Raw genomic sequence first — 251309 nt, 5'->3', positions numbered from 1 at the left:
AGCAAAAGGGCAGCCCGGGTGGCTCAGCGGTTTAGCACCGCATCTGGCCCAGGGCCTGATCCTGCAGACCCGGGATCGAGTACCATGTCAGGCTCCCTGCATGGGTCCTGCTTCTCCCTCTGCCTGTGTCTCTGCCTCTCTCTCGCTCTCATGAATAAATAAATAAAACATTAAAAAAAACAAAACAAAACAGCAAGGTAATGCAGCTTTCTGGGCTGCTGAGCTGAGTTCAACGGGAGAGCCCAGAGTGCGGTTTTCCAATGTCAGTGATTGGTCAGGGATGCCTTTGTTAAGAAGGTCCAGGAGGGGGTTGGGGATTCATGGTGGGACCAAGGTGGGGGGGTGTGGAGGGAGGCGGGGGCAGGAGGAGTCGGTAGTGGGCAGGCTAGAGCCTTTGTCCCTGTCCCCTGAGCCTAAGCCATACAACAGTGGCCTATAGATCCCCCACTGCCCTGTTCTTCCTCACACTGAGGGCTTGGGGCTCTGGGGAGAGTCTGGATGCCAGCACATCAGCCAAGAGGCCAGAGAACCCAGAACCCTTAGGCGATTCTCAGGCCCACCCTGGGGGCTCTTCGTGGCCTGGGCCCCGGCCAGGAGGCAGTTTGTTCCCCACAGATCCTGTTGGTAGCCACGGGCTTTGGCCCTGTAGGGTAAGCACCATATGGGGTCTGGAGCTCCCATTGTGAACGATTTGGGAGCGTCTCTGTGGCAGCGAGGTACTGGGACTAGGGCCCCCTCCCCTAGTCATGCCTTCTGTGGGGTCCTCAGACGGGGCCGCATGATGCCTCGATTGTGGGCCCTTCGTGACCCTCCACACCTTGACCTTTAAGATGGGAATGATAATAATACTCACCTCATAGGGTTGTTGGAGTGCTTTGGGGTCTGGTGGTGACGAGGCCCTTGGTGGCTCTTAACTATTTTCACCATCATCTAGAAGTCCTGTGTCTGGAAGCTGGCAGAGATGCCAGGATCCCCTGAGAGGCCGGGGCCTGCTGACTGCACACCGCCCCCCCCCACTCTGGTGGATTAAGGGAGTGCCTGGAGCCTGGCCCACCTGGAGCCCCTTCCTCTTACCCATGCTGCATCCACCCTCGCCACCTGTGACAGCCCTGAGAGGCAGGCACAACCTTAATGGCTGAAAACCACACACACTCATTATCTCACAGTTGTGTAGAAGCCTGAAACGAGTCTCACTCTACAAAGGTCAAGGTGTCGGCAGGGTCTCACTCCTTCTGGAGGCCCCAGGAGAGAGTCCCTTTCTTCTCCCTCTGCAGCTTCTAGAGGCCACCCGCATCCTCAGCAGGTGGCCCCTTCCTCCATCTTTGCCTCCAGCCAGTGAAGGCGAGTGAGGTCCTCACATCTCTCTCCTGCTCTGCCCTTCCAGGCTCGGGGTCCCTGTGATTACCTTGAGCCACTGTGGATAATTGGGGACCCTCTCCCTATGAAAGCTGGCTCACAAGCACCTTTAGTTCCTCTTTGCCACACAACCCAACAGCTGCAGGCTCCAGGGGTCAGGATGCAGACATGTTGGAGGGACCTTGTTCTGCCTGCCTCGCCACCCTCCCGCCACCACGGCTTTGCTCCACTTTGTGCCCTGTCGGCCACGCTGGCGTCCTCTGCCGTCTCTGACCCAGCCTCGTCCCACTGTCTGCCCTGGGAGCCGGGTGAGCAGGCGCGGCTGCCTGTCCTGTCTGTGGGCAGGCCCGAGCTCCCCGGGGGCCTCCCTCCAGGACCACCACCCAGTCCCCTCTGCTAGTTCTCCAGTTGACTCGTGGGCATAAGTTCAGAATGTGTCCCCCCAGCCACACACACACATACACACGACACACACCCCATTTCAGTCATCAATGGGCTGTCGCTCCCAGAAGGGATTTTGTGCTCTCTCTGGCCACCCAGCATGGCAGAGGGAGAGGACACTTGCCCACCCCTCACCGTGTGTCCTCCCCCACCCCCCCACACTAGCTGACTCGTACAAACCACCCCTTGTGATCTGTACAGACACCTGGCCGTGGTCAGGGAGAGGGTGGGTGCTGGGGGAGGCCTCTTAGTCGTCTGAGGGCTTGGAGCATGTGCTCCCAATCCCAGGCACTCTTGAGATGACCAAAGAGGGTTCAGGGGAGAGAACCCAACTAGAACCAAATCCCCTTGGGGAGAGCACCTCTACATGGCAAGGTGGCTGCTGAAGCTCCCTGGGAGTCAGCTTCCTGGTCTGTGAGGTGCTCTGCCCCCCTTTTCTGTGCAAGCCTGCTGCCCACACTGTGGGGGGGTGGTCCCACTGCCTCTCCCATGATCATCCTGGGGTCAGGTCCTGGGTTACACATGCCCCTGAGAGGCCATCAGCCCAAATCCCTGCTCTGAGTGGGTGGTCAGCAACATCTGACTGGATGGTGAGGGCAGTGATATACACTCCAGGCCCTCTGCCATGTCCACCCCCACCCCCCACCCCAACCTTCGATCAGCACACAGAAGGCAAGCATGCGGCCCGCCACAGCCTGGGCAGCCTGAATGAAGGTCAAGCTTCACAGCCCTCCCCTTTGCAAGAGCTCCCCACTTGCCTCCAAGGCTCTGCTAGCACCATGCTCAATGGTTTTGTGAAACAGGCAAAAGAAGGATTTAAAAGATTATTTTTTTGGAAAAAGAAACCCTAAAACTAAGCTTCAGTCCACACAAACCCTAGACATCCTTGTCTTCCAGAGGGATTAAATCTTTCTCCTCCAGGAGGCCAAGACCTATTCACTGTCTGACTCCTCCTCCCTGCTGTGCAGCCTTAGGCAAATGTTATCACCTCTCTGGGCCCTCCATTGGCTCATCTCTAAAATGGGACAGTAGCAACATCTACTCTTCCCGTGACTGGGGGAGATACGAGGCCTAATGATTTCTTCCCCACGCTCAAGGGCAGAGCACAGTGTTTTGCACACATTCACAACTGAGAGGCAGGCACCTGTTTGCAGAGGCAGGAGAGGTGGTCAGAAAGGTCGGGATCCCCCACCCTTGTGAGGTTAGACGTCACCTCTGCGGGGCCCCAGTCTCTTCACATGTGAAGTGGAGATAATCAGCCCTGCTTTATGAGGTTGTGGGTGATGCTGGGGAACGGATATGGAACCATCCGCAGCCTGTGTGACTGTATCTGTGATTTTGTCAGGCTCCCTCACTCACTCATCTTGGAAGAGCGTGTTCCGGAAGTCATTTTCACGCATCTCTGTTCGACCTTTATTAGGTTCCTGGAGCTGCTGTAACAAAGCGCCTTGGGCTGGGGGGCCTAAGGCAATGGAAATTTATCATCTCACAGTTCTGGAGGCCAGAAATCCCAAACCAAGGTGTCGGCAGAGCCACGTTCCCTCTGAAAGCTACAGAGGAACCCCTCCTCGCTCCTTCCTGGCTTCCGGTGTTTTTCTGCAATCGTTGGCATTCCTGGGCTCAAAGCTGCATAAATTCAGTCTGCCTTTGTCATCACATGGCTTCTCCCTGTGTGCATGTATCTTCATAGGGGTGTCTTCTTCAAAGGACACCAGTCACATTGGATTAGGGGCCCACCCACCCTAGGCTTCTTCATCATAACTAATTATATCTACAGCGACCCTATTTCCAACTAAGGTCACATGCTGAGGTCCCAAGGGTTGGCACTTGAGCATATCTTTTTGCAAGGGACACAATTCAACCCCTAATACCATCCTAACGGTTTACAGTCTCGGTCTTCGTTGGGGCTGTTTAGTGCATCAAAGGTGGTTATTTTAAGATACCAGCTGCCCTTGGGTTGCATAGTGACTTACCTCCCCCAGGCTGGCACACACAGACTGCCTCAGCCAGCACCTGCTCCAGAGGCCCTAGGCCAGAAGAGGTTCATGAGGGTCAGTGCAGCAATACAAGGGTCTTCTGAGTCCCTCAGGACCCCTAGCTCTTCCGAACTCCAACAGCAGAGATCACTGGAATAATCAGCACAAGCAATCCCTTCAGAGGTTAGGGCATTTCTGGGCCATTCTCTACCACTTAACAGCATCCGGGACCTTTCCACAAGCCTTCCCAATCCCAGCTTCTCAGTGAGTCAGGCATGGGTGGCTCCTGTCACAGCTGCAGCCAGCAGGCCTGCCTCAGATCCAGCCACAAGAGGAGGGCTTCGTGCTGCTAGTGGGACAAGATACCCACAGGAAGCCGGAAGCCCCACTGGACTCAGAATACAGCAGGGCAGCCGGGAAAGCTTCCATGCTCCGTGTAAGAAGCCAAAGGCTCGGGCAGCCCCAGTGGTGCAGCGGTTTAGCGCCGCCTGCAGCCCAGGGAGTGATCCTGGAGACCCTGGATCGAGTCCCACGTCAGGCTCTCTCTGTATGATGCCTGGTTCTCCCTCTGCCTGTGTCTCTGCCTCTCTCTCTCTGTCTCTATGAATAAATAAATAAAATCTTAAAAAAAAAAAAAAAAAAGAAGCCAAAGGCTCAAGGTACACAGATAAAGCTGGAAAAGAAAAGTCCAGAGTGACCATCCCAGGGTGGCCATGGGAACACACATGACCAGGAACACAAACCACTTTGTGGCTTCTTTTTTTATTTTATTTTATTCATAGAGAGAGAGGCAGAGAGAGAAGCAGGCTCCACGCAGGGAGCCCGACGTGGGACTCGATCCCGGGTCTCCAGGACCACACCCCAGGCTGCAGGCGGTGCTAAACCGCTGCGCCACTGGGGCTGCCCCACAAGCAACTTTGTATACATATGGTTGCCCAGGCAGAGGAGCTGGCCATACCCAAACTCAAGAAGACAAAGGAACAGGGATCCCTGGGTGGCACAGCGGTTTGGCGCCTGCCTTTGGCCCAGGGCCTGATCCTGGAGACCTGGGATCGAGTCCCACGTCAGGTTCCCGGTGCATGGAGCCTACTTCTCCCTCTGCCTGTGTCTCTGCCTCCCTCTGTGTGTGTGTGTGTGTGTGTGTGACTATCATAAATAAATAAAAATTTTAAAAAATATATTAAAAAAAAAGAAGACAAAGGAACAGACAACAGATGGGAAGGAGAGTCAGTGATCAAAGAAGGCTTCCTAGGGGAGAGATCCTGACAGGTTCTGTAATAATAGAGACAGTGAGAGGGTATGGGGGTGAGGGGCCACACAGGGGAGCCACGCCCAGCCTGGCTGTGACCTTGAGCCTGACAGCCCAGAGCCAAGGGAAGTGGGAGACTTCAGGGCAGATTCTCATGGCTCCTCCCTCTCCCAGGCAAGGAGGACATTTTACAGCCACCTGACACTCTCTCCCTGCCCAAATCAGAGAAGGCAGGCAACTTACCCCAGGGTCAGCCAGAACGGGGTGGTAGGGTTGGGCCTGGGTCAGGACTTGAGTTTTAAGCAGCAAAGTCAGGTGCTCCAGGGTTGGCCGCCTCTTTTGGCCTCCACCAGGCTGACAATTTGGCAGGGGCAGCGGTCTGTGAAACTGGGGGAGAGTGGACAAAGGTCACTGCCTGCAGGTCCAGCTATGGCCAGAAGGGGGCAGTTGAGCCCGCCCTTTCCTCCTGCAGCTGCACCGCAGAGGCGGTGTCCCGGCATTTACCGCCCAGATCCCTGTAATCTGGAACCTGAGGCAGAATCTGGGGGGCCTTTCACCTGGCGCTGCATACGTCCCTCGTCTCCAGGCAGGGGCTGTGCCTCCTGACTGCCACCACCTTCCTACAGTCCATGATAGGGGGTCCTGGACCTCCAAGGGCACTAATGGGTGAGGTGACCCACATTTTCCAAACACCAGGATCCATGTCCTGCAAAGAGATTCTGCTTTGGAATGTTTATGTTTTTCTGTGAAATGATAACCGCGTAGAAAGGAAAAGAAAAGAAAAGAAAAGAAAAGAAAAGAAAAGAAAAGAAAGAAAAGAAAAAGAAAAGAAAAGAAAAAAGAGAAAAAAGAGAAATGATCGCGTCAAAATATTTAAAACTAGGGCTTTTTTGGGAAATCCAAGAGGTGGGGTGGGCACACCCTGGGCTAGTCATCTCCCTCCTGCTCCACCCTGTGCTCACAGGAGCTGTCCCAGGTCCCAGCCCGGTGGGCCCCACCCCCATCCCAGCTGTCTCTCTGGCACCTGCCTCCCCGACCCACACTGAGCCCGCTGGTTATTTTAAAACTACTTGTCATAAATACAGTTTGCAAGAAGGAGAATAATAATAGTCCTGGCTCTTCCTCAGGACTACAGTGTCCCCTGCCTATTTGACCTTGGCATTTGGTGAAGAGGGTGGTGGTAACTGCTGATACTCTAGGCCAGTGAGAGCATAGGCCTCCCTCATAGTGTCAGGGTCAGCAGCCTCCAGGGCCAGTGGCACCACTCAGAGGGTTTCTACTGCACCTGCAGAAGCCCTGGTGCCACGCACGCCTTTTTTAAGATGCCACTGTGGGGGGAGCGGAGGCGGTGCACAGCAGAGGTTAGAGCAAAACATGCTCCTTCAGAGGTTCGAGGACAATTTAAATTACCAGTTCTGGGGATCCCTGGGTGGCTCAGCGGTTTCGCGCCTGCCTTTGGCCCGGGCGCGATCCTGGGTCCCAGGATCTAGTCCTGCGTCGGGCTCCCGGCATGGAGCCTGCTTCTCCCTCTCCCTGTGTCTCCGCCTCTCTCTCTCTATCATGAATAAATAAATCTTTAAAAAAATAAAGAAAAATAAGTTACCAGTGCTCTGGTGGAGTCACGGTAGGGACAAGACTCAGGCCTGAGGACAAGGACTCTAGCAGCAGGGACCCTAGTAGAAGTGGGAGCCTTGGCAGTAGGGGCTGCATGCAGCCCGGAGAAGGAAGAGGGTTTCTCGGGGGTTATGCAAACCTAGTAGGATGTCAGCGTCCTCCAGCTCCCTGCCCAGAGGAACTGTCACCAGACAGTTCCTGGTGGATTCCTGGTGGATGGGGACCAGGAACAGGCTGGCAAGGTGAGTACAAGCCAAAGAGTGGTGCCTAGGAAAGCGGGACCTGCTCAGCCAGCAATAGGGAGGTTGAGGAAGTTTGGGGGCTACTGGTAGGACACAGCTGGGGTCAAAAGAAACAAGGCTTATGGGATCAGGTCTCTAGATCCATAGGATTTCCCTCTGCTGGGGGCTGAGGAGTGATGACACAGGTGCTCAGATTTGGGGGGGGTAAGGGGGATGGGGAACCCTTGGGGGCAGTGGCTGCAGAACACAAGGAGGTGACAGTGAGCCAGAGAAAGAGTTGGCAGGAGAAGGGCAGGGCAAGTTCTAGGCAGCAAGTCAGCTTAGGCAAGACTCAGGGAAAGCTGGAAGTGGTCAGCAGGACTGGGCCACCAGGGCCCTGATGCCAGGAGTCTCGGGTGTATGTGGCGGCGTATCCAGGAGCTCCAGAGGCAGGAGACTAAGTCTCATCCTCCAAGTTGTTTCCCCAGAGGCACAGCCAAGGCATAAGTAAAGTCTGGCTCTAGCAGCAGGGAGGCCTCAGGAAAGAGCATCAGGGACTGAGAGCCCACAGGCCCCATGCCCCGACCAGACACAAGGGTCAAGTATGGGGATCCCTGGGTGGCGCAGCGGTTTGGCGCCTGCCTTTGGCCCAGGGCGCGATCCTGGAGACCCGGGATCGAATCCCACGTCGGGCTCCCGGTGCATGGAGCCTGCTTCTCCCTCTGCCTGTGTCTCTGCGCCTCTCTCTCTCTCTCTCTGTGACTATCATAAATAAATAAAAATTAAAAAAAAAAAATAAATAAAGCCGAAAAACCTCTTTAAAAAAAAAAAAAAAAGGGTCAAGTATGTAAGGACTTCTCCCCTAACCCCTCCCCTAACCTCCCTGCTCCCCCCACTGGCTGCCTGCCTTTTGGTCCATGTGGGCTTAGAAAGTTCAAGCATGGGGATGCCTGGGTGGCTCAGTGGTTGAGCATCCGTCTTTGGCTCAGGTCATGATCCTAGGGTCCAGGGCTCCCCAAAGGGAGCCTGCCTCTCCCTATGCTTATGTTTCTGCCTCTCTCTCATGAATAAATAAGTAAAATCTTAGAAAGAAAAACAAAAGAAAAAAAAGGAAAAAGGAAAGGAAAGGAAAGGAAAGGAAAGGAAAGGAAAGGAAAGGAAAGGAAAGGAAAGGAAAGAAAGGAAAGGAAAGGAAAGGAAAGGAAAGGAAAGGAAAGGAAAGGAAAGGAAAGGAAAGGAAAGGAAAGGAAAGGAAAGGAAAGGAAAGGAAGAAAAAGTTAGTTCGAGCATGAGATGTAGGTGGGTATGTCCAACTCCTCTCCCTCATGAGCCAGGGTCTGGGGAGTCCGAACCCTGACACTCTCTCCCTCAAATGCCTTCTGCCAGCACCAGCAGACAGGGACCCTCTCAGTTGGGCCCAGGCGTTCAGGGTGAGAAGCTGGGCCCCGCCCACAGGGAGCACCCCTGATGCTTTCTCCTCATCTCCTGACCTGGGCATCCAGGCTGGACAGGCCCCTAAATCTGGGTCTGTCATTGAGTTTGTGGGACTGCTGCTGACCTGGGCACTTGTTTCCTTCCTTCTATCCACCAATATCACAAATATTTGTTGAGAGCCTCACAGTGAACAGTGACCTTTATAAAAACATAGACTGCTTTCTTCAACACACTGAGGTCTGCTGTGTGCCAGGGACCAGGGAGCCAGCGGAGGGCAGAACAAACAGAAACCACCACCCCCTCAAGGAGCCGAAGCCCCAGTGCGGTCCACGACCCACTGCGGACGTGACCTCCAGGCAGAGGCCTGAGCCCCTGAGGGACGGCTGGCCCAGATGGGCACTGGGCGAAGAGCCTTCCAGGCAGAACCGTAATAGGTCAGAATTACCTAAGTGGAAATGAGAAAAGAATGTCTGGGAGGGGTTAAGAGCCGGCCAGGCCCACACTGTGAGATGGGGGCTGCCGTCCTGAGCCCGGGCTGCTGGGGGTGGGGGTGGGGTGTGTGGAGGTTGTTGATTCTGCTTGGGCTGCTGCGAGGCGGGGCCTGGCAGGGCAGTCAGGGCTCCCGGCCAGCACACGGTGACTGTGCAGCTTCCTCCTGGGCTGAGACAAGAGGCCTCATGGCTCAGAGGGTAAAGGGCCCAACTGATAGGTTCTTGTGAGCAGACGGCCAAGGTGACCCAGGAGGCCACAGCCCTGGAACTGGACCTGTGGGGAGTGGGAGCAGAGTCTGGCACATTCTCTGGTCGCCTGCCCGTGGCGTGAACCTGAAGTACAACCCCTTTTTCTCCCCTCTTCTGTTTTCCAGTGGCTCCTGCAGGAAATCTGGGTGCTTTCCTAGGCTGGTGTGTGTTTGGAAGCAGAGCTGAGCTGGCTTCAGAACAAGGTGGGGGGACAGCCATGGGTGTATGAAAGGACTTGGAACCGCGGCCCTGACCCTGAAAAACCCAGATGTTGCCCAATGGGTCCTTTCCTGTTCTCCTTTCCCCTCCAACCCTAAGCTCACAAGTGGGCTCCCGAGGGAGGAAAGAACTTCACTCCGGTTGGGTGGATCCCTCACCAGCCCCACTGAGTTCCTGTTTACGGCTGTTTCCTGGAACAGCTTGTTTTGATCCAAAGAAATCTGCTGACGCACTGCCTGCTCTCTTCCTCCCTCAGGGTGGAGGTATTTTTAGCCTTATTTACAGAAAAAGAGGCAGAACCCAAGCACCACATTTGTCCACCTCATCGTAAGACTATCTTGGCCTTCCCTAAGGCAGGACAGAGATGCCCCTTTGTGGTTTTCTACTGTTAAAAAAACACACACACACAAAATTCAACTGAGTAAATGTAAAGACCTAACTGGCTGTATTCAATGATTCATGAATTGGGTGTTCCATCCGATAAATGGAAAGGAGCTGCAGAAAATAGAAGGTATTTCTATTTGACAAGGAGGTATGACAAGGAGGATCTTAGCAAAAGAAAAATAGTTCTTTTTCAAGGTCACCTTACTTTAGGTGGAAGAGCAGGGGCCTTCTAATGCAGGCTGCCTCACTAGAGTGAATCAGGAAATTCCAGACTGATTGGTCTGACACTGCAATTAAGTTAGGCATTAAGTTTTGGTGGGGTTTAGCACACATGACTCAGTTTTAGATACGTCATTTCTTTTTAACACTATCCTCCACTCCTCTCAGTAAGTACATTCCTTTCCCAAAGAACACCAGCTGTATAGAACTGGAGGCCAGGAGAGCTTCTAAACAAGACCCCCTGAAACTGCCATTTTGTCCTTGCAAATGGAGTCAGTGGCCAGAGCAGCTCCAGACACCAGGGCACACAGGGCTTTAGGGCCTTTTGTGATGGAGAATCCTAAGCTTTGTAGAATCCTAATGTTTTATGTTGCTAATTCCACCTACTACTACTTTTTTGGGGAAAAAAAAATCTAAGGAAGTTTGTTTCTGGAACTTGGGAATGATAACGTTGAAGGACGATTTTTAAACTACAGGTAGAGAAAAGCAAGGTAAGACTTCAAGTGGGCCCAGGAAGCAGCCACAGAGCCATGGAGACTACCGCCTCTCTGGCGCCTTGTAGATAAATATAGGGCTGACTCCACAGCCTGGCACTGTGACGCAGCAGGAAAGGAACTTGCTGAGTATTATACACACCTCAGAGCTTCTAGAACATTCTGATGAATCCCTCTTCTCACATTGTTCTTCCACGCCAAGTCTCACCAACCGACCCCTGGAAACATTGTCAGAACAAGACTGAGGGAGCAGATCTAGATGAGGGTGTGCTGCAGGAATCTTTCTTGGCAGAAGAGCAGCTGCTAGAGGACAAGCCTGGACTTGCCACAAATTCTGTTTTCAGTGCTGAGGGTCACATGAGAGTCATCAGTTTTGTAAGAACCACAAGGAGGGGCCCAGCCCCACCTGCCCACGCCTTGTTGCAGAGGCTGGGGAATAGTTCTCTCCCAGTTTCCTCTCAGTTGCTAAGGGAACCTATTGTCAGGGAACGTTTTGTTTTGGGGCATGGGTGGTTACTTTTGGAGGAGACTTTCTGGCAGAGAGTTGGTCAAGTCCTCCTCATTTCTGGTTAATCTGACCACAGTCCCCCTCCGCCCTATACTTCAGGGGGCCAGGGCTGAATGGAGGCCACATGGTCTCAAGCTGTGGTTCTCCCCTCACCCTGACAAGGAGATGCTAACTGCCCTTTGCAAAAGCCTCACCAAGCACTCAGGCCTGGCCTTGGTGGAGGGGCTGAGAGTCTGAGGGTTTGCTTTTACCTCTGCTTTAGAAGATCCACACAGCGGGCACCTGGGTTGCTGAGTCGGTTAAGTCCCGCTCCTGGTTTCTGCTTAGGTGGTGCTCTCAGGGTCATGGGATGGAGACCCGAGTCAAGCTCCATGTTCAAGGAGGACCCAGCTTGAGATTCTCTCTCCCTCTCCCTTGATTTGTGCTCTTTCTCAAATAAAAAAAAATTTTGTTAAAAATAAGGATTTTATTTATTTATTCATAGAGACACAGAGTGAGAGGGGCAGAGGCACAGGCAGAGGGAGAAGCAGGCTCCATGCAGGGAGCCCAGCGTGGGACTCTATCCAGGGTCCTCAGGACCACACCCCAGGCTGCAGGCACCCACCAAGGGCCGCCCTCAAATAAAAATCTTAAAGAATAAAAGACCCAGTTTGGAGGCCTGCTGTACGTGAGCAGCCAGCAGGCAGTGCCCCCACGTCCTGTTTGATGACTCAGAGTCCTGAGGCCCAATCACAGGCTGTAAACTGCCCTGGACAAAATCAGTCGTTAATTTTTTGTCTCCCTTTTCCCCCACCTCCCAGTGCAAACGTAGAACGAGCTGGTTATCTACACCCTTTTGATCTTACAGCCATGCAGTTCTGCAGTTTTCCCCCATAAACAAGACTTTGATTTCATTATTTTGCCAACTACTTATTTCCACTTAATACATCACGAAAAGTCATTAAGTAGCCTATTCCAGGAGGGGGTTTTGCTATGAAAGACTTCAAACCTTCAGGCCCCCGGCCACGGAGCACAACAAAACCATAAACACATTCCCCAGGAGCCACCAGGCAGCAACGTCACGGGGCTCAACGTTCGGATCAACTTGCCCGCAGCCATTTCTAGCAGCACAAAATGACAGTTTCTGAAGCGGAGGCGCTTCACAGAGGACATCGTGCGGACAGTCCCCTCCTTCCGGGGGACGGTCGTGACTCCCGCCGCGCGGGCCCGCCCCGCCCCCCACGCGCGCCTGGGCGCTGACGTCACCGGCGCTCACGAGGCCGAGCCGCCGCCCGCGGAGTCACGCGGACGCGCCCCGCCCCCACCCGCCGCCGCGGGGAGTGATGCGCCCCCTGCAGAGATCCCTCCGCCGCCGCCTGGAATTTTCCAGACGCCGCGCCGGCCCTTCTTTCGGACTCGCGCGGGGCGGGGTGACCTGAGGCGACCCCGGCGTCTCCTCCGGGCCCCTCGAGAGGGCGAGCCCCAGCCGGCCTCCCCCACGCTGCCCCGCTCCGTCTCGGGGAGCGCTGCTTCCACCCCCTGCCCCTCCCCCGCCCGGAATGAAACCGGTTTCTCGCTCACGGAAATCGCATCCCAAATAGAACTTAGAAATATTTTCCCCGGGTCACGAAGCGCTGCTGAGGGGGAGGCGTGGGTAACCCGGGAATCCGCGGGACGGCCGCCCCGAGACCCGCCCGGGTCGCTCCTAGGAGGGCTGGGGGAGGGACTTTTTTCCCCGGCGGCGGTGGAGGAATCGTCCCGCTGAGCAGTGCCCCAGTGATGCGGCCGTCGGCTATAAAAGCAAAAGTTGTGGCCTGTCCGTCAGGAGTTAGCGACAAGGAGGGCCGCGGCCTTGGGTTCAGTGGCGGGGCGGAAGCGGCCAGTTCAGGGCCTCAGGGGACAGTGGGGGAAATGGCAGAGGAGACTCCAGGGGGTGGGGATGCCAATGCCAGGACGAGGAGGGTTAAAGAGGAGCCTAGGTCTGGGGGGAGCTGTGGTGGGGACAGTTGCCCTGAGGGTTCCCGCGGTGACCCCGGGGAGGACGGCCCTTCAGCCGCTGCCTTCTGGGGAAGGGGAACTTGACCTCTGGGAGGGCGCTGCTCTGCGTGGCCCCCGGGGCCCCAGCGCCTTGGTTTGTGTGGCAGGAGGAAGGCGGGTAGAAGCCAGGGGAGACGGGATCTCGCCGCTCTTCTGTGGAGGAAGCAGCATTGGGCAGTTGATGCCCCGGGAATGAGGAGGAGGAAGGAAGGCAGTGGGGTGCAGGGCTGCAGGTGGGCTGCTGGCATGGCAGACCTTGAACTTGCCAATGCCAGCAGCCACCCCCCCCCCCTTTTTTTTCAGAGGGTTGCGAACCCGCGAGGGGATGAGGCCTGGTCTTGTGGAAACTGAACTTAGCTTCGCGGGCCGACAGCTCTGGCCTAGGGTAGTGTGTAATGTTGGTTCGGCTTGGGACAGAGTCCAGGCCATGCCCAGCCTGGTGGAACCCAGGTCTGGGTGTGAGGCCAGACCCCTCATTGGAGGGGAGGGTGGTCTCAAGAGTGATTGAGGAGGTAAGGTGCCACCTAAGCGTTATTGATGTGGTGCCGCATGTGACAGGCTGGGGATTGCCGAGGCAGGATGTTGGTGTGTCTGTGGACAAAATTGACCCACGCTTTATTTTCCAGGTGCCAGTGTTCCCATTTGGACTTTTCTCTCTAGCTTCGGTGCTAACTTCTGTGAGCTCACTCTGCCCCTCCTCCTCCCTTTAGCTTTCTCAAGGTTATCCATTCACTTAAAGCATTGCTTCTGGTAACCTGGTAAGCCTGGGAACGTTGCAGAAGGCCCCGAACAACTTGGTTGGTAATCGTGAAGGAGGGAAGGCCCTCCTTGCTGAGACCCAGGGTGGGGTGGGGTGGTGTTGCTTGCCTGCGGAGAGGGTGGGGATCGAATGTATACCTTGGGCGGGCCTGCAGCAGTGGCCCCCGCTGACGGTTACCAAATGCCTCATGGACCATGGTTTGTTACTGTAGTGTTCATCGTGGTGATCAGATGGCACCAGGAGAATTGGAGCCCTTGGCCAGTGTGAGTCGTAGCAGTGCAGGAGGGGAGACCCTGAAGGAGAGATCCCGCCTAAGTGGATGTCTGCAGATTGAATTTCCAGAGTCTTAAGAGGTGGAAGTTCTCCTGTGTCCCGTTTCCAGGCCTTGCTCAGGAAGCCCTATATTCAGGAGGCCATTTAAGGTTTTCAGATGAGCTTATGAGGGGGCAGTCCTTCAAGGTCCAAAGCAGATGTGTCCGGCCACCCGCAGATGTGTTTGATTGATCCAGGAGCATCAACTTCCAGGCTCATGAATGCCAGCAGACACCCCTCCTTTTTTCTGAGGTGGAGGTTTTCAGATGCTGCATCTTCTAAATTGAGCCCCCAGTCATAACTAGTTCTGGGCTACGAAATTTGAGCTTCAAGAAGAATCTTAAAAGCTGTAGGACATTCTAACATGCCTCAACGCAGAGTGATGCCTTGTAGGTGAATCTTGCAGATGGAGCCCAGTGACCCTCTCACCTACCCTGCTTCTCGCCTGCCTACCTGCCCTGCCCGCCTGTGCATTGTTTGGAGGAATTAGTGTTCTAGTCTAACCTGTATTTTGGGAACGTGTTCACATTTGAAATGCTTTAGGCAATACTTATGCATACTGGCAAATTGGGGGAGGGGAATCGTGTTTTGCTGCTACAGTCTTGGGTATAAGTTGGTTGTGGCCAAATTGTTAGAAATGACAGGTCTATTTTGGGCATTCCAATTGCATTGCAGATAATAAGCAAAGGGAATGGTTGGGGTACTACCAGTGATCTTTAGTTCTATGTATTTTGTAATGTGAATTTAATTTCTAGGTAATCTTAATGGAGAACTCCGAGGTGAGGGTTGGGCTGCCATTGGTGCTGGGAGGGGTGGGGGTGAGGAAAGGGAGAGGGTTGGTTTGGTTAGCTGTGCTGCAGAGGGTGGGGGTGGTAGGACATGTGGATTGAAGGGAATTCTTGCGAAAAGGTCAAGTAGAGCTCTGGGCATTTGAATGTAATAGACAACTGGGCAAAGAAAAGTAGTTAATGCTAGTTGTCTCTTGGAAGCATAAAAATTGCTTAGAAACTTAAGTCCTTTGGAAATCTGCTAAATGCAGGTAAAGAAGCAAAGTTGTTTTGCTGTAAAGTAGGGAAGACTGAAAAAAATGTAACCGAACAGGAATGCCAGTCATTAAAGGCGGGGTGCAGAAATTCCCATCAGCTGAGTAATAGCCTTCACTGCTTCGTTAGGTTCTTCAGTGGTTTATGTGAAGGTGTGCAGTACTGGGGAGCAGCTAGAGGTCTTAGGGAAAGACTTCACAATTGGGTATTTAAAGTATTTAAAACAAAAAAATATTTAAAACAGTTCAAATTTTTGGTGTGCACTTGAGATTAGATGTACTTGTGGGTCTGTAACATTTCTATTTACTCAAGATTTTGTGATTGAAAATTCTGAACAACGTGAAAATGCAATGACTTTTAAAGGAATCTTACACATCTCATCTTTGGTCTGTATTGGCAGCAGTAAAAAAAAGTCTTGCTATTCTTGTAATGGTTTCTGTAAAATTACTGTAATATTTGGTAGCAAACCATGTGCCCTTGTGATGGTTGGAGTTAATTATATATTGTGCCTTTTAAATTGATTCAGTGTTTGAGGGGCAACTCAATTTGGGGAATTAGCAAAGTGGAGGGGGACCTGTACTCAGATGTGGTCTGTTAAAAATTCAGAGAAAAACCTGAAAACCATTTATGATGACTTTTATTTCCGAGATGCATCTATTGAATTGGTAAAGTAATACTGGTAACTTTTTTTTTTTTAATAATGTTTATCATTGCAGTGCTGCATTTTTTTTAAGTTTTTATTTATTCATGAGAGACAGAGAGAGGGGGGTGGGCAGAGGGAGAAGCAGGCTCCATGCAGGGAGCCCAACCTGGGACTCCGTCCAGGGTCCCTAGGATCAAACGCCGGGCTGCAGGCGGCGCCAAACCGCTGCGCCATTGGGGCTGCCCCAATACTGGTAGCTTTTAATTCTGTGCCTCTTCCCTTAAATTTAATTTTAAAATCCCCAATACTTGTTGCCTCTGGGATTTGTCTTCTGGGTTATTTTTAATGTTTAAAAACATGTTGGTATTGTCCAGTTTTTAATCAGTGACTTAGTATGATGTAATTGCTGTTACACGAATTTAAAGAGTAGGAGTCCTGCATGTATGGGGCAATGTGTTTGGGTGTGCTGTTGTGAAATTGAAGCTATGGTTAAAGTATTTGTGTTGCTCTGTGGTAAGAACTAGCCCTGTTGCATCATGTACATTACTAATCATTTTTCCTCCCTCTTTACAGCACAAATAAAGGCTTGAGTTCTAAACTCATAATTGTTGTATTGCTATGTTATGATTTCTGACTTTTATTTTTTGTGTAAATGAGGTGTTCTTGATAATGCAATTGGTTACATTACTGTAGATTTAGACTGAGATTTGCTCTTCAGTAGTTTTAAATGATTGAGGTCGTTTAATGGAGCTTGGTGATCTTAAATAGAACTGGTAGGGCCTGAATGGCCTGCAGCCTGGTGGATGGGAATGGGGGCTCTCCTCCCTGTAGTGTCTAATGGTTGTGCAAAATATGATACTGAAACCATCCAGCTGAGGAAGGTCAGTGTCAAGGTACTGGGGGAGTACTTTGTAATATCCTTGAACTTTAACTGGTTAGGTTTCCAAACCGTACTGTCGAAAAGGGGGCGTATCATTCTCTTTGCTTAGAGGAAACCGTCTAAAGCATACAGCACATGTAATCTGTTTTCCGTATTTGTGGTTTTGAGGAGGCTGGAGTGTATCTGGGATTTGGGTCTAACCACATAATTCTCTCCAGTACTAAAGAGTTTGGCTTTATTGGGTGACCAAGAGTTTGGGCTCAGGTGTCTCTGCCGCGAGAACCAGGTCAAGGTTATGCAGAGGGCATGAATCCCGTTTGCCTCATGGCTCTTAAGTTGATCATGTATCCTGGGTGGGGATGTGGCAGTGGCTTCATCCTGGGAGAGAAGCTCTGCTGCTGCTGCTCATAGGCGTTTACTCTTCAGCCCTACAGGAGACAAACTGGGCTCAGAAACTGCTGCCAGCCTCTTAAGGCTTTTGTTTTCAAGGGAGCTGAAAGGGAAGCTTGTCTCTGAAGGAAAGGTTAAGATGTGGAATGGGGATGGATGAGTGCCTTGACCTGAACAAGGGTGTGGGAGAGCCTGGCCTAAGGAATTCCTTCAAGAGCATAGCTGTGGGGCCTCAGGAGCCTTTAATATCTGCTACTGAAAAACTGGTGCCAGGCAGGAGGAGGTGGCCGGTTGGGGGGGGGGGAGGTCATGGATCTGCTGTGAGTGGGTGCCACTGCTTGCTCCCCCAGAACAATTCAGACTTTCCTACGTAGTCCTTCTCTACTTTTTTTACCCAAGCCTTCCATCCGCCCTGCCCTTTCCAAACTTATTTTTTATATGGTGATTATAAAACTTACTTCCAGTCTTAAGGGTAACTGCTATAAATGTCTCTCTGAATGTCACTGTTTCCTAACAACTATGTTGGGCTGATAAAGAATTTCCATGAGGGTGTAATGTTTGGTGTGGGCTGAGAGCAGGCAGCTGGGGCTGAGCCCATGCCTCCTAGCCTCCACCCAATCCAAGGGCTCCTGAGATGGTGAAAGAGATTCCTACCTGTTCTGCACCTGCGCCCAAGTGGGGTGGGTTGCAGGTGTTGATGGCAGTGTTGGTGATTTTTGCTAATCAGTTTGCAGTCACCCTTCTCTGAACTCCCACAGGTAGTGGATGATACAATGAAATCCATTAAGTAGAAAATGGTGATGTGCAAATTAAAGGATTGGGGCATAAGGACAGCAAAATGCGCATTTGGAAGTCCCATTCAAAAGGAAAAATAGGGCAGCCCAGGTGGCTCACCGGTTTAGTGCCACTTTTGGCCTGGGGCGTGATCCTGGAAACCTGGGATGAGGGTCCCACACCAGGCTCCCTACATGGAACCTGCTTCTGCCTCTGCCTCTGTCTCTGTGTCTCATGAATAAGTAAAATCTTAAAAAAAAAGAAAGAAAGAAAAAATAGCCTGAGAGTGAGTATGGGTGGAGGCTCCTCTAGGAGCCCAGGTTGGACCTAGAACTGCAGAAGTGGCTGGCCCTACAAAAGGCATCGGACAGTAACGCCCTCCTCCCCCACCATCAGCTGCCCTTGGTTTGTCTCATTGACCCTGAACAATCGCCTTTTATGCTGAACCCAGCATCTCTGTGGCTGTCCCTGGAAGAAATGTTAACTTCTGGTCTTGTACAATACTTTTATTGTGTGGTGCTGATATTAAATGAAATGCGAAACAGGCTTACAGATTCTTGTATGTATTAAGCATTCGTATGTAACAAAAATACGCTGATGCAGCCTGGAAGTGGCAAGAGGAAGGTAGCAAAACAATTAGAAATAAAGCCATGAAGGTGTATGTACCCAGGAGTATGGCCTTGACCTTGCTCTGGTGGGTGTCCCCTGTGGACCCCTCAGCTCTGTACCACCTTCCTTCTCTTTAATTCTTAACTGAGTTCTGCTGTATAAAGGTTTATTGTGGGGTTTACAAGTAAAATTGGGAAAAACCAAAATCCTCTGTTAATAATTGTTATTGACATTTGCGTCTAGAGTTTTTCTTCCTCCTATGCATTGAATATGCTTTTTTTTTTTTTTAAATACACTTAATGTATAATGAAACTCTTCCTGTTTGAAGAGCGTTTGGTGGTGACTGTAATCTATTGTATGGCTGTGTCGATTGAAACAATCTCATTTACATGGCATATTTTCCAGGGTTGTTTTTTTCTCTCTTGGGAAGTTGTGATGACCTGCCCCAAAGCGCACACTTTATCACATCTGATATGTTTTCTTTGGGATATATTAATATATGAAATGCCTATGTCAAACTTAAGACTTTAGGTTCATTAATGTGTTAAATAGCCCTCCCTGGGTGGTATTTTCTAAATTAGTTTTCTCACAATTGATGTAAACCTGGCTCTGTTTCCCTTCTCCACAGAACAATCTTGCCATGTTAAAAACCTTAGATCCTTGGGTGGATCCTTGCTGCTTTATTTACTAGGGCTATGAGCGTTGCTTTGCTGCTACTAAGACTAAACATCTGTGTGGATTGGTCATTTGTAGTGGTGTGTGTGCATGCGCGTGCGTGTGCACGCTTCAACTTCCTATTTTGTGAAAGCACATATGAAGGATATTAATAATCTGATGCAAAAAAAACTGATGCAAATATTTTTCCTGGTTTCTAGATTGCCTTTCATTTTGTTTATTGCTTTGGACATACAAAAGTGACATTGTTCTGAGGTCGTCACTCTTCAGTTTCTATACTTCGTTGTACTTAGATTTCTCCCATCTCAAAGGTATATAAATATTAATCTATATTATGACACTTATGGTTTGATTTTTTTTTTTTTTACACTTAAACATATACCACAGCTGGTGCTTATTGTGCCTCCTGTGGGCAGGGAGTGGGAGCTAATGCCCCCTCAGAGCCCCCAGAGCTTGCTCCCCTCCTGGTTCTGGCCCCCCTGGGGCTCCACAATGGAGTGACAGTCCTGTCAGCCATGAGGATTGTTGTCCCAATGGGACAGTTCACTAGAGAAGACCTTGGGGACAGGCAGGTATTGTCCCTACCAGAGTCCTGGTTGTCGCTCCTCCATGACTCCCCATTCCACCATCCTGTTTTGGACATAGCAACCCCCCCACGAGAGAGAGCATCAAAAGCAGGTACACAAAGATGGATCTGGGTTCTACCAGTGTGGTTCCTGGCAGCTTTATTTGAATTTGAATCAGAACTACCTAGCCCCACCCACCAGGCCTGCTTTCCCTCATCTGTGAGATGGCATAAAGGTATGTGTGTGTTGGGCACTAGCGTTTACAGTGCTACCTTCCTTTATTGCTGGGCCTCAGGTCCAACCCCTTGGTCCTGGTTCCCTCTCTTGCCCCTTAGGCACCTGCTTCCCTTGCTCTGAGCCTTTTATGTAATGACAATCAGTGTGTATATTCTGGTCTTGTTCTGGTTTTGCATTTAATTTTGTTTCCATCCACATCTCCCTGTATCAGCAGAGTCCACAAACACTTTGGAAATCAGTTTTTTTCGGGGTAGTTAATTCTACAGGAATGGCATGGATGGGCTTCTAGAAGTCTGAATGCTCAGAAACTGTATATTTTTCTGTGAAAAGCATAAACTTGCCAAAGAGCTCCAGGACCTCAAAAAAGATCAAACAACTGCATTATTTTATCCCAAAGTACTTATAGTATAAGATATTTAGTCAAGTCTCTTAAGTTGTAAGCAGTGTTTTGACTATTTTCGGTCACGCCTCTGTGAGCATCTCTTTGAATTTGGCGACTGCATTATATTCCCTGGAGGGGTGTTGCTTGGTCAGTGAGCATGCATGGTTTTACAACTTGTATCAGAGACTCAGATACTCTCTGGAAAGCTTACATTTCCTCTTGAGTCTATCCATTTCCCTACATAGTTGCTAATACCAGATTTTTTCAATTTTTATTGTAACTTTTTAAAAATGTAAAATACATGTAAAATGTATCTTCTTAATCATTTTTAGTGCACAGTTCAGTAGAGTTCAGTGTTGTGCAACCAAGCTCCAGAAGTTTTTCATCTTGCAAAACTGAAATTACATACCCAGAAAACTCCCCATTCCCTTATCCCTTTAGCCCATGGTAACCGTTATTGTATTTTTCTGTTTCTATGAGTTTGAGGTACCTCATGTTGAGTAGAATCCTAAAGCATTTGCCTTTTTGTGACTGGCTTATTTTCCTTGGCATTAGATCCTCTGGGTTTGTGTTACAGCATGTGTCAAAATTTTCATCCTCCTTAAAAGTTGAAACAAGTGCACCTGGCTGGCGCAGTCAGTACAACATGTAACTCTTGATTTCGGTGTCCTGAGTTTGAGCCCCATCTTGGGTGTAGAGATCAAGTAAGTGAGTGGAAACATTCCATGTTTGTATGTAACATTTTATTTATCATCTGTCTGTGATAAATGGATGGCTTCCACCTTTTGGTTATTATGAATAATGTTGCTATGAGAGGTGTACAAAAGCCTTTTGAAACCCTGTTTTCATTTCTTTTGGAGATACACCCAGAAGTGGGATTGCTGGATTATATGTATTTCTATTTTTAATTTTTTTGAGGAGCCTCACACTTTTCCAATAGCAGCTGTGCCACTCTAGAGCCTCAGCAGTTTGCAAGAATTCCAGTTTTTGAGGATGCCTGGGTGGCTCAGTGATTGAGTATCTGCCTTTGGCTCAAGGCATGATCCAGGTCTGGGGATTGAGTCCCACATCGGGCTCCTTGCGAGGAACATGCTTCTCCCTCTGTCTCTGCCTCTCTCTGTGTATCTCTCACGAATGAATATTAAATAAATCTCTTTCAAACATTTCAGTTTTCCATATGATCACCAACACTTGTTCTCTGTTGTTTGTTTGAAATAGCAGCCATCCAACTGGGTGTGAAGTGGCATCTCATTGTGGTTTTGATTTGCATTAACATAATAGTGATGTTAAGAAGCATCTTTCCCTAGAATTGCTGGCCATTTGTGTCTTGTTTGGAGAAATAGCTTTTCAAGTCCTTTATTCGTTTTTAAAACTGGGTTATTTTTTATTGCTATTTGTAGTTCTTCAAATATTTTAGATATTAACCATTTATCAGATCTGTGATTTACAAATATTTTCTCCCATTGTATAGGTTGCCTGTTCAGTCTGTTCATGGTGTCCTTTGATGCCCAGAAGTTTTTAATTCTTGTAGTCCAGGTCAGCTTTTTTTTTTTTTTTTTTAAACCTTTATTACTGTGCTTTTGGTGTCCTGTCCAAGAAATCCTTGCCAACTCCAATGTTCATGAAGTATTTGTTGCTACTTTTAAAAGTCCTTTGGTAATCTTAATCCGTGTTTTTGAATTTATTGGTTAGTCTTTTTTGCCACTTGATTTACCATCTGCCTCTTCCTCTGACCACTTACCATATGAAATTCCATATTGGTTTTCATAATGATCATATACTCTTCACTTTGGAAGATCAGCTTTTGCCAGTTATGATTGTCGAATTAACTGTTTTTTTTCCTTTTATTGTTGGTGCAAAAAGTATCTGTTACATGAGGACTTTTTAAAACATTTCGTCTACCAAGTCCAGCGGTAACTACTACTAAGTCTGTTAGGTTTGCTTCTGATTTACTTTTTCTTTGGTATCTAAACTCGTCACCATTTAAGGAGTTATGAATCCACCTTAGGAATGGGTTTAAATTATACTTACAACATTGAAATGTCAAACTTTTATTGAGGAACCCCTCTCTTTACTTTGCTCCAGGTCAGTGTTAGTGTCTGAGGATCATGTCCCTAAATCGCTAGAGTTTTTAGCCTCTAGTTTTTGTTGTTTCTAATCAAATACAGCAAATTTTAATGACTGTCACTGCTTATTATGTTTTAAAACCTAATAAGTGGAGGCTCTGCTACTTCTTAAAGTGCAAATATTCACTCCCTGTTGGAACTGAAGTACACAAAACTAGGTTAATCTTTGGTTGATGACATAACATGGCTCTCTTATTTGCTTCCTTGATGTTTTTAATAATGTGGTAAGCATTTCTGAATCTTCTGTATAGTATGAAAACTAGGGCTTTAGGCAGTAGCTTCCTCTACCCATGTGGTCGTCTTCCCTGCTCTCCCTCTGTTCCCACCACCACCACCCCCATCTCCCTGCCTCACTCTAGGCCAGCATATCTCATCCTGAATACAGGGTTTACCATTACTTGCTTTCTTTTCATAGAACTAAAAAAAAAAGAAAGAAAAATCTAAGTGTGTTTTTTAAGGAAGCTGCAGGCATTCACAGCCCCTCTGGGACAGTACAGCAGAGCAGCTCTACCTCTCTGTGCTATCTGGGTCTGGGACTCTCTGTTTAGCACAAAGCAAGAATGGCCTTAACAAGACTCAGTCTACTTCTGCTGTTCTTTCCCCTAAGCAGGTTGAAAAACAAACTATTCTAGGATAGCAGTTGTGACATTTGCAGAAAGCAGCATTTAATTATATTGTTTGTTTGTCTGGTCTGTTGAAATCTCATTGGGCTTCTGTCTATAGGCATTTCTAATCCTAAGTGGAAAAGGAGTGCGCTTCAGTGGCGCACAGTCCATTCCCTCTCCTGCTGTCCCGCTCAGCACCAGCTTGGCTGATTTAAGTACCTGCTGCCTCTCAGACTCCACCAAGTGCCAAGAGCACAGGTGTGAACCCGGCTCTGTCTCTTACTCACCTAATAGCGTCACAGAACGCTTAACATTGGGAACCCTGAGATTGGTTCTGACACCTCTGTTGATGTAATAGCTGTGTGACCAGCTGTCTGGGTGTCAGAGCAAGGCCCTGCCTCTGCCCTATGCTGACCTGACAGCAAGGCTCTGCTAGTTTTTTTCTAGTTCATTTAAAGGTGTAAAAATGTTCAAAGTGTAATAGCTGCAGATGTTAAAAATTGCCTCGGTTCCTATAGAGGCAACTATTGTGGCCAGTTGCTGGAGTTTTTCTGGAGAATCCTGTGTATATATTTCACTGTGGAGGTCCTGGTACACCACACACCCCGTCATGCACTTTGAATTGTTAAGTTAATGGTACATCAAGGTGCTCACTGCATCTTTTTTTTATGGTCTCCCTTGGGCTTTTCCACATCTGTGTCATAGTCCATGTTTGAATTACTCATTTCCCTTTTGGGGAACAATTTGTTTCTAGCAGCCTTTATTGTATAGGAGGCTATACTGAATATCCGCCTACATGGTTCTTTGTATGTGAGAAGTGACAATAGTATTTCACTGTAGTTTTGACTTCTTTTGGGCTGTGGGCTTATGGATTTTCAAAGAGCTCTTTATATACTGAAGAAATTAACCCTTTGTGATTTGTGCTACAAATACTTTCCTGTTATTGATCTTGATTGTACATTTCATGCTAAAATTTTGCTGGTCAGGATTTTAACCTTACTTATTTTTTATCACTGTTTTCTTTTATGGCTTCCGGGTTTTAAGACTCAAGTTGGAACGTACCCCCCTTAAAGATGGGCACACCTCAACCTTCCCCAACCCACCAGCAGCACAGGTTCCCCCAGCCCAGCCCTTGGCTGTTTTGGGTTTTATCTTTGCTAATAGGAAAATCCAGCTTCCCTGTGTTTCAGTTTGCAAACCTTTTGATCCTGTGAAGCTGAATGAACACTTTGTTGGCTGATGTGTGTGTTGCTTTGTGTTTCACTTACATTTTCACTTCCAGAGAATTCTTTACCCTTTGCCCTTGTATACTGCATTTACCCTTGTATATAACAAAACAGTTTTCAAGTTTATAGTTGCTTTTCTTTTTTCTTTGAGTATAGGGGACACACCACGTGGCACTGGTTTCAGATTGTAGTTTGCCTTTAAATTTACATGTCGGAGGGGTGCCTGGGTGGCTCAGCAGTTTGAGCATCTACCTTCAGCTCAAGGTGTATGTAATCTCATGGTCCCGGGATCGAGTCCCGCATTGGGCTCCCTGCATGGAGCTTGATTCGGTCTCTGTCTCTCATAAATGAATCTTTAAAAAAAATATTTTTAAAAATAAATTTACATGTTGGATCCTGCTGATGTAAGTTTTAAGTTTGGTCATCAAATCTCTTACTGTTATGGTTTCATACTTTGATATTATGCTATATTTTCCACTGGTTTCTTTGTGCTTTAGTTTTTTGACATTTGACATATTTATGGCTCTTTAACCTATCTAGAAGTTTTTTGGGTGTTTGTATAGTAGGAGGTAAGAATCTTAATTATTTCAAGATGGCTAGCTGATTTTCTAAGTACCACTTCCTGAATAATGCTTTCTCTGCTAATCTGAAATGGTGTGCACTTGTAAGTTATGGACTAAATACTTCAATATAATTGAGTCTATTTCTGAACTTTCTAGTCTTCCACCAATTTGTCTTTCCTCTGCTACCAGTGTTTCATTTTGTTAGCTTCATTGTATCTGATTATAATGTGTGTTAATACAAGCCTCTGGCATTCCTTTTTAAGGTATTCTGATTTTTACTGGAATTGCATTACATTTATCAATATATTATGATATTGAGACTTTGCATTTAGGAACTGGCCTCCCTGTTCAGGATAGGATGACTTTTATGTCCATCAGGAATTTCAGACTTCATGTGCAAGTTAGGTGCATTTATGAAGTTTGCTTCTAGAAATGTTATATTCAGTGTTGTGCTTAGAGCTATTTTTCCTATCAAAATTTCTGATGATGGTACCATGTGTTTAAGACTTTGTTTTGTTTATATACTTTCTTAAATTATTCATGAGAGGCACAGGCAGAGGGAAAAGCAGGCTCCTTGCAAGCAGCGTGATGCAGACCTTGATCCCAGATCCTGGGATCATGCTCTGAGCAGAAGGCAGACACTCAACCGCTGAGCCACCCAGACATCCCAGCAGATATTTAAATGTCAACATTTGCATATTTATTTTAACAGGTATTCAAAAATTGGTGATAATTACATATTTCCTCTTAAAAATATTTTTTTCTCTTAATTGAAATATCCCACACATACTATAAAATTCAGGCTTTTGAAGTATATAATTCAGTGGTTTTTAGTATATTTACTGTGTTTGCAACCATCACTACTATCCATTTCCAGAATTTTTCCATCTTCCCAAACAGATGTCTGGTACTTATCAAACAGTAACTTCCCATCCTGCCTTCCCGCTGGTCCCTGGTAACCTTTATTCTAGTCTCTATCTCTATAAATTTGCCTGTTCTTGGTCCCCATTCTAGGTACCTCATGTAAGTGAAATCCTAAGGTATTTGTCTCCATCTTTGTTCAGTTAGCATAATGTTTTCAAGGTTCATTCATGCCAGGGCGCATAACAGTTCCTTTGTGAGGCTGAATAATAGCTCATCGTGTGGCTAGACCACATTTTGTTTATCCAGTCAGCAGTTGGACATTTGGGTTATTTCCACATTTTGTGGGATTATGAATAATGCTGCTATGAACTTTTTATGTGAACATGTTTAAATTGTCTTCGGTATGTACCTAGGAGTGGGACTGCTTGCTGGGTCAAATGATAACTTTAACTTTTTGAGGAACTGCCAAACTGTTCTCCAGTGTAGCTGCACATTTTACATTCCTGCCAGTAACTTTTGAGAGTTCCAGTTTCTCCACATCTTCAACACTTGTTCTTATCTGTCTTTTTTTGTGGTTTTTATGTAAGCTCTAAGCCCATTGTGGGGCTTGACCTCATGACCCAGAGTCGCATACTCTTCCAACTGAGCCAGCGAGGCACCCCTCTGGCTTTTCAATTGTAACCATCCTAATTAGTGTGAAGGAGTATCTCATGTAATTTTGATTTGCTTTTTTCTGATGACTAATGACATGAAACACCTTTTCATGTGCTTGTTGACCCTGTGTAGATCTTTGGAGGAGTATCTACTGATCCATTTGTTCCCTTTTTATTGGGTGTTTATCTTATTGAATTGTAAAATTCTTTGCATATTTGGGATACTAGACCCCAATCAGATGATTTGCAAATAGGTTTTTCCCTTCTGGGGGTTATGTTTCTACTTTCTTGGTAGTGTTCTTTGACATAAATTTATTTTTTATTTTATTTATTTATTTATTTTATTTTATTTTAAAGTAACTTGATTAAGGGGAAAAAATAGGACTGGCCATATTCAGATGTGGCAAAAAATCTCCAGGTATTGTGTGAATGATTGATGTTTGGGAGCAGAGAATAGAGTGTGACCCAATCCTGTAGTGTGATGTGGGATTACTTACTCTGGTGTGACCTTTCACATACAGTGTCCCCAAATGTCGCCTGGTACTTGTGTTGGGATCATCTGTCAGTTTTGTTTTGTCTTTTAAGTCTGTAATAGATATGGAATTTATTCAACTGTCTTTCCTGCATCTTTTTAGATGAGCATCCAGTTTTTCTCTCACTTTCTCATGATTAATTGCATCATGGAATATTAAGCCTTCCTAGGATTTCTGAGACAAACCATTCCAGGCCTGGAACTTTATTCTGTCACCACAGAAATGAATCAGAAGGTCCACTGCAACTTAAGGGTGCTGTCAGGTAGGTGTTGGTATCAGGATGTTCAGAGAGGCATAGACACCATTAAGAGTGGTGGCTAAAAAAAAAAAATGAGTGGTGGCTAATGGGACGCCTGGGTGGCTCAGTGGTTGAGCATCTGCCTTCAGCCCAGGGCATGATCCTGGGGTCATGGGATCAAGTCCCACATCCGGGACTTGCATGGAGCCTGCTTCTCTCTCTGCCTGTGTCTCTGTGTCTCTCATGAATAAACAAATTAAATCTTTTAAAACAAAAAAGAACAGTAGCTAAGAGCAAGCTTTGAGCTGGACCACTGGGTTTCTGGTCCCTGCATTGCCACTTATTAGCACATGACTTTGGCAAATTTCTTAAATCCTTGAAGCCAGTTTCCTCAATAAGATGGGGACAAAAATAGAGCTAGAACATAAGTTGTGGTTTGTGTAAAGCTGGAATGAGGTTGTGTGGCCCAGGTGCTGGGAGTGAGGGGTGCTGCTGTCACTTGTCCTCTACAGGGCAGACTGAGCGAGTTCCCCCTTCACCCAGAACAGTGTTCTGTAACACCACCTGGGGCTATCCCTTCTCTTTGGAGATTCGGTGATCTCTAAAAACTTTCAGATTCTTCTGAGTTACATGCTAGTCCATATTTCATTATAAGTCAGTTTTTCAAAATTAAATTTTCTAAGAAAATTGCCATTCTCATAGGTATTAGTGGAGAGCATTTTTTAAAAAGATTTATTTATTCATTAGACACACAGAGCAAGGGGGGGCCGTGCAGAGACACAGGCAGAGGGAGAAGCAGGTTCCATGCAGGAAGCCCGATGTGGGTCTCAGATCCCAGGCCCCCAGGATCACACCCCGGGCTGAAGGTGGCACTAAACCACTGAGCCACCCGGATTGCCCCACATTTTTTTAATTATTTTTGGCATTTTAATATTTTTATCAAGAATTTCCACTTTTTATACCTGGATTTTATCTGAAACAGACTTTCAAGAAGCAGATTTAGATAGAATAAGCAGTTCTGCTCTCATGTTGTAATTTATCAGTTCTTCAGCTTTGCTTGGACATTGTTTTGTTACACTTTTTTTTTTTTTTTTTTTTGAGTCTTGCATTGCATGCCGAATTTCAGGCAACGTACAGTAATGGATGGAGGCTGTGGCAGGAAGCAGTCATTCCTGCTCCAGTCAGGCCACCACCCGCTGTGATTGTGGACAAGGGCCTCAGATACCAGGGTGTGGACTCTTTCTAAGGGAGACTACTGATACCACCTCAGAGGCTGTACAGGTGCCAGGTAGGAGCTGGAGCCTAGCAGGAGCACGGGAGGGAAGAGCTACCGGGAGTCTAACAGCTATTCCAACAACCTCCTCCATGTTGGCCAGATTCTGAGCTGGTCTCCACATGCACAGGGAAGTGAGATGAATGGCCTTGCCTTCCTCTGGCACCTCTGTTCCATGGAGGACAGGTCTCAGCTGGTGATTATACAGATCATGAGTGAACACAGTGCAGTAACAGCCACAGGGAGTACAGCCTGAGTGAAGAGAGAAAGCCCCAACCCAGGGAGGGGGCCTTTGAGCTCTCACTTGAAGGGTAGGTGAAGCTGTAAGGAAGAGCATTCCCAGCTGAGAGAAGGGCATGAGCAAAGCCTCTGAGCTGTGAAGGGAATTTGGCTCCCTTTCTTCATTGCTTAAGGTATGATTATTTTTATACATGTTCTGTGGCATTTGAGAAGGTATTCTTTGTCACGTTCTGTATTTTGGATCAGTCCCTCTAGATGGCTTTTGGTCCAATCCAAATCCCTACTATATATCCTTGTGTAATGAGAAGAAGGGTGATGACATTCCCCATGCACCCACCCAACTGCTTACCAATTTTGTTCTATGTGTTTTGCTGCAGTGTATTTGGTACTTGGAGATTCCAGGCGGCACAGGCCACCCCTGCTGTGGAGCACTTGATGTTGGCAGTGCCAATGGGAACCTACACCCTACCCTGTCCCCAACCTGTCTTCTCCTTTGCATTTGAATGAAGTGCCTGTGTGTTGGAATTTTCAGCTGGTGAATTTTGAAACTATTTTTACATCTCTTTTCTGTTTCCTGCTCATATACGTGTTTATCTCACAGTTGTGATTGGGAGTTATTTTGCTTCTTTCGCTTCAGCCTCTGTTACGGGCACAGTTCCCCATGCTGAAATAATCCACCTGTTCTAGTTGAGGCCTGCGGAGGGGGGCATTCCAGGTTGTGAGCCTGCCCCTGTCCACTTGTATTTTGTGGCTATAAATTACAGGGTCACAGACATCTTTGGGCAAATTCGACCTCAAGGCTGCTTTTTGTGTGTATTTCCCACCGGCCCAAGGGAAGGGGCAGGCAGTTGCCTGGTTCTCTGCTTACTGCTGTGTCCTCTAGGTGGTTCGAAAGGGCCAATTATGTGTTCTATTTACCCTGCCAACAGTTTTTGACTCTGAGTGTGTCATTTTAACATTTGCCAGCATCATGTTTCCCTGTGTAGACCACTCTGGGTTTTCAAGTACATATCTCGAGCGTTTTGTCACTAACATGTTGAATTCATTCTTTGCTCGTCTTACAGAATATGTTTTGACTACCACCCCTACCCCACCCCACCCCACCCCACCCCCATTTCTGAGGCCTTTTAAGGCCAGAGCCTTGTTGCTTCATCTCAGGTTGGGACTTAGATGGCTGTTTCCTCTCTCCTGCTGCAGTAAGTAAGTGCCTGTGCTCTGTGGTGTGTTTGGGGGCTGAAGCCTGAAGGGAGGCCACTGGGGAAGCTAGGAGGTGTCGGGGGGGGGGCACATAGGGAGATGGGGTGAGGGGGATAGAAGCCTGGCTCTGAGCCCACCCAGTGGCCCCCCAGACCTGGGGGTGTGAGAGAGAGAGAGAGTGTGTGTGTGTGTGTGTGTGTGTGTGTGTGTGTGTGTGAGAGAGAGAGAGAGAGAGAGAGAGAGAGAGAGAGAGAGAGAGAAAGGGGTGGTGGGACTGGCTCTGCTCTAGTTCCTTAGGACTGGTCCCAGAGGACCCTGTTCTCAGCCTGACCTGATGCACCTGTGTGACCCTGAGAACAGGTTGCAGGCCTCTCTGAGCCTCTCAGCTTCTCATCTGGACCCTGCTGTGGAGGGGCCACTGAACTCCTCAGGGTCAACAGGAGAGGTCCAGCCGCCTCCATCCCCTCCATGAGAGCCCAGGCCAGGACTCCTGGATGAGGACCGCAGAGCTTGTGAGGGTGCTTCCACTGGACCCGCTGTGGGCCTACTGGGGCAGAGCCTGGCCTGGGAGCGGCAGGTGCTGTGGGCAGCAGACTGGGAGGGTGGCCCGGGACGGGAAACTGACCAAGGGTCTAGGGTGGGCTTCCTGTTCCTCCTGTTCTTTTTTTTTTTTTTTTTTTTTTTCCTCCTGTCTCTTGGGGCCCAGGTGACTTGGACCCGTCCTCTCGGGAACTCGATGCCTCCTCCCCATGAGAGGCGGGTGGGGGTGCTGTGCTTCTAACTTCATTTTCAAGCAGTGGCAGTTCCCAGGAAGGACCCCACAGTGGGCAGTGGTGGAGAGATGGAGGATGGAAGGTGAGACAGGTGAGCTAGTCTGTGTGGCCCCACACAGTAGGGGCACAGCAGACTTGGAGGACCATTGGCATTTGAACTGGACCAGGGTACTTGAACTTTCCCCTAGTTCTTAGATTTCCTCTTCCAATGAAAAACTTGAGATTTTTGCCTTCAAATATAAAAGTGATCTGCATAGAGTTAAAAATTCAAGCCATGGAGAAGGTATAAAGTGGAACTTAAATCCCTCTCGCTTTATCCATCCCAGCACTACTACACAGAGGTGGCCTCTCGAGTTTCTTAGGATCTTTCTGGAAATTTCTATATACATACAAAGGCTTGCCACTGTCCTAGAGTAGGCAGGACCATAATTTGTGGTTCAGTTTTTCCTCTCACTTCCTGATCTGAAGCTGGGATATGCATCCAGCATAACAAGAAATCTGTAGCCATAAAGCCAGGGGATGCTCGTCCCCTTGGCTGCACCTTGAAAGGGCCCTCAGGGTAAGAAAGGCTGAGCCTGGGAGGGAAGGAGGGAGGTGTGGAGCCGCCGCAGGTGTTTCTTTTACTGGATGAGGCTCATGGCCACATTCAGGTTTTGCTTTTCACCTTTGAGTCTGTGCGAAAACAAGGAGGAAAAAGCAAAAGACGCTGGTGGTGGCACGCCCAGCACTGCTGGGCCAGGGTTCAAGTCCCTGTGGCGTCCCTGCTTCCTTCTTGCTCCCCGCTCTGTGGTCCTGAGGGAGGCATGAGGGCCAGGGCACCTGGGCCTCCCTCCACAGTCCCCTCGCTCACCCCTTTGGAGGGCTGGAGCCAACCTTCAGGGGGCTTCCGCTGCTCTCTCCCTGCCCTGAGCCACATGGAAAAGATGGATCAGTCCCTTTGAGAGGAAGTGAGCTTAGGGGCTCTGAACCACAAGGCTGAGGGGCCCACCTGGAGTGACCACATTCCTCAGGGTGTGCTCTCCACCTGGCCTCTTCCATCTGAGGCTCCCAGGACCAACTCACCACTGCCCTCCACCTCCAAGGACCAGGACAGCTCTTCTGGGAGGGCAGAGTGGATGAGGTCAGAGGCAGAGCTCTGGGCAGGCAGGTCAGGGTGTGGACTGGCCTTGGGGAAGCAGAAGGGAGGGGCCAACTACCTGACTCTGGTGCCAGGGTGGGCACTGAGGGGTATTAGACTGCACTCTCCAGGTGCCTGGGACCTGGAAGAGGGTCCCAGGAGACCCCCCCCCCCCCAGATCAGGACCCGGCAAGGGCAGTGTGCTATGATCCTAAGCAAGTTCCATGCAAGCTCACAGGAGCTGCCACCTCTCTGTCTCTGGGATTCCTTTTGCCTCTCTCCCAGCTTTGGCCAGCCTCCCCTATCTCTCCCCTACACCCCCAAAAAGGTCAGAAGATCACAACCCATTTCACTGGCCATGATGCTGATGCTGTCTGCACCATAGAACTGGGCTGCCTTGTCTCCAGCCTGAGCCCGTGTTTCCCGGGAACCCCTGCTGTCACTGAGATAATTTCTTCCTTCCACAGCCCATCTCATCAGGAACACTGGAAGCAGAAGGGGAGGTGAGCAAAGTTGACCTAGGAGGCAAGGCAGGCTGGGGGCTCCCCGACCTCTCAGAGCCGGTTTAGAGTACCACATCCTGGTCTCAGCCCAAACTCAGGTCACATGATAAGACAGGTCCTCTCCAGATATCTTGGATCCTATGAGCTGGAGGGGACACCAAACCTGGACAAGCCTGAGGGAAATACTGTGTGCACGGCAGAGGGAGGAGAATCGGGACCCACGGAAGGGCACGAAGCTGCTCAGCTTTGGTTAAGAGAACCTCTTAAGGGACCTTGCCAGGCACCGGGCTGGTTCAGTCGGTGGGACAGAGGACTCTTGATCTCAGAGTCGTGAGTTCGAGCTCCACACTGAGGGCAGAGTTTACTTTACTTAAAAATCTTAATTTTTTTTTTAATTATCTCTACACCCAGTATGAGGCTCAAACTCACAACCCTGAGATCAAGAGTTGTACCTTCCACCAACTGAGCCAGCTAGGCCCCTCCCAAAACATTTCTTAGAAAAAATAAGGGACCTTGACTTGGGCCCTTCCAAAGGAGAGTGATGGTGGGTTTGTCATCATCTGCAGTCCCGCGGCCCCGTGGCAGGTTTTGGTGGTGGAAAATTGTCCTCTGGATCTGCTGTTTCTGGCAGAGGTGGTGAGAGGAGGCAGCAAGAGGATGAAGTCTTTGTGGGTGGCCTGTTGTGTCCAGCTCAGCATAGCAGCCACGAATGTTTCCCAGGACCTGTGGGCTGGTGCCTGATACAGGGAAGATGAAGAGCAGTTCTGAGGGACCCAGTGCAAGCATGTTCCCCTTTCATAGCAGGAGCTCCACAAACTAGCACTCAGCCACAGACTCCAGCATGTTAGGGTAACTAGGCAGCCCTGGCTCTGTGTCTGAAGCAAAGAAACCACCATCTTCCTCGCAGCCACTGGATTCCAAGGTTGGGCAGAAACTCGACAAGTGAAAGAACATTCCAGGTAGGGAGCAAAGCAGAAGCAAAGACCAGGAGTCTAGACTACTGGGTTACAAGGCTGGAGGAGGGCTGGCTTCTGATGTGTCTGCTTCTATCTGTGAGGCTCAAGTGAGTTGTGTTTGAAGAGTTCATAGAGATTGTAAACCGTGGAGCTGGGCTGGTTCCAAAGTCTGAACCATTATACCAGGACAAGATCAAAAGTTTTCAATATTTAAAAAAGTCTACCTTTCTAATACAGGCTTTTCCTGGTTTTGGTTTTATGCAGACATACCCAACACCATGCTAAGTGAGAGTCCTACATAGTTCCTGCGATCCTGAAAGACAATATTACCAGTTTCACAGAAGAGTCAAGCCCCAAGGATAAATTCTCAGTTGGGATTCAGACAGGATTTTTTCCTACACTCTAGGATATAACTATTCTACCTTAAGGATCCTCTTGAGCCAGCGCCTGGCTGGCTTAGCTCAGCTTCTGCCTTTGGTTCAGAGTCCTGGGATGGAGTCCCATGTCCAGCTCTGCTTCTCCCTCTGCCCTTCCCCACGGTTTGTGTGCTCTCAAATAAATAAAATCTTAAAGAGGATTCTTTTTTTTTTTTTTTTTTTTTTTTTGAGTATTTCTTTCCAACACAACATCCTAGTGCTGGGATGAGGCCTGAGGGTTACAATGGAATAAAGGCTTGCGAACACAGGGTAGGATGGCAGTCCCATTCGGTCTGCACCCTGCCCCCAGTCTAAGAAAAGAGGGTGTCCAGCTGAACATGCAGTTCCTTATAGCTGAGGCCACTTGGGACCTCCCAGCCTCATCCTCTCTGAGTGGGACCTCTACATCCTGGCCACGCATGAAGCCCCAGAGTCGTGTGGTCCCTCTCTCCCATCTTTTTAAAAAGATTTTAAGTGATCTCTACACCCAACTTGGGGCTCAAACTCACACCCCAGAGATCAAGAGTCGCAGGCTCCTCTCACTGAAGCAGCCAGGCACCCCTGTCTTGCGCTCTTTACCACCTCCCCTCTTGTTCTGCACCCTAACACTGTGCTTAAACAGATGTCCACCTCTAATGAGAAAACGAAGTTCTGGCGGGGACGCCTAGCTCAGAGGTCGTCCCGACAAATAGCTGGACTTCTGAGTGTCAGGCTAAGGGGCTGCCATCATCTGCCCCGTCCCCCAGGGTGCAGAGAGCCCGCGTCTCAGCATCGCGAAAGGTGCCTTCAGCACTGGACACCGCTTTCTGGCCTGCAGCCTCCAGAGGAGGGGGAGAGGAGGCGGGGGGAGGAGGGGGAGAGGAGGCGGGGGAGGAGGGGGGAGGAGGCGAGGGGAGGAGGGGGGAGAAGGCTGGAGGAGGAGGGGGAGAGGAGGTGAGGGGAGGAGGGGGAGAGGAGGGGAGGGGAGGAGGGGGAGAGGAGGCGGGGGAGGAGGGGGGAGGAGGCGGGGTGGGGGGGAGAGGAGGCGGGGGGAGGAGGGGGGAGCAGGCGGGGGCGGGCAGTGGCGCCAGGCGCCCTGGGTAGCGGGGGAGGTAGTGCGTGGGTGCGTAGCCTCCGCTTCCGTTTCCACGGTCCGGCGGCGCGAGGCGGTGTCGCAGGTAGCACAGGTGGGGAGCGGCAGCTGATGCCTGAGGGGCGGGCGCAGCGCGGCTCAGGGGGCCTGGGAAGCAGGGCGTGGGCCGGGCACGTCCTCACGGTGGGCTCCGGCTAGCTCTGCCCGCACGCGTTCCCCTGGGATGCTGTCCCGGCACAAGTGCTCTTGGCGCCGCGAACTGCCCTGGACCGCACAGCCCTCCCCTGCGCCTCCCATCGGCTGACTTCGCTCTTCTCTGCCCGCGAGTCACTGACGTGCAGCTCCTCGTCCGCGCCTGGGAGCTGCACACTCTTGAAGTGACTGGTCTGGAGGCCTTTGCTCACATCAAGGCGAAGGCAATAGTGTATCCCTGAGCTTCCCTACCCCACGTGCCTTTGCCTGGCTTCCTGTGATTTCCTCAGACAACACTCTTGACTCTCCTTTTCTTCCCTAGACCCATGTAGCCTCCCTGGAGGGCCACACCACTGAGGATAAAGTCGTGCTTCTGGCAGGTTCTCCCCTGCCGGGTGAAGCCATCCTGGGTCAGTGTGGGGTAGAAGCTCTGGCCACCCTGGAGATGGTTGGCCGCATGCTAGGAGGTGACTGGGGCCACAGAGGCCAAACTGCTGCCACGGGGCTGTTTACGATCCTTAGACTTGTTTGCCTTTCACAATATCTAATATTTTTTGCTTTAATTTACAATATCTAAAAACAGGCTGATTTTGTATTTAAAGTACAGTATCTGCTTTTGCTTCAAAAATTGGGAAGATCTGGTGACAGTGGGCCTGCGTTCCCACATAGCAAGAGTCCACCCCAGCTGAGTAATGGCTGCTCCCTTTGGAAGGTTTTACAGTTTGCTGCAGTTTCCACTCCTCCCTCCTCCACTCCTCCAAACCAGTATCAGTTACCATTTATCATCAGCTTGAGCTGTTGTTTCTCTTATAGTAAAGAGACGTGAACTCTCTTTTTGTACCTATGTCTCTGTCAAAGTGGGAAAACGAAAAATGGATCAAGAGCGCTGCATGTTTCAAGAAAAGTGGGAACCAGCATATTTCTTTGTGGAAGTTAAGAATAGTCCTGTGTTTAGTATGTAACCAGACTTTGTATCAAAAGAAAACAACTTAAGACACCATTATGAAACAAGCCATAAAAAAAAAAAAAAAGAAACAAACCATAGTCAGAATCTTGATTGGTATATGGAAAAGATGCGTAATGAAAAACTAAAGGGACGCGTGGATGGCTGAGTGGTTGAGCATCTGCCTTCGGCTCAGGTCATGATCCCGGGGTCCTGGGATCGAGTCCCACATCGGGTTTTCTGCATGGAGCCTGCTTCTCCCTCTGCCTATGTCTCTGCCCCTCTCTCTCTTTCATGAATAAATAAATAAAATCTTTTTTAAAAAAACCTTAATGAACTAAAAAGAGGACTAAACTTTCTTCTGCATTTATCATTAAATACAAATAAGGTAAACGATGCTGCTGTGAAATGCAGTTATGTCATAAATGAAAAAATTGCCTGGGCATCAAAACCTTTTATAGATGATGAGTTTATCAAAGACTGTCTGTTGAGTGCAGCAGAAATCATGTGTCCAGAGCAGAAACAAGCATTTTCAGACATAAAAATCTAAGTGGAAACACTGTTGCTCATTGAGTAAAAGATATGGCTGAGAACCTACAGGATAAGTTGCAAGAAAAAGTGAAATCATTTGTGACATTTTCTATTGCAGTTGATGACAGCACATACATAAATAATACAAGCCAGTTAATTATATTTATCTGGGGTGTTGATGAGAATTTTGACATCACTGAAGAACTTTTGGACATGGTGCCCATGACAGACCCAACATCTGAAAATGACTTATTTTTATATATCGAGAAAAGTCTTGAAAAGTTTAATGTTGACTGGTCAAACTAGTAAGTGTAACCACAGATCCTACTCCCGCAGTGGTCTGTGATAACACTGGACGTGTTGCAAAACTTAAATCCAAGGTCAAAAAGTTTTTCAAAGATGCAGAACTTAAGTCTATTCACTGCATTACTCACCAAGAATTGTTTTGTACTAAAAAGTTAAAATTAGAACATGTCATGGATATGATTAACACAGTGAACTGGATACGCACTCGTGGCTCCAACCACAGGCAGTTCAGTGCTTCGCTTGAGGAACTGGATGCACGATCTGGTAATCTTTTATATAAAGGGTAAGGTGGCTTTCTCATGGCATGGTACTGAAGACATTTTTGGAATTAATAAAAGATATAAATTTATTCATGTCTTCCAAGGGAAAACCCCTTTCCCAGCTCACTAGCGAAGACTGGATCAGAGACCTGGCCTTTTTGGCTGACATTACAAACCACCTAGACACTTTAAATATTTCTCTGCAAAAAAAAAAACAAAAAAAAAAACAAAAAATAAAAATAAAAAAAAAATTAAAAAAAAAAAAATAAATATTTCTCTGCAAAGACGTTCACAAGTGCTGACACAAATGTTATGATTCAGTTTGCTCTTTCCCAGCAAAATTGAGTGTTTGGGAAACTCATTTGGCTGTAAATAATCTGGCTCACTTTCCTACACTGAAATCAATTTTAAGAAATGAGAGTGATGGCTTAATCTATGTCCCCAAAATTGTGGAGCCAAAAATTGAATTCCAAAAAAGGTTCTTTGACTTCAAACATTATGAAAATGAACTCATATCGTTTAGCTCACCTTTCTCAATTAACATTAACGGTGTTAATGAAGAATTACAAATGGAAGTTATTGAACTACAGTGTAATACCGTATTAAAAACTAAATATGGGGACACCTCAGTGGCTCAGCGGTTGAGCATCTGCCTTCGGCTCAGGGCGAGATCCTGGGGTCCGGGATTGAGTCCCGCATCAGGTTCCTTGTGGGGAGCCTGCTTCTCCCTCTGCCTGTATCTCTGCCTTTCTTTCTCTCTGTGTCTCTCATGAATAAATAAATAAAATCTTAAAAAAAAAAAACCTAAATATGATGACATTGGAATACCAGAATTCTACAAATACCTCAGCAAAAGTTACCCTAGATATAGAAACCATTGTGCAAAGATTCTGTCCATGCTTGGAAGCACCTATGTTTGTGAACAACTGTTTTCTGTTATGAAATTGAGTAAAACTAAATTTTGCTCCCACTTAAAGGATGCAAGATTACATTCAGTTCTACACATTGCAACTCGGAATATGAGACCAGACATTGACATCTTGGTACAGGTGTCAGGTTTCTGGTTCTAGGTCAAAGAAATAACAGATTATGAACAAAAATTTTAATAATTAAAGATTTCTATTTTTCAGTGTGTATTTTAAATTTTTTATCTTTGAAATATCCAACATCATAAAGTTTATATGTTACATGCCTGCACTGTGGTTCAATTAAAAAAAAAAAAAAAAGTTTAGGGACGCCTGGGTAGCTCAGTGGTTAAGTGTCTGCCTTCAGCTCAGGGTGTGATCCTGGGATCCGGGATTGAGTCCCCCATCAGGCTCCTTACAGGGAGCCTGCTTCTCCCTCTGCCTGTGTCTCTGCCTCTCTCTCTGTGTCTCTCATGAATAATTTTTTTTTTTTTAAGTTTAGATTTTTTTTTTTTTTTAAGTTTAGATGTTTTTTTCCCCCTCCTGGCATTTGACTTTTTATGTACCAAGCCTATTTTACTTGCTTTTGTATCTCCCTTGGCTACCCAACTTTAGTTTGAGACTTCTGCCTAATGGAGCTGGTTACCATAATTAGTTTTTGTTTTTCTGTTTTTCTCAAGCCATGGAAAAACTGTCATTTGCTGCCTTGAGCAAAATGTCTGAGCTGTAGAATTTCTGTGGATAATGTTTGAGCCAGGTTGTGCTAGTTATCAATTTCTTGCTTCTCAGCTCCAAATTCATTCTTCATTGTCTGCTCTTCAAAAATGGATCTGGGCCCTTTAAATATCTTTCCTTTGACAGCAGGCATGATGTGAAGCTTAGTCAGTGGAGGGCACTGGAGACACACTGCAAAAAGAAGGAGGTTTCCTTCCTGGTTTGCTCATTTGCCGACTCCTGCAGTGCAGATGGCTTCTCTAGCACCAATCCCCTGCAGTGCCCAGCAGTCAGCAGCACCCAGAGCCAGCAGCTTTCCCTGGCTTACTTCTATAGGCAGTTTTATAATGAAATCCTTCTGGTGAGACACTTTCCCATGAAGAGCTTTCCCCAGTATCCTAAAGGGGTGATTTCCAGCAAATTCTGCCATTCGGCAATAATTTCTCGATATTTATTCTGTATGTATTTCATAAATCTGAACCATGCTCTGAAATCCAAACCACGTTCTTTAAAAAAAATTTTTTTTATTCATTTATTCATGAGAGACAGAGAGAGAGAGCAGAGAAAGACAGGCAGAGGGAGAAGCAGGCTCTATGGAGGGAGCCTGATGTGGGACTTGATCCCAGGTCTCCAGGATCACACCCTGGGCTGAAGGCGGTGCTAAATCGCTGAGCCACCCGGGCTGCCCTCCCCCCACAAAAGAATTCTTACCAGACAGTTCATAATTTTTATATTAAATCACTGTTTAAATTCTTGTATGGTTTCTTCTGATTGGACCCTGACTGATACAGGTCCTATTTCTTATCTCTCTTGGGATTCCCCTCAAATAAGCATATTTGGATTCTGGGCTACAAAGAGAACAAATGTCCACATACACAGGCCTTTGCCTTTCCTTGGGTCAGCAAGTCACTTAATGGAAAGGAGAGGCCTCTGGGACCCACAGCATTTAATTAGTCATAAGATTGTCATTATGTGTATAATAATTGGTTATAACTCATCACTATTGTACTTCAACTATAACCTAACTTGACAACAGAAAAAAATAATTGGGCCCATTCAACAAATACTTGTCAACAACATGTCATGTGCAAGATCCTACTCTTGAGTGTAGGCTGGTTCTGTCATTTGTTCATTCCATGACCTTGAGCTGGTCATCTTGTCCCTCTGATCTTCACCTTCACCCATGAAATGAGGCTATTACCACATGTATTAGTTGTTACCACATTCAAGTCACCACAAAGTATAGTGGCTTAAAACAACAAATATTTATTATCTCACTGGTTTCTTAGGAATCTGGCAGTGGCTTAGCTGGGTGGTTTCAGCTCAATGTCTCTTAAGAGGTTGCAGTCAAATTATCAGGTATACCTGCAGTCATCTGAAGGCTTTAGTGGGGCTTTATCAGATCCCCATCTCTCACGACTTCTCTGAGAGAGTCAGCTACCGTGTTGTGAGAAGTCCTGTGGAGAGGCCCATGTGGTTGTAGTCAGATGTTTGCTGAGGCTGAAGTCAACCTGAAGGCTCAGCGAGGCTGCAAGTTCATGATGGCCCTTTCACAGGGCAGCCACTGGTCCTGGGTCCTGTTGAAGCCGGAGGCCCTGAGGCCGTCGATAACTTCTCCAGCACAGGAGTCTCAAGGTAGTTAAGAACAGAATCCAACACAGGCCATGTCTCCCTCCCCTGACATTTCCTTTGCTTTTGTCTCACCACACTGGCAACCCTCTTAGCCTTCTTTATGGTTCTGGTTCACCTTCCAAATTCTAAATGTTTAAGCTGCTCAGGGTTCTGCACTTTTCCATTTATATTTCTTCCATTGGTGCACATGCCCTGGTCTCCTGGCTTTAAATTAGTATTAATATGCTACTAATTCCCAAATTTTTATCTCCAGCTAGACCCCTCTTCCCTAACTCCAAAATGGAGCTGCTGGTCTTTACTCAAAATCTACTCCTACTGTAGTTGATGGCAATTCTCATTCTGCTGCTCAGGCTGGAAACTTTGGAGGTTTCCATAGCCTTTGAAAATTGCCCACTGGAATCCCTGGTGACACTGGGGAGAGCCCTTTGATGGCGTGACTGGGGGCATATCAAAACCACTTGGCCATTTATTTAGTAGGTACTGACTGTGACACAGCTGTTGGTGAGATTGCATTGCTGGGACTGGGCAAGTCGGCAGGGTACTACATAACCAGTAGCTAGCCTTCCACATCCCAGAAGGGAGCTCTGAAGGCCTCTGAGCAGTTAAAATCAGAAGCATGAGATGGAAGAACATAGCTCCTGGAATCTCCACCTCAGAGCTACTGATTGCTGTTTTATATACATTGGTATCAAGTGGAGTCTGATTTCTAGGATCAGAGCCACTAAAACAAGAAGTTACCATGCTGTAGCAGAACTGTTACAGGTGGGCAGTTCATTGCGATCCAAAACAGGAAAATTATTAAAAAAACAGAGTTCAAGGGGCACCTGAGTGGCTCAGTCGGTTAAGTGTCTGACTCTTGATTTCAGCTCAGGTCATGATCTCAGGGTTGTATGATCAAGCCCCAAGTCGGGCTCTGCACTGGGTGTGGAGCCTGCTTAAGACTCTCTTCCTCTCTCTCTCTCAAAACAAAACAACAAAAAACCTGCCCAGAGTTCAAAAGTCACAATTGCAGTGACTTTTGTCACTTTTAATGTAGGACAGGCAACCTGGTACATTTCACCAGTTGGTGATGAGGTCAAATGCAGAGAAGTCAGGCAGCCCAGGTGGCTCAGTGGTTTAGTGCCGCCTTCAGCCCAGGGCGTGATCCTGGAGTCCCGGGATGGAGTCCCACGTCGGGCTCCCTACATGGGGCCTGCTTCTCCCTCTGCCTGTGTCTCTCATGAATAAATAAAAATATTTTAAAAAATCAGTTTAAAAAAAATGCAGAGAAGTCACAAACACCCTAAGAAAGATCTGGCCTGCCTCCTACCTTTGTCCAGCCTCACTGTGTGGTCTTCAGCAACCACACAACTGGCCTTGTCCTCAGTTTTTCTTTCAGTTTGCAAATTGGAAATACTAACCTCTGCCATGCCTTTTAATTAGAAAAAAATATATGAAAAAAAGATTGTATAAATACAGTTAAAATGTGGCATAAATATAGAGGTTATTATAAGATACTGGACAAGATATAGTCTATGAGAAAACTGAAATAGCCTAATGTTTATTGATCACCTTTTATTAAAAAATCTGTTTGTTTATTTGAAAGAGAGAGAGTGTGCACACGTGCATGCATGCCAGCAGCAGAGAATGATGGAAGAGAGAGAGAGAATCTCAAGCACACTCCCTGCTGAGTGTGGAGCCAGACATGGGGCTTGATCCCAGGACCCTGAGATCATGACTATATTTATTATTATTATTATTATTATTTAGATTTTTATTTATTTATTCATGAGAGACACAGAGAGAGAGAGAGAGCGGGGCAGAGACAAAGGCAGAAGGAGAAGCAGGCTCCACGCAGGGAGCCCGACATGGGACTCAATCCCGGGTCTCCAGGATCACGCCCTGGGCCAAAGGCAGGTGCCAAACTGCTGAGCCACCCGGGCTGCCCTATTATTAAGTGCTGTTTTATGATGAAAAAACACAGAGTACAGAGAAATTAACTAGCTTTCCACCATTAGGATATGGCAACACTAGGTCTTCTCAAAAGACCTGAGGTAGTCTCCATCTTCAGGCCCAGCTGGATCCAGCAACAAATGATAAAACCAATGGAACTTTATATCCTTGTTTTGGTTTGCTAGGACTGCCATAAAAAAACATCACAGACTGAGTGGCTTAAACAACAAAAATTTATTTTCTCACAGTTCTAGAGAGTGGAAGTCCAAGATCACAGTATTGGCTGGTATATATTGGTATATATCTGAGGGCTCTCTTCTTATCTTGGTTGCCCTCTTGCTGCCTTTTTAAAAAAATTTTTTTTAATTTAATTTTATTTATTTCAGGGAGAAAGCAAGCACAAGTATGAGTGAGGAAAGGGGCAGAGGAAGAAACAGACTCCCTGCTGAGAGAAGCCTAACATGGGGCTTAATCCCAGGACACTGGGATCATGATCTGAACCAAAGGCAGATGCTTAACCAACTGAGCCACCCAGACACCCTGGTTGTTTTTTTGTTTTGTTTTGTTTTGTTTTGTTTTAAGATTTTATTTATTCAGTTGAGAGAAGAGAGAGAACATACAAGTGGGGGTGGGGGGGCAGAGAGAGAGGCAGAAGCAGACTGCCCACTGATCAGGGAGCCCAACCCAGAGCTTAATGCCAGGACCCCTGGGATGATGACCTGAGCTGAAGGCAGACATTAATGGACTGAGCTACCCAAGCACCCCTTGCTGCCCCTTTAATTGTGTTAAATTAGGGCCTCATCCTAATGGCTTCATGTTAATTTAATAACCCCTATCTCCAAATACAGGACATTCTTAGGTATGGAGGATTTAGACTTCAACCTATGAATGTGGGGTGGGGAGGCACAATTCAGCCTGTAAAAAGTACCCAACAGAAAGGATCTTAGATATTTTATTCCCTTAAACCGTGAATTCTTTACAGACTTATGTCATAGTTCTCCTTGTTCTTTTGAACAATATAGTAACTTCCTTTCCTCTCAAATGTAAATCTAATTCAGCGTTCACTTTCATTTTACCTTATGTATTCTGACTCTTCATTTTCAAAACATGCTTTTAAATTATCATTCTAAAAAAAAATAAAAAAAAAATTATCATTCTAGGGATCCCTGGGTGGCTCAGTGATTTAGTGCCTGCCTTCTGTCCCAGGGCGTGATCCTGGAGTCCCAGGATCAAGTCCCAGGATCAAGTCCCACATCGGGCTCCCTGCATGGAGCCTGCTTCTCCTTCTGCCTGTGTCTCTGCCTCTGTGTGTGTGTGTGTGTGTGTGTGTCTATTATGAATAAATAAATAAATAAATCTTAAAAAAAAAAAGATTAAAAAAGAGGGAAAGCCTAAAGTGAATGCCATCAGCTTCCACTTTAAGAAATGAGTTTAGGGGCACCTGAGTGACTCAGTTGGTTAAGTGTCCAACTCTTGATTTCGGCTCAGATCACGATCTCAGGGTCATAAGATTGAGCCCTGCGTCAGCTCCACACTGGGCATAGAGCCTGCTTTGGATTCTCTCTCTCTCCCTCTCCCTCTGCCCATTCCTATCATACCCCTACTATGGGTTCACACTCTCTCTCTCTCTCTCTCTCAAAAAATAATAATAATAATAATTTTAAAAAGAACTGAGTTAAAAAAAAAAAAAGAACTGAGTTAAAAGGCATCAATGAAACACCTACAAATAACATTACAATTAACCCTAAAAAAATGGGCAGCCCCAGTGGCCCAGCAGTTTAGTGCCGCCTTCAGTCCAGGGTGAGATCCTGGAGTCCCGGATGGAGTCCTGCGACGGGCTCCCTGCATGGAGCCTGCTTCCCCCTCTGCCTCTGTCTCTGCCTCTCTCTCTCTCTGTGTCTTTCATGAATAAATAAACAAAATCTTAAAAAAAAAATCCTAAAATATGGTTTCTCCCCAAGATAAGAAAATAAGCAATGATGTCCGCTCTTATCACTTCTAATCAATACTGTACTATTGTGATATTGTTCTACCTAGTGCAATAGGAAAAAAGAAAAAGAAGAAAAAGGCATCAAGATTGGAAAGGAGGAAGTAAAACTAGAATCTACAAAAAGACTTCTAGACCTAAGTCAGGGTTGTAGGATATAAAATCATTATACAAAATTCATATTATATATTAAAAAATCATATTATATCTATATACTGGCAATGAACTATTGGAAATTTTATTTTATTATTTTTTAAAGTTCATTTATTTAAGTAATCTCTACACCCAACTCAGGGCTCAAATTCACAATCCTGAGATCAAGAGTCGCATGCTCTTCTGACCAAACCAGCCAGGCACCCTGGAAACTGAAATTTAGGGGATCCCTGGGTGGTGCAGCGGTTTAGCGCCTGCCTTTGGCCCAGGGCGCGATCCTGGAGACCCGGGATCGAATCCCACGTCGGGCTCCTGGTACATGGAGCCTGCTTCTCCCTCTGCCTGTGTCTCTGCCTCTCTCTCTCACTGTGCCTATCATAAATAAATAAATAAAAAAGAAACTGAAATTTATATATTTGTATATTTATTTATTTAAGATTTTATTTATTTATTTATGAGAGACACAAAAAGAGAGGCAGAGACACAGGCAGAGGGAGAAGCAGGATCCATGCAGGGAACGCCACTCGGGACTCAATCCCAGGACTCCAGGATCATGCCCTGGGGCCAAAGGCAGGCACTAAACCACTGAGCCACCCAGGGATCCCATTATTTTATTTTTTTTAAGATTTTATTTATTTATTTATTTATTTATGAGAAACCCAGAGAGAAAGGCAGAGACACAGGCAGAGGGAGAAGCAGGCTCCAGGGAGCCTGATGTGGGACCTGATCCTGCGATTGCGGGATCATTCCCTGAGCCAAAGTCAGATGCTCAACCACTAAGCCACCCAGGCGTCCCATCATTTTAAAATGTTATTGCACATGCTATTGCATTTTTAAAATTTCAGTTTCCAGGGACACCTACGTGGCTCAGCGGTTGAGCATCTGCCTTTGGCTCAGGGCGTGATCCCGGGATCCCGGAATCGAGTTCCACATCCGGCTCCTTGCGTGGAAGCTGCTTCTCCTCCCTCTGCTTATGTCTCTGCCTCTCTCTGTGCTTCTCACAAATAAACAAATAAATAAATAATCTTTTTAAAAATTAAAACATATATATAAATGGGTGTAGAGTTTACTTAAAAATAAATAAACTTTAAAAACTAAAAAAAGAGGGACGCATGGGTGGCTCAGCAGCTGAGCGTCTGCCTTCAGCTCTGGGTGTGATCCTGGGCTCCAGGGATTAGGTCCAGCATCAGGCATCAGGTCCAGCATTGGGCTCCCTGTGGGGAGCCTGCTTCTCCCTCTGCCTATGTCACTGCCTCTCTCTCTGTGTTTCTCACGAATAAATAAATAAAATAAAATAATAAATAAAAATGAAATAGTTACTGATGAATTTGAAAAATGATTGGTAAGACCTTTCCTCTGGAAATAATAAAAAATTGAGAGAAATTAAGGAACTTAAATAATGGGGATATATCATCTCAATATTGAGACGAGAGGGATGCCTGGGTGGTGCAGCGGTTGAGCGTCTGCCTTTGGCTCAGGGCATGATCCCGGGGACTGGGATAGAGTCCTACATCAGGCTCCCTGCGGGTAGCCTGCTTCCCCCTCTGCCTATGTCTCTGCCTCTCTCTCTCTGTGTCTGTCGTGAATAAATAAATAAAATCTTAAAAAAAAAAAAAGGAAATGCAAAGGACCTAGAAATAGTCAAAAACAACTTTGTAAAATGATAATGCTGGAAGACTTGAACTACCTGACAAAACCAAGACTTAAAAGATTAGAGCAATCAAGACAGTGTGGTATCAGCATAAAGAGAGACAAATATATCAATGGAACAGAATAGGGAGTCTAGAAAATATACCGACACATACAGAGTTCATTGATATTTGACAAAAGTGCAAAGAAGCAGCAGTCTTTTTGTTTTGTTTTGTCTTGTTTAACTTTTAAAAAATGATTTTATTTATTTATTCATGAGAGACAGAGAGAGAGAGGCAGAGACAGAGGCAGAGGGAGAAGCAGGCTCCATGCAGGGAGCCCGACTTGGGACTAGATCCCAGGACTCCAGGATCACACCCTGGGCTGAAGGCAGCGCTAAACCACTGAGCCACCAGGGCTGCCTACAGCAGTCTTTTCAACAAATAGTTCTGGAACAATTAGACACCCAGATGCAAAAAATACATACTTCATTCCATATATCTGATCATATACCGCAGTAACTCAGAATGGATCATAGACTGAAGTATATAACTTAAAGCTATAAAACTCCTAGAAGAAAAGGCAGAGGGGCGCCTGGGTTGCTCAGTGGTTGAGCATCTGCCTTCGGCCCGGGGCCTGATCCTGGAGACCCGGGATCAAATCCCATGTCAGGCTCCCTGCATGGAGCCTGCTTCTCCCTCTGCCTGTGTCTGTGCCTCTCTCTCTCTCTGTCTCTCATGAATAAAAAAATCTTAAAAAAAATTTTTTTTTAATTTACTTGACAGGGAGAGCAAGCACAAGCAGAGGGAGGAGCAGAGGCAGAGGAAGAAGCTGACTCCCCACTGAGCAGGGAACCTGATGAGGGGTTCAATCCCAGGACCCTGGGATCAAGACCTGAGCTGAAGGCAGATGCTTAATCGACTGAGCCACCCAGGCGCCCCCCTCTATGCCTACATCTTACTTAAGAGTGTATCAGTTTAAGTGTTGCTGTAAGCTTCTGGTGGTAGACAGCAGAATTAGAGCCTGTGTGTTCCTAGTATCCAGAAGGGGCTCAGCAACCACTCCCTTCTTGGACTTATGGAATCACTGACCCTACAACCTTAAATAGAATTAATTTTGTCTTTCAGAATTATAGGTGGTCTCCTGTTCTGATCTCTATTATTAGAGGTGATAGGTGATGGTCTCAGCTCATATTCCTTCTAGCTATTCTTTCTTTCTTTTTTTTTTTTTTTTTTTAAAGATTTTATTTATTTATTCATGATAGTCACACAGAGAGAGACAGAGAGGCAGAGACACAGGCAGAGGGAGAAGCAGGCTCCATGCACCGGGAGCCCGATGTGGGATTCGATCCCGGGTCTCCAGGATCAGCCCCGGGCCAAAGGCAGGCGCCAAACCGCTGCGCCACCCAGGGATCCCTAGCTATTCTTTCAAGCCCTGGAGGATGTGTTGCTGGCCCCATCAAAGACTTCCTTCTCTTCCAAGTGGCTCTTCACTTATCCTGAGTTTGGGGCAGCCAGGTCAATAGTGGACTCTGTACCAATGCCTCACTCTAGCCAGACCCTGGGTCTAGGAAGGAAATCTAGAGAAAGACCTACTTCCCACCAAGGACTAGGTCCTGTGAAATATCCTTGACCATCTCTCATGGATACCTGCCCCTCATTTCAAGTCAATCTTGTACAACCTGCCAGATATCCATGGACAATACTCTATAGATCAATACAAGATGAGTCTAACCCTCTACAAACCACACATGCCTCTTGAAATTCTGAAAGCCAGAAGAGAACCCCTAAGTGTATACCACCGTGTGGTAACATTAGCTAGAAGGTAAAGAGCAAAGAACACAACAGACATTTCAGAGGAATTGCATGAAGACATGGGATGATGACCTCAGGAGGCTGGGGATAGGGATGGACTGAAAGGAAATTGCTGTTTTTCAGCCTGCTGAAAGGAAGGGCCTACTTGCATGCTTCTTTCTGTGTCCCATTAATATGAGTGTCTCATACAGGGATAGTGACCAGTTCTGACACTTGTCAGGCTCATTATGTCCTAATGAAGAGAGACAAATAGATGTATAATCTGTCTGTGGAGGAGTGTGTGATGAGAGAAACCAACACTAGTGCTTTGTTGGTGGAAATGTAAATGGTACAGCTGCTCTGGAAAACCATTTGGCAGTTTCTCTTAAAACTAAACATATACCTACCATACAACCCAGCAATCACACTCCTGGGCACACATTCCAGAGAAATGAAAACATATATCCACTCAATAATATGTGCATTGGGGATGCCTGGGTAGCTCAGTGGTTGAGCATCTGCCTTTGGCTCAGGGCATGATCCCAAGGTCCCTGGATTGAGTCCTGCATCGAGCTTCCTGCATGGAGCCTGCTTCTCCCTCTGCCTGTATCTCTGCCTCTCTCTGTGTCTCTCATGAATAAATAAATAAAATCTTAAAAAAATATATGTGCATGAGGGCCGCCCGGAGGCTCGGCGATTTGGTGCCACCTTCAGCCCAGGGCCCGATCCTGGAGACCTGGGATTGAGTCCCACATCAGGCTCCCTGCATGGAGCCTGCTTCTCCCTCTCCTGTGTCTCTGCCCCCCCCCCCTCTGTGTGCCTCTCACGAATAAATTAGTAAAATATTTAATATATATATATGCATGAATGTTCATAGCAGCTTATTTATAATAGCCAAGTGGAAACAATACAGATATCTTTCAGTGAGTGAATGGTAAGTATGTCCACACCATGGACAATTACTCGGCAATGAAAAGGAACAAAACATCCTTTTTTTTTTTTTTTTTTTAAGATTTTATTTATTTATCATGAGAGACACAGAGAGAGAAGAGAGGCAGAGACACCGGCAGAGGGAGAAGCAGGCTCCATGCAGGGATCCTGATGTGGGACTCGATCCTGGGTCTCCAGGACCACATCCTGGGCCAAAGGCAGGCGCTAAACCGCTGAGCCACCCAGGGATCCCAGGAACAAAATATCTTAAATGGATCTCAAGGCAGTTCTGCTTGGGCAGTTCTTCCCAGGTGGCTCAGCAGTTTGGCACTGCCTTCAGAGGCATTTTAAAAAATCTTCTTTAGGTCCAAGTCCCTGCTCCACTGTGTCAGGTATACTTGGACCCAAGCTCGAGCTTGTAAATAAACCCTTGTGTGTTTGCATCGGTGTCGGCTCCTTGGTGGTTTCTCGGATTCGCAGTCTTGGGCACAACATTTGGGGGCTCGTCCGGGATCCAAGAAACCTCCAGGACCCCATCCGGAGGGTTTCATGCATGGTGAGTGCACTCAACTTTTTCCACCTTTTGCGCGCATATTTCTGAGAGCTCTAACCTGAAGGAATTCCAATCTGTATTAGGTCGGCATTGGCTTAAGTGGATGCGCTGGTGGGCCGTCAACGGGGGGTCTTGAGGAGACGTCCCTTGCCGCCACCCCGGGAGGATGGGGTCCTCACCTGTAAGGAGGATGGGGGTCCTAATCTGTAAAAAAAAAAAAATCCTCTTTAAAAAAAGTTGCATACTTTATGATTCCATTTGTACATCATTCATGACAACAAAATTATAGAGCTGAAGAACAAATTTAGTTAAGTGCCAGGGGTTGAGGACAAGGGTGCATAAGATAGGATCTCTATAGTGATGGAATAATTCTGTATTTTCATTGGTGTAGTTGTTACACAAATCTACATATGACATGAATTACACAGTGTTCTACAACACACATAGATGAGTGTGTGTAAAACCATTAAAATCTGAATAAGTTCACTGAATTGTACTATGGCACATTTCTCAGTTTTCAAAATACACTTGTTATGGACTGAATTTTTGTTTCCTCTCAAATTTATATTTTGAGATCGTACTCCCCACCCCATGTGATGGTGCTAGGAAATGGAGTCTTTGGGAGATCATTACCTCAGAAGAGTGAAGCCCTCATGAATGGGATTAGTGCCCTTATAAAGAGATTGCAAAAAGCTCTCCTGCTCCCTTTCTGCCACATGAGGACACAGTGAAAAGCTGGCAGGCTGCAGCCCGGAAAAGGGTTCCCACCAGAATCCCACCGTACTGGCACCCAGATCTTGCTTGGGCTTCATCTCCAAAACTGTGGGGAATAAATTTTTGCTGTTTGAGCCATGCAGTCTATGAGATTCTATTGTAGCAGCCTGTGAAATGATAGAAAATATATATATTGGTCTCTGCCCCAGTTCCCCACACAGAGCTCCTAAAACCCTTGTAATTTCCCAAGTGATAAGAGCATCAGGAGCATCCTTTGTTCTTTCTTTCTTTTTTTTTTTTATTTTTTTTTTATTTATGATAGTCACAGAGAGAGAGAGAGAGAGAGAGGAGAGAGAGGCAGAGACACAGGCAGAGGGAGAAGCAGGCTCCATGCACCGGGAGCCTGACGTGGGATCCGATCCCGGGTCTCCAGGATCGCGCCCTGGGCCAAAGGCAGGCGCCAAACCGCTGCGCCACCCAGGGATCCCGCATCCTTTGTTCTAATGTTTAGTCTGGGACCTGTTTCTGACACAGAGCTCTGAAATTCCTTGGAACTCCCTGGGTGATAGGAGTGGCTTTTGTTCTATTAGAGTGACTCTTGATGGATATCTTCAGGTTGGGGGCTCTTCATTAAAAGCTTGAGGAATGGGCAGCCCCGGTGGCTCAGCGGTTTAGCCAGGGCCTGATCCTGGAGACCTGGGATCAAGTCCCACATGGGGCTCCCTGCATGGAGCCTGCTTCTCCCTCTGCCTGTGTCTCTGCCTCTCTCTCTCTGTGTATCTCTCATGAATAAATAAATAAATAAAATCTAAATAAATAGATAGATAGATAGATAGATAGATAGATAGATAGATAGAGGGGATCCCTGGGCGGCGCAGCGGTTTAGCGCCTGCCTTTGGCCCAGGGCACGATCCTGGAGACCCGGGATTGAATCCCACGTCAGGCTCTCGGTGCATGGAGCCTGCTTCTCCCTCTGCCTGTGTCTCTGCCTCTCTCTCTCACTGTGTGCCTATCATAAATAAATAAATAAAAATTTAAAAAAAAAAAAAGATAGATAGATAGATAGATAGATAAATAAAAGCTTGAGGAAGCCTGGCAATTCCACAGGCTCATCTTGCTGCCTTATTTCTTCCCACCTTTTTATAGAGTTCATGTTTTGCTTGACACCTCCTGAGACAGGGGTACAGGAATGGCCAGGAGAGAGACGTTCACAGGCTGCAGAGGTTCCTGTGATTAGGAAGCGGGCCTAGCAGAGAAATGGAGGCGTGCATGTTCCAAGATCTCACAGGAGGCCATGAAATACATAGAGAACCTCTGTTTGGAAATGCCCCAACTCCTGGCCTTTCCTGCCCACGGGTGATTCTCTCCCAACAACATGTACCAGAAGAATCTGAGATCACAGGAAGAACTCAGCAGGGCTCAGCAGGAAAATGGAAGAGTGTTAGACCTAGAGACACCATGCAAAAATGATGCACACAGAACAGAGCAAGCTGCAGAAAGGGCCCCTGTTAGCTACATACTGGGTCTGTGCACTGCAAGCCCTCCAGTTACAGAGCATGGGAAATGAATCTGTCACACTGTCCTCATCTTTGAGTTAGTGCTGAGCTGGGCGGAGAAACTGCTTGTCCTTCTTTTGCCCTTCAGCCTCTGCAGATCTCGTCTCCTGAACTCACACTGAACCTCAACACCCAGACTTCCTGGCATCTGTTTCTCTCCCTGTGTTGTGATCCCTTGACTGTCACATCCCCCTCTGAATTTCTTTTGGCCAGGTCTGACTGTTTTGCTTTGACCCTGACACTGCCATTACCCTTCTGGTTTCATGGTAGTCCGATGAATCTAGTATTTGGATAACTTGGAAATAGCTCCCTGGAACCTCTTCCAGCTCTGGAGTTCCACAGCATGAGTACACTCACAGTCAACTGTCAATTTTTTTTAAAAAAGATTTTATTGGGCAGCCCGGGTGGCTCAGCAGTTTAGCGCCACCTTCAGCCCAGGGCGTGATCCTGGAGACCCGGGATTAGATCCCACATCAGGCTTCCTGCATGGAGTCTGCTTCTCCCTCTGCCTGTTTCTCTACCTCTCTCTGTGTGTCTCTCATGAATAAACAAAATAAAATCTTTTTTAAAAAGATTTTATTTACTTAATTTATTTTTGAAATTTTGAGAGAGAGACACAGGTAGGAGGCAGGCAGAGGGAGAAGCAGGCTCCCTGTTTAGCAGGGAGCCTGATGGGATTCTGAACAGAAGGCAGAGGCTTAACCTATTAAGCCACCCAGGTGCCCCTGTACTGTCAATTTTTAAATACTTGTTAAAGTCAGTTTAACAAGTATTTCCTATTTATTACATACGATATAAACCACTTTGAGAAGGCCTGTCTGGGAAGGAAGGCATGTCAGAGTGTAGCAGAGCCTCAAGGTAGGAAGCCATGGAGAACACCTGGCCCAGCCATGCCAGAGAAGAGACCGCCTGAGTTTTTTAGTTACATGTTACAATGGATACCTATTTTTACTTAGGTTCTTTTGAGGTGGGGTAGGAGTTTCAGGTGAAACTGAAGATTTGCTAGACCTAGACATTGGCCTAGCACATGAATGCTGACATGCCTTAGCTGGGTGACTTTGGGCAAGTAATAAAGGGATCTGGGTGAGATTCTGGAGGGGGAATAAAAACCAGCTATAGACCTGACCTAACTCTGAGGGGTAGGAAATCTGAATTCTAGACCTGCTGCTTTTATTTCCTTTGAGGGGCTTGGGAGCCAGGCCCTGCTCTCTTGGTTTCCCCCGCCAAGCACTCTGCTGAGGGGATGAAGGTCCTGCCTCACACTGGGTAGCAGGTGTCACCCTCCCCACACTGTGTGCCTGCAGCAGAGGCACTGGATCCTTAGAGAGTGTGCGCTACTCAAAGGGATTCCCGGGGGTCCCAGAACTGGAACTCATGATGCTGGATGAACACATCCACTTGCCAACTGATGCGAAGAGAAATAGACCAAGGAGGCAAATCTACCTCCCCAGCTTCCACTGTGTTCTGGTGGCTGCCTGCAGGGTACCCTGGTGTGGTCAGGGTTTGTAGCATGAGTACTTCCCATTCCTGCACCAAGCATGTTCCCAGCTCCAGCATTCTGGAAAGACCCTTTCTGGGTACAGAACTCCTCTCTGCAGCAAAGAGATGCTCCTCCATGGCCCCGATTCTGTGGGGGCACAGGAAGTTCACCGCCTGTACCCTTCCGTTTGATGGAACTGGAACTTGAGCCACAGGTCTGGGTGTGTCCCCCGACCCCCTCACCTTGGCTCTCCACAAGGCTGGAGCCAAGACACCAGCCATGCCTGCCCTTGCCTGGCTCAACCACACATTCTTCTCCCTGGGCCTTCAGTCTCACCCTAGTCAGGGTTCTACATGCAGAAACATCATCCCACCTCCAGACTAAGTCTTCTGCCTGCAATGCCCTGTCCAATTTATCAGCCTCCTCATCCTTCCAGGCCTAATTAAAGCCCCACCCCTGTGCTCATGACTGTCTCCCTGACGCAAGTTTCCAGAGCACCGGCTGGCTCAGCTGTAGCACTTGGCGCAGCCCACGCTGCGTCAGGGATATTTATGGATGTGTTTGATTCTTCGGAAGGAGGCATCATAACTCAAGCCCCAAGCGCAAATTGCAGAAATATGTTTAGAAAGGTAGAGAAGAAAAAAAAAAAAAAAAAGAAAGGTAGAGAAGCCACCTGGAAAAACACAATGCTGCTGCCTTGGAAACATGCATGTGTATTTCTACTTTTTCCTTTATGCATTTCATTGCTTATAGAATGTATACATATTACAGGGCTGTAAATATTACCACCTTTTAATTTTTTATAACAAAATATTTTTGTAAATAGATTTTATTTATTTATTCATGAGAGACACACACACACACAGAGAGGCAGAGACATAGGCGGAGGGAGAAGCAGGCTCCATGCAGGGAGCCCAATGTGGGATTCGATCCCGGGTCTCCAGGATCACCCCCTGAGCTGAAGGCAGATGCTTAATTGCTGAGCCACCCAGGTGTCCCTATAACAAAATCTTTAATAACTTTCTGTGTAAAGTCTCACATATTTCTTAATTTTATTCCTAGGTATTTTATAGTTTGTGTTGTCATGTGAGCAATTAGAGTAAGGTAGGTCTCATGTACCAAAATAGATCTCCGGGATCCCTGGGTGGTTCAGTGCCTGTCTTTGGCCCAGGGCGTGATCCTGGAGTCCCGGGATCGAGTCCCACGTTGGGCTCCCAGCATGGAGCCTGCTTCTCCCTCTGCCTCTCCTCTCTCTCTATGTTTATCATGAATAAATAAATAAAATCTAAAACAAAAACAAAAAAAACCCACCAAAATAGATCTCCAATCCTATTTCTGAATGAGAAATAGCAAGCAAAACAATATATCTAGTATAATATGTTTTATGGAAAAAAAATCCCATAACTACTAAAATAATACATTTCGGGGCAGCCCCGGTGGCGCAGCGGTTTAGCGTTGCCTGCAGCCCAGGGCATGATCCTGGAGACCTGGGATCGAGTCCCGCATCGGGCTCTCTGTATGGAGCCTGCTTCTTCCTCTGCCTGTGTCTCTGCCTCTCTCTCGCGCTCTGTATCTCTCATGAGTAAATAAAATAAAATCTTAAAAAAAAAAATAATACATTTCTATATATGTATATACTATATATACACATATATTAAATAGAGTATGTATATAGAGACATATTAAGTCTATATGTGTGGTATGTATACATAAATGCGCATTAACATATCTATGTATCTATACAGACGTATAAACTAGAGTCTTTGTATTTTGCACATGGATATATATAAGACAGAAAACCAGTAGTCAGCTTGGGGGCAGACCTAGGATGGGAAGTGATGGTCCACAGGACTTTAACAGTACTGTTTAATTTTACAAGACAGTATCTGTGTACTTAATTTTTTAAAAAGATGTTATTTATTTATTCATGAGAGACATACAGAGAGAGAGAGGCAGAGACCTAGGCAGAAGGAGAAGCAGGCTCCATGCAAGGAGCCCAATGTGGGACTCAATCCCTGGAATCCGGGATCACACCCTGAGCCAAAGGCAGATACTCAACTGCTGAGCCACCTAGGTGTCCCTACTTAATATTTTTTTAAGATTATTTATTTGAGGGATCCCTGGGTGGCGCAGCGGTTTAGCGCCTGCCTTTGGCCCAGGGCGTGATCCTGGAGACCCGGGATCGAATCCCACATCGGGCTCCGGTGCAGGGAGCCTGCTTTTCCCTCTGCCTATGTCTCTGCCTCTCTCTCTCTCTCTCTGTGTGTGACTATCATAAATAAATAAAAATAAATTAAAAATCTTTAAAAAAAAAAAAGATTATTTATTTGAGAGAGATAGAGAGCAAGGGCATGAGCAGGGAGGAGGAGCAGAGGCAGAGGGAGCAGCAGACTCCCTGCTGAGCAGGGACCCCCCCACCCCCCCATGCGGAACTCCATCCCAGGACCCCAGAACCATGACCTGAGCCAAAGGCAGCCACTTAACCACTGAGCCACCCAAGCGCCCCTGTGTACTTAACATTTCTAAATAGATAAAACAATAATAAATCATAGATTGGAGCCAGGAAGCCTGAGGTAGGAAAGGCAGTTTTAGCTGAACCTATGAGACACATTTTTCCTGCAACAAAGCTTTTAATTGGCTCTGGCTGCTGAATCCAATTGGACATCTTGATAGAACAGTTTCCAAAAGTGTCACAGTGCACAATTTCCAAAGCTAAAACCATAACCCTGGGATCCCTGGGTGGCGCAGCGGTTTGGCGCCTGCCTTTGGCCCAGGGCGCGATCCTGGAGACCCAGGATCGAATCCCACGTCAGGCTCCCAGTGTATGGAGCCTGCTTCTCCCTCTGCCTGTGTCTCTGCCTCTCTCTCTCTCTCTGTGTGACTATCATAAATAAATAAAAATTAAAAAATAAAATAAAAATAAAAAATAAAACCATAACCCTTGTTAATATAGACTATGTGTGAGAGACTACTTAATGCCTTAAGGAGGGTAGCAGTAAGGTGGAAGTACAAGTTCAAAGAGAGCCAAAGGAAACAAAAAAAAAAAAAAAAAAAAGAGAGAGAGAGCCAGAGCGACAGAAGTATTTAGAGGCATTAAAAACGTGTTGCAGTGAGACTGCTGAGCTACATACTCAACTGGCTAATGCCTATAGGGAAATAAAACCACTATGTTCTGAGCCAGCTTTTCTACCTGATAGAAATTATTTACATCTTATCAATCTGCTTGTCATCAAATTGGGGCTGGCAGTCATCATTTTGCCTTATTTCCAAATTTTAAATAATTATTTCTTAATAGAGGAGCATGTTACTTAACCCCTTCTCTAGATTTTCTCCTTGATCCTGACCTTTCCCAAATTAGGAGTGTCAACTGATTGGAAAGTGGACTGACCATACTTAGTGGCAGCACTCTGAGCTCTGAGGACACAATCCTGGGGCCTGGTACCATCAGCGTCCTTGTCTTGAGTCCGGAGCTGGACTCCAGGAAGCAGGAATGAATCAGCCCTCTTCCTCAGGTCAGGGAGCCCTGGGGCAGGACCCTTACACCCCTGTCTTCCAGAAGACTGCAGGGCTGAGCTGAGATCTAAGGACAAAGGAAGGGCGGCCCCGGTGGCGCAGCGCAGCGGTTTAGCGCCGCCTGCCGCCTGGGCTGTGATCCTGGAGACCTGGGATGGAGTCCCACATCTGGCTCCCTGCATGGAGCCTGCTTCTCCCTCTGCCCCTCTCTCTCTCTCTCTCTCTCTGTCTCTCGGTCTCTCTCTCTCTCTGCCTCTGAATAAATTAAAAAAAAAATAAGGACAAAGTAATTCACCATGATAGGGGGAGGGGAGGACTGAAGTGAGCCAGGAGCAAAGGCTGAGGCCCACACAGACCCCAGATACCCTCCCGCAGGGTTCCTTGTCTCCCAGCCCTGCAGATGCCACCTGGGCCTGCAGGCCACCCATCCCAAGTATCACTCGTTGGGGAGGAGGAGGGAATCTCACTGAGGAGAGGCGGCCGCCAGCCTGCAGCCTGTTGGGGTGCGGGGATCAGTTCAGTGACTCTGAAAGCGTTTGTTTACTAGAACAGTCACATGAGGCGCCGCTGACTGAGTCAGGCCGGAAGAATTGGTGGGGCGCCCAGGTCGGAGCAGGGTTAACCCGCGGAAGGTCTCTCCCAGCTCAGGGTCCCGCGGGGGCGGAGGGATTAGGACTCCCGGGCCTTGCTTCTCCCTTTCCCAGGGTCTCTGCCCTGGCCTTACACACGGGGACATATGGGGAGTTCCAGGCGGGGGAGGGGAGTCCAGGGCTTTCTGCCCTGGAAGGAGCAACCTGGGGTCACGGCTGGGCTTCTGGACGGATGGGGGCTGGGTTGTCAGGAGTGACTGCGGGAGAAGAGTGTCCCAGGGTTTGGCCAGAGGATGGGGGCAGAGATGGGGGAAAGTGGGTCTTCGGAAACGTCTGTGCTTTGTCCTCCCAGCCCCTCCCAACAGCTTCCAAGCCCTGGCTCCCGGTGCCTCCCGCGTGCTCCCGCGGCCCTCTGCCCGGTTCTCACGCTCACACCGGGCCAGCGGCCTTCCCTGCGCCCAAGTCCACACCGCCTCGCCCCAGCCCTTCCTCTGGGCCCTCTCCTCGTTCCTGCTCCGCACACAGCCCCGCCGTCCGCCCCGCTTGCTCGCTCTGCTCCCTGCACCCGGACCCCGACTTCCCGAGCCCCCTACCCTGCCCCGGAGCAGCCCCTTTCGGGAAGCCTTCTCTGGGGCGTCTGCCAGCCACGCTCCCCAGACCCGGAACCAAGGCGTGTGCGAACGCCGCTGGCACAGGGCCTGGCCCGGGGCTGGGACCGCAAAGGGATGGGAGCTGAGGGGGGCGGGTCACTCGGCCACTGTGGGGCTCGGGCGGCCGGGGACGCTCGGAGGGCGTGTGCGGAGGGCGGGGCGGCGGGGTAGGGAACCGCTCGCAAGGAAGGAGGGGCGCGGTGCCTGCGGGCTCCGGCCCGCCCCGCGCTGGGGCTGGGGTGGGGTCCGCTCTCGGCCTCCCCCTCCGCCTCCCCCTCCAGTCGCGGGAGCGCGGCCGCGCGGGCTGAGCTCACCTGGCGGTGCGGCGCGGGCTCCAATTACGGCGGCGGCGCGTCGCTCCTGAGAGCGGAGCCTGCCCGGGACGCCGGCAGCCGCGTCAGCTCCCGCGAGCCTCCGGCTGCGCCCCCGGCCAGAGCGGCGCGACGGGGAGGCGCGGGCCCGGCCTTGCGGGTGCGGGGAGTGCGGCGGCGCGGGGGCGTGAACTAAGCCCGCGGCCTATCGCCCCCGCCCTCGGGGACCGTTCCGAGTTAGCCTCACACGCCCTGGCCCGGCCGCGCAAGGTTCTCCTAGGCCCCGGCACTCCCTGAGAGGAGACCCCACGCGAACGGCCGTCCAGCAGCTCCTTGGTTCCTCCCACTAATAGCAGCTCACTATCGCCGCTTTGAAAGTTCTTAATGCCCCCTTATTCATTCACTAAACAAATGTTCGTTTACCCAGCACCTACTCTATGGCAAAGACTGGGCACACCCTGGGCCGGAGAGGAAGCAGGGCCAACGCACTGGTTTAGCTAAAGACTGGTTTTGCCATGACGAAACCAAGCCCCAAGGCTTGATGTTCTAGGATTCTTTCTCTGGGAGCCTTCCTACCTCTGCCTGCTGAGGTAAGCCCAAAATCGGAGGGTGGAGCCTCTTCTGGTTTGAACTTGACCCAAGTATTTGTTGGTGGCTAATGCACCAACGCCTAGTGAAAGCTGACATCCGGGCTTTGAAAACCTCTCCAGCTACCAGCTCTGTTCCCTGGGGGCCAGGGGGGATGGCTCCCCTGGAGCTGGTCTGGTCCAGGGGAAATCTGGCTCCTGCCCCGCAGCACAGCCCCTAGAACAGACATCAAGGACAGAACACGTGTGGTATAAGAAGGCAGGGCTTCAGGAGCTGCCTGTTAAGGTTAAGTCCAAGGGTCAGAAGGCCTGGGGTCTTCACCCTCAGACTGCCGTGGGCATGGTTCAGCGCAGGTGGTGCCCACAATCTGTGGGGGAGGAACAGCTGCATAGTTCAGTCTCCAGCCAAGGGCAGATGGCCTGGTACTGGGAGACTTCCTGCAGGGCTTGGGGAGAGGAAACTCCCTCTTCTTGCCTAGGCGCAGCCCACCTCCAGAGGGAAGTATCTACAGCCCTGACCTCATCTGTCCACCTTTGTTCTTCCTTTTCTTCCTTCCGTCTAGAATTCCCCCTCTCTTCTCAGAGTTGGTTCTTTCTCATCCTCCAAACCTTTGTTCAAATGTCACCCTCCTTGTCGACCCTATCTAAAATGGGTTCCCTCCTCTGGTTCCCTGCATCCCGTGGCCATACTCGCTTCAGAACACTTAACACTCCCCAGCTAGAAGGAACATTAACTCCAGGAAAGCCTGGCCTTGCCTTTCTCTTGTCTTTTCACTAGCTGTGACTTGTGTGGAGGGCCTTTGCTGAATAATTAAGGTTCTCTCCCAAGATTAAAGAGTTGAAAGCTGGGATCCCTGGGTGGCTCAGTGGTTTAGCGCCTGCCTTTGGCCCAGGGTGTGATCCTGGAGTCCCGGAATTGGTCCTGCATCGGGCTCCTTGCATGGAGCCTGCTTCCCCCTCTGCCTGTGTCTTTGCCTCTCTCTCTCTCTCTGTGTCTCTCTCATGAATAAAGAAATAAAATCTTAAAAAAGAAAAAAGTAAGAAATAAAGAATTGAAAGCTAGAAGTCAATATAACTAGGTCCTGTTCTGCTACTAATTTTTTAAAAAATTTATCTTTTTATATCCTTTTACACAAAGGACTGCCATCAGCTTTTGGGGGGGGGGGGGTTGGAGTCAGCTTTTTAAACATACAGTAAGGGGCGCCTGAGAGTCTCAATGAGTTAAGCATCTGCCTGTGGCTAAGGTCATGATCCCAGGCTCCTGGGATTGAGCCACATTGGGCTCCTTGCTCAGCAGGGGGCCTGCCTCTCCCTCTGCCTGCAGCTCCCTGCTTGTGCTCTCCCCCTCTATGTCAAATAAATAGTCTTTAAAATAACATTTAAAAAAAATCTAAACATACAGTGAGAGTGAACTAGCTTGCTAGATATTTCAAAGCTCAAACAGGCTTATAAGCTTGGGGAAAAGGCATGGAGTTCTGGATCACCACCAAAGTTGTGCTTCAGTTGTGGCTTTGAGCTCCCGGGAGCCTTACAAAAACAGGAACAAAATCTGTTATATGATTTGTCATATCCATAAGGAAAAAGAAATTTTCCCAATTCCTCAGGGTAGGTCAATTTTTTGCTGGTACTTTAAACAGAAGAACTTTCTCACACAGGCCTTCCTATGGGGATGCGGTAGCTTTTTCAGCTGAGGTGTTGTTCCCAGAGCCTTGCAGCATCCATAGGGAGCAGGGCTCCGGGAGCTCAGCATGTGCTGCTCTGCAGGCCCAGGAAGGAGTTCAGGAGTTTGGGGCTCTGGCTAGACCCAGAGTGTGGCCTGAAAATAAAGATTTCTCTTCTGAGCAGCGTGGCTTCCAGCTTTTAGGTTTACATGACTAACAATTATATTTTATTATTTAAATTTATTTATTTTATTTTATTTTTTAAAATATTTTATTTATTTATTCATGAGAGACAGAGAGAGAGAGAGAGGCAGAGACACAGGCAGAGGAAGAAGCAGTCCCCATGCAGGGAGCCCAATGTGGGACTTGATCCCAGACTCCAGGATCATGCCCTGGGCCTAAGGCAGGTGCCAAACCACTGAGCCACCCAGGGATCCCCTTAAATTTATTTTAAATTGGGTATTTTCAATATCATCTGTAAAATGTCTTGAAAGAAAGAAAGAAAGAAAGAAAGAAAGAAAGAAAGAAAGAAAGAACCCAAATTGCATTCCAGCCTTTAGATCTAACCACCTGTTTACAAGAAATGCAGAGGGGATGGAAGAATATGTTATCAGAAATGGGCCCACAACTCTATGATCAACTAATATTCAACAAAGCAGGAAAGACTAATCACTGGAAAAAGGACAGTCTCTTCAATAAATGGTGCTGGGAAAATTGGACAGCCATGTGCAGAAGAATGAAACTAGACCATTCTCTTATAGCACACACAAAGATAAACTCAAAATGGATGAAAGATCTAAACGTGAGACAAGAATCCATCAAAATCCTAGAGGAGAACACACCCAACACCCTTTTTGAACTTGGCCACAGCAACTTCTTGCAAGATACCTCTATGAAGGCAAGGGAAACAAAAGCAAAAATGAACTATTGGGACTTCATCAAGATAAGAAGCTTCTGGGATCCCTGGGTGGCGCAGCGGTTTGGCGCCTGCCTTTGGCCCAGGGCGCGATCCTGGAGACCCGGGATCGAATCCCACATCGGGCTCCCGGTGCATGGAGCCTGCTTCTCCCTCTGCCTGTGTCTCTGCCTCTCTCTCTTTCTCTCTCTCTGTGTGACTATCATAAAAAAAAAAAAAAAAAGATAAGAAGCTTCTGCACAGCAAAAGAAACAGTCAACAAAACTAAAAGACAACCTACAGAATGGGAGAAGATATTTGCAAATAACATATCAGATAAAGTATCCAAGATCTATAAAGAACTTATTAAACTTAACAGCAAAGAAACAAACAATCCAATTATGAAATGGGCAAAAGACATGAACAGAAATTTCACCAAAGAAGACATAGATATGGCCAAGAAGCACATGAGAAAATGTTCCGCATCCCTTGCCATCAGGGAAATACAGATCAAAACCATAATGAGATACCACCTCACACCAGTGAGAATGGTGAAAATTAACAAGACAGGAAACAATAAATGTTGGAGAGGATATGGAGAAAGGGGAACCCTCTTGCACTGTTGGTGGGCATGTGAACTGGTACAGCCACTCTGGAAAATTGTGTGGAGGTTCCTCAAAGAGTTAAAAATAGACCTTCCCTACAACCCAGCAATTGCACTACTGGGTACTTACCCCAAAGATACAGATGCAGTGGAAGACCAAGACACCTGCACCCCAATATTTATAGCAGCAATGTCCACAATTGCCAAACTGTGGAAGGAGCCTCGGTGTCCATTGAAAGATGAATGGATAAAAATGTGGTCTATATATACAATGGAATATTAGCCATTAGAAACAACGAATACCCACCATTTGCTTCAACATGGATAGAACTGGAGGGTATTATGCCGAATGAAGTAAGTCAATGGGAGAAGGACAAACATTATATGGTTTCGGGAAATATAAAAAATATGAAAGGGATTATAGGGGAAAGGAGAGAAAATGAGTGGGAAATATCAGAGAGGGTGACATGAGAGACACCTAACTCTGGGAAACGGACAAGGGGTAGTGCAAGGGGAGGTGGGCAGGGGGATGGGGTGACTGGGTGATGGCTACTGAGGGGGGCACTTGACGGGATGAGCAGTGGGTGTTATATGTTGGCAAATCAAACTCCAATAAAAAAGATATACAGGGATCCCTGGGTGGTGCAGCGGTTTGGCACCTGCCTTTGGCCCAGGGCGCGATCCTGGAGACCCGAGATCGAATCCCACATCGGGCTCCCGGTGCATGGAGCCTGCTTCTCCCTCTGCCTGTGTCTCTGCCTCTCTCTCTCTCTGTGACTATCATAAATAAATAAAAATTAAAAAAAAAAAGATATACAAATATTGGGGATCCCTGGGTGGCTCAGCGGTTTGGCGCCTGCCTTTGGCCCAGGGCGCGATCCTGGAGTCCCGGGATGGAGTCCCGCATCGGACTCCCGGCGTGGAGCCTGCTTCTCCCTCTGCCTGTGTCTCTGCCTCTCTCTCTCTATCTGTGTCTATCATAAATAAATAAATCTTTAAAAAAAAAAGATATACGGGGCAGCCCCGGTGGCGCAGCGGTTTAGCACCGCAGTTTAGCGCCGCCTGCAGCCCAGGGCGTGATCCTGGAGACCCTGGATTGAGTCCCACGTCAGGCCCTTTGTATGATGCTTGCTTCTCCCTCTGCCTGTGTCTCTGCCTCTCTCTCTCTCTGTTTCTATCATGAATAAATAAATAAAAATAAAATAATATAGGGATCCCTGGGTGGCGCAGCGGTTTGGCGCCTGCCTTTGGCCCAGGGCGCGATCCTGGAGACCCGGGATCGAATCCCACGTCGGGCTCCCGGTGCATGGAGCCTGCTTCTCCCTCTGCCTGTGTCTCTGCCTCTCTCTCTCTCTCTCTCTCTCTCATGAATAAATAAATTAAAAAAAAAAAAATAAAATAAAATAAAATAATATAAAATAAAAATAAAAAAATATATACAAATATATATATATGAAGAAGAAAGGAGAAGGAGGGGGAGGGGAGGAGAGAAGGAGGAGAAGGAGAAAGAAGGAGAAAGAAGGAGGAGAAGGAAGGAGGAGAAGGAGAAGGAGAAGGAGAAAGAAGGAGAAGGAGAGCAGCCCCTGTGGCGTAGCAGTTTAGTGCCTCCTGCAGCCCAGGGCGTGATCCGGAAGACCAGGGATCGAGTCCTACGTCGGGTTCCCTGCATGGAGCCTGCTTCTCCATCTGCCTGTGTCTCTGCCACTCTCTGTGTGTCTCTATAAATAAATAAATAAATAAATAAATCAATAAATAAATCAATCTTTAAAAAAATCTCAGTTTATTAAAAGAAGAAGAAGAGGGCAGCCCCACCTTCGGCCAGGGCCTGATCCTGGAGACCGGGGATTGAGTCCCACGTCTGGCTTCCCTGCGTGGAGCCTGCTTCTCCCTCTGCCTGTGTCTCTTGCTTCTCTCTGTGTGTCTCTCCTGAATAAATAAACAAAATCTTTAAAAAAATAAAAATAAAAAAATAGAAGAAGAAGAAAGAAGAAGAAGAAGAAATTATACCACAGGGATGTGATCAGCAAAATCCACAGTGTGGAAAATTTTAAGGGCAAACCTAGATTCTTCAGCAAATAACTTACAGGGAAGAAATAGTGGGGAGCCAAAACTTCTGAGGTCAAGAGAGTTTTTTTTTTTTTTTTTTTTGAGGTCAAGAGAGTTTTAAGAGACATATAATCAAAGCAAATGTGTGGACTCTGTATACATCTTGACTAAGCAATCCAACTGCGAAAAACTGTATATTTGAGACAGTTTGAGACAAACTGTATATTTGAAGATTAGTCTGAAAGAAGTATTGTTAACTTTTTTAGTGTGAAAATGCTAATGTGGTTATGTTAAAAAAACTTTTTACAGATGGATTTATATGATGTCTGTGATTTACTTTTTTAAAAAGATTTTATTCATTTATTCATGAGAGACACACACAGAGAGAGACAGAGACACGGGCAGAGGAAGAAGCAGGTTCCACACAGGGAGCCCTATGGGGGACTCGATCCCAGGTCTCCAGGATCACGCCCTGAGCCAAAAGCGGCGCTAAACTGCTGAGCCACCCAGGCTGCCATATGATTTGCTTTAGAATAATTCAGGGGGGGACACCTGGGTGGCTCAGTGGTTGAGCGTCAGCCTTCAGCCCAGGGCATGATCCTGGAGTCCCAGGATCAAGTTCTACATTGGGCTCCCTGCATGGAGCCTTCTGTCCCTTTGCCTGTATCTCTGCCTCTGTCTCTCTCTCTCTCTCTGTGTCTCTCATGAATAAATAAATAAATAAAATCTTAAAAAAAAATAATTCAGGGCATGGAGATATTGGACCATTGGGAAAAAACAGTGGCCAGGATTAGTAATTGGTGAAGGGTAACAAGGGTAACATGGGGATTCATTAAACTATTCTCATTACTTTTTTATATGTTTGAAATTTTCCATAATTGGGCCACCTGGCTAGCTCAGTCAGTAGAACAGTGACTTAAACAATCTCGGGGTCATAAATTCAAGTCCCATGTTGGGCATAGAGTTTACTTAAAAATTAAAAAAATAAAATAAATCTTGAAATTTTCCATAATATATTGACATAAGGTTAGTCATCTTTCTCCAATTAGCCAACATTTCCCAGGTCAGAACATTGCAACAAAATAGCTACCAACCAGTATCACCATCATTTCACAAGAAAAAGGATTTTATAACATGAAAAATACAGGAAAGGGGCAGCCCAAGTGGCTCAGCGGTTTGGCGCTGCCTTAGGCCCAGGGCGTGATCCTGGAGACCGGGGATCGAGTCCCGCGTCGGGCTCCCTGCATGTGCCTCTGCCTCTCTCTCTCTCTCTCTCTGTCTCTCATGATTAAATAAGGGGAATCTTAAAAAAAAAAAAAAAAAAAAAAAAGATACAGGAAGGGCTTAATCTCTGAAAAAAAGGCCAGTCTTGTGACGCTTGGGTGGCTCAGTGGTTAAATGTCTGCCTTTGGCTCAGGGCATGATCCCAGAGTCCTGGAATTGAGTCCCACATCGGGCTCCTCGCAGGAAGCAGGAAGCCTGCTTCTCCCTCTGCTTGTGTCTCTGCCTCTCTCTCTCTCTCTCTCTCATGAATAAATAAAAATCTTTAAAAGAAAAATTAAGGGGATCCCTGGGTGGCGCAGCAGTTTGGCGCCTGCCTTTGGCCCAGGGCACGATCCTGGAGACCCGGGATCGAATCCCACATCAGGCTCCCCGTGCATGGAGCCTGCTTCTCCCTCTGCCTATGTCTCTGCCTCTCTCTCTCTCTCTCTCTCTGTGACTATCATAAATAAATAAACATTTAAAAAGAAAAGAAAAATTAAGATTTTGTTTATTTATTTGAGGGCAGGGGAGAGCACAGAGCAAGAGGGAGAGAGAAGCAGGCTCCCCAGTGAGCAGAGAGCCCATGTGGCGCTCCATCCTAGGCCCCTGAAATCATGATCTGAGCCAAAGGCAGATGTTTGACCAACTGAGCCACCCAGGCACTCCTAAACTCTTATTTTTATAGATGGGAAAACTAAGGCCAAGACAGGAAAAATGACTTTCTGGAAATAACATTGTGGTACTCAATGGCAGGACCTAGAGTAGAACCCAGGCTTGTTGGGGATCCCTGGGTGGTGCAGCGGTTTGGCGCCTGCCTTTGGCCCAGGGCGCGATCCTGGAGACACGGGATCGAATCCCACGTCGGGCTCCCTGCATGGAGCCTGCTTCTCCCTCTGCCTCTCTCTCTCTCTCTCTCTGTGTGACTATCATAAATAAATTTTAAAAATTAAAAAAAAAAAGAACCCAGGCTTGTAAATCCTAGTCCAGGGTTTGCTCCACCCAATGTTCTGTCTACTTTGAATTGGCCCATGTTGTTTTATCTTCATTTCAGTTGGTACCTGGAAAGAGAGCTTCCCGGACTTGCTGCCAGACACCAGACTTTAAATCCTGACCTCACCACTTGCTGGCTATCTGACCTTGGGCAAATTATTCGAATTTTTTGGGGCCTCATTTTCCTTATCTGTAAAATGAGTAGGTGCTATAATAATGATATTAATCTTATAAGGTTGTTGTGAAGATTGAGCTAATAATGCATGTGCAGCACCTACCACATAGAAAGTGCTCGGTGTGGGGCAGTTGCCTGTATTTTTGCCTCCTACAAGATGATGAGTTCCACAGCTTAGTTATGGAAAGCAGGCAGGCCTTTAACAGGATTGTGGAATGTCAGAGCTAGAAAGGACCTCTGGAGATCTTCTACAGAAGAATCCTTTTAGAGAAAGAGAAAATTAGTCCCTGGGGGACTAGGTGAACTGCTGATGGTTCCAGAAGGCAATCAGTGACAGAAGAAATAGAATCCTGAGGGGTCCCTGGGTCTCAGGACTCTAAGCTTTGCTAAACAAGTCTGTGGGGCTGCCAACCCTCATTGGGTCATTCCACACTAACCTGATGTCAATAACTGTCAATTACAGACACAAGGTGACTGTACTGAGGTTTACAGTTTATAATGAGCATTTGCAAACTTGGTCCAGTGGGAGCCTTACTCCAGGCCTGGAACTAGTGAGTCCTGGAATGAAATCCCATTTCATGAAGAGAAACAAAGGCCCCCAAGGGTGGATTGGTACCAAGGTCCTAAGTAGGGGTTCAGAAGTTCCTTGACTACTCTGGAAGATGAGGGAGTTCCTGTTCAAAATAAGATTAAGACAGTGTAAAATGGCTGCCTTTGGAAAAGTTCTTGAGCTGCAGACAAGTCAACTACTAACTCCAAGGAGGGCAGAAAGGAAACCGGTTGCTGTGGCAACATCTCTGCCGGCCTATTTTCTTCTCCCTCTAGTTCAAAATAACAGCTTCCAGCAGGTTCGGGGAACAGCGGAGAGGGAGGAATGTCTAACTCCAACCCAGCAACTGCACTTAGCCAATCTCCAGCCAGATTAAGTGGCAAGAGGAAGGTGTCAGCCAATGAAGAGGCTTGGAGCTTGTGTCATCCTCCCGGAACCAGGTTGGAATAACCAGAAGGTGGAGCACATGACTGTTTCCATGGTGACCTCCCTTAGCAACCTGACTGGTCCTATTTATGAGCACTGGAAAATTCCATTTGGCTAAGACCTGATTTTGTTACCTTCTCTGCCTCCTTCCTGTTCCAAAGCCCAATGAAGTCACTGCGGATATTTAACCCTTTCCCTAGATGTGCCTGGGTCCTGTCAGATCTGAGGGCCTGGCAGGTGGGCTGTGTGCCCTGCTCTGGGCTTAGTGCTGCAGGGGAGGGAAGGTGCTGTCTGGTAGTGACAGCCACCCTTTATAGGGCACGACGTTTGAGCCGGGCACTGTAGTAAGGTGCTGACAACCTCACAATCATGACAACGGGTACCATACAGATCATTCCCATTTCACTGAGGAAAAAACTTGATCCAGAGAGGTTAAGTAACTTCCCAATGTCACACAGAGTACAGACAGCAAGTGGAAGAACAAGGCTCGGACCAAGTGTGTGGGACTCTTGGGGCCACTCTCTTCGTGACTCCTCTGTGTAATGCTTTCAGTGTTGAAGGACCCGATGGGGTAGAGGATGGGAGGGAGACATCCATGGTCTTCAAGGGACTTCAGGGGAGCTTCAGCGAGGAGGGTGACATTTAGGCTGTGTGGAAGAACGGGGGGAAAAAAAAGCAGGTTCAGGACACTCCAGGTGCCAGGCTGGAGCTGAGGGTCGGTGAGTGAGACCAGACAGACCCCAGAGGGACGGCTTTGGCCAGGGCCCAAGACTCTCAGCCTCTAGAACTGGCTATGCCTGGCATTCTGGCTGGGAACAAGGAGGGAGTCGAGCCTATACACATTTCCTGCCCGAATTCTACTGGGGTCGTGCTGGCTTGGGCTGGGGGCAGATCTGGGGAACCAGCAGCTGGAAAGTAGAGGCCCCCCTATGCCAGCCCAAGCCAGAGGCCACACAGGATCAACTGCGTGGATGCTGCAGAACCCACATGTAGAGCTGCTCTCAGCTGGGGCAGGGCTACAGGAAGACTGGGACTCTGTTTTCAAGGATATAAAGTAAAAAGGATAAACAAATATGCCATAGTTTAAGATAACAACAGATGAGTCCCTGGGAAAAGGGTGTGGTCACAGGAGTGCTGCTGAGGTCACTGGACCATTATGTCTGCAGGACAGACTGACCATTCAGGTATGAAGGCCTCCTGTAGCAGGAAAAGGACCCCACCTGGGCTCTAAAGCGGGTGGGGTGGGGGGTTCTGACTGGCAGGGTGAATGGGGGGAGAGGTGGCAGATGTCCATGAACCAGGGAGCTGACAGTAAAAAGGGCTGGATGTGGGGACACAGAGGGGACACAACTGATTGAGCTCTATGACCCAGATTCAGGGTGGGGCAGTAGGTGATTAAGATCTGGGAGAATGAGGAAGGGTGACCCTTTGTAACCTTTCCACAGCCTCTGTCTACACCTTGGGCATCAGCTGGTCTTCGCCCAAGCAGAACAGTCATGGAAATTTCCACCTAGGTCATTTTCCCTAAGCTGTTCTCAGCCCCACCTTCTTCCCAGGCCTTTCTGTGTCCACAGTTCTTTTGCTTATGCAGGCTGTGGTGGAGGCCTGGGGCAGCCCTGGAGACTTGGTGACAGCCGAAGAAAACCTGTCTGGCCCAAAACTGTCAGAACTTCAGGCACCTGGCATGGTGCTGCTATGGAACATGGGAACACCAGGCTGTCCCTTCACTGCTAGTCTCAGAGGCCCCAGAGTTCCTGTTCCTGGGAAGGCATAGGGGAGGACTGGCAGCTTCTACCATCACTGCAGTATATTTTAGCCAAGTCAGCTCCACATGGGTGTCTCTTCACCAGAGTACAGGGTAGCAGGGCTGGAATAGGCCCCGGGGCACCTGAGTGTTCACGGTACACCATTTCTGCTCCCAAGAAGTTATGCAGGTGCTCTATTTTCTTGGAGGGGGTAGTATTTTGTACATTTATTTCTAGAAGTTCCTAAGTGGAAGAGTGACTTCTGTGGAGAGAGTGGGGCTGGGAAGACACTGAAGTCCTCTCTTCCCTCCCTCCTGCCCCCACTTTCTGCACAAGTGGCTCCCAGCTCCGCCCCAGCTTCAGTTAGGGGGTTGGGCTCTTCCCAAATAGCAACAGCTGGGAATGCAGAGGCCAGACAGAACGGAGCCGGGTGCTGGATCTGGGGTGTCTGCACCCTTTGCCCACACCTGGGGAGGGCCTCTCCATCAAAGAGGTTGAGACAGATGCATTTCTCCCATGTCTGTATGTGAGTGAGCCTGAGGCTCCTCTGGCCCCACTTTCAGGCTCCAGAAGGGGTACCTTATCCTCCCTGCCAACCTGCTGTAAACCCTGGAGTACCCCGACCTTCAGAGGAGCAAGGGTAACATGTCAACACCCATTGGTATCCAGGAAAATATAGGCTGTGCTGTGATAGAGACTAACTATGGGCTGGTGATATGAGACAATTTGGATATGCTGGTCAAAGAGGCCTTTCTCGGGGAGTGACCTCTAGACAGGGTAATGAGTGTCATGTGAAGAGGCGGGAAGGTACCTTCCAAACAGATGTGTCATGGAGAGTAAAGAACATGAATCGGAGGGATCCCTGGGTGGCTCAGCTGTTTAGCACCTGCCTTCGGCCCAGGGCATGATCCAGGAGTCCCAGGATCGAGTCCCACATCGGGCAACCTGGTGGGAGCCTGCTTCTCCCTCTGCCTGTGTCTCTGCCTCTCTCTCTGTCTCTCATGAATAAATAAAATCTTAAAAAAAAAAGAAAAAAAAGAAAAAAAAGAACATGAGTTGGGAAAGGGCCATGGGTACTGAAGACCCAGAGAGGAGGAAACCAGTGTGGGGAGCCCAGAGAGCCTCAGGTAGACTGCTCTTTCTTTCTTCTTTCTTTCTTTCTTTCTTTCTTTCTTTCTTTCTTTCTTTCTTTCTTTCTCTCTTTTCTTTCTTTCTTTCTTTTCTTTCTTTCTTTCTTTTTTTAAGATTTTATTTATTTATTCATAGACACACAGAGAGAGGCAGAGACATAGGCAGAGGGAGAAGCAGGCTCCATGCAGGGAGCCTGACGTGGGACTCGATCCGGGGTCTCCAGTATCACACCCCAGGCTGCAGGGGGTGCCAAACCGCTGCGCCACCAGGGCTGCCCTGTCTTCTTTCTTTTGTCCTGTGGCCACCACCCACCCCAGTCCAGGCCTCCATGACCTCTGACTTGGGCTGTGACAATGGACTCCAGTGTCTTCACATCTGCCATCTCTCCCAGCTCAGCTACCTTGTGAAGAGCAGCCACACAACACTTTTCAGTTCAGAGAGGCTCAGAGTCCAAACTTCTCCAGATAACCGAAGGCCTGCCAGCTCTGACCCCAGTCCTCCCTTCGTGCCTCCCCTCCTTTCTAGTGAGTTCCCATCATCTCAGGAGCTTTAAGGTCTATTCCACCACAATCACTGTATGGCTCTCCGTTTATTAGCTCTGGAGAAGGACCTGTAATGCCACGGGCTTCTGTTTATACCTGGCCTGTGTTGAAAAATATACCTTGGAAAAGTTCCTAGAACCAGATGACCTCTGCCCCCTTTTTCCACAAGACTTGTCTGTGTTAAAGGTGGGCCACAGCTCTGTGGAGGCTGAATGGGCACACCCAGTGCACGTGTGCATGAGCATGTGCAGAGGGCGTGATATGTTTAATAAGCATCATGCTGGGTATGTGGTGCTAACACAAACATCTGCCAGGGTCAGTGGGTGACCGAATAGATCAAGGATACAAGAATGTGGATAGACTCATCGTTCCTTCAGGCTGTTTCTGAAGGTCCACTGGACAGTCCCCAGATGCTAAGTAAGCAGAGGCCAGGCCCCAGCTCTGGTGAGGCTTGCCTTCAGCCTCCCGCAGTGGATCACACAGGGCAATGACTGCAAGGCCTGAGTCTTCAGCCCTCCCCTCCCTCTGGAGGCTGAGTGTTTAATGGGAGCTCCCTGGAGAGAGACCCAAGGTGGTCTTCGGGTTTCTTCCCCATGGATCAGTGTGTCCAGAACATGTCAGGAGAGGGAAGTGGTTCCCGGTCTGTCAGTCTGTCAGAGTACAGCTCCCTGCCATAGCTCTGCCCCCAGCTGGGCAGGCTCATCTCTGCCAAATCCAGGTGTGTCAGGTTGTGTCTAATCACTTCCTTCTTTCTAACACCCTTCAATACACAATTTTTTTTAAAGATTTTATTTATTCGTGAGAGATACAGAAAGAGAGAGAGAGAGAGAGAAGCATAGACACAGGCAGAGGGAGAAGCAGGCTCCAAGCAGGGAGCCCGATGTGGGACTCGATCCCGGGACATCACACCCTGGGCCGAAGGCAGGCGCTAAACCGCTGAGCCACTCAGGGATCCCCAGTACACAATATTAATACACAAGCAGCGAAGCAAACTACTGAAAACCTCCATGGTGACTGAGCTTATTTTCCCCAGGTGACTCTGGCTGGGACATTCCAGGTCAGGGACCCCTTTGTCCTTCATGGCCCCCGCCACGCTCTGCTAGCAGTTGATCTCCACTGCAGGCTGAGCATGAACCGCATATGCCCCTTCTCTATTCTGCTTGGGGTTTTGACTCCAAAAGAGATGCTTTTCCAACGTATTTATTTAGTCATTATTCAATAGACACATACGGAGCTTCTATTGTGTGCCAGGCACTAATGGTGCTGAGACCTCTTAGGCCTTAATTTGCTCATTAGTCTTGGGGACAGCAGCAGCATCATCTCCCTTATAAGGAACCAGGGAGAGAAGTGCCTGGAAGGTGTGCAGCTCAGAGCTCAATAGAAGTCACAGAAAATAGGGCAGGCTGGGTGGTTCAGCGGTTTAGCGCTACCTTCAGTCCAGGGAGTGATCCTGGGGTCCCTGCATGGAGCCTGCTTCTCCCTCTGCCTATGTCTCTGCCTCTCTCTCTCCTCTCTGTGTATTCCCATGAGTAAATAAATAAAATCTTAAAAAAAAAAAAAGTCACAGAAAATAGGGGCACTTGGGGGGCTAACTGGTTGAGCATTTGCCTTCGGCTCAGGTCGTGATCTTGGGGTCCTGGGATGGAGTTCCGCATCGGGGGCCCTGCAGGGAGCCTGCTTCTCCCTCTGCCTATGTCTCTACCTCTCTGTGTCTCTCATGACTAAATAAATAAAATCTTTAAAAAAGTCATAGAAAATAAAGCTGCATGCTGTATTTCCTGTCCTGCAGACACATCAGAGACCATGGAGGGGCCAAGGAAAGCACAGCAGACTGTTCTCAGCCTGGGAGAGGAGGTGCGTAGACAGTCTCCACTAAGGACTGGCTGTGGCCAGAGGGAAGAGGACAGCAGAGCAGGTGGAAAGGTCTAGAAAATGCTGGGGGGAAGCCTGTGAGAGGCCTCTTGCAAAGCTCTTTTTTTTAAATCTTTTTAACTTTTATTTATTTTTATTTATTTATGATAGTCACAGAGAGAGGGGCAGAGACACAGGCAGAGGGAGAAGCAGGCTCCACGCACCAGGAGCCCAACGTGGGATTCAATCCCGGGTCTCCAGGATCACACCCTGGACCAAAGGCAGGTGCCAAACCGCTGCGCCACCCAGGGATCCTCTTGCAGAGCTCTTAAATTGCAAAGATGAAGCTAAAACAGCTCCCCCCAAGGCATGTCCAGCCCTTTGTTGTCAGTCTGTCCTCTAACAGCCCGTGGCCCTCCAGAAAGATCCACAAACAGGCTGCAAGGCCTAGCACCAAGGACATTATGTGGTGAATAAACTAAAAAAGGAACTAGCAGCAGGGAGCTCATGGGCTGGGGGTGGGGGACTGTTCTAAGATGCCTTCTCCTTCATTCCCCCTTCAAACCGAATCCTCTGTGTTTCAGAGGAGGGTAGTGAGAAGATGGATGCTTCTCGCAGAAAGACACTTCAGTGGCATTTTCCTGCTGCCAGAGCTGGCTGCTGTGCAAAGACAGGGAGCCAAATGTTTGCACCATTTTTGTTCCGGAGATGAGTTCTGGGTAGGTGGGTAGCAGTAGGGGGCTGGGAACTGCAAATTCCTAGAGTCTTTAAAAAACAAAAAAGTTGATTTATCAGGGCTCTCCTTTTCTTTCTTTTCTTTTTTTTTTAATTTTTATTTATTTATGATAGTCACAGAGAGAGAGAGAGAGAGAGGCAGAGACACAGGCAGAGGGAGAAGCAGGCTCCACACAGGGAGCCCGACATGGGACTTGATCCCAGGTCTCCAGGATCGCGCCCTGGGCCAAAGGCAGGCGCTAAACCGCTGCGCCACCCAGGGATCCCCCTTTTCTTTTCTTTTAAGATTTTATTTATTCATGAGAGACAGAGAGAGAAAGAGGCAGAGGGAGAAGCAGGCTCCACACAAGGAGCCAGATGTGGACTTGATCTCAGGTCTCCAGGATCACGACCTGAGCCGAAGGCAGACGCCCAACCTCTGAGCCCACCCAGGTGTCCCTCCCCTTGCCTTTTCTTCTTGATCTGCATTTCCAGAACAATCTTTGGTAATAATGCTGTATTAGATAATAATCATAGGATTAGATAAACATCAAACAAAGTGTAGCTGGAGTCTTACCCAGATTGAACTCTGGACCCCAGACCCAGAAATGAAGGCCATCAATAGCTTCTTTCTTGAGGAAGCCTGACTGGCCTTGTTTAAAAGGGGAGGAGGTGGAGTGGATTCTGGCATTCTCTGGAGGTTTCTGCCCTGACGTAAGTCTGGAGTAATAGGTCGGGCCTTGCCGACAAAAGGCCTGGAGACCTGACCTTAAATTTTTGTTTCTTTAGTCCTTTCTTTGTCCCACTTCCTTGAAACCACAGCCAGGAGGCCTCAAATCTTTCATTCTCCTTTCCCATCTTTGTTTACTGCATTTTATGGAATTAGCATCATCACTCCTTTCATCTCATGTCCTCATTTTACACAGAAGGAAACATCCAGTGAGAAGTTTTTTGGGTTAGTGCCCAAGATCACATGGGTGTTTGTCAGTGAGTGACTGCCACAAACAGACCAAGGGCCACCTATATTTAGCCAAGGCTTTTTTGAAGGTTGGGGGGGGGGGGGGTTGAGGAAGGGCATAAAACCACTGGCTAAAATGGATTTGTCCTGTTTTACCGGAGTCATTAGGCCCAGATGAAAACTAGGTTTCAGACTGAAGTGATGCAGGATATGGAGGCAGCAGTGTAGGGAGCAACTGTCATCAGACATTCTGAAATTAAAGGGAACAGAGATATAGGCCAGAGAAGATGTGCCTTGAAAAAAGTTTTATGTAAAAGGGATCCTTCAAGGAGTTGAGGAGAGGGCACATAATCAAATGTATTATTAATGTGCCTTGAAAAAAGTTTTTTTTTTTTAAGACTTTATTTATTTATTTATTTATTTATTTATTTATTTGCCAATTTTACATTTTTTAATTTTTTTTTTTAATTTTTATTTATTTATGATAGTCACATAGAGAGAGAGAGAGGCAGAGACATATGCAGAGGGAGAAGCAGGCTCCATGCACCGGGAGCCCGACGTGGGATTCGATCCCGGGTCTCCAGGATCGCGCCCTGGGCCAAAGGCAGGCGCTAAACCGCTGCGCCACCCAGGGATCCCAAGACTTTATTTATTTATTCATGAGAGACACAGAGAGAGAGACAGAGACACAGGCAGAGGAAGAAGCAGCCTCCATGCAGGGAGCCTGATGTGGGACTTGATCCCAGGTCTCCAGGATCATGCCCTGGGCTGAAGGCGGTGCTAAACCACTGAGCCACCAGAGCTGCCCCCAAAAAAACAGTTTTTAAGGGATCATTCAAGGAGTTGAGGAAAGGGCACATAATCAAATGTATTATTAATATTCTCACCAAAGACCATGGTGATTTGGGGCCCACTTGTTTAAATAAACATTGAGAAAAGAAGGGACTTGGGACGCCTGTCTGGCTCAGTGGTTCAGCATCTGCCTTCGGCTCAGGTTGTGATCCTGGGGACCTGGGATGGAGTTCCACATTGGGCTCCCTGCAGGGAGCCTGCTTCACCTTCTGCCAGTGTCTCTGCCTCTCTCGGGTGTCTCTCATGAATAAATAAATAAAATCTTAAAAAAAAAAAAAAAAGAACAGGTTTACTATATAAAGAGAAGGAATGAGAATATTTTAGAGACAGCAAAGCTCTCTTTGTCAAACAAAACCTCGCAGAGATGAAATCATAAATGTTTGGGCCTACACAGTAATAAAAACAGGACTTAGCACCCATAATCTCCTTCAAAGTATCATTCACTTACTGTTAAAAAAATTACTCTCTGATCTTGGCAAGTCACCTTTCCGCACAACAGATTCCTGAGTGCTGACCTTCTTTCAATTCTTTCTTTCCCCAAACCCATAGAGAATTAATTAAACAATACACAGCCATTTTAACCCTATGGGGAAAATGCTATCTGTAAGAGAATGGAGATGACTAGCTTTACAACACTGACAGTTATTTAAAGCACTTTAAAGCTCTTCATGTCATGAGCTCCAGAGTGGGAGAGCATGGATGGCAGAGGAGGTCCCCCAGTCCTCCCTCAGCCCTGGAGAAAACTGTAGAAGAGATTGCCAGAGAGGGGGCCTGGGGGCGGGGAGGAGGAAGGGAGGGAGCTCCAGGTCAGTTTCTGGGATTCAAGAATTGGTTCTGAGAAAGAAAAAAAAAAACAACAAAAGAATAGCTTCTGGTACTAATTAGCTGTCAGATCACAAACTCCCCAGGTTCCCAGGTCCCTGTTTGAAAAATGAGGTGACCCGACTCATTTCTCCTCTTTCCAGCGCTAAAATCTCACTAAAAATTTTCCAACCCAGAGCAAAACATCAAGCCTGTGTCTGAAGGTTACCGTCTGCATCGCAGTAATATTCCACCCTTAAAGAGAAAGTGGGAAAGAACAATAAACTCCAACACCTTTGCCAGGGGTCACAGGGGTGGGCAAAGGTGGGAGGGTGTCAGTACCTTGGTCCCCCACGCCCCCTTCTGCTCCCCGACACCTTCATGATAACTACTGTCATTTACGGGAGCCAAAGCGGTTTCACAAACAGAAACTGTATCAAGTTCCTGCAATTCCCCGTCACTACTCAGATGCCACTCTACCCTACACCTTGTCCCCGAACTCCATCTTTCCCTCTCGGCATTCCCTGCCTAGAGACCCGCCATCCTGCAGGTTCCACAGTAAAGGCCCTGAGGTAAGAGGTCGGGTGTCAGCCCCTGTCCAGGGCTCCAGGCTTTAAACCCGAGTCCTGGAGTCCCGGGATTTAGTCCCACATCAGGCTCCCCGCATGGATGGAGCCTGCTTCTCCCTCTGCCCGTGTCTCTGCCTCTCTCTCCGTCTCTCATGAATCAAATCTTCAAAACAAAACAAAACAAAACCTGAGTCCCACAGCTCCCCTTTCTCTCTGCTTCAGTTTCTTTTCCTAAACACAAGGCAGCTGCCAAGTCAGCTTCTGAGACTCTTCCACCTCGGGCATTATGCACTAATAAGACCCGGTGACATGCAAACACCCAAAATGTGTTACAATAAACAGCGTTTGATAATTCCAAGGGGATCCTGTGCGAATTTTCAATTAACTGATGCCTTCGATACAACATGGAGGAATGACAAAGGGCAGGAAAAGGGAAGGAAGGGCAGACCCCGGTAGCAAACAGGAAGGAAGGAGGGAGGGAGGCACAACAGCTGCCCCAAGGGAGTAAGAGCGGCCTGAGGGTGGTGAAAGAGCGGAGGGGCGGCCGCAGAGCCCCCACCTCCCCAACCCTGCGCCCCTCCCCCGCCCCGCCAACCTCTGGCACAAACACAGGGTCTGGGGGCGGGGCGCGCATGCGCACTGGCGCCCTGCGACAACCGCCACCGCTCCCGGAGGCGGCCAGGACCGGCTGGAGCCGGTTAGAGCCGGCGGTGCCCGCCCGCGAGCCGGCGCCTCACGAGGGGAGGCGGCGGCTCACGGCTCGCGTATCCCTGCGCCGGGCGGGTGCGGGGTGCGCGCCGTGCCGTGCCCTTCCCCCCAGCCTTTGTCTCCAGCCTGCAGCTGCGGCGGCCCAGGTCTCCGGGCCAGTCCCTGCCCCCAGCCCTCCCCGCGGCCCCTGCAGCCCCCCGAGGGGTCTGGACGTGGGGCAGAGCTTGGCCGAGGGGAGCCGGAGAACACGCGCCCTCTCGCCCCCCACACGTCCCACCTCGCCGGGTTCTCCGCGCAGCCGCATGGCCCCGTGGAAACCTGTGTACGGGAAGCCCCTGGCGCCGTTGCTCCCAATTTGTCCGGCCTCGCTCGCGGTTCACAATCTTGCCGCCCCGGGAAACGAGATTTTTCTCAGAATCTTTGGCACGCGGTGCTTAGTCAGCTTCGCCTTTAGTTGGGAAATTCCAGGGGGTGCTTTGAAAGCAAAACTGCTCAAATTGTACAGAAAGGACGGGCTTTGGGTTTGGTGAAGAGCTTTTGTTTCCCTTTTAGCTCCCGTTGTAAAAACCTCGGAAGTGGAGCCAAGCCAGAGAGAATACGGATTCCAAAGCACAGACTTAGAAAAGCACACTCCTAAGCAGTTTCGCGAAAGTCTGAGAACGTTCCCGGACGGGCTGCCCGAGGTCGTTTCCTCAGAAAAGCCTTCTGGCGTTTGGGGATCAAAGAGGACGCTTAAAACCTGACTTTGACAGTTTTGGGTTTTGGTAACTTTGACGAGAAGCTTGGAAGCTCAGAAACGGTTCACATTTGGGCAGAACAAAAAGTGTGGGCGTGATATTAAAAAAGGCAGAGATGTGGGGGGGTCGAGCTAGCATTTAGGGACCCCAAAGCCGGGACCACTGAGCCCGTGAAGTAACACAAGTCCCCCCCCCCCACCCCCCCCCCCCCGGCCCCCTTCGTGTTGGTTCGGACGCAGGAGGCAGCCCTGCCCCGGAACTACTTGAGACATTTTCTAGAAGTGGATTTCCACGTTTAGTAGAATTCTTAAGCAGATAACCCGGACCGCCCGGGCTTCTCCAATAACAGGGTAATCAGAATGTCGGGGCTAACCTGAGAACCGACTGGCAGGCCCCGAGGCTATTTGGGGGACAAACGGACACTTTGCCGCAGCTAAGATGGCCGCCATCTCCTGACGAGGCTGAGGTTCGGTTACATAATGGAAATAAAAGGCCGTCAACAACTCCATTTCAACCGTCCTTCATAAAGCACTTCATAGTATCTACTGTACTGCCAAGAAAACATGAGGTATTTTTAAAGCTACTAAAAAAATTCCTAAGTAATGGATCTGAAGTTAGGGAAAGCTGTTTGATCTACTTAAATGTGATTTTTGTGCCTAAGTCTTCAGTTCAAATCTACTTGCTAGTAAGTTTTGACTATTCCTGGGTACACGGGGGGTAATCAAGTTGCCTGAACTGTCACGAAAGCTCCAGAAAGTCTTGTAAAGCTAGGTTCTATTTTTAACCCGGCCATGGAACTATTTTTGCTTCCCCTCACAAAGGCGGCGGAGGGTTATTGAAATCGCGGTGTGAGCTGTCTTCCGTCTATAAATATGCCTCTCCCGGGTTCTGCTGCAGGCTTTCAGGCAGCGAGCGCAGAGACGGCTGGTGAGGGAGGAGGGACTGCTTAAGGCGACAGCAGATAAGTTTTTCTTAAAAAAAAAAAAAAGCTAGGAATTAAAGCAATCTTTAGGAAACGTAAATAGGGATAATACTTCTTGAGATATTGCTTAGCATTAAATTCGTAGAGTAGTATTGTAATCTTAAAAAGAGCTTAAAAGGAAAGCAATGAAGATTTTAAAGAGTAGCTTGAGAAAGAAAATGCTCTTTGTAGAAAAAGACGGAGGTTAAGAGATGAAGCTTAATGGAGTGGAAAGAAATCTAATTTTAGAAGAATTGTTGAGAGGACTGCAAAGTCCGGGATTCAATAAATCCTTAAATCTGAGGGCAGCCTTTCAGGTTGTCGTTGAAATGTAAATGACCTAAGTAGAGCCTAAATGTTTTAGACCGGTTGTAGATGGTAAAGATTTAAAAAGTTTGTCTTTTAAAAAGCTTAACTTGAAGGTGTTTTAAGAGCCCTTCAAATTCATGGGTTAGTGATTGCGTCATTTGACACCTAGATCTTAAGCTAATCCTTGCTAAAACTTGCAAATATTAATTAGTGGTAGGATGAAAATTTGAAGAGATTAGAAAATTGAAGTGGAGAACTCGCAAGACCGAAGTACAGGAAGGTGAAGATTTAAAAGACCAGAAGTAAAGGTGAAGAAAAGACTTAGAGAAGATAGGAAAATTGGAAGAAAAATTACACGCCTTTTAGAAGACAAAAATAATTTAAACCTCGAAGGCAGGAAGCAGAAGAAAAAAATATTTAGAGAAGAACAAGGCAACAAGGTCTCAGATACAAATTGAGAAAGCCAGAAATTGGAAACGAGGTGGAAAATAAGGTCAGGGAAAGTACATCAGGTAGAAAATGAAAAGCTAGGACAACCGCTGAATATAGGCACATAAGATAGACGTCAAAAAGAAGATAGAGAAGTTTAAAGCCAAAAAATTGGAAAAAGTAAAAACAGGAAAACTAAGAATTTTTAAGTAGTTATGGAATCTTTCCAAAAGCCCATGAATTTAATTTCTGGTGCAGAAGCTAGATTTGAGGGTGATAAAATTACTGTAGACCGAGACCCAGCTTAGCCCAGGAGCTAGAAGGGAAAGATAAAAATCAGATTAACAGCGTTTGCTACCAAAAAGACTTAAGTTACTTAAGTAGAATATTTCTGGAGTTAAAAATGTGAGGGTCTTTAAATATGGTAGCTTTTAGTGTTCTTGGAGAATTTAAAGAACTTTGATAACTGAAGTAATGCAAGATCAAGAATAACTACCAACTTAACATTCTCCCATTGGACTTTGAGCTAAGATGGTTTTTTAAATCCTGAGGACTAGCGTTAATTGGCAGCAGACCCAGGTACTACGCAGAAGTGGATTCAGTGAATCTAGGAAGACAGGAGCGGCAGACAGGATTCCAGGAGCCAGTGTCGGTGAAGCTAGGACTGAGGAGCGAGCTGCAGTTCGTGGTGAAGATAGGAAGGAAGGCGAAGTCCGGGAGCCAGTGCTGTTTGGTGAAGGAAGGAAGCTAGGAAGAAAGAAGGAGCCCTAACGATTTGGAGGTGAAGCTAGGAGAGGATTCCAGAAAGGAGGAGCCAGTGCGATGTGGTGATGAAGCTAGCGAGCAGCTTGGCAGCTTGGCAGCTTGGCAGCTTGGCTTGGCGACCACGCGGAGGCGGCGAACAGGCGCTGTGGAGGATAGATAGAGGATCCTAGAGCAGCATCCCAGTGTGCGAGGCCCCAGGGAGGACGAGTGGTGTGGTAAAAATACCAGAGATGGGCTAACGTGGTTTTTGTAACTTCAGTATGGTAACGTTAATTTGCTTTTCTAATGGTAACGGGGGAATTGTGGTACTTAAGCGCTAAGGGATTTATGGGGGTGTAGGCCGATTTCCGGGTGTCGTAGGTTTCTCTTTTTCAGGCTTGTTTTCTCATCTTGTCTGAAGCTTTTGAGGGCAGACTTCCAAGGCCTGGAGGAATGGTAGATGGCAAGTTTTTTTGTTTTGTTTTTAACCAATTTGAGGGAAACCAAATGAATTTGGTAGATCAACCTTGAGACCAAATTCTGGCAAGTTTTGTAAGAAGTTTTTAGCTTGGGGTAATGAAGCCTTTCAGTTTTTTGAATAGATGACCTTATTCTTCCTTCACCCTGCATTCAAGTTTTCTAAATGTGGAGTTTGGCTGTGTATGGGGGGGAGAGTTTTTTGTGGGGATGGGGGCGCAAAAATATGTTTTGAGTTCTTTTCCCCTTAGGTCTGTCTAGAGTCCCAAAGGCAAATGACTCAAGGTAACAGGAAAAAAGAAAATCCAGTATCAGGATAATCAGAACACCACAGGTTTACAGTTCTAGAAACTAGAGCACGAGCAGCTCTCACTTTTGAGTTCTGTGGCGGAGCTGTCCATTGGAGAAATGGCTGGTAGTTCTTGTTTTTCCATTTATTCATCAGATATTTTAATACATAACCCTTTAAATTCGTTACATTTACTTAACTTTGGGGTGGTCTTAACAGGGAAGAGGGTTGGGGGAGAAATTTTTCTTTCTAAGATTTTCCACAGATGCTATAGTACTATTGACAAACTGGGTTAGAGAAGGATTGTACTGCTATGCTGTTGGCACGAACACCTTCAGGGATTGGAGCTGCTTTTTTCCTTGGAAGAGTATTCCCAGTTGAAGCTGAAATGGTACAGCACAGTGCAGCTTTGGTTCATACTCAGTCTTCTCAGGAGCACTTCAGAAGAGCTTGACTAGGCCAGATGTTGAAGTTAAGTTTTCAAGTAATGTGATCTTTAACTTTTATTAAAGGGGAGGGGCAAATTTTGGCAATTGATAGTTGGCAGTGGCCTGTTAATGGTTGGGATTGGGGAGGGTTGGGGGTTAGGTAATTGTTTAGTTTATGATTTCAGATAACTCATGCCCGAGAACTTAAATACTTAGGATGGAAAAACTAAAGAAATCTCAACTTCCAAGTTGGCAAGTAACTCCCAATCCTCTAGTTTTTGTTTTCCCCCAATTTTTGAATTGGGCAGCTGGGGAAGTTCATGAAGATCCACTGGATTCATAGTGTAAGGCCTGGGGAAGGAAAGTATAAGGACTGGGGGTTGGTCTAGCCCACTGGCTGACTTAGATATCATCTTGGGAATTTTTTTAAAAATGGCTAAAGTTGTTTGGATATGGTAGTGTGTGGTTCTCTTTTGGAATTTTTTTCAGGTGATTTAATATAACTTAATACTACTATAGGAGCTTCAGAGCAAAGGAAGTGGCTTAATGATCCTGAAGGGATTTCTTCCTGGTGGTAGCTTTTATATTATCAAGTAAGATTCTATTTTCAGTTGTGTATAAGCAAATTTCTTTTCTCTAGTGTAGGAAAAGTATTTTTCCATTAACTGCAAACAAGATGTTAAGGTATGCTTCAAAATTACTGTAAATTGTATATTTTAATCCTTTCTGATAAAAAAGGGGGTGGGGTGTTGTGGATGAGGGCGGGGAAACCTTTTTTTTTTCTGTAGACTTTTTTCAGATAACTTCTGAGTCATAACCAGCCTGGCAAATACGATGACCTAGATGGAGAGGGAACAGCATCTTGGTGAATGATGATAAGTAAAGGCAGAAAAGATTATGTTTCATACCTCCATTGGGGAAAAAAGCATAACCCTGAGATCCTTAACTACTGATGAACGCATTATCTGCATATGCAAAAAAAATTAAGCAAGTGAAACTACCAATTTAAAGTTAATGGAATCTACCATTTAAAAGTTATGGCCTATCAAGCTATACCCACACCCACAAAAAGAATTGATGAGCTGTAATATAATGAATTGATGAGAAATAACAACGAAGATCAAATAACCATCTCAAAATACTGCTTTTACAAAAGCAGAATAAAACAAAATGAAAAATGGTAAAATCAACATTAATCCTGGAATAAAAGAAGCTGAAATAATTCAGAGTGGGATCAAATGGATTGAGAGAAGGCTGTGCTGTTTGCCAATCTTTCGTTTGCCTCAGACAGGTTTCTCTTCATTATCAGAAGAGTTGCTTCATTTCATCTGGGAGCAGAAAACAGCAGGCAGCTGTTAACAGATAAGTTTAATTTGAATCTGCAGTATTGCATGTTAGGGATAAGTGCTTATTTTTAATAGAACTGTGGAGCTCTTAAGTATTGAACTTGGCTGTGTTTCCTGATCCCTTCCTTAGAGGATTTCAGGATTGTGGGGAATTTTCCCATCTAGCCTTTTAAAATTAGGACTTACCGTGGGCTTCCATGATGGGATAGCACACCTCGTTCGGAGGCAAGTAATTCCTTAAAGGCTTTGAAGAGTAGTAGTGCCTTAATCATAAGGCAATGTTGATAAAACTAAGAAAATTGAATCTCTTAAATTCTACAAAAGGCTAGCATATTGTGCTGTTAAGAATCCGATGTTGTTAATCTTGCTAAAGCTTAAGTTTTGTGTCGTGATGTACGTTGTATAGAAAACATTAAATACTTCAAAATAAAACATTTTAATCTAGAGAATGTATGCTTTTAGAAAGCTGTCTCCTCATTTAAATAAAGTATTGTTTGTTTGTAGTTAGTGTTGGGCAATCTTGGGGGGATTCTTCTCTAATCTTTCAGAAGCTTTGTCTGCGAGCACTCTTTAATGGACAAGATCAGGAATTGAGCGGAAGAACGAATTTAACTTTAAGGCAGGAAAAACATTTTATCCTTCGTAAAGTGATGAGCATTTAATAATTCCAGGCACATGGCAATAGAGGCCCTCTAAATAAGGAATAAATACCTCTTAGACAGGTGGGAGATTATGATCAGAATAACAGGTAACTACACCTACACTATTTCCAGAAAGTCAGGGGTCTCTAAATTTGACAGTGGTAGAGTAATAAAATACTGTCAACTTTTCCAGAGTTGCATGTGAACTTTAAATGCTTCTAATCATCTCATCTGATGTTAGCCAGTGTTGACACAACTGGCCTTTTCATATAGGTACTTGGGGGGGGGGCATGTGGGTTTTTAAAGAATTTTCTTTGCAGAGGCTTCATTTCATCCTTCATGAAGCTGTTCAGGATTTTGACTTGCATATAAGCGCTTGGCTCTTCCTTCTGTTCTAGTGAGTGTGAGACCTTGCAGTGTATCAGCATAATATTCAAGTAAACTTTCCCCTGATTTTGGAGGGGAGGAGGGGGAGGGGCTTACTTGTTTTAGCTTTTTTTTTACAGACCACACAGAATGCAGTTGTCTTGACCTCAGGTCTGTCTGTTCTGTTGGCAAGTAATGCAGTACTGTTCTGATCTGCTGCTATTAGAATGCATTGTGAAACGACTGGAGTATGATTAAAAGTTGTGTTCCCCCAATGCTTGGAGTAGTGATTGTTGAAGGAAATCCAGCTGAGTGATAAAGGCTGAGTGTTGAGGAAATTTCTGCAGCTTTTAAGCATTCGTGTTTGTGATTGAAGCCAAGTACCTTTTGCTGTGCTTCTTTAGGTAAAATGCTTTTTGTTCACTTCTGGTAGGGGGGTGGGGAGGGTACTGAAGCCTTTAGTCTTTTCCAGATGCACCTTAAAATCAGTGACAAGAAATAAATTCCAAACAAGCAACAGCCTTCGAGAAATTTAACTGGCAAGTGGAAACGTTTTATCAGTTCAGTGGTCTTAGTGCATTTTCTTTGTGTGGGTTTCTCTCTCCCCTCCCTTGGTCTTAATTCTTACACACAGGAACATTCAAAACAGCAGACGTATGCGAAGGGCCAGAGAAGCCAGACCAGTAAGGAAAAAAAATAGCTTATTTACTTTAAATAAACAGTCCATTTTAAATGTGGGGATTGGGAACCACTAGTTCTTTCAGATGGTATTCTTCAGACTATAGAAGGAGCTTCCAGTTGAATTCACCAGTGGACAAAATGAGGACAACAGGTGAACACGCTTTTTTCTATGTTTACATACCAAGTCAGATCCGTTATGAATAAGTAATTTAGTGTTAAATAGACTTCCAGCTTTATGCTGGAATAAATAGCATGTGAGCAGCTGTTTGTTGGCCTGGGGGTGGAGGGGTAAGGTGGGCGCTAAGCCTTTTTTTAAGATTTTTCAGGTACCCCTCTAAAGGCACCGAAGGCTTAAGTAGGACAACCATGGAGCCTTCCTGTGGCAAGAGAGACAACAAAGCGCTATTACACTAAGGTCAATAAAAATGGTGTCAGCCTCCTAACCCCAGCTTCTGTTAGAAATGAGGACTTGCCTCAACACTTGGCAGACATGCACTGAGGCTCTCTTCGGGGAACGGAGCATCTAAAGGAATGTTTTGAGTACCTTCTGTACCCCTGGGCTTGTCCTGTCCTGACAATTATGCTGCTTTTATAGCAGCTATTTATTTAAAAAGCCCATACCTCAAGTGATGGTTGAAGGGGAGGGAAATGGGGAAAGAGGGCAACCACTTTTCCCTAGCTTTTCCAGAAGCCTGTTAAAAAAGCAAGGCCTCCCCACAAGTGACTACTCTGCCACATCGCCACTCCCTGCCTTTGGCCTAGCGCAGACCCTTCACCCCTCACCTCGATGCTGCCAGTAGCTTGGATCCTTGAGGGCATGACCCCTAATCGGTTTCAAGGTAACAGTGGTGCTGAGGTCTTCTGGTGGGTTGCACTACTAGAAAAGGCCATTAATTTGCCTGCAAATGCTTAAATGTTATTAAAACCACGACTAAATATTATAACACTGTTATCTTGTGGTTAGAACACTTAAGCCAGTGAATGGAGGATAATGTTTGAGACTGTAATGTTGGGTGGGAACATAGACCTTACAAATCAGAGATAGGCATTTTAGTATTGAGGACTGTTGGGGTGGGATTGCAAAAATTCTCTGCTAAGACTTTTTCAGGTGAACATAAAAGAGACTTGGCTAAGCTAGCATCTTAGCTGAAGCAGATACTCCAGTGTTCTTCAGTAGGGTTGTAAAGGTTTTTCTTTTCCTGAGAAAACAAATTTTTGTTTTCTCAGGTTTTGCTTTTTAGCCTTTTCCTAGCTTAAAAAAAAAGCAAAAGATGCTGGTGGTTGGCACTCCTGGATTTCCAGGACAGGGTTCAAATCCTTGCAGTGTCTTTGCTTGAACTACGATCTCTTGTCTTCAGGCCTCCTTCCATTTCCTCTTTTTAGATGTTAGGCTTTGGGATTTGGGGGAGATGGAAAAACACTTCGTGGAATTCAGCCAGAAACCTAAATCTGTTTTTATTTATGTGGGAACCTAATGATAACTGCCTTGTCTCTTTAATTTTCAGGTGGTCCCCATGCATCTAGTGTTTGGAGAAGACTTGCTTTGGAAGTCTTTAAAAATGGAAAACTTTAAAAATTCATATTAATAAAAAAAATTAAAGCTTTTCATTGGTGTGATTCTTTTGTGTATAAACCAAACTCCTGGGGCAGCCCGGGTGGCTCAGTGGTTTGGTGCCGCCTTCGGCCCAGGGCATGATCCTGATAAGTCCCACGTCCCACTCCCTGCATGGAGCATGCTTCTCCCTCTGCCTGTGTCTCTGCCTCTCCTCTGTCTTTCATGAACAAATCTTAAAAAGATCCTGTCCATCATGGGTAGTTGAGGGAAGATGGGGTGTTTTGTGGGGAGGTTCTCCACCTTGTTTGTTGCTGGTTACCATGATATACAGCATGATCTTCAGGTAGGGAGAGGGACTTGGGGAAAGTGGCATAGGGTCAGCAACCTAAAGGATCCAGTAACTTTCCCCATAGGAAAGCTTGCATTGTACTGTCTAGCAGTTGGTGAGCTGGGCCCACAGCATGGAGAAACAGGTGGGGGGGCACACCGATTTCCATTGCTTCTGTGAAAACCCTTTGCAGGCCTAGGGGCACTGCCCCTAAGTGCTGATAAAAACCAGTGCTGTGGGGTCTCTGAAGTTTTGGGCTGATAACGTCCTTAATCCTTGTCAGTGCCTCAAACAAATTGGCCATTGGTTCCTGTTCTGTGGAATGGCCTGGATACCTCGTGATCTTGCCTTGGTTGCAACTAAAATGTTGAGATCGCACGTACACCTACTCTCTAAATGAAATACTTGTCTTACCTGGTGACTAAATCCCTGAGGTGTCCCTGCTTTCTACTCTCAAGTGACCCTATTGCCTGAAGGAGCCTTCCACCCAGCCAGGTTTAGAAGAGTGGGGAACCCAGGTCTAAAGAGTTCACACCCACCAGAGGCTTCCCATCGTGGGTCACTGTTGGCCACACTCAGCCCAGTGAAGGAGGCCTCAGGGAACAGAACTACATTACTGTACTCACAACTCAGGAAGGTGTTACAAGTGGAGAAGCAGGCTTTGGGTCCTTGTCATGGCTGCGGGGCTGGGATTTGATTCCTGGTCTGGCAACACTTAAACTCCTTTTTTCAGCTCATGAACATCTGACATGAAGCCACAGTCCAGATAGGTCAGCAGACCAGCCTCGAACCTACCCATCCTGTGCAGGCAGGGAGACTTTTTCCTTGAAGGGTTGCATCTGAAATAGAGGGAGAGGATAGAGGGAAGCTGAACCATGGTTCCCTGAGCTTGATTACGTGCCTGTTCTGAATTGCTGTCTTTTTTTTTTTTTAATTTTTATTTATTTATGATAGTCACAGAGAGAGAGAGGCACAGAGACACAGGCAGAGGGAGAAGCAGGCTCCATGCACCGGATGTGGGATTTGATCCCGGGTCTCCAGGATCGTGCCCTGGGCCAAAGGCAGGCGCCAAACCGCTGCGCCACCCAGGGATCCCAGAATTGCTGTCTTAATGTCTTTTGGAGAAAGGTCTTCGATGTTTTTCCAGAGTTGAAAGGCTCCCTAGAAGCACAAGACTTCATTGGAGAGCAAGGTAGTAAGAGAGGAAGGCGTTCTACTTGCTAGGGACTACATGGCTCCTGATGCTGAGCAGATTTTAAATTGTCCAGGATTGGAAATGTAAAGACCAGACACGGGGTTAGCTAACCGGAAGATAGAAAAAAGCAGGCCGGAAGCTACTTCTTACCCTTTGAGCACAAAAAGGGAACTCAGAAGAGGCCAACATAAAATTCTCCCAAAGATTATATGCAAGTTAAGGGGCTGGGTCATAATAACAGACAAACCATAGGTATTTATATAACCCTTCAAGCTGTACAAAGGGCTCATACCAGTTGTTTTGGATTTGCTAATCCTAGTAGTGGCTAAAACAAACCTGAATTCAAGTGGTAGCTCCACATTTCCCAGCCTCACAAGCTTCCCCTCAGGCCTCCCAGGCCTAGGACCCAAGCAGCGGATTTCTGACTTCAGTACAGGGGTGACAGCTAGGAGAATGAGAGCTTGGAGGGGTGGGGTTGGATGGGTGGGCTGGGTCGAGGGGGACAGGGTCTATGCTGACCAAGGTGTGGGAGTGTCTATCTGGGTTGTCGATTCAGAAGCCCAGAAAGTCCAGGAGATGTGGCTCTGGCAGGTTGGCAAACTTGGGATGTCACCTGCCCTCTCCAGGCCTTTGTTTTCCTACCAGTTAAATGGGGTCGATGCCATCTGCCTGCCGGCTGTGGTAAGGAAGACCCGACACAGTAATAGGACTGGAAACGAATGAGCTTTTCCTGCCATCTAGTGAATGAATGTAGCATTGCAGGCATTGTCCTTGGAATACTTCATAACACTTGAACGTTCAACAAACATTTTTATTGCTGAGTAGTATTGCATTGTATGGATATTTGAGTTATTACTAGTTTTTTGAAATTAGGAATAAAGCTACTATAAGCATTTGTGTACAAGTCTGTGTGGACATATGCTTTCTTTTTCTTGATATGTTTCATGATAGGTATATGAATTGTTTTGTTTTTACAGATTTTATTTATTTGGGGGGGTAGAGAGAGCAGGAGTAGAGGGGAGGGGCAGAAGGAGAGAGAGAAGCAGACTCTCTGCTGAGCAGTGAGCCAGATGTAAGGCTCGATCTCAGGACCCCAGGATCATGACCTGAGCTGAAGGCAGTTGCTTAACCAAATGAACCACCCAGGCGCCCGAATTGCATTTTTCTTTTCTTTTCTTAAAAGATTTTATTTGTTTATTCACAAGAGACAGAGAGAGAGAGGCAGAGACCCAGGCAGAGGGAGAAGCAGGCTCCATACAGGAAGCCCGATGTGGGACTCGATCCCGGGTCTCCAGGATCACACCCCAGGCTGCAGGCGGCGCCAAACCGCTGCGCCACTGGGGCTGCCCTGCATGTATGTTTTGAACATATTTCTTTGACTATGTGCTTTGCCTTTTCATTTTTTCTGTCTTAAAAAGGTAAAAGTCTTAAATCTTGCATGAACTATATACACAATAACATGAAGGAATTTCAAACTATGTTGAAAGAAAAAAGCTAGTTTTTAAAAAGTACATGCAGTTTGGGGGCGCCGGGGTGGCTCAGTCAGTTGAGTGTCCAACTCTTGATTTTGGCTCAGGTCTTTTTAAAAAATATTTTATTTATTTATTCATGAGAGATACAGAATGCACAGACACAGGCAGAGGCAGAAGCAGGCTCCATGCAGGGAGCCTGACATGGGACTCAATCCCGGGTCTCCAGGATCACGCCCTGGGCTGAAAGCAGTGCTAAACCACTGAGCCACCGGGGCTGCCTTTGACTCAGGTCTTGAGGTCGTGGGATTGAGTCCTGCATCAGGGTCTGCATGCTCAGGATGGGGCATACTTTGGATTCTCTCCCTCTCCCGCGGCTCTTCCCCCCATTTGTACTCTCTAAATAAATAAAATCTGGGGGAAAAAAGTACATATAACCTCAACTCTATGGTCAACTACTCTTCGACAAAGCAGGAAGGAATATCCAATGGAGGGGCACCTGGGAGGCTCAGCTGGTTAAGGGTCTGCCTTCAGCTCAGGTCATGATCCTGAGGTCCTGAGATCGAGTTCTGCATCGGGTTCCCTGGTGGGCGCCTGCTTCTCCCTCTGCCTGCGTCTTTGCCTCTCTCTCTGTGTCTCTCATGAATAAATTTAAAAAAATAAGTAAATAAAACAAGACGACATCAGAGAGGGAGACAAAACATGAGAAACTCTCAATTAGGGGCAACCCAGGTGGCTCAGCGGTTTAGTGCCGCCTTAGGCCCAGGGCCTGATCCTGGAGACCCGGATGGAGTCCCGCGTTGGGCTCCCTGCGTGGAGCCTGCTTCTCCCTTTGCCTGTGTCTTTGCTTCTTTCTCTCTCTGTGTGTCTCTCATGAATAAATAAATAAAATCTTAAAAAAAAAAAAAAAAACTCTCAATCATAGGAAACCAACTGAAGGTCACTGGAGGGGAGAAGGGTGAGGGGACAGGGTAACTGGGGGATGGGCATGAAGGAGGGCATGTGATCTGATGAGCACTGGGTGTTATATAAAACTGATGAGTAGGGATCCCTGGATGGCGCAGCGGTTTGGCGCCTGCCTTTGGCCCAGGGCGCGATCCTGGAGACCCGGGATCGAATCCCACGTCGGGCTCCCGGTGCATGGGGCCTGCTTCTCCCTCTGCCTGTGTCTCTGCCTCTCTCTCTCTCTCTGTGACTATCATAAATAAATAAATAAATAAATAAATAAATAAATAAATACCTTAAAAAAAATAAAAAAAATTAAAAACTGATGAGTGATGCAACTCTATGGTCAACTACTCTTCGACAAAGCAGGAAGGAATATCCAATGGAGGGGCACCTGGGAGGCTCAGCTGGTTAAGGGTCTGCCTTCAGCTCAGGTCATGATCCTGGGGTCCCTGGATCTAGTCCCACATCGGGCTCCCTGAGGTGAGCCTCCTTCTCCCTCTGCCTGGGTCTCTGCCTCTCTCTGTGTGTCTCTCATGAATAAATAAATAAAATCTTAAAAAAAATAGACTGATGAGTCACTGACCTCAACCTCTGAAACTAATGAAACATTATATGTTAACTAATTGAATTTAAATTAAAAATGTTAAAAAATACATGTAGTCTGGCTCCCTTTATGCAAAATTCTCAAAAAATGAGGACTAACCTGAAATAACAGTAGATTTGGAGTTACCAAGGGGCATAAAGAAAGCCTGAGGGTGATGAATGTATTCATTGCCTTGACTGTGGTGTTGGTTTTGTAGATGTGCACTGATGTCAAAGCTCATCAAATTATACACTTTGGATACTTTGTTTATTGTATACCAATAAACCTGCAGGAGAAAGGAAATGCACAAAGAAAAGCACCTTTGGAACACTTTACTGTGTGAAGACGCACAGGAAAATAATGGACTGTCTCTAGCAGCTCCAAGTCTTGAAGCAGAATGATTAAAAAAAACAATGATCATACACCTCCATACAGCAGTGTGAAACTCGGGCTCCGGTCCTGATTCCTGAACTCACTGGCTGTGTGCACTTGGGAAAGTTACTTACCTCTTTTAGGCCTTGTTTTAATTCTTCTGTCAAATGGCCAGAATAATATGTTACCCAGGATGCTGTCACAAAGAACAGGATATATATATTATGTATATATTTATCATATGTATATTTATTTTTACGTATTTATTATAGTTATATATATCATATGTTTATCATATATATTATATATATTTATTCTGAGTACCAGCTTAATCAAAGGGCCTAACAGTGTTTTTTGCGAAGCACACACAGGAGGAGCACGGAGGCAATGCTCTCATCCTGAAGGATTCAGGGAATGGCTTCAGAGAGGCAGAGGCATGTTGAGGGAGCGAGATACTTAGGCTGGGTCTCAGGAAGACTGGCTTTGAGGAAGGCCCCTGGTCTTTGGCTTCAGGGGTGGAGGGGATAGAGTGGGGCAGAGCGGGGCAGCAAGGAGTGTGGGGAGGTTCCGGGCAGGTGAAGACAGTGAGGTGAGTGTTGCTGGACTGTTGGTCTGAGGCCCATGGGATGTCCGAGTGGACGGGTCCGGGTGATCAGAATGGATGCGCCAGAGCCCAAACATGGGTCTTGGGGGGATCCACCAGCTCTCAGAGACCCTCCCCACCATGGTAATGTTACAGGGGCTGGACCCTTGAGGACCATGTGCAGTAGGGGCCTGCACAGACCCTTTTGGCTTCTCCATGCAATTCCGTCAGTTTTGGGCTCTATGTCCTCTTCCTCCTGCCTCTTGAATGTAATTTCATGCATTTATTTGCTTATTCACAAATACTGGCTGAGCACGAGCGAGGCACTATCCTAGGCTTGGAGATGCTGAGAGGAAGCAGCCGGAAAGCATCGCACCCCAGTGGAGCCGCCACCTTGAGGGATGACCCAATGACAGAGACTACTCCATGGTCACAGACGCCAGAAGGAAAGGAAGTGGGGCTTGGGATGGAGACTTGGGAGGTGAGCAGAGGCACAACCATTGGACCCCACCTTCTCTCCCTCTGCCGGCGGCTTTGACATGTACTGTACCCTGCGTGGAGCATCTCAAACCATTTCAGCTCCGGGCTGGATGCCTCCTCCACCTAGGAGCCCTCCACTCTGCACCAGGCGCTCCTTACCTGCTCTGTCTCTCCCCTCATCACAGATCCTGCAGCCCATCCTGCCTACTCCCTCTCACATGCCTCTCCTGTCGGTACCCTGCCCTGCTCACTGCGGTGCTAGCACCAGGCTGCCCTCAATGTGGTCTTCCTAGGCTAGTGCTGCCAGGGTGTCTTCCAGACCCACTGGACTTCCAGAGACCCTTGTCTGCTCCCCACTCATCCACTGTCACTGACCCTGGTAGGGTTCCCATCCAGATTCTGTCTACGCCCTCCTCACCTGCCTCCCCCTGACCTCTGACACCTACGTCCCTGCTTGACTGGCAATCCCTTCCTTGCCCCTAAAAGAACCACCCTCCCCACACACACAGCCCCTCACTGTCCCATCTCTGGCCTTCCCTCATGCCTTTACCCCCTTCTAGAATATTCTCTGCCCTGCTCATCTCCATGTGTAAATCCCACTCCTTCAAGGTCTAGCTCAGAGCTTCCCTAAGTGATGAAGCCTTCCCCAACTGCCCTCTGCCCTCGCTGAAGCTGTCCTGCTCTCCTCCATCCTGCATGTTCTCTGAGCCTCCTGGAAGCTGGCCTTCTGGTTTCCCATCCAAGCCCTGCCTTGGCCCTGGGTCACAACCTGCACTAGCCCGCTCCTTCACCCTTTCTTTTCTTTTTTTTTTCATTTATTTATGATAGTCACAGAGAGAGAGAGAGAGAGAGAGGCAGAGACATAGGCAGAGGGAGAAGCAGGCTCCATGCACCGGAAGCCCGACGCGGGATTCGATCCCGGATCTCCAGGATTGCACCCTGGGCCAAAGGCAGGCGCTAAACCGCTGCGCCACCCAGGGATCCCATACCCTTGACTGGAATACATGTACTACCACCAGGTAGTGGCTGAGATTTGAAGCCAGGCACCCTGCCACACACCCATACACACTCTCTGCGCACTTTCGCCAGCCAACTGTGGCCCAGGCTGGTGACAGAGCAGATGTGGGTCCCATGCCATCAGCCCTGACCTACACTTAAGAATGGTGGGTTCCAAAAAAAAAAAAGAATGATGGGTTCCTGGGAGTCAGGACAAGGGCCTGGTAGGCTGGAAGGAGGGTGGGCTTCCTGGAGGAGAAAGCATCTGAGTTAGGCCTTAGTGAAATGTTGGGGCTCACACCTGTGAGGACAGATCACCCCAAGGGAGGGGCACAGCATGAGCCAAGGCAGGAGGCCGGAAGGCTATCTATCTGTGGGTCACACCCTCAGCTCCAGATGCTCCTCTGTCCTGAGCTGCTCTACACTCCCCCTGAGCTGAGGATCCTTCCCACTGCCCACCCTGCTGCCTCTCCCCAGCCTCTCCTACCTTCATCTTCTCTTGATTCCTTTGTCTCTCTTTTCATTGCTATGAAATTTGTACTATTTATAATATTTTGGTGTCCCCTTGCATTTGGAAGCAGAGCACTTAAAACCACTGATACCTGAGGGCTCTGAACCCTCAGCCCCAGCACAAGCACTTCAGCACACCCCTGCCTACTACTGTCGAGGATCCAGCACCACCTTGTTTTTCCATGTCCCCAAGACAATGCTAATCATTGTCCTTTATGCCTGACCCACTCCTGTCCCTTTGTCTGCTTTCTTGAATCCTGTTCCCTCCTTCTGGGCTCAAGGCCCCCCTCCTCCTCCTCCTCCTCCTCCTCCTCTTCCTTCTTTTTCTTCTTCTTCTTTAATGATTATTTATTTATTCATGAGAGACACAGAGAGAGCGGCAGAGACATAGGCAGAGGGAGAAGCAGGCTCCCTGCGGAGGTAGCCTCATGTGGGACTCATCCCATGACTCCGGGATCACAACATGAGCCCAAGGCAGATGCTCAACCATCAAGCCACCCAGGTGCCTCAAGGTGCTTCTTTGTGAGGTTGAAAATTTTTTCAGCAAGAGTTTCTGAGGGATCAATACTCAGAGCCTATGTGAGAAACATCTATTTGGTTCTTTGTTTTCATTACTGACTTTCCACACCCTCCATAGTTTCTGCATTGCCCACTGCCTCCACCCAGGCCCAACCCCAGCTCCCCTCACTGGACATCCACAACCCATCCCAACTGCACTCTAGATGATTTTTTAAAAAGATTTATTTATTTATTTATTTATTTATTTATTTATTTATTTATTCATTTATTTATGATAGAGAGAGAGAGGCAGAGACAAGGAGGAGGGAGAAGCAGGCTCCATGCACTGGGAGCCCGACGTGGGACTCGATCCCGGGACTCCAGGATCGCGCCCTGGGCCAAAGGCAGGTGCTAAACCGTTGAACCACCCAGGGATCCCCAATTCTTTTTTTTTTTTTTTTTAAGATTTTATTTATTCATTTATTCATTCATTCATTCATTCATTCATTCATTCATTCATGAGAGATAGAGAGAGAGGCAGAGACACAGGCAGAGGGAGAAGCAGGCTCCATGCAGGGAGCCTGATGTGGGACTCCGTCCGGGTCTCCAGGATCAGGCCTGGACTGAAGGTGGCGCTAAACCGCTGAGCCACTGGGGCTGCCCTAGATGATTCTTTTACTCCTAGTCTCTTCTCAGGCTGTTGCTAGATAGATGTTTCTTTTGTTTTTGTTTTTGTTTTTGTTTTTTTAGATAGATGTTTCTAATGTGCAATCTGTGCCCCCCACCTCAATGGCCTTGGTCTTCCAGTTGTCAACTGTCATTATCTGACCAAGGGGCCTTTCATAATCTGCCCACCTCCTGGCTCCACCTTCCCCATCTCAAGCCAAGGGCGCCTTCCAAGTCTTCCACAGGACTCACTGGCTGGGAAAGATTGTTATCTACAAACAACTGTCATCAGATAAGCCAAAAGCAAAAGACGTGGAATGTTGTCATACACCAAGCTCCTGTGGGTAAATGTGCGGGTCCTCCGGACTGGATAAAACACCACACCATGTGTGTACTTTGTCATGATTCCATTTGTTTTGGCCTTACTGTTTGAGTCAGGAGGTATATGTTTTAAAAAAATCATCTCGGGCAGCCCAGGTGGCTCAGTGGTTTAATGCCGCCCCCAGCCCCCCGGATCGAGTCCCACGTCAGGCTCCCTGCATGGAGGCTGCTTCTCCCTGTGTCTCTGCCTCTCTCTCTCTTCTCTGTGTTTCTCATGAAGAAATAAATAAAATCTTAACAAAATAAAATAAAAAATCATCTCTATTGAGGTACAGTTTATATACAATAGAATTCATAACTTTTTAAGTGTACGGGTAGATGAGTTCTGACAAATATATATGCCCTCGTAACTATTACTACCATCAAGATATTTTATAACTCTTAATTCTATTCCATTTCTCTATACATTTATCCGTATGCCAATACCACACCATCTTGATTTTGAAATTTTGAAATCGGGAAGAATGAGTCCTTGAACTTTGTTCTTTTTTTTTTTTTTTTAGATTTTATTTATTTACTCATGAGACACACAGAGAGAGGCAGAGACATAGGCAGAGGGAGAAGCAGGCTTCCTGTGGGGAGCCCAATGTGGGACTCAATCCCAGGACCTGGAGATTATGAACTGACTCAAAGGCACTCAACCACTGAGCCACGCATGTGTTCTTCAAACTTTGTTCTTTTTCAAGATTGCTTTAGCAACTATGCATCCCTTGCAATTCCGTGTGAATTTAAAAACCAGCTTGTCAATTTCTACAAAGAAGCCAGCTGGGGAAGTCTGATAAGGATTGTGTTGATCTATAGATCCATTTGGGGAGTATTGCCATCTTAATAATATTAAGTTTTCGATGGGGACGCCTGGATGGCTCAGTGGTTAAGCTCTGCTTTCCACTCAGGGTATTATCCTGAAGTTTAGGAGTCGAGTTCCGCATTGGGCTCCCTGAGGGGAGCTTACTTTTCCTTCTGCCTATGTCTCTGCCTCTCTCTGTGTGTGTCTTTCATGAATAAATAAATAAAATCTTAAAAATGTATATATTAAGTTTTCGATCCGTCAGTGTGGGATGTTTTCCCATTGACTTATATAGTCTTCAATGTCACTCAACAATGTTTTTGTAGTTTTCAGAGTATTAGTTTTGTACTTCTTTTGTTAAATTTATTCCCAAATGTTTTATTCTTTTGATGCTATTGTAAATGGAACTGTTTCCTTATTTTCATTTTTATCTAATTTCATTAGAAGTTCATTGCTAGTTTATAGAAATGTGATTTTAAAAATATTTATCATGTATCCTGCAAACTTGCTGGATGGATACCTTTATTAATTCTAATAGCTTTTGTGTGAATTCTTTAAGTTTTCTTTTTTTTAAGATGTTATTTATTTATTTGAAAACGAGAGAGAACAAGAGAGCATGAATGGTGGGGAAGAGCATGAATGGTGGGCAAGGGCAGAGGGAGAGGGAGAAGCAGACTCCCCACTGAGTGGGGAGCATGACGCAGGGCTCGATCTCAGGACCCTGAGATCATCACCTGAGCCAAAGGCAAATGCTTAACCGACTGAGCCACGAGGCACCGCCTTAGGTTTTCTACATACAAGATCACATCTTCTCCCTTTCTAATATAGATTCTTTTTATTTCTTTTTGCTAATTTCCCTGCCCAGAACCTCCAGTACAACATTGAATGGAGGTGGTGAAGTGGACATCCGTGTCTTGTTCCTAATCTTACAAGGAAACTATTCAATCTTTTACCATTAAGTGTGATATTAGCTGTGGATTTTTCATAGATGCTTTCATCAGGGTAAGGAAGTTGTGTTCTATTCCTTGTGTATTTTTTAAAAGTTTTTTTTTTTTTTTTTTTTTTTTTTATTTATGATAGTCACAGAGAGAGAGAGAGGCAGAGACACAGGCAGAGGGAGAAGCAGGCTCCATGCACCGGGAACCCGATGTGGGATTCGATCCCGGGTCTCCGGGATCGCGCCCTGGGCCAAAGGCAGGCGCCAAACCGCTGCGCCACCCAGGGATCCCTTTAAAAGTTTTTTTTTAAAGATTTTATTTATTTATTCATGAGAGACACACACACAGAGAGAGAGAGAGAGGCAGAGACACAGGCAGAGGGAGAGGGAGAAGCAGGCTTTATGTAGGGAGCCCAATGGGGGACTTGATGCCAGGACTCCAGGATCACGCTCTGGGCCAAAGTTAGGCACTAAACCTCTGAGCCACCCAGGGATCCCCTATTCCTTGTGTATTGAAAGCTCTTATTATAAAATGTGTTGGACTTTGTCAAATGCTTTTTCTGCATTTGTTGAGATAATCACGTGTTTATTTTTTATTCTGTTGATATAATACGATGTATTCATATATATTACATCCATTATCAGATATTAAACCAATTATGCATTCTAAGGATAAATCCTACTTGGTTATGGTATATAATTCTTTTTACATGTTGCTAGATTTGGCTTATGGATTTGGGTTTTTTTAAAAAGATTATTTATTTATTTATTTGGGAGAGTGAGAAAGCAAACATGAGTGGGAAAGGGGCAGAGGGAAGGGAGAAGCAGACTGTGTGCTGAGCAGGGAGTACGACATGGGGCTCGATCCCAGGACCCTGAGATCATGACCAGAGCTGAAGTTAGACACGTAACCGACAAAGCCACCTAGGAGCCCTTGATTTGGGAATTTTTACATCCATATTCACAAGAGGTTTTAGTTTATAGCTTTCTTGGAGAGTTTATAGTTTTGTATGATTTTGGTATAGCACAATATTGGCCTGATACAATGGGTTGGGAAATGTTCCCTTCAATTTTTGGGAAGTTTTTGTGAAGAACTGGTATTAATTCTTCTTTAAATGATTGGTGGTAGTCACTATTGAAGTCATCTGGGCCTGGACTTTGTGTGCTGTTTTTTAAAACTTTTTTTTAAAAGATTTTATTTATTTATTCATGAGAAACACAGAGAGGGGCAGAGACACAGGCAGAGAGAGAGGGAGAAGCAGGCTCCATGCAGGAAGCCCGATGTGGGACTTGATCACGGGACTCCAGGATCATGCCCTGAGCCGAAAGCAGGCACTAAACCGCTGAGCCACCCAGGGATCGCCTAAAACTTTTTTTTAAGTTTGTTTATTTATTTATTTGAGAGAGAGCAAGCATGAGCAGGGTGAGGGGCAGAAGGAGATCAGGGAGCCAGACGCAGGGCTTTATTCCGGAACTCCAGGATCATGATCTCAGCCACAGGCAGACACTTAGCCGAATGAGCCTCCCAGGCACCCCCTGTGTGTAGTTTTTTTGATTACTAATTCTCAATCTCTTTATGTGTTAGAGATGTATCCAGATGGTTTATTTCTTCTTGAGTTGGTTTTAGTAGTTTGTGTCTTTCTAGGAATGTGTCCATTTTTTTCTAAGTTACCTAGTTTATTGGCATACAATTACTTATAATATTTCTTTTTTAAAAGATTTTATTTATTTAATCACAAGAGACACAGAGAGAGAGAGAGAGAGAGGCAGAGACATAGGCAGAGGGAGAAGCAGTTTCATGCAGGAAGCCCGATGTGGGATTTGATCCCAGGACTCCAGGATTACACCTTGAGCCAAAGGCAGATGCTCAACCGCTGAGCCACCTAGGCATCCCAATCCTCTTTATTTCTGTAAGGGCATTAATAATGTCCCCTCTTTGACTCCTGATCTTTATGTCTTCTTTCTCTTTCTCTCTTTTTTTCTTTTGAGAGAGAGTGTGAGCTTTTGGTTTCATTGATTTTTGTCTTTTATTTTCCTATTTTCTATTTCATTCATTTCTACTCTCATCTTCATTTCCTTCCTTCTACATGCTTCAGGTTTAGTTTTCTCTTCATTTTTTCCAGGTTTTAAGGTGAAAGTTTAGGTTATTGATTTGAGCTCTTTCTTCTTTTTAATACAAGCATTTACAGCTATATATTTCCCTCTAAGCATTGCTTTGGCTGCATCCCATAAACTTTGGTATGCTGTGCCTTCATTTTTACTCATCTCAAAATATTTTCTAATTTCCTTATTGATTTTTCCCTTGCCTTTGAAATATGGTTATTTAGGGGTGTTTGTTTTTAATTTCCACAAATTTGTTTCCCAAATTTATTGCTATAATTAATTTCTAATTTCATTCAACTGTATTCAGAGAAACTTTCAAATTTATTGAGGTTTTATTTTTTTGGCTTGGCATGTGGTTTATCCTGAACAGCATTCCATGTGTATTTTAGAAGAATGTATATTCTGCTGTTTTGGGTCTCTTTCACTTTCAAGGAATCTTATAATTACATTGGGCCCACTTGGATAATCTGGGATAATCTTTTTAAAAAGATTTTATTTATTTATTTATAGAGACACAGAGAAAGAGAGAGAGGGGGGCAGAGAGAGGAGCAGGCTCCATGCAGAGAGCCTGACGTGGGACTCGATCCAGGGTCTCCAGGATCACACCCTGGGCTGCAGGCAGTGCTAAACTGCTGCACCACCGGGGCTGCCCAAACTGGGATAATCTATTTTAAGCTTAGCTGATTAGTAAATTTTATTCCCTCTGCAACCTTAGTTCCCCCTTTTTCATGCAATGTTCACAGGTTTTGTCAACTAGGATATGGACATTTGAGGGTGGGGTGGGGTTATTATTCTGCTTACCAAAGTAGGCAGGAACCATATGAAGCTTCTTTTTGGGGTATCATGTTTGCCAAAAACAAAACAAAACAAATCTCCCCTCCCACATAGCCAGGGGAAGGCAATAGTGTGGAGGCAAAGTAACTTTTACTTTAAAATTATTCTCATGTTTTTGCAGACATTGAAGTATTTTCTTTAAATTCTCAATATTTAGACTTAGGACAAAATACAATTCAAATACTTTCTTTTTTTAAAAGATTTTATTTATTTATTCATGAAAGACACACACGCACACGCGCGCACACACACACAGAGGCAGAGACACAGGCAGAAGGAGAAGCAGGCTCCATGCAGGGAGCCTGACATGAGACTTGATCCAGGGCCTCCAGGATCAGGCCCTGGGCTGAAGGTGGCGCTAAACCGCTGAGCCACCCGGACTGCCCCAAATACTTTCTAAAATGAAGTTTTGCTAACTGTCACATAAGACCCACCATTGTTTAACAGCAGCTTTTCTGTTTCATGACTTAAATGTCATAAAATAAATAGAACACAAATGACAGGTTCTCCATATGGTAAGCTGTCAAGAAAAAGCGGGCGGGGTGGGGGGCACCTGAGTGGCTCAGTTGGTTGAGCTTCTCTGGCTCTTGGTCTCAGCTCAGGTCTTGATCTCAGGGTTGTGAGTTTGAACTCTCTGTTGGGCTCCATGCTGGGCATGGGACCTACTTAAAAAAAATAAAAGAAAGTATGAACCATTAGCAAGTAGCTCTTGAAATTTTTATTTTATTTTATTTTATTTTATTTTATTTATTCATGAGAGACAGACAGAGAGAGAGGCCGAGACACAGGCAGCGGAAGAAGCAGGTTCCATGCAGGGAGCCTGATGTGGGACTGGATCCCGGGTCTCCAGGATCACACCCTGGGCTGAAGGTGGCGCTAAACCGCTGAGCCACCCAGGGATCCCCAGCTCTTGAAATCTTATAGTGGGTTGAACAACAATTATTTTCTCCTAAAGTCTTTGTGGGTCCCTGTTAGCTAAGCTTAAAGTTGCTATTTTAAAAAAATATATTTTTATTTATTTATTCATGAGAGATACAGAAAGAGAGAGAGGCAAAGACACAGGCAGAGGGAGAAGCAGGCTCCCTGCAAGGAGCCTGATATGGGACTCCATCCTGGACCTCAGGATCACGCCCTGAGCCGAAGGTAGACGTCCAACCGTTGAGCCACTCAGGTCTCCCATAAAGTTTCTATTTTATGGGAATAGAAAGGAAAGGGAAAGATAACTTTGCATGCAAAAGACAGAGGAAGGGTTGCTTCCATATCTTGGCTATTATAAATAATACTGGAATAAACATAGGGGTGCATATTAAAAAAAAGACAGAGGAAGGACTTTCCAAAGCACACATACATAATACATATGTTTATAATGTATATATATGTGCATGTGTAATTATATGTTTCGTGTATATATATAATTTTCTGTTTATAAAAGTAAACACTCATAAAAACTTCAAATATCACATCACAGAAATACTGTATTGAGCTGTATGAAATTTCCAATATTTCAGGATGCCTGGGTGGCTCAGCGGTTGAACATTTGCCTTTGGCTCAGGGCGCATGATCCCGGAGTCCCAGGATTGAGTCCCACATTGTCCTCCGCGCATGGAGACTGCTTCTCTCTCTGCCTGTGTCTCTGCCTCTCTGTGTGTCTCTCATGAATAAATAAATAAAATCTGAAAAAAATTTCCAATATTTCACTATTTTTTGACCTACAAACACAGTGATTTTATACTGTTCAACCTAGTAATATAGCAAAAAGAATTCCCTGTAATCTCCATGCCCTGGAGAGAACCACTGGCATTTAGTATGTATTTCTCCAGGCTGGAGAGTATGTCTGTGCATGTTCATGGTTAGTGGAGTTATTACCACAAGGACATAGCATGGATGTTGCAACCCACTTTCTAAACACTTTGTAGAGTAAAGCAAATCCTAGGACTGGTTGTGCTGCTTCCCCTTTCTGGGGCTTCCATTCCTCATCTGTGGAAATGGAACGAAGGTTTCTGTGCCAGTTGTTTATTGCCTCTCAGCTCCAAATTCATTGTATCTGCCTGTGAAAAACGGATCTGGGCCCTTTAAACAGTTTTCTTTGCCCGGTGGAACAATGGTAAATTTTGCCAGCAGAGGGCGCTGACAGCCATTGCTTGAAGAAGAGGCTTTGCTTCCTAGCGATGAGGCTTCTCTCACCGGGCTTCTGCAGTAGGCTTAGCTTCTCCAGCTCAGCTCCGGCCCCCAGGGAACAGCTTTTCCAGCTCCAGGCTCCTCCAGCACAGGTAGCCAGCCGGACCCACCATCAGCTGCTTCCCCTTAGCACCCCACTCCCACCCTGGGAGTAGTGGAGGGCCTCTTCCCCAGCCTCCTTAAAGTATGTTACCAGCAAGTTCCATGGGGCCTGCGCAGTACTTCAGCAACTTCTCTACTATTCAGTGAGCTACAGATGTTCCCTCTCCAACCAGGTCTGTACCTCAGACTTGGGCCTGGATGTGGGCAGTTCTGGCTGGGGGAGGAAGTGCTCTATCTCTGCCCTGGGATGACCGTCTCTAGAGTATTTTTCCTTCTTACTAGCCAATCCCTGTTACTCCGATCCCGTTACAGTTAATAATTCTTTATGTTAGACTTTCCCCGTTCAAATTACTTTTTGACCCTATCTATTGTTATGAGGATCGCAAGGAGGGAGAGCACCCAGCTCAGTGCCTGACATGCAGGGAGGACTCAGAAAACAGCAGTGAGGGCAACCCCGGTGGCACAGCGGTTTAGCACCGCCTGCAGCCCGGGGGTGATCCTGGAGACCCTGGATCGAGTCCCATGTCAGGCTCTCTGCATGGAGCCTGCTTCTCCCTCTGCCTGTGTCTCTGCCTCTCTTTCTGTGTCTCTATGAATAAATAAAATCTTTTTTAAAAAAAGAAGAAAACAGCAGTGACATCATCATCATCATTGTCATCGTCACCATCATGTCTCCACACCAATACCTATAGAACAGCCTCTTTTGTATTAGCCATTGCTGTGGTTTCCTAGTATGGGTAGAGTTTTGAATCCCTCCACTCCTGCTGGACATGTAGATCACTCCACTTTTCCACTATTACAAGCAGCCCTCTGATCCACATCTACTGAGCACCAGCTACATGCTATGCACTGAAGCAATTACATACAGTAACTCACAAACCCTCCAATGTACCTGTTGTATTAGTTTCCACAAATTTAGCAGTTTAAATTTATTATCTTACAGTTCCGGATTCCAAAATCTAAAACGAAGGTGTTGTCAGGGCTGCATCCCTTCTGACGACTGCAAGGGAGAGTCTGTCTTTTCCAGCTTCTAGAAGGCTGCCTGCATTCCTTGGCTCATGACCCCTCCCTCACACCACTTCGCCCTCTTGCTCCCACTGGTACATCTGTCACTCAATGTGACCCTCCTGCCTCCCGCACAGAGGGAGCGTGATTGTATCAGGTCTACGTGGATCACCAGGAAACCTCCCCATCTCAAGACCCTTGACTTGATGACAACAGTGAAGTCCCCTTTTACCATGTAAGGTAACATTCACAGGGTCCAGGGATTAAGTGGTAGATGTACGTGAGCAGACTTTATTCTTCATTTGTAGCTGTGCTTTCTGGTGTGCCCTCCCTAGTCTGCTCTAGGCTCAGCCCCTACCTCCCTGCTGTCCTTCTGTGCACTGGGAACTCCCAGATTTCTCCCAACCACTGGCTTTCTCTTTCTGCACCCATTTCCTCTCTGGGTGTGGCCCCATGCACTGCACAGACAAATCATTTGGCAGGTGCTTAAGAGAACATGCCACTAACTAAATGCCACTACATGAACCCTATGTTCTTAAACTGTCCCCTTCAACCATGACTCCAAAATGTCATCTCCATCATGTCACACTCACAAACACACAGCTCAGGCTCTGGCTTACCTCTTCTGGCCTCTGTATTCTGGCATTCAAGACCTCAAATTGCCCCCATCCCCACCCCACAATATTGCAAATTCCATATTTACAAGACAGTCCTCACTGTCTTCCTATAGAAGCTGCACGGGAAAATCTCTAGTGGTTATTTCTATTCTGCTCTGAGCAGCCAGCACCCTGTCCAACCCTCCCTCTGTGTGACCATCCGTCACAGGGGCTTGGATAAGGAAAGGGAGACCAGGAGTCTGTGCCAAGTGGCTGTTCTGTCACGTGACTTGCAGGGACTGTTTATTCCAATTTATTAGACGAGGGAGCCAAGGCTTTCAGAGGATAAGGTGAGAGGAGCCAGTGAGCCAGTGAGAGGAGCTGAGCAGGAGTTTGTTTAAGATTTTACTTATTTATTTATTTGAGAGTGAGAGAGAAAGCACGAGTGGGGTGAGAAGCAGAGGGAGAAGCAGACTCCCTGCTGAGCAGGGATCCCAATGTGGCACTCAATCCCAGGACTCTGGGATCATGACCTGAGCCAGGGGCAGACGCTTAACCGACTGAGCCACTAGGCAAGGAATTTGAACCCATCTCTCCTGACTTTGACATCCTTGCTCTTGAATCTGTTCTGGAGGGCCTCCCAACTAACATTTCATAATCAGTTCTAGGATCTCACCCATGCCCTGTAGGGTGTGGCTGCAGGACCATCCCCAACCCTGGGTCCCCTGAGATCCCCCCCTGAAGGGGGGGGTCTTTGCCTGCCCAGTGTCCAGGCATTTGAGCTGCTAACACCATTTTGCCACAGGATATGCCTGCCTGCACAGGCAGTGTGGGGCCTGGAAAAGATGCTGGCCTTGTAAACCAGACAGCCAGGTCTGCTGCGCCCAGGAGAGCAGGGGCCCCTCCTGGCCCTCTGGCATCTTCTGGACTTTCTGGGCCGTTCCCCCTCCACTTTTCTCTTTTCCAGAGTTACTGCTTCTTCCCTCCCTGCCACAGGGTTTCTGGACCTCCCCTAGGCCTTTGCTTCACTCTGCCATCCCTTGGCCCTGCTTCTCAGGGCCTCTGTCTCTTTGGGCTTCTTCCCTGATCAGTCATTCCACCAATACCGATGCCTCACTGGATCCCGGAGCCGCCCACTGGCTGGTGGGAGAGAACATCTGGCTTGGGGACAGTCGTCCTCCCCAGTTCTCTGTCTACCCCACTTCTCACTTCACCCCTTCGCGTCCGCCTATGACTTCCTCTTCCATCTGTCTCTGTATCTCTGCTCCCTCCACGCCTCGGTTTCTCCATCCCCTGTCCCTTCTCGAGTTCTCATCCCCATGGTAGTGAGGGGAGGTGGACTCTACCACACCTATATTTTAGATACAAGGACATAGAGGCTCAGAGATTTGGGGTGGCCCGCTAGAGCTACGCACCTGGTAACCGGCGGCACCTGGCCGGCAAGGCCCCGCCGCGCCGCCTGCAGTTGGTCAACGCGCCGCCCGCTCCGCCCCCGCCCGGCCCCGCCCCCGGCCCGGCCCCGCCCCCGCCCCGCCCTCGCCCCGCCCCCGGCTCGGCGGCCTGAGGACCCGGAGCACAGGCGCCCCAGCCTGCGGCGGCGGCGGAGACAATGTGGTTCTTTGCCCGGGACCCGGTCCGGGACTTCCCGTTCGAGCTCAGCCCGGACCCCCCAGAGGGCGGCCCGCCGGGGCCCTGGGTCCTGCACCGCGGCCGCAAGAAGGTGAGCACCGCCCCGCTCTGCAGGCCGTGGCCGACCTCGGCCTCGCCTAGTCAGCGCCGCCGGCCCCGCCGCGTCGCGCCCCGCCTGACGTGGCTGCGGAGCCTCCGGGGCAACGGGCCGCGGGAGGCGGACGGTCAGTGACGACGTGGCGGGCGGAGGACCGAGGGACGGCAGGCGGACGGAACCGGGGTCACGTGGCGCGACTCAGGCCCCGAGGGCTGACCTGGGGAGAGACTGGCGGCGGCCCTTTCCCCCCGCGCTTGGCAGCTCTGGGGACCATCTCGGAGCTGGCGTGGTCGCCTGGGCCCGGCCCACATCCCTCAGGTTCCTCTGCCCTCCTCCCTCAGGCCACAGGCAGCCCGGTGTCCATCTTCGTGTATGACGTGAAGCCCGGGGCCGATGAGCAGACCCAGGTGGCCAAGGCTGCCTTCAAGCGCCTCAAAACTCTCCGGCACCCCAACATTCTGGCCTACATCGATGGGCTGGAGGTACCCGCCCAGGGCGCTGCCCCGTCTTTGCCCCCTCGCTTTCTTCCAGTCTCCCTGTCATGCCTTCCCGCTTCCACCCTCCTGCCTCAGCACCCGCAAATTTGATCCCCTTCTCCACCTGTCTCCCCATGCCCCTCATCTTCCCTTCCTCTTACACCATGTCTCCTTTTTCAGACGGACAAATGCCTCCATGTAGTGACAGAGGCAGTGACCCCACTGGGAATGTACCTCAAGGAGCGAGCGGAGGCTGGTGGCTTGAAGGAGCTGGAGCTCTCCTGGGGCCTACACCAGATTGTGGTGAGGTGGGGGGCAGTGGTGATGAGAGCAGGGTGGGGGACTTCAGTTGCTGGAGTGTGATGGCTCCTTCTGCCCCCAGAAAGCCCTCAGCTTCCTGGTAAATGACTGCAGCCTCATCCACAACAACATCTGCATGGCTGCCGTGTTCGTGGACCGTGCCGGCGAGTGGAAGCTGGGGGGTCTGGACTACATGTATTCGGCCCAGGGCAATGGTGGGGGACCCCCCCGGAAGGGGGTCCCCGAACTTGAGCAGTATGACCCCCCGGAGTTGGCTGATGGCAGTGGCAGAGCAGTTAGAGAGAAATGGTGGGTGACTGGGGGCAGCATGCCCCAGCCCACCCTATTCTGGAAGCTCCTGTAGTCTCAGGACCCCTCAACTAGTTGGCACTCCCCTGTCCCCTGCTGCCCAGCTGGGGAGGGAACCAGGGTCCTCCAAGAGGTAGGGCAGGATAAACACAGGCTTTGGGTGTGTTTTGGTGGTTCTGAGTTTGAAAGATGTGTGATGTGGGGTGGATGTCCTTCCTTCTCTGAGCTTCACTTTCTTTATCTGTCAAATGGGACTAATGAACCCTGCTTCTCAGGGCCGATGAGAGGATCAGCTGAGGGACGTAGTTCAGGGTTTGCCATATAGTTAGTGTCTGGTGCCTGAGGCAGGTTGGAGGCCTGTACTAGCAGGTGGCAGGGCCTGGAGCAGCTCTGATCCCTGCCTCAGGTCAGCTGACATGTGGCGCTTGGGCTGCCTCATCTGGGAAGTCTTCAATGGGCCCCTACCTCGGGCGGCTGCCCTGCGCAACCCTGGGAAGGTGAGTGTCTGACCCAACCCCAGCCCCTTTCTGCCAGCCAACCAGCCCTGCCCTGCCACTGACCCTTCTCCCACAGATCCCCAAATCGCTGGTGCCCCATTACTGTGAACTAGTTGGAGCCAACCCCAAGGTGCGTCCCAACCCAGCCCGCTTCCTGCAGAACTGCCGGGCACCCGGCGGCTTCATGAACAACCGCTTTGTGGAGACCAACCTCTTTTTGGAAGAGATTCAGGTGAGCCCTCCAGCCGATCCTGGGCTTTGGTCCTGGGTTCTTCACTCCATCCTCCCTACCCACTTTGTGGGCTCCCCCATGACTAGACCCTGGGAGGCAACCATGGATTATGGAGCCAGGCTTTCTGGGTCTAGACCCTGGTTCTGACTCTTACTGTGTGACTTGTCTGACACTTGTTACTAATAATCGTACCTACTACTTCAGAGGAGCTCGGTGAAGATTCAGTGAGTCTGAAGTGCACAGCATAGTGTTTGGCACATAGTAGGTACTTAGGGACTCCCCTGGCACTCCAGTAACCACTTGTGCATAGTGGCCCTGGCTCTGATATATGCTGTGCCCAGTGCTGCGATGTGCTGTGGCAGGGGGTGGTGGGGTGGGGATGGAGTCAGACCCAGATCCCTGCCCTCAAGGATCAAGCAGGGAGTAAATGGGCCAGGTACCCCCTCTCGGGGATTCTAGCTGGTGGAGAGGGACAGAAAATACATAAATAAGGGAATTTGAACTCCCCAGGACAGGGGTAAGTACCAGGAAGGAAAATAGTGGGTCAGGGCGCCCAGGGAAGGGCTCTCTCAGGGCTGACATTTGAGCTGAGACCTGAAGAGTGGGAAGGTGGGAGCCATGGGGATGATAACTGGGAATGAATATTCCAGGCAGGGGGAATAGCACATGGAAAGATGTGAGGAAGGAATCTTTGGCTTAATCTCCTTAGACTTCAGTTTCCCGGTCTGTATAATGGGGATAATAGTAGTCTCTGCTGGCCGGTAGGTGGTTGTAGGGAATGAAGGAGGAAGGCTCAGCCCCAGGTACCCGTTCTGACCTGGCCATGTGTGGGGCACACAGAAAGGTGACAGAGAGTCTGGAGCGGGAAAAGAGTGACAGCCCCCTGCACAGACCATGATGGAGCGGGGGGGAACCTGAGCTGCATCTTGGCTCAGAGGCACCAGAGACGCCGAGCCCCGTGCCTCCTGGGCAGTGTGGGGATGGCAGGATCTTTGTTACATGGAATGCTCACATGGCTGACTCTGCCAGGCTGCCCTTCTTAAAAAATGTGCTCCATAGGAAACGGGCTGTGTCTGCCAGTCCTGAGGAGAATGTGGGAGGGCAGTGCCAGGGGGCCCCTCTTCCTGTCACAGGGCAGACCAGGGGAGGGGTCTTAGCTAGGCAACCCTGAGTGTGGTTGGGTCTTCCTCTGGGCTTTGGCGCCCCACGAGCCCTGCTGTCAGAGCACGAAGCCTCCCTCCCACCCTCGACTGGGCTGCTCAGGTGCCAACCAGGTCCTCTTCCTCCCCAGCCAGAGGTCAGCTCTTCTGCACCAGGCGGTGGCTTGGGGGAATGAAGGTATGATTGTGAGTTCAGGAACTTTGGAAGCATGCAGAACTAGGTTATAATCCCTGCTCTGTCACTCTTGGCTAGTGACATTGAGACTCAGCCTCCTTGCCTGTACATGAGGGGATGAGTGTTTCTTCACAAGGTGCAGCACAGTGGAGGCACCAGACCACCAAGTCACACTCTTCCCTGACTGTTTCCTAGCTATGTGACTTTGGACAGATTCCTTGTCCTCTCTGTGCCTCAGCTTTCTTGGTGGATTAAACGTGGACTATGTTGGCACCTAGATCAAGTTGTGACGAGATTATTTAACCTGCGTAAAAGTTTTAGTATATCACTCTGACTGGCCTGTAGTCTATCCTCAGGAAATGTGAGTTGTGGGGATCACGGCCTCAGAAGGAGGTTGGGGGATCATTGAGGTGACAGCCTGGCCTGTTTGGGTTCAGTGGGAAGACCAGGTTTGGAGGTCAACTGCACCTAATCCCTGCTTTCCCCTCAGTTTGCCACAAACACCAACCCAGCTGGAGCCATGGGGATGGGGGGACTAAGCCCTCTCCCCTCTGAGCCTTAGTTTCCTCATCCTTGTGCTGGGGTTCATGGTACCCACACCTTGGGTTATTGGGAGGAGAAGAGGCCATGTTGACAAAGGGCCTATGCCCCAGGCGGCTGGCTTCCCAGCAACAGGTCACGCGCAGTGATGGGAGTGACGATCACTGACCAGGCACCCATGCTGTGTCAGGCACTGTGCTGGCAGCTTTCCTGTGCACAACAGTTCTGTGAGGTTGTATTGTTATTAACCCATTTCACAGATGGAGGAACTTGCCCAAGGATTTGAGCCCGGACCAGTTCAGCTCATAAGCTTAAGTTCTTTTTCGGAGTGGGGGCTGGTGACCCTCTGTCCTTGCCCATAGCTGAGGAATGGCCTGATGACGCTGAACTCCTACCTGTGTTCTGTCCTTGTTCCCCCAGATCAAAGAGCCGGCTGAGAAGCAAAAGTTCTTCCAAGAGCTGAGCAAGAGCCTAGACTCTTTCCCTGAGGATTTCTGCCGGCACAGGGTACTGCCCCAGCTGCTGACCGCCTTCGAGTTTGGCAATGCGGGAGCCGTGGTCCTCACACCGCTCTTCAAGGTGGGCGGGGGCTGGGTGGGTGTCCATTGCAAAAGAGAAGGCTCTGGGGAGGGACAGCCTGGTTACACACTGCAGGTGTACACACACACACACGGCAGACCCATACTCACACACACATGCACGACAGATACACATATACACAGGGGGCAGACCACGCTCACACACACAGAGACACACGCATGCACTTGAGGAGCTACTGCTGATATCTCATTGGTTCAGCTACCCAGGGCCACTTGATCTCAGGGAGGCTGTGGGGACTTCTTGTCCTTGAGGAGGTGAAACCTTATGCCTCTAAAATTCTTTTTTCGAAAACCCCTTACTTCAGAGCCTCTAGACCTTCCTCCATTTCCCCAAGACAACGCCCTTGTTCTGACTTGTGCACTCTAGTTTCCAACCCCACTTTCCGTCCTCTCTCCTGACCACTTGGCCCTCTGTTCATTTGACTTCTAGGGGTTTGATCCTCCCCACCTTCTTCAGACCCCAGCCCACTCTTACTTGGACACCTGCCATTCCCTACTCTATCTAGCCTGGGAGAACCCTTTCCCCTGAGGGGGGAAAGACAGCAAGCAAATCCTGTATGGCTGGGAATCTCCAGAAATTACAGAATTAGAGTTAGAGGGACATCCAGCTTGCCAGCGGGCACCTTCATTTCCCGGGGGACAAAAGAACAATTTAAAAAAGGGTGATGGGGACAGCCCGGTGGCGCAGCGGTTTAGCACCGCCTTCAGCTCAGGGTGTGATCCTGGAGACCTGGGATCGAGTCCCACATCGGGGTCCCTGCATGGAGCCTGCTTCTCCCTCTGCATATGTCTCTGCCTCTTTCTCTCTGTGTCTCTCATGAATAAATAAATAAAATCTTAAAAAAAAATGGGTGATGGTGAGAAGGGCAAGAAGATTTTGGTTCAGAGGTGTGCCCAGTGCCATACCATAGGAAAGGGAGGCAAGCGCAGGACTGGGCCAGATCTCTGTGGTTTATCTGGGTGAAAGACAGGTCAAGCCCCTGGATTTTCTTACAAGGATGCCCACCAGAATGAAGGTACCACCTGGGGAGAGGAGACACTGATGGAGTGTTTGCAGAATCCCAAGAAGCACATTCCTGGAATAAAAATGATCTTTGCTGACATTAAGAAGACGGAGGAAAGACTGAACTTGATATTTAAGTGTACCATATTCAAATGGGTCTCAAAGACCAGAATTCAGATCATGAATGGCTGATAGAATATTTCTTTTGGACAGACCTGGTTTAAATAAGGCTGGCTTGTGGTTAAATGAATATAATCAGCTTTTTGAACTTGATAGTAATTATGGTTCAGCAAGTGCTGTCACTGTTTCCCCCTTCTAAAAGTATGATTGGAATTGATTATTGATGTTCAGCTTTTCACAGTGATGGTAAATGCCATCTCTAAACTTATAGGAGAGTGGTTTTATATTTAAACTTATATAACTGGTTATATTAATGTATTTAAATGCTGAGGAAATCCCTTCACTGTCTCAGAACAGCAAGACTCGGCTGTGTTTCAAGTTGTTTTGCTTTGCCTGTTAGAGGCAAGGACTGAAGATAAGCTGGCAGTGTCCACTTTATCTTTTTGGTCTTAACCATGCCAATTTAATTAAAATTCTCTACATCTAAATGTTGCCTTTTGCTTAATGAAAGGCATGTTAGTGTGGTTTATGTGGTAATATTAAATGAAGAATATTTAACACGTCTCACATTTTACAGATGATCTGTACGGTCAGTTGCTTTTAAAATTCGGTGTGACAAGATAAAGCAGCAGACTTGGCTTGTGAATTCTTTACTAAATCAAGACTAAGTTATTTTTTATTTATTTATTTATGATAGTCACAGAGAGAGAGAGAAAGAGGGAGAGAGAGAGAGAGAGAGGCAGAGACACAGGCAGAGGGAGAAGCAGGCTCCATGCACTGGGAGCCCGACGTGGGATTCGATCCTGGGCCTCCAGGATCGCGCCCTGGGCCAAAGGCAGGCGCTAAACTGCTGCGCCACCCAGGGATCCCCAAGACTAAGTTATAATTCAGGATTATTTTTTAAACAGCCATTCAAAGACACTACTGTAGAATTACCATATATGTATGATTGGTAATGGTGCTTTTGCCAAGTCATTAGAAGGGTTAAAATAGAGGTGATATATCATCAGCACAAATTTATAAATTATGTGATAAGGCTTAGGATAATTAAAAACAAAATAACAGATTTTTAAAAAAAGGAATTATTTTTAGAATTCTGTGTGCATGTGGTATATTGGTGCCTGATTATAGGGAGGAGCACAGAGCTTTCATCAACCTCTTGGGAGGCTGCCTTGACCCAGAAAGGTTAAGGGCAGGGCTGCCTGAGATGGAGTATGGGCAGAGGAGCTGCTGGAAAGTGCCTGACTCCTTCTACCATCACCCCATTCCCACCCTGGGAAATCAGCAGGGAGTTCCAGGAAAGTAAGTGAGCCTAGTAAAGTCATCCCACTTCTATGGAAGTAGCTGAGCTCCCTCTTCCTGCTCTTTCCTGAAGGTGGGCAAGTTTCTCAACGCTGAGGAGTATCAGCAGAAGATCATCCCTGTTGTGGTCAAGATGTTCTCATCCACTGACCGGGCCATGCGCATCCGCCTCCTACAGCAGGTAGGGACTATAGTTAGACCCTGTCCCCTTCTACCCAACCCAGACCCCACCTTGGCTGCTGGGGAGACCCCTGCCTCACCTCCAGCACCCATCAGGTAGCCAAAGCCCCCACCCTAGCACCCCAGAAACCTTTCCCTAAGTACACACAGGTGAGATACTGGTAAGGCTAGGCTCTTAGGAAATGGAGACAATCACAGGGCTCATTGGCAGCTTTGGGAAGGCACAGCCTGCCCAAACTGCAGGCCCTACCCCTGCCATCCAATCTCTTGGCTTGGTCACTTTAGCCATTTAGAGTAGGGATAGTATAGTGTCTCTCCTGCCAACTCTAGGTCAGTTGGAAGTATCAGACAAATCTATGGGATCGGGGGTGGAGGCATCTGATAAGCCAGGAAGTCCTAGAGGTTCCCAGGTATCATTCTCTGTCTAACTGCCAAACATGCTAGCTCTCCCCTTGCCACTTTCTGGGTCGGGGTTATAACCCCTTTTATAGAAAATACAGTGGAGGCTCTAAGAAGGGGTGTGGTGCAGGCCCAGAGGCCAGACCTTCCAGCTCCTAGTCCTTGGTTCTTCCCAGTACCCTCCTGGGCTCTCCTCATCACTCCACGAGGTCCAAGGCCAGAGAAGGGCCAGATGCCAGTTGGAGGGTTTAGGAGACTCACTTGTTTAGCCACTGGCTGCGTAGAGGGAATAACTGAGCCATGAAACGGGCCGGTGGCCATGGTCAGGTAGGAAGGGCTGACTGTGTTCTCACTCCTACTGGACCACAGATGGAACAGTTTATCCAGTACCTTGATGAGCCAACAGTCAACACACAGATCTTCCCCCACGTTGTACATGGCTTCCTGGACACCAACCCTGCCATCCGAGAGCAGACAGTCAAGGTAGCTAAGCCCTGGTTTTCCAGGTCTTGAATGGGGCTCACATGAGGACACAGAGGCCTTGGTTTTCGCCTGGGCATCTGAGCAGGTTGGGAGGGGCAGGTACCATCCTGCATGTTGGTCCAGGTTTTGGGCTTAGCTCAGCAGCTGGTGGGGGTTGCAGGGTGGGCATGGCCTGTAGTCCTCTGTACAGCAGACCCTGGCTGAGCATCTCACTATGCCCAGCCCTGTGCCCCATGCTGGGATGCAGTGTGTCTTGGGAAGCTGCTTTTTGAGGTCACAGGGAATGGGCTTGCCAGACAGTAAACTGGATTAGAAAAGGTATGTTAGGGGGCTCCTGGTGGCTCAGTAGGTTGAGCCTGACTCTTGATTTTGGTTCTGGTCATGATCTCAGAGTCCTGAGATCAAGCCCCACATCAGGCTCTGCACTCAGCCTGGAGTCTGCTTCTCTCTCTCTCCCTCTGCTGCTCCCCCTGCTTACCCAAGCCTGCATTCTCAAAGAAATAAATAAAATATTAAAAAAAAAATAAGGAAAAGAAAGGATATGTCAGAAAGTCACAGAGTATAAAGAGAAGGGTTTGCAGTTTTAAAAACAGCGATCAGGGAAGACTTTGCTAAGGAGGTATTATTTAAGGAAAAGAGGCAAGGGATCAGGCTCCAGGGTGCTTGGGAGGAAATGTGCTCCCTGTAGAAGGAACATGTGCAGAGGTCTTGAGGCCAGCCTGTGCCTGGAGTGAAGTAGCAGTAGGAAGTTTAGCATAGCTGAAGGGGAATGGGGAGAGAGGCAGAGTCAGAGGTAACAGTGGCTCCCATCTGAACGGTAGTAGCAGGTGGAAGGGACCACATCCCAAAGGTGGGGCAGACAGTATATGCTGATGGGTGGCAGTAGAGCCAAGTGTGGCTCTGAGGTTTCTGGCCTTGGCAGCTGCAAGGTTACATTGCCATTTATCAAGAAGTTTGGGAGCAGCAGTTTCACAGGAAGCGGTTGGTCTGGTCTTGGCCACGTAAGTTGGGCAGGTGCAGGTGTCTGTTCAGCCGCTGGTTATACATGTATGAAGTTTAAGGAAGAAGCCTAGGCCGGAGGTGCTCACCTAGGTATTGTCCGCTAATAAGGCATTTAAAGCCACAAAGGAGGTAAGATCACGTAGCGTGAGGGGTAGAAGAGAAGAGGCCTGGGGAACAGATCTGGGGGTCTGAACAGTCTCATCCACAGGAGATTGAGAAGGAGCAGCCATTGGGGTCAGAGGAGAACCAGGAGTGGGGGGTGGGGTCCTGGAGGGCCAGAAGATGGAAGTCTCAAGGAGGAAGGAGATCTTGGGGGTGTCAAAGCTGCTGAGGGATCAGATATGGTTTTGGTTTGGATGGAGAACTGGTCATTGGATTTAGCAACATGGAGGTTCCTGGTGACCTCTACTCGAGCCACTTGGTAGAGTGTGGTACAGGGGTGTTTCTGTGGAAGTCTGAATCGAGTGCGTCCAAGAGAGAGCAGAAGGAGAGTGATGGGAGGTGAGAATGTGAACAAACTTTGGAGATTTTGCTGTAAAGGGGACAGAGAAGTGTCCCCTTCCTTGACACTCTGGGTAGGGGCCAGGACCAGGAGGGAGGTAGGTTTGGGAGGGCTTTGGCAGGTCCTGCCAGAGCCCAGTGTCCCAACTGGCCTCCGCACCCTCCCAGGAGGCCACTCCTACATGTGACCCTTGCTGGCTGTGGCCCACAGTTTCCACATTCCCCCACCCTGCAGTCCATGCTGCTTCTGGCCCCAAAGCTGAACGAGGCCAACCTCAATGTGGAGCTGATGAAGCATTTCGCGCGGCTGCAGGCCAAGGATGAACAGGGCCCCATTCGCTGCAACACTACCGTCTGCCTGGGCAAAATCGGCTCCTACCTCAATGCCAGTGTGAGTGCCCTGGGACCTCTGTCCCTGTCTCAGGACCCAGCATCCTCTAGGGCTAGGCCTCCTTGTGCAGGGGCTGACATCCTCCCAGCCCCAGTGTCTGAGGGGTAGATGGTGGTGAATCTGGGAACTGAACCTGGGCTTGCCTGGCCCCATGACCCATGTGCATTCCCTCAGCCGGGGTTTGTAAATGGAGACGACTGCAATGCACAGACAGCAGGAATGAATGAATGAATGAATGATGTCAATGGTATAGGTGGGGAGAGAGGCACAGGCTCCAGGGAAGCCGCTGCTCTGGCCCCTATGGTCCTGAGGCATCATGAACCCACTGAACTGGGAGAAGCCAAGCTGGAGTTTTAAGTAAAAATTCTCCTCCTTTGTTAGTGATTTGCTCATCTTTTTCAGACTTGGGGTCAGGGGGCCTGTGGATGGCCTCTGCTCTGCAGCAGGTCTGGCAGTTCTGGGTCCCAGGACTGACCCCACACTCAGGAGCCCTCTCCCCTGCCCCTCCCAGACTAGGCACAGGGTCCTCACCTCCGCCTTCAGCCGTGCCACTAAGGACCCCTTTGCACCTTCCCGGGTGGCGGGGGTCCTGGGTTTTGCTGCCACCCACAACCTCTACTCGATGAACGACTGTGCCCACAAGATCCTGCCTGTGCTCTGTGGCCTCACCGTGGATCCCGAGAAATCCGTGCGAGACCAGGTGAGGCACAGCTGGGCCCGGGCTCTGGAGCTGAGGCTCGGGGGATATCTGGGCTCTAGCTGGCCTGGTGGGCTCACGGGAACCCTGGAGGCCCCAGCTCTGCCCCTTACTACCCCACAGGCCTTCAAGGCCATTCGAAGCTTCCTGTCCAAACTGGAGTCTGTGTCAGAGGACCCCACCCAGCTGGCTGAAGTGGGTGAGTGGCCCACACTCATGTTCCCTCTTTCTCCCACATCTTCGACTATCACCTGACATGGCCCCCTTCCACCTCCCTGGAGTATCTAAAAGCTGGAAGAACCCCAGAGAGCAGACCTGACACCATTGCTCCTCACCCACCCCACTCCCATCTCACAGATGGGGTGCGGGTGCACAGGTCTGGAGAAGAGAGGGCCACTACAAGTTGCTCCGTGTCAGTTATTGCCTTCCTGTCATCTTCCCCATGAGGCCCTGGGGTGACTATACCTGTTTCTCTCTCTCGTCATTGTCTAGAAAAGGATGTCCATGCGGCCTCCAGCCCAGGAATGGGAGGAGCTGCAGCCAGCTGGGCAGGCTGGGCTGTGACAGGAGTCTCCTCGCTCACCTCCAAGCTGATCCGTGCGCACCCAACAGCTGCCCCGGCTGAGCCCAACATCCCCCAGAGACCCACACCTGAGGGTGAGTGCCCCAGGGCTGCATCAGTGACTGAGAGGGCTCAGAGGAGTTGTTACTGTCTGGCTTCCCCGGGGGTGGTGGTGGGGACGTGGGAGACAGGGCAGGGTCTTCTCCTCCCTACCTTCCCCCCTACCCCAGCAATCTCTCCCTGTTTTGAGACCTTTCTGGGCTCCAGTGTATGGGAGCTCAGTGATCCTCTGCTCCTCAGGACTTCCTGCCCTGGCCCCCACCCTTGTCCCTGCCACGTCCACAACCTCAGGCCACTGGGAGACACAAGAGGAGAGCACAGACACAGCGGAGGACAGCAGTGCTGCCGACAGATGGGATGATGAAGATTGGGGCAGCCTGGAGGTGAGTGAGGCTGAAAGGGTCTCCTCAGGCCACTCTAGCTCAGAGGTTATAGGCTGCCTTCAAAGAGCTCAGGTGAGCTTGGCTGGAGTCATGCCTGGCCTCCTCTGCACAGCATCCCTGGTAAGTAGATGTCATGGAGTGGCCCTGGTGTATAAGAGCTGGCAGCTGACACTCACTAAACCCAAGGGCCTCTGGGAGCAGGGCTGGAAATGAAAGTCCAGGTGGGTGGTTTTGGGGGCAGCCCATTGGTCTTCTCACCCTCTTCTGCTCCCCATCCTTCCCCCAGTAGCTCCAATGGTTAGTAAGGAGAGGCCATTCCCAGGCCTATGGAGTAGAGCTACCCTGAAGGGAATGGGGGCAGATCTCTCCACTGCTGACAGCAGTCTCTGGCCCAGGGCTGTGGAGAGGGGTGTGGAACTGCTAGATCTCATTCCCCAGCCTCGGAGGAATGATGGCACATCCACTCTGTAGATGGGAAACAAGGCTTGAGGAGCAAATGAGATGGAATGCAAAAGAAGAAAGGGTAGAGCCCATGGCTGAGAAGAGGCTGGCAGGCTCCTTGCCCTTTGGGTGGGGGCTGGAGTGTCTATAGTCATGCTCTCCTTCCCACACTGCAGCAGGAGGCCGAATCTGTGTTGGCCCAGCAGGAAGACTGGAGTACTGGGGGCCAGGCTAGCCGTGGTGGGCAGGTAAGTGGGGTGGGGCAGGGGAGTTCCTGTGGGGGGGGGGTCAGCTCCCCCCCCCATCCCATCAGGCACTACCTCTCCACCTGCAGACCAGCAATGTGGACCCCAAATCCCCTGAGTCAGACTGGAGCAGCTGGGAAGCCGAGGGCTCATGGGAGCAGGGCTGGCAGGAGCCAAGTCCCCCAGAACCGCCCCCTGAGGGCACAAGGCTGGCCAGCGAGTATAACTGGGGTGGCTCGGAGCCCAGTGACAAAGGTGATCCCTTTGCTGCCATGTCTGCACGACGGGAGGCTGGCACCCAGGTACTTGGCACCCATCCACTTGAGGGTACAGACTGGGGTATACCTCAGCTGGGAGTCCACCTCCACTCCAGCCACACTTCCCTTTCAGCTGAGACCTGATTCTTGGGGCGATGACAACTGGGAGGGTCTGGAGACAGAGAGCCGTAAGTGCTTCCCCTGGGAAGTGCTTCCCCTGGCAGGGGTGGCAGTGGCGGCGGCGGCGGTGGGGGGGGGGGGGGGACCAGGGCCCTGGGCAGGTGCACGCTGGGAAGCCGAGACCCCTGTGGTCCTGAAGCCCTCAGCCCACCTCTTCCTCCTGCTCCCAGGGCAAGGGAAGGCTGAGCTGGCCCGGAAAAAGCGCGAGGAGCGGCGGCGAGAGATGGAGGCCAAACGCGCAGAGAAGAAGGCAGCCAAGGGTCCCATGAAGCTGGGGACCCGCAAGCTGGATTGAACTGTCGGTGTGGGCGCTTGCAGCTGTGGAGAGCAGGCCCACAGATGTATTTATTGTACAAACCATGCCAGCCTGGCCCCCTGGCCAGACACATCTCACGTGTACATAATCAGAGCCACAATAAATTCTATTTCACACCCCGGTGCTGGGCTCAGTGTAGCCCCTCCTAGGAGGCTTGGGTCTGGTGCTGCCCTGTGGAGTCCATGCCCATCGCAGATGTGAACATCGATTTGTTCAAAAGCCAAGAGTAAAGAGGCACAATCTGATTTATCAGTTTCCAGGAAATGCCCTCTGGGAGGAAGCCGCCAGTGCCCCAGACCCAATCTCCGCCTGTGACCTGGGTGGCATCCCGCTACAGATGCCCTTGGAACTCCAGGCACAGGAAGGGGTCTGCGGGCCCTGGAGAGCTCTGGGTCCAAGCCCCGAGTTGCGGCAGATGATAGAGGCAGAGCTCGCCCAGAGGGTCAGGTGGAAGCCCCTCGCTGATGGCCAAGATGTGGCTCTCCGTTAGCGGCGACGCTGGGGCACGCAGGCCCCATGCGGGCGGCTGCGCGCGAAGCCAGCTTTGCAGACGCAGCGGAAGGAGCCACTCGTGTTCACGCAGCGCTCGCTCTTGCACAGCAACCCGCGCTGGTTCAGCTCTCGGCACTCATCGATGTCTGGAAGTGAGGGCGACAGGTGCGGGCTTCACCAAGGGCGCCAGAGCACGCAACCCCGTTAGTGTGCCCCTCCACGCCCCTGCAGCTGGCCTGGGTGTTGGCCCCACCCCCCACAGCCCCTGCCCTGCCCCCTTCGCCCCGCTCGCTCGCTTACCCACGCAGCGCGCACGAGAGGCATCCAGCTGGAAGCCACCGGGACACTCGCACACCGCACCGCCGGGCCGGGGCACGCAGCGGCCACTCACGCAGCGGCACTCATCTGAATCCTCTTCAGAGCTGTCCTCTTCTGCGCCGGGCGGGGAGAATGCGGACATCAACCTCCACCTCCACCAAGCTAAGCTGATGGTTGATGACCCTCGTCGCCTCTGTCCCTTCCCCGTTGTTACACTCACCTCGAGGGGGCTTCCCCAGCAGCAAGGGGCTGGCATCCCAGAAGGAGTTGCTCTCACTCTGCGACGTCGGGCACTGGGGCCCTGGGAGGGACAGGGGCGGTCAGTGACTGGGATGCACCCTGGCTCCCGCCCCAATACTCCTGCCAACTGCTCCCAGGCGGTGCCCACCAGCGCCGCGAGGTGGGCAGGGGCGGCACTGGGCCCCCCAACCGCGGCCCTGGCGACAGCAGCAGTCGTCGAAGGTGAGGGCTGGCCCGGTCAGGGGCCCGGCGCACATGCCATCTTCTCCACGCTGGGCCCAGCACACGTCCCTTCGCTCCGGGGCACGCTCTGTGGAGGAACACCAGGCATCAGCTAGGGGGGACAGTCAGCTCCCGGTTCCAACCTACCCTTGCGGGGCTGCGACCCCTGGACACCACACAGTGGAGGTCCGGGCCCTGGAGTCGGCCCAGGACAACTCGCCCTCACCGGCTGGGCTCTCTGGGAGCTGGCAATCTCGGCCGGCGGGCCCGGGCACCCAGGGCGGGCGGCACTCGCAGCGGTAGGAGCCCGGCAGGTTGACGCAGCGACCAGGGCGGCAGGCTGCCGGGTCCTGGCACTCGTCTATGTCTACGGGTAGCGAGGGCATGGGAGGGGGGTGGCGGTCACAGCTCGGCCCGTCCCCGCTCCCCTCCTGGTTCCCCAGCCAGCAGCCCTGGGCCTCACCCATCTCCTCGGGGCTTAGGCACTGGCGCTGCGCCGGGCTGTACTCGGCAGGTGGTGTGCAGGCACAGCGGTAGCCGCCGCGCGTGTTCTCACACACTCCGTTCCGGCAGTTGGACTCGTCCAGGCACTCGTCCACGTCTGCGGGAAGAGCGCGAGTGGAGGGTACTGGCCCGAAGTCGGATGGTTGTGCGCGTCTCCCGGCCACTGTCCAATGGCCCCTTACCCACGCACTCCAGTAGGTTCCCGTCGTAGTAGAAGCCTTGCTTGCAATAGCACTCGTAGCCCGGCTGCGTATTCACGCACTTGCCCTCCTTGCAGATCTCCGCCCCAAACAATATGCACTCGTCGATGTCTGCGGAGTGACAAGCCGCGGTGCCTGTGGCCTCCACCTGCCCGGCGGCTCGGCGCGCGGTCAGGGGGGTGTGGGCGGGGCTTGCGGTGGGAGCGGAGCAAACTCAGCGCGAGCTTTTCCCGACGCTGACGTGAGCGGGGATAGGGGCGGGGCAGGCGCTGAGGGCGCGGGCGGGGCTTACCCGGCGCTCGCTACGGAACTAGAGAGCACGGGCGGGATCGGGGCGGTCCACACCTCGGCGGGCGGAGCCGCGCTGGGGCTTACCGCGGTGGGCTGGGATGCCGTAGTTGACGATGTTGTTGTCTTGGGTGTAGCCCTTCCCGTCTGGGCAGAGACTGTGGAACTCGGCTGTGGTGAGAGCGGCCGTGGGAAGGAAAGGAGGCAGGATTGAGCGCGTGCGCACTAGGCGTCGGGCGCAGGTCGGAAGTCTCCGCCCCAGGTCCCACCGACCCAGGGAGGGCCGTTCCCCTACTCTGTTTCCAAAATGAAGAAATGGAGACTCCTGACCTGAGCTGTAGACTGGGCAGGGGTAGATCTCGCAGTGGTCTCCCCAGCCAGCCCCCAGTGAGCAGCAGCACTCCTGCTGGGTGACATTGGTGGCCAGTACGCTGTCGCAGAACACCGTGTCATCGAAGTTAAGGTAGCACTCCTTCTTGTGGTGGGGCTGCTCCACCTCTGAGGGGAGCGGAGGGCAGCTCAGGGCCCTGCAGTCTCGCCAACCCACCTCCCCACCAACCTCATTCCTCTGCTCCTTCACATTCCCTGGCTCCCCTCAGCTGCCCTGTCCAGAGTCAAGCTCCATCCTCAATGTGGCATTCAGGGCTCCCCTGTAAGGCACTTCTCCCCATTCCCCAGATTCCAGAGGGTGGGACCAGAGTCCATCTCTGCACCAAAGCTGCAGCTCAGGGAAGTGGTGCAGCCTGAGGAGGAGCCTGGAGGGCACTCACCCTCACAGCCGTGCTGGTCCTGGGTGGGCGTGAAGCCCTCATCACAGATGCAAGCGTAGGAGCCCTGCAGATTCTCACAGGCCCCGTGGGGAAGGCACAGGCCCGGGTCCTGGCTGCACTCATCTATGTCTGTGGCGAGGGAGGGAAGCAGAAATAGTTGCTCCAAGGGAACCAGCCCCTCCTCTCTAAGGATGTGCCTCCAGGGACTCACACAAGCTCCCAACTCAAACTTCCACTTTGATCTCAAAGTACACACAATAGGAAGTCTGCTCGTGTCTGTGCCTGTGGGTAGGGGTGTGCACATTCACTGTCTTCTTCCTGAAACCTACGATGGCTGTCACTGACAACAAATGGAGTCCTCCACTGGGCATTTGAGGACCTGCAGTTTGGCCTCCTGATATCTTTCAGTTTTATCCTTTAAACACCAGCACCCCCCAACTCTATGTTAGGAGCATTCTCCTCACAAAACACAACTAGCTCCTTCCAGATCTCTGTGCTTTGAACACACTGTTCTTTGGGCCTGGAATACCATCCGTGCTTCTCTCTGCATGGGGACTTATTTATGTGTTAGGGGACCATCTTTATGCTCCAAGTTCCAATTCAACTGTCACCTTTCTGTTGCCAGTTAATCATTTGTCCAGACCTCTTTTGGCATCCTGAATGGTAGGAATCAGTTTATATGTCAGCCTCCCCTAGTGGGAACCCTGGGTGGTTGCTCCACACCTGTACATAGGATAGAAGGTGGCAAATAGTAGGTTCTCAGTAAACTCCTGCTGGCTACTGCACCTAAGGGTGAGCTGGCACAGAGTAAGTGCCACATAATTACTTTCATTATTACTGTTGCTATTCTAGGTGAAGGAGTTGAAGGCTGCGTGAATGTGTGGACAGACGGATGGATGGAAAGACAGATCAAGACAGATCAACAGTGTGTCTAGGAGATGACTGCCATTCCCAGCCATCCCTCCTCAGGAACTCTCAGCCAATCCCCCCATACCTTGGCACTTCCTGCCGCCTACCAGCCGATGCCCCTGGGGACAGAGACATCGGTAGGAACCATTGGTGTTGATGCAGTCACCCCCAATGCAGGCTGCGGGGAAGTCACACTCATCAATGTCTGTAGAGGATCAAAGGTAGGGGATCTCAGGGACTGACTCCACTCAGACAGCAGAAGGCTGCCAAGGCTACCCCCAGACCCCTGGGTCGGGCCCACACCTCACGCCCCATCTCTGATCCGGATTGGGGCTGGACAGGAAAGGGCCTGGCTTGTTTACAGGGAGCCCCTGGGCTTGGAGCCTGCGCAGTGGAAGTCCTGAGGTAGGGAGGAACAGGTTAACTCCCAACTCTTGGCACTGCTCACCCTCACATCGGCTCCGGTCTCTTGACAGATGATAGCCAGAGAGGCATTGACACTGGAAAGAGCCTGGCGTGTTGGTGCAGATGCCATTGTCACACACAGTCCCGGCCTCACACTCATCCTCATCTGTAGGACATGGGGGAGGGGAGGTGAGGGCCAGCATGGGATGGTCTCAGACCTCTGATCCCCTTTCCCCACCCATGCCTGTGGCATGGAGCACCGGAGCTGAGGCCAGGGGTGCTCAAGGGAAGTACAGGCCCCTAACACCCCTCTGTGTGGCACACAGTGCCCTGGTGACCAGGCCAGGTGCTACCAGGGACCCTGGGCTGTGTCTGGTTCCAAAGAGCTCAAGCTTCCCCAGCTTTCGTCCATCCTCATCAGACAAGGGCACCTTCCCCATCTCCTCTTCCCATGCTGCCCTGGTCTTCCTTGCCCCAGCTGCTCTCACCCTTTCATCTGCCATGGCTCCCTTTCTTCCCACGTAAACAAGCCCCTCTCTTTGTCCTTCTCACGGAATAAAGTCTTCCGCTTGTGCAGTAAAGGAACTTGGCCTTCCCCTGAAAGCATGCTTCTCTGCAGTCCCTTGTGGCAGAAGCTGGTTCTTGGCCACACCTCAGACCCCTTCCAAACGTGCTCTGCCTCCGAGGTGCACTTGGCCCCCATGCCAGCCTTCACCTTCTCTTTGCTGTCAGCACCCACCTTCCTAGTCTCCCTTTCTCAGTCTTGCTCCCCACTCGAGTACTTTTCAGCATCCATAGGGTCAGCCAGGCCTAGCCTTGACCTTACTTACACCATCAGTTTCTGTGACCTTCACTTCAGTGGCAGTTGCTTCCCCCACCCCACCCCCGCTCCCCGGCCTCTGCTGTTATCAAGTCCCCTATCCCACCTTCTCCCTCAGAGGCCTGCAACACCTCTCCTCCCTCAGCACTGCTCTGCCAGGCCATGCTTCCCTCTGGGCCTCCAGATCCAGGATGTTGAGTAGGGTGCAGGCAACGGCCAGGCTGAGCACCCTGGGCCATGGCCACTCCCTCTGGCCTTAGGCCCTGCCTGATACTCAGCGTGGCTAGCACCACCCTGCCCCTCCTTCCAAGTCTGGACTTCTGGAAAGTCCCTAGGCAGCTCCCATGCCCTTGGGCAGTCCCAAACCTCTACTGGTCATTGCAAGTCCCCTGCTGGACTCAGGCCCTCCTCCAATGTTCATTGAGAAAACTAAGGGTAATCTCCTTTAACCTCCTGAAAATTATTACATCTGCTAGAGCAAGAGATGTCCCTTCTCCTGCCCATGGCTCCTCCCCCAGCTGCGATTATCATCCCCTGGCCCACTTTCCTGGTATCTCCTTAGCCTACAACCCTAAACCCCATTCTGGTAGCCCCATGTCCCACTCTTCCTCACTTGCTGCCTGCATCTCTTGGCCCCCTCATGCCACAGAAGCCACCCAACCAAGGTTACCAGGGACTTTCTCATCTCACTACTCACTTTTTACTTTACAAGAATGTTTCTTGTGCATTTGGTTCATCTTCCTCTGCCCTGGAAGCCTCTCCCCAGTTTCTCAGCTCATACTCGCTGAGCCTTCTTCCATCCGCCCCCACTTCCCACTCCTATCCCCCTACCTTCTGTTGATGTGGCCTTGCCCACAAGGCTTTGCTGAGGCTCCACTCACTGGACCCACCCTCTTTGGCTGAGCAAGCGCACCCCAAGGCTCCACAGTCCCCAGAAGTCCACAATTCCAGGGGACTGTGTCTGGCCAAGGCTTCCAATCTGTACCGCCCACCCTCTGCTGGCATCTCCAGCTCAGAGGCCCACAGGGACCACCTACTCAATTTGTCCAGCATGAAATGTAGTGTCTTCCTTCTCAAATCTGCACCACCCCTGGAGGCCCTATCCCAACAAACAGCACCACCCACAGAGTCACCCAAACCAGAAACCTGGAGGTCCCTCTCTCCCCGCCTCTCTCACCTTGACATCCAGTTAACAAGCCCAGGTAATCTGCTTTAATATTTCTCTTATATCACATCACCCCATGACCATCTCGAGGCCACTACCCTCATCATGTCCACCACCATCTGTGTCCTGAGTCTCCAGCAAACCGTCAGCTACTCTGCACACTCAGCAGCAGGAAACTTTCTAAAGCCAATGGTGAATCTCATCAGCCTTCCCCTTAAAATGCTTCAGGTGCCTCATAACACCCTCAGGATGAAGCTCAGCCTCCTGGGCAGGGCTCAGGGGGCCTCCTAGAGGGTGGGGCCCTGCCCCTCACCAGCCAGAACTCAGCCCCCCACCCTCTGCTTACACCTCAGTTTTCTGTGCATCCCGCACTGATTTTCACCTCTGAGTCCCCTGGTGTTGGCTTTCTTTGCTTGGTTAAATTCCTACTGTTCTTTCAGGGCAGTTCTGGCCTCCCCTCCTCCCAGCCCCCGAACCCACATTACAGCCAGGCCCACAGCCTTGCATTCTCCAGTCTGTGCCTAATGTTCCTCAGTTTCTCTGAATCCCAGCCCCAGCCCACCTCTTGGTGCCTAAGAAACAGTGCAGCAGAACTACTAACGCCCCTCCTTGTCCTTTAATATCTTTTTTCCCCTTTAAATGTAAGAAATGTGCTTTGCAAAAGCAGCTTCAAGCCTCGCCTCCCTAAGACCCTTCTTCTGTAGAAATTCTGGTGGCCCTTTCATCAGCCAGGTCCAGTGAGCTGGAGGGTGAATTAGCTATCTCCTGCCCAACATGGGACAGACAGGCTTACTCGGTCCCCAGCTTCCACGCGTGAGTGGGTGCGGGAGCATCGGGGAAGGGGCTGGGGCTCACCCTGGCAACTGCGGCCGTCGGGCGCCGGCGCGTAGCCCTGGGCGCACGTGCAGCGGAAAGAGCCTGGGAGGTTCTCGCACCAGCCGGGCGAGCAGGGGCTGCCCTCGGCACACTCGTTCACGTCTGCAGCGGCGAAGACGCGCCTCGGTCGCCGCCCCCTTGGACCCCGCGTGGTGCCGGGGCGGGGGTCTCCTCTGCCTGGGATGGGGGAGGCCCCCACTGCCAGGCGCCTCTCACCGCCATCGGCCCCGCCCCTGTCCTAACAGGACCCGGAAACTGCTGGGTCCCGGAGACAACTTCCGCACGGGCCCCGCCCATCAGCCTTCGAATCCCCGCCCCGTCTGGCTCCACGCCCCGCCCCTCACCGCGGCAGGCCCCGCCCCCTTGGCTGCGGTAGCCGGGCTGACAGGGAATGCACTTGAAGCTCCCGGGTTTGTTCTCGCATTTGCCGTCCGGGCAGGAGCTGGGATCTCGGCACTCGTCGATGTCTGTGCGGGGCGGGGGAGGAGGGAGACCCATCTGGGGACAATGTGGCGGGCCAGGCGCTCAGTGTCCTGGGTGGGGCCTCCCTCCGTTACAGACCACCAAGGCCAACCCGGTCCTCTGGGCTCCCGCAGCCCAACCTCAGAGGCCCAGAGCTGGAGTCCAGGCCTCCTGCCCCCAGCCCGGGTCGAGGGACAGCAGAGGACCCCCTGTCGGTCTGGAGGGGGTCTCCCCCACCTTCGCACACGGGTGGTCGTGAGGCTTTGAGCCGGTAGCCGGGGTAGCAGTTGCACTTGTAGTGGCCGGGGAAGTTGAGGCAGAAGCCGCCATCGCCACACAGGTGAGGCTTGGCGCACTCGTTCAGGTCTGAGTAGGAGGAAGAGGGCGTGAGGGGGTTGCCAGGGGCGGTGGAGGCGGTTGCACGGCAATCCAGAGGAGAGGCCCCCGTCCGCCCTGCCCCACCCCTACCCCGCGCTAGCCCCCACCGTGCTCACCCACGCACGAGCGCCCCCCGGCGCCGACGTGCAGGCGGTAGCCCCGGTTGCAGTGGCAGTTGTACGAGCCGCCCGTGTTCATGCAGACGCCCCTCCCGGCGCCGCAGGGCTCCGCCTCGCACTCATTCACGTCTGAGAAGGACCCGGGCGGGGACAAGTCTCAGGGCGTTGGGATCCTAGGCCGCCCCGGGGCCCCCCACTCCCCCGCGCTCACCCACGCAGTAGCGGTGCTGCGGGTGCGATCGGTAGCCGGGATTGCAGTGACAGGAGTAGTCCGAGGGGCCCGGGACGCACTCTCCGTGGCCACAGATGTTCTGGTTCAGACGGCACTCGTCTGTCTCTGGGAGGCGGGAGGGGGGAGGCGGTTGAGCAGGGGGCCGAGCAGGGAGCGCTCACTTTCTGCCACGGTTCCGGTTCCCGGGCAGACCTCGATGCCCTATTCCTATGACCCAGATACCCGAGCCTGATCACACCATGACCTCGGGTCCTTGCAGCTCATACTCCAATCCTAGGATTTCCTGCACCTCCATCCCAGATAACCCCAACATCACGACCCCAGAGGGCAACCCCAGGTTCCATTCCTAACCTCAACTCTAGCATCCCTGATATTTCTATCCCTACTGCCTTCCATCTCCAGCACCCCAAACGCCATCACCTCCCCTCAGGGCCATTCAGTCATCCCAATACCCCTACCCAACAGGCTCTGAGACCCTCCCCCTCCACTCACAATATTTAAAACCCTGTAGCCTTAGACACTCCCCTATACTCTAGCCCAGTGACCCCAACACCTTTGCCTCAGGGACCTGGGTCCCCTATTCCAGAATGGTTGCTTTCCTCCCCCTCCCAAGGCAGGCAAGGAGCTCATTTCCTGGGAATCTGCATGCCCCCTCGTTGTGCAGAAGTGGTCAGATCCAGAAACCCCCTTTGCACTCTTTGTCACCAGTCCTGAACTCCCTGCCTCCTATGTTCCTCCTCCTCCTCCCTCAATTCCCTCCTCCTTGAAACCCTGGACTGGATCCTGAGCTCTGCCCCACCCCCAAACACACCCAGCAGGCTGCTCTTTTCACCTAGACTATCTGGCTCCCCAGCCTCCTGAACACCCCCTCCCCTGAGAAGCCTCCCCAGGTGCCTCTTCCCCCACATTCCCACAGCCCTGAGGGAGCTGTCACTGCGCTGTCCTAGCCCATACAGGCCTCCAGGACTGCCACCCTGGGCCCTCACCCCAGAGCCTCCTAGGTTCCAATCAGCTGGTAGCTCCTTCCAATCAGCTCTGGAGCCCACCCAGACAGACTAGAATCTGGCTCCTGACTGCGGCGGAGGAACAAGCTATTGAATCTGAGCCCCTGTATTCTCATCTGGATGATGAAGCTAACCATACCCACATTCACAGTAGGAGAAGGTTAAATGATATTTAGTATGTAAAACCCTTCAGTCAGTGCCTGGCACAAGGCAGTTGCTCAGCCATAGCTAGCAATTATCATGATGCCCCAAACCCTCCGGACTCTTCCCACAGCCTTTGGGATCAAACCCAGGCCTCTTAACAAGGCTCTGTGAGTTGGCCCTCCCTTGGTTCAAAAACACTGGGCTGTGTGTGGTTTTCCATCCACCAATGTTTCATGTACCCTTTGCCTGATCTTCCCTTGGAATGTCAGTTTTCCCAACCTGCACACCCATTCCTTCCCCACTTCTTATTCATTTCTAACACTCTTTCAAGGCCCTGCCCAGAAAACCTTTTCTCCTTGCCACCCTCCATATTATCACAACTCCCAAACTTCTTTCCTTCTTGGATTTATTTTTCCACGGCATTTATGAGACATACTAGATTTTTACCACTGATCTGTCTGGTGTCTGTTTGCCCTGCAAGAACAGAGAATTTCTGGCTTTGGTTTACTACTGTATCCCCAGCACCTAAACAGTGCCTGGCACGTAGTAGGTGCTCAATAAATATTTGTTGGATGAGTGGATTATTACCCTCGGACTGAGCTGAGCACCAAAATACTGGCGTTATTCAAGGGCAGAATGGGGTCTCTGCTGCACACAATGGCTTCCCCAGAGGCCAGTGCGGTACACAGCCTGGCACAGAGTAACCCCAGGATAAATGTTAGTGCTCAGGAATGATTGGGGAGGTGGTGAGGGAGGAGTAAAATTAAGCCAGGGAGGGGTCTTCTCTGGGACGTGGCCTAGGTGGACAGGTCTTACCTGTGACCTGAGTAGGAGCGATCTCCACTGCACTGCGGGATGGCGGGAGGTCTGGCAGGAACCAGCGCACAGTGGGAGGCGAGGGCCGAGAGATCAACTCTGTAGGCAGAAGTGTAGATCCATCAGGGGTTGTGAACAATGGGAAAGCCACCCCTCTCTAGGCAAGCCATTGGCTAGGATTTCACATCCAGCTCCACTATCCTTTTGTGGCTCCTCTGTCAACCACCCCCATGAGGACTGGTTCCTGCAGTGCCCAGCTCACCTGGGTATGGCCTGGCAGGAGACATGGTGGCAGTCGGGTGACTCTGCTGTGCTGACTCCTCCTCTATCACTGGCTGTGAGGACAGTAGTCTCCTTAGCTTCCCATTGTCTCCTTAGCTTCCCTGCTCCTCCCGCCCAGGCTCTCATACTCACTGAGTCCGTGCTCACCCCTAAAAGGGAAGATGATGGGGCAATTAGTGCAGGGCTGGGAGGAGGGAGTTAAGACTAGGATCGGCAGTTATTTGTGGTTAGGGTCTCTAAGAGTTCAACAATCATGTCTCTGGGTCAAGTGTCAAGAGTTAGATCCTAGGGTCAGGGAAACAGTTATAGGGAGCAATGGCTGGTCAAGGTCCTTGGGTTATAGAATAAGGCTTAGGAGGTGATCTCTAGAGTCAAAGTCCTTGGGTCAAGAGTCAGAAGGTCATATCTAGGTACAACATTTGAGCTGGATCAATGCCCTGGTGGAAATCAAAGGGGTTCCATACTCAGAGGAATAAATCTGGAGGAAAATGGATGGTCAGATCCTGCTGATCAGGGGATAAATCCTAGGGTTGCAACCTTGCTTAGGGACAAGAGGGTTAGCTCTGGGAGCCAGTGGTTAGGTCAAGGATTAGGAGTTAGGGGTTAGACTCTGAGGTCATATCTGCAGGTCAGGAGTCCAGGGGTCAGGTTCTAGGTGTTTGGCATCTGTCAGGGAATGGAAAGGGTCAGGCCAGACCTCGCTCTTCCTCTGTGTCCTCAGGTGGTGGTGCCCGGCTAGGGCTCTCGGGGAGCTGTTGGGGCTTGGGTGGCCCGTCGGGGTGCAGGAAAAGGGAAAAATCACTTTCTCCCTGAATGGTGAGTGTCTGGTGGGAAGTGAGGATGTGGTACCCCTTCCCAGCTGGACAGATCTCCTTGAAGGCAGCTGCCAGAGCAAGGGGCAGAGAAATGAGTGTTTCCTGGATAGGCACACAGACGGCCCCTCAGCCCCACATGCCTCAGGCTCACCGGTGCCATCAGTGGGGCAGCGCTGGCACCTCGCACCCCAGGCCTTGCCCACACTGCAGCAGCAGAGCTGGCGGGTAAGGCGCGTGGTCAGTGGGTGCTGGCACTGGTGCTCCGGGCTCACCAGGCGGAAACACAGGCTCTTCTCCTCTGGCTTGTCTGCTGCAGGGGCCAGGGGCAGGCATGGGCATCCTGCCTTGAACACTGCCCATGTCCCTCTTACCAACTGCTCCAGACCTTGCCTCTCTGGCTCAGACAACCCTTGATCCTCATGTGGCCTCTGACCTCACATGACCCTGAATTCATGTGATCCCTGAACCTGTGTTTCTCTGGCCGCATGTGACCCCTGAAATCTCTGTGATCAACTGGCCCCACTGGCCCTTGATTCTAGTTGCTCTAGACTCTATCCCTCCTACCCAACCAGCCCATGATCTTATATGACCCTCGCTCTGTATAGCCCCTGACCCCATGTGACCTCTAACCAGATCTCACGTGACTCCTGAGCCCACTGATCCCTGATCCTATCGGCTCTGGGCCTTATTCCTCCTCCAATCAACCCTGACCCCACTCTGACCTTTGTGACCTCTGATCCTTGCTGCTTGGAGCCTTACCTCTCCTGTCCATGCCTTGTGACCTCCCCAGGACCTGAGCCCCCCATTCTCACCAATGCACTGTGTTCGGGAGGGACCCAAGCTATGGCCAGGTGGGCAGACGCAGCGATAGGAGCCAGGGTTGTTGAGGCAGTCACCATGGCGACACATGCCCGGCATCGCGCACTCGTTGATGTCTGTGGTAAGTGGGAATGTGATCTCTCTAGTGTGGGGCCACAGGGTGACAGCAAGCTGCTCCAAGAACCTCAAGGTCCTGCTCCAGCCCCACCTCCTCTGTCACCCACCATGGGACCTCCCACAGTGACAACTGGCTTGTCCCTCCAGTCCACAGAATCTCCTGGCTGGCCCATACCCTGGCAGTGGGTGCTGTTGAGTCTCTTGTAGCCCTGGGGGCAGTCGGTGCCCACCTCCCCACGTACAGGTCCTGGTTTCTGCACCCCTGTGTCTGCAGAGAGAGGACAGCATGGCAGGGGAGGATACTGGGGGTCCTGCGGGGAGGGAAAGGAGGGTGCTGGGGAGGAGCAGAGTGGGATGCTGGGAGAGGGGTAATTTGGTGGGCAGTGAGAGGCTCAAGCTGCATAAGCTAGGTCCTCCCCCTGTAGGGGAGAAGGAGGTATGCATGGGTTCCCCCCTGCAGCAGCGGGTATCCCTGAGCCCAGGCACTCACACTGCAGCTGAGGGCATTTATGGCACTTGCTCTGGCCCCATGCGGTGCCGATGCTCCCACAGCAGTCCTCCTGCTTGGTGAGGCCCGGGAGGGGATTGCTGCCACACTAGGGGAAGTTGGAACAGGGGTCACAGGGGGCCCAGCCCCACCCGGCCTCCCTCCTCAGGGGACCCCTGTTTTGCGCAATCCGCATTGAGCTGGGACAGGATAACCCTGAGACCCAAGGGCTGGTCCAGCTGGACTGTGGATTCACTCACGGGCTGCTTGGGTAGTGTGTCCTGGAAGCAGCGGCCCAGGGGCTTCTGGGTGGGTGGCCGGGGGTGCTGGGGCTTGGGGTGCGGCAGCAGGTGCTGCGAAGGGGCGGGGCCCTCGGCATTCGACCCCTCGATGCGGTGCACTTGGACCGAGGCCTCGGGTGGGTGGTGGACGCGCACGTTCACCACGGGGGGCGGGGCCTGCACTGAGGGGCGGTGCACGGTGGCTTCAGTGCTGCCCCACACTACTACAGGTTGTGGAGCCAGGGGGCGAGCCAGGGGGCGGGGGCTCCTGGAGGTCCCACCACCAGTGTGTCCGCCCCCTTCGGCCTCCCCGGGTCTGCCCCGTGTGGTCCGGTACCTTCTGCTGAGATCTGTCCTGGCCCAAGGGGCACCAGGAAGGCTGCATGCTGCGCAGGGGGTCCCTCCCCAGGCCCCGGCGGATCAGCGATCACCTGGACCGCGTAGACGGCGTGCTTGCTGGCCACAGACTCGCTCTCTGGAGCCAGGGGCGGCAGCGCACCTGTGGACAGGGCCCCGGCCCGGCCCAGCCCAGGGCCCGAGCCGCCGGTGCTCCCGCCAGCTCCTCCGGCAGGCACCTGGCAGAAGCGACCCGTGAAGTCCGGGGGACACAGGCACTGGTTTCGGGAGGAGCACTGGCCACCGTTCATGCAGGGAAGAGGGCACACCACTGAGGAGGGGAGGTAGATCAGGGTCCAGGCACATCGGCACCCCCAGCCCCCAGTCCCCAGCTCCCAGTCCCCAGCCGGCACCCCCAGCCCCCAGTCCCCAGCTCCCAGTCCCCAGCCGGGTCCCTCCTCATCCACTCCCTCTCTTTCCCCTCCTCCCCACTTCCTTGCCACCCACTGGTTCTGTCCTCCTTGAGAAGCTGGTTTTGGAACCCGTAGAAACTGCTCTCTCGGTCTTCCCAACATCCTTCTACCCAATGTAGCTTCTGGAGTCTTAAATCCTGGATTTAAATCCTAGCAAGGAGGCCATGTGCCAGCTGTGTGGCCCTGAGCATCTTGCTCCTCCTCCCTGTGCCTCAGCGATCTCATCTGTAGGGATGTTTGTTGTGTCTACTCAAGGAGGTAATCCCTGTACAAATACTCAGCACAGTGCCTGGCACATGGAGGGTATTTAAAAAGTACTAGCAAATGATGGTGCTGGTGGTGATGGAACAGCTGCTTTCTCCTCTGGCTTTCCCCTCCAGACTTTCCTGGGAATGTGACCTCTATCTGGCACTTCCTCCTCTTCTAAATTCTCCTTCATTCAGACCTCAGCCCTCTCTGAGCCCTCCCTCCTTTCCTCCTTCTGCCTTGCCATCCCAGGGCCTATACCTCACCACTATCAGCGATGCCCACATCTCTAGCTACTACCTCTCTGGGACCTCTCTTGGCCACCTCCATCCAGGGAACGCTGTCAAAAATCCACATCCTCTTCCCCCTCTTCCCCTCCCACCTTGGACTACTGCCCCTAGAGAAACCCCTCTCAGGCAAAGCCCTGATATCACACCCCTGCCCACTGCTTGCTTCATCATCCAAACATTTAAGGCTCTCCATGGCCCAGAATGAATCTGTTATAAGCTGATCCCCCTCTGCTCTTTCCACATGCACCCCATGCCTTAGCACTCTTCTCCCTCCTCCTAAAAACATATCACATCTCCTGCCACTATGGCTTTTTTTTATTCATGCCACTCCCTCCCCTTGGGGCCCTGTCCCTCCACCTCTACGTCTTCAAATATTACCCTTCCAGCTTCAGCTTCTCCTCTGGGAAGGGAGCCTTTTCCCATACACCCACCCCTCTCACCTCTGTTCCCTCTCCTGAGTTATCACCCTCCGCCCAGCTCTGTCTGGCACTTGACTTGGTTATATTTATGTCTGTCTCCCACACTGTAAAGGGTGCTTTGGAGGGCAGGGCTGGGTCTGCCTCAGCTCTGGGTCTGCCTCTCCCCCCAGAGGAGGTTCAGGGGGGATGAATGAAGGAGTGACTGAGTGACAGGCTGAGATCTATGTCTTTCTGCAACACACACTCACATCCCACATCCAGCCTTGGGGCCCTGAGCTCTCACACCAGCCCCAGCCCCTCTCCTGCCTGCCCTGTGGCTGCTCTCACTTCTTAGAATGGAAAGATGAGGGTGATGTTCTTCTGGACACTTGCAGTGCCTCAGAGGGACAACTCACATCTATGGCCATCAGGGCCTGGCTAAGAGCATCCCAGCCCAGCCCATCCTGCCAGGACTGTCAGGGCAGAAGAGGCGTGTCTTGGGCTGGGGGAGGCAGGATCCGCTTCTTCCTGCCTTCCAGTGAGTCACCCATAGCGGTGAGGGTGACCTCTCAATGACACCCGCCCACTGTGGCCTGGGCACCAAGCCTGAGGGATGTGGGCAGCACAGATGGAGACAGCAGCCTGGGCAGTATGGCCAGGGGGTCTGGGAGGCTGGGCCCACATACACTCACACGCACGGTCATCCTGTCTCTCTCTCTCTGTCTCTCTCTCTCTCTCTCACACACACACACACACATACACACACACATTCATTCTGGCACCAACACAAGCTCACAGAAACACTCTCATAGTGACTGGAGACATGCACCCAAGACAACACAAAGAAACATGTAATTAATCACAGAGTGTTACTCCAAAGCCTATGCACGCACACAAGCGCACACACACACCTCACGAGAACTATGGACCACATCAGTGGGGTTCCTTTGGGTCTGTGAGTCTGTATGTGAGTATAGGAATGTGTAAGAGGGGCCGTTTTGCTGGTGCCATCCTGGGCCCAGCTTAATTACCCTGTCCAGGAGGGTAATTACTGCTGGGACACCTCCCCCAGCCTGGCCCACAGGGCCCTGGTAGGAGGAGAGTGGAGCGCCAGGGCTGGCCCTTTGAAGAGAGATGCCGGGGAAGGGGCAGGCTCCAGTTGGAACTGGGGAGTCCTGAGGGCTTGTTAGGGAGGGGAGACTCTGAGGCAGAGCTCTTGAGAGCTTAAGGGGAAGGCATAGATGGGACACCGTGAAAAAGAAGGACTGAGGAACCAAACCAGCCCCCACCTCCAAGCCTGCATTCCACTTGTTAGGCCTCAGCACTTCTTTCCTCCAAGACATTGCCAATATCTAACTTCACCCCCAGCCTTGGCCTTGGCTCCTCCCAGAGCATGCAGGTGTCTACCCCTGGCAGGCCCTGCGTTAGACGTTTTGAAAGGACTTTTCGTTTCTTCCAGCAAATCTGTTCCTTGAGGGAATATTTATCCCTTCTCTGTGACCTCCGGGCCCCAGCTCACATCCCTCAAAAGCCCCTGTGTGCTGACTTGATTCCCTCTCAGAACCCAGCGCCTTCCCAGTGGCCTGTGTCATCTGGGACCCCAGCATGACCCCATACCTTAGGTCTCAGCCCTACCCCAAAGCTGTAAGGCGGGGTCCATGCAGCCCTCTGACTCTAGCCTCAGGACTCCAGCCTCCCAAGCTCCTCAGGTCACTGGGGCCCCAGGCCCCAGAGCTCTGCTTTCCGCGCCCCTGGCCCCCCGCGTCATGTACCCTACCCGGGCGTGTCTCCCGCATTCGGCCCGGCGCCTGCCTTCCCGCTCCCCCGACCCGTGCCCCCTGGCCCTCACCCACGCGGAAGCCGGAGCCCGTGAGCGTGTCGGTGCTGTGGCCGTTCTCTCCGATGAGCGTCATGTTGGAGCCCTGCTGACAACTGTCCCGACACTGGCCCTTGAGACAGGTCCGCTTGCAGATCACGGGCGCAAAGACCACCTTGAAGCGCTCGCGGGCCAGCGCCCCGCCCCCGCCGGCGCCCCGCTCGCCCGCCGGCCCCCCCTCGGCCCCGCCGCCCGGGCCCAGCAGCAGCAGCAGCAGCAGCAGCAGCGCCAGCAGCCCCGCCGCCCCCGCCCCCGCCCCGCGCATCTCAGGGGCCCGGCCGCCAGCAGCCCCGCGGGGCCGGGGCATCCGGGGCCGCCCGGGCTATAGTCGCGGCGCCCGGGGGTGGGGGGTTGGGGTAGCAAGCCGGGAGCCCCGGGAGAGGGGAGCGAGGGCCGGGAGGGAGAAGAACAGAGGAAGCGCGCAGGGAGGGGACGGCAGGCGCGGGCGCGGGCCCGGCGCGAGGCAAAGAGATGGAGGCTGGACTGCGGGGAGCCCGGAAACTTCCAGAGCCCCGGGAGGGAGCCCAGCCACGAACCGGGGCCGGGGGCGGGGGGCCTGCGAAGGCCCCAAACTGAGGCGGCCGCGCGAAGGCCGAGCGAGTTGAGGCGGAGGAGGGGCGAGGCGAGAGGAAGGCCGGGCGGCCGGCCCGCTCCGCGCCTCCCCCGGCCGGGCTGGGCTCCCGCGGCCGCCGGGAAGCAGGGAGCGCGCGGGGCGGACGCAGGGAGAAGTGAGCAGTTGTTTTCCCTGGCTGCGGCGCGGCGCGGCGGCGGCGGCGAGGGGGGCTGGGACGCTGGCCCCGGGCCAGGGAGACAGTTTTTTTCTGTTTCGAGCGTCGCCGCCGCTGCCCGGAGGAGCGAGGGCGTGCGGGCGGGCGGAGGCCGGGGGGCGGTGCCCACCCCCGATGCCCGCCCCAGGTGCCCGCCCCACGTGCCCGCCCCGCCGGAACCCGCCGCCGCCGCCGCGCTGGGCGCCTTCCAGAGGGCCCTCACCTGGGACGCCGCCGGCCCCCAGATTCCTCCGGGCGGGGCGGGGCGGGGCGGGGCGGGGCGGGCGGCCGCGTCGGAGCGGGAAACCGAGGCTGGGGGAGGGCCCCGGGGCCCCGCGAGGTCACGCGGCTGCCGGCGGCCAGGTGGGGCCGAACCCCGGCCCTCGGCACCCTCCCAGCCTCCCTTGCGCACGCGGGGGGCTCACCGCCCCCAGAGTCACTTCTCATTAGTGCCGGTCGGTTCCCTTCTGCGGAGGGGGCCCAAGGCAGAGGGCACCGCTTTGGCCAGGGGCTCCGTGAGGGGTCCAGAAGAGGGGCAGAAAGAACAAAGCTGGAGACCAGGCTTCCCTGCCGAGCACCCCCCCCCCATGGCTTCCTGGTGCCCACCCTGCCCCCACCTCCTTCGCCTTGTCTGGCCGGGCTGGCGGGGCTGGCTCGGGGCCTCAGACACTCTGGAATCGCCAAGGTCTGAGCTCAGGGCCTGGCCCCCTTCCCAGGCTAACAGCCGGGAGGAGGGGGGTGCAGCTCGAAGGCCCAGGGGGCTGAGGAGGGACGCAGCAGGGCCCCAGGGCAGGGGTTGGCAGGGGCTGAGGAGGGGCCAGGCCTGTCCACTCATCTGGAACGGAGGCCCAGAAAGCTGCAGTGTCCTGAGGCCCCAGCCATAGTGACAGAGCCTGGCCAGGAAACCCCAGGATTCAGGGTCTGACTCACAGAACACGTTGGGGGTGCGGGTGCGGGTGTGTGTGTGACCAGGGTATCCGGATGGGGACACTGCTAAGTCAGAGTGGCACCAAACCCTCTACTGAGGAGAGGGGGTTCGGAGACTTGCTTTTAGAAACACCTGTCCAAGGAACTCCTGCTTTTTACTTTGAAGACCGATTTATTTGGGTAGCTTCCGATGGGGCTAAGGGAGACCCTTAAAGTGGTGCCCTTACCTGAATTGCTCAGTGGTCTCTGACCTGTTCATACAGTCTGGTGTTGCAGGGATGGGGTGAGGCCACATCCTCAGGGGATCCCTACTGCTGGAACCCCAAAGAGGGTGTGAGGGGCAGCCCCACCCTCCCTCAGGGTACAGGTTCAGGGAATACTACTGAGTGCTTACCACCTGCCAGAGGCAAGGCTGAGCGTTTTACAGTCATATTTTCCTCACACTCCTTTGAACCTGACCCCCCGGTGACCTTGAGCAGGCTGTGGCTCCCCTGGGAACACAGTACAGACAGACCAGGGATAGAGTCTTAATCTCTCCAAGCCTCAGTTTTCTCACCTGTGAAATGGGGATCTAGTTGTACAACAAATTGAAAACCTACCACATACCGAGCTGTTGCCAAGAAATAGAACCAACCCCTGCCTTCTTGAAGCCTCTGTACAGGAGGGGACTGACATGTGACACAAACCAGTTCACACGTGACTGTGGGTATAAGAGACTGGTGCTGTGAGAGAAGAGCAAGGGTGTGGGACCTGGACAGAGGGACTCGTAAGCAGGAAGCTGGCAGAGGAACAGGGGTGCACAGGGTGTATGTGAAGCCGGCCACGCTGGAGAGGAGCCTGCAGCGGGCCTGAGAGGGTCAGGGGATCAAGAGACAGTTACAGACGGCTTGCAGGTCTGAGGGATGGGAGGGGAGAGGCTCCGTTCTTCTAGGAACTAATAGAAGGCAAGCAAAGCTACAGGGTTCCAAGGGGGAGAGAGAACATGGAGATGGGAGGCCACCATGAGGAATCTGGGTTTCCTTTTCATTGCAATGGGACTGTATCAGGGCAAGAGGGGGTGCTGTTGCCATCATCCCTGGAGAGATGATACAGTTTGGACACAGAGATATATTTGGGAGGTGGACTCCAGACACTGGGAGAGGCAGGTGGCATGAATGGTTCCAGGTTTCTGGCTTGAGCCCGTGGGTGGGTGAGGAGGGTGGCAGAAGAGAGGGAGACATGGGGAAGAGTCTGGAGTTTTGTTTGGGGCTTGCTGAGTTTGAGATGCTTGTATCATCCAAATAGAGACATCTCCACCCAGAGGCCTAGAGCTCAGACAGAATGTGCAGCCTGCTGACACAGACTTAGGGTCCCCAGCATACAGGGGCATCGATGGCGGTGGCAAAGGACGGGCTTAGCCTGGGAGCAAAGAGGGCCCTGGGTGACCCAGGGAGGTCCCCACTCCCAGATCAGGGAGAAAAGGCAGAGTCAGAAGTGACTCAGAAGGAGCAGCTGGGGAGGGCAGAGTGGAAAACCAGGGACATGATTGGAAAGAGTCAGAGGAGTGTTTTGGGAGGAGTGCGTGGCCAACGGTGTCTCCTGCTGCTGAAAGCAGGATAGGGTGGTGACTTGGGGCAGTGCAAGCAAGCACCCAGCCCACTGCCTGGCTCATACTGCGAGCTCAGTAAATGTCATTTATTGTCATTACAAAACTCCTAAAGCTCAGCAGGGAACAGTGGGCTAGGAGTGGGTGGTGGAGGGGACTAGCTTGGAGGGAGTTTTATTTTTTTTATTTTTATTTTTTAAAGAATTTTATTTATTTATTCATGAGAGACACACAGAGAGAGAGAGAGAGAGAGAGAGGCAGAGACAGAGGGAGAAGCAGGCTCCATGCAGGGAGCCCGATGTGGGACTCGATCCCAGGTCTCCAGGATCACACCCCAGGCTTCAGGCTGCGCTAAACCGCTGCGCCACTGGGGCTGCCCTGGAGGGAGTTTTAAAGAGGGCTAGGAGACCACCAGGGACAACAGAGGGAAGCCCTGGCCGCTGAAGGGACTAGGAGGGGGATCTAGTGCCCCACTAACTAAAGCCTGGAGCCACAGGAGCTGGACCTGTGGCTTGCAGCAGAGACCCTCTTGCTGTCTGCAGGGAGGGGGGCTGGGGAAATAAATATTCCCCTAGTCTCCTCTTATTGAGCCAGGCCTCCCAGAGTCTGAACTCCAAAGGAAGCCTGCAGGCAGAGGCCCCTGGGGGGTTTTAGCACACGAGGTTGGCCATGGAGCAGGGAGGACAAGGAGGCAGAGTGGACCAGCAGGGCAGACTGTGACAGTCCAACCCACGAGGTATCCTTGGCCAGCACACTCTCTGTCCTTATCTCCTGTGTCACCACACCAGCCATCCACTCCCCTAGAATCTACCGGCATGCTTCCGCGCCCACTAGACGGAGTTCTGCAAGTCCAAGGAGACATGACCTCTTCTGTCATTCTAGATAATTTCCGTCGCCTAAGAGGGCTCCCCACTGCCACTTCTGCCTGCCCTGGTCCCTCCTCTACCTGGTGCCAGAGTCGCCTTTTAAAACCTGATTCCAACCATGCTACCCCCTGCTTAAAAAAAAAACTCCAGGGATCCCTGGGTGGCGCAGCGGTTTGGCGCCTGCCTTTGGCCCAGGGCGTGATCCTGGAGACCCAGGATCGAATCCCATGTCGGGCTCCCGGTGCATGGAGCCTGCTTCTCCCTCTGCCTGTGTCTCTGCCCCCCCCCCCTCTCTGTGTGACTATCATAAATAAATTAAAAAAAAAAAAATTAAAAAAAAAAACAAAAAAAAAAACTCCAGGCTTCCCTTTGCTGGCCTAGGCCCACAGGATCCTTTGTGGGGTTGGGAGGTGGGATGGGGTGGTGGGGATGATCCTTCTTGTCTAGGGTTCCTGTCTGTAGGAGGCATTTCCTTACATATTTCTCTAAAACAACCCTTGGCCCTCTGGAATGAGGCTTTGAAAGATGAAACAGACTCAGGTCATCAGGAAGGCATGGGGACTGAAATCCAGCCTGCCTGATCCAAAACCTAGACAGTGCTCCTGGGAAGGAGGAGTGGGAAGGGTCCCACAAATGTCCTGAAGATAGGTGAATGGGGCCCTGAGAGCAATGAGGAGCTCCACTGGAATAGGGCAAAAAGGAAGCAGGGGACCCAGACTCAGGAAATGTTAAGACTGCTTCAAGGTTAGGAAAGGCTCCTTTGTGCAGAGGTTCTTGAGGCCCAGAGAAGGCAAGGGACTTGGCCAAGGTTACACCGCTGGTCAACGGCAGAGCCAGGACTCCAACTCAGGGCTCCTGATGGCTCATGAGGGGAATTGGCCGGACAGGGCATCAGCAGCCTGCATAAGGAGGTTCTATTTCAGGAGGCGGCATAGCACAGCAGTCGTTTTCTGGCCTTAGATTTTCCTGGCTGCATCCTGTACTATGGAAATTGGGAAAATTCTTCAACTTCTGTAAGTCTCAATTTCCTCATTGTTAAACCCAGAATCAAATGAGCTGACACTTTGGAAACCCTTGGTAGATGCTGGCCACATAGTAAGTGCACAATATATCTTAGCTCTTATCCTTGTGATCTGGGTCTGGGAACCATGACATGCTGGCCAGTGGGAGCTGGGCCGCCTGTGGGGTTGTGGGCCACAGCCCCCAAAAGAGAGCCTTTGGGCCACCTTCAGAGTTCTGAATGTCTTTGGGAAGCTTCTGGGTTCTGAAGAAAGACATGGCTCTGGAGGGTGGGGGGGTGAGGCTCCTCATCAGTTCTGAAGATGAGGGTGGGAAGTTTCAGAGGCCTGGAGGGGACAGTTCTGCCCTGAAGCATCTCTCTCCGAAGACACTCTGCTGAGCATGGCTGTCCAATGTGCCACCAAGAGATGAAGGGCACTGAGAGATGGGATTGGACAATGAAATGAACCTTGCTTCATGCTGGAGCAATCAGACGGGATCTTAGGCCCTGCTACCCTTCTCCACCTTTCAGACACAGGAAAACCCCACTGAGAGAATCAGGTTCTAGATGTGCACTGCTCGGATGGAGTCCCAGCCCCGCCACATCCCAGCTGAGTGATGGTGGAGAAATCTTATCCTGCTCAAGCCTCAGCTTCCTAGTCTATAAATGGGGGATGATGATAAGACCTAATTTACAGCGCTGTCCTGAGCATTAAGTGAGATAATTCATGCAAAGCCCTTCATACAGCGCCAAAGAAAACAGGCACCAAAAGTTGAATAGTATTCTTTTTAAAAGATTTTATTTATTTGAGAGAGAGAGAGAGAACACGAGCAGGGAGAAGGGGGAGGCACAGAAGGAGAAGCAGATCCCCCGCTGAACAAGGAGCCTGATGCAGGGCTTGATCCCAGGACTCTGAGATCATGACCTGAGCCAAAGGCAGATGCTTAACCAACTGAGCCACCGAGGTGCTCCGAAAGCTGAATAGTATTATTTCTATCACTGCATCATCTAGCTCTTTCTTGTTTCTTTTTTTTTTAAACACACTGCTTTGTGTTCTTTTTTTTTTTTTTTTTTATGATAGTCACAGAGAGAGAGAGAGAGAGGCAGAGACATAGGCAGAGGGAGAAGCAGAGAAGCAGGCTCCATGCACCGGGAGCCCGACGTGGGACTCGATCCCGGGTCTCCAGGATTGGGCCCTGGGCCAAAGGCAGGTGCTAAACCGCTGCGCCACCCAGGGATCCCTCTTTCCTGTTTCACAGAAACGTCAGGCCAATTCACATCTTGGTGAAAAACAAGAAGAAAAACTGACCCCTTTTGAGTGCCTGTTAGTGTGAAACTACAATAACGTAAGTTATGTTTTTCAGACTCACAGCTATTCAGCATAGACCACTTGGTACTGTGTGAACCTGACCTCCAAACCAGGCAGTCAAGCGGTGGCTGGAATAGAGTTGTGTGAGCATATGTGCCACCATGGTGTTTGCTGTCCCTGAGGAATGGGCCTAACTACCACCACGTCAACAATGCCACAGGTAGGGGCAGATGTTGGGCTGCCTCACTTCAGGGTGTGATAGATTCTTTGGTGAGGGAATAGTCTGAAAGAGCCCAAGCCCACTGCTTCCCAGACAACTGGTGTACCCACCACGATTGCTATGAAAAGGCTTTACTGTCAGCTTTTCTAGGATTTTCTGTGAACCCCTGTCAAGGACTGGGAAGGGGCTGAGATCGTCCCCTACTTGCAAACTAATAAGTGAGCCCACCACTGCTTTGTGTGTGCTGGCAGAAGACACGAGATTCTTGGGTCAGAGACAAAGGACTTTATTACTCATGATGTAGTAAACAGTGTGATCATCAGCCTATTGACATCAATCCCCTTGTCCCTAAGTCCCATGGAAAGAGCACTAGGGGGCCAGATAGATGTCTGCACACAGGGCATTGCAATGTGGAGAGGACTCTAAATTTAGAGAACGCCAAGTCTTTTCAAATGGTTAACAAGCACGTCTGTTCTTTGCTTTGGAGGAGACATCGTCTCCATCTTCCATGGCTGCTCATTACACAAACATTCCTGAGAAGAGTCCAGGACAAGGGAGTCAGTGCATAATGTGCGAGTCCTGGAAAATTGTTTTTGTGATAATAACCAACCCTCATTTCTGAACTGTCTTTGATTTTGGCAGATTTTCCCATGACTGCATCACTCTATTGGCAAACCTGATCAACAGGGTCTGGAGCCAAACCCATTCAATTTGTCACACAGCATTACTTAAGGCTGCTCTCAACAGGACTTTAAGCAGCAGGATGAGGCCAATTTACAGTACTCACCTCAACCAGACCCCTCAGGGTCTTAGCTGAACAAATTCATTGAAGCATCAGATCTGCCTTAAAAAGCAAGGTTGCTTGCTCCTTAGTTCTCTGTATCAGCCCCTCCACTTGGTCAAAAGTGTTAACCCAGGCATAGCAGAATATATTAACAGTCGCACAGACTCTGCCCTGACCTGCAAGGAAGAAGACCAGGGAATTTCTATCATCCATAGCAACGTTAGTGAATGAAAGGGCTCCTAAGAGCCTTCCAGGCCAACATTTGCCATCAATTACTTCAACTAAAGTTGGGGATAAGTTTCAAGTCATCCTGTTTTCAAGAAAGAGACAGGTTTCTGTTTGACTTCCATACAAGTTGTGTGGTCTTAAAGGTGCACATGGTGCCTCTGGAAAGAAATCTGGCACCCCCCAAGTGGGACAGACCTACATCAGCTGGGGAGCCCAGGTTGACAGTGCCCCCAGCGTGGCCACTCCACACATTAGTAGCCTTTGAGTTTCCAGTCCGAGCCAAAGAATTGAGTCTAGTCCCTGTTTTGGGATGGACCCACTGAGGGCCCAGCCTGTCCTGCTTGTCCATGCCACTAGCCAAATGGCATTCATCTGCCCCAGGGAATTGTGAGTGATGACGGCTACAAGATGGGGGATGAGGAGGGCACCTGGAGGTGCTGGCGTTGGCATAGTATTTTATGTGGGAAATATTGGAGCTGAGGATGCCCTCTGCTGCTTCCATGCCTTCAGTAGGATTAGAACGGCAATCAAATCAAGGTCAGACTGTCTAGTGGAGGATACCAGACCCAGCAGTCAGTTAAATTTAAGTGACAGTCCAACTCATACAAATTGGACCAAGATATTTTGCTCAGTAAGGGAGACTCCAGGTGGCTTGGAAATACAAAGATCATTAAAGTCTCTTCTTCCTCTATGTCTCCTGTGTTTGACGAACTCCTTCCCCAGCTGCTGAGGTGGTGGTTTTCCTTCCATTGTTATAAAATCAATCTATTCTATTCCAGTGGCTAGAATTTCACCTTTTCCTAAACATTCCCTACTTATACCTCTCATCTGGAAGGATATGGCACAAGAAGGACATTGTTTTTAAAAAGATTTTATTTATTTATTCATGAGAGACACAGAGAGAGGCAGAGACACAGGTAGAGGGAGAAGGAGGCTCCCTGCGGGGAGCCTAATGAGGGACTTGATCCCAGGACTCTGGGATCATAACCTGAGCCAAAGGCAGATGCTCAACCACTGAGACACCCGGGTGTCCCAAAGGAAATTTTTATACAATGTACAGGGACTCATTATGTCCCCCCAGTCTACATGTGGGCCACTGACTCAAAGAGATATAACTGAACACTCCAGTTATTCTCATGATCCAGGGCCATAGCAGTCCAACAAGAGAACCTCAGTGGTTGAACCACAATTCAGTGTAAATCGTGTAGGCCCCCTTTTGACTGAGCTGCCACCCAGGAGATGCACCAACCAGGCTGGGGCTAGTGTGAGGGGGAAGAAAGAATCCTATGTCCATGAATGGTGAGTGTAGAAGCCTGAATTTTTATTTATTTTATTTTATTTTATTTTATTTTTTATTTATGATAGTTACAGAGAGAGAGAGAGAGAGAGGCAGAGACACAGGCAGAGGGAGAAGCAGGCTCCATGCACCGGGAGCCCGATGTGGGATTCGATCCCGGGTCTCCAGGACCGCGCCCTGGGCCAAAGGCAGGCGCCAAACCGCTGCGCCACCCAGGGATCCCTTTTTATTTATTTTAAAGTAATCTCTACACCCAATGTGGGGCTCAAACTCACAACCCTGAGATTAAGGGTCTATGCTCTCCTGACCAAGCCAGCCAGATGCCCCAGTGAATTTTTAACACTGGTCTATCTAAACCCCATACTTCGTATCCTGATCATTAACAAAGGACCTGACCAAGAGGAGATGGCTTCATCCTGGGGACAGCTACATTCAGTGATTGAACTGCTGCACTGTGTGTGGGCCAGGAGGGAGGGCCAGAAATCTTTCTGAGTTTTTTCTTAAGTAAACTCTATCCCCAATGTGGGACTTGAACTCATGACCCCGAGATCAAGAGTTGAATGCTTTTTTGAGTTTACATATATATTTTAAAGATTTTATTTATTTACTCATGAGGGGCAGAGAGAGAGGCAGAGACACAGGCAGAGGGAGAAGCAGGCTCCTCACAGGGAAACCGATGTGGGAGTTGATCCTGGGACTCTGGGATCACGATCTGAGCCAAAGACAGACACTCAACCACTGAGCCACCCAGGCATCCGTTGAGTTTATATTTGAGGAGACCACTTCAACACTCAACACTCAACAGTATCCACTCAACAGTGGATAATAGAGAGCTTGGAAGGACCACAAAATACTTAGACTATCAGCCCATTGTTGAGTAGCTTTTGGGATAAAAGTTGCACTGTTGTTAAATGAAATCACCCAGAAAATAAAAAACACAGATAAGTCTCAGGAACCACAATGATGTGGCTGAAGTTGGCTGATTGGACTGGAGCAGCACCATTGTAACCTGGAAAAGTGTGAGCCATCACCCATAGCCCCAAGGAGGAGTAAAAGATTCTATGTATTTAAACCCCTTAGGAGTGAACAGGAGCAACACTGCATACAATGTGGCCTCTCTAGTTCCGGGACATACAGATGAAAGTTGTCAGGAATCACAAGTCTGGCATGGGGCAGTGGGCTCTGCACCAGAAGTAAAGAGTCCTTTACTTTGCTCCCACTCTGTGATGGTGGACACGTTGCCATGTCTGTTATGATGAAGGACGCAGGCAGAAATGGAGACAATCTGGGCAATGCAGTGTCAATCAACAGCTTGATTCCTGTCAGTCTCATTAGAGAATGACCCATTAGCATGGGCATCTACCTAAGTGCTCTAGATGGATCAGCTGTAATTTGTTTCCACAGTCAGCTGGAAATGTTACTGTCTAAAACCCCCTATTGGGTGGTCACTGACATTATTTACCTCACATCTGGGGACTCCTTGACTTAGCAACCACAGTCACATTGCTTTCCAGTTGGAGCTGCAAAGTTCATATCCTTTGGCTAAGCTGGGCTTGAGTTGGTCAGTCTAGGTAAAGGTTTGTCAATTTTGTTGCTCTTTTCAATGAATTAATTTGTAGGTTAGTTGATTTTCTCTAATCTTTTTTTAAAGATTTTATTTATTTATGAGAGACACAGAGAGGCAGAGACACAGGCAGAGGGAGAAGCAGGCTTCCTGCAGGGAGCCCAAGGCGGGACTCAATCCCAGGAGCCTGGGAACATGCCCTGAGCCAAAGGCAGATGCTCAACCAAGGAGCCACCCAGGCGTCCCCCCTCCTTTTAGATCATTTCAGCCTACTTTCAGATTAACAAGTTATGGTGACACAATTTCATGGATACTGGCAGAGGACATGAGACTTGTGGGTCAGAGATAAAGGACTTTATTCCTCCCAGCACACAAGTGTTATGAACATGAGTATATTTGTCACTTCCCCTTATCCTCAAGTCTCACCAAAGCAAGGCAGGTGGACTCATATGAATGCCTACACACAGCGGTGAGTTGTGTTACAGTGGAGGGACTAACTCTGAGCTTGGGGCATCTAGGTATTTTATAATGGGCAGTAAGTATGCCTGCCCTTTGCTCTGGAGGGAGCCAGTTATCTCTGTTGTCCAAGGCTGTTCACTATACAAGCATTCTGGAAAAGACAGTCCAGAACAAAGGTGGTGTCTCTGCTCACTAAACCTGCATTCATGTGAGAGACTGGGAGTCAATTGTCTCCTACCACCTATCTCCTCACATCTCACTAAATCCTCACGGCAACCCCTGCCAAGTAGGCATAACTGACCCAGTTTCACGGATGAGGAATTGAAGTCCAGAGAAATGAAGTGAATTACTCCTGGGGACACAGCAGCAGATCCAGGATCAAACCCAAGCCAGCCTAATTCCAGGCCTGTGCCTTGTCCATCCTCTTGCAGAACTTGAGGCAGGCAGGGGCCCTGAGGGGAGAAAGGTGATGGGAGTGCCCTTGAGTAGTGAGAAGGGGTTGTAGGGGGAGTGGGAAGGGATGAGCAGGGCCAGGAACCAGATTTGTGGGACTTTGGATTTTTGTCTAAGTGTGATGGGGGGATGCCAGAGAGTTTTGAGCAAGAGTGATTTGACCTGATTTATGTTTTTTTTTTTTAATATTTTATTTATTTAGGGATGCCTGCGTGGCTCAACGGTTGGGTGTTTGCTTTTGGCTCAGGGTGTGATTCCAGATTCCGGGGATCAAGTCCACATGGGGCTTCTTGCATGAGCCTGCTTCTCCTCCCTCAGCCTGTGTCTCTGCCTCTCTGTCTCTCATGAATTAATAAGTAAAATATTTAAAAATATATTTTATTTATTTGAGAGCATAAGAGAGAGCATGAGCAGGGGGCAGAGGGAGAGGGAGAAGCAGACTCCCCGCTGACCAGGGAGCCAGATCTGGGGCTTGATCCCAGGACCTTGGGATGAAGACCTGAGCCAAAGGCAGATGCTTAACCAACTGAGACACCCAGGCACCCTTGACCTAATTTATGTTTTAAAGACTTATTTATTGGGACACGTGTGGCTCAGCGGTTGAGCATCTGCCTTCAGCTCAGGGCATGGTCCCGGGATCCGGGATTGAATCCCACATCAGGCTCCCTGTGGGGAGCCTGCTTCTCCTTCTGCCTGTATCTCTGCTTCTCTCTTTCTCTGTGTCTCTCATGAATAAATAAATCTTTAAAAAAAGATTTATTTATGGGATCCCTGGGTGGTGCAGCGGTTTGGCGCCTGCCTTTGGCCCAGGGCACGATCCTGGAGACCCGGGATCGAATCCCACATCAGGCTCCCGGTGCATGGAGCCTGCTTCTCCCTCTGCCTATGTCTCTGCCTCTCTCTCTCTCTCTCTATCATAAGTAAATAAAAATTTAAAAAAAAATTAAAAAAAAAAGATTTATTTATTTGAGAGAGCACATGTGCGCAAGAGCATGGTGGGGAGGGGTAGAAAGGAAGGGAGCTGAGTGAAGAGCCCCGTGTAGGGCTTGATCCCATCACCCCAAGGTCATGACCTGAGCCAAAACCAAGAGTCTGATGCGCAACCACTGAGCCACCCAGGCACCCTCTGATTTATGATTTTTGTTTGTCTTTTTTATTCATGGGAGACACACAGAGAGGCTGAGGGAGAAGCAGGCTCCCCACAGGGATCCCAATGCGGGACTTGATCCCCAAACTGGGATCATGCCCTGAGCCAAAGGCAGACGCCCAACTGCTAAGCCCCCCAGGAGTCCCTGATTTTTGTTTTAAAGGGATTATTGGGGACGCACAGGTGGCTTGGTGGTTGAGTGCCTGCCTTCAGCCCAGGGCGTGATCCTGGAGTCCCGGGATTGAGTCCTACATCAAGCTCCCTGCATGGAGCCTGCTTATCTCTCTGCCTGTGTCTCTGTGTCTCTCTCTGTTTCTCTCATGAATGGATAGAATATTTAAAAAAAATAATAAATAAAGGATTATTGTTTCCTGTTCTGTTAAATGGAGATAACAGTAGTATCTTCCTGGTAAGGCTGTCATGAGGACTAAATGACAGGGATTAAATAGGAGGACAGGGATCCCTGAGTGGCTCAGCGGTTTGGCGCCTGCCTTTGGCCCAGGGCGTGATCCTGGAGACCCAGGATCGAGTCCCACATCAGGCTCCCTGCATGGAGCCTGCTTCTCCCTCTGCCTGTGTCTCTGCCTCTCTCTCTCTCTGTCTCTCATGAATAAATAAATAAAATATTAAAAAAAATAAATAGGAGGACAAATGCCAGGGTTTTATTTGGTTCCAGAAAGAATAAGCTGTTGAATGGATACTGGCCATTATAATGACCCAGAAGGGTACACTGAGGAATTTCGGATGGTGTTGGGAGATGAAGACAGTACGGACCTGGAGGGTCTGTGCACGCAGGCTAGAGTCCAAGAGTTCCTCTAATCAGCTTGGCAGAACTGACCTAGGGTCAGACCCTGAGTCAGGAACACCGCTGGCAGACAGCCTGCTGGTGAGTGAAGAGGGGCACAAGGCTCTGCAAGCAGGTGGCAGCAAGGGTCAGATGATGGCAGTTCCATGGAGTCTATGAAGAAGGAAGATGGCACCAGAAGGGCATTCGCTCTTCAGGTAAGAATGCAGAAGCACGGGCTGTCTAGTCAAAAAAGGAGGCTGCAGTGAGATTGTACGGTCTAAATCCTAGCTCCTTCTCCTCTGCCCTGATGTGCCGCCTTAAGGCACTTCAGGCGGCACATCTGGGCACCACTACCTGCCCTATCTGGCTTCTCCAAATCTAATAAGGGAGAGGATGCGTAAAGAAAGAGAACGCAGAAGAGGGGGCAACATTAAGGTCAGTGCTCAGGGAGCACTAGTAATTTTAACAGAGCCCACCTAAAAAAAAGCATAACGGTCATAAGCGTAACTATTAGGTCCTTCAGCCTCACCATCCACCAGGAACCCCTCTGCAGCTGCTGCGGACCCGGACCTGGGCAAGCCCAGGGCAGTGCTTTTCCAAGCAGCCTGCGTTTGAGGGCCTTAAACTTAAAACAGAAAAAAAAAAGTTAGGGGCGGAGTTAAGGGGATCCGCAGACTGGGCCTCTGAACATGCAGAAGGGGGTGAGGGTGTCTTGAAATAGGCTGAAAGGTATAGGAAGGGAGAAGGACCCCCGCCTGGCCCGCCTGGCCGGCTGAAGTGAGAAAGCACCGAGTACTGAAGGGACTTCAGTGGCCACTTGTTATCCAGGGGGTGTTGTGATGACGCCGCTGCCCCGCCTGGCCCAGGTCCGACCGGTGCGGAACGGGAAATCCAAGGGGAGGCGGAGGCCAGCGTGGATTTCTCAAGCCAAGGCGGCTTCTCCATCTGCGGCCGGCAGGAAGGGCGACCCCGCGCAGCCACTTTCAGGTCCTGCGACCCGAGCGACGTTACCCCGGGGACTGCCCTCCTGCGGCCCCGCCAGCCCGGTTCGTCCACTGGGTTCGGGCCGAGGGCTCGCCCCTAGGCCGGGATCTCCCGCCGCAGACACGCCCCGCTACCGGCATCCGCACGCCCGAGGCGCTCTCTCCGCGCTCCTCCCAGGTCTAAGCGGCGGGGGCGGAGCCGAGCGTCCAGCGCTCCGCTAGTACGTCACGTCCGTTGAGCCTGGTGGCGACAACGGCAACATGGCCCTGAACGGTGCTGGTGAGGACTTGGGCCGTGGGGGCCTCTGGTTGCGGGGTGCAGGAGGTAGCCCGCTCGGGCAAGACCCCTCTGCCTCTTGTGCCTCTCTAACCCCAGAAGTCGACGACTTCTCCTGGGAGCCCCCAACCGAAGCGGAGACGAAGGTTCTGCAAGCGCGAAGGGAGCGACAGGATCGCATCTCTCGGCTCATGGGCGACTACCTGCTGCGTGGTTACCGCATGCTGGGCGAGACGTGCGCGGACTGCGGGGTGAGGAGAGGCTCGGGACCTGGGATCGGGCATGGGGCCGCGGACCAGGCCGCACGGCCCTACCCCAGCTCTCCCCTCTGGACCGCATCGCCCTGCGTCTCACCCATGTCCCCGTGCTTTCTGCTTCTAGACGATCCTCCTTCAAGACAAACAGCGGAAAATCTACTGCGTGGCTTGTCAGGAGCTCGACTCAGACGTGGATAAAGATAATCCGGGTGAGGGGCCGAGTGTGCTTGGTGGAGAAGCCGCGGGGTGATAAAGGCCCGGTAACAGTAGGTTTGGGAGGTGACAGTGGAGTCTGTGGGTGAAGCGGAGGTAAGGTGCTTTCTACTTTCGGCTCTAGAGAGGAGCATTCATTTATTAGGGGCACTAAACACCTGTGTGCCAGACAGTATGAAAAGTCTGAGCTAAGTCGGGCATAGTGTTGATGGGAGAGATGAAGCAAGGGCATAAATAACTGTGACCCCAAGAAGAAAATGGATGAGTTACCTTATAGAGAGGCATCTCAAGTACAGAATGAACAGAGCAGTAAGGAGGAAGTGGTCCAGGGCTGACGCGGGACATGCTTCCTGATCATTCCACCCACTTTCTCCTCTTTTAGCTCTGAATGCCCAGGCCGCTCTCTCCCAAGCTCGGGAACACCAGCTTGCCTCTGCCGTGGAGCTCCCCTCGGGCTCTCGGCCAGCCCCTCAGCCCCCAGTACCCCGTCCAGAGCACTGTGAGGGAGCTGCAGCAGGGCTCAAGGCAGCCCAGGGGCCACCCCCTCCTGCTGTGCCTCCAAATGCAGATGTCTTGGCCTGCACACAGGAGGCCCTCCTGCAGAAGCTGACCTGGGCCTCAGCTGACCTGGGCTCTAGCACCTCCCTGGAGACTAGCATCCAGCTGTGTAGCTTGATCCGGGCTTGTGCTGAGGCTCTGCGCAGCCTTCGGCAGCTTCAACACTAAAAAAGCCCCGCCTGAGAAAAACCCTCTAGAAAAACAGCTGTCCTCTTGTGTGGTTTGTTCTTTCCTTGGTTCTGAGTGTGCATGCCAGCTCCAGTTCCGGTTGCCTTTTTCCTGCCTTTGGCCTCTTACCCTGCCACTGTTCTGCTCTCCTTGATGCCCTGAGAGATTAATTGGGCTTGTTTCAGCTTGGATTCCCCACTCAGAATGAGGGAGGAGGGAGAGAACTATGTGATAGTTTTTTTCTGAGGAGAAAGTCAGAACCTTCTTAAAAGCAGAACCAAGAGAGATGGACCACTACAGCACCCCTTCAGGCTCCTCAGCCCTCCAATGCTCAGTTCCCACCCTTGAATGAGATTTTGGGTTCCAGGCCCCTTTGGGGTCTTCTTCCCCTGAGCATTCTGATACCATCATCCCGACCCACCTCATGCCCCTGTCTCAGACACTGAGACACTGACAGGGCATCAGGTTGCACGTTGGGGACCAAGTATGGACTTACCCTAGTCTCATGACCCCGCCCTCCCTCCTTCCCAACCCCAGGTTTAGATCTTACCCTGGAGACTTAAAATTGGGCAGAATAACTAAACATGTTGTTGTGGGGGGAGCAAAACGAGCCGTAAAAGAGACGTGTTCGTCGCTTTTGGGGTCTTTCCCCACCGCCCCCCCCCCCCCCACGCCCCTTCTTCTGGCTCCCTTTCAGCGGCTGCCCCACTCCCTTGCCCAGGATTCGCACTGTGGGCCCACCAACGTAGCCCTTTTAAGGGAGGCCCTGCCTATGCGAAGGGGGTGGGGCAGGGGCGGAGTCGGAGGAGTCGGGGGAAGGAACAAAGCGCGGCCTGCGGGCGGCGGCTGGGTTCGGCCGGCGGGGCCGCGCGGTGCGGAGCCTGCGGGCTGCGGCCCGGGCGGAGCGTTGAAGGGCAGTAGGCAGCGTCGCGGTCCGCGCCGGCCAGGCCATGAATGGGCTGCCCTCGGCCGAGGCGCCGGGCGGCGCTGGCTGCGCCCTGGCCGGGCTCCCTCCGCTACCGCGCGGCCTCAGCGGTCTCCTCAACGCAAGCGGGGGTTCGTGGCGGGAGCTGGAGCGCGTCTACAGCCAGCGCAGCCGCATCCACGACGAGCTGAGCCGCGCCGCCCGCCTCCCAGATGGGCCCCGCTACGCGGCGGGCGCCACCAACGCGGGAGCCGCCGCAGGTCCCCCCGGCCCGCGTCGTCCTGTTAATCTCGACTCAGCACTAGCAGCGCTGCGCAAAGAGATGGTGAGTAGCTGGGCCCCGGGCCAGCTGGGCGGGGGGCCGCAGCTGAATATGAGGGTCCCAGGATGGGGCGCAGCGCAGAGGCACGGAACCGGGAACTCATGGCTTGAGTTTCAGAAGATCTACAAAAGCCCTTTGGGTCAGAGGGGATATAGTAACAATGATTATAGTTATTACCTATGGCAGTACTTACCATGTATTTTTAAATGCTTTACTCATATTATTTCATTGCATCCTGCTAGGTAAATGTTATCCCCTTTTACAGTTGAGGATCAGTGACTTACCTAAGGAGTCAGCTTGCAGGTGGCAATCTGATGTCCACAAATCTTTATGCTTAAAAAGGTGCAGGAAGATTGGTTAGGGCTGAGGGTGGCCTGGACCCCAACCCCAGCCCACCCTCAGTCTTTTGCAGGTGGGGCTGCGGCAGCTGGATATGTCCCTGCTGTGCCAGCTGTGGGGCCTGTACGAGTCAATCCAAGACTATAAGCACCTGTGCCAAGACTTGAGCCTGTGCCAGGACCTGTCATCCTCCCTGCACTCAGACAGCTCTTATCCACCTGATGCTGGCCTTTCTGATGACGATGAGCCTCCTGATGCCAGCCTACCCCCGGACCCACCACCCCTCACTGTGCCCCAGACACACAATGCCCGTGACCAGTGGCTGCAGGACGCCTTTCACATCAGCCTCTGAAGAGCTGAGGGTGGGGGGAACATGCACCCATGCAAAAGGCTCAGAAACTCACCCCTTAGTAAGTACTCAGACTTATAGTGCCTGCTTTCCCCTATACCCACTTCACAAGGCAAGCCTTGAGCCCCTCAGAGGCAAAACTGCCAACCACCTCTTTTCTGACTCTGGTTAGCTAACACTGGGGCAGGCACCTGGGCCACAGCCTTTGCCCACCGCACTGGACCTCCACTACTCCCACATGTGTGCACCCCAGCTTGGCCAACCTTCAGTCTAGTGGTGGGGCCCAAAGCATCTGGCACTCCCCTTGACGTCTCTGGGATTGGGATGAGTGCTTGGTTCCCATCTTTTCACCTTTTGCTGCTATGGCAGCTGCTGGCTCAGGGGCATCCCACCTTTGGTCCCTGGGTTCCACTGCTCTAGACCAGGGCATTCCCATTCTTGCACCCACCCACGGCCGGGAGGGCCAAGGCTCCGTGCTGGATATTTAAGTTTAGGGGCCAGACTCTTGGGCACGTAGTTAAATAAATCCTCTCTCGGCTTTCTTGTGTTTTGAATGCCTGGCTCTGGGGCGGGGAGATAGCGGTGTTTCTGGCAAGTGCGGCCCCGCGCTCTGCCGGCAGGTGGCGCGCAAGACCCCCGAGTGGAAGAAAGGCCTGCCGGCGAAGGAGTGCGAGTCCTCCCTCCACTGACGAGGTTGGGGAGCACATCCAGCTGGCGGAGCTAGTCCCGCGGTTCTGCGACGGCGGGCGAGTAATTTCCCCTCTCTGGCCAGAGATCTGGGAGCCCACCCCCCACCCCGACTTGCTTTGGTCCTTCCCGGCGGGAAGGAAGGAGAAGGAACCGCCTATCTTGAGAGAAACTTTCCACCCCGAATAGGGGCGGAGTTGGGGCGGCACAGGAAATGGGTGGGCCTGAGCCCTTGGGCCTAGGGCCTCTAGGCGGGAGAGGGGAAGGCGCCTCCCGGAAGGGCCTGGGAGCTAGTGAGTGCTCTTTGAGTGGGAGGAAACCGCTGCAGAAGCTGAAGGGGGTGAAGTTGCATTGGCCCGTGGCTCCCTGGAGGCCACATAAACCCTGGGGCGGGGGAGAGAAGGGGGCAGGGTCCTGGGCTTCGGTACCTGAGACCCAGTTTCGGTGAGGAGTGATTGGGTGCCAGATACTCTGCACAGGCCTCCTGGCTGCCCCCCTTTGCACTTGGAGCCTTTGGTCTGTATGTAAAAGGCTTTCTCTTACAGAGGAAACCGAGGACCACAACCCTGGGCCTGGGAGCCAGACCACGTGTCAGGCTCGCTAAAAGAAGCCTGCACATTTGGGGACGGTGGATGCTCAGACATCTGGGCACATACACCCCCGCAACTCCCTGAGACGAAGAGGAGAGGACCTCGAAGTTACACACTTAGGCTTACAGGCTGCTCATCCCCACACCCTATGCACAGTCACTTGCCTCTGGAGACAACCGCGATCACTCTTGGCAGATCAGACAGATACCCTGTTCAAACCAAGTATTAAGCACCCAGTTCATTCACAACCCTTGCTGAGTGCTGGCCAAGAGGGAAAGAAGCTGATGCGCTGCCCCAGGACAGTTCTCTAACTCCGGCTGTGATACTTGCTGGTGCTCATTACCATGCCAGGCCAGCGGGTGGGCGATAAGGGTTCTAATCGAGGTGTGAACAGGGCGGCTACCGCCTGGGGCAGGCTTCTTAGGGGAGAGTAAACACGTGTTTGCGCAGGCGCGCATACTCACGCACTTTCTCGTCCGCGATAACGGATTCTAATGAGACTGTAGAAAACCAGCCAGTCTCCGAACTAAATGCTTCCCAAGATTTCATGCTCTCAGTGGCTGTGTAAGAGACAGAAACATAATTATTTCTATTTAACAGAGGTAGAAACTGAGGCTCAGAGTGTAAGGCTTTGCCCAAGGTCCCATAGTTTTTGGAAATCGGCTGCTTGTGGGATGTTCGGACCATCCTCCCACTTGACAGCTAAGGAACTAGGTTGAGACTGGCAAATGGGTGCTGCCCACAGGTAGGGCCACCCAGGTTGATCCTTGACTCTGCTCCTTCCTATTGAGGTTGAGACGTGGGTGGCAGAGACTCCTGATGTTGAGAACAGCTGGCTCTGGCCCAGATTCTCGGTGTGGCCCTGAGCAAGTCTGTTCTTTCTGGGGCTCTATTTCCCCCGCCTGTGAAATGGGGCCATCAGTACGTACCTCCCAGGGCTGCGGGCAGGAAGGGTGGCGTTCCGGGCCATGCTCCCGAGGGCGGCACTAGGTTCTCTCCCCGGCCTGCGCGTCCACACCGCCGCCGCGCGCTACGAGCGGGCGCTGCGGTCCAGGCTTCCCCCTTGGTACGGCCCCCCCACCCCCCAACCGCGGCGACGGCACGAAGTCCCGGAAGCCGGGCCGCCCCGCCCCTCGCTCCCGCTCCCGCCCCGGCCGGGCCCCGCCCGCCTCCCGACGGGGGGTGCGGCTCCAGGAAACGGCGCGCGGGCCGCTCAGCGCTCCCGCGACCCGACGCGCCCCGGACGACCGGGCGGCCGACTCAGCCAGAGCCCCCGGCGGGCCCCAGCGGCCGCAGCGGGGAGATCGGCCCCGGGTCCGAGCCTCGGACATCTGCGACGGACGGGGCGGGCGGCGCGGATAGCAGCCCGGGAGGCCATGGGGACCCAGGCCGGGCCGGCGGTCGCGGGCCAGCGGAAGCCCCGAGTCTGAAGAGCCAGCAGCCGGGCGGCGGGGGCCATGACCTCGGTGTGGAAGCGCCTGCAGCGCGTGGGCAAGCGGGCCGCCAAGTTCCAGTTTGTGGCCTGTTACCACGAGCTGGTGGTGGAGTGCACCAAGAAATGGTGAGTGGCTGGGAGGCCTGGGGTACTCGGCTGGGACCCCATGGCGCTGCTGGGAGCCAGAGAGAACCTTTCCCCAGCCCCCTGGCCAACTAGGCCCCTCGCCCCCACCTTGGGCTCTGGTGTCCCAGACACAGAGACTCAAAAGTGCCCTTGCAGCTTGTGGGACCCCCGGAGTTGGGGCTGTGGGTAGCTTTTGGGGTGTTGAGGTCAGAACTTGCAGGCCTGAGAATCTGTCTGTGCTCACACCTTCCTCAGCTGCATGCAGCACTGGGGGAAGGGAGGCCTCATTTTTTTTTTGACTAGAGGGATGGTTCGGGATAACATCAGAAAAGGTAGCAAATTTTGAGGTCTGTTGGTGGCCAGGCTGTGGCTGAAACCTTCATGGACTGCGGTACAGCCCAGAACAAGGATGTTGCCTCCCCCACCCACTTGTTGAGCCAAAGGAACCCACACACCCACTTCAGCTGAGTGGGTGCTGGGAGGCTGGATATGTTTCCACTATGTCCTTAAAAGGGGAAACTGAGCATCAAGACGGATGAGGAGGGAGGCAGGGATGGCTTAAAGGGGCCTGCAGGCCTAGAAGGTTGTGAGTCGGGAAGGAGAGGTCTTGGGGCTGGTGAGGTGGCCTGGTGCGGGGAGATTTGTGAGAAGAGTACAGGACCTGGCCTGGACTGCCTAAGGGCCCAGAGGCATCTTGTCCACATGCTCCCACCCGCAGCTGCCCGGACCCCTGCGTCACACCCTAAATATACGTGTTCACTGGTGTCGGCTTCCCTTGGCTGGATTAGGGCACAGCTGTGGGGGCCTCACCCGTCAGGCGGGGCTAAATTTAGGTTCCCAAGAGGAAGAGCTGCTGGGGCAGGAAGGGATCATGGGGTCCAAAGGGAGGGGGGTAGTGAGCAGGAGGCTAGGGTCCCTTGGGCAGCAGCCATGTCCCTGGTTTTCACTGGGCCAGCCAGAAAGCCATTCACTCCATTTGGTGCGGCCCAGAGAAGACAAGAGCTAAAGTAGCACAGCACAGAGCTAGGACTTTAACTCTGGTCTCTGGCTTCTGCCTTCTGCCCCAGCATCCTGGGTGAGGCCAAGGGGACGCTGGGCTTGGTCCCAGAGAGCAGGCCTGGGGTGCGGGCAGTATCAATGCATCTGAGTCACGGGGGTGGGCAGGGCTTCCTGGGCTTCCTAGCCAGGAGCCCATGCTAGGAAGCTGCCCCTGCCCAGGTCTTGGCTCCCCAGGAAGGCGTGCCCAGCCTGAGTCAGGCTGCCTAGCCAGGCCCCGCCCTCTCTAGGCACCCCCTGTCTGCTTCCCCTTTCTGGGAAGTTTGCAGTTTGCATTGTCTGCAATTTAGGGTTCGGGAGGGGAGCTTGGCTATAGGCCAGAGAGCTCTGGGCTCGGCTTTGTGACCTACCCTGGCTCCCAACTTCTCTGGGCCTCAGCATTCTCAGGGGTTGACAGCAGAGCCAATTATCCTGGCTCAGCCTGCAGAGGGGCAGGGGGGTGGGTGTACCTAAGTGTCCTGGCATGGGGCTGGGTGCAGGCAAGAAGGGCTCCTGCATTGTCCTCGGCTTCATGGTCCCCTCAACCATCTCCACCCTCCTGAGCAGGAGCTGGACCTTCTAACCCAAAACAACCTTCTCCCTCCCAGGCCCAGCCACACATTAGCTCTGTGGGGCCGGGCCTGCTCAGGCAACTCTTTGCTCTCTTCACATCTCTGCCTCTCCTCTGAGTCTGCCCTGGCATATGCAGTTCAGCTTGGAGGTCACCCTCTGGAAGTCTTCCTTGATGCCCCCTGTGGGAATCAGGGGCCCTGCAAAGCTAGAGTCCCGGGCTCGGGGCTTGAGAGGTGGGGAGCATGGCTGACTCTCAGGGCCCCTGGGCTCAGCAGAGGGCTGGACATAGAAGGCCCTGGGTGGCTGTCTAATGACAAGCTGATGCTCTGCCTCCCTGACCACCTCCCAACCTCTGACTCTCACTCTAACCCTGAAATCTCCCCACAATCTCAGACCTCTGTGCTTACCATTCCTTCTTCCTGAGCCTTCCTTCTCTAGACAACTCACATAGCCCATCCCTCCCCTGAGCCTCTGCTCAGACACCCCAACCTCAAGGAGACCCCAGTGGCTCTCTCCTATCTCCCTAAAGTCAGCTGGTTAATTTATTTCCCTTCTCGATTGGCACTCTTCCCCAACCTCTGTTGTCCTCAGCCTGAGAAGGTCTTGCTTCTCCTTTGCCCTGCTCTGCCTCTAAACTGGGCTGGGTTTACAGTCCACACTGCCCAAATATTTGTGAGCAAATGGGTTTGTTTTACTCCATGTCTGTCTCTCTGAGTCAGTGTGTCTCTTGGAGGGTCCTTGCTGTGTGCATGTGGTTCTCTCTGTGTGTGCTGGTCTCTCTGTATGTCTCTGTGTCTCTCATTGTCAGTCTTCGTAATCCCTGCCGACCCACTGGAGCCTTTGCCCTTCTGCCCTGGGCCCCACCCTGCCTCCACAGCCCCACCCTGCTCCTGGTGGCTCCAGATAAGGGGCTGTGCGGGGGGCCCTCTCCTGGGGGAGGGGGATGTGGGCAGAAGGAAGACCCTGGAGGATATGGAGAGGCTGGGTGGGTGGGCCTGACTGAGAAGACCCCCTCTCCCAACTCCCAGGCAACCGGATAAGCTGGTGGTGGTGTGGACCCGGCGGAATCGACGCATCTGCTCCAAGGTGGGGGAGGTTGTCAACTGGAAAGGGGTCCAGGTTGTGGGTTGTGGGTGAGGCTAACAGAGGGTGTGGGGAAAGTGGGTACATGAGAACTGATGGGGGAGTAGAGTCAGGTTCAGGTTTGGATTAGAATCCATAGAAGGGAGAGAAAGATGAGATCAAGTCTGGAGCTAAGGGCAGGTGGTGAGGGGAGAGTTAAGAGTCAGGGGAGGCCTTCCACCACTCCCTGCAGGCCCACAGCTGGCAGCCAGGCATCCAGAACCCATACCGGGGCACCGTGGTGTGGATGGTGCCAGAGAATGTGGACATCTCTGTGACTCTCTACAGGGTGAGTCTCTAGCCCTTCTGCATAGGTGGGAATGCGGGGGTGGGGGGACGATTACCACCCAGGCAGCCCCGGGGGATCCCCATTGAGTTATCCATCCAAATAGGATAGAACAGAGGGGTGAGATGGAGAACCAAGATGGGGTAGGGGTGGCCCAAGAGGTCTCCTCGGAGGGGGTGGCATGCACACATACTTGTCACACACAGTGAGAGACAGCTGGCCCTTCTCCCCACACTGCTCTCACCCCAGAGCCCTTGTACTCACTGGTGCCCTCGTTTCCTAGGACCCTCACGTGGACCAGTACGAGGCCAAGGAGTGGACATTTGTTATCGAGAATGTGAGTGGCCAGGCAGGCTGGGACCTGGGCTCTTGGGGACTCTGGGGCAGCACTGACTATCCTTCCCCGCCCGCCTCTTTTCCTGGCTCACAGGAATCTAAGGGACAACGGAAGGTGCTGGCCACTGCTGAGGTGGACCTGGCCCACTACGCGGGGCCCGTGCCTGCCCGAGCACCCCTGCGGCTGCGGCTAAAGCCCAAGTCCGTGAAGGTGGTACAAGCTGAGCTGAGCCTCACTCTCTCGGGGGTACTGCTGCGGGAGGGCCGTGCCACGTGAGTGCCCATCCTCCTTCCTTGGCCTGAGTCTGGAACCTCTGACCTCAGCCCTCAACCCTGACCTCTGACCCCCCAGGGACGATGACATGCAGAGTCTTGCGAGCCTCATGAGCGTGAAGCCTAGCGATGTGGGCAACCTGGATGACTTTGCTGAGAGTGACGAGGAGGAGGCTAATGGCCCAGGGGCCCCTGAGACACGGTCTCATGTCCCCCAGCCAGGTGGGCTCACAGCCTGCCATGGATGAGATCACCAGGACGTAGGGAATGCTGGGGATAAGCCAGGCCAGGAGCTGCTGGCTGTGCAGTGGGGGGGACGGGGTGGTGCTTGCGCATGCCCAGTCGGGGGGCTCACCTGCCCAGGCAGTCCCAACCTGCCCAGCAGCTCTGACTATCCAAACTTGGCTCCTAGTCCCATGGCGGCCTGGGTCCTTAGCTGAGTCCCACAGGCCCTGTCCTCAGCCCTGAGTGGGTGCCTGACTGGGTCAGTACCTGCCCTGAACTGGCTGGGCCAAAAGCACAGTGGGGAGATGCAGTCTACTCTCTCCAGGCCTCACCACCCACCCTGGTACTCAGCCACTAGCTTTCTCATCCCTCCTTTTTGCTTGTTAAGGCTTTGTTTCTGTCTGTCCTTGTGGTTCTCTCTCTCTCTCTCTTTCTGTCTGCATCCGAGGGCCTGTCTCTTCTCGCAGGTCGGGGCAGTGCCCTGAGGCTGGGGCGTTTCCCAGGTAGGCCCAAAACTCTGGTTGGGGGGAAGCCGTCAGACCTGTGGGGTCCTCCCCTGGGCTGACCTGCCCCCCATCCCCACCCCAGATCCCTCTCGGGAGCTGAAGACACTTTGTGAGGAGGACGAGGAGGGCCGGGTACAGTCCCGGCAGGCAGGTGAGGCCCAGGCTGGGGTTGGGGTTGGGGAGGGAATGGACCTCCAGTCTGGGGCCCAGGCCTCAGCGCCCCTCCCTTCCTTCCTCCCCAGCTGCCAGCCCTTCTAGTGCGGAGGATACCAGTCCCACCCCTGTGAGTGCCCCTGCGCCCCCAGCCAGGGCCTCCCGGGGCCAGGGGCCAGAACCAGCTACTGTAGCAGGGGGCCAGGTGGGGCTCAAGGCCCCAAGGCCCCTGGGAACCCCACCAGAGGAGAGGTGAGCTTTGGAATGAGCCCCACTTCCATCCCCTGCTCTACTGTTAGAAAGCTGCATTCCCCCTACCAACCTGTCTTTCCAGTGCCCTAGCAACCTGAAGGGTGGGGATGGGGCTGACAGTAGGTAGCCAAGTGGGTTCCCCAATGCTTCCTCCTGCTCTCTCCTCAGGTCCTCAAGACAGCCACGCCAGGATGTGGCCCCTACTCCAGCCCCTCGGTTCCGGAAAGGCTCTGATGCCCCCTGGCCCCCAGGCCCCCAAGGGGAAGATGAGGCTTCCAAAGCCTCAGGGGCCCCCCTAGCAGGAGTGGGTTCTTCTGGGGAGATCCAAGTCCAGGAAAGCCCTCAGGAAGGGACAGAGGCTCAGGGAGCCAGGCTGGGCCCAGGCATTGAGGATGAAGGCTCCAGAGACTCTCTGGTAGGGCAGAAAAACAAGGTTGAAGAGGGGAGCCCTGGGGACAGGCCAGGGGCTAGAGGGGTGGACACAGAGCATGAGTCAGAAGTCACAGAGGTGAACACTAAGAGATTAGACATCAGAGCTGGGAAGGCTGAAGAGAGTTTAGAAGTGAGTCAAGTGGATGCTGAGCAGAGGTCAAAGGTGAGACATGTGGACACTAAGGGACCAGAGGCTATAGGGGTGATGTCTGAGACAAGATTCAAGGAGACTCCCGAGGCTCCACCAAGAGGCTCTCAAGGGAGGACAGGGGTCAGGACTGGGGATGAGGCTCCTACAATCCTGAGCACACCTGCAGCAGAGCCTGTAGGGCACACCAGGCATCTTGGTGACCTCAAAGGTGACAAGGCTGCTGCAGGACACGAGAGAGAGGGTACAGAGGTGAGAGGCAGAGTCCCTGGTATTGGGGGGACAGGCCCGGAGCAGGGTCCCTCTGTTGGAGCAGCGGATGTCAGGCCCCAGGTGAGCAGGTACAAGGGGGCCCCACCAGCAGCTGACCAAGGGGTGATGTCTAGAGATCTGGAGTTCTGGGAGGCAGAGGCTGGGGATTCGAGAATCCTGGGAACAGAGACTGGGGTGGCAGAGTCCGAGGTACTGGGGACCCAGGAGACAGAAGTGGGGAGATCAGGATTCCTGGAGATAGAGGCTGGGACAGCAAAGGCTGAGGCCCTGGAGGCCCAGGAGACGGAGAGCATGGGGTTGGGGGTCCTGGAGTCAGAGGCTGCTGGAATGGCAGAGTCTGAGGAACTGGGGACCCAGAAAACAGAGGCTGGGGATTCAGGATTTCTGGAGACAAAGACTAGAATGGCAGAGACTGAGATATTGGGGACCCAGGAGACAGCTGGTGGTTCAGGGATGCTGGGGACAGAGGCTGAGGCAGCAGAATCTGAAATATGGGGGGCTCAGGAGGCAGAGGTGGGAGGTGCCAGCATGCCAGAGATCGAGGCTGGGAGGGCAGAGGCTGAGATATTGGGGACCCAAGAGACAAAAGTAAGGGGCTCAGGGATAAAATACAAGATGGCAGGGACCCAGGAAGCAGAGATAGGCGGTTCAGAGGTTCCATGGTTTGAGACCAGGACAGCAGCAGCTGAGATACTGGGGACCCAGGAGGTAGCAGCTGGGGGTGCAGGGGTCCCAAGGATAGAGAATGAAGTAGCAGGAGCCCAGGAGACAGAGGTGGCTGATTCAAGGGTTTTGAGACCAGAGGTTGGAATGGCAGAGATGGAGGGACTGTGGACTCAACAGACAGAAACTACAGTTTTAGTGACTGAGAAAGTGAAGGCAGAGACTTTGGGGGCCCAGGAGGCAGAGCCTGGGCTCTGGGAGACCCTCAAATATGAGGCTCTACAGGACTCCATCACTAAGCATGGAGTTGTAGTGCCCCAGGGGGTAGAGTCAGAGGCAGAGACTACAGTTTTGAGGGTCCAGGAGGTGGAAGCTGGGGTTTGGGGGGTTTCAGAGGCCAGATCTGGGGTTTTGGGGGCCCAGGAAGCAGAGATGGAGGGTTTAGGGCCTCCCAAGAACGAATTAAGTATTTTGGAGCCCCAGGATGCAGAAACTGGGGTCTCAGGAACTGAGAAGGGAAAAGACGCTGAGTTAAACCTCCCAGAGGCCAGCCTGACTGAGGCACAGGTGGCCAGTAGGGCGGGGGCTGGGGTGCGCAAGCCCTCAGGGGCCTCTTCCCCAGAGGAGCCTGAAGAGGACGGGAGGCTGCTGGGCAGCCAGGTAGGGATGGGGGCCGCCGAGGGCCCAGTCTGCTGCTTCCCGCTAACCTGGGGCTGAGCTAACGGCGGCTCTGCATGGACCCACCTGGTCAACTGGGGTGTGGTAGGACCGGGGCTCAGCTACAAGGAGCCCCCTCACCCTCTCCTCTCTCAGGATGCCCTGGCTCCCCCATCTTGTCTTCCCTGGGCTTCATGGAGCCAGACACCCCCCCCCCCTGATTTTCTGGGCTGACTTTTAGGTGTGGCTGCTGGTTACCTCTGATCTTACCTGGGGCCACTGGCCTTTTAGGTGACCTTGGTAGATAACCACAGAGCTGGAAACCCTTTGCCTGGTCCCAGGGCTCTGGCCAGTGGTCTCTGGTGACCCCTGTAAACCCAGAGCTGGAGCTATTTTGTGTCCAAGGGGCAGAGGGCACAGTCCTATGTTCACATTCCCTGAGTGCATCCTTGTGTCTCTAGGCACCACCTGCCCAGGTCAGCTCCAGTCAATCCCTGCTGGAGTGGTGCCAGGAAGTCACTGCTGGTTACCGTGGTGTCCGAGTCACCAACTTTACTACGTCTTGGCGCAACGGCTTGGCATTCTGTGCCATCCTGCACCGATTCCACCCAGACAAGATGTGAGCTGCCAGAGGGGGTGGGAATGAAGGAGGGAGTCTCCTGGGAGGGCAGTGTGATTCCAGCCTCCGACCAGCCCTCTCCCTGCAGTGACTACGCCTCCCTGGATCCGCTCAACATCAAACAGAACAACAAGCAGGTGAGATGGGACAGGACCAAGGCCTGGAGGGAAAGGTTCCCGAGCTAGGCCCTAGATCCCAGATTTAGAGTCGGCCGGTCTTTGGGAGAGGAATCTATGGGCTGCAGGGCCCCCAGAGCGGACTTTAGAAGTTCTGCCACTTTTTACTCTCTTGGTCTTTACATTGTTCGTTTTCCTTAGTTTAGTTAGTTTTGTTTTAAAGCATATTTCCACCAGATGGTTTTTCCAAAACCACCCTTTGGTGTGCAGTTGCTGGGTGGCGGGAGGGCGGGCCCTGTTGCTGGATCTCCCCAGCAGAAGGGTGAAGGCTCGCTGGGCAAACCCCCGCCTGAGAGTCGCGGGACTCCGCCTGCGGCGGCCGAGGGCGGGGCGGGGGCCGCGGCGTCCCTGGGTACCGCCCGCCGCCGCTCATCAGCGCTCGGTCCCTAGGCCTTCGATGGCTTCGCGGCCCTGGGCGTGTCGCGGCTGCTGGAGCCGGCGGACATGGTGCTGCTGTCGGTGCCCGACAAGCTCATCGTCATGACGTACCTGTGCCAGATCCGCGCCTTCTGCACGGGGCAGGAGTTGCAGCTGGTGCAGCTGGAGGGCGGCGGCGGCGCTGGCACGTACTGTGTGGCCAGCGCCCGGCCCGGCCCGCCCGACAGCCTGGACACCGGGGGCCTGGCGCAGCGGCTGCGGGAGCACCGGCCCGAGGCGCCGGCGGAGCCCAAGGAGCCCGAGAACCGCGCTGACCGCGCGGCTCCCGAGGCCACCTCCGAGGACGGCGGCGCCGAGCCCGCCCTGGAAGCGCGCTCCGCGGAGGCCCCTGGCGACGGCCCCGGGGCCCGGCCATCCGCGCCCCCGGCCCAAGGGCTGGTGAACGGGTCCGGGGCCCCGGGCGCGGGGGGCGGCGCGAGGCAGCAGCGGCCGTCGGTCAACGGGGAGGCCGGGCCGGTGCCCCCGCCCCGCGCCCACGGCTCCTTCTCCCACGTGCGCGACGCCGACCTCCTCAGGAAGAGGCGCTCGCGGCTGCGGAACAGCAACTCTTTCTCGGCCGAGGACCCGGACTCGGGAGCGGCTGGAGCCAGCGGAGCGACCGGAGCCCCGGCGGCAGTGAGTGCCCTCCTGCGGCATAGGGGGGAGCTGGGCAGAGAAGCCCCAAGGGCGGAGCTGGCCCAGGGGTGGCCGCTGCCGGGCAGCAGGGCTCAGCTGGACCCCGCGGAGTGCTTTCTGAGTGGAGGGACCATGGTGCCACGGAAGAGTACCCTGGCAAGGTAGTGAGCTCCTGCTCTGGGGACACATGCAAGCCGAGGCCCCCTGGGGGACGAGCAGCGGCCTGGGCAGGGTCTCCACCTTTGCTGCCAACCTTGGGACATATGCTAATGTGTTTTGCTTTTTAAGATTTTATATATTTATTCATGAGAGACACACACGGAGAGGCAGAGGCACAGGCAGAGGGAGAAGCAGGCTCCATGCGGGGAGCCCAATGTGGGCTCCATCCCGGGTCTCCAGTACGAAGGCGGCGCCAAACTGCTGAGCCACCCGGGCTGCCCATATATACTAATGTTTTTTTTTTTTTTTTAAGATTTTTTTAAAATTTTTTATTTATTTATGATAGTTACGGAGAGAGAGAGAGAGAGAGAGAGAGAGAGGCAGAGACATAGGCAGAGGGAGAAGCAGGCTCCATGCACCAGGAGCCTGATGTGGGATTCGATCCCGGGTCTCCAGGATCGTGCCCTGGGCCAAAGGCAGGCGCCAAACGGCTGCACCACCCAGGGATCCCTATACTAATGGTTTTTAATGCTTGACATCCAGGTAGAGTAGAATCATGGTAGTGGGTAGTTCCTAGAAGGCTCTAGGTTTTCAGCACTCAGTGCACTGCTCTTTATAGACTGTAAAGTGGGTTGGGGTGTTTCTTTCCCTGCAGGGGTCGACCAGCAGCCACTATTTGTTCTGTAAGTTGGGACAGAGCTTCTGTGCTCCAGGGGACCATCCAGGGCCTCCCAACCCCAAGTTTCTCTGACTTGGATCCTTAACTCAAGATCCTGGAAACCCATTCTTCTCTAATAATGGGAGGTTGGGGATGGTAGACCCTACCGGGTGCCCGTGTCCCTCACCCCAGCCCCTGCAGGTCTCAGGTCAGGGTCTCCCTGGGTGTCACATGATCACTGCACTGAAGGGGAGATGGTCCTAGAGAAGGTACAGATTTGCTCAAGGACTCAGAGCCACTGAAGTAGCCTCCGAGCTGGGGCTCCTTCCACTCACTGTACCCGTCCTGCCTGGGACAACAGGGGCAGCTCTGTCAGGCCACTCCAAGCCTTCAGCTGCCCAGGGATGACCCCTGAGTGCTAAAGAAAGGCGAGAATTGGGCAGCCCAGGTGGCTCCGTGGTTTGGCACCGCCTTCAACCCAGGGTGTGATCCTGGAGACCTGGGATCAAGTCCTGTGTCGGGCTCCCTGCATGGAGCCTGCTTCTCCCTCTGCCTCTGCCTGTGTCTGTGCCTTTCTCTCTGTGTGTGTCTCTCATGAATAAATAAATAAAAGCTTTAAAAAAGCGAGAATAAATGGGGAAGGTCTTTCTGGAAGCGGCCACCATGTGAGCGAGGCTGATAAGGTGGGCAAGCTCTCCAGGTGAAAACTGGGAGGGGGTAGTTCTCATGTGGAGGGACCTGCTGAAGTAAAAGTGTGTTAGCAGGAAGGCTCAGGTTTCGTTTTGGGGTCTGCCTGCCACTCCCCTCCCAGAATGTCAGCAGGCGGCAGTGGTGGTGCGGCTGGCTTATAGAACTGAAGCATTGAGAACAGAGTCAGAGGCACCGCATTGTGAATGGGAGACAGGGAGGGCTACCTGGGGCACCCATAGGAGATGTGATAGGCTGGGGTCAGGGGGACACAGCCGTCCATGGCTGTGGCCATGACCGCAGCCTTGTTCATGTGTGTCAGTGGCTCAGCAAATCTTAAGAGGGAAGGCTCCATCCCACACCCTTCTCTGCCCAAGTCCCAGCGTCTGGTCCTTCCAAGCCAGGCCACTCTCTAGCCCTTGTCCCACAGGAGGTTTTTGACCCACAGGCCTGGAGAGGACTCCTTCCCCCCCCCCCCCCCGCCCACGTAAAGATTTATTTATTTGAGAGAAGTGGGAGGAGGGACAGAAGGAGAGAGGATCTCACGCAGACTCCCAGCTGAGTGCTGAGCCCGCTGAAGGACTCAATCCCATGACCTCGAGACCAGCACTTGAGCGGAAACCAAGATCAACTGACTGACCCACCCAGGCACCCTGGGACTCCTCCATGTTGGCCAGTCCCATCCCCCATGCCCTATGCCTGTGGTGGGAGGAGGTCAGGCCCTGCTGCGCCCTTGGCAATTCCCAGAATCCTGGATGGGACAAAGTCGGGCACCAGAAGCTGGGATAGGGCTGACACAACACTGTGAGCAGGGCAGGGTGCCTCTCTTGCAGCCCAGTAAGACTTCCTGGAGGAGGGGCCACACATGAAGGTGCAGAAAAAGGGGAATTGGGGTCAGACATGAGGAAGCATTGGAATGAATTCCCATCAGGGCCAGTGTGAGTAAGCTCTGTTGTTGCTGAGGTTGGGGTTTCTCCTTCACTCCCCTGCCCCTGCCTGCTCTGTGGGTAGAGTGCCTGCTTCTCTGTGCCTGGCCCAGCTCCATGACCCCTCATCAACTCCTAAGTGACTCCACAATGCCCCTTCCAGGGAGGAACCATTACCCCATTTTGCAGGTGGGAACATTGAGACTTAGGGAGGTGAAGACAGAGGCAAAGGAAGTTGAGAACACCTGTGAACACAGAACTCTTAAATGGTGCTCTCTACTAGGTCCTGTGCTATTGACCCGCTGTGTGACCCCGGGCAAGCCATTTAACCTCTCTGTGCTCTTTCCCTGAGGATGAGAGCCAAACACATGAAAGTTCTTATGGAGTGGCCTTGAGACACCAGCTCAGGGTGCTGTCAAAAAAGCGGCACTGTGTTCTCCCCCAGATGCCTTTCAGGAGCCCTGCAGCCCCCAGGTTACATGAGTCTGGGATTTCTCTCACATACAAAGACACAAATGGAAGCCTTGTGGGTGTGATTGGCCCAGAGGCAAACAGTACATTGGTGGCCAAGCTTGGGAGCAAATCTTTGGATTAGACAGCCATGGGTCCAAGGCCGGGTTCTGTATGAGCCTCACCTCTGACCTCCAGTTTCCTCATCTGTGAATTCGGGATGGTGATCACCATGACTCACAGGGTTGTTGGGGGAACTGAAGGAGTCAATGTACATGCGCGGGGTCCAATGCATAACTGTGGTCAATAAGCTCTCATCAGCGGCCCTGAATGCCGGCTCTGGGCCCCACCCTGCCTGCAGAGGTGACCTCTGGGCAGGGAGACATGGGTCACCTCACCAGCGGCCCTGACTGGGGTAGGAGCTGTGCTGAGGAAGGCCAGGGAAGCTGTGAGGGGAGCATCGTGCGGCCTGGGGATCACGGCCTTGGGAGGCATGAAGGTCAGGAAGAGATACAGAAACCCAAGTGGGAACCCGAAGGGTGCTTGAAGAGGCTGAGCTGAGCTGGGTCATGGAGGTTGCTGAAGTGAGGCAGCCCCTGCTAGAGGCCAGCCCAGGCTGAGGAAACTGTTTGGGGAAGTGAAAGCCCAAGCCTGTTGCTATGGCTAGGCGGAGTCTGGGTGCTGTGTGGGGTACTAGGAGCTGAGGCTGGAGCTGGCCCCAGGCCTTGGCAACAATACTGGGGGCTGAGAGGGCTCGGGGGAGAGGAACACCATCGGGTGAAGCTTTTAGGCAGATCCCTCCGTTATGGCTTGAGGGGAGCGTCAGCAGGCAGGGCCTGGGCAGTGGCTGGTGAGGAGGCTGCTACTGGCCCAGGCCAGAGAAGATGGCACCTGAGTGGGATCTGCCCAGCGATGGCTCACAGAGAAGTGTGGGGTGGAGTGGACAGTAGAGTGGTTCCACCTCTTCTTCCCACCCTGTGACCTAGAAGGGTAGCCAGAGCAGGAGCCATCAAAGGGGCTAGGCTGTCTTCAGATCTAAGTCCCCAGCGCTGACTCTCCCAGCAAGTTGCCGGGGCAGGGGGCGGTGGGGAACGCACAGTAGGGGCCAGCCCTGCCTTTCCAGGCTAAAAGTGGTAGGTCCAGCCAACCTGTCCTGTTCTGAGTGTTCTAGGAAGAGCACTACGGTCCCTAGCATGGGAATTGATAAGGTGGGAGGGTGCCCCCTTTAGGACAGGATATGGAGGTGGTGGTTCAGGACAGCCTAGGTCTGGAGATGAGGTGAGTCAGGTCAGCTCACTGTCACTGTGTAGTCCCCTGACCATGCTGGAGATGCAAGAGCTAGGTCATGGGAGTCAGAGGTGACCTGAGGGAGATCCATGGAGGAAGGGGTGAGACAGGGAAGGAGAGGCCCCACTCAGGCCCTTCTTAGCCTTTCACTGATGACTCTCACAAAATCCCTATAAAGCCAGGATTATCAGCCCAGCCCAGGGAATGAGGACTGTGAGGCTCCAAGAGTGGGAGTGGACTGGCCCAGGACCACAGAGCCAGGGAGGGTGAAGGCCGTGGCCTTTGCTTGAGGAGGCATTTTTCCTAAAGGAGGTGGGGGTGGAGTTCTGTGCCTGCAGGACTGGAGAAGCAGCTGGGGTGGCCAGGGCCTGGAGTTGAGGGCCCCTCCTGCCCTGTGTGTGCACTGAGCCTCTGGCTGGCCCCAGGGTGGGGCTGTTGGGAAACCCCCACAAGCCTCACTGGCCTCTTTCTCTACAGGAAGCCCTGAGCCCTGACCCCAGCTCTGTCCCTGGCCCACCCACAACCGCAGCCCCACAGCAGTCCCCTGGTGAGTAGTTTTGGAGTAGTGACCGAGCTCAGCTCTGGCTGATCCTGAACTGGGGATACCCTGAGGGCAGATGTCAGTTGGAGGTGCCTTAGCTTGGTCTCTGTCTGCAGGTAAGAGTCTCCCATCAGAGGAGCCACCCCCAAGTCCAGGGGAAGAGGCTGGGCTGGTAAGGATGGCCGAGGTGGGTGGAACTGGTGGGTGGCATTTCCTAGGCAGAGCTCGGGCTGAGTCCACCCTGTCCTTTGCCCCCGTTTCTTGCAGCAACGGTTCCAGGACACAAGTCAGTATGTGTGTGCAGAGCTGCAGGCCCTGGAACAGGAGCAGAGACAGATTGATGGGCGGGCAGCCGAGGTGGAGACACAACTGAGGAGACTTATGGAGTCAGGTGGGGCAGGCGCCTGGAGTCCACTCCCCAGCACAATGTACCAGATCTGCCTAGCCCTGCAGCACTTCCTGTTCTGGGGAGGAGCTGGGAGAGGGCAAAGCTGGGGTCACTGTCCCCATTTACAGCTGGGTAAGGGAAGCAGCTTGCCAGAGGCACACTGGCTTCCGGGATGCCATAATGAAGCAAGCCCCTTCCCCACTCTCCAGCCACCTTACCCTGCCACCTGGGTTGGTGGCAGGCCTGGTGACACTCTTGGCCTGGTTCAGGTGCTGACAAGCTGCAGGAGGAGATGTTGATCCAGGAGTGGTTCACACTGGTCAACAAGAAGAATGCTCTCATCAGAAGGCAGGACCAGCTGCAGCTGCTGTGAGTGCAGGCAGGCCCCACCTGGGGCAGGCGTCCACCACCCCAACCCAGGGCCTGCAGAATAGGGAATCTTGGCTACATTGGTTACAAATATTCACAGCTTTCTTCTTTCTTCAAAGATTCTTTTTTTTTTTTTTTTCAAAGATTCTTTTGAAAAATTGTTCAGTCATCTTATTTTTTCTTTTTTTTCTTTTTTTTTAATTTTTATTTATTTATGATAGTCACAGAGAGAGAGAGAGAGAGGCAGAGACACAGGCAGGGGGAGAAGCAGGCTCCATGCACCGGGAGCCTGATGTGGGATTCGATCCCGGGTCTCCAGGATCGTGCCCTGGGCCAAAGGCAGGTGCGAAACCGCTGCACCACCCAGGGATCCCCTTATTTTTTCTTCTCAAAAGTCCAGTATAAGTTACATATCTCTTAAATTGGAACTGTTTTATGAATCCAAAACCCAAGAGAAAAACATAGTACAGGCGGGTCAGGGCTTAGTGCCCCAGTTTGACCTTGTTCTTTTACAATAAGGAAAACTGAGGCCCAGGGAGATCTGAGCTGGTTTCCCAAGTGGGATCAAACGTGATTCTTCTTTTTATAGTCCGGCATGATGAAGGTGGTTTTTCTTCCCTTTTGCATTTTGGATCAATTTTCAGAATAATTTTGTCTAATACTTGCTGTTTGTGAATAATGTTCATCCAAACAATCCTGCAAGATTGTTTCTTAATTGAAAAAAAAAAACAAAAAAAAGAGCAGCGAGGATGGGAGGAGACAATATAAACATTCAGCATTTGGAGAAGAGTTGGAAGGAAGACGATTTGGAGCAGGGACGGGGTATAGCGCTGCTCTCAGCCCAGGCCTCCGCGCAAATCGGTCATGGAGTGGGATGGGGGCCAGGGAGTGGTCAGAGCCCTGAGACCCCTCCCCCTCCCATTCCCTCTTCCTGACCCACCCCTACTCCCACCCCCTACCCCCACCCCCTACCCCTACCCCAGCATCGAGGAGCAGGACCTGGAGCGGAGGTTTGAGTTGCTGAGCCGGGAGCTACGGGCCATGCTGGCGATCGAAGGTGGGACATGGGACCTGGGAGATGGCGCCGGAGGGGGCCCGAGAGCAGGACCCAGCCGGGCCGGCGCCTCCTGACTCCTAGCCCCCTCCGCTCCCAGACTGGCTGAAAACCGCGGCGCAGCAGCACCGAGAGCAGCTGCTCCTGGAGGAGCTGGTGTCGCTGGTGAACCAGCGCGACGAGCTGGTCCGGGACCTGGACCACAAGGAGCGGATGTGAGTGGGGTAGGGTCGGCGCGGGGAGGCGGGGAGGGCCTGGGGCGCGCTCCCGGGGGTTGCTCGGCCCGGCGGCAGGGGTCGGAGGGGGCCAGCGCCCCGGCTCTGACCGGATGGGGTTCCCTCGCAGCGCCCTGGAGGAGGATGAGCGCCTGGAACGCGGCCTGGAGCAGCGGCGCCGCAAGCTGAGCCGCCAGCTGAGCCGGCGCGAGCGCTGTTCGCTGAGCTGAGGCCTCCGGCTCGCACCGCAGCCCTTCTCGCCGCAGCGCAGCACGGGGTCGCCGCCCCGGGGCTGGCGCCTGGAGGACCGCACGTGGTCGCAGCGCGCTCCACTCGTGGGGCCGCCGTCGCCCACAGGGCGGGGAGCAGGGCGGCCCCCGAGCCCGACCGATGGGAGCGGCTGGACGGCCGTGCAGTCCGGGGCCGTATTTATTTGTTCGTGTGAGTGTGTGCGTGTGTTCGCCGGGGGCGGGGGGGGGGGTGTCCCAGGGTCCCAGGGTCCCAGGAGTGTCCCGAAGTACGACACCGCCCCCCAGGCCGAGGGCCCTGGGCCTGCGGGCGGGGGAGCTGGGATGGCCGCTGGACCGTGCGCCCCTGCCCTCCCCCATTCTTGATCTTCGTGAGCAATAAAGTTGGACGAAGCTACACCACAATGGCCTTTCTCAGGAGGGGGCTTTCAATAGACGGAAGGGGGTGGGGCAGAGGCCGAAGAGGTTATCTGCGATCCCAAGTGGGGCCTGCTCAGGCTTTGAGGTTCCCAGATGCGGAGGAGGGCTCTGCCCGGCTTTCACTTTCAAAGGACTGGGGGTAGGTGGTTAAGGATGATGGGGTTTGGGTCGTTGATCGCTCTAGGGGTCCCGTTTTGAAGGAAGAGACAAAAACAGTTGGGGTTCTTACACCACCCCCTTTTTAAAACACATTATTATCTGAGGTCCTTACAATCCCCCCTCCCATCTCTGGAGGCTTCGTTGTGGGGCTTGTCCACTTGAGAGGAGCTCCACTCCATCACCTGACACCTGTCAGCAGGTTGTGGCCTGTTCTGGGGCTGCTGCTGAGGGTGGCAGGGTGCTCAGAGCCAGTTCATCCTGGCCTAGGATGCCACCTTGGTCTTCAGCAGTCAGCAGGCCACTGGACCCAAAGAACTTCACCATGGCACGGACCTGTGGCAGCTCTGAGAAGGTCTCCACAGTCAGCAGCATGGCCAGGAGCCCAAGGAGCAAGTAACCTGGTGAGGAGAGGTTGCTAGGGCAGCTCTTGGGGTGCCAGTGATGCTCCTTGCCCACCTCCCAGGCAGGTGACCCCCTCCCCACCAGTACCTAGTGCCAGTAACAACTCTCTCAACTCCACCATCAGGGTTCTTCCAACTACAACTCCCACTCCACAGCCTAGGGCAGTGCTCCTTCACCCTTGAGGCTCAGCCTTCCTGGTGGCTTATGGGAGTTTTAGTCCAGGCTCCTCTTCCCTCCTCTCCTTTCTCCCACACTCTGTGGCAGCTGGACTCACCAAGAAGTGCAAGCTGGCCAAGGTGGTAAAGTACTGGATGAAGGCCACGGCTACCACCTGGCAACAGGTCCCCCAGGCCGATGGTGCTGAGTGAGCTGAAGCAGAAGTAGATGGCCTCCAGCAGGTCGCACTCACCCTGCAACCCCCACAGCACCAGTGCCGGAAGCAGCACGAAGGTCCCAGCCACCAGCAGGCCCAATCCAGCTGCACACAGCAGTGCAGCCGTCTCTGGGGCCAGCTGCCAGTGGATGGCCACCCAGGCCCCAGGATGGCTTAGCAGGGGCAGCAGGCAGCAGCGCAGAGCGGCCAGGAGTGCTAGGGAGGCTGGCAGCCCGAGGGTTGCGTAGACCACACAGAAAGCCTTTCCACCTGCTGAGAGTGGGGCCATGTTGCCATAACCTGGAAAGGAGAGAGGTGGTAGGCAAGGTCACTTGCATGGGGTGCCAGGTGTGGTTCCCCTCCTTCCCCCAACAAGGCCGCTGGCAGAAGGCTGCCCTCTGGTGGCTGAGATGATGGGAACTGTTCAGACCTGGGCTCTGGCTGGCTTTGCTCCTCATTTGCTGGGGGTCCTTTAACCAGTCTTTTAACCTCTGTAACTGCTCTTCCTAAGTAAGTGTCTGACTCTTAATCTTGGCTCAGGTCATGAACTCAGGGTCATGAGATCAAAGCCTGGAGCCTGCTTAAGATTCTCTCTCCTTTTCTCTCTGGGCACCATCCTCCTCCCCAACCTCCCCTACTCTTAAATAAACAAACCAACCAGCGTCTCTGGCCACTCTTTTCTGGAAAATGTAAGGATTAAAAGAAGCAGTCACCTTAGGCCTCTTGTAGCTTGGGACAGTTTTGAGAACTGCTGTCCTGCCCCAGAGGAAGCTTGGTTTTCTCAGATTCCTTAGCTCTGCCCTTGATACTTCCAAATCCCCTAGGAAGAATAATACCCAGTCTATCACTTCCCAAAGGTGTACTGAGACATCCTGTGTGCCAGGCCTTGCACTGGAATCTGAGTGTGCTCAGGCCCTGCCATTTGGAGACAGGCAGGAAAATCAGTAGAGACACTTCATGTGAAGGGTGGCAAGAGAGCCAGCATGCCTGAGAGAAGGCATTCAAAACTGGAAAAACATGTGCAAAGTTAGGGAGAGGTGGGGGAGCAGGGTGTGCTGGGCAAACAGGACCAGCTAGTCCAGAGGTTGTAAATTCAAATGCCTTGAGGAGCCTGTTGTGAGACAAGAGGGAGTGGTGGGGACTGGGCTGGCCTGGAGAGGACACACTCTGCCCAAAGTGCAGGCCTATTCCACTCCAGACAATACGGAATCCCTTGCAGGGTTTCTGGCTCCGTGCAAGTAGGTTTCCTGATTGTTCAAAAGAATCTGGCAATATAGATTTTAATTCAAAAAACACTTAGAGGGATCCCTGGGTGGCGCAGCGGTTTAGCGCCTGCCTTTGGCCCAGAGCGTGATCCTGGAGTCCTGGGATCGAGTCCCACATTGGGCTCCCCGCATGGAGCCTGCTTCTCCCTCTGCCTGTGTCTCTGCCTCTCTCTCTCTGTGTCTCTCATGAATAAATAAATAAAATCTTAAAAAAAAAATAAAAACAAAACAAAAACAAAAAAAAAAAAACACTTAGACACTTGGCAGGTGGAGAAACCTCCAGGGCTGTGGGTCCCATTCCTTTATTTCTCCAGGCCTTTGCACATGCTGTTCCCTCTGCCAGGAATCCCTTCATCTGCCAGGAATCCCTCATCTCTGTGCCCTCTCACCATGGCTAACATGTCATCAGGGCCTCCTCCCCCTGGACACACTCTCCTGAGTTGGTGGTCCGAATCTGTACTCCTGGGTCTACTCCATTTTCCTCCACTCAAGAATTCGTCCCACAGTATCTGTCCCTTACCTGGCCTCAGGCCACGGGGTCTGGGCATCTTTCCTGGGTCTGGGGGGCAGGCAAGAGGGTGTGGCTGAGTAGGCCACACCCCACCTGGCAGCTGAAGTTGAGGCACCAGTTGGGGTGTTGGGGTGGGAAGCCCCAGCTGTGACGTCAGGCCTAGTCAGTCTGGCATTTTGGGTCTGGCAGAAGGGCTACACCCCCAGTGCCCCCAGGAACCCCTCCTGCTGGGCCGTCTGGTGGCCTTACCCGTGGTAGTGAGGATGCTGGCAGTGAAGAGCAGAGCTGAGGGCAGATCCCAGGTCCTGGCCTCTGAGCCATTGCCCAGGCTGGAGACCCCGTGTACCTGGGCTTCCAGGGCAGTGCCCAGCAGCTCCTCCAGCGCCCCCGGTGGCAGGCAGGCCCCATACTCCGCCTGGAAAGCAGCCAGCTCTGCCCTGAGCTTGGCCTGGAGCTGGAGCGCTGGAGGCCCCTCCAGGGCCTGAAGCACAGCAGCCCCGATCCCCAGGGCCAGCAGGTGGGCTGCCACCAGGAGTGGGAACCGGGCCCAAGGCTTCAGAGTCCCCATGGTGAGCTACCCAGGGTTGGATCCGTTGTGAAAGCTGATGGCGGCGCCACCACAGGCACCTACCTCGGAGGGGCTGGGCAGGGTGGGGTAGGGAGGAGGTGCTACGTGGGTGGCTGAAGACAGAGCAATGCCTAGGACGCAGCAAGGGAGAGTGTGAATGAGCTTGGAGGGCATCTGAGTCCCTCTGCCCGGTTTCCGGGGGCAAGGCGTTGTTTGCTCAATTCCCTGCAGCTGGGGAGATACGGGTGGGGTGAGGCAGGAGGAGGCCCCAAGAGATAGCGACTGGCTCAAAAATCACACTGTGGTGGCTTATTCAAGGAGGAGCTCACCCCTCTGCCACACACACTGCATTCACCTACTCAGCACACACTTTGATCCTGAAGACACTAAGAAGAGGACAGACACAGGTCCCTTCCCTCCTGGTGTTGCCACAAGAAAACTGTTAGCAAGGAGATGTGACAAGTTCACAGTTACACATGCCTGAAGTTCTGGGGGCGGGGGGGACTCCCTGGGAAGGCTCTTGGAGGAGTGAAGAGTGACATTTCAGCTGGGGAACAGAAGAGGCCAGTCAAGGTGGGGGAGAGCTTGGGGTGTGAGAGGAACAGCGGGCTGGCTGTTGGGGGAGAGAGGGTAAAGACATGGGGTCTTGAGGACAAGAATAGCCTAGGGAGACCTCTGGGGGGCTACCGTAGGTAGGAAGGAAGAGGGGAGGGGAGTGGCAGGATCTGGGACAGGCCAGGTAGGGGCAGGGTGGTGAACTAAGAGAAGCCAAGGATGCCCAGAGGACCCTGGACAGATGATGCTCTCACACCTCCGTTCTGAGTCCTCCCTGAGAACCCTCTGCGCTGGGCCCTCCTGAGTCCTGCCCCACTGAACATGGAGGACCCAGAGGGCCTGGCTGCTAGGAAGTGTGTAGGGGAGGGGAGGAGCCTAGGTGCGACTCCCCTGAACCATGGAGGGCCCTGCCCTGGGGCATGATGTGAGGGCGGCTGCTGCCCATAGAAGCCTGCAGCAGTAGAAGCACGGGCAGAGCTGGGTGCCAGCGTGGGTCACTCTTTCCAGTTCCAGACCATGGAACAGACAAACCTGGGACAAATCCCCAAGGTGCTGCCCAGAGGGCTCCAGCCCCCCAAGCTTAGCAAACTAACTGTGGTGGGGGCGGCACAGCCAGGGAAGATGTCCCAGAGGAGGTGATGTTGGAGCTGGGCCCTGACGACAAGCAGGGACTGCCCAGCAGCAGGAAGAATCGGGGTGAATAGTCACCAGTCACTTGTAATGGCAGGAAAGGCCTGGCAAGGGCAGGGTAAAGGTGGGTGAGACCAGTGCGTGTGGATGCCGAGAACCGGCCTAGACCACCTGGCTGAGGCCAGGGGACTCAACTCCAGCCTAGACACAGGCCAACTGCTCATCGCGCTGGGGGCACTAGGTTACCAGGTGTGTGTGATGGGTTGGATCTCCCCCACCCGCCCCATTACCTTCAGAAAGGTGACAGGCTATGCCTGGGGAGACAGCTTGGAGAGTTTATTTGGCTTCATTGGATCCTGAGGCCGAGGCCCCAACCCTGGCCGGGGCAGCAGGAAGGCACCCAGAGAGTCCTAGCCCCAAATGACCCCAGGGCAAGGTGAGGGCGGGTGGGGGGGGTGCCCAGGCACTGAGCCCTGGGGCAGGGGCTAGAGTAGCAGGGCCTGGTCAAAAGTGCTGGTGACAGCTGAGGCTGGCCCCTCTCCCAGGCACATCCCCTCCTTCCTGCACCAACCCTGGGGGCAATTCCCTGAGACAGGCTCTGGTCCTCCCAACCAGCTGGGTACAGTGTTGGGCCCCAATGGGGCAGGTAAGTCGGGGGACCCACAGGTTTCAGGTGTGTCGGGGGACGTAGGCCCCCCCATCCAGTGTGAAGGCTTCCTGTGCAGTGTAGTGTTCCTGACCCCCAGAAGGGGTGGGGTCCCTGGGGGAAACCAAGGCAGCTACAGAGGCTTGCCCGGCTCCTGTTCCAGTGTATACTGTGGCTCCTTTAGGGCAGCTGGAGCGTGGGGGAGCAGCCCGGCCCACTCACGGCCCTGCCTCTGGCGCCCACGGGGCCTGGGCACCTATGTCTTTGGTCTGTGCCCTGCAGTCCTGAGGGCCCCCCCGGAAGGGGTTGGCGGGTGGAGAGTCCCAGAAGGGGTCTGAGTCTGGAAACAAGGTCCAGGGTGCCCGGCGGGGCGCAGGTTGTGGCGAAGACAAAGGTGAAGGCCGGGGCCCAGCTGACACAAAGCTCCACGGGTCGATGCGGCTGCGAAGGGGTGAAGGCCGTGGTCGGCTGATGAGGCCCAGGGGTGGTGAGCGTGGGGTGCCTGGGGTGCCAGGAGCCGAGCGCGATATCCCGGGTGGGGGTGAGACAGTACTTCCTAGGGAGTGGGGAGAGGGGGCCTAGGGTCAGGCAGCCAGCGGGTCCTGGGCATCCACCCGAGGCACGGCCCAGCTCTGGGCCTGGGTTTTACCATCTGCACAGGGAGCGCTTGACTCTGAACTTCCATGCCCCCCGCCCTGTTGTGCTCTGCTGGGTGCGTATGTGTGTGTGTGTGTGTGTGTGTGTGTGCATCTGTTTAACCATGCAGTGGTTAAGAGCAAGATCTCTGGGGTAGAGGGGCCTGCACTTGGATTCCAGCTCCGCCTGGTACTGGTGGGAGCCTTGAGTCCCCCATCTCTGTGCCTTCGACTTCCTCATCTAAAACATGGGTATGACTGGAGTGCTTTGCGCACAGGGTCCCCCCCACTCCCCCGGTTGTTAAGTGAGACAAGGTCTCTAGGCAGTAGGAACAGCACCTGGCGCCAGTTAGCAACCAGTAGGCGTTTGCTCTCCTCACCCCACGATGATTATTCCTAGTATTTCACAACCCGCCAGGCCGGGCCCCACCCCATCCCCCCCCACCCCCCCGGGTGACTGAACTTGGCAGTCAGCCCCCCATAGGCGCCCCCAGTGCCCGAGGGCCCGGCCTGGCATCCAGCAGCCCCCTCCCCTCCGGCCCCACAGCGGGCGGCCACTGGCCACTCACCACGCCTCTCTCCGTCACGCCGGGGGCTCTTGGCCGACCGCTGGCCCACAGGGACCCCCAGCTCCAGCAGCAGGGGCGCGGGGGCCGGCGGGCCGGGGGCATCGGGGCTCAGCGGGGAGGCGGGGGCGTCAGGCGTCTTGGGGGAGAGGCGGAGGAGCGGGGCCGGGGGCGGCTCGGCCGGGGACACGGAGGGCAGTGCGCGGGGCGTCGGCGGGGTCTCGGCGCGCTCCCGGCCCGGGCCCCCGGGGGGCTGCAGGTCTCGGCCCAGGCCCAGGGAGGCGAGCAGGGCGGTGCCGCGCAGCAGGGCGCGCTGGATCAGCTTGGGCGTCCCCGAGCCGCTCCCGCGCTCCGACAGGCCTGGGCGCCGAGGCTCCTCAGGCTCCGGGCTCCCCCTCGGCCGCGGGGGGTTACCTGGCAGCGGGGGCGGGCACATGTTAGGCCGTCTTCGGGCGGGGACCCCAGGGACCCCTCAGTGGCCCTGGAACAAGGACTGAGTTCTGCTCCCCACCAACGTCTCCCCTGACTCCCTTATTCCCCCACCCAGTTCCTCCACCCCGCCGGCCTCCCCCCACCTCTCTCTCTCTCTCTCTCTCTCTCACTTTGGCCTTTCAGAAGGGGTGGGTATGGGAGGGCAGTGTAGGCTAAGGAGCCAGCAGGAGCAAAGCCTGGGAGGCAGCTAGGTGCCTTGGAGCCCAGAGCTGGGGGCTGGGCTGAAGAGAAGGGGTGGGGCTGGGTCCAGCAGGAGGTAAGCTGAGGTCCACCAGGAGGTAAGCTGAGGCCAGATCCCAGCTGACTTCAGTGGCCTTAATGGGCAGCCAGGGGCATCTGCAGGGCTCCAGGGACAGAGCTGGGACCTGTGCCCTGTGCCCACCTCCTTCCTGGCTGTTCAGCCCTGGTCCTTCTGCCCACCTGCTCCTATTCCATCCGTAGCTTGAACTGGGCACACAGGTCAATTATACTGTACACAACAGCCCGGAGAGGCACACATCACTGTCCTCATTCTAGAAATGAGGAAACTGAGACTCGGGTGGTCAGTTGTTTGTGCCAGGCCTGAGCTCAGTGAGTTAGGGGCATTATGTTGTCTGATCCTCGTGCCCCAGGGGTTCCAGGCTCAGAGAGGTTAAGGGTGTGTCTAAGGCTGCACAGCCAGTGAGGGCTAGAGATGGCTTCACTCCAGGTGGAGGCAACGGAGTCTTTTGCTCTCCACTACTTCCTAGCCAGACTCTGCTCTGGATTTCAGGACATCAGTGTCCTACCTATGGGCCTAAAGTTGGCCTGACTCCATTCTAGACCACCAGGGGTGAGTGTTGGGAACCTGACATTGAGGAGGGGGTGGTGGTAGCACCACCTATGATGGCCTCCCACAAAGCCCAAAGTCGTCTTTGGCGCTAGAACTTGCCACTCTCCATTACCACTAAAATAAAGTCCAAGCTCCTCGGCTAGGTTTTCAAAGCCTTCCCTTACTCCACGTACCTTGGGCCAGGCCTGGAGTGGGACATGGGGCTGAGTGTCCAGAGGAAGAAATGCAATGCTGGGGAAATTGAGCTTTTACTACCAAGACTTGGTTCAGGGTCCCTTTTCTCAGCTACAACCCTGATCCAGTCTTTGACTTATCCCTCCTTATCCAGGCCCCTGCCTTTAAAATGCAAATTGGCTAAATTCCCCATCACCGTTCCAGAACTGGCTCCTGCCTGCTTTTCCAGCTTCACCCACTCATTCACTCAACTGACATCTGTTGGGACTGGGCTGGGCCCCACAGACCTGGGGGATGAAGGCCTGCAACTCCCTGGCTCTCAGCTCTTCTCTGAGTTCCAGCCAAGTTTCCTTTTCCTCGGGTGTGATAAGCCCGGTGCCTGCACACACGCTATTCCCTCTGCCCAGCACACCTTCTCCACCTTGGCTTTCCATGATCTCTTATTCACCATTTAACACCTAGGTGAAAGGGCGCCTCCTCTGTGAAGCTGTGGTGCTGTTAATTATAGTAAGAAATATATATTTGGTCTTCATCTCATTCTTGGCACAGAACTTCTAACTAAAACTCTCAGATCTTACTCAGTGATAGGTGGGTAGAAGTAAAAGGAGCATCTTCCGCTCTTCCTAACCAGCCCCTATGAATCACATTTAAGTTCATATTAACAAAGTCATTTTTGGAAAGCCTGTAAAAAATGGAGGTCTAGTTGCCAGGGGAATGAGCCACATGACTAGGCAGCTGGAGATTGAGGTCTATCGCCAACAGCCAATGATTAATCAATTGATCATGTGCACATAATGAAGGCTCCCTAAAAACCCCAGCCAGAGGGTTCGGAGAGCTTCTAGGTTGGTCAGTACATCAAGGTGCTGGAGGGCGGCATGCCCAGAGAGGGTACTGAAGCTCCACACCCCCTCCGACATACATTGCCCTGCACATCTCTTCTCTCTGGTTGTGCTTGGTCTGTGGTCCTTTACACTTAGTTGGTAATCTAATAAGTACACTGCTCTCCTGAGTTCTGTGAGCTCCTCTAGCCAATTATCATGCCCAAGGGGGAGGAACCTGAGATTTAGAACTGGCTGGTCAGAAGCACAGGTGACACCTGGGACTCATGACCAGAGTCTGAACTCGGGTGGGGGGCAGGCTTATGGCACTGACCTTCACCCAGGGGGTCTGATGCTAATAACTCCAGCTAGACTATGTCAGGACTGAACATGAGCCACACCTGTGGTGTCAGAAGTGGAGTTGGCAACACCTAGAGGAGAACAAGAGCTTTTTCCTCTTCTAGAAGCCTTCCCTGAACCCCTCTTCACCTGAGCAGTTATTGCTCACAGCATGCATGCCTGATACAGCCTCTGCCTCTGCCCCACCACTTACTACGGTCGGCTCTACTTGTTTGTTTCTGAGCTGCCCCATCCACCAGACTAGGCCCTCTCCCGGGTCAGGGCAGGGCTGATTTCTTACAGGTCCATGCCTGGCTCATAAAATGCATCAATACATGTTTGATGGAAGGGTCCATTCTTATGACCCTAGCAACAACCACCTAAGGTGACTGTTATGATACCACTTTAAGGTGAAGGAACTCACCCTTTACAGTGATATTAAACAGAATAGGGGAAAACATGTTTAAAACCAGGAAGAGAGGGCAGCCCAGGTGGCTCAGCGGTTTAGCGCCACCTTTGGCCCAGGGCATGATCCTGGGGACCCGGGTGAGTCCCATGTCGGGCTCCCTGCATGGAGCGTGCTTCTCCCTCTGCCTGGGTCTCTGCCTCTCTCTCTCTCTCTCCCTCTCTCTTTCTCTCTCATGAATAAATAAATAAAATCTTAAAAAAATAAAAAATTAAAAAAGATTTTATTTATTTATTCATGAGAATACACAGAGAGGAGAGAGAGAGGCAGAGACACAGGCAGAGGGGGAAGCAGGCTCCACACAGGGAGCCCAATGTGGGACTCGATCCCGGTTCTCCAGGATCACACCCTGCGCTGAAGGCGGCGCCAAACCTCTGAGCCACCCAGGCTGCCCAATAAATAAAATCTTAAAAAAAAAAAAAACAAAACAAAACCAGGAAGAGAAATGAGACAAAGTTAAGGGAAGGTGGACATCAGTACCCGCACAAAATGAGAGCATAAAGACGTTCCTGTGCTCAGTGGCCTGAGAAACAGGTTTCCAAAAGGTTAAGTGCCTTGCTCAAGGTAATGCAGCAAGGAGTTCCTTGAATTTGCCTCTAAGCTTCCTAGCATGAAGAGCTGGCAACCCTGTAGTTTAGGATAAAGCAGAGACCCAGAGACCCTTGACCCAGAGATGAAGGTGAAATCGCCTCCATGGGGCCTCACAGAGAGGAGGTGCCATGTGACAGTGGCTCGAGGACAACGTGCTGCACAGGGACGTTCTCTCGTTCTCTCGGTAGAGGCTGACTGCATCCATCAGCAGGCAGCTTACTGCGACCTGTTCCCCAGTAGTATGGCTGACGCCTAGGGCAATCTCACAGGATCTGTTTTGATTCTCAGCCAGGCTTCTGGTTCTGGCTGTAGGTCAAGTTCATGTACTCTTGTGGGCTCAAGACAGCCACAGGAGTGTGGGCTTATGCTCGGGGAACCCAGTGCTCGGCCAGCAGTTGGGCTGAGGTTGGTGAGATCCTTCCAGATAAGGTGCAAGCTTGAGAAGGAGGGGTTCAGGCCCTTGTGTCCCTAGTCCTGCTTCCTCCAGAGGGCTCTGCAGAATATGGTAGGGGCTGCTTCAACCTACACACCTGGGTTGATGGTACTTTAAGTTCTCTCCTGGCCCTTCTAGCTTGGTATGCTCCAGAGCAGGTGAATCCAAGCTGCCTGCTTGGCCTTCTAATTCTCAGTTCAGTCCCTGCAGCACAGCCAGCTGGGGGCAGTAAAATTTCTGGACTGGGGAGTGGTACTGCAGATGTCTAGGACCTGCCTCTGGAGTCAGACCTTGGTTCAAATCTCTATTCTGCTGTGTGCCCTACATCAAACCACATAACCTTCTGTGCCTCTCTATGATGGTGCTAATGATCATACCCACCTCACAGCATTGTCTGGCACGTAGGAGGCACCCAGTAAATGTTACCCGTTGTTACTACTATCAAGTATAACTCAAGTAAGGGTGGAGGTGATATGCTGGGTGGGGTGACAGGGGCTCTGACGGGACCCAGAGGCAAGGAAGGATGCAGCTTCCTACCCTTTGCCAATCCTGAGCTGAGCCCTTATCCCTCTGAAACCGGGGCCCTGCTCTCTGCCCAACCCCCTAGCTTCCCAAGCAGTGTGTATGTACCCAACTCTTTCTTCAAAAAGCTTCTAAGTCTCTCTGAGTTCTAATTCTTAGCTGAAGGCTCTAGGTAGGTTACTTTACCTCTTGGAGCCTCAATTTTTTCATCTAAAATGGCAATAATAATAGCACATCCTTCACAGGGCTGTTGATCCGATGGAATGCCTGGCACCTAGTAATTGCTGCTATCCTCGTGGAGGACAGAGAAGCTCAGAACTGCCCCAGATACAGTGACAGTGGGTCCTGGATCCCCACCTGCTCAGCTTTCTTATCCTCTTCTCTACCTAGAGGATCCCTGGAAGGGACTCTGAGAAGTGCCAGTGTGGCAGCCACCTGCCTGGCTCCACTATGCATGGGTGGTCTCCCTCCCCTCTCTGAATCCAGTTTCCTTTGGATCCCAAATGGGGAGTACCATTCCCTGTCTTCCTTCCCTCCCTACAGCCTGCTGAGGCACAGTAGCTTCCACAGGGCTAGGAAAGCTCCCTCTTGCAGGCTAGGCCTGAACCCAGGATTAACTTCCTATAGTTCTCCCTGCAGTAGCCACAGGAGTACAGCAAGAGTCTGCTGTGGGGTAGATAAAACCACTCACCATTGAGCATCGGGGGTGTAGAAGGAGATCCCAAGGACGATGAGTCATCTGAATCCAGGTACCACGCGGCTTCATCCAAGCGGGACCTTCTCCTGGGGAGTGGAGGGGATTGGACTTCATGAATCTCAGAACTACTGGGAGGTGGACAATGCCGGGGTGGGGGCACTCAGGCGCTCACCTCCCATTCTGGGCTTCCCCAGGCTTGGGGGAACTGGGACCCCAGGCCCAGCATGCTCGCCGCTCTCCATTGCTGGAGTCCTCCAGACGCCGGGGGGATTGGCGGCCCCATGCCTGGCCTGGTTCTGCAGGCTCCACTGTAGGTGGAAAACCAGGGAGTCTGAGCTGAGGTCAAGAACCCTATCATGAGAGGTGGGCACCAGGGACAACTTCTTAGAGGATGGGGGATGAGGCTGGAACCCATACCATTCTGAGGGTGGGTTTGGGGCCACAGAGAATTTGAGCAGAACTGAGATGGAGTAGGTGGGTTTGTGTCCTGGGCTAGCAATGGGGTGGGACATCTCATCTAGTCCTTCCGCTGGCATCTGTGCTTAATAGTTAGCACACTGTGGCAAACTTGCCTGGGTTTGAATTCTGGCCCTGCCCATCATTAGCTGTGTGACATTAGGCAAGTTACTTTTTTCACTTTTCTCTTCTCCAAATTTAGATAAAATGAATGCTGTCCAGGGAACTTGGAGCTATCAGTCTAGAGACAGGGAAGGGAGCCTGGATGTGGGGAGTTAGAGGAGGAGACAGTGGGTGGAATCCACCTCCTAAGACAAGGTCTGAAAGAAAGATAAGGGGCGGGGGGAAGCACGGGAAGAGGTTTCTTACACTGGATCGCCCGGAACCGGGGGAAGGTGGGCGAATCCCCAGCTCCGACCTCGAAGACATTTCTCCTCCGGTCCAGGCCAGGTGAGGCCTGCACAGTGATGCGGTGTTTGAAATCTGGTGTTGGGGGGGAAGCAGGGTACAGGTTTGTGGTGGACAAGAGCCAGGATTCCAACCCTCAGGGTCCTCTCGGCCAGCTCCCGGGCCACCAAGGCAGCGCAAGGACCGGGCCTGGCACGGTGGCTGTGACCGAGGCCAGCATCACTACCTTCACGGGCCCCGGGTTCTCGGTAAGAGAAGCAGCCAGCCTGGACGCCGCCACCACCATAAGTGAGGCGGACTCGCTGATTCCCGGGAGGACACCGTCCGGGTCCCCAAGGCCTCACCGGCACTTTCCTGACCCCGCCCCTGCCCGGCCGCCAGCAGAGATTTCCACCAGAGCCCGCCCACACACGGAAACAGCGCTGTGGGCCCCGCCCCCGGCCCGCCCGCCAACACCGCCGGCCAATCCCAGTGTGGCCAGCGCGGCCGCCCCCGCCCCGCCCCGCCCCCGCCCCGCCCCGCCCCCGCCCCCTACCGAGGGGCATGCTGATGCGCTCGCCGCCGTCCCGCGCGCGGAGCTTGCTGCGCTTGAAGGTGCCGCGCCGGCGGCGTACGTGCGGCCGCTCGCGGTCCACCTGCTGCAGTAGCAGCGTCAGCTCGCGCTCGAACACCTCCAACTCCCACTGGGCCAGCAGGTGCTCGCGCCGCCGCAGCTGCTCCGCCTGTGACCGCTGCTCACGCGCCGCGCGGGTCAGCTCCTCCTCGCGGCTCAGAAGTTCCTGTGCCCGAACAGCGAAGGCGGTGGGATCAGCCGGGTCTGGGCCCTAGCGTCGGCGCCCCCCGCCCTGCCCCGCCCCAAGGAAACCGGGGAGGCACTTCCCGGCGTTCCTTTCCAACCTCGTGACCCCCCACCTTTTCCTTGGCCCGCAGCTCGTCGAAGAGGCCTTGGATCTCGCGCTTCCAGCCTTCCTGCATGGAATGGAAGGAGTCCCGCGGCATTTCCCGCAGGACTTGCGCCTCTAGCGCCTCCAGCTGCTGCAGGATGGAGGCAAAGTCGGGCCTGCGATGGGGGTCCTGCGCCCAGCAGTCTGGGGACACGGAGTGGAGGGGGGGACAGAATGAGAAGGGGTCTGTGGGTGGATGTGTCTTGTGCCCAGGAGCTCTGCCCCGCCTCCTCCAGCCCCTTCCCCTTACCTGCCATGAGCTGTGCGAAGGGCTCAGGGCAGGTGGATGGGATGGGCAGCGTGAGCTTGTTGACGGCTACTCCGTAGGCCACAGCAAGGCAGTCGATACCACGGTAGGGCACCTCCCCAGTCAGCAACTCCCACAGCAGCACCCCGAAACTGTGGGCGAGACAAAAGGTCTGTATCCACTCCTCTACCTACTCATTGCCATTTCACCCCAAAACAACTAGGAACCAAATGACGGGTCCCTCTCCACTGGGCACTGCCTCTCTACCCAGCCCTAGATTTTGGCAGCCACCTGTGTCCTCCTCAGCCCCACAGATGGCCTTGCCCAGTCTCTACCCAGGCCTCACCTCCAGACATCGCTGCCCTTAGAGAAGGTGGAAGCCTTGATGACCTCAGGAGCCATCCAGGCATAGGTGCCCGCAGCACTCATTTGTGTGGTTTTGTGCCACTCTCGGGCCAGGCCAAAGTCCGTTATCTTCAAGGTCTTGTGGTCCATGTCATCACCTTCAATGGGCTGCAGCAGCAGAACTGGGGAAAAGGGGGGCTGGATTGTGGGTGCTCCACATCAGGTAGTGGGGACAGGGGAGGAGCTAGGAGCAAGCCATCACCTGACAGACATGCAGGCTAGGTACTGGGAGCATAGAAGTGATCTTGCTCTGGAGAGTTCACAGCTGGGGTTGGGGTAAAATCAGAGAGAAATAGCAATACTGGGAAACTTGTGGAGGGGCTACTTGGGGCGGGGCATATACACTCAGCTCTAACACTCACAAAGCAATCTCTGAGGTACACACCATTATCCTCATTTTATAGAAAAGGAAACTGGGCAGAGAACTTGCCAAGATCATCTGCAAATAAAGAACAAATTTCCACCACATCTATGTGGTTCTAAATCCAGTGTTCTAACTTTTCTCTAGTGCTGCATTGGATAGAAACCCAATGTGTCTTGTCATGTTGCTGAAGCAGGAGAATGAACTAGAACCTCTCTTGGGAGGGGAGCAGGAGGGAGCAGGAGGGAACTCCTTGGTGAGAGAGGAAGCCCAGCAGGCCCCTGGTCCCCTTATCGCCTCTTGGCTAGTACAACCACTCCCGGGAGAGAAAGACTCCAACAAAAGACATCTACTGATGCAGTTGGATGTAAAGAAATAGGGGGTCTAAGAACTGAAGGTTCTTAGAAAAGAAAGAAGCTGGGGACAAATGTAGGAGTGGATGGTCAGACTTGGCAGGGGCTCACGGTGTTGACCCAGATGGGGCCACCAAACTCTATACAGAGAGGAGAAGCAGCAACTTGCAAATCTCTCATCAGGACAAACATGGCTCAAATGAGAAGGTTTTGAGGACAGAAAGGGGATAAAGTCATAGACTCATCGAGGGTTTGAAAGGGCCTCTCACTTTTCTACTTACTGCAGAGAAGTGACATCCAAGCCAAATACCTTCCTGCACATATGTCATTTTAGGGCACATGCACCTCTCAGCTCTCCTGTCCAGGGTGACAGCACCCTTCTGGGCACAGCTCAAGGTACTGGGGCTGGGGCAGAGGGGATGGACACCTAACCTAACCTGGCGAAATGGAGGACTTCTCAGGGCTGGTGGCGGAACTAGGATATTCACTTTTCCAGGCATAAAGCTATAACCCCCGATCCTGCGCAGGCCAAACTCTCTGGGCCTTGTGGGGGCAACTGGCACTGCTGTCCACCTGCTCCCTTCTGTCTTTGATTCTGGGGCCTCTGCCTGCTTCTGCTGCCCCCCCCCCCCACTTTTAAAGATTTTATTTATTTATTAATGAGAGACACCGAGAGAGGCACGCTCACTGCTGGTGGGACTCTGATCCCAGGACCCCGGGATCATGCATGACCTGAGTCACTCAACCACCGAGCCACCCAGGTGCCCCTTCTGCTGTTTCCTTAGGCCCTCCTCTAACCTCATCCTTTCCAGTGCCAGTGTTCCTCAGAGCCTGGCCTCTCCTCAACCTCTGCCCACTGCCCTCAGGCTGTCTTGGCCTCTCCCAAGTGCCCCACTGCCCACTCCCCATTGGCTTCTCCCACATTTGGAGCTCTAGGTCGGAAACCAATTCAGCTGCCCATCATCGCCCTGTCTGATGTCCAAAGGCCCTCAACAACCACCTTCATCATCCTACCATACCAGCAAATCTTCCTACAATTTCTCCTGATTCAGAGAATGGTCCTACAATCCACCCTCTCCTCTGAGCCAGACTGACGCTGAGTCCCAAACAATTAATAAAGCTAAGGATGAAAAAAAAAAATAAAGCTAAGGATGATAACAAAACCCACCTCAGATGGTTGTCATAAGTATTTAACAAGATCACACTTTTTTATTTTTTAAGTAGGCTCCACACCCAGTGTGGACCCCAACATGGGGCTTGAACTCACAGCCCTGAGATCAAGATTTGAGCTGAGATCAAGTTGGATGCTCAACTGACTGAGCAACCCAGACACCCAAACAAAATCATACTTCTTAAATCCTTAGCCCAGGGGGTGACATCTAGTATGAGTACCCTAAAGATTGTCAGCTGTCCTAAAGATTAGTCCTCTACCTTCTCATATGGACTCTCCTTGCTGTCCTCTGTCAAGGGTCCTCCCGGCTTTGCAACAGCCTCTGTCCTGGCTGTTGGAAGCTCAGAACTGGACCACTTAGAAGACACTACACAAGCTCATTCCAACGCAGAACCACAGCAGGGTGGGGGCAGGTGGCTGGAGTGGGACCAGGCAAAGGGGTCTATGTATGGAGGTTGGAGAGGAACTCCCATCTCCTCTGGTAACAGGACCCACCCATCCTCTTGAAGACCAACTGGTCAGGTCTCTAGCCACTCGTACCTCACAGACCAGTGAAGGGCTTCTGCACCAGCCTCTCTGGCTGGGGGGCCAGCCTCCCCTTTTCCATCAGGTAATCTGAAGCCCAAAGACACGCAGCCTCTCATCCAAAATCTTGGGACATCTTTGTCCTAATGGCCTGTCACCTCCCACCACCAACTTGGCCTGACACTTCTGAAGCCTCATCCTCACCTCTGCATCCCCTGCTTTTTTCCAAGTGCCTTGAATTTGTCCCAACCTGATCTGCCCCTTTGGTGTCTGATATGGACCTTGGGGAAGGGGTGGTCAGGGGCCACCTGGAGCGGAGAAGGCTGGAGACCCCAAGCTCAGTCCCATTCAGGGCCCTGGCCCCCACCCCCCTCCCCAGGCCAGCCTCTGTGGGGCCAGGGAGTGGCCTGGGCAGCTCACGCCTCTTCCGCTTCCCTCCCATGGTCCCTACTTCTCCTTTCTGGGAGGCTGAGACCAGGTCTCCAACTGGGAAGGGAGTCCTTTGGGGGAGAAATTGGGGGAGGTCTGACCCAGGCTGGGCTGGCTGGTCAGTCCTGTGACTCGTGGGCCCAGAGAATTCCCCCTCCACTCCCCGCCAGGCTTCCTCACAAGGCCCCCATTGTCCAGGAAAATCACGCCATTGTTTCCTGCCTCTGCCCCCCCCAGCCCAGGGACTCCCCCCACCATCCCACAGACAGCACCCCAAGCCGAGGACTGGGGTCTCCAAGGTGGGAGGCCAGGCTCAGCGAGGCTGAGGGCACCTGGCCTGTCCTTCACCATCACCCAGACTCTGGGAGAGAAACAGGGGAAGGGGGGGGATGCAATCCCTGGCTCCTTCCTCTCCCACAGCACCCCCCTCCCTTGGTTCTTTCCTCCCCGGCAGGCAGCTGGGGTGGGGAGGGAGCAGAGGCTGGAGCAGGGGCAGGAAGCCGGCTCAGGGGCAGCAGGAAACGCAGGAAGCAGTGGGGAGGGTGGGGAGCAGGGGCCTGGGCTATTGTTCCATTTTTTCTGGAAAGAAAACTGGAGGAAAAACAGAAGAAGGGAGTCCCCTCCCCCAAAGCCTTCGGGGAATCTCCCTTGGATTGGGGCAGGGAGTGGGGGTCCCTGGAGGGCTAGCACCAGGCTGAGCAGTGAGAAGTACCCCACTGGATGAGAGGAGTAGGTGGGGTGGCTGGCAGGCCTTTCCTTGTCCCTCCGGGCCTGGCAAGGACTCGGATATTACTGGGTTATGGCGTCCTACTCCCCAGAAGCCACTTGTATATGGCCAGCCCAAGCCAGGCGGTCCAAAATATCTATGCTCACCCCCCACCAAGAGCTGCCCAAGCCTCTCCAATAACCCATCAGCTCCTTCTGCACTTCCTATTGCTCTACAGCCTGGACCCTGGTCCCCCCTTCCCTGGCAAATCTAGCTCTGTGTCCCCACTATTGGGGGCACGGTAGGTGGCTCTGAGTCCTGCCTCTTTGCCTTTGCTCTGGTCGTGTTCTACCTGAACATCCAACAGGGTGCCTGCTTTGGGCCTGGTGTGAAGCTTATCTGCTCCAGGAAGCCCTCGGAACCTGTCACTCGCTTGTCTTGGGCCCATGCTGGGCAGTGTGTTGGGCCTGAAATGGCTGGAGATGCTGTACTGGACTGCTTGAGTCTCCCTTAACCCCACCAGGCCCACCCTAAGTGCTAATTCCAGGCAAAGCCCTCTAGGTGATCCAGCCCTCGAATGTTCCCCCACATAGCTGCAGACCCACTGTGTGCCAGGCAGCAGACACCAGGCTCACCCAGCCCCTTACACCATTTCACCTTCCTGGTCACTCCCTTTTTACAGAGTCCAAAATTGAGGCTCTGAGTTGAAATAACCAGTTAAAGGTCATGTAGTCAGGGGTATGGGCAGAGCCAGAATTCCAGCCCTGTCCCCAGCCTTGACCACCACGGGGTTTAGTGGGGGCTTTCCTCTCCAAGATCTCTGTTCTGGAGGAGCTTTCTACCCCAAGAACAGAGCATCAACAGCATGGGCATGAACTTTAGGGGGGGAAGAAGATGACTGCCAGCATCCAGAGCTCTACTGCCTTGAAGTGGTGCCCATGTTAGGCAGGACACTTATGGCTCACTTGAGAGATCCCAATTTTTTAACCTGGTGGCTGTGAGCCAGGGTCAAAGACTCCTGAGGCTGGGGCTTGAAGGACTGTTCGGTGCCTGGGTCTCCTGCTTTGCGGCCAGTGTGGGTAAATGGCACCCCGACTCTACTAGGACTCCCCTAGGGAAGGAGCTCCTGCCTCGAGTAGATCCCCAGGGGACTCAGCTGAGAAGTTGGCTGGTGTGTGCTTGGGCTATGCCACCCTCCAACCATGCTCCCCAAAACTCACTGTTGTTGGACTTGAGGTCTCGGTGGATGACAGGCACCAGGGCCTCACAGTGCAGGTAATGCATCCCACGGGCAATCTGCACAGCCCAGTTGACCAGTACGTGGGGGGGCACACGCCGCCCAGCCAGGGCACGGCTGAGGGGCCCACCAGCTGCGTACTCCATCACCAAGCACAGGTTGGGCTCCTCCAGGCACACGGCCTTGAGGGCAATGATGTTGGGGTGTGCCAGCATGGCGAAAAGCCGGGCCTCCTGGCGCACACTCTCGGCTGTCACACTGATGTCCTCATCGGGGTCCTGGCGAGCTGCCTTCACAGCCACCAGCTCACCTCGCCAGCTGCCGCGGTAGACCTTGCCGAAGCCACCGATGCCGATCACCTCCTCCAGCCGCAGCTCTTGGAAGCTGGCCACCTCGCAGGGGGGTGGGCCACCGCCCCGAGACACATAGTTGGATGGAAAGATGCCCACCTGGCCACCCACCTGGCCGGCCCACCAGCCCTCATCGCCTGAGATAGCTGCATCCCGGGACAGCACCTCCACACGGTCGCCCTTTCTCAGGGCCAGTTCATCCTGCCCATTGGGCTCATAGTCAAACAGGGCTGTCCACACGGGGTTGGCATAAGCCGCTGTCTTCGGGGACCCCTCTGGCCAGCCTCCGCCACTGCCCCCACTGCCCCCACCGCCACTGCTGTTCCATGACCCCAGCGGGCTCTTGAGAAAGAGGTTCTTCAAGGGCTCCATGGCTGGAGTTGATTTGGGGGCAAGCAGGGTATCTTCCCTGGGTGCCCCTGGTCCCCACCCCTGCTGGCTGCTGAGGCCCTAGTCCCGGAACCTGGGCATCCGGGCCCTGGCCCTCAGCTCCAGACCCACACCTCTCTGGGGAGCCAGGAGTATTGACTCCCGGCCCCCCGCATCTCGGGCTTCTAGAGGGCCACCCAGGGCAGTGTGGTCAGGCTCTGGGGGTGGGACCCCGGGGCCTCCTGCGTCTCACCATGGCCAGCTTGGAGGGGCCTGAAGTCCCTCCGTCCCAGAGCAGTCCTGGGAGATTGGCTCCAGCACTCGCCAAGTGCAAGGTGGGGTCCGCAACGGGCAGCGCGGGGACTCCGTTGGGTCTCTTTGCGCAGGGGGTGGCTGGCGTGTTCCTAGTTTGGCCGAGCTGCCGCTTCCCAGTCCGGCTCCCTCAGCCCGACGGCTCCAACCCCGTTCCCTTCTTCCTCCTCCCTTTGTACTTTGGCCCCGGGGGCGGGAGGCAGAGGTGGAGGGTGGAGTTTCACTTTTTTCCGCTCTTCTCCTTCTTGCAGGAAACAGCATCAGATGACGCGGGCGGGTAGCGCTGCTCCCCTCCCAGAGGCTGCCGGCGCCGGTCCCGGGAGTTCCCGGGTAGGCGGGCAATGAAGGGCAGGAGGGGATGATCGCCCCGAACACCCATCGCAGAAGGTTCAGGGTCAGGGTTGGTCTTTGCTAAGGACAGGCCATCCCTTCCGCATCCGCATCCGCAAAACGGGGTAAAGAACCTGGCTTGGGAGTGGGGCAAGCCTAGTCTTGGCTCCGAAGTTGCAGGACTGCATAACTCATCTTTTCGCCTCCTTCCCTTCATAGCTGAAATAGGGACCAGAAGCTCTGCTTGGGATGGGAGTGGGCAAGACTGGAAGACGGAACTGGCTGCATCTCAAACTCTTGGAACGAGTTGTCTAAGACTGTCCTCTTCCCCTTACCTGGGAAACAATCCACTTCTTCACCCCAAGCCAAGTGGGCGGAAACCTGAGACTGTAATTCTGAACTTCGCCCAGTGGTTGGATTCAGAAGAGCCAAATTGCCCTTACAGCTGCTGGATGGACAGACCCCGCCCCCCCATTGCCTTGAGCCTGTCACTTTAAGAAAAGCGACGCTATCCTATTTCTATTATTCATGCCTGTTCTGGAGGGTAGCTCTCCACCCGCTAAGTCTGAGCTCTGACCCGGAAGTAGAGGCTGCTTGGGGCGTGAGTGCGGGTACGCGGTCCTACACTGAAAGGGGCGGACCGAGAGGGGCGTGCCTCGGTGGTGCACAACTATCGCAGTAGCCCCGAGAAGTCCACGCCTCCTTTTGCTCCACCTCCTGTAACTCACTGAGAGAGTTTTGTGCCAATTAATCCCGCCATTACTCAGTGGCCACTCAACTATCCCTTCGGTTCCGCCCAGGGGTGTCCGCTGGGTGGACAACGCCTGGGCGTGCGCATGCGCCCTAGCGCTACCACTTTTGGAGCTCTTTTAGGCCTGGACTCCGCGCACGCCCAAAGGGCTCCGCCGCGTCTTAGCGCTCCACGACCTTCCTGCGCGTGCGTCAGGTTTCATGCCTTCAAGTTTTCCTTTTCCGGGTCCCAACTAGGCCGGTCGGGCGCATGCGCCACTGCTGGCTGGCGGCTCGCTGCTCCTTCCGGCCTCCCCCTTGGGCCGGGTCCCGCAGTAGCCGGGCGATCGCGGAGACCGAAGCGAGTGACCTGTAACCCCGGAAGTGGACCTCAGGGTCCCGGGGCTCTCCCCGGGCCGGAGCCGAGGGAGCCGTCGCCTGCATCCCCGGAGCACCCACCCCACGCCCATCTCTGGATGCCGCCGACGAGGGTCTGGCCCGTGCCCCGCGCCTGTCTACCGGCTCGGCCTCTCGGAGCAGTTGTGGGCCAGGGGTGGGGGCCTGGACCCCGCCCCTGATGAGGCTCCACCCCCGCGTCCAGGCCTCGCACCGCTGACTGCCCGGGTCGGCCCCGCCCCCTGCCCGCCCCCTCGCCCAGCCGACCCCTCTCTCCGGCTGTGGGAGGCCATGGCGTGAGCGCGAGGCCGGGCCCCGGGGCCCTCGGGCGCCAGGCGGGGCGTGGGCCGGCGGCCGCCCCCATGAGGGTCCCGGGAGGGGGGCGCGCGCAGCAGCGGCGGGGCCATGGGGTCGCAGGTATTGCAGATCCTGCGCCAGGGGGTGTGGGCCTCGCTCACCGGCGGTTGGTTCTTCGACCCGCACCAGAGCACCTTCTCCAACTGCTTCCACCTTTATGTCTGGATCTTCCTGCTCACCTTTCCCTTCTTGCTGTACATGGTGAGATGCTCCCGCCACCTGTAACCCCCCTCTGGGGAAAGGGAGGGCAGATGTCACGGAGGGGTGCCAAGCTGGCAGGGATTTGGGGATATGCCTTGGGCGCGTGGGGTGTGGAGACAGAGGACCCCCTGCAGAGTTTGGGGGTATATGGAGAAGTGGCCAAATTATTCCTTTCCTGGGCTGGGTGACCTTGAGTCTCTCACTTAATTTCTCTTCAGTAAGAGGACAGAGTTCCCTGAGGAGGGTCTTTGTAGCAGTTCCGAGGGATGGGTGATGAACTCTTGTGAACTAGCTATGATTTTGGTGGTAGGTCTACCCCATAGGGACAGGGCTGCGTGAGGGGGAACCTGACTTGTTGCCACCTCCAGGTCCTGCCCCCCAGCTTGATGGTGGCCTGCGTGTACTGCCTCGTGGTGGCTGTCATCTTCACTACCATCAAGACTGTGAACTATCGGTTACACGCTATGTTCGATCAGGGCGAGATTGTGGAGAAGCGTAACTCTACCATGGGGGAGCCAGAGGAGGAGCCTGCACAGGGGGACAGCAGTCTGCCCAGGTGAGTCTCGGAGGGGCTGTGTTGGGAATTAAGGGTGCTTAGTGCCTGGGCTTAAGCACTGGGGCCTTAGGGACATTGGGTCCATGAGCAGGTGGGCACTTGTTCTGTGGTCAGCCCCAGACTTGTGAGAGGACCTTTGAGAAGAAAGGAGTGCTGGGGTAGTGGAGGAAGTATAGTATAAAGGGGCAGGAGGTTAGCTGAAAGCTGATGCTTTTCTCCACTGCTAGGGACCCTGGAGTGGAAATGACAGTGTTTCGGAAAGTGAGTTCCACACCCCCGGTACGCTGTAGCTCCCAGCATTCTGTGTTTGGCTTCAACCAGGTCTCGGTGAGTGGTCCGTAGCTACCCCGTCCCACTCCTCTCCTGGGAGCCCATCCCCATTGGGGTATGTCCTGAGTCTACTTCTTACTCTTTTTGTTCCTTCATTTTTCTCTTTGCTCAGGAGCTGCTGCCCCGGATGGAGGACTCTGGGCCCCTCAGAGGTAGGTGGCTGCTGCTCAGGTCTGAATTTGGCGGTGTGGAATGAGATGGCACAGCGATGCCTCGAAGTCCTGCTGACACCTGTGGGGCCGTGGTTGCAGACATCAAGGAGCTGGTGCGAGAGCAGGGCAGCAATAATGTGATCGTGACCTCAGCGGATCGAGAGATGCTGAAGCTAAGCTCACAGGAGAAACTGAGTGAGTGGGGGTGACGTGGCAGGGGCTTAGGGGGAGGACTAGCTATCTGGTCTTTGAGTCACCTCAACTTTTGCTTCTCCGGAGCTCTCTTTGTCCTTTAGGATGGGGCTTTCTCGTTGTCCTGCCCCATCTGCCCCGTCCTGTAGCCTACCTCATCCTGTGGCCTGGCCACAGGACCCCCTCAGCAGCTGGTTCCTTTTGCAGCATGCCCTCCCCTCATTTTGTCTTCCTTTTTTCTGATAGTTGGAGACCTTCCCCAGACACCCCCGGGGGCTGCCCCAGACCCCTCTCTCCCCAGCACAGACTCTTCAGAACGTTCTCCCTTGGCTGGGGATGGAGCCCCCTGGAGTGGGAGCAGTGTGGCCGACACTCCCATGAGCCCCCTTCTGAAGGGGAGCCTCAGCCAGGAGCTGAGCAAGAGCTTCCTGACCCTGACCCGGCCTGAGCGGGCCCTGGTGAGGACCAGCAGTCGACGGGAACAGCGCCGGGGAGCAGGCGGCTACCAGCCCCTGGACCGGCGGGGCTCGGGTGAGCCCACGCCCCAGAAAGCAGGCTCCTCAGATTCCTGCTTCAGTGGCACTGACAGGGAGACGTTGAGCAGCTTCAAGAGTGAGAAGACCAACTCAACCCACCTGGACAGCCCTCCCGGTGGGCAAGCCCCGGAGGGCAGCGACACAGACCCACCCTCTGAGGCTGAGCTGCCTGCATCGCCAGATGCTGGAGTCCCCTCAGATGACACGCTGCGTTCCTTTGATACAGTCATAGGAGCAGGGACACCACCGGGCCCAGCTGAGCCACTCCTGGTTGTGCGGCCCAAGGACTTGGCCTTGCTGCGGCCCACCAAACGGCGGCCACCCATGCGAAGACACTCTCCTCCTGGCCGTGCCCCTCGGCGGCCCCTGCTTGAAAGTGGGGGCTTCTTTGAGGATGAAGACACCAGCGAGGGCAGTGAACTGAGCCCAGCCTCTAGCCTCCGATCTCAGCGCCGCTACAGTACTGACAGTTCTTCTTCTACTTCCTGTTATTCCCCTGAGAGCTCCCGTGGTGCAGCAGGGGGACCCCGGAAGCGACGGGCCCCTCATGGGGCTGAGGAGGGGACTGCTGTACCCCCCAAGCGGCCCTATGGGACCCAGCGGACGCCTAGTACCGCCAGCGCCAAAACACATGCCCGTGTGCTGAGCATGGATGGGGCAGGGGGTGATGTCCTGAGGGCCCCCCTGGCTGGCTCCAAGGCTGAGCTGGAGGCCCAGGCGGGGGTGGAGCTGGCTTCTGTTGAGCCTGCTCTGCTGCCTGCTGAGGTCCACAGGGGACCTGCTGCCAACCAACCCGGCTGGCGGGGGGAGCTGCAAGAGGAAGGTGCTGTGGGGGGAGGTGAGTGCCTGCTGTGCTGGGGGGTGGGGGTAGGGAGGCGAGCTAGGTTTGGGCGTGGGTTTGGACAAGGGCTACGCTGGAGTGGAGCCAGTCAGAGTCATCTTAGCCTCTGTCTCAGGCAGCAGGTGGATGTGGACTGAGTGGTTGAGTGACACCTGCCGAACCCCTCAGATAAGCAGGGCTGGGAGACCTCAGACACTCAGCTCCAGGTCCTGTAGTTTGCACAAAGCACCTACCCATCGACAACTCTCAGCATCCACATTCATTCTCCTGGGCTGTCAGCAGGGCAGGGGAAGATCTTGTCCTTATTTCCAAATGTGGAAACTGAGTCATGAGTGGTTAGGTGACCTGGCTAGGCCCCAGAGGCAGGTCACAGTTGGATTAGGCCTGACCTTTAGCTCCGTGCAGGAGCAGCTATCCCCTCCTGCCCTCCCTCGCCCCAACCATGTCCAAGGCTGTGTCCAAGTCTCTCTGGCTTACGCATGGGACCTCTCTCTGGGCAGCAGCTGAGGAGCCTGGCAAACGGGACCGCACAAGCAGTGTGTGGCGGACTCAGGCCATCCGCAGACGCCACAATGCAGGCAGCAACCCTACTCCTCCAGCCTCTGTCATGGGTTCCCCACCCAGGTGAGCACCTACTGGTTGGTCAGAGGGGCAGTGGGGGCCAGTGGCTCTGAGTGGCGCTCACTTAAGTGCTGACCCCTCCTCAGCAGCCTGCAGGAGGCTCAGCGTGGCCGGGCTGCCTCTCACTCCCGGGCGCTGACACTGCCCTCTGCCCTGCACTTCGCCTCCTCGCTGCTGCTCACACGGGCCGGTGCCACCGTGCACGAAGCCTGCACCTTCGATGACACGTCTGAGGGTGCTGTGCACTACTTCTACGACGAAAGCGGTGAGCCCCTCTCTGAGTCCTGTGGCCAAGCCCCTGATCCCAGCATTCCCCACCCCCCGCCCCTTTCTGCTGCACGTCTTTGTCGCCCCAGTGGTAGTACTTGCTCTATTGGGTACTTAGCACCCTTTCGGGTCTGTAGCGACCACTTTACTTGTGCTGCCTGCTGTCACACTTGCAGCTAGACGTGGGTGGTCTCGTTATCCCTGCTCTGCTTCTGTGGAAGCTGAGGCACAACCTGAAGTGACAGTTGAGCAAATGGCAGAACAGGGACCCAAACCCAGGGCAGGCTGACCCACAGGCCCGCTCTGCCTCAGCTTGTGGTCCCTAGGGGCTGGGCTGTCATGCAGGGGACCAGGGGATGGGGTTCTTCCTCATCAGATGGTCCACTTGGGTCAGGTCCAGGGCTCCTGTCCCTGACGTGCTGCCTTGTGTCCCACACCCCTGACCCAGGCGTGCGGCGTTCCTATACCTTTGGCCTAGCTGGAGGCGGCTATGAGAACCCCGTGGGGCAGCAGGGGGAGCAGGCAGCCAACGGAGCGTGGTGAGTCCCCAGTCCTGAGCTCTCCTGGCCAGCAGCCTGGTGGGTTGCCATTTCTGGGGATTTTCTCTTTCTTCGCAGGGGCAGCTCAGAACTTCTAGAAGGGAGTGGGGAGCAGCAAAGGCCAGGCTTACAGGGATCCTTTGACACTGTAGGAACATGACCTTTCTAGGCAGGAGGCTTCCAGGAAGCCCAGGGCCTGGGAGGGAGGCACTTCTGCCACTTGCTTTCTCCAGATCCTCCTTTTGGGTATCTGAGCAGCCCCCTGAGGCCCCCAGGTATGGCCTGGCTGTGGCCTTAATCCCACCGCTGTCCCAGGGCTCAACAGTGGCCCCAGTCTTCATGGCTGCTGTTCCCACAGGGACCGCCACTCACATTCCTCCAGCTTCCACTCGGCTGATGTCCCTGAGGCAGCGGGCAGCCTGAACCTGTTGCAGCCAAGGCCCGTGGTTCTGCAGGGCATGCAGGTGCGCCGTGTGCCCCTGGAGATCCCAGAGGTGAGGAGCCAATGGTCAGGGAAGGACCTGCAGGAGGGGCAGCAGCAGGGGAGCAGGTCGCAGAGCAGTTGCCCAGGCACCCAGGGGGACTGGCCACTCGAGTGAGGGCTTTAGGGGGCCCTAGGTGTCTGTCCTGACCTTTGACAGCTGGCACTGGGTGTGCAGGCTCTGGATCTCTGTGATTCAAGGAGTTGTCCGTTTGCTTATCAGACAAGCGTGCCTGGAGTATCTTTATTCTGTAGGGTCCCATAGGTAGAGGGGGCAGTGGGTATCTATGGTGAAACCTGCAGAAGAGACTGGTCAGCTTACTGGGCTGGGCCCAGGCTCATGGCACGGCTTGGGGTACTCTGTGCTTGTTACCGTACCCTCCCATTTCACTCCTGGAAGTGTCCCAGTTTGAACAATAATTCACATGGTCGCTGTAGTAATAGTAGAAGCATTAAAGACACATAAAACACAGACTCGGGACTTGAAGAACAGTGGTAAAAGAGGTACCCACACATCTAATGCTCAGGGTCATAGAGCACATGCAGTGTCTGGAAGCCCCATGTCTCCCTTACTGAGGCACTTATTGTCCCTAATTGTCATACAGGGTAGCCACCATGGTCCTGATAGAGCTGATGGCCACATCCATAGGCGGGGGCTGTGCAACTTTGGCTCTGCATGGTATCTCCAAGGCTGGGTACAGGGCCAGGCCCACAGCTTGCCCTCTAAGTATTTACTGAATGAAGGACACAAGAAATTCCCAGAGATCCAGTAGTTTGTCTCGGGCCTCATAGCATAGCCATCAGCGGGCCTGTCGTCAGGGCTGGTACTTTGTGTGCTCTGCGGTAGAGTGGTCAGAGTGACCTTGATGCTCTGTCCGGGAGGATGGTAGCATTTGTACCAGGTCCCAAAGGACAGGGTGGATTTCACTGAGCCCAGAAAGAGGCAGGAGAGGGTACCCGAGCAGCGAGAACAGGCACAGGCACTGGCGATTCTGGCCCTCAGCAACCCTAGCAGCCCCAGCTGCCATTGAGCCGTGTCTTGGGGACCTGGAGAAAGAAAGGAGCATGCCTTTGTGGTGGAAGATCAGGATAGGCCATAGGGCCACTAGATGGCGGGGACTTCCTGTGCCCAAGGCAATGGCTGACGAGCCAGCGGGCCCTGGGAAGGGGAATGGTGGCAGTGGGCCAGGTTGGGGGGCGAGGGGCTGATGGCTGCGGTATGGGGACCGCAGCTTGACCTGCTGGACCAGGACTCCCTGCACGAATCCCAGGAGCAGACGCTGATGGAGGAGGCACCGCCCCGCGCCCAGCACAGCTACAAGTACTGGCTTCTTCCTGGCCGCTGGACATCTGTGCGCTACGAGCGGCTGGCCCTCCTGGCCCTGCTGGACCGGTGAGTGCCTGCCTGCCTGGTCCCCAGTCCCTGGCCCCTGGCCTTCTGGACCCTCTAAACGTGTGGAAGCCGTAATTGCATTAGAGAACCTAACTGCCGGGGGTCACTGAAGGTACATTGAGGGGTGGGGTCTGCAGTGGGGTTTTACTAGGTTCCTCTGGGGTGAAAAGAGGTGGCCGAGTGGGGGCTGCTGTGGTTATTCCCTGTTCAAAAGTTTCTTTTTGTGTATGTGTTTTCTTTTTTTTTTTTTAGGAGTTTAGGAGGTTTATTTATTTATTCACGAAAGACACAGAGAGGGAGAATCAGAGACATAGATAGAGGGAGAAGCAGGCTACTTGTGGGGAGCCCAATGCAGGACTCGATCTCAGGACCCCGGGATCACAACCTGAGCCAAAGGCTGACACTTAACCGCTGAGCCACCCAGGCGTCCCCCTGTCCAAAAGTTCTGCTCAAAACAAACGATTCTCATCTAGTCTCTTGCTTTTATTTTCTTCTGAATTAGATTTGACAAAGTTGAGTTTTATGGTCTAAAAAAACTAGCAAACCCTTTGTCTCAATCTCCCCATTTCTTATGGGGTAACTGAGGCTGGGGAAGTCAGATCAGAAGTCAGATGACTTTTGTTGTCTATGTGGATGACTTGGGCCTTGAGCCTGGGTCCTGGCTTCCCACACTTTGGATTTCCTCCCTGGCACAGTGTTTGTTGGGCATGCTTGATGGGGCACACATTAGCTGGAGCCAGGCAAGCCCCAGGGTGGTGGTGCTTGGAGTCTTTAGAGTCTAGAAGGGGCAAAGATTCGTATGCAGGGTAGCAATGGGGCAGCTTCCTGAACAGGTGCGACCTGGCCCTGTCCCTAAAAGGTATATAGGTTCAGATATTTAGAGGATGAGGGGTGGTGTGGGCACAGCCTCAAATGTGGGTCCTTGTGGCTGGGTCCTGTCTTCCCACCCAACCTGCTTTTGCCCCATTAGCCGGGAAGGTGATGGATGTACCCTGACCCTGCTGTCTCTCCAGGACTCGCGGGCTGGTGGAGAACATACTTGGCGTCGGCCTCAGCAGCCTTGTTGCCTTCCTGGGCTACCTGTTGCTGCTCAAGGGCTTCTTCACGGATATCTGGGTCTTCCAGTTCTGTTTGGTCATTGCCTCCTGCCAGTATTCCCTGCTGAAGGTCAGGCTTTATTCCTTGGCTTTCTTTCCCCCACCCATCTCTTTCCAGACGTCTCTGTTCCCACAACCTGTTTTGAGGAGTGTGAGTTAGAAAGCAGATAAGGTGCTTAAAAGCCCCTGTAATCAGCCCCCCATCTTTCTAATGAGAGAATTGAGGCTCAGGATGGTTTAGGTTCCTGCCCTGGTCACTCCTGACGGTCCCAATGGTAGAACTAAGCAGTCTGGGGGTCTCTGACCCTCTCTTGGGCTCTGGCTCTTGTTGCCAATGTAGCTCCTGTCTCTTCCAGAGTGTCCAGCCTGATGCGGCATCTCCCATGCACGTGAGTACCTGTGCCTTTACCCAGGAGGCTCAGGCAGGGGGCTGAGATAGGCTTGGAGGGTCCTGGGAGGGTCCTGGGAGGTCCTCAGATCCTCAGTCCCGTGGCCCTCACCCTGCCAAGCTTTCTGTCTTGGATCCAGGGCCATGGACAGGGTACACGAGCATGCATTAACATGTGCGTGCATGTGTGTGTGTGTGTGTGTGTGTGTGTACGTGTGTGTGGGTTGGTCAGCTAGGGAGATCTGGCTCCTCACAGTCCCACTTCCCAGGGCCACAACTGGGTGATCGCATATAGCCGGCCTGTCTACTTCTGCATCTGCTGTCTGCTCATCTGGCTACTGGACGCCTTGGGCTCAGCTCAGCCCTTCCCACCCGTCTCCCTGTATGGCCTCACGCTCTTCTCCGCCTCCTTCTTCTTCTGTGCCCGGGACGTGGCCACTGGTGAGACTGGGCCACGTTGAGGTGGCCCAGGGGAGCGAAGTCCCAAGGGTGAGCCAGGGGGTGGCCTGCGGGCTGACCGACTGGGCCTTTGCTTTCCCTCCCTGCCAGTATTCACCTTGTGCTTCCCGTTCGTCTTCCTCCTGGGCCTCCTGCCCCAGGTCAACACCTGCCTCATGTACCTGCTGGAGCAGATAGATATGCACGGCTTCGGGGGTACAGGTATGGGGCCCATAGGTGGCTTGGGGGTTGGGGGGGGCAGCGTGAGGCCCAGGAAGTGCTGTGGTTTAGGTATGTGGCTCCAGCCTTTTGCTGATCCTTCTCCTCTGTTTATACTGTGGATTTCAAGAGCCCATCTTGCCCCCTCCCAAGCAATGGTTTAAACCCAAGAATGCCAGAAGATCTGAAGGCTTCTCAAGGCTTGGGGACCAGAGGAGAATGGGCTGGGGATGGGTTGCAGGGAGGTTAGCTTGTGGGAATCAAGGGGCAGTGGGGTGGGGGTGAGGTGAGGTGCCAGCAGATGGAAGTTAGGCTTTACCTGCTGTTTCTCCCCTCACAGCCGCCACCAGTCCACTCACTGCAGTCTTCAGCCTCTCTCGCAGCCTGCTGGCTGCTGCCCTGCTCTATGGTTTCTGCCTTGGGGCCATCAAGGTAGGGATGACCTATGGGGTGGGGGGGCATGCTGAGACCTGGGGGGTGGGGTGGGATAGGGCTGCAAAGTGGGCTCAGCAGTGGCTTCTCCCATGGGGGGATCCCCCTACCACCACGCTTACCCTTGCCTCCCTTGACCAGCATGGGTTCTCTCCCCAGACTCCTTGGCCGGAGCAGCACGTCCCTGTCCTCTTCTCGGTCTTCTGTGGCCTCCTGGTGGCACTGTCCTACCACCTGAGCCGTCAGAGCAGTGACCCCACTGTGCTCTGGTGGGTGCCTGCATGTGCCTGTCTGTGCGCATGTGTGTGTTTGTGTGAGTGTCTGTGCATGGCAAGGGTTGGAGGGGTGGTCTTGTGCATGTGCCTGTCACCAACTGACCCTGGAATCTGTGGGAGGAAGAATGGCCTCCGCAGACTCCGGGCTCCTGCCTTTTCTCACCCAACCCAGGTCTCTGATCCGGAGCAAGCTCTTCCCCGAGCTGGAGGAGCGGAGCTTAGAGACTGCTCGGGCTGAGCCCCCAGACCCACTGCCAGACAAGATGCGCCAGTCGGTGGTGAGAGCCTGAAGTGTGGGGTTCTACTCTCGGGGCGGAGGGCTAATAGTGTGTGGTTGCCCTGGGTGGTGGGCACCCAAGCTAGTCTTTCCTGGCCTTGCAGCGTGAGGTCCTGCACTCTGACCTGGTGATGTGTGTGGTGATTGCTGTCCTCACTTTTGCCATCAGTGCCAGCACTGTCTTCATTGCCCTGAAGGTGCGTGTGCCCCCCCCCGCCCCCATTGCCCCCTCAGTCTTCACAGGAGCCCACTCCACCTGAGGGCCCTGGGCACCCATGTCTTCATGTTCCTCTCCACCCCTTCCTGGCCTGTGCCCAGGCCCTGTGGGCTCCTTGGCCCGCTCCTCTAAGCTGAGCCTCTGGCCTCTCCCCTGCAGTCAGTCCTGGGCTTCGTGCTGTATGCTCTGGCCGGGGCTGTGGGCTTCTTCACACATTACCTGCTGCCGCAGCTCCGCAAACAGCTGCCCTGGTTCTGCCTGTCACAGCCCGTGCTGAAGCCATCGGAGTACAGCCAGTATGAAGTTCGAGGTGAGTCCCTGCCCTGGGACTGGGGCCCCTGCACCCCTGCTGCTCTGATTTCCCGCAGGACCTGCAGCCTGGTGAGAGGGCAGCCTTCTCTTGGCTGAGAGTGCCAGCAGGGGGCAGCCTCTGCCCACACTGCCCTGTCCACTTGGTTCTGTCCAGCCGCGCTGTCCTTGCGGGGCCCCTTTGCAGCCCTGCCCCTGTCCTCTCCTCATGCCTGCTGTGCCTTGGCTGGGCCCCTGCTTCGCTGCCCACCCTGCCCTTTCTCTGCCCATCTTGCTTTCTGTGGGGAGATGGAGGATGTACAATTCCAAGGGCCCTGTAGGGATCTGTTGTCCAGAATTATCAACTGGTTGTCGATAGACTAGATCTCCCTGGCTGGTTTTCATTTGGTCTGTGCATTCCCACAGTCAGCTCAAGCCAGGTGCCAGTGACCTGGGTCTCTGAGGATGTGGGCCTTACCTAGCCTGCCTTGGCTCCAGTGGGCATCTAGGACATCCTCCTTAGGTTTGTTTATATAGACTGCAGAGCAGGCAAAAGCATGTACCCGAAGACCCTGACACGCCTTGCCCGGGCCTCATCGCCCTCATTTGAGCTGCCACAAATTCTCTGGGAACCTGGAGAGCCACATCTTATAGTTTGCCCTCCCTTCAGCCCTCCCTTCGGGTTCTCTTCAAGAGGGCACCTGACCTGACCTTGCAGGGAGAGGGGGATGTGGAGGACCAACAGTCCTGCCTTCTGTTGCAGGTGCTGCTCAGGTGATGTGGTTTGAGAAGCTCTATGCCAGCCTTCAGTGCATCGAGAAGTATCTTATCTACCCTGCCGTGGTGCTCAACGCCCTCACGGTGGACGCCCACACTGTTGTCAGCCACCCAGACAAGTTCTGCCTCTCGTAAGGACGGCCCCACCCCCCACCATCTCACAGTCCACATTCCCAGGGGCCCGTGGGACGCTGAAGCCCATGGAGGGAATGCAACCTGCCTCAGTTGCCCAGCAAGCTATCACAATGCTCTGGATCCTGATACCCTTCTGTTTGAAAACATGTGTCTCCCAGATGGGTCTTAAAACAGTGATGACTGAGAGTCCCTGGCCCCCCGAGAGTAGGGCCCAGCCCAGCAGAGCCCAGTCCAGGATTCGGGAGGGATGGGCACCCACCGCCTCCGCCCCCTGAGTCCCACTTGGCACACAATGTCTGTTCCTCACCCACAGCTGCCGGGCACTGCTGATGACTGTGGCTGGGCTGAAGCTGTTGCGCTCAGCCTTCTGCTGCCCACCCCAGCAGTACCTGACCTTGGCCTTCACTGTCCTGCTATTCCACTTCGACTACCCGCGCCTCTCCCAGGGCTTTTTGCTTGACTATTTCCTCATGTCCCTGCTCTGCAGCAAGGTGAGTTGGTGGCTGAGTTGTAGGCTCTGGGCTGTACAGGAGAGCAGGACTTTTCTGCCTTGGTGGTGGGGAGAACTTCCCCAGGGGCCTGCAGCGCCACATCAGCCCCAGGTTCCCGAGGGACACAGAGGAAGCTGTGGTTTACAGAGCTAAAGTGACTTGCTTCGGGTTCCCTAGAGAATTGGTGAGCCGGTCTTTCTGACTTCACTGCCTGTTCTCATCTTCCTCTTAAGCAGTTACTAGATGGTGAGGATTTGTCCTTGTCCTCTGGGAACCAGCCTCTGAGCTCTGCCCCTCTCCCAGCCACAGCCCTGGGGAGCAGTTAAGAGCAGAGTTTCACAAGCCCCTGGGGCCTGGATGGATCGGGGTATGGGGTGGGGCTCCCTGAATCTGCCAAGCTGTGGTGTGCCCTGATCTGGGGTTGAGGGGGATCACCAAACAAAGAACCATTCTCTGGCACTGTCTGGAAGGCCTGTAGGGTTGCCTGCAGTGGGATCCCGGCAAAGCCCTGAGCCTTTTTCTCTTCTACGTGGGCTTTCCAGTCCAGTTTTCTGGTCTGGTTCCAGACGGTAGTGATCCAAACTGTGCCCCTCTCTGAGGGCAGGGCTTGTCTCGACTTTCAGCATCATGGTGGAAGTCCAGCCTCATCACTGATAGCTTGAGCAACTCATTGTCCTGCTCTGCTTTTTCTGAAGTTTCTCATCTGTGAAACGGGGCAAGAATAGGAAGCTCACAGGGTGGTCCTGCAAATAGATGGCTAATGCTCCCTTAGAGGGTTTGCTAACAGGAACAGGTGCTTTGAGCCAGGTCCAGAGAGAAAGGGCTGGGCGTGAGCTTGGAGCTTGACTCCCACGTGGCAGCCACTGGGGTAGTGGAGGCTCTGAATGGGTCCTTGGCCAACTGCACCTCTGTGTGACCTGCGTATTGTCTACTTTTACCTCCTCTGACTCTGCCAGCTGTGGGACCTGCTGTACAAGCTACGTTTCGTGCTGACCTACATCGCGCCCTGGCAGATCACCTGGGGCTCAGCTTTCCATGCTTTTGCCCAGCCCTTTGCCGTGCCACGTACCCAGCCTGCCGGCCTGCTGCCCGCCGCCTGGCTGGGGGAGTGTGGGGAGGGGGACTGGATGAGGGAGTGTGGGGTGGGTTGATGGGGGGCACGGGGTGGGGTGGTGAGGGAGGCCAGGGCGGGTCCGTATGCCCGCCGCCTCCTTGACTCGTGCCCAGACTCGGCCATGCTGTTTGTTCAAGCTCTGCTCTCCGCACTCTTCTCCACACCGCTCAACCCCCTGCTGGGCAGCGCCGTCTTCATCATGTCCTATGCTCGGCCCCTCAAGTTCTGGGAGCGTGACTACAAGTGAGTCTGGAGGGACCAGGCGGATCACCCACAGGGGCCTTGGAAGGAAAGGGAGCTTGGAGCCCAGGCCAGGTGGGGTGCAGAGACAGGGCACAGCAGGGTTGCAAGTGCTTAAGCACAGTGGGCTTCAGGTGACTGATCTGATGAGGGCAGAACCTGAGTTGGGCCAAGCCTTGGGCTCACACCCTGGGCTTCCTGGCTGGGTGCTCCTGAGGGAGTCCCCTCATGTCCTGGAGCCTCAGCCTCCTGTGAAATGGGACTGTCATGGCATTTGCCCTGAGAACAGGGGTGTGGGCTATGAGGATGTGGTGGTGGGCTGGCAGGATCATCATCTGAACCCTGGCAGCCTCACCCTGTTGGCCAACTGTGTTGTCATTCTGTCTGAACAGCACTAAACGTGTGGATCATTCCAACACCCGCCTGGTCACACAGCTGGATCGGAACCCCGGTGTGTACTCGGCCATCCAGGGGACTTTTGGGCGGTGCCTCCCTGGGGAGGGGGCCTCGCTTATTTGTCATTTTGTCCATTTGTCTGTCTGTCTTGGGTCTCAGGCGCTGACGACAACAACCTCAACTCCATCTTCTACGAGCACTTGACACGCTCACTGCAGCACACACTGTGTGGGGACCTGGTGCTGGGCCGCTGGGGCAACTACGGCCCCGGTGACTGCTTCGTCCTGGCCTCTGACTACCTCAACGCCCTGGTGCACCTCATTGAGGTCGGCAATGGCCTTGTCACCTTCCAGCTGCGTGGCCTTGAGTTCCGGGGTAAGCTGTGGGGCCTGGGCCTGGTGCTGGATTCTAGTCCAGCCCTGCCCTGGTTTGCAGAGTGACTTAGAGCAGAGCATTCTTCCTCCCTAGGCATGGGGTTCATAGGATGAATGGTGAGGTAGCAGGGTCTTCTGTGGCCACACTGTATCCCTGCCCTGACTCTGGGTCCACTGGCCCAAGTGGGTGGCTTTGGTGGAAGCCCGGGCCTGGAGCTCTGGGTTCTCCCATGGCTCCCCCTGCCTGCTCTCTTTTCTTGGGCTTGGCTCAGGCTGGGCGCCATGTATAGCCCCTGGTAAATGGGCTAGCTCCTTGCCCTCAGGAAGATGTATGTGTCGGATGCCAGTTTCAGAAGAGGGTCCTGAGGGTACAGAACGGCTCAAGCCACCGCTCACTCCTCTCTGAACTGCAGTCTTCACCATGGCCTCTGGGAGTCAGGAGGAAAAGGGTTCATTTGTTGACCCCTGCATTTAACGATTACTCACACGGCATCCCCAGGCAGGGAACGGTGAAGGCCTGGGTGCTTGTGAGGGAAAGGCAGGCAGGGAGGTCTTGGCAGCCCCCTGACTGGCCGTTCTCTGCCTTCAGGTACGTACTGCCAGCAGCGTGAGGTAGAGGCCATCACAGAGGGCGTGGAGGAGGATGAGGGCTGCTGCTGCTGTGAGCCTGGCCACCTGCCTCGGGTTCTGTCCTTCAATGCCGCCTTTGGGCAGCGTTGGCTGGCCTGGGAGGTGACAGCCAGCAAGTATGTGCTGGAAGGCTACAGCATCAGCGACAATAACGCTGCCTCCATGCTGCAGGTGTTTGATCTCCGCAAGATCCTCATCACTTACTATGTCAAGGTATGGCCGGCGGGTGACTGGGCAGCAGAGTCCCTGCTAATGAGCACTCACTGACTGGGAGCATCCTGAGTGTCATCTTCAGGATGTTTGGGAGCCCATTTTGCCCAAGGGAAACAGGAGCCTTAGAGAGTTTAAGCATCCTGCAAAGTGCCACCTGCCACTGGCCAGTAGGCCTCAGGGGCCCCAGCAGCTTATGTGGCTCTAATGGGGTCTGGGGTAGGGCTCCCTGTCACCCTCCTGGAAGAGGTACCTTGGACAGAGTATTGGGGGTAGGTGGGCAGCTTGTGCATGGATCCCCTCATTGGGAATCCATGGTGCTGGGAAGGGCAGCTGCTGAGGCCAGCCTTCTAGACCATCAGGACCCTGCCCAACTCCCACCAGCGGACAGTGACGATAATATTCACAGTGGTAGTGGTAAATGATAATCATAGGAGTGGCTACCAAGCACTGATGCCTACCGAGGGGTAAGCTCTGTGCCAGGCAACCCTCCTGAGCTGGGTGAAGCCCACCACACCCTCCCAGAGAGGTTCCGATGTCTCAGCTGTGGAAGCTGGCTGGGAGAACAAAACGATTAGCCTGAGGCCCCAGATAAGGTGAAGGTGGCAGAGGCAAGCTTAGACCCAAGTCTGGGCCTCCCTATCAGACTCCGGATGCTCTGAGAACCCGCAGGGTTGTTGAGGGTTGTGGGCAGTGTGGGGTCCAGCAGAAGCCCTGGACTGGGTTCTAGGAAGCCTCTTTTGGATTGTCACCTCCGTCACCTCCTCTCCTGTGCCTAAGTGTATCTCCTTGAAGAGGGATTAGTATGGGAGTGGGGTGAGGGTGGCTCCTGTCCACATTCCCTTGTGTCCTCTTAGCATCTACCCTGGGGCTCCCCATGCAGAGCCTGGAGGGGAGGCCTGGAGGGGCCCAGGGAAGCCTGCTCACCTGAGGTTCTCTCCAGGGCAGTCTTCTGCACCTCCCAGCTGTCCTACTACCCCATGGACATCCCATCTGGGACACATGTCAGAGAAGCTATAATTCCTGTAATTTTTTCTATCCACCCATCCACTCCTAGGGAAGGGTTTGCAAATCTTGTGCCCCTCGCCTTCTCCAAGAAAGAGGCTGTGGTCCAAATGGGGACATTCCCAGCCTTAGGTCATACAGGGGTCACAGTTCTCTCCACCTTCCTCCCCTGTTGTCAGAGAAGTGCTTTTACCCAGGTCACCCTGCTCCCACAAACCCAGTTCAAGGCCAGTGCAGCCTCATGGTAGCACACCAGGCACCCAGCCAGTCTCAGGCTGGCAGACTGAGATGAGCTCCACCCCTGCCAAGTTTAATATCCCCTGGGGGAAGCTAACTCTCCATGGCTCCAGCAGCCTCAAAGGTTGGGCACAGTCAGAGCTGGGTAGAGGTGTCCGGGGTACCTGGGGAATGCTCTGCCAAAGAGAGAGTGTCAGGTGAAGTTTGGAAGGATGAGTTGGGGGTGCCAGGGGCAGTGTCTGGGTGGGGTGGCAGCTGTGCAGGGAAGCCCCTTGGGCCTGCATACTCTACCAGAGCTACCCGGCTGGACATTCCTACTCCTGCTGCCTGGGTGGCCTCTGTTCATGGCCAGCTGTAGCACCCTCCCCGGCCCTGGACTTCTCACCCTGTACCCAGGCATAGGGCCAGCCCCATCAGCTCCATCCCAGGGTGGCACATGGAATCTTAATAACCTTGCTGGCTGCCAGCCGCCAGCCTTGCACTGCCTATCCATCCTGTCCGCCTTCCAAAAGCTCTTCTCCATTTGCTCAAACCCCTGTTTAGCAACCAGCATTCTTTTAAGGGGTACAAGAGCCTCTGACTTTGGACACACGATATGTGCTTCTGCCTTTTTTCTGAGGGGATGCCTTGTGGCTGTCACACCTCGGCTGCCTAAAGGGACCCGTGACTCAGGCACTTAGGCCCACTGGCCTGCAGGCAGCCCCCACCTGGCCTTCCAAGGCCTCTGAGATATGGATCCCATAGCATTATGATGTGGTAAGATCCTGGGGGTTCCAATCCTAGCTCAGTTTGCCCTGCTGACTAACTTCAGGCAAGTCTGCTGTCTTTTTTTTTTTTTCCTAAAGATTTTTTTGTATGTATGTATGTATGTATGTATGTATTTATTTATTTGAGACAGGGAGGCAGAGACACATGTAGAAGGAGAAGCAGGTTCCCTGCAGGGAGCCTGATGTGGGACTCAATCCCAGGACCCCGGGATCATGACCTGAGCCAAAGGCAGATGCTCAACCACCAAGCCACCCAGGCACCCCAAGTCCATTGTCTTCCCAAGCCTCAGTCTGTCTTACAAATGGGGGATCTTGGGCAGCCCAGGTGGCTCCGTGGTTTAGCACCGCTTTCGGCCCGGGGTGTGATCCTGGAAACCTGGGATTGAGTCCTGCATCCGGCTCCCTGCGTGGAGCCTGCTTCTCCCTCTGCCTGTGTTTCTGCCTGTCTCTCTCCCTTTGTCTCTCATGAATAAATAAATAAAATCTTTAAAAAAAAAAAAAAAAAAGCGGGGCGGGGGGGAATCTTTTGAAGCAAGCAGGTGAGCACTTGCCACAGTGCAGACCCTTCCGGGGGATGCTCTATAAGGCAGGGGGTGGAGGGTGCTTCCTGGTAGCTTTCTCACTCCTCTTCCCTGGCCTTGGAGAGGGGAGCACACTAGCCTATGTGGCCTCAGAGAACTCAGAGGGGACATGAGGTTGGTGTCCTAGGAAGCATCCTGGTGCTTTGTCCTCTGAGGCTAGGGCACCACCCCAGTCACTGGCCCCAGCTCTGATGCCTGCCCTCTCCTCCCAGAGCATCATCTACTACGTGAGCCGCTCACCGAAGCTGGAGGCGTGGCTTAGCCATGAGGGCATCTCGGCAGCCCTGCGCCCAGTGAGGGCGCCCGGCTATGCTGACTCGGACCCCACCTTCTCACTGAGTGTGGATGAGGACTATGACCTTCGCCTCTCTGGCCTCTCACTGCCTTCCTTCTGTGCGGTGCACCTCGAGTGGATCCAGTACTGTGCCTCCCGGCGCAGCCAGGTCTGGCCACCACTACCCTGGGGCTGCCCCCCCTCCCTTCCCTGGATGGGTTCCTCTTTCGGCCTCCCTTGGTCTGGGCCCTGGCCCCCATCCCAGGTTCCTTGTCCTGGGTCTGAGCTGGGCTCTGGGGACGGGGTCCTTGTGCCACAGCCCGTGGACCAAGATTGGAACTCGCCGCTGGTCACGCTGTGTTTTGGCCTGTGTGTGTTGGGCCGACGGGCCCTGGGGACAGCTTCGCATAGCATGTCGGCCAGGTGAGTGCCACAGGTCTGGCCCTGTTCCCCTCTAACCCCTCCACAAAGAGCTCTGGGCCAGAAGCCCCCAGGAGCCACCTCAGTCCTTCCTTCAGGGTGGCTCTTCTCCTCGGGCAGGGTACCTCCCACTTATAGACCTTGCCTGTTCCTCACCACCCTACGAGGGACCTAGACAGACACTGGCCTTGTCAGGATGGAGAAACAGAGGCTCAGCATAAAGAATGGTCTCAGCTCAGACCACCATGTGGAGAGCCAGGGCTCAGAAACCATCATGCTTGCCTGTTCCTTCTCATCCCCAGCCTGGAGCCCTTCCTCTATGGCCTGCACGCCCTGTTCAAGGGCGACTTCCGCATCACCTCCCCACGCGACGAGTGGGTCTTCGCGGACATGGACCTGCTTCATCGTGTGGTGGCACCTGGGGTTCGCATGGCCCTCAAGCTTCACCAGGTGGGGAGAAGTGTGCCCAGGTAGGGTGGGCATTTGGGGGATGAAGCCCTCCCCGGGTCAGGGGCCACTGACCAGGCTTCCCATTGGCCCCCCAGGACCACTTCACGTCCCCAGATGAGTACGAGGAGCCGGCTGCTCTGTATGATGCCATCGCCGCCAATGAGGAGCGCCTGGTCATATCGCATGAGGGTGACCCGGCCTGGCGCAGTGCCATCCTCAGCAACACACCCTCACTGCTGGCTCTGCGCCACGTCCTAGATGATGCCTCCGACGAGTACAAGATCATCATGCTTAACCGGCGCCACCTCAGCTTCCGAGTCATCAAGGTGCGGATGGCCCATCCCTGCCAGGCACCTGGCCCCCTGCCAGGCACTGGCCCCCCCCCTGACCCTTGTGCATGGCCACCCGCAGGTGAACCGTGAGTGTGTCCGTGGCCTATGGGCCGGGCAGCAGCAGGAGCTGGTGTTTCTGCGCAACCGCAACCCTGAACGTGGCAGTATCCAGAATGCCAAGCAGGCACTCCGCAACATGATTAATTCTTCCTGTGACCAGCCGCTGGGCTACCCCATCTATGTGTCGCCCCTCACCACCTCGCTGGCTGGTAGCCACCCCCAGCTGCGGGCTCTGTGGGGTGGCCCAGTCAGCCTGAGTGCCATTGCCCGCTGGCTTCTGCGCAGTTGGGAGAGGTGAGCCCTGAACGCTGCCCCGAGCCTGTGGGGCTGAGGTCCTGGAGTGGGAAGCGGAGGCTCAGCGAGGTGAAGCAGGTTCCTCCTAAGCCTCAGAGTGAAGAAGTGCTGGAGCCAGGCCTGGGTCCTGAGAGGTGACACTGCCTTAGAGCTGACCCATCTTCATGCTGCTTTCCCAAAGTTAGTGGTGGCCTTTTGCCTTCTGAGCTGTCAATGACACCTCTCTTAGAAGACCCTGAAAAGGAGATGGCAACATCTCTTAGAGACGGGATCCTGGGGCTCAGAGATGTTAGCTGGCTTGTCCTAGAGCTGGGGACTTGCGCCTCTGGAGTCTTAGGCCCTCCGCCTGCCAACCTGTCCCTCCCTGCCACCCCCCATTCCAGGCTTCATAAAGGCTGTGGTGCCGGCTGCAACAGCGGTGGGAACGTGGATGACTCGGACTGTGTCGGAGGTGGTGGCTTAACCTCCCTCAGCAATAACCCCGCCCTGGCACACTCCACACCTGAGAACACAGCAGGTGAGTGAGCAAGGCCAACCTAAGCCAGTGAGTGAGGAGGACAGCCTAGCTGAGAGCTTGACCCTCTTACCTGTTTCCCACAGGCAGTGGCGACCAGGCCCTCCCTCCGGGCCCAGGCTGGGGCCCTCGGCCTTCCCTGAGCGGCTCTGGTGATGGGCGACCCCCTCCATTGCTGCAGTGGCCACCCCCTCGGCTCCCTGGACCAACCCCTGCCTCCCCTGCCTCCACGGAGGGTCCCCGGCCCTCAAGGCCCCCTGGCCCTGGGCTCCTCAGTTCTGAGGGTCCCAGTGGGAAGTGGAGCCTGGGGGGTCGAAAGGGGCTAGGGGGATCTGAGGCAGAACCAGCCTCAGGGAGCCCCAAAGGAGGCACCCCCAAATCTCAGGTAAGGGTTCTGTGGAAGGATTGGGTCCTGAGCTACTCAGGTCTGCTCTTCCACCAACCGCTCTCCCCTCCCCTAGGCGCCCCTAGACCTCAGCCTCAGCCCGGATATCAGCACCAATGCTTCCTCGCCCCCCAGAGCAGCCAAGGACATTCCTTGCTTGGACAGCAGTGCTCCTGAAAGTGGCACACCTACTGGGACCCTGGGGGACTGGCCTGCCCCTGCTGAGGAGCGGGAGAGCCCGGCCGCTCAGCCCCTGCTGGAGCATCAATACTGAGTGGCCTGGTACCCTCTGGATCCCAGCCCCAGGATTCAGTAACTTGGATCCCCGGCCTCTGGCCCTCTCTCCTGGACCACAGAACTGAGTGGCTTTGGCTTCCACATCTGAACCCTGACCTCTGGCTGCCTTAGCCAGAGTATCAGAACTAAGTGGCCCAGACCTCTGACCTTGATCCCTGATCTCTCATCCCTAGTCCAGGGCCTGGGCTCCCAAAACTGAGGCAGGCAGCCTCCCAGCCAGGCCCTAAAAGCCAAATCCATGGGCTGGTCCCGCTTCGAGCCCATGGCCAGGACTGACTGGACTTGGCCCCTGGGCCCGCTCTGCCTTCAGAGGCGGCAGCCCTTGGCCTGGACCTGGGGCTGAAATGTGGGAAGGGTGGTTTCTTTTTTTCTTTTTTTTTTCGTGCTTCGGAGACACCAGAATTAATAACACTATTTTTGATTTTGGTTGGTGTTTTCTTTTTCTGTCTGGGAATGTTTGGGTGGAAGATAGAGGCAGGTGGCCAGGTCAGGGTAGATGAGCAGAGAGGGAGATCAAGAATCTGGGGCTGGGTAATGATGGAGACAGAGGTAAGACCCAGGTGGGGTTCAAGTAGGCTTAGGTCCCCTTCCTCACAACTTTGTTCCTTTTTAAGCCTTGGCCTGAAGTTCATGTTCAGTTTCTCACCCCTGAATTTTCAAAGACTTCTACCTCATGAGGCTAGTGCCTAAAATTATCAGCCTTGACCTTGGCAAAAGCCTTTCTCTGAACCTCAATTTCTCCAGCTATAAAGCAGAGGAGAAAACACCTGTCTAAGGTGTTTTTAAGAACGAGAGCGTGTGGAGAGCAGGGTCCAGTGCTTAGTTAAGTGCTCATAAATGGTCAACTGTTTTCTGGGCACCTGCTCTGTGCTGGCCGGTGCGGGGTGGAGGGGTGTGAGGGAAGGGGCTGCTAAACACTAGGAATCCTGCTGTAGCCCTCCCAGTTGGTCTGGAAGGCAGGTCTACGTTTTTGCGTTTCTCAGCCGACGCAGGGGACCCAACCGCGCGCTGCACTGGGCCTGGCTCGGTTCTCTTGCCCGAGTGCGCCGGGTCTGCAGTCCCCGCCCTCGGGGCTTCCCGCCGCAGACTGCTCCCAGGCCGGCCCCGCCCCCTCCGCGCGGCCCCGCCCCCCGACGAGCCCCGCCCCCGAGGCGGAGCCGGTGCTGGAGCAGCAGCGGGAGAGGCAGCGGGACCCCAGCGCGGGAGGAGGCCACCAGGCGGGAGCCCCAGAGGTACCGGCGGGAGCGGGGGAGTGGAAGCACCGCGGTCGGGCCGGACAGGGGAAAAGGCTTGGCGTGGGCCCGGGGGTGGATGTGTGGAAGGGGGTTCCTAGCCGCGTTCGCCGCCTGCACCCTCCTAACCTCTGGGCTCCAGCTCCAGTTCCGAGTCAGCGCGTCCACTCCCCTGAGTCCGACCGGCGGCCCCCACTTCTCGGCGTGACCGCCCGGCCCGGTCCGGCCAGTGTGCGGGCGATTGGATGAGGCGGTCCCTGACTCCTCTGGGCGGCGCTGGCGGCTGCCCCTAATGCCGGCCGTGTGTGGGACGACCCCGCTGTCCCGGCGCTCCCCTTGTCGCGAGGCGGCCTCCTCCCCAGCCTTTGCGCGCCGGCCCCTAGTCTCGGGCCTGGCCTGGGAGGAAACATCTGTCGCACCCCCTGGCAGCAGAAATGGGGTCATGACCTCCAGATGTGCTGGGAAGCATCCAGCGCCTCCTCCTGGGGCAGCCAGGCCTTCCGGATCTGTGGGGGCGGGGCCGGCCCTCTCCCCCCAGTGACACAGGCTGAGAGGAATGTCCCGGCCTCAATGGACCCTGTGTGAGGCTGCCGGGTGGGGGGCAGAGCTCAAGAACACCCCCCAAGGCAGGGCCAGAGCCCAGCATTGGGCCGGAACAAGAGGCAGCTCATGGGCTGTGCACACACACATAGGCAGAGCTCAGCCCACACAGAGCAGAGGCCCACTCGGCTTCCCTCTCATGTCCCCTCCCACCCCAACACACACATCACAGCCCAGGCCGAAGAGCTCGGCCCATGGAGCGAGCGCCTGCCTCACCACCACGTCCTTAACACATGGTCAGCTTTACACTCTTGAACCTTCTTGCGGTCTCCCCATGGTGTTGGGAAAGGGCAGAAGGATTAACCCCATTTTAGAGATGAGAGAACAGAGGCTCCGGGTCCGTGGCAAAGACGGGACTCTTTCTTCTAAGAGAAACGGGAGGAGGCACTCCAAGCTTCCTGGAGGCCCACACTTGCTTGGTCCTGGAGCTTTAGATGAGGGGTACACGGAGCCCCTGCCCCCACCCTGTCCTACCCCAGCCACTCACAGTGTCACTGGAGGATGCATGAAGACCTGCCAGCAGTTGTCTGTGTTCTTAGTGGAGCGTCCCACATCCCTTCCCTGCCTGCCCACACCTGCTGGGGTTCACTTGGGGTGGCTTCCCCTCACTTTCTCACACTACCCTTTGCACCTGCCCCTGGTCGCGACATTTCCGCATCTAGCAGGTCCCTGGGGCCTTGGGTGTCTCAGTCTTACATCCTGTGAGACTTTGAACCTCAGCCCAACCCCCACTCACCCAGCACCCACAAACAGGAGTGGGCAGGTACTACACTGTTTAGGCCCCAGAGATTGACAGACCCCAGATCCTAGCTGTAACATGGAATTACTTCAGGAGAGAACATCCCCTTTTCTGGACCTCAGTGTGACCCTTTGTCACATGAGGTTCAGCCTTCCCTGTCAGCATCAGTGAGTCCAGGTAGGCAGAGGACCCGTGGGTCCCAGTTCCTGCAAAGGGGCTCCAGCCTTGTGACCCCTCCCCCTGCCGCCAGGCATGGCCACAGTAGCTTGCAGAGAGTGAGCCTGGGCCTGTCCTTTAGGTCAGGGTGATGGGTCCCATGACTGAGCTGGTGTGACCCCAACACCTTCCTCAGGATAAGGGGCCGGGCTCAGAGCTGGGGCCACTTCCTGTGCTGAAGGAAGTCCTCTTGCCGTTTCTGTTGCCCTGCCAGTGTCCCCTGGGAACCCCTGTGTCCTTGAGGTATTGGAGTCAGAGGGCCAGGGCACCGAGATCCAGCTTCTGGGTGCCCAGCTCCTCAGGGACCCTGGAGGAAGTGGGAGGGGCAAGTCTCTGGGGACAGGACGTCCTCCCTTTGTCAAGCGGGCAGGACCCAGACACCAGTGGCCCCATGGACAGATCATCTGTCCAACTGGGCCAGGACTTGGTGGGGACCCTTATTCTGGTCCCAGGCCAAAGCCGAGGTGTGTGAGTAGGAACCGAGGGAGCCCGGCAGCCCCAGGGCCACCCAGGTTCCCAGATCCCCAGGGCTAAGGCGAGGACAGCCCAGTCCCCAGCCCTGCCCAGCACTCCGTGGAGGAGGGGGCTGGAAACCTCAGCCTTAGGCAGACAAGGAAGTGGCCAGGAAAGCGGAAGCGGCTTTGATGGTCGCGGAGGGGGCCGGAAGCCACCCTGTGCGTGGTGGAGGACCAGGCTGGTGGCCCGGGTTCCTGTTTTCTCCCCAGGCCCCTCTGAGCAGCCCCCTCCTCCCTCAGGGCAGGAGCTGGCCTGCCACTCGGGCACCGACCACCTGTGCCCGCCAATGCGACCCGGCCCCCGGCGAGCCAGGCCCACGGCACGCCCATGTGGGCTGGCGGTGTGGGGAGCCCGCGGCGGGGCGCCGCCCCTGCGCCCACTGATGACCTCTTCGCCCGCAAGCTACGCCAGCCGGCCCGGCCCCCGCTGACCCCGCACACCTTTGAGCCACGGCCAGCCCGGGGCCCGCTCCTCCGCAGCGGCAGCGACGCTGGCGAGGCCCGGCCCCCCACACCAGCCAGCCCCCGCGCCCGTGCCCACAGCCACGAGGAGGCCGGCCGCCCCGCCGCCGGCCCTACCCGGCTCTTCACTGACCCGCTGGCCCTGCTGGGGCTGCCAGCCGAGGAGCCAGAGCCCGCCTTCCCGCCAGTGCCTGAGCCCCACTGGTTTGCCCACTATGATGTGCAGAGTCTGCTCTTTGACTGGGCTCCGAGGCCGCGGGGGACGGGGGGCCACGCAGAGTCCGCCTCTGGGACTCTGGCCTCTGCCGAGGACCGATCTGCCAGCTCGGACCTACTGCTTGAAGCGCCCGGCTTTGTGAGTGAGCTTGGGGGTGAGGGCGAGCTGGGCCTGGGTGGCGCCGTGGCCCCACCTGTGCCGCCTGCGCTGCCCAATGCGGCCGTGTCCGTTCTGGAGGAGCCGCAGAACCGAACTTCAGCCTACAGCCTGGAGCATGCAGACCTGGGTGCTGGCTACTACCGCAAGTACTTCTATGGCAAAGGTAAGGGGAGGGCTTCCTGGCTGGGCAGCCGTCCCTGTCACCTGAGGAGCACACGGTAGAGCTCATGAGTTGTCCTCTCCCTGTTAAGTTCCCGGCCACATGAAGGATCAGGCTCTGCCTCTGAGGCCAAGGCTGTGCTGCGGAGCCTCGCTTTAACCACCTCCCTAAGTAAGGCCTTTGGCCTCCATCTGATTCATCCTCCTATCCCTGAGGGCTGGGGAGAGATTTCCAATCAACGTTTGTGGGAAGTGAGAACTGAGGCCTGAATACCTCTGCACCTGAGAACCTTGTTCTCGTCAGTGTCCAGAAGGGAGGGTCCAAGACATCCTGCCTCAGAATCTGGGCGTGGCGGGCACGGCCTTGCCAAGGGGGCGAGGCATGGGACCAAGCCTCCTAGGGGAGGATCTAGGCCTGGAAGCAAACAGGCATTGGTCCCCTGCGTCTGGGGCAAGGTGTGATGTGTACAGAGCCGCCAAGGCGGCTAGGCGTCGGCTGGAGTGTCAGGGAGCCTGCACGAATAGGGATTTGGCAGCAGAGGGAATGAGCCTTAGTCTAGGGTCTAGACTAGGTTGATGGTTTAGTCTCAGGAGTCATCACTAGGTGATGAAATGGGGCGTGGGCAGGGTTTAGCAATGGGTGTGGTCGAGCCCCAGTGGGACTCCCAGGGGCGCAGGACCGGTCATCCACTGCCCTGGCTCCCCTCCTCGTCAGAACACCAGAACTTCTTCGGACTGGATGAGGCCCTGGGTCCGGTGGCAGTGAGCCTGCGGCGGGAGGAGAAGGAAGGCAGCGGAGGGGGCACTCTGCACAGCTATCGAATCATTGTGCGGACCACACAGGTGGGCCAGGGTCATGGGATCAGACCGCGGATTGCCTCCTCGGAAACCTGTATGGATTCTGAGGGTCCCTACATTCCCCTCCTCAGCTCCGGACCCTCCGCGGCACCATCTCTGAGGATGTGCTGCCGCCGGGGCCCCCAAGGGGCCTGTCCCCTAGAAAGCTTCTGGAGCACGTGGCTCCGCGGCTGAGCCTGACCTGCCTGCGCCTGGGCTCAGCGTCTCCGAAGGTGCCACGCACGCTACTCACTCTGGATGAACAAGTAGTGAGTAGCCAGTGTCCCCCCACCCCCACCCTCAGCTTAACGGCTATACCTGGTTGCCATCCAGCTTGTCCAGATGGGGAGCACTGGGGAGCCATGGAAAATATGAGAGGCAGAGCAGCCCTCTGGTTGTAGTATGGGAGCCAGACTGGAGGAGCAGGGAGGCCAGGCCAAAGGCTGTTGCATTCATCCAGGCCAGACCTGGTGGTGATGATGGCAGAAGTGAAGAGGAGGTGACAGTCCAGGGATAGATAGGTGGGATGGGAGGATCCAGTGAGAAGATGAGGTGCCAAGGTGAGGAAAGGACATCTGGGCAGCTGGAGAAGGGTGTCTGGAGCTCAGAAGAAAGGTGTGGGCTGGGGGCAGAGACTGGAGTGTGTTCCCATGGAGGCAGCTCTTGCAGTCACTGAGGGCGAAGACTGTGGTAGAGACGAGGCCCAGGCCTGAGACAACAGGGTCGCTAGGGGCTCAGGCAAAGTAAAGTTCCAGCTCCCTATGGTGAGAGTGTGCCAGGATGAAGCCATGCTGTGGGCCCTCAGGGGAAGCTGGGGTTTAGGAGCTGGAGTGGAAGTGGGGCTGCAGGGCTTAGGAGGGATGAAATGAAAGCAGGGGCTGTGCTGTAGACAGGGCCAGAGCCAGAGGGGCCAGAGCACCTAGAGCTGTGCGTGATTGACCCCAGATGAAAAGAAGCCAAAGGAGCTGGGCGCAGGGTGAGCCGAGATGGTACAGGGTCAAGGCCTCCAGGGGCTGGGCTGGGGGTGCCTGGGATTCCAGGGAGGGAAGGACAGGCTAGCCTTGAGATAAAGAGGGTGACAATGTGAACATTTATTGGGATTCAGGATCCTTTCCACCAATCACCTCCACTGTGATCATGTGAGAACTGACCGCCTCCCAGTCCCTTCCCACCTGTGACTTCACTACCTTCCTGAGCACTGGGAGCAGGCCTCTTAGGAGTAGAGACCCAGAGGCAGCATAGGGAGGGTGATGCTCAGGGCCCTGCACAGAGATAGCACAGCCACCCTGGGCATCCCCAGAAGCTGTGGGTACAGGGCCTTCTGACTGTGCCCTCCCCTGCAGCTAAGCTTCCAGCGCAAGGTGGGCATCTTGTACTGCCGCGCGGGCCAGGGCTCGGAGGAGGAGATGTACAACAACCAGGAGGCGGGACCGGCCTTCATGCAGTTTCTCACCCTGCTGGGCGACGTGGTGCGGCTCAAAGGCTTTGAGAGCTACAGGGCCCAGCTGGACACCAAAAGTGAGGCCCAGGGGCTGGGGAGTGGGGCAGACCCGTGCCGAGGGGCAGACAGCCTCCATGAGAACCAACTGCCTTGTCATTTCTCTGTCCCGCATTGTCCCGGGCCTGGGGCTGGGGTTGGAGAGCTCTTTGGGTAGGCTGAGGACGCGGGTCAAAGGCCAAGCAAGCCATAGGCTGGAAGGAGCAACTAGGGTGGTGCCCCTGCTGCCTGAGCTGCAGCCAAGGGGGTTTTGTGGGCACCACGCCTGCCCCTCAAATACACATATTCCACCAGCTCAGCTTCCTGGGGAGCGCCCCTGCCTCCCTGGTTAGAAGGGCCCCAGGGCCCCTTCTGGAGCACCGGTCTTGCCTCCCACTCTCAGCAGCTCCACACATGCTGGTGCCTGGGCCAATATCCATCCTCTCCTGGGACTTCCACCCCCTCATCCCTCATAGCAGGCCATTCCTCATTGGGTCATCATTCTCTCTCAGCAACCCCATGACCGGAGCCTGGAGGCCGGAGCCTGGTGGGGAGGGAAAGGGAGCAGCCAAATCTGAGGCCCTTAGACTTCAGGGCCTGGTGGCATGAAGGGGTAGCCCATCTGTTGGTTGGGGTCATAGGAGCTCCAGACTGCAGGTAGAGATGGCAAGTTCAAGCAGATCCCCCCTCCTCTCCCTCTGCGGCCACAGCGGATTCCACAGGCACGCACTCCCTCTATACCACATACCAGGACCACGAGATCATGTTCCACGTGTCCACGATGCTGCCTTACACCCCCAATAACCAGCAGCAGGTGTGAGGGGGCAACGATGGGGCTGGGGGAATGCCAAGGGCTTCTGGGGGACCAGGGAGAGGTATTGTGGGGGCGGGGGCATTTGAACCTTGGCCTAAGTTCTCCTGAGCTTTAACAACCCTCCCCAAAGACAAACACCCAGACTTCACCAGGGGCAGGTCGGGGAGCCACTGATACCCAGGCTCTGCCCTGACTGAATGAGGAGGGGCCTGGGGGACAGACAGGTCCAGCTTACATCCCCCACCGTTCTAACTCCCAGCTCCTGCGCAAACGCCACATTGGGAATGACATCGTGACGATCGTGTTCCAGGAACCTGACAGCAAGCCCTTCTGCCCTACCACCATCCGCTCGCACTTCCAGCACGTGTTCCTAGTGGTGCGGGCTCACGCACCCTGCACTCCGCACACCTCCTACAGGTGGGTGCCTAAGTGCTCCTGGTTCTGCCGCTGTCAGGGATCCTCCCAGTTGCCCCTAATTCCCGCCTCCCTCCCCCCAGGGTGGCCGTGAGCCGCACCCAGGACACCCCGGCCTTTGGGCCAGCTCTGCCCCAGGGCGGAGGCCCCTTTGCCGCCAATGCCGACTTCCGTGCCTTCCTGCTGGCCAAGGCGCTCAACGGCGAGCAGGCAGCAGGCCACGCACGCCAGTTCCACGCCATGGCCACGCGCACGCGTCAGCAGTACCTGCAGGAGCTGGCCACCAACGAAGTGACCACGACGTCCCTGGACTCGGCTTCGCGCTTCGGCCTGCCCTCCCTAGGCGGGAGGCGGCGGGCGCCCCCTCGGGGCCTGGGGGCCGAGCTGCAGGCGGCGGGGGCTCTGGTGTGGGGCGTGCGAGCTGCGCCTGGGGCGCGGGGCGCGGCGGGGGCCGGGGCCGAGGCCGGCGGGCTGGACGACGCCGAGGTGCCCTGCCTGCTGGGCGTCTCGGCTGAGGCGCTGGTGCTGGTGGCGCCGCGCGACGGCCGCGTCGTCTTCAACTGCGCCTGTCGCGACGTGCTGGCCTGGACCTTCTCCGAGCAGCGGCTCGACCTGTACCACGGCCGCGGGGAGGCGATCACACTGCGGTTCGACGGGGCCCCCGGCCAAGCCGTGGGCGAGGTGGTCACGCGCCTGCAGGTGAGGCCCCGATCCGGGCCGGCCCGCCTTGGCCAAGCTGGGAAGGGGGGAGGGGGCCCGGGGCAAGTGGCGCTCTGAGCCCCAGGAGGCCCCTCTGCCTGGGACCCCGCGGGGGGCGGGGGGCTGGCGCGCCCCGCTCACGCCCCGCCGGCCCTAGGTGGTGAGCCGAGGCTGCGAGACCCGCGAGCTGGCGCTGCCCCGCGACGGCCAAGGCCGCCTGGGCTTCGAGGTGGACGCCGAGGGCTTCGTCACACACGTGGAGCGCTTCACGTTCGCAGAGACCGCGGGGCTGCGGCCCGGGGCGCGCCTGCTGCGCGTGTGCGGCCAGACGCTGCCCACGCTGGGCCCCGAGGGGGCTGCCCGGCTGCTGCGCTCGGCGCCCAAGGTCTGCGTCACCGTCCTGCCCCCCGACGAGAGCGGCCGGCCCCGCAGGTCAGGGCGGGGACGCGGGGAGGTGGGAGGAGCAGGCAGCGGGCCCCCCGGAGCCTGTGCCTCCCGCGTGGCCATGAGCGTTCGCCCGAGAATACACGATCCCATGAGGAAGGCTCGCCTCCTCGGGAGAACCCCGCGTCTCTTAATCTGAGTCACATACGTGGAGTGAAGCCAATTGAGCAGGCTGTCTTCACTGCTCATTATTTAACAGCAGCCCTAACTTTTTTTTTAAGTTTAAAAAAATTATTTAGAGAGAGTGAGAGAGCGGGAGCAGGGGGAAGGGCAGAGGCAAAGGAGAGAGCCTCAAGCTGACTTCAGGCTCAGCTGAGTGCAGAGTCCACGCCAGCTGGATCTCGACCCAGAGATCACGCCCCGAGTCAAAAATCAAGACTCAGATGCTCAACAGACTGAGCCACCCAGGCGCCCCTACAACCCATCTTTTTTTTTTTTTTTAAAGGATTATCCACAGAACATACATGATTAATGACTTGCTGCCTTAAGCCAGTATATGTGAACTTTCTCTGTAAAGGGCCAGATAGTAAATATTTAGGTTTTCTGGGCTATCTGGTCTGTGCTACAGCTACACAGCTCTGCTGTAGCACAAAAGCATCCCTAGATGATTGGTAAATGCAGGAGTTGTCTTTATTCCACTAAAACTATTCGTGGACACTGAAATTTGAATTTTATTGATTTTCACATGTCATGAAATATCCTTTTTATTTCTTTCAACTATTTAACAATGTACAAACCACTCTTGGCTCACAGGAGTACAAAAATAGGCATAGCTGCTAAAACAGAAAAAGGCACAGGCTGGATTTGGTTCCCAGGCAGGTTTTAGATCTCTATACTAAGTGATTTACCTGTGTTATTATTGAAAGCTTCACAGCAAGCTATAAATCTACTCTTATCCCCATTTCACAGATGGAGAAATCAATGTTTGGAGTGAGTTGCCCAGGATACACAGGGGCAGCACTGGGTCTGGAAAAATAGCTAGTAGTCAGGCAAACATTTTCCATTGTTAGGGAGTTTGGAGAGTTCTCCTCCTGGAAGTGAGCCTCAGGTGCATTTGGGAGTAGGTTTGGAGATGCAGGACACTGGTGACTGGGGGTTCCTGCCTGACACTGCCCATTCCTCCCCGCAGGAGCTTTTCGGAGCTGTACACGCTATCTCTGCAGGAGCCCAGCCGGCGGGGGGCCCCAGAGCCGGTGCAGGATGAGGCCCTGGGGGTGGTGACCCTGCTGCCCAACACAAAGCAGCTGCTGGAAGTGTGCCTGCACGATGGTGGCATTCCCACAGGGCCTGGGGATCTGGCTGAAGAGAGGACTGAGTTCCTGCACAGCCAGAACTCACCATCACCCCACAGGTGCCGTCTTTCGGCCTTCCCTCTTCAGCCCGGTGAGGCTGGACAGGCACGGTCTGTAAAGACCAGAGCCATGGGGTGCAGCTTCTCTTGCTGAGCTATCTCTGCTCTCCCCAGCTCCCTGTCAGACGAGGCCCCAGTCCTGCCAAACACCACCCCAGACCTCCTCCTGGCCGCCACAGCCAAGCCGGCAGTACCCAGTATTGGCAGAGAGACATCCCCCACCCAGGTAAGCAGAAACAGGACTCTGGAGCCCAAAGAACAGGGGTGGGCACAGTGGTGATGGTGGACATCACTGCATCCATACTCATTAATACCGTCCAGGATGGGCCAGACAGCTCCAGTGGTTGTGAGGAGAGTGGACACCCGGCCCCCGAGCTGAGGGCCTCCTTCCTTCCACGAACCTTGTCTCTGCAGAACTCCATCAGCAAAAGTGAGTCTCAAGCAAGGTGGGGTATGGGGGTGGGGGCTCAGAGGAGCTGGCTTGGGCTTCCCTGGCTGAGCCCACCTCCTTGTGCCCATAGTCATATCCGAGGCGGGCAGTGAGACCCTGGAAGACGAGTGGCAGTCCATCTCGGAGATCGCCTCCTCTTGCAACACCATCCTGGAGTCACTGTCTCGGGATGGTAAGGCACGAGGCACTGGGGGTCAGAGCCAGGATAGGGTAGGGCTCTTTCTCCTTTTACCTACCTGCTCTAATGATCGCTGTCTCCCCACAGGACAGCCCATCCCAGAGAGTGGAGATGTGAAGGAAACTCCAAAGTCTGATGCTGAGTAAGCCTCCCTGTGGTGATCTAGCCCCTTCACTGTGCCCATGTGACCATACACGAGTTAAGCACTGTCCCAGGCAGGGCTCTGCCTTCCCCCATATACAAGTCTGCAAACGCGCCCATCTCATTTAAGTGGGCCTGGGAGCCAGCCAGAGGTACTGCTGCCGACCTGGTCCCATGACCTGACCCTTATGTCCTCAGGCCAGAATCTGGGAGCCTGTCCGAGAAGGTCTCTCACCTGGAGTCCATGCTCTGGAAGCTGCAGGAAGACCTGGAGAAGGTGACAGGGTGGGCTGGGGGTCGGCAGGGAATTACAGGGCTGCCCTGGGAAAGGAGCCAGCGCTCTGACACACGCCTTCCACCACCCCAGGAGAAGGCAGACAGGGCAGCCCTGGAGGAGGAAGTGCGGAGCCTGCGGCACAACAACCAGAGACTGCAGGCGGAGTCGGAGAGCGCAGCCACCCGCTTGCTCCTGGCCTCCAAGCAGCTGGGCTCACCCACCACCGACCCGGTCTGAGCTGTCTGGCCCAGCTGCAGCCTGGCCACGGACCTGCTTGAAACTGCTCAGGTCATCAGGATACCTGGGCCCCCTGGGGCCCTGGGCCCTCCTCAGGAACTCTCTCTTAGCACTGCCCCCCAACTCCCCCGCTGGATACTTGGTGGTGAAGTTGCCCTTCCCCCATCCTTTGTGTGTAAATATTCTGTGGAGAAAAGGGGACTTCAGGGAGTAAAGAAGCCACTACTCTGTGTCTGTGCGGGTGTTCATGACATGACTAGGGGGAGAGGTTTTGCCCCCAGAGGCTCCAGCCAAGTCCCCAGGACCACTCAGGACAGGCCTTTGGAACACTGGCTCGGGGTTAGGTTGGCACTCACTGAGGGCTTCTCGGGTGCTAGGCCACCCGTTGGCTTTTCTCACAAACACTGGTCTGTTGGGAAGCAGATGGTCACATCCCACACCTATTCTGCATTGTCGGGGGAGCCAGCCCCAGCTAGGCCCTTTTCCTGGAACCAAACGTGAGGGATGGAGATCAGGGGCAGAGGGACAGACGTGGACCTGCAGTGGACCTGCAGGGCGGGGGAGGGAGAGATGAAGTTTAGGGATGAAGGAGAGCCTGACTATGCTCGGATGTAAAGGCTCTGACTTTTTAAGGCGTAGGCCCGTGCTCCCTTGGCCCCGAGAGAGGTGACTGTGACACTGGGAAAGCTAGGGAGGGGCGTGGCCTGGGCGAGAGGACGGGCTCACTCCTTCCCCTGGGGCCTTAGGCGGCGCGCACCGCTCTCGGCTGTCACCCGCTTCCTCTGGTGAGGAGCCTCCTCTCCACTCGTGGTCCAGCTGCAGCCTGGCCACGGCCCGGGTGCTGGGGACCCATCGCGCCCCGCCTCTCGGGGAGCTACTCCGAAGGTTCTCAGGGGTCCTGACCTGACGACCACGCTCGGGACCGCCCATGCGCGGAAGCGCCCCAGGGCCTGGCCCCCGAGTGGCCCGCCCTACTCCAGGCCCCGCCCGTGGCCCCGCCCCCCGGGCCAGAGGCTTGGGGGACGCTCGGCGCTCCCGGCGCTCCCCGGTACCCCGACGCTCCGCGGCCCGCTGGCGTGTTCCAGGCGGCACGCTCCGTGGGAGTCCGCAGCCAGGGCCTGCTGTTCCCAGGGGACGCACTAGCTTTTGAGCAAGCTCCACTGATCACCCGCACGCCTCTGCTTCACCCTCCCACACACCCTCCTGTGCACAGCCCAGAACTTAGATGCCGTCGGACTGTGGGTAGAGGCTTCCCCCGGGCTCCATACCGGCTTCCCCGCAGAAGGCTGTCTGCGCCTGCGCACTTGGAAGGCAGGCTAGCGGGCTGGGCCCTTTCGCGAACACGACTTTACTGCGCCTGCGTGGGGCTGAGCAGGAAGTACTAGAGCTCCGCCGCTTCGGGCTGTGGCCTGGCTTTTGTTTAGGCCTCTCTACGCTGATTTATTTCTTCGGCCCTCGCAGAACAGGATGTCAGAGCATAGACCTTTACCTGGAATCTCCTCTTCCTCAACAGATGTGGACTTTCCCTTGGCCACTCAAGAGATGAAATTCAAACCGTTTTTAAATTCAGAGTCCTTGACCTTTATAGCCTGGCCCCATCCAAGCTTTTCAAGATTGTCTCACACTGGAACGCTGGTAGCGGCTCTGTAAAGACTCTCCTGCCTCTGTTGATCTAAGACCTAAAGCTGGTATGGCCTCTGATGCCCTTCCTGAAACTACTCCATCCCCACAGCCAGTGGGCCCCACTGGGCCTTCTTCTCTATGCTGAGCCCCCACCCACATTAGTTGCCTGCCTTGACCCACGGGCTTTGATCCTCAGACTTCTAGAAGGCACTGTAAATATTCATCCAGCTCTCACTAATGTCCAGCCTGACGTGACCAGCCAAGAGTGTTCGGTTTGCTAAAAGAAGGGAAACCAACGGCCAGCTTGGCAATGAATTTATTAGTTCAGAGTAGAAAGAGCAAGAGTCCAACTGCTTTCATTCTTCAGTAAAAACCGAGCCTCTTGATTGGAGAGCTGCCAGCCTGCCCTCCCCCCTACTCTCCAAACACCTAGCCCTACTATTAAGGCACTTGAGAAAAGGGGGAACAGAAAAGTCTCGGACTGAACCTCCCTGGATCCTGGAAAGGGCCAGTGTTGTCCCACCAGTCCCCCTGGGCCACAGTTGAGCAAGGGAAGAGCTGGTAGAGACCTCTGCTGGGCCAGGGGGACAGGCCCTCAAATGCTGGTGTTAGTTTAAGGACAATGCCAGCACCACAGAGGGGCTGGTAGGGGGCATTATTTTGGCACAAGGTGAGAATGAATCCATGATTTGAGGAAGACACTTGGTGATAAGGCTCTGTGGCCTCAAAGGCCATAGCTCCAGCCCGGCCCTCTCTAGGAGAGTATTAGAAGCTGGAGGGTAGGGATGGGGGCCCCCAGAATTCCTTATAAAGAGAAGGGAGCTGAACATTAGGATAGTGGAAGAGTTTGAGTCCTCCCTGCTCCCCCCTTTCCAGAGAAGTTAATGCTTCTGCTTAAGCACCTCCAAAAAGAGAGACACTGCCAATAAAAGAATAAAATGCACCCCCCCCAAGACATCACCCAAAGAAGGTGGGGGCAGTTGGAGCACATACAACCCCCCCCCGCCCCCAGAATCCGTAAGTGCTTGCTTTGGGAGGGCTTCCATCCCCTGCAACCCAGTGCTCTGAGCAGGGTAACACCCACTTAGGAGCTGATCTGACTCAGAAGGGCTGAGAAGTCCATGTCTGCAATGGAGGAGAAGTCTTCATCCCCTGAGAGGAGGCCGTTGGGGAGCCCAGAGGCCCCTACGGGAGCAGGAACTGGGTCAGGGGGCCTCTGGGACCCTGTCACCAGGCGTGTTATTGCCTCAGGGTACTCCATCAGCATGGGCTCGGCTGTGTGGGGGGCCACAGATACACCCTGGTTCAGCAGCTGCTGAAACTCAGAGTTGTCGACGGAGGCCAGGTCTGTGAACACGGCTGGGTCAGCGCTGTTGCCCAGCAGGGCCCCCAGGTCTTCATCAGCATCAAACTGCAGCTGTAGCAGGGCCTCTGTCAGCGTCCCTTCCCCGGCTTGGGTGGTCTTGGGGGCAGGGGGGGCCATGGCCTGAGCAAGGCCTGGGGCTAAGATTGGGGCAGGGGCTGGGGCTGGCGGGGCCGGGGCCAGGATTGGGGCAGGGGCAGGGGCTGATGCCAAGGCAGAGGTCTGGCTTGAGATCTGCCCCGAAGAAAAGACCATGGGGGAGAACTCCTCGAAGTTGATGGTGCTGAGGGATGGCGTAAAGGGATAGGACTGGGGAGCTGGGAGAAAGAGACAGAGAATCAGGGGCCAGAGGAAGCTGTAGAGACCCACCCCGTTGTCTGTGCCCTAGCCCCTGTGCTAGGGATTAGGATCAACACCTCCCTAGGAGCTCCCTGCCAGCACCCTCACTCCTTCCTTTTACTCCATCTGACCTGTGCAGTTCTATCCTCACCCCCTCCTGTGGGGCCCCACAAAGCTCTCCTAGCCTTTAAGAGAAAGGGATGCTGTCAGAGATCAGCTGGTAAAACTTCAAGAGACCAGGAGCCTGGACACTGAGCCCAAGTAGCATCTAGTGTCATGGCCTGAAGCAGGGCACTTTGTTACTCTTTTTTGTTACTCTGCTACCAGCTACCAGCATATACACTCTACTACATTGGAGGGGATTTTGCTTCCCTAATTCGATTGAGAGCTGAGGTCAAAGACTACATTTTTAAACTATCTCCCAAGGCATCCAATATGGGACCTAGCTGACACAGTGGCTCTCAGACCTCAGTGCTCACTAGTGCATTAGCTGCTTCCTGGGCCATGTTTCCAAAGCCTGATTGCACAGGTCAGTAAGGGGCCCGGGAATGCATGTCTTCACCACACCCCAAATGGCTCTGATGTAGTAACTAGGCCTCAAGCCCTGAGAAACATGAGCCCAACAGAGAGCAGGATTCAGACACCTGCTGGTGAAGCTGACTGCTTATCCCCCCAACCCAGAAGGTGTCTAAACCACAGGCTGAACAGATTTGAGCTTGTAGTTCTGGTGGGACAACAGGAAATCCTCACCTGGCTTGGGGACGGAAGTCGTGCTTCGGGAAGGCACAGCAATGCGCCGGGGTGGAGGCCGGGGGTCAGTGGGTCCTGTGGGGTGAGGATGGGTCAGTTCCTAGCCCCCACTTCCTCGTCCCCTTCCCCCATTGGCCACCTCTCTCATGCTCTCCACTGCCCCCTCACCATTGAAAGGACTCTTTTTCATGATGCTCTTGAAGGTCTCATATGTCCTTTTACGTTTCTCTTCAATCCGGTGACGATCATCTAGAAAAGTAATGGGGAGAAGTGGGCCTCGCTCTTTTCAGATGGATCCCCAAGGCTTTCAAAGGACCATCAGGAGGAAGAGGATGAGACAAGCTTTCCGTAAGACCCATTCTCCAAACCCACCCCACCAGGGAGAAGAGCTGCATGATACTTTGACACACAATTGTGAGACTCCCACAGCTTTCTGAGAAGGCCTGTATCAGCTGAATGTGACAGACCAAAGGCCACAGGGATGACTCCAAATGAAGCGGCCAGGCTCTAGGGAACAGGACCCCTCGTGGAGCCCTGTCTCCAGCTTCTTCTCTTACCTGCACTGCCCAGATTCTAGCTCACCCACAGCCTTGATCCAGGCCTGGCCATGATCTTTGTGCTCTGGGGAAGCTGAGGCACGACGGGCTTGCTGAAGACCAACAGAGACCCGTATTCATTTCTGATGGTTGGCTAGCTCAGTCCACAACCTCCAGGACTGCCTTTCTAAGTACTGTGGCATGTGGGGTAACCCCAAAGTACTCAACACCGTCGGTCCAAAGCCAACCTCATCATCTCACCTCAAAAACCTGGTTCTTCCTCCTCCAGTGTCCGCTCGCCACCCATCTTCCCCACCACCCGAACTAGAAACCTTGAAATCATCATCAACATCTTCCTTTCTCTCACTCCCCACTGTCCACTAACATGACACACATTCACCAAGCACCCACCCTGTGCAGGCTCCACTCTGGCCATAGAGGCTATGGCCGGGAGTAAGCAAAGCTCCTGCTCCCCCAGAAGTGGACATCCTAGCTACACAGGGCAGGGACACAACCATATACAATGATAGGAATGCTGAGGAAGAGACACAGGGTGACATAACAGAACCGGAAGTGAGGCTGGAGAGCTGAGTTTAGATGTGGCCATGGGAAGCTCATCATGTAAAGATCTGGGCCAAAGCATTCCAAATAAAGTCAAGAGCTGGAGCACAGGTCCTGAGGACGGACTGAGCTTAGTGTGTTTCAGACAAAAGGGCCTGGGGGCTCACGAGTACCTAGGGAGGACAGCAGCGGAGGGGTCCTTTGCCATCGGCTCCATGAGGTTCACAGCACATCTTCTCCTGAACCACTGCAGCACCTTCCACCATGGCCTTTCTGCCCTGAGTCTCTCCCTCTCAGCTCCTCTATATACTCCTGCCAGTGTGAGCTTCCAGATCCACTGATATCCCCTCCCCTTGCTTGAACCTTATGTGGCTCCCCGCTGCCTTTAGGATGAAATCTTGGATGAACGCCTCGAGTCTGACACTCAAGGCCCTCCTACCAGCGCCTAATCACTGCCCACTGACAGCTCCCACAAAGTTGCCCCCCAAACACAGTGGGCACCCTCCAACACGCCTGCACCTCCAGGTGCCTGTCCACCTGCCTGGAGAATGCACAGAATTCTGGGTCTTTCTCTACCTTAGATGCTCCCGCTCTGTGAGGCCGTCTCCAGTTCTCTGCACCACCTCCTTCCGGCTCAGGTCATTCTGTCACTTAAGAATCTGTTCTGCAGGTTTGTCTTTCTCATGTGACTGACCTTCCAGAGTGCAGGAAACACACTGCGTTCATCTTTGTATTCCCTCTACCTGCCATGGGCCTTGACACCAAGTGGGTGCTTGGTAATTATTTGTGGCAGGAAATGATGGCTGTTTCAGGGGCTGCTTTCCAAACTCTATTTGACTGCTCTGAGGGCAAGAAAACAGCCTCCGGCTAAACGATGGGCTTTGGATTGAAGATGATGCTGGCTGTTCCTAATGTGGTCAGGTGCCCAAAACCCATGATCATGATCAGATCATGACTATGTGGTAGAGACACACAGTGTGGCGACAGGACCCTAGAGCCAGAGAGCCTGGGTTTAAATACTAACTCTGCAACTATCTCTGTGACCCTGGGCCAAGTTAGATGCTATCTTCCAAAATCAGATTAATTCACTGATACGCTTGGAATAGGACCAAACAGGTAATAAGGACTCAGTAAGTCTTGGGTATTCTTCCTATCAACTGAGGCAAGAAAGAGGCAGACAGTCCCTGCCCCAGCTGCAGATATTCCTGCCCCGGCCTGGGTGTTTGACCCTCAACTACAGCCTCAGGCGTCCAGCCTGATGGCCCTGTTGCTTCCCTCCCCAGCTGTGTACCTGTGTCTGGTAAGTACTGGAATTCCATGGGCTCGCTGAGCTCCCGATCAGAAGGCCGCCGCAGCTGCATGGTGACACGCACGGGAGCCTGCAGGCTGGGGTCCGCGTAGGGAGGTGTCCGGAATACAATGGCTACTTGTCGGTGTACATCAGCTTGAGAAAAGGAGCCTCGGGCCTCCCAGCCTGGTCCCGTGAAATACACTTCAATGTCCTCTGTGGGAGATGGGGCATCAGTGTGGGTCACCACTCAACTCACACAGCTCACTGCCCCCACAATTGCCGAGACTTGTTTCCCGAGATACATCAATCTGCTGCCCCCGAGGTGTTGGTGGGGAGTGTTTAAAGCCAGCCTCCTGACACTCACCATCTCTGCTCAGCCTTGCCCCTCACCTCCTGCTCCAGAGTCTAGCCCCCTTCTGGGTGTGTACCTTTCTGCACCTTGTCACAGAGCAGGAAGATCTCATCCCCCCCGAGGCAGCTCCCAGAGTTTCGGTTCACTCGGCAGATCTTGAGCTCAGCAGTGTTGGGGGCACCTGAGGGTGTGGGGAGAAAATAAGCCCCCTTCAGAGGTCTCCAGGACCGGCCTGCAGGAGTTGCAATATTCCCTATCCATCCCACAGTCAAGGTTGTCCAGAGCTTGCTGACCATACCTCTGCAGCTGAGGTTCAACCAATCCCATGGCTCCTCACCCCCAACTTATTTGGCAACTATTTCCATACTGGTATCACTATGGACCCAGTACCATTCTAGGAACGGAGAACACGACAAAACTCAAACATCTCTGACCTCATGGAGCTTATAGTCCAGGGAAGCAGTCTGGTCACACCTCTTTCCACCAGACCCAAGCAACCTTCAAGGCCCAGTTTGTGTGGCCACAAACCCTTCCCTCCTGACCTCCACTTCATCCTGGTTTCCTGTCCTAAGGGCTCCAGAGTCCTTTTATTTTCATTCATCCTTGCTGTTTACTTGATTAAAACTACAACTGATCAACATGGGCCCAATTCATCTGTGAACTTTTTTTTTTTTTTTAAGATTTTATTTATTCATGAGAGACATAGAGAGGCAGAGACATAGGCAGAGAGAGAAGCAGGCTCCATAGAGGGAGCCTGATGTGGGACTCCATCCCAGGATCCCAGGACTCCAGGATCATTCCCTGAGCTGAAGGCAGACGCTCAACTGCCAAGCCACCCAGGTGTCCCCATCTGTGAACTTTCTATGAGCTTCATCATTGAAGTACTACTCTGTAACATCATCTTGTTCCCGGGAGTTCATTTCCCAGAGTCGTTAGTACAGTTACGGGCACACCATCCTCCCATCACATATTCCAAGTACCTGTCTTCTATCTGACTTCCTGCCAGCCTTGAAGCTAACACCTTAAGGGCAGATCCAGGTCTTCTTTGTCTCATTAACCGCCCCCCCCCCCAACCCCCACCACAGCCAGCACAGAGCTGGACACAGAAGAGGTGACAAATACACTAGATGCCTGCATGAAGCCAGAGCTCCTCTAGTGGGCCATTCCCTGCCAACCCCTTCCTCCTCACAGGCTTGTCCCTCCCTCTACCCTTCCCATGGCTCCTTGGTCACTTACGGTTGTCAAAGATGGGATGGGAGAGGACAGGTGACAAGCGCAGGGGCCTGCCTGCCGGGTCCCGCACTGTCACCTGGAAGCAGAGCCGCACCGCATTCAGGTCATAGTCCCCACGCTGTTCTTCTATGGGAACTGCCACAAGAATAGACGGTCAGGGGACCGGGAGGCGTGGCAGGGGATGAGGGGGGCAGGGAGCTCTGGACCCGGGAGCATTGTCTGAGGGTGTGTCAAACAGTGGGAGTCCTAAAGGAGGAGAGAGAGAAGATTCTAGACCCATCACTGACCTGTGTGACCCACCTGTGCCCCTGGGTGTTATGCCCCCTCACTGGCTCCCAGTTTCCCCAGTGGTAAATGGGAGTGGGTACTGAATGGGCAGCAAAATTCCATCAGTACTAAGAGTCTTGGCCAATAAGGGAGGTGGCTTGGAAGAACCAGAGAGGGTGGGGGTGCTTCGGACAGGTCTCAGCCTTTGCTCCCTCAGCCCTCAACTTGTTTTTTATTTTATTTTATTTTATTTTTTAAATTTATGATAGTCAGGCAGAGAGAGAGAGAGAGGCAGAGACATAGGCAGAGGGAGAAGCAGGCTCCATGCACCGGGAGCCCGACGTGGGATTCGATCCCGGGTCTCCAGGATCGCGCCCTGGGCCAAAGGCAGGCGCCAAACCGCTGCGCCACCCAGGGATCCCTCAGCCCTCACCTTGGAAGGGGTTGTTGTTGGTCTGGATGCGCTGGCTGATGGCCTGCTCCAGGTCCCGCTTCTTTACACACTGGATCCCCAGGTTCTGGAAGCTGAGTCCCTCTCCATGTATTAGTCCCATTGTCTCTGCCCAGTCTGTTCCTCCCTCCCCTCCCCATTCACCAAATCACCACTGTGCTTCCTATTGTGCTGTAAAGAAACCCACTCTTTACCTTGGCTGACAAGCATCTGTGCCCTGCTGCCTGGGCTCCCTACCCTCAGTAGCAGCCGCTTCTTTTCTGTTTCCCAAACACCCTAAACTCACCCCCACTTCAAGACCTTTGCATTTGTTCACTCTGCTTGAAATGTTTTTTCCCATGCTTCTCTGCTCTCCTCACTATTCAAGCCTTAACAGAGAGGCTTTTCCTGACCTCCAACTTGCCGACCTTCCCTCCACCAGTGGGCTATTCTTCCAACCTAACTATGTTATTTTCATCAGTGAAGTTACTTTGGGGGTTCAGAGGTTATTAGGGATCCATTCCTATCCCATGGAGCTCATATCTACTTGACAGTTGAGATGCACAGATGATTTCAAGGCAAAGAGAATCTGCTTGCAAAGCTAGGAGTGAAGAATTCTTCCCAGTGTCCAGAATGGAGTAACACTATAACAGCTACACACCCACCCAGCCTCCCGTCTCCTCACCTCACCCCCCATACCCGGCTGGTCAGGAGTTCACCTGTGGATGCAGCGGTCGGGGCAGAGCTCAGCCTCATAGAAGCCATCCCGGCAGTCTTTCCCCACAAGCTCATGGGGATGAGGCCGGTGAGGGGGGTCCTTGGTGACCAGGGAGATGCGAACTGTCCCTGGCCCCGTGTAGCCATTGATCTGTTCAAAGTACAGAGAACTTCTAGAGACTCCGGGAAGTCCAAACCTAACTCCCAGACACTGCACCCAGCCCCACCCCCCACCTGGAGGCGGCAAACCCACCCTGTGCCCCCCACACCACCACTAACAGTCATGCTGACCTTGATGGTGGGGTGGGTCTTGGTGGTGTCTGTGCTCCTCTCGCCCGGGATGCTGCCCGCTGAGCGGCCCTCGCACTTGTAGCGGAAGCGCATGCCCCGCTGCTTGGGTTGCTCGATGATCTCCACATAGGGGCCAGAGGCCTGGGCGGGCTCTGTGGCCAGACCCGGACCAGCTCCAATCAGGCGGCTGCCCTCCTCGCCCCTAACCCCAGGGCACTCCTCCCCCAATCACCGAGAGGGAAGGCGGTCCACTTACCAGCTGGGAAGATGAGGGGAAACAGGTCTGAAAGGGAGGGAGACAAGGATCAGCACAAGCCCCCTTTCCCCCTTTCCGTCCTTACCGGGGAGCGCCTGCTTCCTCACGGAGAGGACAGAGCGCCAGGCTCCCTCCCCGCCAAGGGCACTGGGGCAGGGCCCGCTCCCTGGAACCTGCGGTGAAACTAAGGGGAAGGGGTGAAGAAGGCAGAAACAGCTGTTTCCCGAGGGAAAACTGGCCAGAGCGCCTTCTCCTTACTGCGGGAAACGGAGTCAGAGGCTGTTCTACTTCCAAAAGGAAAACTACGGAGGGCACCCCCACGCCTCATCCTGAGAGCAAACGGAGTCGGATACACTTTCCCCTAACGAGGAAACGAAGTCAGACCTGCGCCCAGGGCCCCGGAGTGAAGCTGGGCCGAAGCTCCCCGCCACCCCGGAGATTACGGAGTCAAGACCCCGCCACCCAGTGGGGAAACTGAGTCAGACCCTTCAAAGCCCGCCCCGCCCCGCGCCACCATCCGGCCGGCCGCTCCCTGCGCAGCACCCGCCGGCGCAGGAAGGGGCGGAAGGCGGCGCGGGGGCTCCCGTCGCCATCCCCGCGGCCGCGACGCGCCCACCCCGCGGGGTCAGAGGGCGCCCTCACCGTCCATGGCTGGGGTCCCGGGGGCGGGGCCGGGGTCGCAGCTGGGCCCGCGGCGCGCGCTACAGCCAAGCCATTCGCCAGAGGCGGAAATGCGCCGCGCGCGCCCGCCGCCGCGTCACTGCCGGGAATCCGGCCGCGCCTGCGCGCTGCGCCACCTCCGCCGCCGCCGCCGCCGCCGCAGCCCCTGCCGCTGCCGCTGCCGCCGCCACCCTGGGGCGGGGCGGGGCGGGGGGCAACTGTGCCCCGCGCCGACGACGGAGAGGCCGCGCGCCGGACGCCACGGCCCGAGGCTGGGGACAGGTTGCGCCGCTCCGGGGACTAAGAGGCTGCTCGTCCCGACGCCGCTCCGGGGCTGGCAGGGCTGCTGGGCTCCCTCCCCGGTCTGGGCTCCGTCTGGAGGGCGGGCCCGGTGATTACTCACAATGTTTTTAGGGGATTTCGGGGGCCCCCTCCCGCTGATCGGAGGAGTTTGGTGATGTCACCGGGCCCGGTCTGGAGCCCAGCCAGGACTGCTGGCTGCGGCCGCCTGCCCTGCGCAGGGAAAGGCCCGGGCCTAATTCGCCCGCAAAGGCCAGGTGACCGAACTCCACGGGGCTTCTGACCGCTAAAGGTGCCTCTTGGTGGTGGTCGCGGCATAAGCATTTTTTAATTAGCCACCCACCGCCGTGGGGGCGAAGGGGGACGACCTGATCTCTCCACCTGGCAGCGCCTGCACCGTGGGCTTTGTGGAGCCTGCTGCTCGAGGGCGACCCAGGTGGCGCCGCGTCTGCTCCCGCTGGCGAGGGGGCACCTGAGGGCTCTTAGGGTTAAGAAGCCTGTGCGTTTACGGTTCCTCCATACTGTCGGCCCTCGGGGGCGATGGATGGACAAGAGGCGCCCAGGGGTAAATCTTCGGAGCCTCGTCTCTGCAGCCAGATATCCTTCTTAGAAAGTCCGGTACTTCTGGGGCTGCCTAAACCGACAGGGTCATTCCCGCCTCCGCTCGTCTCTCCAGGGCCTACTGCTAGGGTCCAAAGCATTTCCACTAATTACCCACCAAATGACCTCTCAGCGGGTATCTTCCCCAAGGCCGAGCTCAAGGCCAGTATGCGGTGTGAGGGAGGAGGCTGGAATACCCCCCACTCCAGGCTTTTTCCTCATCCCCAAAGGAAGAAGATGCTCGGTGGCAGGCCGTATGTTCTTCCCCAGATGGAGAAAGACCGTTCTAAATTAGGGAATCATGTGGGAATTGGAAAAGACTGGAAATTCTGACTTGCTTTCCCAGGCTCTGAAAAAACAGGAAGAGAAAAGTGAAAACAGTTAACCACTCCTCCCACTCATTTCAGTTTCAACTGTGGCTGGCCCGGATTTGAAGAGTCAGCTCACTTTTTTTGAGGAGGCCGACTTCAGGTTAACAGAATGGATTAATTATAATCTTTGGTTAATGACACAATTATTAATCCTTGCGTGGTCCTCTTTTAAAAATTCACATATACTTGTGACGTAACACACTGAATTGCAGCAAACCTATTGCAAAATTTAAGGGGTTAGGTAGGTAGAACACCCCTGGGACTTGTGTCCACCCATCTGTCCTCACCTATTCATCCCCTCCTTACCCTGGTGTCCCATGTACCATCACCCAGTATTCTGTGTTATTCTCTTGACACTTCTTAAAAAAGAAAAATAATGTAATCATATACATGTCTACACAATATGTTGTTTGGTTTTGATTAGTTTTGAACTTCTAAGAAGAGAGTTATATTACTTGTCCTTCGGTATTTGCTTTTATTACTCAATATATTACTAAGATTCATCTGTTCCATAGTTCATTCACTTTTTACTGCTGTATACTATTCTGTTGTGTAAATATACAACAGTTTATTTATTCATCCTGAGAATGGCCACTTGGGTTTCTAGTTTTTTGCTATTATAAACAATGTTATTAAGAACATCCCTTGAACATGCCCTGGTGTATGTGTATCCAGGTTTTTTTGGATATATACCCAAAAGTGGTTTATTAGGGTATAGAATTTCCCTTTAGTAATTTTCTAAATAAAGCTTTGATTCTCTAGTATCCTTGAAAATTGATCAATAGGCATTTTTTTTAAAGATTTTATTTATTTATTCATGATAGTCGCACGGAGAGAGAGAGAGAGAGAGAGAGAGGCAGAGACACAGGCAGAGGGAGAAGCAGGCTCCATGCAGGGAGCCCAACATGGGATTCGATCCCGGGTCTCCAGGATCGCGCCCTGGGCCAAAGGCAGGCGCCAAACCCCTACGCCACCCAGGGATCCCAATCAATGGGTATTTTTAAAAAGATTTTATTTATCCACTTGAAAGAGAAAGAGCACAAGCAGGGGGAGGAGCAGAGGGAGAGGGATGAGCAGACTCTGCTCAGTGATTAGCCTGCCATGGGGCTTGATCCCATGACCCTGAAATCACAACCTGAGCTGAGATCAAGAGTCAGAGGCTCGGGCAGCCCAGGTGGCTCAGTGGTTTAGAGCCTGCCTTCAGCCCAGGGTGTGGTCCTGGGGACCTGGGATCAAGTCCCGCATCGGGCTCCCTGCATGGAGCCTGCTTCTCCCTCTGCCTCTCTCTCTCTGTCTCTAAAGAATAAATAAATAAAATTAAAAAAAAAAAAAAAAAAGTCAGAGGCTCAGGATACCTGGATGGCTCAGGGCATGACCCTAGAGTTCCTGGGATTGAGTCCCACAACGGGCTCCTTGTATGGAACCTGCTTCTCCCTCTGCCTAAGTCTCTGCCTCTCTCCTGTGTCTCTCATGAATAAATAAAATAAAATCTTAAAAAAAAAAGTCAAAAAAAATTTTTTAAAAAAATCTTAAAAAAAAAAAGTCAGAGGCTCAACTGACAGAGCCACCCAGGTGCCCCCATTTAAAAAAATCGTAATGAATACATAGATTTAAACATACCCAATGTGCTTTGACCTATTAATATTTGATCTATCGTTATTGAAGTTTGAATTGTCCCATCTTTGGCCAGTGGAAAGCTTTTCAACTTTGTTAAGTCCTTTTGACACAATTCCAGAATTCTAGCATCCAAAATCTGGAATTGGAAAGCTTTGCAAGGAGTCCTGGTTCTTCTTAGTAAGAAATGGTATTTAGAGGCCACAGTCTGAGTGCTAATATCAATAAGTATTGACACTGGGTCAGTCATTGGACATCTTTTCAATAAAGAGTCTATATATATAATATGAAACTCATTAAGAGTTCACATTGATCTCCTTTTCAAATTCAGGACTACAGGGTTAGTCCTATAGGGTTAAAAAAACTTAACCTCAAAAAAAAAAAAAAAAAAAAAAAAAACTTAACCTCAATCATCTTATGTATTTCTCCTGTGTTTTTTTTTTTTTAAATCTCAATTCTCTTTTTACAGAAATAGAACAATCCATCTTTAAGTTCATATGCAGTCTCAAGGGACCCCGAATAGCCAAAACAATCTGGAAAAAGAAGAACAAAGTTGTAAGAGTGATACTTCTTGGTTTCAAAACTTACTACAAAAAATGCTAATCAAACCAATGTGGTACAGACATATAGATCAAAGAAATAGAATAGATAGCCCAGAAAAAGAAACTTTCACATATATGGTTGAATGATTTTTTTAAAAGATTTTATTTATTTATTCACGAAAGACCCAGAGAGAGGCAGAAACATAGACAGAGGAAGAAGCAGGTTCCCTGCAGAGAGCCGGATGTGGAACTCGATCCCAGTACCCCGGGATCACAAACTGACCTGAGCCCAATGGCAGACGCTCAACCGCTGAGCGGCCCAGGTGCCCCTGGCTGAATGAGTTTTGATAAGAGTGCTAAGACCATTCAATGAGGAAAGGACAGTCTTTTCAACAAATGGTGCTGGGAAAACTGGATATCCTTCAAAGGAATGAAGTTGGATTCTTAAACTATATACAAAAATTAACTCAAAATAGATTGAAGACTTAAAGAGCTGAAACCATAAAACTTTTTTTAAAAGAGGAGGAGAGAGTGAGGATGGGGTTGGGGGAGGGACAGAGGGAGGTGGAGAGAAAGAATCTTAAGCAAAGTCCATGCCCAGTGTGGAGCCCAATGCCAGGCTCAGTCTCACAACCTTGAGATCATGATCAGAGTTGAAATCAAGAGTTGGACACTTAACCAACTGAGTCACCCAGGTTCCCCAAACCATAAAACTCTTAGAAGAAAGCAGAGGGGAAAATATTCATGACATTCATGGCATTGGATTTGGCAGTGATTTTTTGGATGTGACACAACAGCACAGGGAACGAAAGAAAAATAGTTTTAAAAAATAGGTAAATTGGACTTTATCAAAACTGAAAACTTTTTTGCATCAAAAGACACTATCAACAGAGTAAAAAAGCAACCCACAGAATGGGAAGAAGTATTTACAAGGCATGATCAGCTAAGAATTAGTATCAGAATATATAATGACTCCTAAAACTCAACAACCACTCAAAAACCCAATGCAAAAAATGGGCAATGCACTTAGATTATTTCTCCAACGAAGATATGAAGTGGCCAATATGCACATAAAAAGATGCTCAACATAATACCTATCAGAGAAATGCGAGTAAAACCACAATGAGGGACACCTGGGTGTCTCAGTGGTTGAGTGGCTGCCTTCCACTAAGGCTGTGATCCCGGGGTCTGGGATCAAGTTCTGCATTGGGCTCCTTGCGAGAAGCCTGCTTCTCCCTCTGCCTATGTCTCTGCCTCTCTCTGTGTGTGTCTCTTATGAATAAATAAATCTTTAAAAATAAATAAATAAATAAATAAATAAATAAATAAATAAATAAAACCACAATGACATACCACTTCACAACCATTTAGGATGGCTGCTATTAGAGAAACAAAATAACAAGTGTTGGCAAGGATGTGGAGAAATTGGAACTCTTGTGTGTTACTGATGAGAATGTAAAATGGAGCTGTGGAGAACAGTACGGCTGTTCCTCAAAAAATTAAAAAATTAAACAGAATAGCATATATCCAGAATTCCACTTCTGGGTGTATATACAAAACAAATGAAACCAGAAACTCAAACAGGTATTTATATACCAATGTTCATAGCAGCATTACTCACAATAGCCAAAACATAGAAACAACCTAAATGTCCCCAGACAGATGAATGGATTAAAACAATGTGGTATAGACATACAATGGCATGTTCTTCAACCTTACAAAGGAGTGGAATTCTGATATATGCTACAATATAATGTGGATGAAACTTGAAGGCATTATGCTATGTGATATATGGCAGACACAAAAAGAAAAATATTGTATGATTATACTTATATGATTGTACCTAGAATTGTCATGTTCCTAGAGACAGAAAATAGAATGGTGATTACTAGGGGCTGGGGAGAGAGAGGAATGGGGAGTTAGTATTTAGTGAGTACAGAGCTTATGTTGGGAATGATGAAAAGGACTCCAGAAATGGATAGCAGTGATGGTTGCACAACAATGTAAGTGTACCTAATGCCATGGAACTATAGACTTAAAATGGTTAAAATGGTAAATTTTATACAATGCGTATTTTACCCCACTAAAAAATCTGTTCTCAGTGATCAAATCACCAAATACTCATTTGATGTGTTTTACACTATACACAAAACACTCTCAGAATAACAACACCAACTGCCACCAATAATGTGGTTATTGAAAACAGAAAATATTCTTTGCAGTGCTTGTGCTTAGGTATATATAACCTGGGGGCACATGTCCATGATCAGGTTAAGGTAGCTCGTTTCTAGTTCTAGTTCTACTAAGAAAATGTATGGTAAATGGGTATTAATTTTCTCAAATGCTTTTCCCTCATCTACAAAGATCATATGATTTTTGTCCTTTGTCTGTCAATGTAAAGTATGATGTAGATTTCCTAACAGTAAACGTTCCTGTGTTCTTGGGATAAAACTAACTTGGTCACAGTGTGTTATATTGTTGACTTTGATTCCCTGATATCTGAGGAAGGGATTTTACAACTATATTTATAAATGAAATGTCTGTGGCTTTGCCTTTTTTAAATCTTCTCCTCCTGGCCTTGTTTAATTTTGGTATCAAAACTTAGGCACCCTGGGTGGCTCAGTGGTTTAGTGCTGCCTTCAGCCCAGGGTGTGATCCTGGAGACCTGGGATCGAGCCCCATGTCGGGCTCCCTGCATGGAGCCTGCTTCTCCCTCTGCCTGTGTCTCTGCCTCTGTCTCTCATGAATAGATAAATAAAATCTCTAAAAAAAAAAAAAAAAAAAAAACCAAACTGTACCAGCCTCAGAATGAATGGAGGAAAAATCCCCCTCTTCTATTCTCTTGAAGAATCCATATAAATTTGGAATGATTTACTCCCTGAAAGATAGGTAAAACACACCAGTAAAACTGGCTGTGGCTGTTATTTTTTCAGTACACTTTCTTTATTTTAACCTTTTAATCATGAACATTTTCACATGCACTCAATGTTAGAGAGAATGGCATAATTAACTCACACATACCCAGCCTTTAGCTTACATAAGTTATTGACATTCCTGTTTTTGCTCCATCTCTGTCCTCACTGTTTTAGGGGGTGGTGGAGTATTTAAAAGCCACCATTACATTAACTCATAAATACAGAATTATGTATGTCTATGTCTAAGGATTTATTGTTTTAAAAAACCAACATTTTTGTGGAAAAAAAATGTTCTTTGTTTCTTCAGTATAAAGGAATCTTTAGTATTTATAGGACTATTCCACTTTTTTGAGTCAATTTTGAAGGCGTATTTTCCTAGGAATTTATCTAAATTCTTAAATCTATTGGTATTAAACTGATGACAGTTCTCTTATTATCTTTTTAACATCTGCTGTAACTATAGTTATGAGTCACCCAGGTTCCCCAAAAGAGAAAAGTTATCTCTTTTCATTCATTATGCTATTTACTTGTACATTCTATTTTTCTGTATACACCTTGCCAGAGGTTTTTGAGAATCTTTTCCTATGCTTCATATGCTTATTAGCTATCCATATATCTTTTTTAGTAAAGGATCTATGCAAATATTTGTCTATGTAAAAAAATGAGTGGATATTTTAGAATTATAAGAAGTTTTACATATTCTTTTTTTCTAAGGTTTTATTTATTTTTTTAAACATTTTTTTTAATTTTTATTTATTTATGATAGTCACACAGAGAGAGAGAGAGAGGCAGAGACATAGGCAGAAGGAGAAGCAGGCTCCATGCACCGGGAGCCCGACGTGGGATTCGATCCCGGGTCTCCAGGATCGCGCCCTGGGCCAAAGGCAGGCGCCAAACCGCTGCGCCACCCAGGGATCCCCTTTTTTTTTTTTTTTTTTTCTAAGGTTTTATTTATTTATTCATGAGAGACACAGAGAGAGAGGTAGAGACACAGGCAGAGGGAGAAGCAGGCTCCCTGCAGGGACCCTGATGTGAGACTCCATCCCAGGATCCTGGGATCATGCCCTGAGCTGAAGGCAGACGCTCAACCGCTGAGCCACCCAAGTGTCCCAGTTTTACATATTCTAAACACAAGTGCTGTTGAATGTGTTTTACAAATATTTCTCCCAGTCTGTGTCTTGCCCTTTCATTTTCTTTTTTTTTTTAAGATTTTATTTATTTATTCATAGACACACAGAGAGAGAGAGAGGCAGAGACACAGGCAGAGGGAGAAGCAGGCTCCATGCAGGGAACCCGATGTGGGACTCGATCCCCGGTCTCCAGCATCACACCCCAGGCTGCAGGCGGCGCCAAACCGCTGCGCCACTGGGGCTGCCCCCCCCCCCCTCTTTTTTTTAAGATTTTATTTATTTATTTGAGAGAGAGAGATAGGGAGAGAGGGAGAAAGAAAGAGAGAGCAAGAGCAGGGGGTAGGGACAGAAGCAGGCTTCTCCCAGAGCAGGTAGCCCACTCTGGGCTCTGGGCTCAATCCCAGGACCCTAGGATCATGACTTGACCCGAGGGCAGATGCTTAACTCACCCAGGCGCCCCACCTTTTCATTTTCAAAACAATATTGTTTGCAGAATAAAACATTTACATTTTGCTGAAGTCCATGAAGGTATTTCATTCATTTTGGTCATATTTAAGAAATCTTTGCCAAATCCAAGGTCACTATGGTTTTCTCCAATTTTTTTTTTAAAGATTTTATTTATTTATTCATGAGAGATACAGAGAGAGTGTGAGAGGTAGAGACACAGGCAGAGGGAGAAGCGGGCTCCATGCAGGGAGCCTGACGTGGGACTCGATCTGGGGACTCGATCTGGGGACTCATCTGGGGACTCCAGGATCACGCCCTAAGCGGAAGGCAGGCGCTAAACCACTGAGCCACCCAGGGATCCCCAGTTTTCTCCATTTTTTTTCCTAAAACATATTCAGTTTTAGCTCTTACATTTAGGTCTATGATCCATATTGGGTTATTTGAAGTAAGGGTGTACTTTCCCTTCCCCCTTTTTTTTCATACAGCTATCCAATTGTTTCAGAGCTATCTGTTGGAAAAAATTACCCTTTCTTCATCGAGTCCCTTTAGCACCATGTTGAAAACCAATTGGCCAATACATATCTCAGGTACTTTTGGATTTTCTATTATGTTATATGTGTCTTATGTTTATTTTTATGCCAGTACCACAGAGTCTTGATTATAGTAGCATTAGAATAGATCTTGAAAACAGAGTGTAAGTCCTCCAACTCTCCTCTTTTTTTACATTTCTTTCCATCTCCTTATTTTTTTATTTTTATTTTTTAGATATTATTTATTTATTGAGACACAGAGAGAGAGAGGCAGAGACACAGGCAGAGGGAGAAGCAGGCTCCACGCAGGGAACCCGACATGGGACTCGATGCCAGATCTCCAGGATCACACCCGGGCTGCAGGCGGCACCAAACCACTGTGCCACTGGGGCTGCCCTCCATCTCCTTATAAATGTTAGAATCAGCTTGTTAATTTCTATAAAACAGCACCGAATCTATAGATCACTTTGGGGAACATTGACGTCTTAATATCAAGTCTCTCAGTCCATGATTATGGTATGATCTACACTTGGTTAGGTTTTCTTTAAATTTTTATGCAATGTCATAGTTCTTAATGTTCAAGTCTTGCACATCTTTTGTCAAATTTATGTCTAGGTATTCAACATTTTATGGTATTTTAAAATTTTGATTGTTGCCAGTTTATAGAAATATTAATTAATTAATTAATTTGAGAGAGAGAGAGAGCACGTGCATGTGCACTTGCATATGGGGATTTGTGAGGGGAGGGACAGAGGGGGAGAGAGCCTTAAACAGATACCTCGTTGAGCATGGAGCCCAACATAGGGCTCAATATCATGTCCCTGAATCCATCCGGGCTGAAACCAAGAGTCAGATGCTCAACTGTGCCACCCAGGTGCTCTGAAATATAATTTATTTTTGAATATTGCATCCCAGTTTGATAAACTCATATTTTGTTCTGGTAGCTTTATTGTAAATTCCTTAGGATTTTCTACATAGATGATCATGCTGCAAATAAAGTCAGTTTTGCCTTTTCCTTTTTTTTTAAAAAAAGATTTTACTTATTTATTCACGAGAGATACAGAAAGGGAGGCATAGACATAGGCAGAAGGAGAGGCAGGCTCCCTGCCAGGAGTCCAATGCGGAACTTGATCCCTGTACCTGATCTCGGGACTCTGGGATCACATTCTGAGCTGAAGGCACTCAACCACTGAGCCACCCAGGTATCTCTGCCTTTTCTTTTCTAATCTAGATGCCTTTTAATCTCTTCCTTCCTCCCTCTCTTCCTTCCTCCTTTCTTTGCTTTCTTGCTTTCTTGTTCTAGCTAGAACCTCCAGTATAAGTCTGAATAAAAGTGGTGGCAGTGGACATCTTTACTTTTTCCCAGATCTTAGGAGGAAAGCATTCTCTTTCATCAAGTAAAATGTTTGCTGCAGGTTTTTTATAGATGCCTTTAATCAGGTTAAGGACATTCCTTTCTATTACTACTTTGCTGAGAAATTTTATCATTATTATTGGATTTTGTCAAGTGCTTTTTCTACATCTATTGAGATGATCATCTTTAACTTCAAAAAGTGTTAATGTAAAACAATATCTGAACTGCCTCATTCACTTCCCTACAATAAAAAGACCTTAAAAAACTCTTTGGTTTTTTGTCTTACCCCTCACGATCAATATAGAATTGTAGCAGAATATCTCAGATTCACTTTTTGTTTTAATTACATCAGGTAGACACTATTCTTTTTTTTTTTTTTTTTTTTTTAGGTAGACACTATTCTTATTGCTCTAAGCATCTGTGTTTATATGGATTTAACTACATGTATGCACTTTTATAGTTGGTCATTCCTTCTCACAACTCAAGTCACCCTTCTAGGATAATTGTCTCTCCTCTTGAAACATATCTTTTAAAAGATCCTTGTACATATTTCCTGCTATTAAGCTCTTAATTTTTGATTATCTGCAAATGACTTCATTTTACCCTCATTCTTGAAAGATAATTTTGGTAAGCACACAATTCTCTCTTGGTTATCCTCTCAATATTTTACAGATTGTCTTGTGGCTCCCTTTGTTGAGAAGGTTGTTATTATTCTAACTCTTATTTCTTTATTAGAAATCCATCCTGGGATGCCTGGGTGTCTCAGCGGTTGGGCGTCTGCCTTTGGCTCAGGGCATGATCCTGAAGTCCCCGGATTGAGTCCCACATTGGGTTCCCTGCATGGAGCCTGCTTCTCTCTCTGCCTGTGTCTCTGCCTCTGTGTGTGTGTGTCTCTCATGAATAAATAAATAAAAATCTTTTTTTTTTATTTTTTTTTAAATTTTTATTTATTTATGATAGTCACACAGAAAGAGAGAGAGGCAGAGACATAGGCAGAGGGAGAAGCAGGCTCCATGCACTGGGAGTCCGACGTGGGATTCGATCCCGGGGCTCCAGGATCGCGCCCTGGGCCAAAGGCAGGCGCCAAACCGCTGCGCCACCCAGGGATCCCCAAAATCTTTTTTTCTAAGAAAAGAAATCTATCCTTTCTTTTTGGCTGATTTTAGGATCTCCTCTTTTTTTTTTTTAGATTTTATTTATTTATTCATGAGAGACACACACACAGAAAGAAAGAGAGAGAGAGAGAGGCAGAGACACAGGCAGAGGGAGAAGCAGGCTCCATGCAGGGAGCCCGATGTAGGACTTGATTCCGGGTCTCCAGGATCACGCCCTGGGCTGAAGGCGGCGATAAACCCCAGAGCCACCGGGGCTGCCCTCCTCTTTGTCTTTGATATTCCAGTAGAATCTGTCTAGGCATTGATTTCTTTCTACTTAACTTCCTTGGGATAAATTATGTTTTTCAGATCTGTGGATTGATGTTTTTCATCAGTTTTTTTTTTTTTTTTTTTTTTTTTTTTTTTTTTTTTTTTTTTTTTTTTTTTTTTTCGATGCAGTAGAATTTATTTATTTTTGATGGGGTCTCATTTATTCTTCAATTTTTATTTTTTTTGCCATCAATGTCACACATGCACATGGTTTCCACAAGATGTGTTGTTATGCGAAACTTTTTCCTTTTCATCAGTTTTGAAAACTTTATATCCATTATCTCTAAATATATTACCTTTCCTCTATGCTCTCTCTATATTCTTTCTGGGACTTATTAGTAAAATAACTAGATAGGCCTCAGGGGAAAAAATATTTACAACATATATAACTAAGAAGGTCCTTATACCCAGAATATATAAGTAACTCCTCAAAGCCAATGATAAAAAGAAAAACAATAAAAATGGCAAAAGAATTGAACAGAGGGCAGCCCAGGTGGCTCAGCGGTTTAGCTCCGCCTTCTGTTCAGGGTGTGATCCTGGAGTCCTGGGATCAAGTCCCCCATGGGGCTCCCTGCATGACGCCTGCTTCTCCCTCTGCCTGTTTCTCTGCCTCTCTCTGTCTCTCTCTCTGTCTCTCATGAATAAATAAATGAAATCTTTAAACAAACAAAAAAAGAATTGATCAGAAACTTCACAACAGAACATACACAAAGAATTGTCAATAAACACACAAAAGAGTATTCATCAAGAGTCATCAAAGAATTGCAGATTAAAACTATACTAAGATACCACTATAATATATACTAAAATAAAAAAAAACATCAAATGAGGAAGAGGATGTGAAGCAACTTGAACTCTTGCTGGTGAGAATATAAAGTGGTACAACAATTTTGGGGAACTGTTTGGCACTTGTAAAGTTAAATATACATTCACCCACTCTATGACCAGCAATTTCACTCTCATGTATTTTCCAAAAATGAATTTTAAAAAATGATTTCACAAAATATACAAGGGTGTTTAAAGCTTTTTCATAATACAAAAAAAACCCTGTAAATTACTTAAATGTCCATCAGTAATAATTTATTTGTGAATGGATAAACAAGTTGTGGAATAGTCACACGATGGACTACAGTTATTGCACCTTGCACTTTCTGCCATGGAAAAGCAGCACAGTGTCTGCTAGGCAGTTTTCTTTCTTTCTTTCTTTCTTTCTTTCTTTCTTTCTTTCTTTCTTTCTTTCTTTCTTTCTTCTTTCTTTCTTTCTTTCTTTCTTCTTCTCTCTTTCTTTCTTTCTTTCTCTTTTTTTTTCTTTCTTTCTTTCTCTTTCTTTATTAAAAAGATTTTTTAAAAAGATTTATTTATTTTAAAAAAGATTGATTTATTTATTCATCAGAGACACAGAGAGAGAGAGACACAGGCAGAGGGAGCAGCAGGCTCCCCATGGGGAGCCCAGTGCAGGACTCAATCCCAGACCCTAGGATCATGCCCTGAGCAGAAGGTTGAGGCTCAACCACTGAGCCACCACCAGGTGCCCCAGCTAGGCAGTTTTTAGATTTAGACAACAGTACATACAACATTTGGGAATTCTGTTCTGATCCATTCACTGAGCCGCTTGAAGGCTGCCAGGTTTAAGTAGAGCCCAGAGCAAGAGAGAGCTCTATGTATGTTAGGTTAAGGTACGAGGGTCTCTGCCTATCATGATCTATGAACTGTCAGCCCCACCAAATTCAGAGTGGTATATTCAAGGTTGGGCCTGCACAGATCCAAAGGGCAAATGTAAGTTTCATGACAATATGGCCTGACCTCCACCTGTATCTGTGGCATCAATACCTCTCCCTCAGCTCATGCCTATGGCCTCTTGGAGATTCTCTATTACCAGCTAACAGCAAGGAAAAACTCAGGCTTGGTTCATTGATGGGTCAGTATGATAAGCTTGACTGAACCAAAAATGGTCTGCTGCTGTTCTACAGACCTACCCAGGGTAAAAAATAGTGGTTAGGGGTAATCTTCACAGTGGGCAGAGCTTCAAGTAGTAGCCTTGGTCATCAACTTGGTGTAGAGTGAGAAATTAATGTCCTGGAATAGGGATATGTATGGATTCCCAGGCAGTGATGAACTGGTTGGTCAGGGGCCTGGAAGTAGCAAGGTTGAAAGGTTAGAGACAAGGAGATGTAGGGAAGAAGCCTATAAGTGGACCTATGAGAGTGGAAACAAAGTGCATAGATCTTCGTGTCTAGTGTTACTGCCTACAGCATCTGTCACAGAGAGAAAATAAACAATATGGTGGAAAAGGTGACTTGTCTCATAGACGTAAGTCAGCTTTTATTTTAGGCTACTCTAGTGTTTCTACAATGGGTTCATTAGTAGAGTACTACAGTGGCAGGGATGCACGTTACCTATGGCCCAATAATGTAGGCTCCCTTTCATCACATCTGGTGGCAAGTGAATTACATTGAGTCCTTCTGCTATGGAGCGGCTGTAATTTTTTTCCTACTAGGCTTGGCGTGCATTCTGGGTATGGATTTGCCTTCCATACATTGTAGTGCCTTGGCCAGTACCACTGTCTGAGAGCTTAAAGAGCATTTGGTCTACCAACCTGTGACCCACTTTATAGAGAATGAGATGTAATGATGGTCACATTACCACATTACAGAATCCTCTAGTGCTACCATATACTGCATCACCCAGGAGTTAGACCTGAGAGAATGCTAGAATGACCTCTGAAAGTTAGTTAATGTACCAGCTTGGGAATGACACTGCCTTCAAGGTGTAGTATATGGCCATAACATAGCTTCAAAGGGAATATGCTTTTACCAAGAACATAAAGTTCCACCAAACCTAAAGCTATGGTTAACACTCAGTCATGTTGTGCTCCTGGTGCCAGTAAGCCAGCAGCCAAAGAAAGGAATTCCTATGCTGACAGAGGTAACTAAACCTATTATGAGAAGGTAAGGTTCTTTTTTTTTTTTTAAAGATTTTATTTATTCATTCATGAAAGACAGACAGAGAGAGAGGCAGAGACACAGGCACAGGGAGAAGCAGGCTCCATGCAGGGAGCCTGATGTGGGACTCAATCCCGGGTCCCCAGGATCAGGCCCTGGGCTGAAGGTGGCGCTAAACCGCTGAGCAACCGGGGCTGCCTGGGTTCTTTTATATAAGGGGCGGGGGCTGGGGGGTGTGGGGACAGTGGAAACATCGCTGAAACTCAAGAGATTCACTGACATGCCTCTTGGTGTTTCCATGCCTATCGATAAGTATGTATGGGCAACTTCAGCAGCCACAGTGTGACAAAAATGAGGTTAAGCCACTGAACTAGCAAACACGTTCATGGATTGGAAGATTCAGTACTGCTATCAATTCTCCTCAAATTTATCTATTGAATTAGTGCACTCTCAATTAAAACACTGGTAGAATCTATCATAGAAATTGACAAACTGATTTTAAAATTTATATGGAAATACAAAGGACCTATAATAGCCAAACATCTTTGAAAAAGAATAAAGTTAGAAGAATTGCATTACTTGATTTCAAATTTATTTTATTTATTTTTAAGATTTTATTTATTTATTTGTTTATTTGAGAGAGAGAGAGAGAGAGAGAGAGAGAGAGGACAAGCAGGGAGGAGAAGGAGAAGCAGGCCCCCCATGAACAGGGAGCCTGGTCCCAGGGTCTGGCATCACAACCTGAGCCAAAGGCAGATGCTCAACTGACTGAGCCACCTAAATGCCCCTCAAATTTATTTTAAAACTGTATATTGGACTTTGATTAAAGAAGATTTCTTGAAATTAAAAGAAAAAGCTGTAATAAACAAGAAAGTGTGATATTAGTGTAAGGACAGAATATAGGTAAATGGAACAAATTAGAGAGACCTGAAAGAGATCTACTCATATACATACATGATCAATTGATTTTCAAAAGTGGGACCAAGGCAATTCAATGGGGAAAGGTTAATCTTTTCAAGAAGTGGTGCTGGAATAATGAGACAGGGGATGGGGTGGGAAGGAAAGAAACTTAATCCTTACTTCATACCATATACAATAAGTGATTTCTTGTCTCTGCTGAGATTTACTGCTAGTAGTATATACATTCACATGTTTGGTGGTGGTTTGAGAAATCAAACAATAGTCTTGTAGGCTTAACTTGAGAAAGCTTCCCTAATTCAGCCTTTCTTGTGAGTTTAGCTCTACCTGGAAGTCTCAAAATCAGTATTTTATCTTTGTTCTTGTTCTGAGAATTTAAGAGTACGGCCTAATGTTAATTGTGTTTGCTAAATACTGCAATTTTATTGTTCTATTGATAAAATCATTGTTTCTACAAATGACTGACACAAAATTTAACACAAAGATTAGCACAAATATGAACAGAGGAGCTTAATAAAACAATGTAAATATTGTCTATGAAACCATCTAAATAGTTTTCTTGTTGGAGCTGGTTGTTGTATTGTTTTTAAGTAGGTTCCATGCTCAGCATGGAGCCCAACATAGGGCTTGAACTTATGACCCTGAGATTGAGACCTGAGCTGAAATCAAGAGTCGGGCACTTAACCCGACTGTACCACACAGGTATCCTGTTGTTGTCTTTTAAGTACGCTCCATGTCCAATGTGGGGCTTGAGCTCATGACTGTGAGATCAAGAGTCACATGCTCTACCAACTGAGCCAGGTAAACACCTATGGAGTTGCTTGTTCTAATAAAGAAGAGCAGAACTAGTACTTTTTAAAAAAATTTTTTTATTTATTCACTCATGAGAGACACAGAGAGAGGCAGAGACACAGGCAGAGGGAGGAGAAGCAGGCTCCATGCAGGAGCCTGATGCAGGACTTGATCTTGGAACCCTGGGACCACCTCCCTGAGC

The 251309-nt window shown here is 52.4% G+C and overlaps 11 protein-coding genes and 9 long non-coding RNA genes across 54 annotated transcripts; 12 read left to right on the top strand and 8 right to left on the bottom strand.

Moving 5' to 3' along the window:
* Positions 1-3183: 3183 nt before the first annotated feature.
* Positions 3184-12557, bottom strand: LOC112659541 (uncharacterized). 4 transcript variants are annotated; one of them, XR_003136376.3, is made up of 6 exons: positions 12416-12557; positions 11107-11281; positions 10490-10693; positions 5266-5409; positions 3771-3923; positions 3184-3465 (listed from the first exon to the last, which is right to left on the bottom strand). It is a non-coding gene; the product is annotated as an uncharacterized LOC112659541 (long non-coding RNA). The 4 variants fall into 4 exon arrangements; XR_007403749.1 differs by having other exon boundaries at positions 10490-10565; XR_007403748.1 differs by having other exon boundaries at positions 11138-11281.
* On the top strand, positions 10584-11316 carry LOC125752987 (uncharacterized). Its single transcript, XR_007403751.1, has 2 exons — positions 10584-10722; positions 11183-11316. It is a non-coding gene; the product is annotated as an uncharacterized LOC125752987 (long non-coding RNA).
* Positions 12558-32662: 20105 nt separating the features above from the next.
* Positions 32663-33581, top strand: LOC125752986 (uncharacterized). Its single transcript, XR_007403750.1, has 2 exons — positions 32663-33012; positions 33274-33581. It is a non-coding gene; the product is annotated as an uncharacterized LOC125752986 (long non-coding RNA).
* An 870-nt stretch (positions 33582-34451) lies between these two features.
* On the top strand, positions 34452-35965 carry LOC112659502 (uncharacterized). Its single transcript, XR_003136358.3, has 2 exons — positions 34452-34591; positions 35012-35965. It is a non-coding gene; the product is annotated as an uncharacterized LOC112659502 (long non-coding RNA).
* A 12499-nt stretch (positions 35966-48464) lies between these two features.
* LOC112659266 (uncharacterized) lies at positions 48465-58749 on the bottom strand. The gene is made up of 5 exons (XM_025445859.3): positions 58681-58749; positions 57775-57976; positions 56096-56287; positions 49591-49777; positions 48465-49161 (listed from the first exon to the last, which is right to left on the bottom strand). Exons 1-5 carry the CDS (start codon positions 58747-58749, stop codon positions 49077-49079), a joined length of 735 nt encoding a protein of 244 aa, XP_025301644.1. The 3' UTR covers positions 48465-49076.
* Positions 58750-62905: 4156 nt separating this feature from the next.
* LOC112659440 (uncharacterized) lies at positions 62906-66985 on the bottom strand. 2 transcript variants are annotated; one of them, XR_003136335.3, is made up of 4 exons: positions 66430-66985; positions 66096-66253; positions 63331-63444; positions 62906-63236 (listed from the first exon to the last, which is right to left on the bottom strand). It is a non-coding gene; the product is annotated as an uncharacterized LOC112659440 (long non-coding RNA). The 2 variants fall into 2 exon arrangements; XR_007403746.1 differs by having other exon boundaries at positions 66096-66974.
* Positions 66986-68041: 1056 nt separating this feature from the next.
* LOC125752985 (uncharacterized) lies at positions 68042-73982 on the top strand. The gene is made up of 3 exons (XR_007403747.1): positions 68042-68152; positions 72176-72240; positions 72409-73982. It is a non-coding gene; the product is annotated as an uncharacterized LOC125752985 (long non-coding RNA).
* Positions 73983-75948: 1966 nt separating this feature from the next.
* On the top strand, positions 75949-85852 carry LOC112659200 (uncharacterized). 3 transcript variants are annotated; one of them, XR_003136265.3, is made up of 3 exons: positions 77147-77161; positions 77392-85086; positions 85753-85852. It is a non-coding gene; the product is annotated as an uncharacterized LOC112659200 (long non-coding RNA). The 3 variants fall into 3 exon arrangements; XR_007403745.1 differs by lacking the exons at positions 77147-77161; positions 85753-85852 and adding an exon at positions 75949-76134 and having other exon boundaries at positions 77392-83008; XR_007403744.1 differs by lacking the exons at positions 77147-77161; positions 85753-85852 and adding an exon at positions 76803-76985 and having other exon boundaries at positions 77392-83008.
* A 19037-nt stretch (positions 85853-104889) lies between these two features.
* SCYL1 (SCY1 like pseudokinase 1) lies at positions 104890-118005 on the top strand. 6 transcript variants are annotated; one of them, XM_025445733.3, is made up of 18 exons: positions 104890-105073; positions 105421-105561; positions 105736-105858; positions 105938-106164; positions 106571-106661; positions 106738-106893; positions 109189-109347; positions 111866-111973; positions 112741-112854; positions 114593-114748; positions 115260-115448; positions 115569-115644; positions 115938-116102; positions 116308-116450; positions 117071-117139; positions 117226-117438; positions 117527-117581; positions 117744-118005. In XM_025445733.3, exons 1-18 carry the CDS (start codon positions 104963-104965, stop codon positions 117866-117868), a joined length of 2421 nt encoding a protein of 806 aa, XP_025301518.1. In that variant the 5' UTR covers positions 104890-104962; the 3' UTR covers positions 117869-118005. The 6 variants fall into 6 exon arrangements, with proteins under 6 accessions (XP_025301518.1, XP_025301516.1, XP_025301517.1 ...); XM_025445731.3 differs by having other exon boundaries at positions 117205-117438; XM_025445732.3 differs by having other exon boundaries at positions 117068-117139.
* Positions 117861-135374, bottom strand: LTBP3 (latent transforming growth factor beta binding protein 3). 6 transcript variants are annotated; one of them, XM_025445727.3, is made up of 28 exons: positions 134647-135374; positions 131392-131721; positions 131034-131236; positions 130777-130882; positions 130462-130554; positions 130163-130285; positions 129502-129657; positions 129233-129418; positions 128668-128684; positions 128516-128588; positions 128254-128352; positions 126269-126394; positions 126055-126186; positions 125798-125926; positions 125443-125565; positions 125078-125200; positions 122281-122403; positions 121918-122037; positions 120924-121052; positions 120484-120651; positions 120241-120324; positions 119848-119976; positions 119625-119762; positions 119388-119528; positions 119088-119249; positions 118920-119000; positions 118682-118813; positions 117861-118527 (listed from the first exon to the last, which is right to left on the bottom strand). In XM_025445727.3, the coding sequence occupies exons 1-28, from the start codon at positions 134978-134980 to the stop codon at positions 118376-118378; spliced, it is 3912 nt and encodes a 1303-aa protein (XP_025301512.2). In that variant the 5' UTR covers positions 134981-135374; the 3' UTR covers positions 117861-118375. The 6 variants fall into 6 exon arrangements, with proteins under 6 accessions (XP_025301512.2, XP_025301509.1, XP_035557539.2 ...); XM_025445724.3 differs by having other exon boundaries at positions 129502-129660; positions 134647-135371; XM_035701646.2 differs by lacking the exon at positions 128668-128684 and having other exon boundaries at positions 128516-128589; positions 129232-129418; positions 129502-129660; positions 134647-135373.
* Positions 135375-147919: 12545 nt separating this feature from the next.
* LOC112659242 (uncharacterized) lies at positions 147920-154839 on the bottom strand. Its single transcript, XR_004806726.2, has 4 exons — positions 154664-154839; positions 154199-154294; positions 152054-152102; positions 147920-148306 (listed from the first exon to the last, which is right to left on the bottom strand). It is a non-coding gene; the product is annotated as an uncharacterized LOC112659242 (long non-coding RNA).
* ZNRD2 (zinc ribbon domain containing 2) lies at positions 149174-150558 on the top strand. Of its 2 annotated transcripts, XM_025445805.2 has the most exons (4): positions 149174-149329; positions 149426-149577; positions 149708-149792; positions 150179-150558. In XM_025445805.2, exons 1-4 carry the CDS (start codon positions 149311-149313, stop codon positions 150520-150522), a joined length of 600 nt encoding a protein of 199 aa, XP_025301590.1. In that variant the 5' UTR covers positions 149174-149310; the 3' UTR covers positions 150523-150558. The 2 variants fall into 2 exon arrangements, with proteins under 2 accessions (XP_025301590.1, XP_025301589.1); XM_025445804.3 differs by having other exon boundaries at positions 149231-149577.
* On the top strand, positions 150698-152998 carry FAM89B (family with sequence similarity 89 member B). The gene is made up of 2 exons (XM_025445806.3): positions 150698-151772; positions 152182-152998. The coding sequence occupies exons 1-2, from the start codon at positions 151473-151475 to the stop codon at positions 152458-152460; spliced, it is 579 nt and encodes a 192-aa protein (XP_025301591.1). The 5' UTR covers positions 150698-151472; the 3' UTR covers positions 152461-152998.
* A 74-nt stretch (positions 154840-154913) lies between the features above and the next one.
* EHBP1L1 (EH domain binding protein 1 like 1) lies at positions 154914-173075 on the top strand. 8 transcript variants are annotated; one of them, XR_004806723.2, is made up of 22 exons: positions 154916-155295; positions 157932-157989; positions 158219-158314; positions 158595-158648; positions 158742-158920; positions 159000-159142; positions 159613-159648; positions 159734-159802; positions 159894-160056; positions 160225-162232; positions 162691-162848; positions 162937-162985; positions 163415-164077; positions 168722-168791; positions 168902-168957; positions 169053-169176; positions 169443-169542; positions 170526-170599; positions 170697-170811; positions 170942-171252; positions 171906-172039; positions 172305-173075. XR_004806723.2 is itself a non-coding variant. In XM_035701642.2 (20 exons), exons 1-20 carry the CDS (start codon positions 155192-155194, stop codon positions 171039-171041), a joined length of 2658 nt encoding a protein of 885 aa, XP_035557535.2. In that variant the 5' UTR covers positions 154915-155191; the 3' UTR covers positions 171042-171458. The 8 variants fall into 8 exon arrangements, 7 of the variants coding, with proteins under 7 accessions (XP_035557537.1, XP_035557535.2, XP_035557532.2 ...); XM_035701642.2 differs by lacking the exons at positions 171906-172039; positions 172305-173075 and having other exon boundaries at positions 154915-155295; positions 160225-160471; positions 170942-171458; XM_035701639.2 differs by lacking the exons at positions 171906-172039; positions 172305-173075 and having other exon boundaries at positions 154915-155295; positions 160225-160969; positions 170942-171458.
* Positions 171702-176122, bottom strand: KCNK7 (potassium two pore domain channel subfamily K member 7). Its single transcript, XM_025445803.3, has 3 exons — positions 174439-176122; positions 172315-172713; positions 171702-172036 (listed from the first exon to the last, which is right to left on the bottom strand). The coding sequence occupies exons 1-3, from the start codon at positions 174755-174757 to the stop codon at positions 171831-171833; spliced, it is 924 nt and encodes a 307-aa protein (XP_025301588.3). The 5' UTR covers positions 174758-176122; the 3' UTR covers positions 171702-171830.
* Positions 176123-176255: 133 nt separating this feature from the next.
* Positions 176256-192392, bottom strand: MAP3K11 (mitogen-activated protein kinase kinase kinase 11). Its single transcript, XM_025445802.3, has 10 exons — positions 190358-192392; positions 185534-185714; positions 185191-185339; positions 184909-185084; positions 184532-184775; positions 183958-184071; positions 183305-183440; positions 183127-183218; positions 177793-178203; positions 176256-177144 (listed from the first exon to the last, which is right to left on the bottom strand). Exons 1-10 carry the CDS (start codon positions 191094-191096, stop codon positions 176807-176809), a joined length of 2580 nt encoding a protein of 859 aa, XP_025301587.1. The 5' UTR covers positions 191097-192392; the 3' UTR covers positions 176256-176806.
* A 240-nt stretch (positions 192393-192632) lies between these two features.
* PCNX3 (pecanex 3) lies at positions 192633-213366 on the top strand. 6 transcript variants are annotated; one of them, XM_049096930.1, is made up of 35 exons: positions 192633-193418; positions 193787-193974; positions 194202-194301; positions 194417-194456; positions 194556-194651; positions 194895-196022; positions 196529-196649; positions 196736-196911; positions 197362-197452; positions 197811-197946; positions 199166-199326; positions 200340-200493; positions 200780-200812; positions 201081-201252; positions 201361-201471; positions 201809-201900; positions 202060-202169; positions 202348-202453; positions 202557-202649; positions 202829-202979; positions 203721-203865; positions 204183-204360; positions 205317-205425; positions 205588-205717; positions 206107-206165; positions 206270-206485; positions 207074-207327; positions 210127-210357; positions 210508-210611; positions 210911-211058; positions 211154-211384; positions 211470-211744; positions 212128-212261; positions 212345-212643; positions 212720-213366. In XM_049096930.1, the coding sequence occupies exons 1-35, from the start codon at positions 193266-193268 to the stop codon at positions 212915-212917; spliced, it is 6123 nt and encodes a 2040-aa protein (XP_048952887.1). In that variant the 5' UTR covers positions 192633-193265; the 3' UTR covers positions 212918-213366. The 6 variants fall into 6 exon arrangements, with proteins under 6 accessions (XP_048952887.1, XP_048952885.1, XP_048952886.1 ...); XM_049096928.1 differs by having other exon boundaries at positions 196733-196911; XM_049096929.1 differs by having other exon boundaries at positions 196526-196649.
* A 711-nt stretch (positions 213367-214077) lies between these two features.
* On the top strand, positions 214078-224791 carry SIPA1 (signal-induced proliferation-associated 1). The gene is made up of 16 exons (XM_025445665.1): positions 214078-214172; positions 216483-217243; positions 217955-218082; positions 218169-218345; positions 219420-219594; positions 220264-220367; positions 220627-220784; positions 220865-221480; positions 221638-221912; positions 223054-223275; positions 223390-223501; positions 223597-223705; positions 223797-223898; positions 223992-224046; positions 224244-224322; positions 224413-224791. Exons 2-16 carry the CDS (start codon positions 216571-216573, stop codon positions 224557-224559), a joined length of 3132 nt encoding a protein of 1043 aa, XP_025301450.1. The 5' UTR covers positions 214078-214172; positions 216483-216570; the 3' UTR covers positions 224560-224791.
* Positions 224792-226482: 1691 nt separating this feature from the next.
* On the bottom strand, positions 226483-235364 carry RELA (RELA proto-oncogene, NF-kB subunit). 6 transcript variants are annotated; one of them, XM_025445668.3, is made up of 11 exons: positions 235211-235364; positions 234569-234595; positions 234313-234485; positions 234024-234172; positions 233308-233399; positions 232611-232742; positions 231451-231555; positions 231023-231235; positions 228803-228883; positions 228635-228709; positions 226483-227862 (listed from the first exon to the last, which is right to left on the bottom strand). In XM_025445668.3, exons 1-11 carry the CDS (start codon positions 235215-235217, stop codon positions 227267-227269), a joined length of 1650 nt encoding a protein of 549 aa, XP_025301453.1. In that variant the 5' UTR covers positions 235218-235364; the 3' UTR covers positions 226483-227266. The 6 variants fall into 6 exon arrangements, with proteins under 6 accessions (XP_025301453.1, XP_025301454.1, XP_048952883.1 ...); XM_025445669.3 differs by having other exon boundaries at positions 234313-234464; positions 235211-235346; XM_049096926.1 differs by lacking the exon at positions 235211-235364 and adding an exon at positions 235054-235104.
* A 38-nt stretch (positions 235365-235402) lies between these two features.
* Positions 235403-245281, top strand: LOC112659194 (uncharacterized). Its single transcript, XR_007403743.1, has 3 exons — positions 235403-238668; positions 243633-243734; positions 243913-245281. It is a non-coding gene; the product is annotated as an uncharacterized LOC112659194 (long non-coding RNA).
* The last annotated feature ends 6028 nt before the right edge of the window (positions 245282-251309 follow it).

The sequence above is a fragment of the Canis lupus genome, chromosome 18 (assembly GCF_003254725.2).
Source record: "Canis lupus dingo isolate Sandy chromosome 18, ASM325472v2, whole genome shotgun sequence".
Classification (NCBI taxonomy): domain Eukaryota; kingdom Metazoa; phylum Chordata; class Mammalia; order Carnivora; family Canidae; genus Canis; species Canis lupus.
The sequence above is the reverse complement of the archived record's forward strand: the minus strand, read 5'-3'. Positions and strand labels throughout refer to the sequence as shown.

Excerpts from the sequence above, each read along its gene's own strand:
- LOC112659266 (XM_025445859.3), bottom strand. The coding sequence starts at position 58,749 with ATGCAGCTGTTCCTCCCCCACAGATTGTGGGCACCACCTGCGCTGAAC. Across the intron at positions 56,288-57,774 it reads AGCCCGCGCCGCACCGCCAG|ATCTCAGCTCAGCCCTGCAG; the intron begins GTGAGCTCAGCC and ends CTTTGTCCTTAG. Across the intron at positions 49,162-49,590 it reads GAGGGCTTCACTCTTCTGAG|ATTAGGACCCCCATCCTCCT; the intron begins GTAATGATCTCC and ends TTTTTTTTACAG.
- SCYL1 (XM_025445730.3), top strand. The coding sequence starts at position 104,963 with ATGTGGTTCTTTGCCCGGGACCCGGTCCGGGACTTCCCGTTCGAGCTC. Across the intron at positions 106,894-109,188 it reads TCTTTTTGGAAGAGATTCAG|ATCAAAGAGCCGGCTGAGAA; the intron begins GTGAGCCCTCCA and ends TTGTTCCCCCAG. Across the intron at positions 109,348-111,865 it reads TCCTCACACCGCTCTTCAAG|GTGGGCAAGTTTCTCAACGC; the intron begins GTGGGCGGGGGC and ends TCTTTCCTGAAG.
- LTBP3 (XM_025445724.3), bottom strand. The coding sequence starts at position 134,980 with ATGCCCCGGCCCCGCGGGGCTGCTGGCGGCCGGGCCCCTGAGATGCGC. Across the intron at positions 131,237-131,391 it reads AGGACAGATCTCAGCAGAAG|TGCAGGCCCCGCCCCCCGTG; the intron begins GTACCGGACCAC and ends ACCGCCCCTCAG. Across the intron at positions 125,201-125,442 it reads AGGGGGCGGGGCCTGCCGCG|ACGTGAACGAGTGTGCCGAG; the intron begins GTGAGGGGCGGG and ends TCGCCGCTGCAG.
- ZNRD2 (XM_025445804.3), top strand. The coding sequence starts at position 149,311 with ATGGCCCTGAACGGTGCTGGTGAGGACTTGGGCCGTGGGGGCCTCTGG. Across the intron at positions 149,578-149,707 it reads AGACGTGCGCGGACTGCGGG|ACGATCCTCCTTCAAGACAA; the intron begins GTGAGGAGAGGC and ends TTCTGCTTCTAG. Across the intron at positions 149,793-150,178 it reads CGTGGATAAAGATAATCCGG|CTCTGAATGCCCAGGCCGCT; the intron begins GTGAGGGGCCGA and ends CTCCTCTTTTAG.
- FAM89B (XM_025445806.3), top strand. The coding sequence starts at position 151,473 with ATGAATGGGCTGCCCTCGGCCGAGGCGCCGGGCGGCGCTGGCTGCGCC. Across the intron at positions 151,773-152,181 it reads CAGCGCTGCGCAAAGAGATG|GTGGGGCTGCGGCAGCTGGA; the intron begins GTGAGTAGCTGG and ends AGTCTTTTGCAG.
- EHBP1L1 (XM_025445793.3), top strand. The coding sequence starts at position 155,192 with ATGACCTCGGTGTGGAAGCGCCTGCAGCGCGTGGGCAAGCGGGCCGCC. Across the intron at positions 158,315-158,594 it reads TCTCTGTGACTCTCTACAGG|GACCCTCACGTGGACCAGTA; the intron begins GTGAGTCTCTAG and ends CTCGTTTCCTAG. Across the intron at positions 164,078-168,721 it reads CGACCGGAGCCCCGGCGGCA|GAAGCCCTGAGCCCTGACCC; the intron begins GTGAGTGCCCTC and ends CTTTCTCTACAG.
- KCNK7 (XM_025445803.3), bottom strand. The coding sequence starts at position 174,757 with ATGGGGACTCTGAAGCCTTGGGCCCGGTTCCCACTCCTGGTGGCAGCC. Across the intron at positions 172,714-174,438 it reads CAGCATCCTCACTACCACGG|GTTATGGCAACATGGCCCCA; the intron begins GTAAGGCCACCA and ends TCTCCTTTCCAG. Across the intron at positions 172,037-172,314 it reads TGGCCAGCTTGCACTTCTTG|GTTACTTGCTCCTTGGGCTC; the intron begins GTGAGTCCAGCT and ends TCTCCTCACCAG.
- MAP3K11 (XM_025445802.3), bottom strand. The coding sequence starts at position 191,096 with ATGGAGCCCTTGAAGAACCTCTTTCTCAAGAGCCCGCTGGGGTCATGG. Across the intron at positions 184,776-184,908 it reads AGCTGCGGGCCAAGGAAAAG|GAACTTCTGAGCCGCGAGGA; the intron begins GTGGGGGGTCAC and ends GTTCGGGCACAG. Across the intron at positions 184,072-184,531 it reads GCGCATCAGCATGCCCCTCG|ATTTCAAACACCGCATCACT; the intron begins GTAGGGGGCGGG and ends CCCCAACACCAG.
- PCNX3 (XM_049096927.1), top strand. The coding sequence starts at position 193,266 with ATGGGGTCGCAGGTATTGCAGATCCTGCGCCAGGGGGTGTGGGCCTCG. Across the intron at positions 201,253-201,360 it reads TGCCCGGGACGTGGCCACTG|TATTCACCTTGTGCTTCCCG; the intron begins GTGAGACTGGGC and ends CCTCCCTGCCAG. Across the intron at positions 207,328-210,126 it reads TCATCACTTACTATGTCAAG|AGCATCATCTACTACGTGAG; the intron begins GTATGGCCGGCG and ends CTCTCCTCCCAG.
- SIPA1 (XM_025445665.1), top strand. The coding sequence starts at position 216,571 with ATGTGGGCTGGCGGTGTGGGGAGCCCGCGGCGGGGCGCCGCCCCTGCG. Across the intron at positions 223,502-223,596 it reads GAGAGACATCCCCCACCCAG|GATGGGCCAGACAGCTCCAG; the intron begins GTAAGCAGAAAC and ends AATACCGTCCAG. Across the intron at positions 223,706-223,796 it reads GCAGAACTCCATCAGCAAAA|TCATATCCGAGGCGGGCAGT; the intron begins GTGAGTCTCAAG and ends TTGTGCCCATAG.
- RELA (XM_025445667.3), bottom strand. The coding sequence starts at position 234,896 with ATGAGGCGTGGGGGTGCCCTCCGTAGTTTTCCTTTTGGAAGTAGAACA. Across the intron at positions 231,556-232,610 it reads CCATCCCATCTTTGACAACC|GTGCCCCCAACACTGCTGAG; the intron begins GTAAGTGACCAA and ends CCACACCCTCAG. Across the intron at positions 227,863-228,634 it reads GACTTCCGTCCCCAAGCCAG|CTCCCCAGTCCTATCCCTTT; the intron begins GTGAGGATTTCC and ends TCTTTCTCCCAG.